Here is a 288,358-nt window from a genome sequence, read left to right as displayed (position 1 = left end):
AAAAGTACTGATAATGAAATTATTTTCGAAATCCTAGAAATAGATTTGGACACCTTTAAGAGCAAATGCAATAACGGGTACCTCGACTTAAACGGATTATGGTTGCACTTGAAGACGGCCGTGCATACTGGCATTAATAAATATGTCCCACAAAAAGAAAGAAAGATTAACGGCTAAAGCCCGTCGATTACGCGTGACATACTTCACTTAAAACGTCGTGTTAAGCGTCTTTCCCGAGCGCCGAAAACGCCTAACGTGTGGCCTTCCCTACGGGTCGACCTACGGAAAAAAATTTAATAATCAAAGTATCACTTCTTAATGTTAAAATGCACGGCTTTCTTGTCACCAAACCTAAGAAGTTCTGGACCTACATCACCCAAAAGAAAGACCCAGTAGGCAAAATTAAAATAAACGACACAAAATGCCCGATGCGTGCTCGATAGCACGGGCTTTTAATGCCTTTTTTTCGTTTGCATCTGTACGTGCGACCCAGTGCTGCACTCATTTCAATATTCCTGGCTTTGACATTCCCGATATAACTATTACCGAGCCGGGAATATTTTCGGCTTTGCTTAACGTTGACCCTTAATAACCGCAGGTCCCGACAGAATACCAAATGCATTCCTTTACCGGTATGCTTAGTAGTGCTAGAAGTACCTTTACATTATATTTATGGAAAGTCTACTAAGCGGTGTGGTTCCAGACGATTGGAAGACTGCAAAAGTTACTCCTCTGCATAAATCCGGCGATAAACTGTGTGTGAAAGCTACCGCCCATATCACTTTTGTGTACAGCCGGTAAAATGTGGAGCACTTTACACTTAAACAACTGGTAACGTATCTTGAGAGCAACATGTTGTTTACGAGCAATCATCACGGTTTTCGGCGTGAATTTTGTATGGTTACGCAACTAATACACACGACTAATGACATCTCAACGATTTTAGATAAGGGGGGGGAGGGGGAGGGGCAAATTGACGCTTTATTCTTGGATTTCAAAAAACCTTTCGATGGAGTACCCTACAGCAACCTAATTTCGAAATTTCGAAACTTTGTCAAAATTGAGAAACTAACTCAGTGGTTGGACTCCTACTTATCAAGCCGGTATCAGTACGTTCAAACAGTTGAGTCTACATCTCACATGACATCAATTTTTTCTGGAATCCCACAGGGCTCCGTCTTAGGTCCATTGCTTTTAATTATCCATTTAAAAGATGTACAGTTCGACTGTGCGGTGCGTTTCCGTTTCTTTGCCAATGACTGCATTGTATATTGCCCTATTGAATCGGCAAATGGCCAGGAAGTTCTCAACGCATACTTAACAGCTGTTAGTAATTGGTTTGCCGATTGGAACATGAGCCTCAATACAACAAAGTGCCGCCAAGTGACAATAACGCGCAAAAAGTGTCTGTTTCATTATGTTTTTAAAATCGACAATTTTGAATTAAAGTCTCTTAAAGGAGTACTGACACGAAATTTCAAAGCTGAGATAACTATGTAAAACGCTTCCTTTTTATCAGGAGATATCTCCCAGCAAGTTTCAACAGCAACCGTTCAGCGAAACATATTTAAAATCCATTTTAATGTTCGCCCGCACGAGAAAGCCCAGAGCGGGCGGACGTGACATCATCTGCTACGTGCCCCAAACTGCCGACGTCGGGGCTCCCGTGACGAAGCCGACGCGCTGGCTGTGGTTGGCGCGCGCTGCTCGGGAGTGTGTACATGTCATGGTTTTGGGACTGACGTCATGCTGCCCGGGCCTGTGGGGACGGCGAAAACCTCGGCCGGTCTGTGCGCGCGCGTGCGCTCGCTCGCGCGCGCTTCCAGAGAGGCAGCGATACGGCAAGAATGGTGACGCCATGTGATACATGCTGTCATGGCGGCCGCTCGGCGTTTTTGCGTCGAAACCGAAACTGGCACGAATAAACGACGCCGTAAATGAATGTTTACGCTGTGCTCGACCGTCTAATCTGTCATTCTATGATTAGTGGGCTGGTAGGCACGCATAGCAGCGAAAAAAACGTAACATAAAAATTTCGTGTCAGTACTCCTTTAACGAGTTCAAATATTTAGGTGTAACCATGACATCAAACTTCATTTGGAACAAACACATACAAAACAGTACATCATCAGCACTGCGCAGAATTCGGCTACTAGGACACCGACTTCAGGATTGTACAAGCAGAACGAAGACCGTTGCGTATACTACGGTGGTCGGCCCCTTGATCGTGTATGCAGACGTTGTTTACGACCCACACACAAAGACGCATTCAGCGATTCTCAAGCGGGTACAAAAGAAACAGTTGCGATTTATTCACAACGCATACAGCCGGCGAGTATCCGTGACAGAACTGCGCAGGCGTTCTGATTTACGAACACCAGAGTCCCGCCGCAAATTACGCCGACATAAATTATTACAGAGCATAGTCAATGGTTATTCAAAGCTTGACTTCAATACCTACCTGGAATTCGACATGTCACGCCCCACGCGGAACAAGCACAACAAAAATGCCTTTAATGAGAACAAACGCCCACCGCCTTTCTTTTTTTCCCCCCAGAACTATAGCGGAATGGAACACTTTGCCACGCGACGTTACTAACTTAACTAATCAAAATGTTTTTTCAACGTCTGTTCAAAATTGTGTATGATTGAAGTGGTAGTCTTGTTCCACTTCTATTATGTTGACCTAACCTATTTCCCGTGTTAGCTTGCAACCATGTCACTAACGCACACTGCTTGTCGTTTTTTTTTTCCCGCAGTGTTTTCCGGTCTTTACACGGCAACGTCAGATTTAGTTTTTTCGCACTTCCTGGACAATGCACGTGGTGTAGTTTGTTGTGTTTCGCATTAGACTAGAATTGCCGTTTTTATTGTATATTCATGTAGCCATTTTCTTTGTAACGAGAGTTACTGCTGCTGTGCGAATCGTGGGCCGTGTTTCTGTTTGCGTGCGCTTGTTTGTCGTAACAATCTGTAAGCTTACTGCATTATTGCTTCCCTGTGTACCAAAGGCCGTGTTACTGGTCGCGTTTAAACTCAGCGTTCGTACTCTGCATTGTACCACTCCTGCTCTTGCTGCAAAAGGGCGACTGGCAGCATTGAATAAATAAAAAAAATAAAAATTTCAAAAAACGTCCGATGGGAAATTGTTGTGGCTGTCGTTTAAAGCTTTGCATTCCAACCACCTTCACAGCGTCGATTGGAGGCAATGTTTTTCTTAAATACAGCGAGCCCTCGCTGTATTGTTAACAACGAGCTCATGAGACATAGGTGCTACCCAATGACAAGCAGCCTAACTCACCATCAAGGTTAAAGCGCAATGCCCCACGACAGCAAACCAAACCCAGGTGTTTCCGTTCTCTACGGGCGTGAGTAGCCGGTGGATGAGACATATAGCGCTTCGCTGTAAATTCGTAGTTTCAGTCAGGTACGCGCAGAGCATCTGAGGTGCTCTCTCGGACGCCTTTGTGTCCGCAGATCATAATGTCCGTACCGCCAAAATAAAGAATTTAATGTAAATCAGCCAACTTGCTTTTGTAGATCCGGTATTCACAATAACTACCGCTGAAGAGATGAAACATTTGAGGGCCAATTAGGTATTAGCGCTGTGGTGTTGTATCAATTGGAACTTAGTAGAAATTCATCAGCCAGTGCGTCTATTCGCTCCAAAAAAATAAACTTTTAGTGGGATTTTGTTTTGTAAACGTTCACGGTATATTTTCTTCTCCTGAACACAACTTTGTCTTCCTGTTCATCCTGTTCCATTGCACACATATTATTCCCACAAATTTGCGCGATAAACTAGCACCCGTACGCTTGTGTTCCCTGGGATATACTTACTTCCCTCAACAAGGACACAACCTTATTCATTTGTTAGCTGCCTTTATACATCCTCTGACGACTGAAAGAGCAATACCAACCCGTTTTTTGTTTCCCAAAGTGCCATCTAAGCCTGAATAGTCCCGGTCGTGGTATGGGCAGTCATTATTTTTGGGGTTTTGAGGCACTTAAAAACAGGCGCCAAGTTTAGACAAAGAAAGAATAATAAAGCGATAAAAGGAGAAAGCAACAGTGATGTCTAACCCCGGCTTTTAATGTTCGTTTGGCATGGGCATTTTTTTACAAACTGGTTTTCTTTTTCGATTCATTCAGTCAGTCAGTTGCATCTGCCTAATCGAATTATTTATAGTAGAATCTTAGTTGATATTGAGTGAATCCTGCACAATTTTCAGCAGTCTGCTTTGTGACCTGCCCAAGCAGCCGAGGCCGATAGCCAATGATTGGAAACCCATTGGGTCCCCATCGGCTTCTGATCTATCGGCCACTGATCGGTAACTCGGCTGAAAGATTGAGTGAGCGCCAAGCAAACGGCGACCGGAAGTAACCTCACACCGAAGGCTCATCGGAAGCCGAGCTTCAGCTGACGCATTAAAGCGCATTTTGGCCTTGAGCTTGCCGAGCCCGTGACGGCGAAGGTCAGAGCGGGTGAACAGGCCACAACGCAGTAAAAAGTAGTTACATAAAGAGCCACAGCACTGTGCCACAAAACAAAGCGTCCTGAAACTAAAGTGCAGCGTATTCAAAATAGCATGCGAGATAGTGTTACGCGTTCTCTAGGAATAGGTCATTTGTGCATCCTAACTCAACGGTGTCCGTGTCCGTCGGACTACTTGAGCGCTGTGCTTTTGCGCGTTCTTTCTTTCCGTGGCGGGGCTGGTGGACGGACGCGTCGCTCCGATGTCTCCGTCTCTTTTGTGGCATTGAAAGCGTTGTAGAACTCCTGTACGTGTCTGTGAGGTGCGTTTTGGTGTCGGTGGCTGTGTTTGAAGTCTACTTGACTGGTGGAATAACATCGTTTGCCTGCTGCGGGCGGCTGCTGAAAATGTGAGTCGCTATTTCATTTTTCCTTGCGAGGCCCGGAAGAGCTCGCGCTCGTTCCCGCCAAAACTTCATCTGTCGTTTACAACGATTGTCCCGCGTGAGTGCTGCAGCTCCTAGTGTTGTTGTTTCTTACGAAGAATTAGGCGGTCACATACATGTGCGTCCAATTGTCTGACGCCAGTTTTAACTATCCTCTTTCCGTCTTTTTGTTTTCCGAACAAGCGGCCGTGCTCTTACTGCAGATTCACGACGTTCAGCATGCGTTGAAGCTAGACTGGTGTGCAGAAGAGCTACGTATGTATTAAGCTGGGTCCATTAAACTCTAACTATCAATGCAGCTTTCGTTTCATTATTTTCTTGCGCAACGTAAAGATATTGTCGAGCGACAAAGCAATTACACTGATGGTGGGCTTCTCCGTCGATTCTGTTCGTATCTGGCGCGTCCGTATAACCAGTTTAGTCAGTGAGGTTTTGAGCGTCGTTTTAATCGTGCTTTCTTTGGTTGCCGCTTAAAAATATAACGCATTATAAGGTCACAACGCTTCTCATCTACCTCTAAGTTGGCATAGACATCTCGCAAAAAACAAAAACGAACGTTTGTGCGTCCCGAACCCATTGTGTTGTGCGTTGGCTTGTAATCTCTGATCCCGCGTTGTTAGAAAACAAAACCGCTGACGTATGTTGCTTCATCTATTGGGCTTTTTTCATATTACCTTGCGCGAGTGCAATCCCATTTTCAGTGAAATTCCGGACTGTTTTCTTAAGAACGAGCTAAGTAACTCCTACTGTAAAACGCGCAGTATTGAAAAATAAATATTGCAGTACCTTTGACGTTTCATCGCGATCGATTGTTAGCAAGCTAAGGGTTTAGCTGAATATTTTCACACGTGCATGTGTTAGGGATGGTGCTGGGTATTGTATTTAGTAGCAGCGTGCATTTAGCATTGTAGTGAACGTTTTTTTACCTCATTACAGGTGCTACAAAGTAAAGGTGTTTCCCGCGAACATGTGGCGGATGCAGCAGAGAGAACAAGCCTTCCAAGCTGGACTATTCTACAATAGTGCTGTTCAACGATATATTGTGATGTTGGCTGGTTGGCGAATTACCGGGGAGGAGGGTCTTGTTTTCACATCTCAAGCTGTATAACGTAGCACGAAGCAGCTCTTTTTTCTTTTTTCTCGACTGTTGTGTTTGTGTGTGCTTTCGTGTTTGAATTTTGAAGACGCTCATTTCGTGTTACTGCCACTGTTAAGCCAGGTTTCTCGTTCTGAATTTGATGTGCATAATAAAATAAGTAAGCAAAGAGGTCTGGAGTGTTGTGTTGCTCAATTGTTTTTGCAAGTCCCGTAATTGCTTCGCAAAGTTGGTGCAGTTTGTTTATTGTGCCTCGGGGTCAGATTTCTGTTTTATACATGCCATTGTACAGGAAATTATTTAAAGGAGCCATGAAGACAAAATACAAGTTGGGTTTATTAGAAAGACTGCTTAGTCCCAATAACAATGATTCCACTATCATCGCAATCTTCGAACAAATGACGGAGATATTAAAGAAAACGTGTGAAGCACTCGCGACCCCCTAGCCAATTTCCCGCAACTTTTCTATGACGTCACACAACCTTGTTTGTGAGATTGGCGGCCGCCTAACTGACCTGTCGCGACGACTCATGACTGGACGTCTGTAATGGGGCCTCTAGTTCCATTTGACCGCATCACTAGAATGCTAACGTGCAGTTACGCACTGAAAATGATGTTTTATTGTTGGCCCGTATGACGTCCTTCTTGCTCATAACACGTCACTGTGGCGCAAAATTTGAAAGCTTTTTAATACTTTTTGCTTTTTTCCCTTAAAAAAACATATTTTACGGTTATAATGGAGCTGAGCGAGATACTGAATCATAGTTCTTTCAAATTAAACAAAGTTGTATTTTCTCTTCATGGCTCCTTTAAGGAGTGCGCATTAAATAATTTTCTGTGTAATGGCATGTATAAAGCAGAAATCGGGCTTCCAGGCAACTCATAAAATATGAATTGGCCAAAAGGACCGGCCACGAAGCCAAAAATATGCATGAAAATAGCGTGGGATCCACCCATTGGCATTATCATGGCAAGATACTTTGCCAAGCCTTGTCCAATATTGGCCTTCCAGAGCTTGGCCAATTGTTTGCTTGTCACCTTTCCCAAACACCAGCCAATATTGGCGGCCGAGGTATTGCCAAGGTCGGACACATTGGCCAATGATCATTTGCCATGCTTGGGCTTGGCAATATCTGCTGCTTGGGTGGTTGTTGGGCGCTGGACTTTGAATGAATTCGATGTCAGAATATGTTCCGTGTTCTTTGAGACGTTTTCACCTACGGGGTGACCATTTCAAGTTCATTTTTTTATTACTCGACTCTTTTCTACCTCTTTTCGCTTCTTGTGGGTCATCAAGCTCTGCAGATATATCAGTGTACCTACATTGAAGACCCACGTGAAGCGGGAGTTTTCTGAGTTGTCTCGGAGTACTTTACACGCCTCTTGCTTTGCGATCGCTGCGCCGCCTGCCGCCGCTTCTCTGCGGCGTTGACGGGATTAGCGCTGCGCGGCTGATAGGGGCTCATGCAGTGTTTTGGTTCTCTTTCGCTTCTTTTTGCCCTTCTGCTCCCTAAAAACTTGTTATGGTGACGTCTGTAAATAAAGAGTACGTTTAAGGCACTTCCAAAGCCACTGCGTCTTCGTAGGGCGCTCAAACGCCAACAATAGCTATCCGTGAACACGGTCTGCGCCCTTCTTGGCCGCTCTCACGGGCGTCGGCGACGGCCGCCCTATACCACCGCTGTCACCTCCGAATACGTCCGGCACAAGTGATTTTTCTTGTCGCATCGTTTAGACGTGATACTTGCAGAGTGAGAGGTTTGTTCGTTTTGCAGCACGGAGAACGAATGCGGCCTCGTATGGAATATATACGTCGTAGAAAAATATATTTCGGGGATGTGATTATACCCAATACCTGATAATAACTTGTGGATTTCACAAGAATATAAGCGACGCGAAAATGTTAAGTATATTCCAAGGCATGCGTTGAAAGATGTGCACTCATGCCTTATAACAAGAACCAAGAAAAGTAATTAAACCAAGGAAAAATAAATGGTCTGGAAGTCCGAAGAAGCAGAATAGGTCGTACGGAAATGGAAAAAAAAACTCATTGCCGCTTCTGAAACGCTAAAGGCGTTCGTCTAAACTTAAGCCGAGTAGGACTCACGAGCCTGACTTGTGTGCGAAATGCACTGCTATTTCGCGAGACATGGGGAGGGGGCCTGGCGGAGGGTTAACTGTCGTTGTGTACAAATGCGGAGCGAGATCAAGGAATGAACGTTTTATAATAACACACACAAGATAAACGGTCACCTTACTCTAGTTTTTAGACTTCAAAGAACAGCTGATCACTCCGCGAACGCATTTTTTTGAAGTATACAGTTCACAACTCATAAAAAGTGCCGTTAGAAGACTGGGATATCTGATAAGGCCTTCTGATTTCCGTTTGGGTTAGATTATGCAGGCTTCCTGTGTCATATGACAATGTTTCGAAGAAACGTTTATACGTGGACACGCATTACTCTAGAAGCCCTTCTCCGCGATGCTCGCGGGGAATATATGTAGCATATATGAAGGTTTGCGGGTGCTCAGCTCACGACAATACGCTCTACCACTAATTTTTTTGTTGTGCGCTGACCCCGGGTGTAATTTTGGATTATCCATCGTACTTATTTCGTAGAATATTCGTGAACTTTATGTCCAGGGTTGTGATCAATGTTCGAGTTATGATATTGGCAAGCATAACTGGCGTGCTGTCAAATATGAGGGCTCCATTCGGTTATATAAACGCACAAAACTGATTTGATTTACATCGTAGTGTATAGCCATAGGATGACCATTTGTGCAAACTATGCTTACGGAGACACTGTTAGTAAATTTCAGTGCAATAGAATTGCAAATATCTCGATTTGCATATCCCGGTTTGGCGACGCCGACTCGTGACTCACACCTGGCGCTTGTACAGACCGAATGTACCAGACTAAGATCGCGTCAGGTGATTTACTGTCTCGTAAATGTGCCACACATGGTGTCTTCTCGACATAAATATGTATTTACATCCCCACATAGGGTAAATCTTAGTCGTGAGCAGGTTCCAAAAGCAGCCGTGACAGTGGGGAGCGCGCCAGAGACTCCCGCGGCTGCTTTCGAAACGGGCCGCTAGGAGGATTTCAGTGGCGCCCCTACAGGCCGCTCTCCAGGCGTATACAGTAAAGCGCGCCTATATCGATCACGGATATATCAAAATATTGCTTATATTGAACCCCTGTATAATTCCGATAAAAATTCCATGCATAATAAACTTTTTATACAGAACGCAATTTTGCTCACAATGGATATATCTAACTCAACCGAGCCGGATTTTTCGCTTTCCTTAGGCATGCGGCACGCTTCCCCCAATACGTAGGCGCGCAGCGGTGGCGCGGGTGCCGCTTGCGACTCCCGCGCGTGCTGGAGCATGTCCAAACCGGCCGTAGAAGACTGGACCAGCTCCACGCATGCATGCCGTTGGCGCCGAAAGCGCCACATTGGGCGCTGCTGGCTGATGTGTCACCGCTCCACGCACTTGCTCGGTTCGCTGGGTTTGCCGTTATTCACTTGTATCTGTGCTTGTCTTCGCTCTCTCGAAGTCGCCGATGACTCCGTACCACTTCCGAGCACAGGCGAAGCAGTCGCTGCCGTTGCCCTGCTACGGCAATACTGCAGTGCCGTTGAGGGCAGAGGTGTTGTGCTTGTCGTCTGTTTAGATACCGTGGAGCAAGCAGTCACCAGCAACGCGTTGCACTCTAAGAAGCAGGCTACACTCACGCATTTCTTACGCCTCAATAAATGATTGTTTTCTTTGCGAGAAAGTGTATCAATAGTGAACTGCAGGGTGGTAAGAGCGCAGGGTTAACTCGTGACTCCGTCGACAGGACTGCTCTCATGTAACTTTTTTTACTTCACTTTCCATATCAACTTTGCTATATCGAACTATTTTACAATCCTCGCGCTGTTTGACGTAAGGAGGTTTTACTGGTCTTCTAGCGGCTGGCCGGAATATCCCAAGGTTCTCCCCTTCTGTGTCCATTTATATATGCTCGGCTCCCATACATGCCAAACTGGCGGGCGGCAGCGGATATCTTAAGTGTGTGCTGTATCCTGATCTATATAAAGTGTGCTTTATTGGAGTTATAAAAAAACCATAAAATATTTCGGCCCTACGATTAAACAGCAATAATGTTTTTGAATAAGCTGCTGCAATTGCTTTCATGAGCATGGTTTGACGTTCCCGAAGGAATTTATTGATACAGGTTTTCTGGTTTTCAGTTGTCTTTGAAGGAGTTCACGCCAAGTATAATATCTGCCTTCTGGGCGACGTAAACTGGGGAGTCTATTGACCCGATATCTAGAGTGTTGTAGGAGTAGCAGTTGTGTAAACATTTTTTGCCACAAATGGGAAAAGAGCAGAGGATGGTCTCCTGCGTTGGTCTTATGTGAAAGAAATAATATGGGCAACGTTAGGAGAAGCAACGCCTGTAGAATATTTGACAATTCCTTTCGCCACTTCTACCACTTCCACTTCGTGGATAGCTTTCTACTTCTACATAGAAACTTGCCTTTAGAAGTGGTCTCGTAATGAAGCAGTTAGTTTCATTTCATTTACTGTCACCTTAAACGTACGAAGGCATTACAGAAAGACGACATTACAGTCCAAGTCCAATTCTAAGAGGATTTTCTAGTGCTGAAAAATACCACTTGTGTCATCACATAAATATGGAAAGGCAACTCTACGAAATATCCTTACAACTCGTGATACACCGGTAAAAAATGTTAACAAACTTTTGCCCACTAACTCGCACTTTCAGCTTAGCAAAACAAACCGCCAATTTCGAAGGAATGTGTTAGCTGATTCTTTCTTTTAAATCGAGACATGAACAGAGAGCACCTGATTTCCAAACGTTTTCCTGAGGTCTAGCACTATTTTGCTTTTTTATCACAAATTACAAATCCAAGAGGACCGCGCAAATACTACCCAAGAAAGCGATACTGAAATGACCAATACAACGAGCAGTGCCTCATCGAAACTTTTTCTATCCTCACACAGCATTGCAATGATCTTCCCCAAACCTGTCCACGGACTCCACGGGTACCGGCCATCAGACGAAATGTCGATAGGACGATGCGAGTCTGCCTTTTCATACATTTCCTTCTACCTCCCGAATCCTGATTTTCCCTTCTTGCATTTTATCCCGTTTAGTATAGCACCTGCCCGTTTCCATGCTTTCGTTGCTCGGTTTCGCGGCTTTTCGTGCAAGCCGGTGAGCCCCAGGCTGCCAGCGGGCGCTCCGAGATAGACAAAGTAAGATTACGGAACAGCACCGAGAGAGCACAAAAGTCGAGATCCCAAGTAAAGAGCCACAAAAAGAGAACCGAAGGCGGGATCGAAGGCCGAACCCGCGAATAGAATCAGCCAACCCCTCCCTCTGCGCAAGTTCTGCGGCTTTGGGGATATCTTGGCTGTAAGCCGAGCTTATAGGGGAGCATAGCAGCAAATAGGGAAGAAACTAGGAAATGTGTGGGTGTTCCTTATCGATAATTATATCCCAGGGGGCGCTCGCAGGCAGGAAAAGAGTGGGAAAACATGGGAGGGTGCATGAGTGCAGGAAGAGAAGCCTGATCCGGCTGCACTACTCTCGGTGAATTGACGGGGACGTCAGAGCTGTACTTGGGTTTGGTAGGGCGACGGTGAACACTGGGTGAGACGCGGTGTATAACATGTGTGCGACGATCGTATTCTTGGAAATGAGTTTGCGGATCCGGGTGGGATGAGGTTCAGCTAGGCAACTGTAATTGCGACAACGAACGCGTGAGCAAAACTGTAGAGCCTTTGAAACATTAATGAACAACTCAATAAAATTCTAGTACTTATATAGTCCTTAAAATTTACAGAGGCTGCCATTGCGCCAAAAGTGTACTATTATGAGCAATATGAAAGGGAACACCGAAAAGCGTAGAAAACACCCTCAGACCCAGCTATGAGTGATACGCAGCGGCCACCACGGAAAACAAATTGCAAAAGGGGACGCTGTTGTAACAACTGTTCGCATTCCCGCCATCCGTATTTTCGGATGCCGGACTATACCGTAATATCGGTGAAATGGTATAAGCTGCTTCTTTGTATAAATGCCAGCATAGTGGGAGTGCCAACCGTTAGTGGAAGAGCGCCCTCCGTTCCCCCTTTGTTTTTCACAGCGCCATCGGCGTATCGCTCCGAGTCTGTTTCGAGGCTATTTGCCAAGCGTTCCTGTGTTCCCTTTCGTATTGCTCGTAATAGTACATGCTCGCAATAGCTATTATTCGTAAAGTATATAACCACCGTTCATTTCAACACAATATTTTTATTGATACACTCAAATCCTAATTTTAACAACTTATCTTGCCTATTTTTTTACCAAGATTGGTTCTTGTGATAGCGTATGTCCTTGGGAACGTATGTACGCAGGTAATGCCTTTTTTACTCAAGTATTTGTGTGTACATGGCATGCACGGGTTTATGTTGCCTGTGTGCGTCAATAACTGCGTGGGCGAAATTCTGTGGACCACAAATGTATTTTTTTGTCGGTGATAAACCCGCTTAGGGACTCTTGTATGTACGCACATGTGTACAGACAGGCCAAAGCAGCGAATACTTTCCATTTAGGACTGACTTGGACAAACTAAGGTTGCCTAAACTATCATACCGGTGTAATTGGAACGGAACAGAGAGACGGCCTTTTAAAGGAACCTCAGGTCCTCTTTTACTTCAATAAACTAACGTTCAATGTCTAGCTGACATATTTTTGCCGTAAACAATTTAACAAAAGTGACAAAGAAATAATAGCTAATGAAAAAAAACGTCTGACACACGCCATCACTAACGACACAGAAGGAATGTGCCGAAATGCGGTGAGGCAATGTGGACAGGCATACCCACCATTTAATCGGAACGAGTAAGCAGACCCACCTGCATCTCAGCCACCGCCAATCGGGTTTATGACGGCTACTTCTGTTTGATCAGCGCACAAGGCCGAAACTATGAAATGCCTTGTCCCAGGAGAACTTCAAAAAGCTGCGCACAGAGCCACCGCTTTGATGCGTCTTGTTTCTTTGTTTGTCTAATTTTAATTGTGCTACATAATATCGCCATGATTGTGAAATGCCTTGGCTGTCTCTTCTCTGGAAAAAACATAAATTTGGTCCTAGTGATCTTAAAAAAGGTGGCACCGTACGTAGAGAAGCATGTTTCCTCCGTGGCGCGTATTGGTATGCCTTGCATCGTCTAAGAAACTAACACCAATATATAACCAATATATATATATATATATATATATATATATATATATATATATATATATATATATATAAATATATATATATATATATAAATATATATATATATATATATATATATATATATATATGTATATCAGGACACCCGTGATTAACTCGAAATTTCGAGTTGGCTACTGTTGAAATGTTGTGCAGCCACGGCTTGCTCAATTCGCCCCTCAATTTGCTGCTCAGCACGAGGACGCGGGTTGGACTAACGGCCTCGGCGGCCGCTTTTCAGATCAAGGCGAAAAGCAAAAACGCCTGTGTGCACGAGCTTTCGTCGCACGTTAAAAAGTTCCGGGTGGTCAAAGTTATTCCGGCGCCCTCCATTACGGCGCGCCTCATCGCCTGCGTTTCGTTGGCGCGTTAAAACCTACAACCAATCAATCAAACAAACCCCCTCCTCAGAGCCCTGATGCACATGTAACTGTCTGTTTCACGGGTGAGAACCTGGCAAGAATTACGTCCTGCCGCAAGTATGAGCGCCACACTCGTGTCTGCAGCAAATTAAGAGTACAAAAGCAGGCGCAAAAATGTCGGGCATGGCACCAACATGATTCAATTTGGTAGTGGTACTGAATGTGTTCGCATCAAGAACATCATATATTCGGTTAGGTGCATGCTACTTCGTTTACACCCGGCCTTGAGACCGGCTCGTCTAGAAGAACCAAATGAAACAAATATTCATGATTGTGATTAAAAGTGGCGCGAGGCGGCAGCATGTCTATACTGATTGGCTGTTACTGAGCGCCAAACTAGCCTGTTTGCGTCGAAAGGCAATTAGGAGCCCCATTTTTATTGTCTTCTAAAAGAAAATGTTGCAAGAAAAAATTTCGTTATTAGAACTGCATATAATATTGTTCGTAGCACATCGCCTCTGCCTTCTGCAAACTTAGTCCAGACGTTCAGCAGCCGTTAACGAGTTTTATTAAAATTGCCAGGATACTGATGTACTGGAAAATACGAAATCACAAGGTATTCGTTGCCAGATCGCTCTGTCTAGTTTTGGCGTGCGAGTTTTGGGTTTTGCACTGCAGCAATGTATCTCCAGAGCGCTGGTGCAGCTGACAACGTTTGCTACTGTCACGGTGCAAACAGCCCACACGATAGGTGATTCACTGCCAGAACAGGAGCCATCGATTGCGCAAGGAGCGGGCTAAGAAATGCGTCGCAGCCAACGGACGATGTACATATCGTTTTTGCCACACAGGCGTAACCCCTTGACACGGGTGTTTTCGCTCAATAAGCCATTGACAGTTATCGAAGGACTAGACAATACACATCTGCGACTATGTGCCTACAAGCAGATAGTCATTTTAGCTACTCAAACGCAAAAAATTTTGATATATTGTGTATGCATTAATGCTTGTTTGTTGTTGTGTCTGTCTGTCTGTCAGTCGTTCTTTGATCGAGTCTCCCAGGCAAAAGGTAGTACTAATGAACATGACGTTGAAATAGGCAAAACATTTCCAAACAACTAAAATTGGTGGCACAGTTCGTACAAGTTAGGTAACACTTTTGAACAAAACGAACAAATTATGCTTATTTCGGGCAAATCATCGTTACATAAGCAATATTTTCTGTGATTTTATACGCAATTCATCGCTGCCTGATTCAGCGCTACCCCACTTGTATTAGTAGAAATACAGCCAAATACGCACGCGACACCTTCCCGCACGGGACAGCTTCAGTACACGATGTCGCTTTTGCACAGTGCAATCGCAGTATCATTTTTATCTTGGTGGTTAGGAAAATTTGATTGCATTGACAACATATTCCGAGAACAAGTTATTTACAAAGCCATTATTCGCCGCATCTTATGATCAACCAATGACGTGTTTTAAGATTTTTCTACGCTGCTTCCCTGCGTAGGTGAATTGCCACCCCGACCTTAATACGGCTTCAGCCGGGCGACGCGCCCAACCTCAGCCGGCCTCGTCGCCCATTGCAGCGCGTAAATAATTCAGGGATAACTCCACAGTTCCCATCAACGATCCGGCGGGAAACTTTGTATGGGTCAAAGTAGCGTCGCAATAACTTCTCAGAGTGATCGCGGAGGCGAACCGGCATCCGCACCAAAACATGTTCACCCGGCGAGGACGTGACTTCTCGGCGTCAGACGTTATAGCGGTGTGGATGGAAGGCTTGTTTGAATGCGGTGGCGCGGTAGTTGGCGATTGATATCTGCACGCTGATCGATTTCATCCGCGTGCTTTGTAAGTTTAGCACACTCCTGGGAAGTAGCATCGAACCAAACATAAGGATGACATTTTTACCGTAGACTAAAGAGGGTAGAAACGCGTACTTTTTAGCACCGCGGTGTTATGTGCAAGTATTACATACGGAAGTATGTCATCCCAGTTTTCGTGGTGCACGACAACATGCATCGAAAGTATATCGGGTATTGTGGAGTTTAATCATTCAATGGATCCATTTGCCTGGGTTGGTGAGCACTTGTTTTGCGGTGGCTGGAGCAAATCTTTTTCAGGGCTTAGGTGATTAGATGTGCCGTGAACGTCGTTCCTCTATGCGTGATTGCTAACGTCGGGCCGCCATGGTGAAGTACAATGTTCTCAATGAAGAACTTCGCCACCTCTACTACAGTGCCCTATAGAAAAGCCTTCAGGAGTTACACTTCCTCATTTGCAAGGTGTACACGTTTATATGAAACCCACACACCATACTCTTATGCCCATTTATCCCTCTTTGTTTATACAGTTTATCTTCGAAACCTTGGATACTGTTGTCTGACTTTGCGACAGCTCTCACGAGACATGTGAGCATGCGGTGGTCGCAAATCGAAGACTGACACTATGAGATATAGCTATGTAAACAGCGTCTGTATTGTTGCCCACAGACAAACCTTGTCTTCTACACACAGGCAACCTACGCTGAGCTGTTTTTTTCTCTTTCGACTAAGAAAAGGCATGAAGTGCAACATTAAAATGTATATTTTTTTGTCGGATCATGACCATCTTCCATGTGTCTGCACCTCTGTCTTCCTCTATATCAACATCCCATAATTTAAACGCATAGGAGGAAATATTGTTTCCCTCTCCGAAAAGTTAGCTTGGAGATTGCATGAAGGGTCTATAGAAATATTGTTGCGAATAAATAACCTGCTCGTCTTCGGTACCATGCGCAACCTAGCCCTTCCTAGGACAATAAATGAGAAAGGACGCCAGCTACACCGTTGCGAAGAACATTTTCTCCCTGTTGCCCATAGGCCATGTTTTTTAGAAAAAAGGCCCTGCTACGCTATGCCTAAAAAAGCCATTATTCATGGCGGGAGCACCTTGAGCCGTTCTAGCGGAAGTGTGACAGGTGTGACGCCGCACAACGTGATCCTCAGCGGAGAAGCGTCGCAGCTTCTCGGAGCTTTACCGCTGCGGTACGAGTTAAAAGGTGAGGAAGTGAGAGTTCTTCGCCAACGCTCGCTGCCTGAGTTTCGTAATTGGTGGCACACCGGTGGGGTCGTCTGCACTCACGCTTCCCCGCAAGCGAAAGGCTGCCCGAATCATACAGTACTCTACCTTTCATGAAAGAGTGTGAGCTTATTCTTGAAAGACCGTCCAAACTGAACCTTTACACGTGATCACTATAAATAAACGTGTTCTACCTTACTAGATGTCGTCATGTTACCCACTTCCCTCAAGTGTTATCACAAATGAGCATGTCGAACCCTAGACAACAAAACTGTCATGAAGAAGTATGTTTCAGACATTACACTAATGAGTTTTAAAAAATGCTTTGTTATCGCTCTTGCACGCTTCCTTTGCAGTAGACGGAACATCCGAACGAACCCAATAACTCACAGTAATGGGTAGAATAAAGTGGAGAAAAAAAAAGTCTAGCAGGGTATCTACAGATGTTTAGAGGCGGAGATGGCACGTGCAGGAATGTGGTGGTATTTCTTGCTCGAAGCAGCTGGTTCAAAAAAAAAAAACAAATATATGCAGTAATAAACTTGCTGCGAAATGCGTCACTAGGAATTAAATAAGCTTACCTAATTGTAATTGCATTAATTTATTCATCCGTGCGGGTGACATAACAAGTGCTTTATTCATCACTGAAGTCACTTTCCTCCATTGCTCCAATACGGGTAATGCGACTTTATTTTTTATGTGCCGAAATAACCCAACATTGTTTAGTGATGCCTAATACCTGAATACATTGTCAGAAGATTTAAGCCATTCAATAAAGGCACTGCTTCCGCGCTTTGCTACCCATAGTGAAGCGCATGGGTGAAAAAAGCAGTGACGGCCGACATTGTTGTATTAGTCCCTGCAGATAAGGAAGACGGTGCTTGACGAAGCGGCCACGAAGGACGTGGAGGCGTGTGGTGGAAGAGAAAAAAACGGCTGTAACACTGCACGCCAAGTTCTAAAAATGTTTCTCATAATGCCTTGATTTGTATAATTTACTGTGGCCGTTTCGGCAATCTATTCATCACAAGACATGTAATAACACGTAGCTTCACCAATAGTTACGGGGATATTTTTACGTAAATTTAAAAAAGGCACATTTCCTTATAACTCTGCATAAACGCGACTTTCGCGTGTGACGCGAAACTAGTTCCACTTTGTCATCTGCACCCTCCAACTGCAGTGCTGTTAAACATAACAAAGTTGATAACGTACCAAAAATATTTACAACAAGAAAGGTTTGGCAAACGGGTACTAAAGAGATCTCGATAGGTAGGCTGCCTCCTAAAGAACAGAGAAGTAAAAAAATGAACGAAGCAAAATTTGCGCTACACAAATGCTATTCGTGGACGCTTAAAAATTCTGTTACACGTAATAGTGGTTAAAAAGCTGCCACCTTGGAGGATCATGACGCAGGTCATATCTAGGCAGATGGGGCCAAGTGGGGCCAACGTCCCATTGGTAAACCCCGCATTGCCACTGCTACAATTTCTCGACGTCGCTCAAGTTAACATTTATAGAAGAAATACTCAATCATCCATTAGTTGGCTTCATTGTGGCTCTACGCTTTGTTTCATTACGTTCTTCGCTTTCATTTTTTATTGTGCATCACCTTTGGTCTGTGTATAACGTAATGACGCTCCAAGTTTTCACATTGCTTCCCACAGCGAAACAGAATCGCTTAGAACGACACGTACTATGATACGGGGAAACACTGCAGGACCTAGAGGTTGGTTTTCTTACTCAAAATTATTATTATGCACTAAAACCTCTGTATATCTCCGGTTGTGGTTGGGCATCATGACGTTATGGTTGAATTTTCCGAGCGTCAACCCAGCGTTGATTTGCTAATGTGAGATCACATAACTTGCAGCTGTTGGTAACCATTGCCCAATACTTCACGGGGGTGTTGGAAATGACAGAAACTAGCGCACAAATTTCGAATGGCTTTTTTTCGCAATCAATCTTTAAGCGGGTCACTGGTCGTAATACTAAAACGTCTCGTGGAGTGGTGATTCTCTGAAAATAGTTATGAGGAGTTATTTTATACGCATTTCTATCGCATACTTCGGGGTGCATCAAGATAAAGTAGTCGAGTCTTCGATCGAATAACCAGTCACAGATGGGTCCAAACTTGGTCCTCCGCATTTTCCGATAGTATCGCAGGGAGTAAATCTGCAATATGATGTCGAATATACGGGCCGCTGGAAAAACAGTTCAAGGGGCGCTTGTATATGCAGGACGTATGCTTACAAAACAATTAAACTGCTTCCGATGCTTCAAAGGGTACTCAGTTTTAATGCCCCAAAAATCTTGAGGAAAATGTGGGGAAAATAAACGCTCCTGGGCGTGAGTACCCGGGATTAATGTTTCATTTTCATTGCAGGTAGAAAAGAATGCACGTAAAAAGTACCGCCAAAAAGAGTTCAAAGAAGTAAAACACTAAACCAATGAGCTACAGCTTGGGCGGAGGCAGGAAGGAAAAAAACTTCTCACTGAAGGCGCCTGAGCAGCGCAAAATCTGGCAATGTGACGCACTCGAACATTTATATTTTGTCCATGATGGGCTGTGAGGGTATGAAACGAAAATTGGAGATTTGAGGGGGACACTGATTAGTGTGTCATGGGACTAGGCAGCAAAGAAATATTACATTTTGCCGATGTATACAGCAAGCAGGGTGATACGGGAGAAATTTTCTGCGTGGTTTGACCGAGTCAAATGTTTTTGTTTATGCTAGTACGACGCGTTCCGCTGTACTTTTCACATGAATAACACAGTCACAGCGTAGTTATGGGGTGGTTGCTATAAACGAAGATCACAATGTTTGATGAGAGATGCAAGAAGTAATATTATCTCTCATTTTTAAACTTTTCGCGGATGTGAGAGAGCGTCAATTGCTCAAGTTTGGGAAGATTGGTCGTACAACGACAAATACTAGCTTAGACAACTCAAGCTAGCCAAATGTTTTCATACATTTCCTGAGACATAGGTAAATGTTCCAGTAGCAGAACCGCCATCTCGGCTGACTTCGCCTGTTTAAAGCTTCAATCCAAGGCCATCGTTTGTTAGTTAAGCAAACGTTTATTCACCGTCTTTTTCTCAATGCAATATTTTTTGGTAAATCGATTTGTTTCGGTCTGTGATTTTGGGTGCATTTGTTTACGCCTGCATTGGACTCGTGTCTATGGCCGCGTACTTTTATTGTAAACGCTATTTTACTTGGTTAAAAGTATTTTAAAACCGTGCTATCAGCTTTCCCATTATTGTCAACCCTATTTTACTTGGTTAAAAGTATTTTAAAACCGTGATATCAGCTTTCCCAATAAAATCCCGCAGAGCCTTCGCAGTTTCCGTTTTGGCACAGATTTCTTTAAATTATATGTTCCTAAATTCCATTTACGTTTTTTAGTATCTTCAAGCAAATTAATAAAATAAAAATATACTTAGACATCACGAATAAATATCACCGTTAGGAGTTGGAAGCACCGGACGGGTAGGCTTACCTATAGAGGCGGCATCCGCCCGAACAAAAGACGGTGACCCAAAAGGGAACTTTGCGCTGTTGCACGGCAACTCAGCTATCGCACTCCTCTCCTGATCTATCGGTCAACGGCGGCACCACAATCTCCAAAGAAGAGCTACGACAGCGCGGTCGCAACTGCGCAAGTAAATCTTTTTTCTCTACTTAACTCGCATTCTTCATTAGCGTATGGGGTGACGCTGTAGACTCCGACCAGCGACCCACAGCGGTCACAGGTGAGTGAGTGCACTAAACGCCCAGAGATTACAACCAAGTTGGTTTTTCACTAACAAACTCTATCAAAGAACTTTTTGCTAACCACACTATCAAAGACCAAACAAAGCTCCGTATAAATGCGCATGGGGTTAGGCCTGACCGCATACAAATCTCAAATCAGCAGCCGTAAACTTCAAAAGCTATGTTAACGACAGGTTGTCCGAACCACGCCTGATGGTCCTTAAATTGAGGTTACTACTGCGCTCTGGCGGAGCAACTGCACTGAATGTTTCAAACACTGCCTTCAAAGAGGGTACAACTCGTTCTACACAGTTGATTAGAAGTGTGGCGACGTATTTCATGGCAACTGCACAACTGAAATAGTCCCGTTGATTCGACATTACTATGTGCGGTAAAACGACACTCCGACCTCTTCTCTAAATAGATGCCTGCGAAGATTTTAGTGAGACGTCAATGCCTACTGTTGGGCAAGAAGAAACCAATGTCTGTATGGAAATCAGAGGGTAAATATTGACTTACAAAACACATCTTGACCTTGGGCATGAATCAGGGTAAGAAATAACACATGCCTGTATAATGGGGTTCTGTCATTCTCGTTGTTCCTTTGCATTCGTAGCGCTTGGTGCGAAAACAGATTCCAGGAAAACGTTACACAGCCACATAACAAGGCCTTCAATAGAAGAAGCTGTTTCAAATTTTTCAACATTCCAAGACATTATTGTTGAAATAGCTCAAAAACGTTTGTGCCGTAGTCCTTTTTGTAGTTAAAAATTCTTGTTGTGAAGGCAGTCAGAATAACCGTTCAATATAATACCTGCAGACAAAGTATCGTACAAAACAAAAGCGAGAGAAAGCCTCAGCGACAACCACAAATTGAAAGCTACGCTCAAAAGGTTCTTCGAAAAGTATCATTTTTCCAGGCGCTGTATATTAGTCCGGTATGATCTTTTCTCAACCGTCAGGGCGACTGTTTCAACAGTTAACACACAATATCTTCTCCATACCCTGAGCAGCAGCTGCCCCGGAGTAATTAGAAGTTTTCGCTGTTGTGACTTATTTTTTGCACCCACCCCTTGTCTGCACCGAAAAGGGAATGTGGCCAACGCATACAATATGCACGGCACTTTACTTGGAAACGTCACAGAAGCCTAAAGCAGATACAAAGGCAAGTTTCACAAAAGCCTAATTTACTGCAAGCCGCCGCCACTTGAGGTCGCCATCTACTCTAAGAACAAAAACACAACTAATAACAGCGACAGGCGGAGGAAGTTACAAGGCATAGCGCAGTAAAAAAAACATTATGCTTTGACGGACTTCCGCAAGATGTGGTTTTACACCCGCCACTCCTTTCAGGACAAGGAAGACAGCCAAGATTACAGTGCTCAGGAAGACCCTTTCGCACGCCTACCGCAGAAAACGAAAGTTGAAATTTTGGTTTTTGACGCAAACTGCCAACTTGTAAGTTTGCACAGCTTCGGATTATTGCAGCGCAGATTGAAGTATACGTAATTATCCCACCTTGCTGCTCTTCTACGCAAGTCACTCGGAATAGGGGGACGTATCTGCGAAAGCTGAAGATAAACGAATTGTGTTAGAGCAGACTTGTATTTGTGAAGGTAGCTGAATGAAGCTCCAATCCACACAAGGAGTATGAAGGCGCCTTACTTTGTAAATTTTCCCTAATCCCTAACACAACAAGAAGAGCCACGTTTTCCTAATTGCCTTGTTTGCAAAGTCCAGTGTCGAAGCCGCCGTTTCTAAGATAAATTTCTCGCTAATAGGCCATTATATACGGTTGCAGCTCCTAAGTTTATCTAGGATTTAGTGGAGTTATATGTAAACATTTCAGGCTGATGCACTATCAACATCAGTGTGTTTTGTGCGCAATCAACCTTTGTCGGAAACTGGAGTTCTTTTTCGAGCAAAAACCTTTGCTCGGCGCTAGAAATTAAACAGTTTGCTGGCCCGCTTACAAAGGCATGAATAAAATGCAGAAAAAGGTTCTACACAACAAAAAAATTCTGACTTGGAAATTTCAAAACAGTGAAAAAACTTGAAACAATGTCCTGCTGATATAGTCTACCTTTTCGGGGACTTTAATTTCCCTCTCATTGATTGGTCGCTCCTCTCAGCCCCCTGTAGCGCTTAAACCGAATTCATTAACTTAACCCTAGACTTCAAACTTCTTCAAGTTATAGACGAAGACACTCGAGGGTCTAACATCTTAGATCTTGTATTAACCACTGCACCGGAAAGCATAGGATCCGTATCATACATCGATGGGTTCAGCGATCATAAGCTCCTTCAGTTTACATTTCAGACTCCTTTAAAATTTCCCAGTGCATCATTAAAAAAATACGCGATTATAACAAAGGTAATTACAGGAAAATGAACGCAGAATTGCAGCAATTCTTCAATGAAGCCTTCCTACCCTCGTTCAGTTCCCGGTCTGTGGATGACAGCTGGGTGCTCTTCAAGAACAAGATAGCCGAACTGGTCGACAAACACGTGCCTTTAATAACAATAAAAACTGATCAATCTAATCCGTGGTTCAACAGACAACTCAGAAACATGCGAAACTAAAAGAAACGATTGTATAAGAGTGCTAAATCGACTTCCAGTGCGTCGTCATGGGCCAAATATAAGGAATGGCTGAGAACTTTTAACTCTGCAGTACACAGTGCCAAACAAAAATACTTTTCTGAGGATTTACCTTCGCTGTTAAAAAAACACCCCAGAAAGTTTTGGAAGACAATTTCAAACAATCGTTTTTATAATGACATTGTATTAAAAGGTGACAACGGTGTTCCCCTTCAGGAACGTGCGTGTACGCATGCATTCAACCATTTCTTCCCGTCGGTATTCACTCAGGAAGATCATTCCACCATACCCATGGTTCCCGAATCCGATTACAGATATATGCAGCCAATTAATATTACTCCTGAAGGCATCGCTTCACTAATTGGCAGTCTTAGAGTATCCACTTCATCTGGTGTCGATAACATCAATTCGAAAATATTAAAGAACACTGTGCACATCTCTAGTCAAATTCTGTTCCATATTTTCAGTAAATCAATTGACATCAGGTCAGTTACCTGCCGACTGGAAAATCCCCAAGGTTGTTCCCATTTTCAAATCCAATAACAAACATGCACCCGAAAATTATCGCCCGATTTTTTTGACGTGCATATGCTGTAAATTACTGGAGCACATTATTGTATCTAACGTGTATGAACACCTCGAATCCAACAACTTTTTTTTCGCCCATCAGCATGGTGTCAGAAAAGGCCTGTCATGTGATACACCACTGCTGGAATTTACAACCGACCTACACTCTAACATGAATGCTAACCAACAAACAGACTGCATTTTCCTTGATTTTTCAAAAGCGTTCGACCGTGTTGCTCATTCCCGCCTCATTACAAAATTATCAGCCCTTTGCCTGGATTCTTTAACTTTATCATGGATTCGGAACTTTCTGTCTATGCGCCAACAATTTACCGTGGTCAACAACTTTTCTTCACACCTCGCTGATGTTACTTCTGGAGTTATCCCCAGGGGAGCGTCCTGGGCCCGTTACTGTTCCTGATCTACATGAATGACCTGCCCCTCAACATCTCATCACGGATACGACTCTTTCCTGACGATTGTATTATATATCGTACGATTACTAGCCTTAACGACCACCTTTCTTTAAAAATGACTTAAGCATAATCTACAATTGGTGTAATACATGGCAAATGTCACTTAATTTGAGTAAATGCAAAGTAATGTCTTTTAGTCGGAAACACGGTAATTCCGATTTTCTTTATTTCATCAACCACAGTGCAGTTTCGCAAGCCGCTTGCTATAAATATCTTGGTGTTCATCTAAAACGTAATCTCTCTTGGAGTACCCACATTTCCGCCATCTGGGCAAAGGTTTCTAAATCGCTCGGTTATCTGCGACAAAATTTACTATCCGCATTAGCCCTTGTCCGCAAACATGCGTATCTAACCTTTATTCGTTCACAGCTAGAATTCGCGTCGGCAATCTGGTCCCCTCACCAAAACTACCTAATCGTCCAGCTGGAATCTATTCAAAACAGAGCCGCCAGATTTATTACACGCAAGTACGACCGTCCTCTTAGCGTTACCCAAATCAAACAAGATTTATCACTTCAGCCGCTAGATACCCGTCGCACTATCGCGCTATTATGCCTTTTTCATAAATACACAGTTTGCGTTAGACCTAACCCGCTTCCTCTTAACGCCCCAGTACGTATGTCACGACGCCTTCATAATAGTCATAGTTTCACGCGAATTTTTGGCAAGGCGCTTGCTTTCAATTTATCGGTATTGCCTCGAGCAATCATGCACTGGAATGATCTTCCTAACCAAATTGCATCCATACATAGTCAAGATAGCTTTAGCGAAAATCTGCACCGACATTTTTCCTAGTAATTGTGTAATGATGAATTGCTAGATTAATATTGTTACTTACTGTTGTTGGGTGTTTCCCCCTTGTATTTGTGTTTTTGTGACGTTTTTATTCCACAAAAACCCTGTGCGTTTGTGATCATTGTCTGTTAGAAACGTGTGTGACGTGTTTCATTTACGTCCGTAAGCCGATTACCCAAACTCTATATTGTGTACTTGTCTTTTCTTCTTTTTCCCCACTATTTTTTTGTGTCCTTTCAAAAATGTAACCCCCCTTACTCAATGCTCTTCAATGGGCCACTAAGGTATAATAAATAAATAAACTATTGCGCTATGTCTAGCTCGGTACTTTACAAAAACGACGAAAGTTGCATTTGGCCGCCATCGCCTTACACAACTTTTCCAACAAATAGCTTTAACTCAGCTGGTAATCTTTAATTTGTGCTGGGGCGAAGTATTGTGTCGACCGAACGGCGACTACTAGACCCAGAACACAAGTAGGCCAAAAATGGAGCAAATGGTTTATCATAACTCACTCCCAGTGGCAGTATACAATACTCTTTCCAGTGGGACTGTCGGTTTACATCCAGTGTTTCCGGGGTTTATTTAGTTGTATTTTGGAGTAAAGATTTATTGCACTTAAATAGGAATTATCAAGGGTAGCATTGGAAGTATGTTATTTTCTCCCGCTAAGAGATCTCTAGGGGCGCCTTCGGAGTACTGTTCAGCAGTATTCTTAATATTTTTTGCTTTTTTGAGGTGTTTGATAAAAGTGCTGTAAGGGAATTCGTGCCTGCATTTGGGAGCTGTTTTTAGGGTCGTAGCCCGTGTTTCATTTTATTTTAGGAGCGTCGAGAAACCGCATTTGGCGTAATTTGTGGGTTTTTATCAAATGTTTCAACGGCGAAACGTGAAAGCTTCCTTTTATGTGCACAGACAATTTATTGCATAGCACTTGCATTAAAAAAATGGTTTTGAATAAGTAATAACAACACTATAAAAACGCTGAATTAACAAAACACCTACATTAAAATACATGGTGAATTACTAAGGACGCATTTCGGGCTACTCTCCCCAACTATAGAAAAGAAACGTAAGTCCCTCGCAAACAATGAAGACAACCAGGCATTCATAGTTATGCTGTTCGCTTTCACTTGTTTCTCAAGCAGCCGCCTCCTGGCATGCTCACCGTAAAGCCACAGAAGCAGCGGTTGGAATAATAACTGAGCACTTTTAATCTACAGCAGCAAATACGCGTGCATGTTGTACAACCGACTTAAAAAAAGCAAAATTTTAATGACGCGGAACTGGTCAATCTTTTCTTAACGTTTTGAATATTCATTTAAAGCTATTGATTATTGCAACTTTATCCGGTATATCTCCTGTCACTACCTTGTCAGGACCAAGAAGATCAAGACGAAATGTTGTTCAATACTGAATGCGACTCCTTTTGCAACCAACATCTCAAAAGGCTTTTCCAGCTCCCTCTTGCCCTCTTGTCTTGTGTTCTGGTAACGAGCTTAAGCAACACCGACTGGTAAGGGAGACCGCCATAGCTCTCTTTTTGTGACCCCACATGATGGGGTGGTTTGGTAAAACTTCACTGCTCTGTTCAAGAGCGGGTATGGGGCAAATGCACCGAGCTGAAACTTTATCTTGGAAGAAGGAGCATGCGTCTACTTTGAAATAAAGGTGGCACGAAGAAATTTACAAGAGCAAAACTTCTATTTACGCAAACCAATATCGTTTCAGGTGGCGCTAGCCCGTATCCAATACACCTATTTGTTCTGGAGAGTTTCGGAGTTCCTTTTTTATTACTTATGAGCGGCGTCGTCAAGTTTGTTTACGTTTTCCACAGATGCTCTTCAGCAAAGCGTTCGTGCTGCACCGTACGATGTGTTTTAGCGCTTAGTCGCTCATGAGAACGTTTTCACAGGCGCGGAAACAGATTGTTATCTCTTTGCCAGCAGTTGCAGTGTTAGCTTCATGACGACCTGGCGCTGTGCGAGCATTAGAAGGAGTTGTGGCTGCGTAGCCAGCTGTTCTACGAAAACGCAGCTGTGAGCAACGGCATTTAGGGCAAACATCCATGAGTACACTAGACTTCCTCTGTCCAACTGCTTCACAAGATTGTAGTGTTCATGAGCGCAGATGCTCTGATTGTCTTATGAACAGTCAACGCGCCCCTTCCTTTTTCGCAGTTCCACTCTTTTCGGGTCCCAGAGACTGCGTATCCTGCAAAGTAGACCAGGACCAGCAAGACGTCCTTCGCAATCGACGTAGTCTCGGTGCTGACAAGTACGTTGCAGCTCGGGTGTTGTGCTTCGGCCTGCTTCCGGACAAATTCCCAGGGCTGAGTGGAAACCGTTGGCAAAGTGCCCTGCAGGCGCAGCTTGTTTTCAACTTCATAAATCTGCCTGACGGAAACGTGTTACTTCGCACCTGCCAGTTGTCTATACTTTCCGATGAGGTCGTCTAAGCGGACGGTATTTATCTTACCGAAAAACACGTAGGACATCCGAAGCGAGCTCTTCCAGAGCGTAGGTGGTGTGATCGAAGGTAGCCGTGTGTCCTTCCGCAGAGTACCCTTGTCGAGGCCTCTGGTTTTCCGGTTGTCCAGCCGTATCAGCAGCTTGTGCGAGAAGTTTATTTTTGGGTCGTAGTCAACGAAAAACACGGGTTGTTGGATCTGGCCTTGCAGCTTCTTTCCCTTCCATGGAGTTTTTACATTTACAGTTTTCCACCACTTGAGGACGATTTCAACCAAAGTAGCAGTGGCGTCAAAAAGGAAAATGTTGTGCTTCTTTCCAAGAACACACAAAACCTGAAGCAATAAGCAGTCGAATATTTGGAGGGCAAACCTTATGTTTTGCCTTTCAATATTCTACGGGTAGACGGCTTTTCTTGACAGCCCGGCACATGTTTCAAGAGTTGGTAAAAGTCTTTTCTGTGAAGGTCTCTGATTGTCGCAAAGGGCGCTCTTGCTTGCGCATTGGCTGGGCCCTGTGGGAATCTCAAGGAAGTAGAAGAAAACTGGGTCCTTCTTCTGGTTGATCGAGTTATTTTGTGTCCATTTGAGTATGCGTCCAGGGTCAATAACGAAGAGCAGCGGCCTTGCAGGGACTGACGGGTGTTGGTACACAATTCTTTTGGATGGGAGCGATTCGAAAAGGGACATTGCTTTTCTCTTTTCAGAATTGTAGTCCTTTACGACGTATACGACTCGGTACCCAATTTCATCCAGCCCGCAAATCACATCTTTGAGGCGTCTCGTGCAGGGACTGAGCGTCTAACCGGTGCAATGGCACGATTTGCACAACTTCTGTGAATTTCCACGTGAGGCTGCGCACCATGAAAATGAGCGCACAGGTTGTAGCTTCATTTTGGTTTACCGCAACGCCGGTAATATTACCGCCTTTTTAACCAAAGTAAGTTTTTATGCGGATTTTGTCTACCATTGCGGTCTGAAAGCTGTGATCGACTTTTAGGTCATAAATTCTCCTCGCCATGTAACTAAGGAACGTTTCACTCGATGTTCTCGTTGAGCGCTCATATTATACGACGAGTGCACGGACGTTATTGTCATAGGATGTGGCAAGATGACGCTTCCATAGCTGCGTATGTGAGCATAGAAATGTGGCGATATCGCGTAAAAAAGCAGCAAAACTGCATGAAATCAGCAGAGTAGCGTATGCGCTGTTTTTTTGCTAGGTATAAAGTGATCTGCTCTTTCGGAAAACGAATGCAGTCGGCGCTATCTTTCTCCTTCTTGGGACGTCGACAACTGACCGACCCGTAGGCAAACAGCCTCGCGAATTTCTGCGACTGAGTTGGACTTCAGGCATGTTGCCGGCAATTCACCGAGCGCCATTGCATTGAATTCCACTTGATAAAAGCCGTTTCATCGGCCTCCGTTTCGTAGAAGGTCGTTTGATCGAGGACATTTAATCGAATCTGGCCGTACACAATTGAGAAGAGCCTTTAGCGCGCATAGACAGAACCTAGTCAGATTCTCATTTTTTGAGAGCTTAGATCTTCCTTCTGATCGTTTCGATATGACCTCAAAATTGCGGAATAAAATGCTGATTTGTTTTGTTCAAGCACGTGATCAAGCACACTGGCATGGGAATAAACTTTGATGAATTAGCTAGATACTGCCATCTACATAAGTGTCTCAGCCTCTGCACGCGATGCCAATTTTTGGCTCCATCCGATAATGCCACGCTTTGGCCTTAATAATACAACATAGAATTCAATGGAACGTCACTTGACTAGAGTTACGACGCGCACGGCTAAAACCTTGCTCGCTGGGAGGAGTTCGACGAGCTGAAGAAGGAGTTTCTGCCCCCAGTCTCAGAGCTGCCATGCGGGTTCGATGATGTTAGGTAGCGAGAACGCGACGCCACTTCCATAGTGTATCGGTGATCCGCGCTCCTTCTGGTCCATTCAGCACTAAGCGGGATAAAGGAATCTCACACCCCGGCGTTTTGCGGTTCTTCAGCCACCTGCAACACGAGCAAAAGGCTCCAGATAAGCTGCTGAAAGCACTTTTGCGTAGCTAGTAGCCCTCTAAGTAGAAGAAGGCTGTGCTAGCCAACAAGAGGCCCTCAAGCGCATTTGGAAACACCGGAGAAATATGCCACTAAATGTCTCTTTGAGGGCAAATGCGCACCAGTAAAACAGTTACAGCGTTATCATACATATTTTAGTTTTTGTACAATGTAGTTATTAAAACATGTCATGTCATCCTCAAAAAATAAATTTATTTGATTGCTACAAGTCGATTGGTGGATTTTTAGTGGGTTCTGAAAATGTGCCTTCTACACTTTGGGCAATCAAATACTTTGTGTAATCAGAAAACAGTATTCTCAAAAGTCAGCCGCACCCGGAACAACTTGGACACATTCCACATCGCGCATAATCCTCACAGGAAGTGGCAGTGACTAAGGTTTGTGCCTGAAAAATGATGGGTTTTCTCACGTGAAACTGTAAAGCCTTTCATGCTTCATGAATCTCGTTATGACAAACAAAATTTAACATTTCCAGCAGCAAAAGTCGTCCCGACCACAGCTTCTGAACAGCAGTCGATAAAACGGCCAACGTCACATAGAGGAAACGGCGTTCGTTAAAGCAGTGTTTGAAGAATTGCCACGTGCCCCTTCAGGCCCCGTCCCACTTTTCGATGTTTTCGAGGAGTTTCACGGTGTACCGCTCACTGCTGGCAGTTTTGGGAATGCACACATCTGCGCCTAGCTTTTTTATGGCCGTTTTTATTACATGCACCTTCACGCTCGTCTTCTTGAACCAAACAGAGAACTTTAGCCAGGCGATTTTTCTTTGAGGATGTGAATTACAAGACGACGATTATGTCCCAGAACTTCATCTCTTGGCTCGTCAAGTGGCGGGCTAGTTGGCTTAAGTAATTGGCTTTATATTCCTCGCGAGTTCTGTCAAACTGGTTCCGGACACTTCATCGAACGACGCTTTGACGAAACCCGTTTCATGGTAGAGTGTCTCAATGAAAGCCGTTTTATTGAAGACGTTGCATCGAACGCCGTTTCATCGAACAGTGATTCTGTCCTATAAAGGTTAGCTATAACAGCAGTGGAAGCATTGCGAAAGCTAGCTGCCAGCGAGGCGGTAACGCTTAATAGATAAGACTCTACAAGACTCATGTAGAGTGCTCCCAAACATGCCCGTTGTCCCGATGTGCGCAAGCTTGTCACAAGAAAGTGCATTTGCTGCGGCTAGAGGTGCTCTGCTGAGATCGTGTGATTGGCAACTTGCATATGTTTGGTGGTATCTACAGCAGATGTTTTACATTGAACCGTTAGCGTACGCGCTATGGAGTTCACTACGACAATCCGTGGAAAACCGAATATCTGCTTGCATGGCTACGGCTACGTCTGCAACAAGAAAGTTATGCAGAACTCTTACTGGAAGGGCGACCGTTACGGACCAAGCAGTGGACGCCTGGTAACTCTGTATGATGTGAATTGCGCACTGAGCAGCGCATGATTTGAAAGTCTTGAAAGAATACAACCACGTTACAAACAGCACTAGGATTGAAATGCTCAGGACCAATCTAGAAATTAGGCGGATGACTTCCCCCCAGCGGCTTCGTAGCTACCTTCCTGGTTTGAGAAGAATTGCAACGTATACAAAGCAGGTGACCTGCAGTGCGGCGTTCTGATTCGGACGCCGCGAAAATCCTCAACAGTTGTGGTCTGCCCAACCTTTCATAGCTGCAGGGCAGCCACGAGAAATATAGATGTTGAGATCTGGCACAGCCGCTTCATCACAGTTGTGGGCACCCCGGTGTCAGCTGTTTCCTCAACCGCCTTCAGCAAGAACATGAAACCAATGAAAACAACATAGAATACTTTCTACACAGCCAGTAGCCGCCAAAGCATTAAAGAGTACTCGTTGCACGAAAAGAAAACATCATGCGCCTGAATGGCGGGCAAGTTTCCATCAAAAATTTCCTGAGAGCGATTGCTCATCACTTGTATTATTAACTCTTTGAAGTATTGGCTGAAATATTTCTTACAGTTTTCTCCCATCCTGCGGCATCTGTTAACCACTCATTTGGTTGTAATAAACCAAATGTATTCTGTGCTTCGGTGTCATCTTCGTTCGTTTGCTGTGCGAGATTATGTTGGCAGGTCATATTGAGGACCCATTGGCAAAATTCTTTGAACTAGGGAAGGTAGGCGGGCGAGGGTCCCGAAGTAGCCGCTAATAGGCGAAAAAATGTCAAACATTTTGACGCACCACTGTCAGGAGTGTGCGGTTCGATCAAACGGTCCTCGTCGATTCGATAAAATAGACATTCGACGAAATAGCTTGGATGAAACGGGCATGCGTCGATGAAATGGCGTTCCATAACACGGCGTTGGATGAACTGTCCAGGACACTGTCAAACACCTCGGGGGATTCAGCGAAGGCTTTCAGCATTGCAGCATGCTCCATGTGCGCCTGAATTGAGTCAGGGTCTTCCCTCTTCGTAGCTTCCCTAGACACCGGTAACCGTATCTGCATTCGGGGCTAAGCGGATAATGTCCTCTTCAACGAACTAAAGTTCGCAAACCAAGAAAAAGTATTACGTACAATAAGCAAACTTTTCCGTGCTTAACACAGAAAAGTGCGGCTTGTTAGCACTTACACGTGCACGTCTATCATCTTGCACTGAAAGAGCCATTCTATACCGAAACGATACAAAGCTTACTCTGGAGTTTAATTCGTGAAACCACGCGTATTCATGCATTCCTCGGTCTTTCCTCTCTCGGGAACTTGAGCACCTGTACCTTCTTGTCCCGGTGTAATTGCAGCGACATCGCGGTATAAAGCACTTGCATGGCGTCTCAGCGTACTTCCTTTGACATTGCCAAAATTCGCAGAAAGGAAAACACGCACTGGAACACGCAGAAAAAGGGCGACTTGGGGGGAAAGAGATGCATGCGGAAAAAGACGTGCCGGGGAATGCGACTCTGCGGTGCAGTAGCGGCACCTTGCAACTGAACGTATAATGCTACGACGTCACAGTGACAGGTGGGGTGATGGCCTCTGCGGGGCTCCTCAGCCATCCTAACTTGCCGTCCCAGTAGCTGACGTATCACAAGTGGAAAGGCCAAATAGCTGGGGGCTTTTCCCTTTCCAGTCGGTGTTGTCCTAAGACTTTACCACCCGCACTTTCCCCACTCCTCTTGCCCTCCTTACAGTGGCGAAAATATACCCGTCGTTCGGACGCGTCAGCTGAAGGAACAGGATTCACAGCCCTCCCGAACAAACAGGCGGCCGTCGACCCTACAACAGTGTTCCAGTAAATGGAAGCTTCTGGTTCAATTTGCACCCGCCATCCCTTTATCAACACCCCCACCTCCCCCCTTCACGTCTCGGCCCTTGTGCTCCCCAGTGAAGCCATAGCAACTGGCAGGTGCGAGCGGTGGTCGTCCACCATGTACCGGGCGCGATTGGCAACGCTCATACTTCTTAAAAAACCAGCTCTGAGGTGCTCGCTCTGCCAACTTCAGTTTCTGCTGCAAACGATGAACCACGAATACAGCGTTACAAAAGCACTTACTAGCCTTAGTAGCTTATTTAGTCAATCATATTCAGTGTGTGGGAAGTGTTCACTCTGATGGAGACTCGAACACGAAAACTGAAGCTAAGGCTTTTGATTTTCGCATTGCTTTTACATAGTTCGACAAGCCCAATGACGTTTCGGGCACGGCGCCTTCTCTCACGCTCAACGCTCGTTTGGACAAGAGGAAAGCCGCCAGCACAGGGACGCAGAAAATGCACTGGGTTTAGTTTGACATTACAAGGGCCACAGGTCACCCAAAATATTGGTTACAATTAAAAAAAACTTGCGATCCCTACCTTGAACCGGCTCGCCGAGGCGCAACCGAGCCACTCTTCGTTTTTCGGTTATTGCATTTATGCGTCCCCTTGGTTCACTGGTGTACTCCGTCGGCTCGAAGGTCGTTGACTCGGAGGAGACGTTTCAGTTTGTCCCAGTTAGTCCAGGCTGGTTCCACAATGTTCACAGCGAGCTTCGGTAGGCGGGAAAAACCTCGTATACATTCGTGAGGCCACAAGTTCAGAAAGGCCAAAAGAATTTGGTGGCGCTAGAGCTCACACGAGACATGACAGCAACTGGCAGCCATTTTGTAATGAGGCGTATACTTGTGGCGGGAGGGGTGGGTGAGAATGAAGAGGCATAGGTGTATTTCATCCTCCGAGTATAATCTGCGTGGTATTAAACGCCAGATACCCCAGTTTGGGGAGAGGTACAGCCGGGGTAAAGGCGCCTACTTAAGGCGGCTCTTGTCCACCTGAGTAGACTGTTAGATTTTCCGCCATCATACTACCGAACGTGGTAGTAAGTCTCCAAGCGTGAGGAATTTCAAAGACGTATTTCAGCCAAAAATCTCACACTCAAGCTAATTGGTGTTCTACGTGTAGGAGTAACAGAATGCGGCGCCACACGCCCCATGATAGTAACAACACTAATTTGTGAGCATGACATATATACAAAGCGCAATGGGGCCCATCAACAAAATGTTCTGCAGGGAAGTCAACTGAAAGCAGTTGATTCCGTATTACGATAATGATTACAAGCGAGGCATATCAACTGCTCAATAAAGGGTTCTCCTAGTCAAAATCGAACCTGGGTTCACGCTTCGTCTAGTCCTGTGTTCTATTTCCTTGTCCTGTTTTAAAACAGCGCGGTTCAAGAAGATACCTCGCGTTGTGTAGCCTACGTCTGCACCATTGCGAGATTTGAATCTGATTGCGCCTACACGGCGACACTTCGGGTCGCCTCATATCATAGTGCGGCATGGTCGAAACCGTTTAAATTTCGACTTCGACAATGGTTCGGTATACAGGGGATAGGCGTCGAGTTTCGACCATCCCCCTCTTTTGAATGGGGCTTTTACTTTTTTAGAGATTACGAACGGTAAAAACAAAACCAACTCTTTGTTATTTATGCCAGACTATAACACAAGTCGGTAACAGTAACCAACTAATACAAATCTGTGTGGTTTGCCCAGGAATTCCCATCATTTTCCTTAGACGTGCGAAAAACGCATTTATGTTCATTTTTACGCCGGTCCTGAGCGTGTTCTTGATTGAAACTGGGGCCAGTTTGAACACTCCAGAAACAACATATTGTGGGAAAAATCTAAACTATATTTGTTACAAAGGGTCATTTTTTGTCGTTTCTTCAGCTTTAAACACTGCATAGTCTATGAGATCAGAATTTTTTATCTTACAGTAAGCATCCTGCTGAAGACTCTTTTCCTAAGCACAACAGCACTCCTTCATACACTAAAGCCGTTTATTTCGTGGCCTGCACCTTTGTGCTCTAGAACTTATAACCCAGTAGCTGATAAAAGAATGACCGAATGGTCTTCGGCTCCCATTCCATTAGGAAAAGGCCATTACTAGCAGTACAACACCTTTAAGTGTCAGCTATCTTCATCCCCTCCACATAATACATAACATGTACCCGCCAATACGTGCCGCAGTCTGTAACGAAGTCCATCTACTTGATTTCCTCACATGGCATCACAACGTTCGCTGCGCCGCAAACCCTCCAGACCAATACATCGAAAGTAATCCTTGAGAACACATTTTTGCGGGGCTTCCAGAATAGTATAATAATACAGTGTAGATAAGAAAACATGAACCTAACAGAAAATAATGCCAGGAGCTGTAGAAGCTCCAAGTAACGCTGCGGCACGAGAGACACCATTCAAAAGACACAAATGCCTAGAAACAAGAAACACAGCCACTTTTGGTATAGACTGAGTTACAGATCATCGTGTGTATGAGAATATAAAACGTAATGCAGAAGCGACACCAGAAATAATGTCTAGTTTCAGAGCAAAACGAGCATATGACCAGCTTCTACCTCTGCTTCGGTGGGTCACCGCTGCCTGCCCTTCACGTCTGTTCTATAGCCTCAGCTTGTTTCGCCCCTTCCTTTACTCTCTTATAATAGATCACCTGCAAGGAGGGGATCCACAGTCATTCGCATTGCGCGGATGCCATCGGTGGATAGGCAGAAAGCAAAGGAAGTTGGGCCTGCAGCAGCTGGGTGAAAGAGCAACCGAAGCAGAACATTCTCCCGAAAGAGCGGGATGGGAAAGCCGAGAACGAAGTTGAGCACAGGACAAACAAAGGAGTGCGTGAGGCGGATCCAATAAGAACTTGAGATAAATGGCAGTTGCGTCTACGTGGCTGTACATTATGCCAGGAATTTACGACCACGGCAAGGGGGCAGGCGTTAGATGTTACGCGTTAGGCAGCGGAGAAATGTATAGCGGGAACGGTGCTGCAGCATAATACCGCTGAACGTGAAATGCGTGAATTTGCACTTCATGAATATGAGAGAGAGAAAAAACCGCAATACTGGCGAAAAAGTGGTAACTGCCATGATGAAAAAAAAAGAAATAACCTATCTGGCATCGAGGCAATACCGAAGAAGAGGCTTCAATGATGATGGGTGTTATCGGTGTTATAGAACCACAATCTTTCTTGCTCTAGCGCCACATGAACAAACTTTTATTGGTTTGTACCGCTGAGGATAGTGATTAAATATGGTGTGAGCAGACAACAATTTTCGCCTGATGCCCCGTGGCGGTAAACCGCGTAGATAGTGTTGTGTTCTTCGAACAGTTAATAAAATAATTTCAGGGGCAGAGTAACGTGAAGAAACAGGAATTGGATTGGTAAAAACTTTATCGCCTCCGTCAAGAAGGACTGCCAGTGAAGCCGTCATGTAGTAGTTAAATGGCGCAACTATATACAGGTCTTACTCAGCGGGCAAGGGTGCGCTGGAGGCAGGAAGACGCTTAGGCGGATCCTGCAGCCATCGATAGGCCTGGCCACTAGCAGCAACCTTCGCCTCCTGATAGCACTATATGCAAAACAAAGACGCAGGAGTCCGCTGCCCGCGAGAACGAGCGTTAACTGCGCAGGAAACACGCAGATAGCGGAATGAAGCCGAAAATTCTCAAGCGATAGCTCGTCCTCACAGAGATGGTGCAGTGAAACTTTGTATTTTCCAAATGCAAGAGTGCTAAGATTTTGCTGATCTTTCTTTCTCCAAACCACTTCGCTTACTTTTAATGGGGCGAGAGATTAGCCGCTTTCAGATTTCCTTCGTCGACGCGACGACGTCCAATCACGTACGTCTAAAGCTTCAATGTGAAACAAAAGATAAGCGGAGCCGGGACTTCACACAAATAATCAAAAGCGCATTTTTGATCCTTCTCGTGGCCGGTGATGAGCGGAAAATTGATAGCGTCTTTTAACAGTTCTTGAAGCATTCATGCAAAACGCCTGCTTTTTGGCCGGTTCTCTCAGAAATATTTTCCTGTTTTAATGTTACTCCTCTTCTTTCAACCTATATAGCTCTAATTAAAAATCACTATCCCAATTTTGTGTGCGTAATAGAAATTATTTATTCGTGGCAAGGCAATTCTCTCGCTGCTTGTTTGTCACGTTTTATTTGTAATAGAAAATATATATGGTGTGGACTGCTTTGCGGGTTTAGCGAAAAAGAGTGGGAGCGCGGAACAGAACCCATGCTGATAATTCATCACCAAGGGGTGTAGCTATATTCCGGTATTATTAGCTGCGAAATTTCCCTGACGAGTTAACCAAATCATCTTGATTCCATCGCACGGCAAACGTAACCACCGCTTCGAACCGGAATAGTTAGTCGAACATCGTCTGAAAATTGCGCTGGCGCTAACCCGAAAAGATTGATTGAAACAAGAAAAAATACAGTAGGCACAAATATTGCGCTAAAAATTTTTATAAAGCACGTAGTTGACACAAATTGTCATGTAATTTTTGTCTGTCTATGTGTTCAGCCCCAAGCGTAGTCTTCTTACCAAATATATGTGGTCTAAAAAGTCCGCTTTTTGTTTACCTGAGAGCAATCCTTCCAGTACTGCAGAGACTATGTTACTTGTCAAATACCTGGAGAAATGTCGGCACCAAATGAAGACACAGGTTTGAGGTTAATAGGAGTAACAAATAACGTTGTTATATTATCGTTGATTGAGGTGGTAACCCGGGGGAAGATATTGTCGTTCCCAATACAAGTAAGAATTAAGGGTGAGCACACCTGTAGAGAAGGTAATTGTCACCTGGTCCGCTTTACACGATAGGGATTATTAAGCATGCCTGTTGGGGAAAGCCCATCTAAGGAACGCTTTTAAAAAGACATTTTTCTAACCGTTGTTTCGAAATTCTGAGCGTTTTTCAGAAAGACGCCTCTGTAAATGCCGTCCATGTAAACACGAGACGGTACGTTACAAATATTTCTTTCTACCAAGAAAAGCGAATCACAATTTGTTACAAAATTTTACCTAATTATCGATACAAAATTAACACATAGCTAAAGCGGTTGCTACCCTCTAGCAACTTTCTCGCCAGGTATCTATGACATCACTGAAATATAGTTTCCGCAATTGGCACCCTCAGAGAAAAACCGCCGACAAAAACATGACTTTGTGATCGTACACTATGTGTTCCGCTTGACGGTATCCTTTGAAGGGTAACACGTCGTTAGCACGCTCGCAAGTTTTTTTTTGTGCATGTGCATAGTTGCGTCACATGCACCTCCCCCTGAAGCATCGCTAATGAAGCTGTCTCGAAAGAAAATTAATGGATTCTCAATGTCGTGCAGTTTTTTTTGTTTAGGTAATGGGCTTACGGGGATTAATAGGGCTGTGTGCGATAGAAAATGCTAATCCGTTCAAACTGGACAAATTTCGGGTTTTCTAGATGACCCCTTAAATTTTATGTAACCCCAGAGATAAGTTGCATGCCAGTTTTTATAGTAAAATTTTCTTCATACTGTCTTCGGGGATGATCCCTAATTATAGACATTTCAGATGGATAATAATAGCTTCAATAATTCAATTTTTTCTTGGGGGGGGGGGTATGTTTGTAGCGAAAGGGAACGTTTAAAATTCTTTCTAGGTGTGCTTGCGGAGCCCTGTTTAGAGCCTACAGTGCAGCATAAGGCATTGAAAAGGCTCTTGACACAACGTATGCCAACTATTATCCGTTCTTTCACAATATCAGGGAGTTCGAGAGTATTTCGGTGTTTTTTAGCCAAATGCATAAAAAGGGAGGCCAATTTTTTGCTCCCACTGCTACACGTGAACATTTCGAGAACATTGGAAACCGAGCATGATTGGACTATTTGCATATTTATGGTCAACAACACCGCGGGAAAAAAAATTCCCCCGCATTTCCCCGAGGGGGAGAATGTGAAAGTGCGAATGCACGGTTGTCGGCCCGCTTGCGGCGCTTGCGCTCGGCCCCCGCAGCCCACCGCCTCGCCGCCTTCTCTTCCATCTCTTCCACCGGGTTTGTAGTATCACGTGTACACCACGCAGTTATCAAGCCGCTATAACTCCGCTGAGTCGCCAACGCACGCCGCTGACGACGTAGTTTGAATGCGTTAAAGATATAAGGCGCGTCACTAACACTGATATCAGCGTCGCGTCCGTGGCTTGGTCGGTAGAGCGTCGCGCTGCGGCCGCAAAGTCCTCGGATCGAAACCTGGCGCCGGATGCTGTTTCTTTTTTAAATATAAAGGAGCACTGCGGACGCCGCCGCCGCCGCCGCCGGCGGTGGATGGTTTGGGGTCGCTTATAAAGTGCATTCGCACTTAAAACACAGCGTGGAAAGGGACGCACACAGAACGAACGTTCACTTTAAACCAAATTTGACCGTGGAGATATGACCAACCGACATACCAACACAACCAACCAACCCGATTTATTACGACAAAAAAAAAAGCTTAAAAATAAGCAGTGATTTTACTAATGGCCGCATCAAATATTTGTGAAGTTTTTAGGAGATTGCAAGGTTACGTGACGCGCCTGTTTGAATAATAGTGTACTTTAAAGGATAATACAGTCGCAAGGGTGTTTATGCATTAGTGTCTAATTTTGCTTTTTGCATTGCTTCAATATTATCAATCGTCATTTGGTCTCAAGGTAGCTTCACAGTGCGTACCTTTTTGCAGGTTGATTTAACGTGCGCAAAGCGAATCTATGTCCGGGTTCACACTGTTGTCGCAAATGTGGTAATATATTTAAAGCCTGACGTCATTCGACGCGTCATCCAAACTAACTGCATGAAACGCCGATTTTTTACGTCCATAGCTCATGATATGGCTGTCACGTCGGTAGTCTGTACATGATATAACCGACAAAGAGATAAAATATTTCAAATTGAGGCAAATGTCTGGTTAAAGGTGTTTCATCGTGCGGTCTGTTTGTCTTTTTTGCTGTCGACGTTCGCTACGTAGAATTGTAATTGTACCTTCGAACTAGCCGCCTCTCGTACAGCCCCTGCGCCCACTGACGTGTTGTTGCAAAGTCTAGGAAGGAAAGTGTCTAATAAGTTGGGATACAAATTTACTTCGTACTAATGCATCATTTGTTTGGTGATCTAGACTCCCTTGACGTTCCCGTTCACAAGCGCGAACAATAGCTACTGAAGGTGTTCCGGAAGTGCTTGATGAATTTATGTTGGCACAGGAGTTACCACAAAAAAGAATTGCTTCATGCGGCTACACCTAAGGAATCTCTTTCCGGTAACCTTGATTACTCACAGTTGGAATTACGCAGTAAAATGGTCCTCGTACTTTTCCTGATACTGCAATCTTATTAAAAAGCGATAGCGAAGATGTGCTTCAAAATGCCCTGAGAAGATCACGTCAATAGAAAATGTAAGATATTGTTCACACGCAAGTATTATGCATGGAAAGCTCGGGAAATCTGGTTTTCGTGGTGATGTCACTGTCGGAGCCAATCCTGAGAGAGCTGAATCAAGCTTTCGTTCGCAACAGCTGTGAGGACAATACCAGAACGTACACAAAAATGAAAATTACTGTGCCACCTCACGTACAGGAACCGTAAAAGGGTTGCGGACTATCGAAATAGCAGTTTTGGGTTATTTCTCTTCCTATAGCAGTCCGAGAAACTGTCGAATGCATGCGAGAGGTCGTAAATAGTGAACTAAAGACAACAACCGTACATAGTACTCCGGGCTACCGTGCAGCAGCAAAATAACTCAAAATTGCTGCTTTCGTCATCCGTAAACTTCTTCTCTTGGGTGTACATCAACCTTCTAAGTGTGCCACTAAGCACAATACGCCATTTCTTGTTTGCCCAACGTAAGTAGTCAAGGAAAATTTGCCATGTCGCAAAACGTACGCTGGCCTGAAACCAAGGACTCTAGAGTTGAGTTGCATTGTGGACAACAGCGGTATCGGGAATTCGGGAATACAGGGTTCTGCAATCAATGTATGCCCTACTTCGGCAAGCCCCTTTTCTCCAGTGACATGGCGACCGGACGACGAAAGCAATTGTTACACCCCTCAATCTGCAAAACTGAAAGTATTGCGGAAGCGCGACTTCGATGGGATTCACCCCATGCAACTTGTTATACTTAAATGGACGGAAAACATGCAAGGCGCTTTAGCAATATGATGAAATAATGTGGCTTGCTTATGTCGCCGTGTAGTGTATCCTGGTTCACGATGATGTAACGACCAACTCAGGTTGACGTCACTTACTAAATTACTCAAATAACATATTGCCCTCCAACATTGAATCGTCCTTGGTGCTGCATCGCCTTGAGAAAATGGGTGCGGTCGCCATAAGTGACAAATATCCTTAACCTTATCGGGCTGGACTATGGGTAAAATAAGAGATACCGATATAGCTTTTGCTGGGGCCCGTAGCACAAAGTAACGCAATTTCGTACACTGCTTTCAACTTGACGGTCAAAGTTATTCACACACCTAACAGAGAAACAAAATAAATAGTCAGCTTCGCCTTTATGTTGAGTTCGTTCAGGACAACGTACATTTTATTTCGTCTGTGGTGTCTTAATTGGTCAGTTACTGTTTTTTTTTCTTATAAATTTCCTTCGTGCAATTTTTCCCAACTGTTCTTTTTTCCCTCTTTCAGGCTCCCCCAATTACCTTTTTTCCAAAACATTCCCTACCTCACAAATAAACTACTGGTTGCACCTCCCGTTACATACCTACTTTGGCATCACCTGGCAACCAACCTAGGTCAACAAATGCGTGCTTTGTTTTCGTCTATATTTTAATTCCCCTGAAGACGATACCGTGTACAAAAAAAAAACGCATCCCTCCCAATAACGTCGCCCATTATGGGTAAGAGGGCAGGTTTTCTTTCCGTCACATGACTTTGTGGTTTACCCATTTATATATTCTACCTAGTAGTGATTTACATTAGCGATGGAAATATTTCTTACATTTTGTAAGCGTGATCATGTATACGTCAAATGCAGCAAAGCAGACGTGATTTTATGCCTAACATCTGCGTCTGCAGAAAGAAATAAGAAAGCACGGCCGTAAGAAAGCATATGATATAGAAATTGTTACATGGAAGCACACGCTTACAGCAATAGTTGACACATTGCAGGCTGTGGTGTCGGAGTTGATTGTGTCGTTTTCCCTACAGTCCAAACGAGAAGAAAACGGGTGCAGGTAGCGTGTCACGGAACGAAACGGGAGCGTTCAGCTATCTTCAAATACAAATGTGACCTCTGGTACCCAATTACGCTGCGTGGTGCCATATTCATTGATTCTTTTGGACGTTTGGGTGATAACGCAAAGCGGCCTTTGTACGCTTTGGTTGGAGGAGTACGTATGGTATTGGTGACGAAGTCCTAACCATGTTCCGGAGAATATGCACAGGCGTAGGTGTAATGCAGGTGAGCTTTCTCTTGTTCGTCATCATTATCTCATTAGAATGTAGCTGGCATGTAAGAAAATGACGTGACAAGCTCAGAAGAGCGAGCGGTGCTTTGCGAAGGCGGGTGCACTAGGCTTGACATTCGAGATCGCCCCGTGCCCATTATTCCCGCACGCCGTGGATAATGATAAATTGCTGGACCAATGTGCGCATTACATATCATTAACATATTTTGTTAAGGTAAAGTACAAATCGGTCTTTTTTGCAGAAAATGTTTTTGTACATAAACCCTAAGTCCCAGAAGAGGCAGAAATTGCATATCAAATTCAAGGCAACGTCAATTAGACGGGAAGCCAAGCGGCGCCCATCTCGTTGAGTGAAGGATGAAAGAGTCCAGGCGAGTATCTCGAAGGTTGGTTACATATATGGGAAGAGGATCAATGCCTCACTGATGATAATGATGTATTCCTCGACATTATTTGCGCTCCATCTGGAAGGTTTCGACTATAGGGAATGTTTTTGATTTCCGCGCATTCTGCCGACGATGGTGATATGAGCCGATATAGTGATGCCTCCAGGGTGTTTTGAACCGGAAACAGCTAAAATTCCTTCCTAACAGGCTGTACGTTATCAGCATGAAAGAAATGCTCTCCGCAGCGCTTGTAAGGTAATGCGTAGGAGATAAACTTGGCTGTACCGCTGTGGCGATTATTTCCTCTAAGGTGCAGGTCAGGTATACCGTCATGTAGGCCTGGTATTACCGCGCGTTATTGGGCAAGTTTCAGAAATACCTATTGCAGAACACCTATAGCTCACAAATGTGAAAAGAGATGGTGCGATCGAAGTGTTTTGATAGTCTTGGCTGTACCGCCGTGGCTATCATTTTCTCTAACGTGCAATTATTATATACTTTCATATACGCTGGATCTTACGGTGTGGTATTGCGCAAGTTTCAGGAACACCTATTGCAGAACACATATAGCTCAAAAATGTGACAAGAGATGGCCCGATCGATGTGTTTCGATAAGCCGCGCATATTACAATAAATAAATGTTGTGTAGTGAAGTGCAGCTTTCTAGAAAATTGCTTAATCTGATCCACAGAGAATACATGTTTCTTCGTGGAAGGTAGGTTTCTCGAAATTGATAAAAGCCAGATTGGCTCTACCAGAAAAAATAAAAGTGGGCTCTCAATGGTTTACGGTTTTTGATGCCGGCTTTATTATTCCGGAAAAAAAGTTGTTGCACAGTCCTTAGTCAGATTAAAAGACAGAAGCGCCATTAGATAAGTTTTTTATGTTCTGCTTTCCATATTGAAATAAGAAAAACATAAAAATAAAACAATAATCAAATTTTCTTTTTTTTCAATGTTTTACATTTGTGTCATTTTAAGACCTTGTTAATTTTTTGCACCCACTACCTGTTGTGAACCCGATTGCCCAGATATGCGTTGACACGTTTAAATTTCGCGGCATCGGAGTGGATCGTGGTTTAGTGCAGAGAGTCATGGCTGTTTGAATAAAGAAAGAATGAAGATGCACAGAAGTATGGGCATGCAGCCGGTAAAATTCTTTTTGTGATTAATACGGCTTGAGTGGTGGTGAGCGTGCGTAATGATATAGTTACCAAGAGATGAGATACTATAGTTTATGGTACAGCCATATGCGGGCAGTTTTGCGTGTTATGGCAATATTTGGTAGGTTACCTTTAAATTTAAGGTAGGTCAAGGCTGGTTAAATTTAAGGCTGGTGTGGTATGAACAGTCATTACAAAACACCGGGCGGCACGATTTTGGACTGATGCGATGCATGATGAAAGGTTAGATTAATGAGGGTCCCAAACTGCACATGCGTACTCCAGTTTGGGTCGCACAAAAGTAGAATAGGCTAGCATTTTACCAGCGACTGGGGCGAGTTTCAGGCTACCACATAAGTAGCCGAGAACCCGGTCACCTTCGTTTGTTATATGTGTAATGTGAAGAGACCACGAGAGGTTTTGAGAAAAGATAACGCCCAATTACTTACATGAAGAAACATGTCATATAACTGACCTATTCAGGAAGCAGTTATGTAATCGGTATGTCTGGCGGCCATGGAAAGAAATAAGCGATGTTTTGTTAACATTTATGGTCATTAGACATTTCTCGCACCATTCCGTCATAAGAGTAAAATCTGACTAAAAGATACGGCCATCATGTTCGCTATTAATAGGACGATAATACCAAAATCAGCAGCAAAAGCCTTACGTTAGAGAGACTATCAGATGGGTAAACGATTAAAATAAATTAGGAAAGGAACAGGGCCAAGAACAGATCCTCGTGGCACTCCAGAAACTAAGGGTGACTTAGGCGAGGAAAAATTATTAGTTTGCACCAATTGATTGCGGTTAGATTAGAATTTGAACCAGTTTAGAACAAGGGGTTTAAGGTTTAGGCATTAAAGTTTTCGGAAGAGACGCTTATAAGGAACTTTCTCAAGAGCTTTTTCGATACCAAGAAAGAGGACATCTACAGGTACATCGTTAGACATTTGTGCTAACTGTAGGTCGCATGATATTCCTTTTAAAAATCCGAATTGGTTGGAGTAAGAGAAATGATTGCTGGTCAAGAATTTAACCACGTGTGAGTAAATGATGTGCTCCATTAGTTTTTAATAAATAACAAATATAAGTCCATTGTTAGTAAGAAATGACGATGGACACTTTTCTGGAACTGCAGCAATCTTACCAACTTTCCAATCTGATGGTGCCACTCTAGATGACAGTGAATGCTCAAATATGCGCGACAAAATGGTATTCGTGGGGTTTTGGGGTTTGTTTAGTACATTCGATTTAATAACGTTGACATAAGTAGATGAGGTTAGTTCGAAGACTCGATTATTTTCATAATACTGCTAGGTTCAAACGTAAAGTCAGGCATAACGGTATGGTGAAGGTCTTGGGACGAAAGGGATCACCGTTGGGTTCATCAGTGAAATTAGAACAAAGGGTACAATTCAGCGTTTGGGTAGCGAGATGGTCGGGTATAGGGAGTTTCTCTTCGTCACATAGTGATGAAGGCTTGCGGGCCTTAGGAATAATTGTTTTGCAAAATTGACGGGGATTATTACGAAGTATTTAACGCATGATCGTTGAGTAGAAATCGCGCTCTGTTTTAACAGCGGCTGCTTCAGAATCTTTTTCGCCTGTACGGTAATTGAACCAGGCATGGTCACAATTATTCCCTTTTGCAATCAGAGAAAGTATTTTCTTTTTGTTGTCGAGGTGTTTTAGTGTAACATTAAACCACAGGGATGATGGTCGTTGAGCTATTGCGGTGGCAGGAACATGCTTTTTAATTAGTGGCTGCATTGTATTTTTGAAAAGTGACCAGTTTTGTTCAACCGAGCGAGTATGACAATTTCATAGAAATGCCCAGCAGAAATGGGTTAGCCCGTCATTAATAGCATCGTAGTTGTGTCTGTCATACAAAGTTAGTTTTTTTTTTTGTTTTTATATGTGCTGTTGCTTCAGGATCACGCGATCCTGATACGAAGCTGCCAAGGTAGCGTGATCACTTAACCGTGGCAAGTGCGTCAGGCGTAAAGGTTTATCCGATTGGGAGGCGAACGCAATATCAAATATTTTAGAAGTGAGGGCTGTTCGTCTTGTTGGTGAATTTACGAGTTGGGATAAACCAAAGTTAAGCAAGTTTGGGTAGCGAGATGGTCGGGTATAGGGAGTTTCTCTTCGTCACATAGTGATGAAGGCTTGCGGGCCTTAGGAATAATTGTTTCGCAAAATTGACGGGGATTATTACGAAGTATTTAACGCATGATCGTTGAGTAGAAATCGCGCTCTGTTTCAACAGCGGCTGCTTCAGAATCTTTTTCGCCTGTACGGTAATTGAACCAGGCATGGTCACAATTATTCCCTTTTGCAATCAGATAAAGTATTTTCTTTTTGTTGTCGAGGTGTTTTAGTGTAACATTAAACCACAGGGATGATGGTCGTTGAGCTATTGCGGTGGCAGGAACATGCTTTTTAATTAGTGGCTGCATTGTATTTTTGAAAAGTGACCAGTTTTCTTCAACCGAGCGAGTATGACAATTTCATAGAAATGCCCAGCAGGAATGGATTAGCCCGTCATTAATAGCATCGTAGTTGTGTCTGTCATACAAAGTTAGCTTTTTTTTGTTTTTATCTGTGCTGTTACTTCAGGATCACGCGATCCTGATACGAAGCTGCCAAGATAGCGTGATCACTTAACCATGGCAAGTGCGTCAGGCATAAAGGTTTATCCGATTGGGAGGCGAACGCAATATCAAATATTTTAGAAGTGAGGGCTGTTCGTCTTGTTGGTGAATTTACGAGTTGGGATAAACCAAAGTTAAGCAAGTTAGAAACTCCGTTTCTACATTTTATTACGCATCGTTGAAAATAGGTCACCTGTAAGAGCTAATTTAAAATACCATCTCTCATGTATAGCTAGTGGTAATTTTTTAAGGTATTGAGCGAGAAGTTAGCAAAATAAAAAGAAAAAAAAATAGTTTAGAGTTTCGTCTCAGTTTTTATAACAAAGTTATGGTATTTTAAATTCTCTTTGTTTTTATACCACCGCTCCGATGTGTTCATGCAACTCAGTAGACGCGTTTACATGAAAGCGACAGAATGCTATACCAGCGCGTACCGAGTAATTCAACGCGGTAGCGTTTACATCTAGCGCATTACCCTTGGTTCGGCGGTGGCGCAAAACAGTGCCGTACATCGAAGGCAAAGCATTGCTTTTGGCACTTCTGGCGTGGATGGTGGGCGTTTTTTTCTCTACTCTTGTTTGGGGTACCACACGCAATTTAGACCTTTTTGAAATGCAATGCGGCGTTTGCAGGCCTTACTTTTGTTGTGAACATAATTTATATGCATAGTTTATATGCGCTTTGAAAGTCGAATTACGCCTCTCAATCCACCCCTGTCTGGAGGAATAATGTGACGCGCTCTCTTTGCGCATTAGCCCCGTTGACAAGGATGCGATGCGCCAGCAAGTTGAGGCGATGCTATGCGATGCTCGATTTGTCGCCTTCATGTAAACGCGGCTTATGGCTCTCTCCCTGCCTCCCCTCATTCTTGCCTGATGCGTCGCCGCCAGGGTCATAACTTTCCCCAGACGTTGTTACGTTTGCCTCTGATCCCGACCACGTGAACGCCGTTATCATACAATATACTCTTTTCACTCCACACGGGAGCTTTGAATGAACGCAGGTGGCATACCCGCCGATGTGCCTTTAACTGCAGAGTCTGTCTCCCTATTCCATCGCGGGGGCGTAGCTTAGTAGGTGAGACGGCGGGCTCTCGCTCCGTTTCTCTAAGCGAGTCATGGTTCCATTCCTGGCAGTGCAGGTAATATCTTTTATTTCGCCGGGGATTTTTACGCTGACGGAGACACAAAACTTTTCTGAGCTGGTAAGGTGTGCTGCTTCACAGTAAAAGTTGGCGGCGTCCCTTGCACTAAACGTAACCGAAAAATTACTCTGAAGGAAATATCCGGTACGCCTGCCATGCGGCTCCAGGTTTAGGGATAGTTCGCGCTGCCGAAAAGATGCGGTATTGGCAGAGCGTTACTATTGCACCTCTCCCAGTCTCCGCTACGGTCTACGGTAACGTCAGCGTAGGGATGTCATGTGCCGTAGCGTGCGCTCTGCATGGATACACATGCGATAAATATGGTGCTCTATAAGTGTGCAGGATGCCAATCGCTGCACAGCCTTCCCCACGACCTTATTTTCGCCGAATTGGATAACGCTAAAGCGTCGTGGTCTTCAAGTTGGGGCATACGCGTACTCCAATGTTTGAAATACGATTGAAAACTGGTTTGTGACACTATGATTTTTCCGCAATATGAACTCTCACTTTATCAACAGGAAGCAAAATTCAAGAAATTTAGAGATAGTCTGTAAAGTGACACGCCTACCTGATACCCACTATTTTACTGCCTCACTTGTGAACGTGGCCTTTCTCTTCATTTTTATGTTTTTTTGTTTTGAGCAATGGTAAATATGTGCCTTTAACGTTGATTGTTAGTTTTGCCAGGCGGTAGTAGTAACTATTTCAAAATAGTTTTCCGTCATGCGTGGTGTTTCAACATAATAACCTTTAATTCGTTTTATTTTTCTGTTTTGTTTACACCTATGTGCTCTAGAGAGCTTCACCAAAATAAACTTTTTTGCGGAAAAATCCGCAGCCCCAGGGCCGTGTGAGTTACCGGGAAAAATAAAAAAGGTCAAGATGGGCTCGACTTGTGCGTTTTTTTAATTAAAAATTTCATTCCTATAAATGTGTACGAATATAGCAGTAGTTCCCAGCAGTTAACTCTAGTTCCACCGCAAACTGAGCTGCTAAATGTGTGAGGATAACCTACGATGAACAATGTCGAGAGCTATGATATAATGAAACAATGAAACCTTGTACCCCAAAGAAGGCATTCATACAATTGTACGCCTGCCTTTTCTGGACTAGTAAGTCTCTGACAACTTAAATGTGATGCAGTTAGCAGATTTTTTTTATTCCTATGAGAAGTCAGGTGTTCATGCCACGAAGTAAAATCATTTCCGAAAACAAAATCATTAGAGGCCTCCCTCCAGGAAGAGAAAATTCCTGGTAGGAAGTGCTGTGTAGGCGTTTTTTTAGAGATAGCAGGCATTTGGTACATAAACCTATAACAGTGCCCCAAATTCAACGTTGCACGCCAAAGACAAGCGATATTTTGGTAGGGAAATGGACGGTTCAATATAAGCTGGCTCCACCAATACCAGAGCAGTGACCGGTTAGGGCAGAGCTGTCCAACGAGAAGCGCAAGGCAATGCCCTAAGGCAACGTGAACTACAGTATTGGCTAGCCCGAAAAGTGGAGAAGGTAGTGAAGAGAAATATATATAGCAGCTGTAACCAGCTCTTTCGTAAGTGCCCAGTCTTTCAGTGCAATACGCAATTTGGGAAAGCCTGTTTACAAAGAACAAGCTTGGATAAAAATGTACTCATTGACTCAATAACACCCTCCCCCCTGTAGTAGCCTCCACCTACTGACCCTAATGCATTGACAAAAAAACTCTCTTGGGCTTATAGGTCATCTTACATAAATATACCCGCCACGGTGGCTCGGTGACTAAGGCGTTGTGCTGCTGAGCACGAGGACACGAAGTCGATTGCCGGCAGCGGCGGCCGCTTTTCAGGTGAAGGCGAAAAGCGAAAACGCCCATGTGTTTCGAGATTTCGCCGCACATTAAAGAAGCCCAGGTGGTCAAAATTAATCTGGAACCCTCCACTACGGCGCTCCTTATCGCCTGCGCTGCGTCGGCGCGTTAAACCAAACAATCAATCAATTAATTTAAAATACGAAGGCTAGAACACATTAGTTTTATTCTGTTATAACTTTTTAACACGAAAAGGTTTTATGCCCGGGTACACAAAGATATTGGTGACGTGATATCCGTCACGGAAACGACGTCGCCAGAAAAAGTGCCATCGATGCAGTGGCGCCACTATCATCAAGTGACGCGACTCTCATCCCACGACTCTCTGGTCGCAGCGAGACGTACGTGGCGCTCTTCGCACTGCGCTACTAACCGAGACGTGACCATGTGCTACGAACGCGCCTTCTGTCCTTCCCCGTGACTCATTTAGATGGTGTGCGCCGTCTAAAAGAGGCGAAGCCAAGTAGCGCATGATGACGCTGATGAGCGCCGTCACTTGGCGCCTCGATTCCGGCGCCTTCGTGTACGGAGGACGCGCATGAATTGAGGTACACTCCGCTGTTTTTCTGTTTCATGCGTGTCATTGTTACATCATCTGGCGGGGTTAGACTCGCGAACCTTGCGGAAAAGGAGCAAATTAATTCAACATTGAACTGCTCCTGTGAAGGCCCGTTTCACTTTCTTGTTTGCCGATGCCCATGAAGGAGGGATCAACCACATTTTCTAAATCATTTTACTTCTACCAGCCAACGGTTCCTTTGCTACGTGCGGAACAAGAAACTCTTTAGGCGGCTTAAGACGGGGAGGGCGGTGGCCTTCGCGATTTGCTGCCGGCGGCGCGCCGTCGGTAGCCGATCGCGGAGGCCACGGGAGGGCAGTTTTCACTCACGAAGCACAGTGTAGATGACGCGGCGAACGCGCGCTATTGGCGGTGAGCGCGAACACAGGCGGCGCGGCGAAGCGCACCTCCATGACGTCAGCTTAGGGATTCTCGCATTTGTCGTCTGCTTCACTCACGATCGCTCTCCCTGCTGTTTCTTTGCGCTCGGTCAACGTCATATGCTTGCGCGCACCAGAATTGGCGTATGGGTAACTTTTTATCCTAATAATAGGCTTAAAATCGCATACACTAGCTCATGGTGTCAATAAAGTATAGTTTTGGACACCGCTACTGGAGAAACATTGCCGGCGCCACCCCATTCCTTGCAAAGCCGGTCCTGTGCGGAGCGCCAAGAGTCGTAGCTAGTCGTGAGCTTCTCATGCAAGCATTGGAACAAAAGTAACAGTCAGCTGCTAATAACCGACAACAGCGAAAATGGAAGACCAAAACAAATTCTAGGCTTTCAGGGCTGTCCGCTTTGGCAGAAGGCATCACGATTCCCGGTAATCATATGTAAAGTACAACAGTTTCTGCAACCTTGCCGAACGCTCGAACGCGTTTTGTCACATCTCTTTACGTTGTCAAGGCATGAAAGTTTGCCGACATGCACTATAGCCTTCAAAAACTGTAGGTTGAGTTCCAAATAACCCAGTGTGTATATACGCGTGACTGATTCTACACCAGGCATCTAATCAGTATGGAGGTTTATTGAGCCAAACGAGTCACGTCTTCATTAATTTTATAGTAACACATGTATGTTTGTTAAGACCTGGAGGGATATTTCGGAACATTTTTCACAGCCATATCTTCCCGTTATTCTCATATGCCTTATAGGAAAACTGCACTCAAGAGGAGGAGGAGAAGGAGTAAGGTGAGGAGGGGAAAACAAATTTGTTTAACAATTAAATTGATCTGGTAGGGTGGGCCGGGTCCTCAGTCCAGGACAAGAGAGTAACAGTTTTTTCTTCAAATCATAGAACGCCATCCCGAGTAGAATAGGATTTGTTCTTCGCGCCTGGAAGGGTTGAAAAGCAATAAAGAGCTACTTGGACTTCTTCTTCGGTTTCGAGTCTTGTAATATATGCAGGTATACTATTTATTACATTAGTTAGCGAGTATATCATGCCTTCAACACCGTAATCATGTCATTGTTGTTCGAGTTTAAAGTCAGTTGGTTATGATAACGATAGAATTACGATAGAAATTCGGAGCACAAAAGCCGCCTTCGAGTACTGTGGCCCACGTTGTTTAGGGCGCGATCGCGGTGGCATAGCACAAACCTTCTCATTGTATTTGCATGTGAATAAACAAAGCACGCTGCCGATATGCACCTTCATGCACGCAGCCATAATGAAAGCCAATTTGTGAAGAAGGGAATGTATGCCATACAAAATGAAGGAAATATCCACACGACCTTTGTGAGGCTCCCAAACATCCCGAAACCCCCTAATAAGAAGTTGGTGACGGCGCAGAAAAATTAATGCATTGGGCAGAAAAAAAAACCAAGAAACATTAATCCGATACAAGACAACAACGAAAGAAACAGAAGAAAGCCGGTTTATTTCCTACTCTGCGGTGTAGAGGCCGCTGCTTGGTACGTAGTATAAGACTGTTGAGTCTTTATAGGAGCATCTCAAAAATACTGCAGGGACACCTACGCATTTTGTGTACTTATCGAGAAGCTCTGACCGTTGATCCTCGCGAATAAGCAGAAAGGACGAGTTACACACGATCTTCTGACCGATACTATGAAGAAAGTTGTTCTCTATCTCTTCGTTTGTTGCAAACTTGTGGGGGATACAGCTTCAAATTATTCAGATGCGTCAGAAGCTGGCAAAATAACTGAGTCGCTAGAAATACGCTTTTTAACTGACTACAGCAACGAAGCGGGCGATTTTTAACCCAGGCACTGTTGCCCCTCACAAGCGGATTGTAGCAGACGACAGCGTCGCGAATCCCTAAGCCGACGTCCGAGCCAGGGGGCGCCACTCAAAGATCTCACCGCCAATTGCCCAGCGTTCTCTGCCCGCCGGCGGGCGTGATGGAGGGAACCATACCGTCAGATTTCTCGTCTGCTTTAGCGACGGTTGTGTTGTGCCTGTTTTGGCGAGCTTCGCGTGCATTCCGTGCATGACCAACTTTACATTCCGTGCTTCTTTCGCCTGGCTTAATTACTTGCTTGACAGCAACTCCAGGGTAACCCGGACCCGACGCAATGAAGTGGACGTACGCCAAAGATACGATGAGGATTGGTTTGCAGGGGGGGGGGGGGGGGGGGTGGAGAAGAGGGTTGAACAGAATGTGGAGACCCCATTCAGACATCTGGCCAATAGAAAAGCTCTACTAATTCGGTTGTGTTTTAGGAGGTATTGCAAAAGGTGAAAGGAGCAAATGGTTCTGATAAGTAGCGAATATAAGAGTTTCCTCAGCTTTCTAGCAATTCTCAAAAATTTGCTAAGCAAACTAGTTTAAATCGACATAAAGGGTAATCGCTGAGCTCACATGCCGAATTGATTCCGTGTCTGCGCATAGTCGCGTGGTGGTGTAGCCCCAGCTAGCATATCAGGATGGCTATATTCCGCTGTCTCATCCTTCAAAAGACGTTCCTCCTCGTTTTCTTTCTGCCAATCCACGGCTTGCTACAGCGCCGGTATCCGCTTCTCTATCCCGGCCGTGGCCGACGTTGCTGCCTTCAGGACGCTGCCCCCAAGAATTCCAGGTAACGGATTGCCGAATCTCTGGTTTTGCTATTTTTAGAACCAAGTGTGTGAATTGAAGTGACGTCGCCATCTCAAAAATCCTCGGGTATCTCGCCGGAAGTCACTGGGGTGTGACTGTCGCTCTACGGTACTGCTCTGGAAAGCCTATGTCGATGGTCTACTGCGTTACAGCCTCCTTGTCCTCCAGAAGCTCCCGCCCACAAGCAGAAAACAGCTAGATGCTGCCAGAAACAACTGCATCCGCATCCGCCTCGGCCTCCCGAAAGGGTCGTCGGGCCTAGGTACGATTTCTGAAGCGGGCTGGCTGCCTTTGGACGTCACTCGACTCAAGGAGGCTGTGCGAATAGATCTGCGACATCGGCAGCACGCCAAGAGCCGTATACTAACATGCATGATTGAAGATGGTAATGCGAGTTTCGGGCAAACACTCAGGACATAAAATCTTTCTGTTCCCTCCCAGGCACCAAAAGCAATGCCATCTTATTTTTCACCCTGGACCCTTTCGCCCCTACATATCTCCACGGAGTTGACTCCAAAAAGAGCATGCCTCAAAGCGTACTCCTACAATTAACACTTCACCATATCAGTGGCTGTACTCTGACGCAAACCACACCTTTGCTGATGGCTCGTGCATACCTGAGCGCGGTTCCTCCGGAATATTTATTCCCTCTACTGGCCAGACGTTCTCCGATCGCATCTAGCGTGCGACATCATCAAAGACCGCCGAGCTTCGCGCCATCAAGAAAGTTATACGCTACATTTCACGCCAGCAGCCAAAGCAATGAACTGTTCTACAGACCTGAAGGCGGCTCTCCAAAACCCGCAACGCAGCTACTGCTTCACCCTTCATGGCGCATGCCTCTCGCAACATCACATAACTGCACTACCTTGCAAGGACGCTGGACACCTTATAACGCTTCAGTGGCTTCACGGTCACTGTGGTGTTTTAGGAAATATGAAAGTGGATGAAGCTGCTCGCAGGGGCCTGGAAATGCGCAATGTGAGGAAGATTTTTTTCACTAAGCGTGATTCCACAACTATGGCGAAGGCGCTCGTTTTAATGGAACAGAACCGTATCTGGTCCCTTCAGATCACCACCATGCCTTCCTACGGTGCATAGACCCTGAGCCCAAGATGAGGCTGCCAGAGGTACTTCCGCGCCGATTAGAGACATTATACTACCGACTTAGACTCAACGCAGCGCTTACGAAGGCATACCTTTTTCGACCTGGTGTCACCACAAAACCTTACTGCGACAACTGCGGGTCGTCGGAAACAGTGGAACATTTGCTGCTGGAATGCTCTGCACGCTATATGTAGTCTTGCGCAGAACCTAGAGCACCTCAGCCCAGGACCAATGACCTTGAAAGTACTTCTTTGTTTATGGCCATCTCCCCCAGCTCAACGCAAAGTACTGGAGGCGCTGTTCGACTATCTGGACATGATTGGCGTCACTGCAGTGAATTCGAGTTTAGAAGACAGACTTTCAAATCCAACTACTCACAAACTGAGGTGTCATTTTCTTGTTATTTTTCTTTCTTCTTTTATTTCTTCTCTTTTTTGCTCTTTCTTCTCCACTGTAATCTATGGGGCCTTTTCTCCCCCTTTTCCCTCCCCCCCCCGAGTAGCATGTCAGTGCAGAAATTCCGGCAAACATCTCAGCTTTCTCTTCTAATAATGAGCCTTCTCTCTCTCTCTCTCTCTCTCTCTCTCTCTCTCTCTCTCTCTCTCTCTCACTTTCTCTCTGCAAGGGGGAATTGTTGGTGTCGTTTAAAGCTTTGCTTTCCAACCACCTCCACAGCGTGGATTGGAGGCAATGTTTTTCTTAAATACAGTGAGCACACGCTGTTTAGTTAACGACTAGCACATGTGACCTAGGGGCTACCCAATGACAAGCAGCGTAAGTCACCATCAACGTTAAAGCGCAATGCCCCGCGACAACCAACCCAACCCAGGTGTTTTCGTGCTCTACGGGCGCGAGTGTATGTTCGCTCTGAATTCGCTGTAAATTCGTAATGTCAGTTAGGTACGCCCAGAGTTCTGAGGTGCTCTCTTGGACGCCTTTGGGTCCGCAGACCATAATTTCAGTACCGCCGAATTGGAAAAAAAATTATTGTAAATCACCCAAATTAGTTTTATTGATCCTGTGTTCACAATAACTACCGCTGAAGTGTTTAAACATTTCAGTGCGCAGTAGGTATTACCGCTGTGGTGTCGTATCAAGTGGAACTTACAGGAAATTTAATAACCAGTGCGCTTGTTCGCTCCAACAAAATCAACTTTCAGTGTGATTTTTTTGTCGTAAACGTTCATGGTATATTGTTTTCCTGAACACAACATTGTTTTCCTCTTCATCCTGTTTCAGTGCACACATATCATTTACACAAAATTGCGCGATAAAATAGCACGTGTACGCTTATATTCTCTGAGATCTACATACGGCCCTAAACAAGAACATAAACGCATTCAATCGTTAGCTGCCTTTATACATCCTGTGCCGATTCAAATAGTTATACCAAACCATCCTTTGTTCACCAACATGCCATTCAAGCCTTAATCGTCCCAGTCCTGGTATGTGCAGTCTTTATTTTTTTCATTTTGATGCACTTAAAACACGTGCGAAGTTTAGAGAACCAGAGAATAATAACAAAGCCATAAAAGGAGAAAGCAACACTGATGTCTCACCTTGGCACTTAATGTTCGTTTGGCACGGGCCCTTTTTTACAAGCTGGTTTTCTTTTTCGATTCTTTCTGCCCCTCAGTTGCATCTGCCTACTGGAATTACTCAGTGCGGAATCTTAGTTGTATTGCGTGAGACATGCTCAGATTTAGCAGTCTCCATTGTGATAGAATTGTGCGCTGGAATTTGAATGAATTCGATGTTAGATTATGTTCTGTCTTCTTTGAGATGTTTCCACGTGCAGGGTGCCCATTTCCAGTTAATTTTTTTAGTCGATTTTTTTATACCTCTCTTCGCTTCTTCTGTCTCATCAGGCCCTGCAGATATATCAGTGTACCTTTATTGGAGACCCACGTGAAGTAGGAGTTTTCTGAGTCTTCTCGGAGTAGTTTATACTCCTAGCGACTGGCCGCGATATCCCGAGGTTCTCCCCTTCTGTGTTCATTTATATATGCTTGGTTCCAATACCAACCTTGCGGTCGGAAGTGTACATCTTACTTATGTGCTGGATAACGATCTATATAAAGCGTGCTTTTAAGAAGGTATTTAAAAAAACGAATATATATTTAGGCCCTATGCCTAAAGAGCAAGCAAGCAATCAAATGCTGCAATTGTTTTCATGAGCAAGGTGTGACGTTCCCGCAAGAATTTATTGACAAAGGTTACCTCGTTTTGAAGGGTCTTTGAAGCAGTTCACGCCGAATAAGAAATTCTGCCTTGTGTGCCACGTTAATTATAGGAGTTTAGTGAACCGATATCTAGAGTGTTGTAGAAGTAGCAGCAGTAAAAACATGTATGGCCAGAAAGGGTAAACCACTTCCACTTCGTGGATAGCTTTCTACGTACAAGCTTTCCTATAAAAGTAGTCTCTTAGTCAAGCAGTTAATTTCATTTCATTTCATTTCATTTACTGTCACCTTAAATGCTGGAAGGCATTACATAAATAAGGCATTACATTCCAAGTACAGTTATAAGAGGGATTTCCAGTGCTGAGAAATACGGCGTGTGTCGCTCTATAAATGTGGAAAGGTAACACAACGAAACATCCTTATAACTCGTGATATACCGGTAACAAATTTTAACAAACCTTTCCCCACTAGATCGCATTTTCAGCTTAGCAAAACAAACCGCCGATTTTGAGGGAACCTTTTAGTTTCTCCTTCCTTTTAAATAGGGAAACAAAAGAGGGCAAGTGACTTCCAAAGGTTTTCCCGGGGTCTAGGGTTGTATTGCTAATTTATCACAAGTTAAAAATCCAAGAGGATCGCGCGAATACTACCGAAGAAAGAGATACTGAAATGCCAAACATTACAAGGGGCATTGACTCATCGAAACTTTTTCTATCCTCACACAGCCAATGCAATGATCATCCCCAGATCTGCCCCCAGACTCCACGGGTACCGGCCATCAGACGAAATGTCAATACGACGATGCGAATCTGCCTTTTCATACATTTCCCCCTACCTCCCGAATCCAGATTTTCCCTTCTTGCATTTGACTCTTTTTGGTATTGCACCTGCCTGTCTCCATGCCTTCGTTGCTGCCTTTCGCGGCTATCCGTGCAAGCCGGTGAGCCCAGGCTGCCAGCGGGCCCTCCGAGATAGACAAAATGAGATTACGGCACAGCACCGAGAGAGCAATAAAAGTGTACATCACAAGTAAAGAGCCACAAAAGGAGAACTGAAGGCGGGACCGAAGGCCGAACCCACGAATAGAATCAGACATCCCCTCCCTCTGCGTGAGTTCTGCGGATTTGGGGATATCTTTGCTGTACGCCGAGCTTATAGGGGAGAATAGCAGCAAAAAGAGAAGGAACTGCGAAATGTGTGCGTGTTCCTTATCGATAATTATATCCCAGGGGTCGCTCACAGGCACGAAAAGAGGGGGAAAACATGGGAGGGTGCATGAGTGCAGGAAGAGAAGCCCCATCCGGCAGCACTCCTCTCAATGAATGGACGGGGGCGTCAGAGGTGTACTTGGGTTTCGTAGGACGACGGTGAACATTGTGTGAGACGCGCTATATAACACGTGTGAGACGAACGTATTTGATTGGAAACGAGTTAGCGGATCCGGGTTGGCCGAGGTACAGATAGGCAGCTAGAATTGCGACAAAGAACCCGTGAGCAACACCGGAGAGCCTTGAATACATTTATGAACAACTGAATAAATTTCTACTATTTTTACAGTCCTTAAAATTTACAGAGGCTGCCGTTGCGCCAAGAGTGTACATGCCCGTAATGGCCACCATTTGTAAAGTATATAGCCGCCGGTCATTACAACACAGTTTTTATTGATACACGCAAATCCTACTTTTAGCAACCTATTTTTTCTGTTTTTCTACAAATATTGGTTATTGTGATAGTGTATGTCTTTGGGAACGTATGTATGCACGTAATTTCTGTTTGTACAGCAGTATGTTTCTGTACATGCCATGCATGCGTTTATATTGCCTGTGTGCGTCAATAACCGGGTGGGCGGTATTCTGTGCACCACAAATGTATTTTTGTTTTGTTTGTCGGTGATACACCCGCTTAGGGACTGTTGTATGTACACACATATGTACAGACAGGACAGGGCAGCGAATACTTTCCATTTAGACTTGGCCAAACTAAGCGTGCCTTAACTGTCATACAGGTGTAATGGGAACGGAACAGAGAAAGGGGCCTTTAACGAAACCTGAGTTCCTCTTTTCCTCCAATGAACAAACGTTCGAACGTTCAATATCTAGCTGATGTATTCTTGCCGTAAAGTCTTTAAACAAAAATGACAAAGCAATACTAGGTAGTGAGAAAATATTCTGATACATAACATCACCAGCGACACAGAAGGCAGGTGACGAAACGCGGTGTGACAATGTGGATAGGCGTACCCATCATTTAATCGGGGCGAGTAAACAGACCCACCTGCATTTCAGCCACCGCCAAACGCGTTTACGACTGCGAGATCTGTTTGATGAGCGCATAAGGCCGAAACTATAAAATACCCTGCCGCAGGAGAACTGCAAAAATCTGCGCGCAGAGTCACTGCTTCGATGCGTTTTATTTCTTAGTCAGTCTAATTTTGAAAACTGCCATACACAATGATTGCCTTATACATTCGGTATCCCTTCTCTGGGCAAACATGAATTTTATCATAGAGATCTTAAAAAAGGCGGCACCGTACGGTAGGGAAGGATGTTTCCTCCTTGATGCGTATTTGCATGCCTTGCAACGTCTACTATGAAAGTAATACAAATATATATATATATACATCAGGACACTCGTGCTTAAATCCAATTGTTTAGTTGGCTATTTTTGAAATATTATACAGCCGCGGCTTGCTCAATCCGCTCCTCATTTTGCTGTTTAGCACGAGGACGCGGGTTCGACTCCCGGCCGCGGCGGCCGGTTTTTTGATCGAGGTAAAAAGCAAAACAGCCCGTGTGTACGAGATTTCGGCGCACGTTAAAAATGTCCAGGTGGTCAAAAAAATCCGGAGCCCTCCACTACGGCGCGCCTCATCGCCTGCGTTGCGTGGGCGCGATAAAACCTGAAATCAATTTAACAAACAAACCCGCTCCTCAGAACCCTGATGCACATGTAAATGTCCGCTTCACGGGTGAGAACCTCGCAAGAATTACGTCCTACCGCCAGTGTCAGCGCCGCACTCGAGTCTGCAGCAAATTTAGGGTACAAAACCAGGCGCAAAAACGTCGTGCATGGGACCGACATGAATCAATTTGGTATTTGTACTGAATGTGTTCGCTACAAGAACATCATATATTCGGTTAGATGCAGGTTACTTTGTTTACCGGCTATGAGACCAGCTCGGCTAGACGAACACAGGGAATCAAATATTCATGATTGTGGTTAAAGTGGTGGGAGTCGGCAGCATGTCTTTCCTGCTTGGCAGTTACTGAGCTCCCAACTAGCGTGTTTGCCTCGAAACGCATTTAGGAGGCATTTTTTTATTGTCTTCGAAAAGAAAATATTAGAAGAATAAATTTCATCATTACAATTGCATATATCATTGTTCGTAGCACATCGCCTCTGCCTTCTGCAAACTTAGTCCAGAGGTTCAACAGCCGTGAACGAGTGTTATTCAAATTACCAGGACACGGATGTAATGGAAAATGCGAAATTACAAGGTATTCGTTGCCAGTGCGCTCGTTCTAGTTTTGTCGTGCGAGTCGTGGGTTTTTGCATTGCAGCAATGTATCTCCAGAGTACTGGTGCAGCTGACAACCTTTGCTACTGTCACAGTGCAAACAGCCCATGGGATACGTGATTCACAGCCCCACAATCGGAGGCATCGTTTCCGCAAGGAGCGGGCTAAGGAATGCGTCGCAGCCAACGGACGATGTAGATATCGTTTTTTGCCCCACATGCGTAAACCCCTTTACACGGGTGTTTTTCGTTCAATAAGCCATCGACAGTTATCGAAGGGCTACACAATGCACAACTTCGGCTATGTGCCCATATGCTGAACCAGTGCCGCGTTTAAGAATCAGCTAAAAGTAGATAGTCTTTTTTAGACACTCAAACGAAAAAAAATGTGATGTATTGTGTGTGCGTTTATGTTTGTTTGTCGTTGTGTCTGTCTGTCAGTCTTTTCCCCGATCCAGTCTCCCAGGCAAAAGGTAGAAGTATTAAACATGACCTTGAAATAGGCAAAACATTTCCAAACTACTAATATTGGTGGCAATGTTCGTACTTGTCAGTACTGCGGAAAAAAACGAACAAATTATGCTTATTTCGGGCAAGTCATGATTACATACGCAATATTTTGTGTGATTTTATATGCAATACATCGCTGCCTGACTTTTTCTATAGCAAGTAAAAATACACGCCTTGAAAAAATGTTTAGCCAAAGAAATAAAATAAGCGACCGCGCACAACGACAGGTCTCCTGCAGTCTTTCCAAGTAGTCCAACGGTAACGATAAGTTCCAGAAGATGGAGCACCGGCAGTGGAACTAGCCCAGATTAGAATAACTCGTGCACATCTCCGCTGTGTCCTCCGGTATTGAATCCGGAGCGGAGAAGCGTGAGATGTAGGCGGGAGGAGAAGAGAGGCGTTTGCCTGGCGCCAACTGCACAAGGCTATCGCATTTTGACAACGTTTGTAGCAATCAAGCATAAAACTGGACGATTTTATCTGCTACAACAGCCTCGCTCCGGACACCGTACTTTAGGCCGACAACCGTAATTGTAAATGCTCCATTCCGGATGACCAAAAACAGGATGACCAAGTACACGCAAGTGTTATTCGATGGGGTTTGTAAAAGAGCTCTAGCAGTGGCAGAAATCGAATTGTCGGTTTTTGTGATCGCAACTCCTTAGAATAGACACACTAGGGGGATTGGCCAGAATTCGGGAGCTTTGAAGTGGTACTGGGTGCGCATGACAAAGAACTAAACATTCCAGATTGGAAACGTAATAGCTTTACAATACAGCGGGCCGTGCAATACGTGAACGTAATTACAAGTGAAAAGACGAGAGTGTAAAGTTGAGCTTGTTGGTGATGCATTCTTGTAGGCAAAGTGGGAGGCAGACACAGGACGAGAGAAGAGATGGGACGAAGACGAGCACTCGTCTTCTCTTCTCTTCTTTTCTCTCTTCTCTCGTCCTGTGTCTTGCATCGCGCTTTTCCTACAAGAATGCAAGTGAAAATAATAGGCCCATAAGATGGCGCAAAGCAAAATTTCAGGAAAGCTGTGCCAACTTTCACTACGTTTTGTGATGTTGTTCTAAACAAAAGACTTACAAACGAAAGCGAAGAAAGATCTGGCAAGAGAGTGTAGCAAAAAACAATGCCTGTCTACGTGGTTTGCACAAAAAAAAGAAATAAGAGAAAGCGGCGCAGATTTCATGTTTCAGACCAGACGTTATTCGTAAGAGTCACCACGTCATTAATTTAAAAGCACGTAAACGGGCTTTGTATTTTCTGTTTGGATTAATAGACCATTTAATGTTTTTCAAATGAAGGGAAGGTGAAGGTATGCGATTACCAAAAATGAAGTGCTAAATGTAGCGCATGACACAATAATACAACATACCAATGCTCACTATTCTAAGCGGCGGCAGAGGAAAATGAATACATTGGACATGTAATAATTCATCTGGAACAAGGTACATTAATGTGTCGTTAATATGGACTCTGTCAATGTGGACATCCCGCAATACGGACGAAATTTTCGGTAACCACTCTATCGACATGCAGCTCCGCCTCGTTAATATATAAACACCCAGTCAGGACCACGGACCGCTATTTTGAGAACGAAATGGGGAAATAAAGTCATTTTTGTTTGCTATTAGAGAGGCACGGTTCCACAAAGTAAAAAAAAACAAAACTCACTGTCCACTTCCAAAGGGCCAGGCGCGTACCAGGAGTTAGCGGTTGGCCGAACACTACCAAGCCGGAGCATTATTTTGTCTCCGACTGCCCGTCCTTCCAGTACAATCCGATGAGATCGTGAACAGCCGTGATCGGCAAACAACACTCTAGGCCTGTAACAACAGGGTGATAACCTAATTTCCCTAGCAAACAAGATTGCCCCGGGCGGCATACCCCGGCATGAGCGACTCCTGAAACTCAGGTTAAGATAACTTTACGATAACTGTTCATGCTTATTTTCGCTACGCCTAAAAGGCAAGGGGACTTTTCCAGGGGACTTTCGCGGAGGCAATGGATGGTGTTAACCGGAAACGGACAGAGCTATCCACTCATCCGGAGAAGAAACTATGCCAAATTAAAAGTTCGGCGCCTTCAGCATCTGTTGAATACGTGCAAGGCTGGGGCTGGCGCAGAACCCCCGATTAAGAAGCACTGAACTCCTTGGGAATACAGGAAGATATCAACGTTCCGGAGGCTGTGGGAGAGGAACAGATGCTGAGCTTGTCGGCGGATCCGCTCAAGAGTCACATGAAATCTAAGGAGACTACTACATGAGAAGGAGCCGATGAAGAAGAGAGACCAACTGCTTCTCAACTCCAAGTTTGCTAGGGCTAGAACAACGCTATCACATAACTTAAACATGAGGGACATCAGGGACACTCTCAAATCGCACTTTAAATACCCAGCGCTGTGCGCTTCGTACCCGCTACCGTAGGATCGAAGGTATAAGTGCAAACCATTATTTCTTATCATTTTGCCTACCTTGGTTTCTTCGGGAACAAAATTTTTCTAATGCTTGGGTTTATGGCCCAGATGGGTTATTATGGACGACTCACGAATGGAGAGATTGTTATGGGGAATGCAGGCCTTCACATCAACGAGAAAGGCCTGTACTCAAAACTGTTGAGATACATTCTGCCTACAAACACCTTCAAGTCTCTTGCTTGGAATGTTAAGATACGACACAATGCCGTTGGAATACTTTTTGTATTACGCGTGATTCTGCAATCGGTTAAAAGACGGAAGCAATCGCTGATTTATTCAGTCTGCCCGTTTTCAGTGCTCGGAAAAAAATTCTAGGCGCACCAAAGTAGTGTAGGTTGCGAGGTATATGCAAAAGAAAATTGTTTTAAACTTGAAAGTATCTGCCCGTATTGTGTGAGCTGCATATTTTCTAACATCCCTTCACGTAGGCAGTTCTGGGTATAAGGCCGCGTGCACAGCACGGATTAACTTTGTAGAAAAATTGTCCCAGTGGTGGTAGTGCGTTTATTGTGCGCACGGTAACCCGTGTAGTACGGTTTCCCGTGTAGAAATGTACGCTTTTCGTTCTATCAACATGGCCACCACAATCATCGCCGTCGTCGTAGTAATCGTCGTCATCATCGCTGTCCATCTATTATTCCCCATCATTTTTGTCGTTTTACTTTAGGGCATTCTATTCATCTTTCTATTACTATGAATGAAAGCCTGGTTATCACATTGATTAGCCCTATACACAAGCTAACAGTAAAAATGAGTTTTACTAATCACGTGAATGCCCCTTGAGCAATTACCGCGGTCGAATTTCCCCCGTTGTACTGATTATGGGTCTGTAACATACGTTGCTGGGTCGAATGTCAACACCCTTCTGATAGCTCCGCCTTTAGCTAGAAGAGCCATGGAGCTGTGGTGGTCCATGGTTTTTGTGCTGATCTCGCATTCGCGAGTACCCTGGTTAGATTCGTATGCATCTAAAAACTTACGGAAAGTTGTTTTCAACACAATTTGTTACGTTGTCTGTAGGAGGTTTTCCAAGGCATATGTCGCCGTTAGGAAAATATATTACCTTTTTATTGGTCCTGTGTTCATATGACGATTTCATGCGCCATCTAAAGGCCATTTTCATCTGCCCTACGCAGGTGAATAGCCACCCATGACCTTATTACTGATTCAGCCGGGCAGATCTTCGATCAAAATAGTTACTTAATCTACCGCTATATATGTGTCTATGGTCCGCATCTCATTCACGGCAAGCATAGTAGGAACAAACAACGATGTATCAAAAAATGCGTTTTTTTGCCGCAATGTATTTCGAAACGGAAAAAACTTGATTGCGTTCAACCCTTAAAAGAGCAACACATGAACCCATATCTTATTCCAGAGGTACGTAGCACTTTCATTGAAATCTTATAAATGACCCAGGCATGAGAATAGCTCTGCGTAGCTTCATTCAGTTATAAGCACAAGGCAATAAAGCACGCAAACTGTGTCCTCATTAAAAACGCCTTCTCAAGTCAGTTTGCAGCCCACCCGTAGACATATGGTGATTTGCCAAGACGAAAACCCTGAAAAAAAGCCCAAGGGCAGTCACAAAAACATTAATTTGTAACCATCCCCTACCCATTAGGTGTGTTAACAATCAGCAATTGGGATCACAGCACAAGTAAAAATAAAACCTCCCACTTTGGGAAGGTGAGTATTCACATAGCTTTCAGCTGCTTTCTTTTGTGGATCTATAAAATGTTCGCTTGAGTCACTGAGCATGGTGAAGGTATTTTGCTGATGTTTTCATTCTGCACCTCCAAAGTCCACCACATGCTGCCGCCTGAAACTCACATGAACACAGAGCTATCTTCCTAACTCCTTCATGAATAACTTCGAGAACCCCGTTGTATTAGTAGAAATACAGCCATATACGCACGTGAGACCTGAGGACAGTGTCACGCACGGGACAGCTTAAGTACTCAATGTCGCCTTTGCACTGTACAATCGCAGAAACATTTTAATCTTCGTGGTAAGAAAAAATTGATTGTATCGACAACATATTCCGAGAACAAGTTATTTACACAGCCAATATTCCCCCATCTTCTGATCAACTCATCACGTGTTTTAAGATTTTTTAACGCTGCTGCCCTACGCAGGTGAATTGCCACCTCCAAACTTAATACGGCTTCAGGCGGGCGATGCGCCCAGCCTCAGCCTGCCTCGTCGCCCATGGGCAGCGCGTAAATCCATCACGGATAACTCCACAGTTCCCATCTACCTTTCGGCAGAAAACATTGTATGGGACAAATTAGCGTCGCAATAACTTCTCAGAATGATATCGGCGGCTAACCGGCATACACACCAAAACATGTGCACCCGGCGAAAACGTGACTTCTCGGCGTCGGACGTTATACTGGTGTGCATGAAAGGCTACCTGGTATTGAATGCGGTGGCGCGCTGTTCGTCGAGTGACTTCTGCACGCTGATCGATTTCTTCCGCGTGCTTTGTAAGTTTGGCACACTCCTCAGTGGGTAGCATCGAATCAAACATAACAATGACACTTCTAGCGTGGAATTAAAATGGAGAAAGGTGTAGTTTCCACCACCGCCGTGTTATATGCGAGTATTACATACAAAAGTATGTCATCCCAGTTTCCGTGGTCCACGACAACCGGCATCGAAAGCATATCGGATTTCGTGGAGTTCAATCATTCAATGGATCAACTTGCCTTGGATGGTCAGCACTTGTTTTGCGGTGGCTGGAGCAAATGTTCTTCAGCACTTAGGTTGTTAGATGCGCCGTTAACGTCATTCCTCCATCGGTGATTACTCACGTCGGGCCCCCATGGCGAAGTACAATGTTCTCAATGAAGAACTTCGCAACCTCTACTACAGTGTCCCGGGGAAGAGCCTTCTTCTCGCAACAGCGAGTGAGATAATCTGTAACAACAATGACCCAAATGTTTCCAGAGGAAGACAGAATAAAAAGACCAAAAAGCTCGATGCCTACTTGTGGAAATTGTGTCTGAGGTGGTTACATCGACTGTAGAAGTCCAGCTGGCTTTGTAGGGCACATCGTGCGCCTTTGACAGTCTCGCCTGGTGCTGACATGATGTTTCACTTTCGCACGGCCTTGGCCATTATTACTTGCGGCGTATGTGGGTCGGCGTCCGAGATAACCCGAGATACTCTAACGGCCAATCATTGTGACACGCGTGCAAAATTTCTTGCATGAGTGTCTTGGGCGGAAGAAGTAGGTGTGTCATTTCTGAGGGGCCGCAATTTCTTGTAAAGCACGTACCTGAAAAGAAAACGATGCACTCTTGCGTGAAAAATTGAGGCTATCGATGAAGTCTACCGTCTAAGTATTTGATTAGGGGGCGTAGTTTAATGTCTTCTCACTGTTCCTGAGAGAGAGCCGATGTGGTATCGCACCCAGGAATATCCGTCATCAACTGTGTCGGTTTACGTCTGAGCAGCCGCGCCGCGTTAAAGAGAGCAGCGTCGTCATGTTTGTGACCCGAATTCAATACTACGGTGACACCAAACTCCTGCAATCTTGAGGAATCTTTGAGATTTGCGAGTCAGGATAAGGAGGGTTATTGGTCGCCACGTTGACACGTCGCCCGTACAAATATGCCAGAAATTTTGTGATCGCCCAAGAACGGGTACCCAACCTTTTTTCCGTCGTGCAGTTGTTAACTTCAGCGGGGGATTGCGTACGGCACGCATAAGCTATCACCTGTTTGACACCATCTTGTCACTGTTCAAGTACAGCTCCCAGACGAACATTACTTGCGTCTGCGTCCAATTCCGTGTCAGCGGCCTCATAGAAGTGGGCAAGGACACGAGAGTTCTGTTGATGATTTTTGAGCTCTTCGAATGCAGCGATACCTACATCAAACAAAAAGAGAAGCTCTCGGAGCGAACTGTAAAATCGCTCCTCGATCTCCCCTTATTCTTCGACCATAGGTACCGTGGCGCGTACCCAAGTGGCGAAATGGCAAGATGAGGACCCCACAATAGGTTTAACTGATGGATCACTGTAGCAATATAATTCAATGAAGCACTGATAAAATTGTTGCTTCTTTTCCGTGTACCTGGTTTCGCCACTAATCCCTCAGTCATCGCTGTAGGCTTGATGCGATCATCTATGGATAACCAAAAATATACAATGGAGAATGCAAAAGCACACATGTGATATTAGGCACTGTAGCTTTATGGCTCAAATATTGAACAATACTAGCAATGATAATGTGTTGTTGTATAGGTATTTGCTGATGATAAACAGTGATCTTGCGAATTTACTTCAACATTACTCTAACAAACGTCGAATGAGCTAATAAAACGTTTGTTTTATTTCTGCAACGGTTGCCGCCATACAAATCCTATTTATTTGTTGGGTCGCAATCGAAGGAATGACTCCGGTGTCATTTATGTCATATAGTAACCATTGATCAACGCTGTAAAAACCTAGCCGATTAGGTTGTCACGCATGTGAAATGGAAACACAGAACCTAGAAATCCGCCGTTGCTCGCCATAGAGATGAAATAGAAAATAAACGGTAAAATTTTGTGTTCGCAACGGAGAAACACAAAGACAACGCAAAAGAAAGGGGTTTGGCTGAGCGCGCAGAAGCTCTTACTTTAACGGAGGTGAATGCAGCGTAGCTGTGCTTTAAGCGTCTTATCCCAGAGTTACCCTCTCTCATCCTTTTTCCCATGCCTGCGCGTGACCACTGTGGACGTAGCATATGTCTTTTTATCACTATTTGGAATGCACTTTTCCTTCTTTATGCTGTCTATGAGCACGAATTGTTGTACCTTTCTATTTTTTCTCGTGCCCCGAGGAGCGCAAGCTCCTCTGGGCGCATTCATGATGTCGTTTTTTTACTCCATCTTGAACTCTGGCCATTCAGCTATATTCTAGCCACGCTGGCGCCATTATCCAGCCCTTCTTGTCTTGGTCCTTTCTTTGCTTTCTTTCTGTCGGTTCTGCTGAAAGCCTATACTTATCTGCAATGATGTCCCCCAGTTCTCATTACTTTCATTTCCCTTTGTTATTACGCATTAGCTTACGAAGGAATGTAGAGTTTTCTTTCGGAGTGAGGAAAGTAAAAACGAACCTTCCTCCCCTACATCATCACCTAGGGCACTGGGCAGCCTGGAGGGTGTAGGGAAGAAAATGTGGAAAGCTAGCTGAAACCCCCGTGTAATAAATAGCAAGGACGGAGATGGTCCTTTTGCAGACAATCACTGGTCAAGCGGGAGGAAATGGTGTGCGAAATGACGGTGGATTTACTTTGCGGCAAAAGAAAGCGATCAAGTGCGTTTTTTTGTCAACCCCCGTCGCGGCTCAGAAAAGGAAATGGGATGGGCTGTTCCATTTGGGTTGCCCCTTTCTGCGACATAAGAATGCTTCAGTGCGCAAAGGCTTGCCGGTCTTTCAGCGTAGCCTAAACTCCCAATCGACTTGAAACGAATCATTGTTTAATTTATTCAATTTGATCGGTATTATTGTACGGGTATAAGCCAACATCAGCAGAAATTTGGTAAGGGTGACAATAGAAGTGTCATTCTGGGTATCCTGATCATGGAAAGCCAGCAAGAGGAATAATTCTAAAAAAAGCAATTCAAAAAGAGTGACAAACCAAAAGCAAACGAACGGGCAAATTGATGAAGCATGACCCAATAAAAGCAATATAATAAAGAAAAATACCAATGGGACACACAGCGCACTGCTCTCTCACAATGTATATAGAATGATTCACTCTGGCTCAAGAATAACAAATAATGTCGTTTTTGTACGCGGTTAGAACAGGTTTGTCCAGCGATTGGGACATTTTGGCGCCGATAGGGGGCAGTGAAGACGGTCACAATTGTACCTCCCGACAAACCAAAAACGCTGCTTTGCACAGACGACGCTGCAGGCGCGAACACGCAGTGAAATTGACACCAGCAAGCTCCTCATTTTACAGCTTTCTTATGGCCGCCGCTGTTACTCTTTACCTCAATTCGCGTTTCGTAGCCCTCCCCCTGGGACGAACGCATGAATAGACGCATTCGCGCACCAACCGCATGAAGGTTTGGCTTGGATTTGGCTCAGTTTGAGGGTTTTACAAAAGCTACAAATAATAAGCCATCTTCTTTGTTAGTACCTGAAATATTGGCGTTTTTACGACACGCAAACCTGAACCCAGTGCCACCTCTCTAAACAAGAAACCGCGCATTCCGGAAGCCTGGAAGGGGACAAATGAAAAATGTTTGCATTTCCCGCCACCAGTTTCCTACCCGAACTTCTGACAATACTCGCCATGAAGGTACTCACATCCGACAAACGAAGACTGCTTCCCTTCGTTATCACCTTATTCTCCGTCACATTATGATCACAACTGACACGCCACATGTCATGTGTGGTGCCTATCTTAACGTGAAGCATACTCATCGGACTTCCCTTCGCGCCAGCTGGTCACCCCACATTCTTTATTCACGCCTTTTATATCACCCCACATTCCATACTCATGGGAAAGCTAGGCCGCTCCTTCACCAGATCTTCCCCCTATGCTCAGGCCTCGCCCGGCAGCATGCAAACTACAGAGGACCCGCCCAACCACATTCACAACCTACCAGAACCCCATTTTGGGCAACCGGGACATGGGCCGCGTTATATAAAGTCTCTCTCTCTCTCTCTCTCTCTCTCTCTCTCTCTCTCTCTCTCTCTCTCTCTCTCTCTCTCTCTCTCTCTCTCTCTCTCTCTCCCTCTCTCTCTCTCTCTCTCTCTGAAAAGTTGACAAAAGCATAATATATCTTTCGGAAGCGTCGCAGGACATGGTGCTGTTTCAAGAGAGCTAATTCCGTGTCCAGGGGCTCATCTAAAGTTGGTTGATTCCTCTCGGTAGGTCTGGCGTTTGCATTGGGCACTGAGAACAGTAGCACTAATTGTTTATTTCGATAAGTTTACCGCAGCCTTTTCCGTCACAATAATTCAGAAAGAATTAGCGTCGTTGCAAAATTCTGCCACCACACGCGAAACAGAAGTTGCTGTCTCACGGGGACATTTAAGCAGGTAAGTGTCACGCGCGCGGGCTGACCCTGTGGCTGTGTTCTCTGTACTGGTAAAATTAAATGATTGGGCCAAAGTGTCTAAATCTGCTGGTATGGTGTCGTTGCTTCGACTCCGGACTGTACGGCTTGCGCTAGGTCTCCGTGGCCACACTCGAGATTTTTTGTTTCAGTTTTTATGTCAGGATAAATATGCACCACATAAAAACCTTTCTCGGGCATTCATCCTCACTTAGCGAAGCTTCATCTTCAGCGGTATCTCTTAATCGTCCTTCCGGTATTTTTTTATTGTTGCAACTTGAATTGGAGTTACGAAAATGGATATAGTCTTTGGTGGCTGAACTCGCTGCAGGATATGGGGCCCGAATTTAGAAAACCGTACCATGGGAAAAAAGCTGTTTTATATGTACATTTATCACATTAGGAAAACATTTGACCACCTGATAGAATGGGTTTTTTCACAACTCGAAAAAAAATGTGTTCAAATAGACAAGAGTTCTATGCCTCTATAAGAGAAACATACCTAAAAAATACCAAAAACACCATATCGATTTAAACTTGGTATTAAACAACGCCTAACACGAGTGGGATCTGAAGATTCTGTTTTTGTTTTCTGGAATTTGTTTAATCCACGAGCATCAGTACATTTTGCTCTTTGCTCGTGCATAAAATAGGGGAGTGTGGAAATATTTGTTAGATTCTGATGCCATGTACACGGATGTGCATTATTATCACGTCTCCACTGCAGGGTAATTTTCCTCCTCACTGAAGGACATTACCCTTGCAAACGCTCCGTAATCGCCCGGACCTCCATCAGCGCTTTGTGGTGCCTACTCCAGAATGTTTCAACATAGGTTTCCACTTCGCCTCAACCCAAAATAACTACCAATCTGACGAAAAACCCAGGTTAGTCGCAGCCGAGCGCTTTCGGCTGAAATCAGGAGCCAGCGCCTCGTCTCGCGGCGGCGGCGGCGGCGTGAAGCTCCGCGGCGCCGCTCCTGCTCCCTCTTCCCGCCAGTTTTCTTGGCTTTCCGCGTCGCCATCACTCTCGCTCTTTGAGCCCGACTCCTCTCACTCTCCCCACGGGCGCTGCCTGGCTCCTGACCAGACGACCGCCAGGAGCAGTGCGGTGAAGCTGTTCGCACGGTTCGCACGTGTGCGCTTGCCACTCCTTCGCTCCGGCGGTGGCTGCCGTTCCGCCCCCGTTTAGCGGAAGCCAAGTAGTGTATCTACACCACCCCAGTTTTCGTTTCGGAATTTAGGTTTTTCTTGCGCCTTATCCTCGGAGCATCGATTTCTTCCTAAAGTACCTCAGTGAGTGAAGCTCCAGAGCAGCGTCTCACCAGCATTCTCCTTCTCACCATCCCCATCGGTTTTACAGCGGGCTCCAGTTTTTTTTTTTTTACCGATTGTTTGCCTTCCCCGCATTGTCCTTTGAGCTGTCGCGTGGGGCTTTGTCAACGAAGAGTGAAGAAAAGTGCTTGTGGCGAGCAGTTGCTCGCTCGCTTTCGCGTTGTGGTGTCGACGTAAGCGTGTTGGAACGTAAGAATCTGCGCCAGGCTGATTTGGGGAGTCGAACTTTGTGAAACAAGACAAGTGTCACCGAAGAATAGTTGGAAGACGCGGAGGAACACGGAGCTGGATGTAGTACCCTGCTTTTTCGTTCATTGGAGGTGGATGTTCGTGTGAGTGGCGCCCTGCTGTGAAGTGGTGAGTGGTTGGAACGTGGTGCTGTTCACTTGGGGAAGCGTCCACTACACGTTCAATGACTGTGGAGTAACTACCTGACCAGGCAGACGGCACGAGAAGGATTGTCATGATCAGCGAACATCATAATTTGGGCCCGATCCACGGTGCTGTGCCAATTCACTTGGTCTAGCTCATTATCGGTATTTCTGCTAACACGCCAACAGAAAAGAGGAGTGTAGTTTGGAAACAACTGTGGAGCGATACTTATCTAGTGTCTGCAAAAACAACGGGCAACCATCAAGACAACCGCTTTCTCCATAAACAAAGTTTTGGCTTCATTTGGACTAATAATAAGTCAGCAGAACATAACAATACATCTGTTTTCGATTTATTCGTCCAATCCTGTGAATGGTATAATTAAGCGTCTCGTTATTTAACTTCAGAAAGCGATACTCTCCAGCCTACTAACGACAGCGGGAGCGGCAAGGAAGTGTGTTACATAGACTGACTAAAATCTAAGCACGGCACTCTGCTAGCCAAGTATAGAAGGAAAGCGCAAAACTGTTGGAAGAAGTTGCGCCTTTGGATAAGTACGTTTGGTCCTTGAACAGAGTGTGTTACAGGTTAGGCAGGTTGTGATTTCACAAGAAAAGAAGCCCAACACGGGGTCTACAGGGAACTTTGGGCACCTGTGACTTATTGGAAAGTTCATCTACTCCGGAGCTACTCAGGATATCCAAGACGGATCAATTGTCGCAAGCTAATACGCACAGAGGTAAGTCTTAATTTTATCGTAGCGGCGACTAAAACGTCGCCCTTCAGGGATAACTAGCTTCATGGTCGATCTTACCCTGCAATGGCGGCCAAATATGTTCTGAGTATGTTTGAACAAATGTAAAACATTTTTGTTTGAAAATGTTGAAAATGTGGTTAAGAAGCGAAACCGCTGAGTTTTGCCGCAAGTGTTACTTTTTTACGCAGAAAGTGTAAATGAATTACCATAAACATTTCCTTCAGGATATAGACGACTCGGAAGAATTCAAAGAATTCGTTTTCCGCAGCGCATTCAGTCATTGTGTAAACCAAAGCAAGAAAGCAGGCTACCCACCGTGAGCAGGTTAAAGAACGACAGCATCTTTTTTTAAAGAACGTTTTAAATGTTTGCGTACAATAGCTCGACGCTTCCCTTATTTGATTTATATCCCCACATAGGCAAGTGGCGTACGAAAGAATACTAAACCGAAGATCACCCCTAATCGCAAATTATGCGAAGTTTTCTTTAATCGAGCCACACGGAGAGTTTTCGTGTTCACAGCACACCGATATACTGTAAAGGTAACAATTAAAAAAATTGTTTGATGTTAAGATGGCTCTTGGAACAAGAAGAAGTGCGCCTAACTGTCAAAATGTTAGGTCATTCATCAGACACAGCTTAAATGCTGGATATCACCAAAGGGCCGATGTCAGTTTTAACTGCTATACACACAGGCAGCTTCACACTTCGGTAAAAGGCTGTGAGGAGTTTGCCCACATTCCTTCGTGTGCCTTTATTGTATTCCGAGCATTTGTTTACCTCTATATTTTCCAGGATATAAATCGCTTGTTCGAAATTACCCCAGGCACTTAAAAATGTGTCCACGCGCGTCACCTCAATAGTGAGAAATATTTAAACTGCGAGTAAATAGAACAAACAGACGTTTTCTCTGTTAATTCGCAAATAAGTTTGTATTTCGACACCATAAGCAAGAGATTTCCATATTGCTTGTGACAGTGCAGTATGTCTTAAAAATATTCAAACTTTAGGAGATGCACTAAAAGGACACGTAGCCGTCTTTTGCTCTTCGGGTTAGAGAGATAGAATAAACTAGCATAGCAATACACGTCCGTCGCCCCAACTGTGTTGTTTATGCTTCTGTGCTGGGTATAGAAAAAATGAGAAGTATCTGATATCGTTATGTGTAATTTTAAGTAGGCGAAAATTTGTAAACACAAGTCTATTTCTTCATTTCACGAACAAACCTATAACACGAATAAGGGCTCTCAAAGCTTGTCAGAATACATCGCCTCGTATATATCTTGAAAATGCCTTCTGAAAAGAAAAATATGCTCCCAAGTCTAATCCCCGCTTACCCGAGCTCAAATCCCCGCTTACTTTAGTTTGAACGTTGATATCTTACTAACCAATCTGACGGCGGTAGCCTCATTTTGTCTGGTGGGCTTAAAACATTTGTCTGACTGCTTGCACCAGGTTATGAATACCATTATTTTTCTCTGAAAGCGCATTTCGACTATCAATTCATCTGATCTTATAGTGAACCGTCTCCCCAAGCTCAATTTCAAAGGTCTTTCAAATTTCGTTCAAAATCTCCTAGTCCCGTTTATTCCAAATGACGTAGCGAAGCAGTCATACCGCCTACCGGAAGGGCAAGTGCATGGAGGTCAAAAAACAATTTCAAATTTTTATATACACCCTACGGCGACTAAGTTCTGCATTGCAAGTAAAGCAACCATTTTGTTTGTAATGAAGAAGGGCGGAAAACCAGAGTGATAGATTGTGTCGGATAATATAAGACAAATAAGTTGCCCCGACGTTAAGTAATTTTTTTTAACACTTCACCATGTCAATATAAAGGATACACTCAAACATTTTTGTTTTAACCTTGCTTGATACCGCTTCCTGTTTTATGCAGTTTATTCACTACGTGTCTCACTCACTCAACCTTTTCCATGTACCAATCAATGATATAATGCAATCTTTAATTAATAACTCCCCTAGTTCGAGCAACTCCCGTTCAATGGCATGCGTATGAGAGAATCACAGGCTGTCGTTATTTCCTGTGGTGTGCTTCACCAGGGCTAGTAGGATCGCCCTGCCGTTGGTGTTCAAGTCCACCGTCTACTTAGTTCTGGGCGCGCTGAGAATCGGTGGCAGATATGGTGTTTCATTGAGCTGCAATACATGATATAATGGGGTGGAGACGCTGTCATATCGGAATTTTTTAAAATACCAGCGACGGATATCGCTGCTCCAAATAAAACGGGTCACTTAACTCCCTCAAACAATGTGTGTCGATTTCCCGTGGTCAGCGAGTGCCTGCATGTTATGTTTGCCTATTTGAAGTCGCACATCCCTTACCAACGGTACTGGCCAACCTCGTTTTAATAACACCGATAAAAGTCTGCGATGGCACCCTCGATAGAGTGGCAACAAAACATCAGCAGCCACTCAATACAGTGCAGCAGTGAGCCAAATAAGCGTTATTTCGCTCAAAGATGTTGCTGGGCCACCTGACAATGCGAAAAAACACAGCGGCCATTAAAAAGTTATTTAATTGTGAAAGTAAAAAATAGGTTTTATTACTCCTAAATATCGGCAGAAATGTTTTGGTGGCACCATCAGATCGTTTAATTTGAAGGAACACCACCTTAGCATAATATGTACAAAAGTGAAAATTACCGACGGAGACAAAATTAGGCGCATCCACGTATGAAGTTCGATTTTCATACACCACCAGCGCTCTTTTGAAACAATACTTTTTTAGCCCCACTAAATAATGCTCAAAACATGGTTTATTTTTGCTGGAAAGACTTGACGTCTGCGCACACGCTGAAAACCACCTGTTTCTGCTCAAAAATGTGCATGTGACCACGCTGTGAATTAAACCTACCAATAGTGAGCAGAAAACTACAAACACCTTTATGCGATTAAATTGGCAAAAGCAGCGGTGTTTTACACTTAGAAAGCTCTTACAAGTACCACACTAAAAATACCGTCCATTTGAAGCCAGCATAGGAATGTCTCTTAGACCAGAAGTCTCTAAACGTTTTTTCCAGGCACTCTTTCCTAATCAACATGGTGCTTTAGAAACTCTGTGGGGTTTATTTTATCAACACAATTGCATGCTCGAAAATACATCAATAAAAATATGCAGTAACGCACATGGCATTCGCAGCATTTAGCGTTCTTTACTTTCCAGCGTTGCAGTAGAAAAAAAAATGATGCGCAAGGCAAAGTTCCTACCGGAATTTATTCTGAAAACGCCCTGCAAAAACGTTTTTACGTGCGGTATTCAATTTAGGCGAACCGTTATGGAACGTATTTGAAACAACCGAGAACACTAGTTCAGACAAATAACGACGTAGGGGAGCTGGCAGTGGTAAAGTAGCGTTACATTGCAAAAGAGGCGACGAACATTTCCTACGTTATTTACACAACTGTGTACAGTTCAATCCTGCGATTTTACAAACTGTGTACCAAAGCTGGAAGTTTTTATTGGTTAAGCATAATTTTTAGTCCTTCGTCTAACAATGAAGATTTTAGGGCGACCTAGCGGCTAGTAAGTTTACCACGACCGTAAACAAACAAAATGGCGGTGCATGCGACGGCTTCAGCAGCTGAGGTTTTTCATATATTTCTCCTTGTTCTCTCAAAAGACATGCGGCCCTAAAAATAGAGAAAAAAATGCGTATCACACAAATACCTACGCACGTGGAAATATTGAGCGCTGCGTGACGCTGCTGGCCTCTGTCACGCTATGTACAAAATTCGGTACATCACTGTAACAAAAACTAAGACTGTGTTTGGGTCAGTAACCAACCAATTCATATTGTTTGGTGAAATGCACAGCATAGAAACAAAAAAAAATGAGGGGGAAAAAGTGAGCGGCGTCTGAAAGCAGTAATCTCATGGTGTTACCACACCGAAATAGTGAATACGGACTGCTAAGAATTAAACTGGGCCGTGTTGTCGAGAAAGCTGTGCAAAAAGTTACCATCCATTTTTAAAAATGAATGCTCGAACCGAAGGCCTCCACAGGATAGTTTGTCTAGGACCGGGAAGGTAGTTGGACACAGAAAACTGGGTAAAACGGCTAATATTGGAATAATAGAAAAAAAGCAAAGACCAGGAACAAAATAATATTGTGAATATTGTGAATAACACAGTCACTACTCATAGAAAGCAGCTTTACAAGCATTCGGTTGCCCCTAAAAAGGCAGAAAATCTGATGAGGAGGTAAATGTAGGTTGTGCTGTCACACTAAAATGATTTTGCAAACACTGTGGTCGCCAGCTTTTTTTTTTTCATCCGGACAAGGCTCGGATATTGTCATGAAGGAAGAACGGGCCTCTTTGAAAATAGCTGCAGCTCCTATATGTCCGTTATGCTGATAAAGCACGTAGTGCTTGTGAGCGCAAAGCATTGATTTTGCTTCATCTACCACGCTGTCCTCTGTTCACGTGCCCAGCAAGGGATGAACGGGCTGCAACCATTCTGTCTATAGTGGCGGCCAAGTTAGTGAGGGGACTGCTTGCCAATATTGGTGCAGCTGTAACGGACAAGGCTGTATACGTGAAAAAACTGGTGTCCACGCCACTGCATCGCAAAGTGCTCTGTTTCCGAACTGTTCCATTCGTCAAAACATGCAGAGGCATTGAAAACATACATTTGTGAATATAAGTGCCGCGTACTGTATAAATAGATGTTCAATAAAACATGCAGCTGTTAGACGAGTGTTCTGTACACAACTGGTTTCCAAATTTTAGTGTCCAAATACAAATGGCTAATGTCCAAAGCAAACACGAAAGCGGTCATCATTGCTTAACACATGAATGTGCTTTAAAATCAGTAATTAAAAATTAAAATCTCTTGGGTATTCATTCCAAAATAGACAAAATCGGGCTTGCCTGGGGTCATCGAAATACCTTTAAGAATTACGAATACAGCGAAAACGGGGTGCATCTTACTTCGTTTTTTTATTTGTTGCGCCTGAAATTTCAACCATAAATTGCTTAACGCGCATGTGTAGAACAGATTGCCGCATTTTTGAGGCTGTCACTCAACGTAATGCTCCGTAAACGTGTTCATCCTAAAAATGGTTCGGGCGCTTCTACCCAACAGGCTATAATTCAAAGGCTAGGTAAGAGCACAGCCATCCGTCGTGGGTATGACGCAATCGCACCCCGCCCTCCACTGAACTGCATGGACCACGCAAATTGTATAAAGTACGTAAGCCGGGATTAGAAATACCTAAAAATAATGCTCTTTTAGCAAACTGAACGTTATTTATTCGCCAAGAATTTTCCATTGGGGTAGCGAATGTTGTCCGTTTGTCGAGGTCATCATGTTGCACATGTTAAAGAAGTCGCATATCTGCAATCATGGCCAAAATAAATGCTTTATCAGGATGTATGATTGGATTTGCATTAATAACATCAGCTATGCTTTTTTTATTGCTATACAAAGAGCGAAGTTTGACGAAATAATATTTGGATTAGCTTTGCAGCATACACGTCTTTCGTTTCATTATGATTATTATTATAATATGATGATGATGATTAGATGCCCTCCCTTTGTATTAGGACGTCGGTTGTGACCAATCAACTTGCCTGTGTTATTCTGCTTGTTTGTACTACACTTCCTTACCTTAATAGGTTATCTCCCCTCCGTCCACGCCCCCCCGCCCCAGTTTTGAACTCCCATCACTTCCCTCCATTCCTGCACTTGCACCCCTGTTTTTATTTCGGTATATATTTCGGTATATAATTCGGTATATATTTCGGTATATAATTCTATTTCGGTATATAACTCATCGTACGTCCCACTCCCTTCATACTTTTCTTCCACCACCACTCCACCCGCCTCTTCGTCACCTGTATGGCCCTGAAGTTGTGCCTCCCCCTCACATCATATCTCAAAGATTCCGTCAACGTCACTTCCCCATCGCCCCGTCGCGGACGCATCTCTTTGCATTCAATGACAATATGCCCTACAGAATCCCGACCCCAGCCGCAGCATACACAAGTTTTGTCCTGTTGCCTTTAGTTGTCAGACACCCCGCCCGTGCTTTAAAAAGCAATGCACTGCCTCACGTATTGCCATAGAAACCTTCCTTTCTGATTCCGCGGCTCCGCGCGCCGCACTGTGGCGCAAAACGGCGAAACGGCCTCTTCGGAATTACTCTTCCTCCGGGCGACTAGACAGGCCGCAGCAACGACGCGCCGCCGTCAGCCGATCGCGGAGATCTTGGCGTGGGAGCCTTGTTTACAGTTAGTCAACCTAGATGGCACCACAATACTACTGCAGGCCATTTTCTGCCTTTGTTTTGACCGTATTTGTGCATGGGTTGTTTTTTTAGGAAGAAAATATTCTTTTCGTGAAACATGGTGTTTGCGCGACAGATACGGTGACGTAAGACACCGTCCCTTACGCTAATGGACCAGTGTCGTTTGAGACAACCCCGTAGGACAGCGGTGCTATTCAGCTAAAACAGCATATTGCAAGCAGTACCAACTGCAGTGCGCTGCGGAACTTCTATGTTTATGTGTACTATCAACACTTCCACTCTTTACCCCGCCATTCATACTGCTAGAAACAGAATGTTCCCTAAATGTAAGCGCGAAAAGCTCGTTCGGGCAACTTATGAGCCATGTTATTTGCGTTTGCTTTTTCCGGCCTTAGCCAATCGCATAGCTGTCACTAATGACATCATAGTTTCTGTTGCGGGAAATGAGCTAGCTGGTCGCATGGTCATTCCCTTTTTTTCTATTTATGTGGCTTATTTGAGCGAAATTTACCTTAAACACTTTCACAATTCCACATCACGTCTTGAAGCGCGGCTAAACCTACATTTATCGCCAGCACGTATCGGCGTTGCGTGATTTGCTCGTCGCAAGAGGTTCGTTTTTCGTTTCTACTTTAGTTTTGTGACTTTCATTTTAAAGTAGCTGTCAAATGCGGTCATTGCTGCAACTAAAGAGAGCCGCCTAATAGCGCCTACACCGCTGTAATGACGAAATTTCACCCGTAGAGGAATCCACGCTATGGAAAGAGGAAATATTCTTCTGAGCAAGTTTCTAAATTATTTTATGGGCACACAGCAAGAAAATTTGGCTGAGGTTCGTTGCGACCCGCTCATATATGCACTGTTTATGTTCACAGATTACGTTCTAGAAGCATGTTAGATATCGAAAAAGTAGAAAAGTTTTTTATGGATGTGTTTAAAGCACTTGACCGAGGAATTGTGTATTGCAAATGTGGTTCGGACTTGCCGCTATATCCCTCCAAGTATTTCATTCAACGTCAACCCACAGCCCGAGGTGTTCGTGCAACACAACTGTTGCGGAAGAATGGAGTCGGAAGCCACCGCAACCACAGAATAACTGTATTTCAATCACATTGACTTGCTTGTCACTACTTTCATGGTGTCCGAAAGTTCCTCTTCTTTCTCATCTTCTTTTTTCCCTAGCGTCCTTTGCTATGCGGCGCAGTAAATTCAACATCATCCCCTCCCCACAAAAAAAATGTATTTTAAGCTCATATCGTTGTCCGTACAGCCTTTGCCCCAAATTCTACTGTCCCTGTACACCTACATCTTATATTTATCATAGAAGTGGGCCGTTCTTTCGTCTTTCTTCAGACGCTTGCACTGCCTCCAACCTGAATTCCTCTCCGTGTGCTCACTTCTTACCGTCGGAAGCAGGTCTTGTGTCTTACTGAGTGATGTACGCCCTCTTCTAATCTTCTCACTATTTTTCATCTGCCTCCCCTTCCTGAAACGTGGACAACTTAATTCAACTTTGACTTCAGCGGCTTGATTTTGTAGTGGGCGTTTAGGCAGGAAGCTCGTGGGCTCAAATTTAGAAGATGGCGTACCTTCCCTCTGGTAATTTCTCATGTTTTACATGCTTTGACTGGGGCTCTATGACCGTGGCTGGTCTCTCTGGATACTGCTCTCTATAATAATTTTTCGTGTACGTGTGGTGAGGCAGGCGACGTTTTCGCGAGGTTGATTCGTTGTCGTCGCCTGTCTTGTCTTCGTAAGCCCCAGAAGTTCGTGTACGTTCAAGAGCACGGAACGGTTCAAAATCTTCGTCCACCTTATCAAACTTGGGTCTCCCTCGCAACACGGTGACATTCGCTGTGATATCCAATGAACTGGCTACAGATAAGGGCCCCTGCAACATCGAACTAACGACCGACTTTAATGCAACCAGGCCATTGTTTCTTGGGTGACGACGTACCTCTCCTGTCATACCCTTCCAAAGGTGGCCGGCACCTAGTAGAAGGATGATCCCAGGTACAGCGGCCATGCCTGGCCGAAGAAGTTTGCCCGCAATAGGTTCGCCACCGGTTTCGATAGAAGCAATAAAGCCTCTCTCAGTGGGTACTTGAATGATATCTTTGCCGATGAAGGGGACTTCAATTGCTTCTATAGGGAACACAGGGTCGCTATATTGGCTCCGCACAAAGACTTTTTTTAATGACTCATCCTGCCCAACGCATGAAGGTGCAAGCTTGTCCACCAAAGCTTTCGCAGACGTAGGGTACGTGCGACCTCTTCGCGTATGAATGAGCGCTGACTGCCTCCATCCACTAAGCCGCGGATGTGGCGCATTGCTCATTCCCTTGAATCCATAACCTGCCCGTCGGCAGCAGCACTCCCATGCCTAGAGAAGGGCGAGTGCGCAATGCAGGTTCCTGGCGTCCATCTTCCGCAGTCTGTCGGCTTCTCTTCGCTGCCAGCCAAAATCGCACACCGAAGAGACATGTCGGCCAGAACAGTTGGCGCACTCGACATTACGCCGACATTCCTTTGAAAAATGCCATCTCGTGGTACAACGAAAGCATCGTCGGTCCTTTGCCAACTTTTTTATTCTATCATTGTATTCGATGCTTTCATGGCATTCGTCTGTAGAGTGTTTATCGGAATGACAGAACAGACAACTGAACTCATTCGAGGAGCTAAAACTAAACAACAGCTGCATTTGGAAGCATGAGTCGATTTTCCGATCCATAAACTGACTCGGTGTCAGCTTGGTCTTCTCTAATGCCGATCATACTTCTTTCTCTACTCTCTTTCCATGGTGAGGTGGGACAAGAGCTTTTCAAGCTCCCTGTGAAAGGACGCAGATGACGCAGCTGCCACGCCGACGGAGGACTCTGCGTCCCTCAGGCTTGACCTGGGCGAACTGTGCGCTATCTGTCGGTAGTAATCAATTACGATGTCTGATGGTAACGCTCTCAGAAGCACGTCAGTCATCATCGTAGAGTACGTGGCTGAAGAAACCTTCAGCGCCACGAGGCCCCGCACATGGCACTGCACGTAATCTAGGAATCGCCGTAGTTCACCGACATTTTTCGATGTCTCCACTGAAGGAAGCGATCGAAGATGCGCCAAATGTTCCTGCCCAATGCGCCGGGTGTCACCGAAGCGCCGCGAAAATATTTCTACGGCGGCTGGATAGCAGTCTTCTGTCGGTTGCAGACCGGCAATGGATGCAGCAGCTGGCCCACCCAGCAGTGACCGAATGTTCTGAAACTTCTCCCCATTGCTTAGGCTGGGGTTCTCGTGGACGGCTGACTTAAGCTGGGTCCAAAAGCTCAGCCACTGGCAAAACTCACGTTGATTGTTTGGAGCTGCAGCGTCGGGAGCTTCACGGAGCCTACCAGCCGATGACGCTCGTCACTGTGATACTCCGCCGCCGTAGCTGGGGCTGTCGACCCAGGCAGGCGTGAACCACTCCGAAGTAATTTCTCTTTGGCCTTCAGCTGGTTCAGCATGCCTTTGGTGGCGTCCTCATATTTCAGCATTGATTTATACTCAGCCGCGAACTCTTCGTCGGGTATAGTGTCTTCCAACTGGGAATTCAGCTTACTCAACTCATCAATGTTCGACAGCAGACGCTCTATGAGTGAGCCCAACGTTTGCACGGCCGCGGTATCCAGTACCGTTTTAGCCTCATTGATGAGCCTGGTATTCAGCTGCCTACGAGCCCTTCTCTTTTCTTTCAGCTTGTGCATGCTGCGTTACTTGCCTCTACCTGGTAGACACAGTCACCGCTTTCAGTCCGCTTGGTTCTTGATCTGCCGATCTCGTAGCTCCGACTTCATTCCCGGGTTTACAGGCACCATATGTTGCGGTAGAATGGAGTCCGAAGCCACCGCAACCACACAATAACTGTATTTCAATCACATTGACTTGCTTGTCAGTACTTTCATGGTGTACGAAAGTTCCTCTTCTTTCTCATCTTCTTTTTTCCCTAGCGTCCTCGGGCCATGTCCTCTTCTTCCTCTCGGTTACTTTGCTATGCGACGCAGTAAATTCAACAACAACATTGTCAGCCTTTTGTCATGAGTGGAACACCCTAAGAAATCTTTTTTGCCGTTAAGTGATGAACATCCTTAAACTCAACTGTACAGCAAGCCCGAAGAGTAGCGTTTTCAGAACCGATTTCAGGTGTCAAGAGACGGCCGACAGCAACACGTGTTGTTTCAAATGCAAACGTAAGGGTACAGTAAGTACTTATGCTTCGTTTAGATCAGAAGTGCTGGCCTTCAGTATACAGAATACGTTTTGTGTGTTCACGAATCCCAGGCACAGCTGCCACAATTCAGCAGTTTTTCATATAACAGGCACAAGGGACTTCGTTGTAGAGTGTAGTTCTGTTTTGTTTATGTGACATTTCAACTGTCCTTAACGCGTATGAATGCCGCATCCGGGTGTTTACTCGTACAAGCAGAATCTTGTTCCAGCACTTCCCGGTCGGCTTTTCTGTCTTCCTTTTGGCTATCAGAAGTTCCCGAATCACTTCATTCATGCATTTCCTCACTATCGTTTTCTTATTCACTCAGAAATGCTTCTAACGGTATCATTGACCGGTGAAGCAGGAGTACATTTGATAGCGCGACTAAATGTGGAAGTATGTTCCCGCTAATGGGCCCCTGATCAATGGACCACCCGCCTGCAGGCTAGATATTACGTGTTTCTTCGCGCGATATGGATCTCCTCTTTCAAAGCCATGTCAGTGCCTGGAGGGCACCCTTTCAACTTTTGTTAGTTCTCTGTCCTGCCTTGCATCTTTCTCGGCATTGCAAGTTCCTCTCACCTGCCTTCAGTCATGCCACGCAAATGCATATATTCATGCGTTCGTCGGTCTTTTCTCGTGCCGGGCCGCAGATTCGATTCCAGCATCGTCGAACTCTTGTCGAATAAAGCAAGCAGTATGTCCTCCGCAAATGCGTCGCCACCCACTTGCAAATAGTTGCGAAAGACAGCAGAAGGGGGCATTAGAAATACACTGTTCGACAGACAGATGCCCGATGCCGCCACGCAAAAGAAGAGAAAAAAAAAAACTTATCCACATATACCCGCGAGCTGCACTAGGGTGCGGAGCATTCATGAATCGCCTTCATTCGAGTGCACGTGAATGTTTATCGGCGGGAACGCACGAGCGCGCATTAATTCTACAGTTCACGAGCTTTGCTTGGGATTTTCGTACGTCCTTTCATGATTCCCAAAGAACCCAGGCGCGTGGGCTGCTTTGACTGCGATCGGTTCTATGCGCCGCGACTCTGTCTCTATTTCTCTTCGTCTTGCTGTCCGTAATCTTTCCAAACAACCTTTCAGAGTTTCAATGCATGGTTGCGAAGGAGGGTCCTTTCTGCTTTCATCCGGCGTAGGAAGCATGAGACGAAATGCGTGGGAGGCAGCGCGCGAAAACGTCCATTTTCAAAGGAAGCGATGCCGTTTCGGTTTTTTATGCGTGATGGTATGTGTCGCCATCCTTCTTTTCTCTGTTCCTTTTCACTTGATTCGGGGATGGTAATCGACACTGGCGCCTTCATTTTTCAGTGCTCCGCCGTCGGCTCAGCCGCGACATTTAGTGCGAATGAGAAGAGTAAGAAGGAGGTTGAATTAAAAGTAAAAAAGTGAATGCCGGCAGACGAAGAATGCATTGATTTGCTTTATCGCACACAACGCTGATCGTGTTTCTGAGCGAGAGAATTTTAAATTCTGCTGGGTACACGGGGACGGTTAAAAGACAAAAAAATTGTCGCACCCCGTGGTAACGCAAACGGTGGTAATGACGATTGAAGGCGTTCTGAGAAAATTCCGTCTTAGATTGAAATCAATCGTGCTTCTTTATTCGATCCCACTGTAGCTTTTTAAAAGATATGGTAGGACCGGTTAAGTTAAAACACCCTCGTTTACTAAAAAATATGAATTAAAAAGCGTTGTCTAAATTTTTTGGTTAGCCCTCAATGCAGTGGCGGTGATCGTATGCAACTTCATTTTTTTTTCTAAATGCCTCTCATTTGAAAACCAAGCGTGTACAAGCTGACTGGGGTTTGAGAATTTTCGAAGTAACTTGATGGAAGGAGGTAGTTCAATGTATCAGACGCAAGCTCTTAAATGCAGGCGACTTATCTTACGTAAAAAGAACTCTAGTACTAAATAACATTGGTGATGAGCACACTTGAAAAAAAAAAAAACGGTTGGGCGTCAAGGATCATAATAATGGCGTCATTATGCAAATATCCTTCTTTATTACCTAGATATACCGTAAAGGCGGGAAGAAACTAAGCCTGGCGGAGCTCCTACACAGCCTTTCCGTGAGCCATTCATGGCCCATAACACGGCAGCGTGGCTTGCAATTGTAATAAGATCCTGCGAATAGAATGGAATAAAGGACAGAAAAAAAAGGCTAGCAATGTACCCTCGAAAACTACTTCGGGGAACTTTAAAATTTATTCAAGAATATCTTGAGTAGGTGGTTTGTATGCAAAAAATTATTGCGGCTATTTAAGAAAGAGGAAGCATTCTGTGCTGGACCAAGGATAACGCCCAATATTTTGCACCAAGGATTGTAGTTTGTCGGCCGAAATCGTTTTGGGTGTCCAACCTCTTCTGGAGCGGCTCCACGCTATACTGCCCTTAAATCAGGCAGCCCGAATTTTGGGAGTCAAAATCAAAATTACGAGCGCCACAGCTAGGTTTATCAAAGACAGAGACCGCTGTTAAATCATTATTACGACAAAAGGAGCTAGCTCTACAAGGCCCCAAAAAAACAGACGGATCTGCGAAATAAGTACAAGACATTATAAACAAAGTACGTGTTCATTTCAAAGGGATCTGTACAAGTTATGTTTTTTTCATCAGGCTTCCGTTATAAGGGGAGAGGCATCCAATTAGGCATACTGAAAGGGTTGCGTTGAAAGAGAAGCTTGAAAAAATAGGAAATGCTTTCATGCAGCAGCATAAAAAAGTCGAAGGTTTTATTTCGCGCCGTTCCAGAATTTCCTATTTAGCTTTCCTTACATATCACATACGCGTTAATGGTGCTCGTAGTGATGGATTTACAAATTGTGCTGATTAACGCGCCGAAGCTCCACCTTGGCTTTGAGGTGAGCCGTAACGCAGAGCTCAGGATTATTTTGACCACCTAGGGCTCTCCAACGTGCGTCGAAATGTCAACCAACGCGCGTTTTCTCTGTTCTCATCTATAACAAAAGCGGCCACCACGACTGGGACGGAATCCGCCTCCTAGGCTTCACCATCGCAACGCCTTAGCCGCTCAGCCACCCAGGCAGTCGGGCTCAAAATATATCGACCAGCAATGCACGGCACAGGTAAACCAGATACTGGTCCGCAAAGCGTAGCCTACCTATAGTAACATCCGTAACATGCATGAGGTAGCGGCTACATAAGTTTTCTGGAACGGCGGAAAACGGGTGTTCTGATGTGAGATCGCTATGTGCCATGAGTTATTTGAACTTGTGTTACACATCAGCGTTGCAGCCTCTAGCTGCTAATACCGCTAGATGAAGATGACTTGATCTTACTATACAAAAGATGAGGCAGAAGAGAAACGGGCGATATACTGCCTACTTTATTCTGTCTAGCAGCGAAAATACGGCGAATTGATTAGCGTAATCTTACAGAGGCATGCGTACCCCTAAATAAAAAACCCGCCCGCATCTTCCCACCGGAGGAACTCGAGTAAATGCGTCGCAGAGTGGTGGGGGTATCGCGTGAATGTTGCGTAATTGGGTATGGTTTGGGAATGCTTAAGTGTTATTTCGCCTTTATTATTCTTATTTATTGAATGAAGGAGAAGCGAAGGCAAGGAGTGTAAAGTTAAAGTCTGTCTTTATTGCTTGGTGCCGTCAAGCAAAGCCTCAAATCAAGCAAAAGACAAGCAAAGACTGAACTGAACTGAACTGAATTCCGAACGCGCGCTCCGCCGCTTATATACACACCGCCCGCGTTCGAGGGAGAGGAGTACGGGGGAGAGACGCGCATGCGGACACTTCCCTACACAAGCCCGCGAACTTTCCACGCACCCACCACGCCGTTATCACGTGTAGACGCCCTGCCGCCGTTACTGTTGAGCGCGACGCAGCGCACGGGTAGCTACGACGCATGCACGCAGAGACGCGCTCCCCCCGCACCGCCGGAGCTGTTGTTGAGAGCGACGGAGCGCACGGGTTATACGCGCTCCTCCTGCACCGCCACACCTGTTGTTGAGAGCGAGGAGGGCACGGGGGAGAGACGCGCACCTGCGCCTCGACGCGACGCGCATGCGCAGTGAGCGTGTGGACGGTGCCGACAACATCGACGATTGACATCGCGAGCCTAAGAAATGCTCCGCATTTAAAACGGGCGCAGGCAAATGAAAAATATCATAAAATAATGGGTAGCAACGAACACTGATTGATTTACGGCCATCCGGAGAAGCAACTCATTATTCAAGAGTCTGCAAGCGAACATACCAGCACCAATGTGTTCGCTTGGGCGCATGTAACGATATGCAAGGTTCGCAAAAACATTTTTTTTGGTTTCTCCCTCTACCCAATAAAAAGGGGGCCCAAATTTTCATTTGCTCGGTAGAGGGCGCCTTTCCTTTCGCTAGACATACAGACATTATCAAGTAAATACATTCCGTTGTGTATTAGTCGTCCAAAAAGTACCTAAATACCCGAGTTGTTTTTGAGACTCGGCAAAAGGCTACTGCATCTATAAAGTTATGGCTTCCTACGACGTTACAAAGCAAACATCTAGGGCGAACCATGATTTTCAAGTTTTATTCTTTTTATTCCAGCGTACCCTCATTCGACAAGTACCTAAATGTACATTTTGTGAAGCGTGATATTTCGTGAAAATACCTTCCCCGCATTCGGAACCGACGGTGTCTGAAGGCGCCGTAGTTAACGCTGGAGCCGAACTCTAACAGTAGCTTTTGTATATTTTCTCTGTTTTCACAACGGGCATACCTTTACAATCAAGGACTGGGTAGAGTATTTCCGCTGCACAGGTAACTTTATCGATCAGAGAACTAAAATTCCCGTGCTTTCGGTAACTCTTTTTCAAGCGCACATACAATGAACTCACCTACACAAACACGCGCCAGTGGCGTCGCGTAGCGTGGCGTTGCGTGGCGTGGCGTGCGTGCGTGCGTGCGTGCGTGTGTGCGTGTATGTGCGTTTGTGTGCGCGTGTGCGCGCGTGTGTGTGTGCGCGCGCGCGTGTGCGTGTGTGCGTGTGCGTGTGTGTGCATGAATGCGTGTGTGTGCATGTGTTCGCTTATGTGCGCGTGTGTGTGTGTGCGTGTGTGTGTGTGGGTGTATGCGTGTGTGACAGTGTGTGTGTGTGTGTGTGCGTGCGTGTGTGTGTGTCGCGTGCACACTCCCAACACCCGGTCGTGGGCTCTTTGTCGCTTTGCCAATCTGACTGACACTTCGGAGTGTTTTAGTGCGATGAACGAATTTTTGCTGTTATACCACTACGCGTATTCTTAAATAAAATAACGCGCGAACCACCGGTTAAGTACCCTGTATGAGCCCGAGAAAGGCTGACCGTATTAAATTAATAAAGAAAATTATAACTGAGTTTTTTCTAAGGTTAAGCAATGGAGGCATGTATTACTAACGCTAGCGGTTTTTTATTGCGTATGACGCTTCTACCTGTATATACTAATTTCTCGGCACTTGCTGCAATTTTATGAGGGTAGGCTGAATCGAGAAACAGAGATAGAGAAAGCAGACAAAATTCAGACCAAAATTTTCGCGTTTATTCAGCCAAGTAAAAATTATTGCTTGAAAAATGCTTGTATGATGTGTGCCACATGCTCAATTTTTGTATAATAAATCGTGGATACGTATTCACAGAAAATTGCCGTTTCATGTTCAAAATGGTTGGTAATTAGAAAGGGACCAAGCAAACTCCTAGTCCTAGTAAGAGTTGAGGGCCTGGTCAGAACGCAAAAACTGGTTTAGATAGATAAGGTTTCACGTGTGCACGCAATAGACATGCGCAATGACTTTGTAAGCCCACCGTACTTGAAATCTTGATGACACATATCTGCTCCAGAATGTCACGTTGCATGTGTGATGCAAACCATTAAAAAAACTTAGCAAAAACCGAGCGACGCAACTTAATTCTTAATTATTAGCCAAACAGGTTTAATGTAGCGCGTTGGCGTGCGATTTTAGCGAACCTTCATTATTGGAAAGTGTTGTTACGTTGGTGCGAATAGGTTTAACCAGCAGTATAAGAACTTGGGAGTCAAGATTTAAGGATTTACCGGGAGAAATTTCAAATCTAACACAAATGCCTCCACGAAGCTACAAACCAAATGAAAAAGCTTCGTCATACAATTTTGCTGTCGAAATGAATCTTCTTGGCCGGGATTCACTTAGGAGTATCCATTTTATTATTCACGATAAAGGTAAACGGTGAAAAAGTCTGAAAAAGTACGTCTCACAAAGATCCTTTTGCAGTTGGAACAGGCATTTCAAGTAACTAGATCAACAGAAAGGTTCTTATTTGCTTTCGGATATCCGTACCACTATTGCAGCACATTCTCTCGTATGGTAGGTACTCCTTTATTACTGAAATATTCTACCTCGTGCTGGACACCACCAAGCTTGCTTTTGCAGGAGCGCGCACTCGTTACTATTCAGAGAAGATGAACATTCGTGAACGACAATCCTCATTCCACATTTAAGACTGCATACGTCCCGCTTCACCAATACAGCGACGTCCTTTATTATTCACGGCAAAGGAAGGGCTCGGTGGCTCAGAAGGAGAGCTTATAAGTGCCGCCAGATACGAACGATACCGCGTGCGTAGGCGTCTGGAAGCTGCACCGGAGTCTTCGGGATGGGGACGTCTCTTATTCCCGAGTTCCCTAAACACGTAGCCACTGCGGGTCGCACCTATTGGGAACGGGGACGGGAAGACGTCGTTTAATATGTACAACTTTGGAAGCCACTTCGGCCTCAAGATGAGAGATGGAGGCATTCGGGATTGAGATAAATGGGGGCAGAGAAGTCGGTTGCACGCATACGGAAGGCAGGTTACGAAGAACGGTAACTTAAGGTACGCCACGTCACCCGCGCACGCAGGGTCAAATATTTCGGAGGGCTGCAGAGTCACTGAAGCGAGGAATAATTCATACCCTTGGGCGCGCTTCATCTGAATGCAAATATAAATTACACTGGGTGATCCACGACAAAATTCTTGTTATTCAAGGGAAATAAAGTCCAGGTAATAATGAGGAAGCAAACAACAAAAGCCCAATATCTAAGAAAAAAGCTGATTGAAATGCGAAGCATTCCACACTGAAACATTTGTCAAATCCACCATCAAAATTCTACTCTCAGGAACTTAACTAAGAAATTGCCAAACTAAAAAGCCGAAGTCTACTTCAACTCATTCAAAATCTAAATCAGAATTCCACTCGTGGGTAGATGGTATATTGAATCATCATCATCATCACCGCTAACCAAGTCCACTGAAAAACTATATGTGTCGTATGACGAGAGGTCCGTTCGGTGTGAAAGTACACCCCATTGTTTTGTTTTTGGTGTTTGGTTCGTGTACCATTTGTTAAAACCACTTTGTAAAGTTGGTTTTGCAGCATTGGGCTTAAAGTTGACTTTCCTGCAGGGTGTTTTACTCGGATGTCAACGGTATCAGTAAGGCATAGAAAGCTTTGCTTTTAAGACCAAGCGTTGTGAGCAGGGGTGGACACAAAATTTTCACCTACCTTTAGAGTCAGTAATGTATGGCTGGCGAGAGACGCGAAACCGATAACGCCGGTGAACAAGTGACTTCACCACTACTTCATGGGTACGACTCGCGAATCCTGGCTTTGTAGGTGTAATTTTAGCTTATATTACTTTGAATTCAGAAACATTATATTATGCCCTGGCTACGTCTTATGCGCCGTTAAAGTCCAATGAACCACTGTGATACAGCTTCGCCGAACTTAAGTGCGTAGTTCCTAGCGGTCTTTCGACTGATAACCAATAAAGGCAGATTATGGAAAGTCTAGAAAGGGACGCGCAAACGTTGTCGCTGTAAGCACGCGGTGGCATGGATTCGCCGTTGCGTTTCCACGTGCTGGATAATATGCCTAACTTTACGCTTGACTAAAATATGTAGCCAACGGTTTACAGTACCTTGACTTGTAATAAATTTGGCGTTTCTTGACACATTTACACGCTAGGCAATAAATTTTCCAATGTTAAAGGTTAGTGCATGAATAACGCCGTTACCACGTATCCGCTCAGGGGTTTGGCTTGAGACGATGACCCCTGCCGTCCCCAAACAACAGCCAATTCCCCCCCCCCCCCGGTCCTTTGGCTCTGCCGGGAAGACACATAACCGTAATTATCCCGTACCCACTCAGTGAACTCGGCTAGTGACGATTACAGCTGCCATAAGAAGCTTATTGCTGATCAGGTAATTTTTAATGTGTCTGGATTTTTCATATAAAGTGTGTAAGCACACCTGAGCGCGTCAGAACTCTTAATGACTTCGCCCTTCGGTTCGTAATTTGTTGGTTTTGAAATTTGTCTTACGAAAATATATTTCAATTTGCAGCATTGCTCTTAGATTTTTCTTGATTCTCCCCACGACATGAGCTAAATTATCTTCGTGGAGGTTTTTTCATCCATTTTTCCGAAATTGCAATGTTTCCGATGCGAAGAATTCGGTTTTCTACTGCTGTTACTCCTGAATGTGGGTAAGACGTTTAGGGTATTGAAAACAAATTGTGGTCCTTTTAATTTTGGCGTCCGTTATCTTCCGTTATTTTTCAAGCACCACCCTTGCAATATTTGCGTCTGTCAGTTGAATTGTTGTAATGATCAGCTGTCACATAATATAACGGGCTTCTACACACACGTAAACAATATTGGGGAATCATTGTGAGTAAAATCAAAAGAAAAAATATATGGAACGTTCGTTCCAATTCAGTTTGAATCAACACCTTTCTGGAAAAATCACACCGCGGTATATCAAAAACGGTCTCAGCCAAGTATGTTTGTTGGAAATGGCCGCAAGGTAGATCAGTGAAGTTAAAAAATTAACCCTGTAAATTTACCACGTGTAATGAACCTGTGCTCAGTGAGAATATCACCGTGTTTTTCACCAACATAGGCGCTGATAGGGGCTAAAAACGCGCTTTTCACAAACAGCACTCATATTCACTAATATCCGAAAAACACACGCAACGGCAAAGCACGGAAACACAAAATTACGAGATGGGCACGCAAACGATATGTCGGTGCACAGATTAGATAAATATATTTAAGGATTTTTTGCTATCAATATTGATAAGCACTGCAATACGAAGCCGCAAAATATCTGTTGTGATCCCGAAAAGATAACGTAACGTGGCTCAAGTGTCAAATATTTTTGCAGGTTCTGACATTAATTGGAGCACTGAATGTCTCGCTTATCCGTCTCATAAGAAACCGTGAAGTTTTATGTTGCAAAATGCGAATCGCTTTATTCGCTCTGGTATACTTTGATGGTGGTGCAGTAGGTGGAGACTGTGCCGATCGTGTAGGCGGGGAGAGCACAGTCACGTGATTTTCTCACTCAAGGCGGGGGGCAGGGACCCGTCGTATCAGTGGGGAACCTACGCGTGCAGTTTACTGAACTCCTTGTACGCGGCGGCAGCCATGCGCTTTAGAGTATAACGCAAACTGAATCACAGCGCTTTTCCACCCTTAGAAGGTTGCTTTGTACCAAGTAGGCTGTCGTCCTTTGCACACTGGACACTTCGGTATGCTCAATTAGTTGGACCTGGTGAATACTTTGCTCGTTTCTTTTCCGTTAGATTGCTGTTCATGCCCCATGAGAGTGTCGTTCACGCTTTGTGGTGCAGCTTCACTTCAACGGGACTCTTCCTGAGCTGGTTTAGTTGGCATCTCACTATTTCTCTTGCACACTTCACATGCCAGGATTTCTGACACGTTCTCTTAACCAGACTTCTTTTCAACCAGTCGGGCCCCTTATTGACACTGCTGCACTGCCTTAGCCCCAGTGCTTCACCTTGAACGAGTTCGCGGCTTTTGGATAGCTTAGTTTGTCATTTCTTGACCTTCAGATGCGTTGATTAGGTCCAACTGCTAGGCGAGTCCCAGTGGTATACTCTGGTATACTGCTTAAACAGAGAACTCAACACGCGGACCTCGAGCGAAGCCAACGGCTCTCTTGCGACGACTCTCTTGAGTTCTCCAGCATAACACTCTGCTTCCCCATTCGTACCACGGTGTTATGAGGCTGTCGTTACACTCCGAATGCCGTTTCTCCTATAGAATCCTGGTACTTGAAAAGACACGCGCAGTCCAGGTTTGTGACATATCTTAACATGGTATGCCGAACGAGGCGGGCAGAGACCTCAGCACCCTAACGACTGCTGTCGATGTCAGGCTGTTCATTGGTGACTCATTCAAACACTTAGTCGAAGTGCCGCCTAAGACTAAAATGGTACGTCCTCCACCGGACTCTCAACGGCTGCATGCAGGGGGCGTCATTGTGGCGTTGGCTACGGCCATGTTTGGACTGAGGCTTTCTTTGAATCGCTGAGGGTGCGCCGGCACTGCTCGCATGACTTGAAAGCTGCGTGAATCTCGTGGCCAAGCTAGCCACCAAAGCTAACTGCGCACAAGCTTTCATGGTTAAAATTCTACGACGCCCCGCATAAACTAAGTACATGACCTGTTCTCGTGCTACTCGAGGTATAACACTTCAACCCCAGCTGATGCATCCTCTCCAGTATAGTGAGATTGTTCGATGCGGTCTGACCGTGCCGACCTGCTACGCACGTCCGCAATCTGGTGGCGACTACCGACGCGATACGGTCGGTTGTAGTTTTAAGCTGAGAGCTTGAGGCGCCCTATTTTCATCCGGTGTGAAAGTATTTTAGGTACAGGCTTCTCTGGTCGGAGAATGCCGAGTACCGGCTCGTGATCCGTCAAAAAACGTGGCTTTTCGGTCCAGAATACACTTGTGGAAAGGGGTGGCTACAAAGTCCACAGAAAATTCCTAAATGTCGATTTCAGCTTTGTTATACTCGGCGGCCCACAATGTCCGGTATGCAAATGCTTTTGATGGCTCGCTTCCTTGGCTGTCCGGTCGACCAGGTACAACACCTGCATTTTAAGGTATGAAATCAAAATGGTCTTGCTTTCCTTATAGTTGAACAGGACAGTCCCCGACAAAAGGCACTTTTAGATGCGACGCTCACAGCATCTCTTGTCGGCGGCCCTGTCCTTCCTGCGTGCGTCCGTTGTTGTCCGCGTGCGTCTGTTGTTGTCCGCAGCCACTCTCCCGCTCTCCTCTCCGATAGCGAACACTCTCTCGCGAGGGGCATTGAATTGGATTCGATCGGATTGACTTGGCTTGGCTTGGTTTGACTTGGATTGGATTGGACTGGATTAAAGTGGATTGTGTTGGATTGTGTCCCGTCATAGCCGCGGCAGACGCACTGGCGCCGGCACGTGCCCAGGTGAGAGCGTGTGGGGCGCAGCGCGCTCTCACTCCGCCGGTGGGCGGCGCTGCGCGCTGCCCACCGGCGTACTCTTACTTTCCGCGGTCTCCTCTCCGGCAGTACTTCCGGTCTCCTCTCCGATATCCTCTCCGGCAGTACTCCTCTCCGGCAGTACCGGCAGTACTCTCTCTCTCCGCGGTCTCCTCTCCTTCGGACGCGCTGCGCATATAACCGGTGTGCCGCTCTCCGGTGGCCTTTCGGTCGACGGTTGCTCTCCGCTTGCGCTTGAACCCCCCTCAGCGTCGCATCACACCAGGGTTCCCGTGAGGGGAGGTGGGCGTAATTTTTTAGCTCATCATACTCTTTCTGATGCCACTGCTCCAATTTTCAAGTTTTGCCCTTTGCCAGAAGTTCAGACAGGGTGAATGCCAGTGTAGCACGGCCCCTAGAAAGCGGTAACCGAAGGCCAGTATGCCAGGAAAAACTTCAGTGCTTGCTTACTTTTGGGTGCCGGCGACTCCACGATGGCATTAGCCCAAGTTCTCGCATTTTTTTGGTTCGGCGCACTGCGCCAGAGACGCCCTTTGCTCTGGTGGGTTTCATAGGACCAAAAGCCACACGGGCAGGAAGAGAAATTAAATCCAATTATGCGCGGGGGCTGGCAAATCACTTAAAAGGTCATGCAGACAAAACCAAAGTTTGGTGCATTCGAAAGACCGCAAAACCGTTATATATATATATATATATATATATATATATATATATATATATATATATATATGTATGATTATACAAACGGGAACGACCGTGGGACCTTCACGCACATTTCAGGCAACACAACCAATGATTTCATACGTTGCAGCTCTGCGATTGGCTGACGAGGGAAAAACCGAACGCAAATTAGCGTAGCTTATAAACTTTCCGAACGAGCTATTTGTGCTTACATTTAGGGCCCATTCATTTAATATAAGTAAGAATGGTGGGCTAAACAGGGGAAGTGACGTAAGAACCCGTAAACAAAGAAGTACCGATGCGGATTGCAGTTGGTACTGCGTGCACTATGCTATTCAAGCTGCACAGCGCTGCTGCGCTGTGGGGGTGGCTCAGAAGACACTGTCCGATTAGCGTAAGCGATGGTGTCGCACTTGACCATATTTGCAGAGCCAACGGCATGTTTCACGAAACGTTTATTTTTCACCTTAACAAAACCAAGCCAGGTGCACAGGCGGTCACAAACCTAGCTCCGACAGAAAACGGCCGGCCGCAATATGGTGGCGATATCCAGGAAGACAGAGGGTAAATAAGGATCTGCAAACGGCTGCATATCCTTATTTCGCACAAGGTTTCGCTGGACGACGTGTTTCTACGACGACATTGCGTACGTCACGAAAACATACGATTTGGCGGGAGAATCAAACTTTTAACTTAAATTGGTGAATTTCTCAATGAATAACGCAACCTGTGCTTCTGGACGAGCTCTAGGGGCACTATATAACACAAAATCTTTCGAATGAACCGAACTTGTCATTCGTCTTCATGGCCCCCTTAACAACTGCTGCATGCTTACACATCACGTATCCCCAATCGTGGATATAAAAGTATAGCGAATGACATGCTTATATTTTTTTGAACTATTATTTCTTCCCTGGACAAAACTGCAGTTCTTGATCGCCTGCACCATGCTAGTTCTCTGGCGCCACCAAATGCAAATTCGCCACTTTCGAGTACCGAGTTCCGAATAGTCTTCAGACTGGTAAGCAATCAGCCCCAGGAAAGGAAAGCCTAGGAAGAGACGCGGCTAAAATATAGCACCAAGCAGGAAGCCGCATGGCATACAGGTTTGGGTATGCTGGGACGCGACATTAGCACGTACTTTGCCATAAGAGAAGTTGTGAAGTGGTGCCCGCAGCTTCATTCACAAGTATCCTGGCACTGCTTAGCAAGTGTTTAGGTCAAACGTTGAGGGTAACGTACGCTAAGGGTTATTAGGGCCTGATCACATTTTCAAATGCAGCTTCATTGGTTCGCAGGAGACGATTACCACTGCCGTCAAAACCTCACGGCCGACGCATGTATCACCATTTGGCTTCCCCGAAAACACTGCAGCCAGCATTTGTCACATATATCCATTCCGCCGTATCAGTCAGTTACTAAGACAGCTGCCATTCGGAGGCGCACCGCCGTATTGCCTGTTTTTATACTAATGCTTTCATCCACTGGTTTGTGAAGTTTCGCGGAAATTGATGAAACGGCGGTATATTTTTAATTGAAGGAATCTTGATTTTTTTTCATTTACGCATGTCTAGGGTACAATAAACGTATCATTCGGCGAGACTTTATTCCTATGGTGCACTGCACTCTGAATATAAGTTTGTATTCCTGTAGCTCCTATGTTTTAATTTGAGTGAAAACTCAACGTAACTTTAAATAGAATTGATTGCGACTATTTTGACCAGTATTTTACCCACACACTGTAAAACACCAAAAATGGCGCCACCATTACAGTGTTCTTAGCTAAAGGTAAAGTTATTTATTAATATATTTAAAACAACTTAGATGTCCCTTTCCAGAGATTGAGCTATGGGTGTAACAAAGTGAGGGGTCCAGGTACTACAGCATAAATTTTCAAGAAACAAAACCCAGAAGAGCAACTAATGAAGACTCCGTGTGCAATACAAGTTGAAGCCCGAAGGTGACACCAATAATAAAGATAAGTTAAAACCATAGTGCGCATATCAAATATACGCAATCAATACAGATTATAACGAACACAATCAAGGTAGTAGATAAAAGCGGTAACAATCAAAGGTAGCCAAATATGCGGGCAAGACACGCACTCATCAGTTGCTATGGTTTGGACTTCGCACAAGGAAAAATGCACTAGTAAAAAAACGCCGAACCTGTTCACGCTCGCAAAAAACCTTTCCACTGGCGCTATTCTAGAAGGCCGAGTTTCGCCTACTCCCGAGTTTTCAGCTGCTGGGTTATGAAAGTAGTGATAGTGGAGCATTCGATACACTTTGAACAAAACCACCGGAATCACGAGTAGCACGCCTGGCATATTCAGCGCGCTGTGTTGGGACCGCTTACGTTCGTAAAGTACGGCGTGTGCTATCTTCAGCATGTATCATCCTCTGAAATCGATCTGCAGTAGTCATTTCCCAGCATAACTAGATAACCACACTGCTACTTTGAAATCCCCAGCGTTGTTGTTGGCCACGCCCGGTAAGGGGCGGTCCGTTTTTCTCGGTGTTCTGTTCTGCCACTGAATTATGTTTGCAACGTGCCCTGAGGGCAGTCCCAGTGCAGCTCTGCGCAAGCGCAAACCACGTAATCAAGAGGGTCCGATGTAGCGAATGGAACGCGCCCTTATCCCGACCATCAAATATGGCTTTTGTTTACGTCTTGCTTGAATGGGCACGGGGACGCTTATCAGAAAACGTACCGGGCCAATTGAAGAGCGTGTTTGAGATTTAGCGAGTCTGTTTTAGACGTTGGAGTCATGTCATAAGTCATCGACTATGTTTTCACGGTGTATGAAGAAGGCTCCCATGGGAAAATCGTGTCGTTTTTGACTCTCCTGTCTACTTCTACAATAGTGAACTCCAGTTCGGACCGAACACCACCGCGACTGTGGCACCATTGGATGACGGTGGCCTGGGGACTTCATTTTTTTTTGTTTTCTGCTAAGTTCTTGTCGCTGCTAGCGCGCATCAAATGGCGATTTCGTGGCTACAATGCCACGGCCACACAAAGTGCATGCCATGGGTGGCATGCACTGCTACGCCGCGCCCTCGAATGGGTTTGGTGTGTTTGAGTGATATTAAACTCGGAGGAAACTTGGCCATGATTTTGCACGGCCGAGTTGAACTTGGGACGCCCTTGTGCCCCTGCTGCAGCGTGGTTTGTTTTTATTGTCCCCGTAGCAGGCATATTTCTACCGGACACGTCATTTAAACTAAGGAGGAGTTTCGAGGTCGCTTTTAGGTCTCGAAAAGTGCTGCGCATTGGTTGTCCAGTGTCTGGTGACAGGCCCCCGTTGGCGACGATTTAAAGGCGGCTTTCGCTCCATGACCATCGAGGAACAATCGTAGTGTGCGCTGCGGTTTTACACGACCGCCATCTTCTACAGAAGCGTTAGTAGTTACCGCACCATCGACCACCACCAGTCGACCGTCAATCGGTGTGTACGCAATATGATTAGTGGATACGTGTTCCCAAGACCTTGCCTTTCTTTTAGGTGATTCGGCGGACATGGCTTCCCCAGGTTTCCGTCTGCAGCGGGAGCGTGCTCTTCAGTTACCGTCTCCTCGGAAAACAGTTTCGAACGAAGCGTTGCATGACTGTGCGTTTTCTTTATCATCAGCGCGGCTGACATACTCCCTCGATGGGTTGCGTGACGAGCATTTCTTGTGGAAAGACAGTCGGCGCACCGATAGCCGGTCGAAGTGGCTTATTAGAATGGGTGAAGCCGATAGGAAGGCAGCTGCGAGCATTGAGATAACCCAGCACGCATCTCGCGCATGCACCTCATGGGGTTCATCCTATTCCCCTGACACGCATTTGGAGCATATGCTCACGTATGTATAGAACATGATCCTACCTTCCTCTTCCACATAGTTGATGCTGGTACGACGCATACCCCGATATCTTGATGGCCTGTTACATCTGTGCATTATCCTAAGTACAATACAATCAACGGCGCGTACCTCTTGTCAGAGGCGATCTTTACACATTTAAACGGGTTTTGTTCAGCTTCACCGTCGTATAGCAGGAAGGAGAGCATGAAAAGAGAGTAAGGGAAAGAGCTAAGAAGAAAAGCAACCGCGTGACGCCAGAGGGAGAGGGTAAGCGGGAGTGGGAAGGGCGCGAAGGAAGAGAGGGTTGTGAGGCGATTGAACTCTACGAAAAGAAGCTATGGAGAGCTTCTTTGAACAAGAGCGGTGAAGAGCAAAATGAAATAAAGCAAATAGATCTGAAAGTTGTTGTCATTGTTGCTTTTCCTTCCTTCGTAACACATGGGCACTTGGGGAACGGGTCCGTAATTTGGACCTTTGAGGAACTAACGTGCCCGGTTCGCAAAATTCCTAACACTGTGGATTCGAACAGTAACAGTTGTAGAATAGTCCGTGCAGCGTGAAGCCTGAAAGTAATGTCACGGGAGTAGGTCAGGCGCACACCACCCTCCTAGAATCCAGATTCTAGGGAGGCTGCGGCATGTTCCAGTCTGCTTGCACACTAAGGCAAAACAATTGAAAGAGAAGAAACTGACGCAAACTGGCAACGGCAGAAAAAAGGCCGCTTAAATTAACCCGTGCCAAATGAAAAGAAACGAAAGCGAGGAAAAAGGCGCAAGTACAATAAATAAAAAAAATGCCCGCGCCTTCCCCCGAGGGGAACACGAGTAAATGCAGAGCATTGGGGGTCGTTAACGCCGCGTAAAGTCGCGTTAGGGTGGGTAGTTGGGTCGTAGTTGCGTTGGTGTTTGTTTGGGGTAGAGAGAGGAGAATAAAGTCGCGTTAGGGTGGAGCGAGCGTCAACCAAGGAAGGAAGGGGCAACGCAGTGACTGAAGCACGAGCGACCGCTAGCCGCTTTATATTTGCAGCACGCGCAGTAGAGGGAGAGCAGTACGGGGGGGAGAGCGCGCATGCTAAGAAGCGCGTGCCCTTCCACGCCCCACCGCGCTGCTATCACGCACCGGTTACGCCGAGACTGCGACGGAGCGAACGGGCTGACTACGACGCATGCGCGCGCCAGCTGCTGTTGAGAGAGAGGAGGGAAGGAGGAGAGGCGCACCTGCTGCGGACGCGGAGCTGTGGACGCCGTCCGATGCAGGAAGAGGCGAGGCTAAGAAATGCTCTGCATTTAAAAGAAGTTGCTAATGCGTTTTACCAGGGTTTCGCCTTAAAAGCATGTAAGCAGACTGGACCGCTCCGAGTATAAACCTTTTCAACCGTTCATCTTTAATAAGATCAGAGCACATTCTGGGCTGTGTTGCGCATGCGTAGTTACAATATCCTGTCGAGTGCGCCAATTGTAGGGCCGCTAGCACAGCCCACTGATAAAATGGAAGCTTCCAGGGCGAAGCAAATAAATTGGTCTATACTTTGTGTCGAAAATCGGAGGGTTTCGATAACGTAATACGAGCAACTACTGTTTTGCATGTGGCGCGCTTTCGTGACTCGCTTTCTTTTTTTCCAGTCGGCCATAGTCACGTGATCGCACTGTGTGCCACCAACGACAGAAACTACTTCTTAGGACGAAAATATTCCAAACAAAAAGCTCATATGAACGCAAGAAACGAAAATAAAATGAACTTAGTGAAATACAGAGTGATAAGTTAAAAGTACAATCAAATGAAGTAATTGGATTGGTATTCCCCCAGTAGCCACCAGTGTAGCAGTGAAGCGAGAGAAAGCACTGAAAGATGCGCCGCGCCCTAGTGTGGTATCCTTGGGGCACGCGGCTCTGGACCGAATACGTCACCTCAGTAATCGGAGAATAGCATGAATCCCGTTTTAATACGTTTTCACCACGCCCCGAAATATTATCATGAGCTTATTATTATCACCACAGCTCCACCTTGCCCGAGTTTCACTCAAACTCTGGCCTTCTGGAATAGAACCCCAGTATAAAAATTCATAATTGGGCTAAAAGTGCTAAACTGGAAATAACCGTAAAAAAGACGTGACGTGGTACACAAACTGCAGGTTAGTTTGGTCTTCAAGACGAACAAAATTAATCGAACACAAGAGGGATAAAGAACATGGTAGAAGAAAGAAAAAATTCCCCCGCATTTCCCCGAGGGGGAGAATGTGAAAGTGCGAATGCACGGCTGTCGGCCCGCTTGCGGCGCTTGCGCTCGGCCCCCGCAGCCCACCGCCTCGCCGCCTTCTCTTCCATCTCTTCCATCGGGTTTGTAGTATCACGTGTACACCACGCAGTTATCAAGCCGCTATAACGCCGCTGAGTCGCCAACGCACGCCGCTGACGACGTAGTTTAAATGCGTTAAAGATATAAGGCGCGTCACTAACGCTGATGTCACGTCGCGTCCGTGGCTTGGTTGGTAGAGCGTCGCGCTGCGGCCGCAAAGTCCGCGGATCGAAACCTGGCGCCGGGTGCTGTTTCTTTATAGAGGAGCACTGCGGACGCCGACGCCGCCGCCGACGCTGGCGGTGGATGGTTTGGGGTCGCTTATAAAGTGCATTCGCACTTAAAAGTGTTACGAATATTTGGCATGACATTATACACTGGCCTTTACAAGAAACCTTAGGAAGTTATGGGACGTTATTCCAGGAAACCAGCTTGATAAAGACAAACATCCCGGCATTTTAAGAGATAGCTTTCTTTTACGTCACTGCTTTGGAGCCGTGATTTTGTGTCACCTGCTTTTTGTACTGAACAGCTTTCAGAGAGGGAAAAAACTGCGAATATGGATACGCATGTTTCTTCGCATTCAGCTTGATTCAATAACCTTCTGAGAAAATCACCATGCGGCGCGTACAAACGCCGCCTGATCAAAGCTTGTTTGCCTAAAGGGTAGTAAGGTATATCTAAGAAGTAAATAAAGTAAAAGTAATCTGTTTACTTAGAGTAATGAAAAAATTTATTATTAAAATATCCAGATGATCGGCAGCGGCTCCAGCGCTGCTAAGGGGATAAATGTAGTGGCCAAAGCAAACGTTTGTGTTGATTATAACGGAGCCTAAGCAAAGATCATTTTTAGAAACACTTGCAAAGAATAAACGTGTAAATAGAATTGAACCAGGTTGGTGCGCAAATACAATATTGGGCTAGAGGAGATGAACACAAAAACAGGAAACTTTTTCTTACGGTAACCTTCCAAACTAATGCAATACGAAGCCGGAAAATTTATGTCGGAATCCTCGAAAGATAACGTGGCTCATGTGTTCATTAATTTCGCCGGTTTTGACGTTAATGCAGTCATAAATTTCCCACGTGCTCGTTCTCCAGCGAACCGGAAACGTGGGGAGAGAATAAAGATGTAGTGAACACGCATAAATCTGGAACCAAACCCACCTCTGCTGAATTGTTCTCTTTAGTCTTGACCGGCAATACGCACCACACAGCAACGGCGGCCTAATGAGCGCCTGCTTTGCGCGAGCAAATAGTGCCTGCTTTCGTGCGTCGCTTTACACGTTTTGCTGAGGCGCGCCTTACGGGCGAAATCAGCTAATGAACCTTTGCTGGAACGGCCAAATATTTATTTTAATTCTCAACGAAGCGGTGCAGTACTTTATTGGCATCCAACCAGCAGCCTGGCCGTTTCGTACTCTGAATATGGAAGCAAATCGTAAAACATACATCTTGTGTGTACGTGTGCACATTAATACAGTGGCCCGCCAAAATTTTTGAACAACGTCTCGTCCACTTACAGAAACTTCTTCCATAAATTGCTGGTTGCATTGTACGTTTAAAAGAGTTCTCCCTATTAGAAAAAGCTTCCTGCAAACCGGAAATAAATGGCGGTGATAAAGGCAGTAACACAAATATTTTGCCACTTTCACAAATCCTTGTTGTAATTAATTTTAACGGCACCTGTGCTTGGACACACAGACGACGATTAAATTTACATACGGGCGAAAGCAAGGCGGGAAGTAATTGTGAAAAGCGGAAAGTCCTATGTTACGTACATACGCACTATCGCAAGCGTACACACACAAAGACGCAAGCAAGCAATCACAGACGCGTGCGTCTGTGCGTGTGTGCAAAAAACAGTATGCTTTAGATTTATGTGCACGATTTCTGTTGCCCTTAGATATTATACTTATTTTGAAGGCTCTCGTCCTGTGCCTTGTTTCATCCTAACGTATAGCGGGTGACATTTACGAAGCCCTCTTTTCACGTTCTCACGACACTCACCCTACTTTATTAAATAATACTGATCAGTATGCGACGATAACAAGGCACCACAAATGAGCGCAAAAATATTATCGTCTGAGAAACTACGTTCTACATATCACCACGAGTACATAATGTCGCCACCTAAGAAACACGTACCAGACGAATACGGTTAGCCCCCTATCTTGCGTAACTGCAGAGAAATATTCTTATTGCCTAACTCTACAAAAGCAACACACAGGTAGGTATTTATATTGTGTGGAATACACGCACTTGATCTAGGATGATCCTTTACGAGTAATGCTCACCGAAACCATAACAACAGTGTGACGGAATATTACGTACATAAAAAAAACAAAAAGAGCCACATTCTCTTATCAGTGCTTCTTTAAAACAACGGCGGATCTACGCTAACACTTTCCATAACGAGCGGTACGTCGATCGGGTGTTTTATCAGCAGTACACGCCAAAAATCCACGTGCTCGGAGGCGTCGTCTGTCCGCTGCTGTTGTGGCACTCGTTCTACCGCATACAAGTTCTAACAGAGACTTTACCATGGAAGCCAACTAACGCTACCCAACGGTCGGCGGGTAGCGGAAACCGAAGGCGCATGCGCGCACACGCACGGCCAGGACGGCCGCCCCTCTCCGGAACGAATGCAAGGGCTCGGCGATGCTTGCCACACGCCGTCGGGGGATAAATGCACACCGGCCCAATCGGGTCCCGGTACCCGCAGGCCGTAGCGTAGCGAGCGCTAGCCCCTAGGCTAAAACTGCACAAAGGTTAGGGGCGTTACTCTAGTGTGTAATCACGTTTTTGTAGCTGCCAGTTTTGGATTACACCATCCAAAGTTATCGGACGTATTTCAAGGTCGTCTGGGCGGCCATGCAAGCATATGGAGCCATCACACCCTAGCGAAGGTTTCCTCCTCAATCATGACTACTCCACGGGGCCAATACATCAGTAACACAAAAAGCCTTCTTCAGCAAACTCAAGCCACCTTTTCAAAATCAACGAATTCGGGAATTTTCCTCTACATGGTCAGAAATCGTCTAACGAGTTGATTTGGTGGATGAAAAAATGAATGGAAACTCAGCTTGGAGACGTTGAACAGTGCCACTATACTTCGATGGTTGCTGTGTGGTCTACCAACTCCCATTCCGAAAGCTAAGGGGTGCCCCATGCGTGCCAAAATATCCCCTTTCTAGGTTGTGTTTCAAGGTACATGCATTACAATCAATTTGAGGTAAAACTATAAATACTGTTGTTCTGAAATGCTAACGTCCCGACAAGAGGCAACGATAATTTATTAGGGTGGGCACTTACTACGAAGGAAATGAGGTTGCTCTCGAGACAGTGTAGAGACTGAGCACTGTTGACATTCGTTCATTTGTATCGGTAATAGCCATAATTTTCCGCGCTGTGCTAAGAAAGACAATGGTGGACGTTTATGAACGTGTAAGGGGTACATTATAATAGATTCGATTTTTTCGAACAGTTATGGTGCCTCCAGGGGTCTGATTCTAGTGCCCATGTTCTTCGAAGTTGTTGCTGTTTTCCGGCGCTGTCACTTGCACATTTATACGATTCCTAGACACGGAATATTCGCTCATTCCGCATTCAAGCAGAAAATACCAGTGTTTTCTTATATATTACGAGAGATTTTTGTAGCTCAACTTTGGACATTTTTTATATCGTCTAATTGCTCCTGACCTCTACGTACTATCTCGCTACGACGCCCAGTCACAAAGGGTCCCTCATCATCGCAGACCAGTTTCGAGAATGGGCACCACGAAACTTTCGTTACGTTCGGCAAACCAAGAGAAGTGGCGCCGAAACATGCCTTACTCGTTTTACAGAAGTAGGTCTCTCATCCCCACTTTTTGTTTCGGAATATGCGACTCTCCTCCCCTCTACCTTCTTTTTTTTGTGTGGGCCTCTGTGATACCTTATTGAGTTGCGGTCGCGTTGAAACTTCGTAGTATGTTCACCGGACATCGAAATGGATAAATCCACTTTCTTTAGGCTTTTTTTTCTGTTTCTTTGAATAGTATCTCTCTCCCTCTACCTCCTTCACCTTTTAATCTCTCTATCTCTATATTGCAGATACCGTTTTTGAAGAAGACGTAAGCAAGCCCTTTTCTAGCAACCATATTCTACGTTTTGTGAAGGGGAATAATTTCTGCCACATGCTGGCGTGTGAAATATGGTTATCCGCAAATCTCGTAATAAAGTTGGCGGCTTGTTTCAGACGGAACTTTATAAGTTTTGTGTCAAAGTATTATGAATTGACACTGCCCATCCCATCGCGTAGAACCGAGCCAGAGCTGTGCTCACCCTTGATATTTATCGTTGTTGTTCAAAATGTGTTGAGGGCAGCGAAAGCAGAATCTGCGGACAACGTTTGAAGAAAGCTCACCGTGTTGTATCCAATCAAGCGTTCCCTATTTGATGAAAGGCGCTAACCCTGATGTAACGAATAACTAATGCTGTACATGTGTTTATGTGCGTTGTAGGCTGCGCATTAGGGTACTCGTATGAAACAAAGAAGCTGTCGCAAGCTTTGGGCAGCCTGGAATCTCGGCAGGCGTTTCCAGAGAAGAACCTTTTAGGTCACTGACGTCCTCTGTCGTCAGCTCCGAAGGCGTCTAAGGAACACTGACGCTTCCCGCGCGCGATGAATTTAATCCCCAGACTATAGACTTAAAGGGACACTGAAGTGATTTGTAAACATTGCGGGATTACTAGCGCAAATTGTAGTTCGGAGTCCGTAGGCATTGTTTCGACCACTCTGGCCGCGTTTACGCGAATTTATTTAGTAGAAAAAGATAACATCTTCCCACAGGGGGAACTCGAGTAAATGCGTCGCATCTACTCGAGTCAAGCAAAGCGTCACGTCAAGCGAAAGCCAAGTAAAGACGCCCTCGACTGAATTCCGAACGCGCGCTCCGCCGCTTATATACGTTGAGGGGACTGCGTAAGCCGGTCCCAGTCGACGACGTCGGCGTACTTGTAAAGCGGCGTGGACTCTAGGTGTTTGAGCCAAGAGCGGATGTTGCTTCGCCGGAGAACGGCACACCGGTTATATGCGCAGCGCGCCCGAAGGAGAGGAAACCGCGGAAGAGAGAGTACTGCACATGCTCCAGCCCCAGCGCGTCTGCCGCGGCTATGACGCAACGTGCCGCGGCTATGACGCAACACAATCCAACACAATCCACTTTAATCCCATCCGATCCAATCCGAATCCAATCCAATCCAAGTCAAGCCAAGCCAAGCCAATCCAATCTATGCCAATCCAATCGAATTCAATCCAATGCCCCTCGCGTGAGTGTTCGCTATCGCCTCGACTCGACGCGCATGCGCAGTGAGCGTGCGGACTACGGATGCCAACGCGGGTGACATCGTGAGTTACTGAAATGCTCTGCATTTAAAATCAATTCGAAAATGCTGTCCTCCTCTCTTTACGCTCGCCCATTTTCTGTGGCGTTTTCGTGTGACGTCGAGAGGAGATGAGCTGGAAAATGGCTGCGCTACTGCACGGTTCGCCGACCAGCCGACCTACCGATGGAGTCAGTCGGCCCAGCGTTTCGTCCGCCAGCCCCCGACGGGTCGTCGCTATTCGCTCGCTCAATTGAAACTAAGCTACAACACCTTTGTGAATGAAAGAATGTGCCTTTCCTTACTTTGTTAGTTTGTACACTGTGTCAAACTCAGAGTCCGGGTCGCTCCACACAAGCGCAACACAAGTGCACATGCGACGCTTCGCTGACTTTACGCTAGTAGGAAAATCTAAGGCCAATTGAAGGCGGGAGAAGAGTCAGCGAAGTCAATATAGGTACTAAGAAAATAAAATCACCTGAAACTTTTACCGTACAGCGCAAAACTAGGGAGCAGGAAGCACTTTTTGCGCTGGGTAAACAAGCACAGCGGTCAGCAGCACGACCGCACATCTGCGAACGCTTTTCCGTCAAAGAAATGCAATTGCTAGACGTGAGATATTGTGGAAGTTTGGGGGACACCTACTGCAGGAGTGATATACAACAAATAGTCACATAAAGTACTTAAAATGCTTAAAATAAATAAAAGTGTAAACTGGTCATACATTATAAACCTTATAAATCCAAGCCGGCCAGCGCCGGCTCGTGGCCTAGCGGTCTGAGGCTCTGGAATTTGTTTTGAAAATCGCAAGTTCGAATCCCCGAGGGTACATGTATTTTTTTTGTAAGTTGATTTTTTCGTATGCGGCGGATGTTTTTTGAACCGAGTTCACCATTTTTGGGACGTAACGTTCACTGCTCCATGAGCGAGATCGCAGAACGCGCGTATACTGACAATGACGCGCTAGCGACTTCTCGTTGGCGTGCTGTTGCCACAAGCACCGGCTGCTTGCGGGCAGTGGGCCCAGGCCTGAATCAGCACACCCTTGGCCTGGTGCGAACTAGCTTTTTACGAACAGACATGAGTGAGGCAAGCTCCGAATATGCGGGAAAAGCGCATGACATTTGAGAGTCTGCGGTGACGCGGAGGGCGTTCATCCACTGCGTAGGCCTCGTCTAGTGATTTCTACGATTCCAAGCCGCCCTGGGAGGTTTATCTTAGACATTTGACAGCCGACAACATGGCAGAAGCGCGGTACGGCGATAATTGAGAAATCGAGAATGCCTATCCAACAACGCCATCAGATGTCAAGCATGTTGCTTTACAGAACCGAAACCGAAACCGAAACTTTTGATTGCTAACCTTGGGCATCGTCCAATCACGGTGCCCCCCCTCCTGACGTCACAGCCTTTAGTTGGTGCGGCCGCCGCAAACCGCGCATAGTAGTTTTTCTTCTTTCGCGCTTTGTAAAATAATCACCGATTTGTCAACTGGATAAACGATGAATAGTGTGTTAATTTGAGCCAGTCTACACAGTGCAAGCAAAAACGGGAGCTTGACACATTCACTTCAGTGTCCCTTTAAAGGCTCTATTCACCATCACTGTACTTGAACGTTTATTGTTATGGCGCCTGTCATACCTTCCTGGTCCAACTCTTTTTTGCCTATTTCCACTTTCAATTCATTTAATTTCATTTTATTAACTTCAAGGCCCCCGGAGGGCATTACATTAGGGGCGGAGTTACAAAAACATACACAAAGGTCATGAATCAGCTTGAAAAATGGCTTGTGACACTTTGCATAAATGTTGATAGACAGGTGAGTGCTGAAATGTGGTGAGGGAGGTCATTCCAGTCTTTTACCGCACGAATAAAAAATGAGGCAGCAAAAGTAACGGTGCGGGAATTTTGATAGCAGCTTGAAAGATATGGCCAATGCGATATAATCTGTGAAATAGTGGGGAGATGTAAGGTTCCATCGCAAGCAGACTGTGAAAGAGTTTATAGAACAAGCAAAAAGTATCAATGCGGCTGCATGAGGCCAGAGGTGACAGGCCGGTTTCTACATTTAAAGACGACACGCTACTGTTAGAGGCAGAGGAGAAATGAATGAATCTATTTGCACGGTGTTGCAGTGGTTCGAGGTCAGTAATTAGATACGCGTGCTGTGCGTTCCAAATTGACGACGCGTACCCGACCTTGCTTCTTTCGAGGGATTGGCAAGCTGGTAATTATACATGGCCTGGTGCGTCATGCATGTGACGTTTTAAAAATCAAGAGTATGATTAGGAGCTACGATAGTATTCGCGATACAGTCGAACACGGATATATCGAACACGGGTATATCGAATTATTGTCTAAATCGAACTCATAAATTATCCCCTTGAAAATTCTGTGTAAAAGTATAGAACTTCGTACGTTTATATCGAACCGTATTTTTCCCGACATTGGGTATATCGAACGCCGCGCGAGCTGGAAGGTGCTCTTCGGCGGTCGCTGCACCCCGGATTGAGGTTCAGGAGGATGTGGAGGATTGCGCGGGCATGGCGAAGACTGGCTCGCGGAACTAATTCCCCCTACCGGAACGAATTTGCGCTTGCGCAGTCGGAAACCGCTACCGGCCGCCGTAGCGTTTGCGGACGGAGCCCGGTATGCTAAATCTCTCTAGGCACACAAGCCCGAACGCTCGAAAAATGTGACAGTGCGAGGTAGGGATGCCCCGACTGCGCACGTCCTTTTTCTTTTTTCTTTTTTGCCGCTGCGTACGTTCCTCGGCTTGCCGAAAAGATTTTTTTTTCTCTCTCTCTCTGGGTCTGTCTTCCCCCGATGCCGTCTCGGGAAAGGGAAGAGGGAACGAAGGCGCTGGCGGCTTCCTCCTTCTTTTGCATTTTGCTGCTGTTGATGCTGTTTGGCGAGTTGTCCCGCACCTTTAGGAGATCACTGTTTCTCTCGGAGATGACCATCGCGAGCGCTTTGTTGGAGTCCGTTCAGAGAGCCTTGGAATTGTTGCCTTCAAAGTTCTTGTGGTACGTGCGCGCTGTTCTTTTTTGGCGTGCGTGTTGTGCATGGTGTGCGAAGGCGCAGCATGCTGCTGGAATTTTCTAGTTGTGCAGCCTCGAGAAGATTGAGACGAGCGTCTTTAATTTCATTTCCTGGACGAAGAAGCAGGCCAAGATCAGCGATTTTTTTTTCACAGAAATAAAGCGTCCTGTTGCGTCGTGAGTGCGGAATTAGTTGCCATTCTTGAATGCGACGATTGTTAAGTGATCGTCCGCCATAGGTGAGGTCTCAGAGCCCATATTTTTTATATGGAATTTTTCATATATCGAAATTTTTCATAGTTCGATATAGCCGTGTTACACTGTATTCTCAATCGAAGTTAAGTCACAATACGAAGTTAGGACAAGGCATTTCTATAAATGCACCAGTACAACATGCGTGTTAGAAATCATTTAGAAAGTGGCCGAAGTTTACATCAAAGATTTTACATTTGTTAGGATTAAGTTCCATTCGCCAGTATCACATCAATGCTGTGCCTGGTTAACGTCACATGGACGCTAATTTAATCGGATACATTAGTTAGTGTTTTGCAGAAAACGCAGTCATCGGCAAAAATGCGTGTTTTACAAGTAGCGTTCTTTGGGAGTTTGTTAAGGTATATTACAAATAACAAGAGCCTAAGGACGGAACCCTGTGGAACACCCTATGTATATAAAATATAATTGGAGATCTTATCATTTAAAAAGGGAGATTGGAAATGGTAATTTAAAAATTTTCGGGTGCACATCAGGGCCGCGGAGTGTAAGTTTAAGTGGGAAAGTTTAACTAGAAGGATTTTATGAAATACCTTATCGAAAGCTTTGGTTAAATCTATAAATGTGGAGCCGCTGGTACGGTTAATATCATATTTAAATGAAAGTCGCGGCGAAAAGTTCTATTTGAGTTTGGAATAAAAACCCTTTTCGGACTTTAGGGAATATGACGTGTTCCATGATTTTTCAAGGAACTGATGTTAAGGAGATGGGATGATAATTTGTAGGCTAGTTTTTGCTACAGGTTTCGAAGACTGGAATGACCTTCCCTTTTTTCCAATCGTTGGGTAGTTGGCCCGTTCCGAGTGACTGCTAAAAAGGTGATTCCCGTCAGTGGACGTACGCGGGATGAATGAATTTAAAAAGTCCTTAGTAATACAACTGATGACGCCGACTTTGCGCGTGTGATCCATACGCGATGATACATATGATGGCGAAGTGATAAAACAATCTCGCAAAGTGCTGTGGAAAAAAACTTTATGAAAGAGGCAGATACGTGCGATTTTGCGACGTGAACTTAGTAGTGGAAGGCCCAAATTGTTTTTCATTGTGGTTACGCTGGTTGTTCTGTGGTAGTTTGAGTAATAAAACGTGCCGAGTTGTTCTGAACCATTTCCAGCAAATGAAAGAGTGTTTCCGTGGAAGGATCCCATATGGATCATGCGTATTCAAGTTGCGAGCGTACGATGCTTTTGTAAAAATGAAGTTTTACGGACGACGGGGCGGAAGGAAAGTTGAGTTTTAAATAGCCTAGCATGCGGTTAGCTTTGTTGACGATAAATTCGATGTGAACATTCCATGATAGGTCGGATGTAACATGAAGGCCAAAATATTTCTAAGTTGGAACAGATTGCAGAGATGTGCCGTTTAAGTGATATGAAAACGGGTTAGTAGCGGCATGACAGATTCGCATGAATTTGCACTTGTCAACTCAGGGTCATCGGCCACTTACCACACCAGGAAGAGATAGCATGAATGTCGTCCTGTAGCGCATGTGCATCCTTAATTGGGGTATTTCACGGAAAAGGACGCAGTCGTCAGCGAATAACAGGACTGGGGAAGAAATACACTTTGGCAAATCATTATTATAGATGAGAAAAAGTGTTGGCCCTAATACTGTGCCTTGGACGATGCCCGACAGCACAGACTCAAATGAAGAGCTTGTCTCGTTAGCCACTAGAAATTGTCGGCGGTTAGTGTGAAAATTTTCAATCCATTTTAGTGTATTAGTATCAAGACCCAAATTTGTTAATTTCAGTAGGAGTAATCGGTGAGAAACTTTATCGAACGTTTTCGCAATATCTAAAAAGATGCAATCGGCAAAACAACTACGGTCAAGAATACTGCAGTTTGTGAGTGAATAGCAGTAGTTGCGTATCCAATGAAAAAGTCTTACGAAAACCATGTTGTGCTGGATGAAAAAAATGAATTATATTCCAAAAAAATTTGCTATGTTAAAAAAAAGTATGTGTTCAAGGATCTTGCACGAAACGCTGGTGATTGATATGGGTCTATAGTTGCAAGGTGAATGTCTGTCCCCTTATTTAAATGCTAAAACCACCTTCCCTATTTTCCAGTCCGATGGCAGTTCACCGAGGTCTAATGTTTGTTGAAAAATTTTAGGTAACCTAATGAAACAACACTGTTTAGTACTTTTAGGGAACTTTGGATTAATACAGTCAATACCAAAAGCGGACGATGTTGTGATACTGTCAATGATTTTACAAATTCCATTGGTATGTATCAGCACAGGGTACATCGGGCTATAATCATAAGAGCGAAATTCTGGCATATCACAGGTTAATGTGCGTGAAAAACAACTGGAAAATGCATTGTTTAGTACAATAGCACACTCACATTCCGGTATCGATTCACTGTTTGAATCAGTCAGGGGTATGGTTGCTGTCTCATGTGGGTTTCTTACGCTCCAAAATATTCCAGGGTTATTACGCAGCATGTCCGGTAAAGTGTTAGTAAGGAAGTTCGTTTTCGCGTTTTTAATTGCGGACACGTATTCTTCAGCTGCTGCATGGTACTGAGACGAACGGCATTTACTGCCAGTCTTGTTCGCTAAGCGATAAAGGCGTTTGTTTTTCTGCTCGCTAAACGCCTGATATTGTGGTTATACCAAGGGGCTTTAGGGTTATAAGAAATATTTCGAACGGGTATAAAGCGGTTGCTAAGGTGTGCTACTTGATTTTTGAAAAGGGTCCAATTAAACTCAACAGTACGTTCATCAAAGCCGTTTAAAAATTTACTTAAAAATCGTCTAGTTCTTCCTTTATTCTCCTGAAATCGAAGTTGCTGTAATTACTTATTATTTTGGGTCGCTTGTCACCTTCTGTACCGGTAAATTGATCGGAAAATTTATGAAAGCATGGTCGCTTAATTTCGGCATATATGTAATCCCGGAAAATAGGTCAGGACAAGTTGTGAGCACTAAATCAAGTATTCTAGCAGTCGTAGCTGTTCATTAGCGATACTATAGCAGATACGAAAAATGTCATGGATGGAATTATGTTGGCGGTAAAAGGACAAGCATATTTATAAAAAGGCGAACTTGCGCCTCACTAAAACGAACGCCCTAGTGCCGCTGCCACTCATTTCTGTCTCGCGCCGCCACGTGTTTCCCTTTTTCTTCTTCAGCAGGTGGCGTAGTTGGTTGCACGCTGCTGGTTGGTTAGTTGGTTGCTCCACTAGGAATTATTTCTTTCTTTTGTTCTCTGTGGCCGAGCCCGTGCAACAAGTCACGCCGTGACAAGAACACCAGTTATGCCTCGCATAGACCGGCGTGGTGGCCCCGTGGTTAAGGTGCTGTGTTGCTGAGCCCAAGGGCGCGAGTTCCATTCCCCGCCGCGATGGCCGCTTGTCTGAATGAGGCGAAAAGCGAAAACGCCTGTGTGTTCGAGATTTCGGGGCACGTTAAAGGGGCACTAAAGTGGTCGCGATTTCAAGCGCGCTATCACTAGATAAGCGTCGTTTTCTTTCCGTGTATACATGTGAAGCCTTGCCACCATTGAACAGAGCTTTGACGTAACTCTTTGGCTCTGACGTAGGTAGCCTCTATGACGCAGCTAGCACTGAAGACAACGGGGGCGCTATTGGGGGGTTCCATGAATTGCTGCAGGCAATGAGTATTTGAGGCGTTGGGAGAAGGTGCACGTAGTTTTGGCAGCTATGGCGGCGTCTATGAGAGTGACACTCTGGCACGGCGTATCTTTGTAGGGATGCATGTCGGTCGTCGCCATCCGTCACACGAACTTACCGAAGCTAATTGATATAGCGCGTCGTTTACGAGATATGAATAATCCTTACAAGCATGGAGTGCCGTCTGCAGTAAGAACCGCTACGCACGTGACCGCGGAAGCCATCTGCCTTCAAGGTGGACATAACCACGCATGAATCGGACACAGCGCAGCAGCTAAAACTTGTTCACCACCTCCCAGATATAGATTATTGTGGAAAGTCAGTTTACAAATGCGTGAAAGGGGACGATAGCGCGGTGAACGTGTGCTGGGGATCGTCGTAGTAGCGGTTTTATAAAGTGGTGGCCGAATAACTGCAGCGATGCTAAGTCTTTTGCGCGACCTGGCCTCGGAAAGACCTGCCCGCCGGAACAGCCCCGCATACAAGAAACACACACTGGCCACTAGTTTTAGGTGGAAATCTTCAATTATCGTGAACGAGCATGTTGCTTCTGGAGCCCTCCTATCTGGCATTTATCCTATGCTAGAACTGCCGTGCCATCGCCTGCACGGCCCCCGTGAAAAACAGTGCCACGCAGCCAGTAGTAGGTGGAGCATGCGCTCCTGCTGCTATAAATAAAAGCCGAACAAACCGCTGAGTGTAGTCAATGGTAGCGCGTACCTCGGAGCACGAACGCCCTAACAAGTGTATCTTGGTTCGTTTAATCGACCTTGTAAGCTTGTAGCACCCACAGAACTTTGAAGGGAAAGGAAAGTATGAAACCTTCAAACCTTACAGCCTTCGCCAAACTATTTCGGGCCCCTTTAAGATACCCCAGTGGTCAAAATTATTCCCAAACCCTCCACTAGTGCGTGCATGATCGCCTGTGCAGCGCCAGCGCTTGAAACATCGTGATAAAACAGATCAGTAACCCTCGCGTACATAACTTTTCTTGAAGATAACGTGAGAGAAGTACGTGCGTGGACTGTATACGATAAAATGAACTGATCACATAAACTCTACACGATATCTACTGTAGAACTGCACTGTGGAACACATATAATAACGAAAGAAGCAAACATGCATCTACGTTCTATCTAAACAGGTGAAAACATTTCTTTCAAGCGAAGAGATCTTCGTACTCGGAAGCGGAAGAGGCCCTCAGTCCATGGCGCCTGAGGCCGGGCTCACATTAACTAAACAAAAAAAACGAAGAACATGGAAGAAGGGCAAACTGAAGCGCTGAATAACAATTCATCTTTATTGCACAGGGACACAAACAGAAAGAACGAGCCTGACACTGCTTCACGTCAATACAAAAAAAAAGAGAGAAACCGAACAAAACACAAAACAAAAACGACGAACGTAAGCGAGTTTCCGTGCCGCTTGTTACACTCCAAGCCAATCTCTCGCCAACTAAAGTATTTCATTTTAAGACGTTCGCGGACCACGTTTCTCGAACGCAAACGCATCGTAAATATCCTGCGCAAGCAAGCTGCTTCGGAACTTCGAAACCATTTTTGTGACTTCCAAAAGAGTCACGAAAACGTTAGGGCAGACCGTTTACACGAAACGAAGCCAGAGAACAACTCTGCTTTGTTAAATGCATAAGACGAGATGACGAGGTTAAGCTTTACATTTCTTCGTCGGGTGGATAAATTCAGGGTCGTCACAGAAGACAAATATAAGAAGTGTAAGGCGTGGCGCGAATGCGCCCCGGCCGGTGGTGCGCGCATCCCTTCATATTGCATTTAGTGCCTTTTTCGGCCTCAGTAGTGCCTGTAGTGCTAGTAGTGCCTGTTTCGGCCATGCTCGTCCGAAAGAAAAACTAGTTCTACGCAAGCACGCACGCATGCGCGCACGCTTGCAGAGTTCACGTGCGCAAACGTGAGAAGTATAGGTAACCCATCCACACGTACTTTGGAACGCCTTCAGTTACACGTACATGAAGTGACGCACTCCACGCACACGTCCTTTGGATGTCCGTGCTTTGGATGCGCTCGCTGTATGCTGAGAGTATAGTGCTACTCCCAGCGCCATCTACTAGCTGACTGAGATACTGCTCGTGATTTCGGAAGCCCGTTGGAACTCAGCCTCCTGTGTAGCGCCTTTATGCCTGCTCAGTGCCAGAAATTCTGCCATCCTCTATGATGGCGCCCAAATCGAAGGTGACTCCTTTGTTGGCGAGGGAACGTTCAACATTTCTCTTCACACCTGGCAACAATGGGTGGTTAAAAAAAGTTGTCCAGGCCCTTTAGGGAGACTCTGGTTATAAAACTAACGGGCAACTCCTGTTTGAACCAAAAGGGTATAAATAGTGCCGAGGCCACAAATAAAACCATCTCGCAAGTGGCCGAGGTGACGCTAGAACTTGACAGCGGTACATTGTTTTTCCACAAGAGATGGTTTTTCCCGGGCTATCTTGTTCGCTCGTAAATATTTTAACGAAAAAGTTTCTTTTTCTTCGTAAAACTCGATTCAGCCAGAAAGGTTACAAGGTGAAATCAGTAGTGCGTTTGTGACCCACTGGGAATTGATGGGTTATTCAGTATGTGATTAGTGAGGCAAGAATGAGAGTATCGGAGAGAAATAGAGCGAGAAGCGAGATAAGTGTATGCTGAATGTTTATCCTATATTTATAGAGGGGCCCCCAAATGCTGAATATCGCCTTGAGGTAAAGCTTGAAGCCGTCATTCTTTGCGCAGCCACCCGGCACTGCCCAAAACTATGTCAATATATCTACTACATGCGCGATGGCACCATTTCCTGGAGCAGCGGCAACGGAAAAATGCAGTGGGGGAGGGGCGGCCGAGGCAGAGAGTTGGTTCGTACTTTTTCGTAGACTGTAAAACTATTAGCGGCAGAACGCGACTCAATGAACTCCTAAGTAAAAAAGGGGGAGCTCAGCTGTTTGTGCTTCTTTAAACATAATGTTATTAGTATTACTCAAGTAGCCCTAAACACCCAATCAAGCATCATTATTTTTCACTTGTAAACTCCTTTAGAGCGGAGAAACGTTACCTGGCTCTCGAAGTGACAGCCGTGAGGATGTGTATACATTTTGTTGCGAAACGCACGTAGTGAACCCAAAAGTGCGAGCGTGCAGGCGGGAACCGTTCACTTAACATCGTTTAGTAGTTCAGCGACGCCACGCACAAAGCTTCGGTCTTTAATAGTGGCTCGCCGTTTTGCGGACTTTTGTAACTGGATGAAGCCTTCGCGTTGAAGCCTTCGACGCCGAGGTGCGTTTCAGTACCCCTCTGCTTGAAACAGCAATTCGCTACAAAGGGTTTCGGGGTGACAGAGCGGGCAAAGTAGGTTATACAGGAGGCTATGGTTGGCATGACGACAACGAAAGCTACTTCGTCAAGCATAACGTCTCAAAAATCGCTCTTCTATCTGAAAAACAACAGCTGCTTGACGATTTACACTTTATGTGAGGGTACGAATGGGCCAATTGAACGTGAAGTCAACAGCCTAGAACCAGATATCAGCCTATACCTCCTCAATGTGTACCTTGCAACATTTTTGATGAGACCAGTTTTCGGAATATTTGTGCATTATTGAAACAGACTAGAATTATTTAGTACAGCGAACTGAACTTTACCACACTGTTGTTGAAATAGCTTGACAAAAACATCAAACAGGCTGCGTTGACCATGCTCAAAAGGTATTCTTTGGAGATTCCTCAACAGGAACTCAACTGTGGAATCGTTAGAGTCAACAATGACGCCACTAGAAGTCGACTTTTCTCAATATACTTTCACTTGGTATTTCTCTACAGCAACGCAGTAGGAAAAGGTTATTGACATAAAGGCAACTGGAAACTCACATTCATGTTGACTATAGACTATAGTCAATACACTTTTAATTATAGCTCAGCATTTAACTTCACTAGAAACACGGTGGTCAATATCCAATGAGTACTGAACACAAAATTTCTATTTTATTTTGATTGTAGGGTTCAACGCGCCGACGCAACCCAGGCGATGAGGGGCGCCGTAGTGGAATGCTCCGCATTAATTTTGAACATCTGCGGATCTGTAACTTGCGCCGAAATATCGTACACACAGATAAAGTTACTATTCAAAGTCAGTTGACTGTCAACACGATGTAATGAGTAAAGTCACTTTACTTTCAATTAAATTGTACTAACCACTTTTGCAAGGGTCCAGTTCGGAGATAACGGTGGATTAACAAGAGGATAACTTTTTTATTCAGTGGCCGCCTATTCAAGGGCACCGGAGCCGGGGGTTCTGTCAATGTCGGCGGCTTGGAGGATGGAAATATAAATGACAGTCGCGCAATCAGCGGCAATGGCAATGCAACACAGTGGGCTCGGATACTGTAGCAGAATGTAATTAGTAGGTTTCTAAGGAAATAGACAGTGCGATATACCCACCTTGCATGGAAAACCCATATTAGTAGGACATATTAGGAGACATATTAAGGACACTTTAGTGGAACTGAGGAGGAAGAAATGGGCATGGCAAGGAAATATAATGCGAAGGCAACATAACCGTTGGTCATTAACAGTAACAGAGTGGATCCCTAGAGAACGCAAGCGTTGCAGCTGCGGCAGAAAGTTAGATGGGCAGATGGGATCAAGAAGTTCGCGGGGATCAATTGGCTGCAGTAGCACTGGACCGGGATAATTGAAGATTAATGGGAGAGGCCAATGCCCTGCAGTGCGCGTAGATAGGCTGGTGAAGATTATGTTGATGATGATGATGATGATGGCACAGGCAAGCGGATTAGTGAACTGTGCTGCTGCGGAGTCACCGAGCCTGCAGAGAGCAGGCGAATGGTGATGGTATTTTTTGGTGAGGCGGCGGCTGTTATCGGCTAGGATACGGCTCTCCATGATGAATCCAGCAATTGGGGAGGGCAGGGAAGGTGCCGGAGTTGTGCCTCCTTACGCGCCGAAGCGTGGACTAAATGCATGACCAGTGGCCTGCGCCGATCCTGCATTAGTGGATCGGTGAGGCTGCATTAAAGTTAGCACGAGTCCAGGAAGCGAGGCTGCGGCGAACAAGGAGTAGATCTGTATCGCAAAGACAAACTGATTCATTAGTGAATTGAGCTGCTGCGCAGTCACCGAGTAAACAATAGGAAATTAAACCCTATACAGTCTACCTTTTTTTCTTTTCCTTCGAATCTTTCTTTCCTTCCCATAGGCTTTTATGGCACATAGTTCTAATAGCACGGCAGCTCGGTAATAAAAAGCGACTGGCTTCCGTTCGCGGATGATGTTTCCCGTGTTCTACTTGTGCGGCTTCTTTTTGCATAATAAAGTGGTCTTAATATTTTTACCTTCTATTCATATCCTCAGAGCTAAGCGCTGGAGCAATGACCGTCGGAGCGATATAATAAACGATCATCATCATTTCTGCACACAAATGATGCATATTCACCCAGAAGTAAAACAACAAACGTCGAGGCAGAACCACATAAAAGCGGAACCCCCGGCGTGATCGTTTCGTCCCCGCTATGAGCCAGACAGAGACCACATAAACGTCTGCTCTCTACGGTAGCTCTGCGGCGTTTTTCAGGCACGTGCATTTCGGCTAAATGGCCAGTCGTCGTAGCAGGCCCCCGCATTGCCTCATAAAATGAGCGCCGAAGCAGAGTCTGAGCCCAAGCCAAGAGGTCGGAGCGTGTTTCAATAAAACGCTGTGCCGAATCGCATCGCCGCTTTCCTGTTCTGTGGGCTAAATCAAACAACCATATATCTCCTCCTTCCTTTCTCCCTGTCTTTTTCTCTGTGTTTCAGACTTGTTTTTATTTTTCTCCTACAGAAAAAAGTCATACCACCTTCTCGCGCTATGAGGTCATTACAAACACGAAGGCCACCTTGCCTGACGCAAATAACAATGATTGCTAGGCACAGGTACCCGAGCAAGAAAAAAAGGAAGATAAAGAAGATTAACTCTATGAGAGTTCGCTTTCTGCTTGCCGTTTGCGTAGGCGCTGTAAAGGGCTGCCCAATAAACCAGCCTGAGTCTTTTGTTGCTGCCTCTAGCCGGCATTTTTTGTCAGCGCACTTTATACATGATCCCCTCATTGTTCCACGTAAAATCCTATCCAAAATGAAGCACTTTCGCAATTTCTTTCTTGTGTTTAGCAAACACCTAATGCACTATTTTGTGTTTAAATGGTGCACATCTAAAAAATAGCAACATCCGCCATCAACATGAACACTGCTGATGTAGGCGATAAAAACGGAGAATACCACTGATAGTTATTTGGGATTCAAAGTTTTTTTAAGGGACCAGAAAAAAGGTTGGCTGAAGATCACTGTATTGCTTAATCTGAAATTTTCCGCAGCGCCAACTACAGCCTTCACGGTCACACCCAGTAGCTGCTGCGCATCATTAAGCGGTTGCGTAATCAGCAAACTCACGGCTGCAAGCACCAATCTTCCGTTCACTCGCAGTACGTCGCTGCCGCCGAGTATGTTGTAAATGGTTTCTCGAGCTCCTGCTCAAATGTCGCCTGTTTCGGATGATTCATGCAAGGAGGAGGACACGAAGCATATCCACCCGTTGCCTCAACCGTTGTTCAGCACTCACTCCTGAGTGCTGCAGTGCGCTGAGGCAGCACTCCCTAGCGGTTTCTTTAACAGGCATCGAAGGTAAGCCTCCGCATAGACGACGCGAACTGCGTCACAGGAAGTGAACGCACAGCATCGTGGAGTGCACGACGGCACGCGCTGCTATGGCGTCATCTGGCAGCGCGCCGTCACCGCCCGCTATGTCCCACTGCGTCCACGTCACACTTTCACCATGTGTCGCCGCAGAAGAGCTTCTTATGGTTGCTCAGAATACTGCCCTCCCCCCTCACACTTTCACCACACTTTCTTCCACCGTTCTCTTTCTGTCTTCGCTCGGTTACGACGCCGACGTCAAACCACAGTAGCTGCCCCGAAAGTGCTGCTCACTTAATATACGAGTCTTGTATAAGCCTCAATACTAATTCAGTCGAAACTGGATGAAACCAAACCCTATTTTGTAAATTTCCCAATTTAACGGACAAATTAGAGTTACCCCGCTGGTGCCTATTCGGTTCAATGCTTTATGAAATCGAACCTACGAAAAATATTGCGCAGCACTCCCCATTTAATGAAGAATTTCGAGGGATAGGTACATCTAAAAAGAAATTAAATTTAAATGTATTCCTTCAGAACGCCATGGAGATATTGCCAGGCTAGGGAAAAACGAGGCATCTAGTTTCGGTTTTACGGAGTACTAAGAGATAACCTCAACAGTCTCAGAAATCGTACAGTTAGTTTCCCGCGTAGAGAAGGTGGCAGAGGATTCTGACGACTCAGTAACTGCTGAAACGTCTGTGCCTTCTCCAGTTCAGGTGACGGACGCCATTGACTTGCCCTGAAGCTTTTTGGGGGCTCACGATAGAACCGATGACGCGTTGAACGTGCTTGCGTGCTACAAAAAGTCTATCTATCTGCGCAGGGCTAACGAAGCGCACGTCAGTGAAAATCACAGGCTTTGTTCCAAGAAAATAAATTTGTCTCTGCCAGAAATGGGATCGTGTTATTGCCATTATTTTCATGGCGGACATTTAGAACATCCCTCAACTGTTCGAATGCCAGCACCGCGGCCGAGGCAATGACGATGTCAAGGTATATACTGCTAAACGCTTCGATTTAGAGACCGAAATTATCTGATCAACTTGCCAGATCACTGATGACTTGCCAGCAGATGTTGCCACCGAAAAAGATTCTAATAAATTCTTGCAGCTCTTGCACACTACGGTGACTAACTAGAATTTTTTTTCTGTAGTTTTTACCTCTAGCATAAATTGTGGCAGTAGCTTGCATATGTTGCTCTTGCTTCAGGCTATTTCTTCATACGCTGCCACTTGTTATGTTCTCTGTTCTTTGTTTTTGCGTTATATTGTTTTATTTTTCAGCCAATATTATGGGCGCAATAGTGTCAAGCAAATTCTTGAGGTCTTGCGAGCCATGTTCCCAATTTATCTGATTGGTTAACGATTGTACAACGCGGTATGGCTGTAGGTTGTATTTATTGTTTCTTCCCTTCGTTGCGACTGAATACTGGTTATAATGCGTTTTGTATTTTTGTTAGTAATTTTGCATAATGTTGTCTTGCCCCCCTCCCCCCTATGTAATACCCTCGTCAGAGGGCGTTTAGGGGTACAATGAATGAATGAATGAATGAACTCATTGTAAAACGCATTTGCTTGTCTAAACATCTTAGCCGCTGCATATGCATGACGAAGAAAAATGGCCTCCGGGCATATTTTTAAACAAGCAGAATTTTGTAAATATTCATTTCATAATTTACTTCATGCTCCTCGGTAAGCGGATAGGAGTACACACGATGCCCTGTGTCTCCCGCGAAGAGATTGGCGTTGGTACATCGCCTCTACTCGCTAATCGCTCATTACGGCCAAAGCTTTTTCTGGATATTAAAAATCACTTTTTTCTAACTCGCGCACCTTTGCCGAAACTCAGCCCTTACAGCATCCGAATTTACACTTTCGAGCCTCACGATGCTACAAAAAGTTTCAGACCAATTTCTCAAGGTGACCCGCATTAATGTGACAAAGAGTCCGGTGGTATAACGTACGCGAACGTTTGATTGTGCGACGATCCCACGGCGCTACCTGAATAGGTGCGGAGTGAGCACTCCCAACGATAATCCCCTTTTTATATTAGCACAGTGCTACATAAGCCACTGTCGTTGTAAGCATTATGCGTTCTGCTGTAATCAGGAGAGATAATCCGCTGTGAACATCTCATTTAGTGGTCACGAATTATTCTACCTACTAGGAAAGCAACCTGGCCACACCAGAAGCAAGATATTCCACACAACTTGCTCGATGTCGCCAACAAAATAAAATATTTTTTTTAATTTGAAAAAGGAGTTACACGTAAGTGAAATCGACTCCAACGGCTCCCCCAACCCGCCTACGGTGTCATTTTTTGATCTTACTAACGGTTTACCCGTGAATATTTTGTGTCCTCTGAAATTGAAACGTCTCCCAGAGGCGCCTCTTGAAAACTCTATCAGTCATTTGGACACGCTAGCGGCAGAAGTCGCAATAAGGTAAACAAAAATATGTTTCCTCTAGCTATTCTCTGTGCTTGGTGATGAGAAAGCGCCTACGTGGCGGAAATAAGTTAGGCCGTGCAATTCGCTTTCAGATCTAGCTTCGCCAAATGCTAGACGTAGCTTCACGTACATTTTTTTGCGTTTTTTGACTGCTCGTTAAGCCTATTATTATGGCTACATAACGTTAAGCCTTGATGCAGGCTAACTTTGGAGTTTGGACAAAGCTTTGACTCATAGAAACGCTGACGCAGTGATGTGATAGCTGCGCCAATTACGCCTAACTATGCCGAGAGGTCAATCCTGCTACATGCTGCTACATTTCAAGCCATTCGCGCCAATCTTGCACCCTTCTCCGGGCTTCCTGTATGTGGCGCAGACTGGTGGCAGGAGTCCTCTTTACTGAACGGGCGTTAAAGACGAGGGATTCTGTTACTATCGCTTTTGCATTGAATGTTGGCAGGAGTTTTCCTCACTTGATCCGAGGGGTCGAGATGGAAAGGGCATAGCAAGGGTAGCTAGCGGGGAAGGGCAAAGCGACGAAAGTTTGAGATGGCTTTCGTAGAGACCGGCTGTGAACCGTTTCATTGAACTGTCTCCAGCTTTCAAGAAAGTCATCTTGTCTGACTCAACATGTCCTTAAGGAGGACAGCTACGGGAGCGCTTCGGGAAAGCATTTTCTAATAAAACATTCTTTGCAAAGCTACTCTTCGTGAAGAATGAGGTTGAAGTTATCACTGTTTTTTTTTTCTTTGTTTCGAAGTGAACAGTTGGTCTACCTAATCTGTGATCTTCGTAGGGGCCCCTAGTTCACAAGTGGGGCGGACGATTCATGAAGACAGAGTCTTACCGCTCGAAGAAAGCCAAAGAGTTTCCGTTGTTCCAAACCTAGTCCTCTGCAAGTTGGAAAGCGAGAATAGAAGTCTGAAAGCACACGTAGCTTGCAATTCCGACTTCGGAACCAGGAGAGAAACAGATAAATAAGTTGTGGGCTAGAAGCTGTTACATAAAATACACTGAGTACCGTCTGTCGCCCGTGCCCGTCGAGAATTTCAGTTTGCAGAGCCTGCGCTTCTTAAGCCCACAGTTGAGGGAAGAGGACTCCTCGTGCGCTAATTTTGGGGTGCTAGCTACCAGGGTGACGCAATTGATCACAACCTGCGATGTCTTTAGTTTGATGGTTGGATACAAGCTCCCCTAACTTTTGAATTTTTATTCAGGTCCAATCAGACGGGTTGAAGAGTGTTGGCAGGAGATTTTTCAGCAGAGGGAGGCTGACAACAAAAACAAATTCCCTCTCTTGAATAGGCTAGTACGTGTTGCTTCGCATTCCACATAAACATGCCAGTGTTCGAAGGGGCTTCAGTGAGAACCACTGGCACATTAAGAGGGCCCGCTTGTCGATACAAAATCATATTGGCAACAGACACATCGTTTCGTTCTCCAAGCGCTTTGAAAGAGATGCAAGTTCTTTCAATGTGACACCACAGGCTTTCAGAGTAGTACGAACGTTGAGCGAAACCTACCAACAGTGCATTGCAGCTGAAGGCGCTCAGGCACCTAAGCAGCGGTGTCTTTTCCCAGCCAAGGCCGGGCCCAGCCACGATGGCCGAGAGGATCCACCGAGAATTGCAGACCGCCAATCAAATGCTTGCGAATGTAGAGCGTCTAATTTTGCCAGAGAAAAGTCTCAAAAGTTTCAACAATGTCGACGGTGGGCATTTCCACCAGCTTAGGGTAAAACAAGAATGGCGGCAGCACTAGACAAAATGGCACAAAAAAATTTGACCAAGCCACGATAGTTCGGTTTTCATGCACATTTACCCAGAGAAACATGGGTTTAGCACAAGTGCCTGTTCTGTTTCATAACATGCGCTGCTTACTTAAACCGGTTCAAAGGCGTTTTCAGCGGGTATAGTTCTAGTTGTGTTTTATTGCCATGCAGCCATGTTTCGCTTCAAAATGTTCTAATTTTTTGTGCGTACATCAAACTGTTCACATGATGTGACTGTGTCGTTCATTATGTTTTTATGAAATATTCTGTAGCCTACCGAATCGAATTCAACCCCTATAATCATTTTTTAAAATAAGAAGTCAAGTTCTTGCATGATCTGTAAACTCATGTAGTGAATGTACACACTAGAATGATCTCTTTCGGTGCTTGTCTGGGGGCATTTTATAATCAGTGTTAAAAGAAATTGCTGCAGAACGCCGTCTGCACAGCAGGCATTTTACTTTTTAAACATTTCGGTGTGCCCATGAAGATACTTTTCGGGCTCCGGTCTATTGTTTTCTTCGCCTTCTAGCAATATTTCTTAAATCGAATTCTCGTTCAGGCTGCTTCAAAAGTCGATTTTGCGGCTTCAAATCCTACTTTTGGCTGCTGCAAAAGCTGCTCCGAAATGACTCGACCCAATCAAATCACTGGTGACGAGAAAACGACGGGATAGCAAAAAGGACTATGATGTGAATTTCACGTGCCGCGGAAGCATTGTACACTACTGCTTTCGAATCCCCCGCACTGCTTCCTGCATTCGTTCTCCGATTGAAGGATCTTCAGCAAAAACAAGGAAGGCTCGGGTGCCTTCGTGTTATAATATTGCAGGAAAACTACTACTACAGGAGAGGGAAAATCGAAACCCGCCAACACTAAATTACAAAAGCTTAGCATTCGCCTACTTTTTTTGTTTTTGGGGTGGAACGTGAGATGTGATGATTTTCGTATGGGTCACAAAATATTTGTTTTTTCACGGAGGATATTTCTTGAATGTACAACAGAACTCCGCAAAAAGCAATTTATTCTCTGAAAGGACGAGGAAACCACCGCGCACAGGTTGCTTCTGGGCGACATAAGAGATGACACGCGCTGGAAAATCAATACTGTGCATGGCATTGTGCCCTGAGGACGCGCTGCTTCTTGATGCTCTCGCTTGTCCCGATTTTATTTAAAGGGCCCGTCTGTCTCCCAGAGGGCAACGGCGATGTTTCGTGGTAAAATGCTGGGAGCAGTGTCGACGCAGGAAAGAAAAACACATAAAACCAAAAGGATGCCCAAGAGGAAAAGTAGTTCCGCAAGGCGACCAGAAGTAAGGCGCCAACAATAGCAAGCCCCGATAAAACTGGTTACCAGCGGAATCAAAACGGGAACGTTCAGGCCATGCTGGGGCACGCCACCTGTTGTTTCCCACATTGACAAATGAATTAACGAAAATAAAAAAAAAAGCTGGAGATGGCTCGACCCGACAAGCGCGACTGCCGTTGAACAGGATCGATCACAAAAGGTCTCGCTTTCTATTTTCCGAGCGAAGCGCGGTCTATGTCGTTGTGTTGTTTTTATTATTTATTTCTACGTTCGCTGCGTGGTGTGCGGCTAACAAAAGCGGGATGAAGTGATTGAGATGTTTGCGGGTAGAGCAACTGCTGTTAGGGACAGTAAATTGAATGCTGCGGATTGAAAAAGGACTCCAAGAGTGTCCAACCCTTGCAGATCAAAAACAACGCGTCACCTAAAAATGATTCCCGAAAGGTCTCCTTCTTTGCCGTGCGATGCAGCGGAGCGTGCTCAGTCCCCAGGAGAAATTGTCCGAAGTGATGCCCCACGCTTCATCGCGTCGACGTATTTTTTATTACCTGCTTATGTTTCGGCTGTTTCTGTTACCTTGTGCTGACATTTTCCAAGCATAAAATATTCGAGGTCAAACACTTACTGACATATTTATTTACAGAGAGCCTAAATCACTTCTGATAAACGCTTTCACTATTTCTTCGAGCCTGGAGGCACTGCAAAAGCTCCAGGTATCCCCCGTATCGCGTGGCATTACCTTATTTCCTGGTCGAAGTAGTTACGCCTTTAGTTCCTGCTTTGGTTCTGTGATTTTACTTTTAGATTGGCTATCAAATTCGTTCCTTGCTGAAACTGAAGGAAAGCAGTCCAATAGGCGCTCCACCGCTGTAAATATGCAATTCCATCAATCGAAGAACAAAACTAGCAGAATAATCATTTGAGCAAATTTGTAATCTATGTCACGCGCAATAATTGAGACTTTTGGCTGAGGTACTTGTCGACCCGCTGATCTATATACTGGTTGTATTGGTTGACCATGCTCTAAAAGCCTTTAGGAATTCGAAAAAAAATTTGAAAAAATTGTTTCAGAGTGTCTTTAATTGCAACAACAGCATCATTACCACACGCATTCCATGACGCACGAGCTCCAGTAAAGCGAATGTGTGTCACTGTGCACGCATGCTTGCATTGAGAGACGTTTAAGGTTGCAGAAGAGTGTAACCGTTGCACTGATTTGATAAGATGGGTTTGTTCCGTAGTTACTCCATACATACTACGAACGCAACGGGCGCTAAATACGTGGGAATATCGCGCAACAGTCGGCGCGCTCGGCGGATAGGTAGCGCGGAAGGATTACGGCCACTACGTTCAGGGCAATGCCGGTGCAGCTGCGCCTTAGAGTGTAATAGGACAGACTCGCTGGCAGAGGTACCCAGTCCTTGCAGTCGCAATGCCGGTGACTATGTTTCTCAAATCGTGGGCAGGAACGTTACAGAAACTGCGCAGGTGAAATAAAAGTATAACTCATTAAAAATACTGCATTGTCTCGCTAACAGTAGCAACAATTTCATAGGAGACTTCCAAAAAATGAACACAATAAAGAAAACAAGGGAAGTAGTGAGGGCTCCCCAGCTTCTTGCATGCGATTTCTCTAGGACGCCTCAGAACCTGACCACTGGCCACCGTGGACCTTAGACACTGCCAGAAAAGAAGACTGCACCTTGTAGTGCAACCTCGTGTTCCATTTGATTGTATCACTTTCACTATAACATGCAGTTTACACCGAGATAACTGTTTCCTTTCTGTCATCTCTTGCATCACTGTTGCGCAAACCTTGAAACTGCATTGGACATTGTAGTGAAACCGCGTGTTCCATTTCATTGTATCACTTTAACGGCAACATACAGCAACACAGAGATAAGTGTTTCTTTTCTGGCATCTCTTGCATCACTGTTGCGGAAACCAGGAAACAAGGCAGGACATTTTACGGTGGCCTCGTGTTCCATTTAGTTGTATCATTTAAATTAACATGCAGTTAACACATAGATACTGCGCAAACTTTAAAACATTTTTGTTATTGGCTTTTGTTGGTTAAACAACGTATGTCGTGGCTGAGTATTAAATACAGCATGTAATGTAGTACGGCATGTCAATGGGCACTTCACCAGGTGCCCATTGACAGACAACCAAGAGGTACTGCACCTCGCTTGTGTCGATGTTGGCCCAATTGCTCTTACTGCACCGAAAGCGACTGTATGATCCCACCAGCATTGGTAGCGATGAGGGATGCCAGATTGGTCTAGTGATTGCCAACATTGGCTACTTTTGGCGCTATCGGTATTTGTGAGCAAATGGCATTGACAACTATATGCCCCCCCCCCCCCCCCGCTGCCCCACCACAACTCGTCTCCACAAAAATGGTGACGCTTAGGATGGGGCGCTTGTCAGAACGATTTACCTGCGTGTTTGCAGACTTTCCATATGCAGGCTATCAACACGCTAACAACACGCGCAAAAGCAAACATCCGGCGCGCGCATCTAGCCCGCAAAACCCGCGCATTTCGGAATGGAGGCCTTGGGGTGGGGGAATGGAGGGGGGGGGTAGTTTTACCGAAGCAAGCCCGACGCAGAAAGAAAAGCTTTGCAGCGGCGATCGACTGACCTTCCTTTGTTCCCGTACCGGGAGGCTGCAGTCCAGGGCCTCATGCCCTAGGACAGGGCAAGGCAACCCCAAACCCTAATTCTAACTTGCCTGATATATGGAAACAGATAATGGAACTTCCAGCGACACGTCGCTGTTCACGGGAGCTTCCTCACTGCTGACTACATGTCTCCCGCTATCAGTGGGTGCTTCAGTGATTCGGCGTTGGCGTTGGGCATCACACTGGGCCGAACGTAGTGTGCTGCACTCGTCAAAAAGAAAAAGGTACTGGGACCAACTTTTGGAGATGAGCTCTTAAAAGACATGTCTGGCGCACCATATTCGCTAATTCTGAATGAGAGCACGGACGTCTCACACGCAACAGAACTATAGCTGTCGTGGTGCCTGTTTTTTTAGCAGGAAAAATGAACTTGTTACGGCCTTTCTCAACCTGGTGCCTATAACTGATTCATGTGCCGATTGCCTATTTCACATTGAAGGAACTACCAGCTGAATGAAAACTTCCATTCTAATTTTGTATAGGCTTCGGGACAGACTGGGCAAGCGTGATTGGTGGACAGCACAACAGCCTTGACACTACAGTGAAGGCAGAAAAGTCTTTGCTTGTGCTTGTAAAGTGTGCGTGCCAATCTCTGCAGCTAGCCTGTAATCAAGCTGTCGATGTGCTGCCCGCCCGCATTAAATAACTTGTACGTGAAACTTTCAATTGGTTTGTGCATTCCCGAAAAAGTGAGGAAGAATACAAGAAAACATACGCTGCCTTCACCTCGGGCGATGTCACGAATAAATTGGTAGGTGTTTGTGCGGCAAGATGGCTGAGCATTGCACCTGCCTCGCAGTCAATCTTGAATTAGTGGGATGTACACGGTAATCCCACTTCGAAGCAACGAAAAGTAGGGAGCGCTGCTATGCAGCAAAAGTACTAAGCGAAGTGTACACTGATCCACAAAATTTAATCCTTCTAAATTTCTAAGCCCAATCACTGACAACATCTAGCGGATGAACAAGCTCTTTCAGTGCGAGGACCAGGGCCCTGTCAAGCTAAAGAGGAATTGAGTTCCTTTGTGAAAATGCTTATGGCAAATTTTGTAATGCCTGGTTATGCAGAGCCTGACAACACGGAATGGGAGCCGTATAATACTGGATGTCAGGGAATGCGGCTTTGGAGTTCTTTTTCTCTAATGGCTCTAGAAATCTTTGCTCAGTGATTCTGACAAAGGTTGTCTGTTGGAAAGGTGCCGCAAGTTTCTTATAGCAGGTATCAAAAGTGTGGTGAAACGGCTTCCTGTGATCCTGAGGCTTCTGAGTGACCTGCACATTCGGCACAAAAGAATATAAAGTTGTACTCAGTCGATTTTTTCTACAGCCCGTACGGTGCTTTTATAGAGAAAACTTCAATTCCAGCTCTGGAATCTGTATCGCTCGCTACAAACGAAAGTCGACAACCTGGCACAAGCTAGAGGGTACCCAGACCATAAACAAATTCTGGGTGAGCTCCAAAAAAAACGAAAAATGTTGCCAGAAACAGGACCTTCGCTCTGATGTCTGAGCTGGCGCTCTCTTTGCTATCACTACCCGTGCCAAACGCTGCCTTGGAACGAGAGTTCACCCAAGAGAGAGAGAGCGAAAGAGAAAGATGGGGAGAGAGAAGGAGAGAGTGATTTATTTAGTGGTTCGATAGTTTCTCAGAGGGTCGTCGGTCGAACCCAGCTTGGACCCGACGGCGGTGCCTGTGGCCGCGCCGTTCATAGACGTGATCTTCTCTTCAGCCAAGCCTCGCTTACTAAAACCGAACTTCCAAATAGAATGTTTAAGGAGAAATTAGAAGCTCTCCTTCACGTAAAGTTTGGTTTGGCCAGGAACGAATGCTGCTATGAGAGTTTTTAGCCGGGACAAGGATTTTTGTCCCGGTTTACTTCAAACATTTTATATGCGGCAAGCAGTTCTACTACCACATAAGGTCATGATGGCTAAGATCTCCCTCTAGCCTACTGTACTGTCGGCATAATCTCTAGCCTTGTGTATCTTCTTTGTGGTGATGTTTATTTCAATACTTTTTTCTACATATGAATGCGTGCTTGTAGAAAAGCTCTTATCCTGTTGCATGTAGCCTGTAGTTATGTGATTCTATGAAGTCTTGTCAGTTCCTGTAGGTATGTATATTGCAAAAAGATCGTTCTGTGTGCTGTTTTTTCTCTCACAATTTTGTTTTTTCTGTCAACTTTTGTGATTCTGCTTAGCGTTGCAGTTTTTGTCTGTAGCTGCATAGACTGCAAATAGATGTTCTGCTTGCTGCTTGTCTTTTAAGGTTTTTGGTTGTGTTCATCAAGTTATGTGATTCGACAAAGCCTAGCCAGTTTCTGTATGCAGCTTTATATATTATAAATAGGTGTTCTGTGCGCTATTTTTCTATAAGCTTTTTTTTGTATAACTGTATTTATATCCCAGCACAACCAGAACATGTCTGATCGCCGCTATCATTCTTCATCGTCCTCTTCTACCAACATCCGAGATCACTTCTTTGTGCTCGTGGTAAAAAGTTTAAACGGGTGTAATTATTTCAAATAATAAAAGCCACTTAGCGCTGAGCCCATTGCACATTGTCTACTAGGTTGCCACCCGCCGCGGTGGCTCAGTGGCTAAGGCGTTGCGCTGCTGAGCACGAGGTCGCGGGTTCGATTCCCGGCCGCGGCGGCCGCTTTTCTGATGGAGGCGAAAAGCAAAAACGCCCGTGTGTACGAGATTTCGGCGAACGATAAAGATCCCCAGGTGGTCAAAATTAATCCGGAGCCCTCCACTACGGCGCGCCTCATCGCCTGCGTTGCGTCGGCGCGTTAGACCCCACAATCAATCAATCAAATCAAATCTACTAGGTTGCTATTTACATTTGGTTGTAATGCAATTGCAAATTACAGAAAAAATGAAAGAAGCTCACATTAACTAGCAAGACTTGAATTAGCGAAGCGGGATCCAAACTTCACGACCATCCCAAAGGTTCAAGTCCACGATCGCAGCCAATTCGCTTTTTCTTCAGTGACGCAACGACTTTTACGACAGTGTAACCGTGTCTTTAAGGGTGTATGCTAAGACAAGTCTTTCACATCCCGTGAAAATGTTGCCAGGATTTCGACTAACGCTGGAGTCTTTCTCGTTCCGGGCAAGAATTTATACGATGACGAAGATTTTTTTGTCTATCTTGGACAATCTCGATAAGTGGGTATGCTTGTATTTGATAAAGGATTGATATGTTGATAAAGGATTGATGTATTTGATAAAGAATTTCATGGATAAAGTAGCGTTTCTTTGTCTTGTTAACCACAGCGCGGTCGCCCCCAGACCAGAGCGCATGTGTTTGCGCTCTCAATTTATTTGTAGTTTTATCTGCGGACATGAAACCTTAGGATTTTCTATACAGCTTGGCTATTTAAAATGAAGATAGCGGTACCGATGTTTGTTTGTCACACATTCTGCCATGTCATCCATCGCCATTATCAGCGTGAAACGAATTTCCTTGTATCCTGCCCTTACAAACGTCATAAAGTGTCTTTTCGATCCAACATCGGTGGTCTGTTCTTGGTGCTGCAATAGAGAACCTTTTGGAAGGGAACTGTCAACATGTCAGCTCCAGCAACAACCCGAGCGCTTTGAAGCTGGATCAGCGACACGTAGAGATTTTCAGTTGCGAACGCGCTGCTGGTGTTGTTATTGTTCAGCTCTTAAGAGGCCACGCAACTCTTAGCTGGCTACAGAATGATTTGTCACATAGAAGCGGACCTGTCAATAAAGCGGACAGCTTTCAATTATCTGGGCCGTCAGGTGGAAACCTTTACAAGTGGTGGGGTGCTGGGCCGTGTTTGATTGGCGTCCGCCGTTTGGCGAACAGACTTTCGCAGCATTACCAATAATACGCTGAAAGTAGTACTGAATACAAGAACATTAAAGCTACCGAGTTTAAAAGAGGCGGCTCCGTGACAGTGAGGGGGACATTTCGTTCGAGCTTGATATGAAATCACGTTTTCGACAGGACAAAGGGGCACGTTCGATAAGGTTCATTTGAAGCTAGGTTCAATTACTGGAGCGTCCGGGAAACAACTCATTAGTATTGCCTGGGAGAACCGTTCTGCTGACGAAGAGGGACGCACCTCGTGAGTTTGAACGAAATGACGCCTACCTGGAGCACTGATTGAAACTCCCGCGCAGATTACTAAAACAGTGTTTTTATGGCTGGCTTTAAAAAGCCCGTCTATGCCTCTTCGAATGTAATAAGAGTGACTCTCTTTCTCGGCCTGTTTTTCTGAATTCACTTGCGTTAATATAAACTACCAATGTACTCAAACAAAGCAACCAATCTGCGTTTACATTTATATAACTGCGTTGACGTGGTTATGAAGAAGTAATATCATAATGAACCGTAGGTGTAACGATAGTAACTTACAGTCTTAGGCAAAACGTGGCACAGCCGGGAATAAAATACGGCCGTTATACTTTGCGGGCAACCGCACATCTTCAAGGGGTGTTTCTGTGGCAGTGTGTGTGCCGTGTGCACAAATGCGAACTAAATGTTAATCCCTTATTCATACAGAAGGATTAACGTGAAGCCGAAACACAGGCATTTAGTCTAGGTGCTGCGTCAATAATACACGGCGTCGTTGTCATTTCCCGCATGTCTTTGGGCTGCTTTAGTTTTCCAAAAATACAAATCATTGCAGTTAGCGGACCCCTTAGGCTACAGCTAAGCGCCTTGAAGTTATCTTTTCCACACTTTACATAATTGTTTTGACCGCAAAGCTATGACCACGCTGCAACTGCTATAAAACGCGGCTGCATTTCCCAGTCCCGATTATTCAGCAACGGTAACGTAAAGATTTCATGGGTAACCAACCCCGAAGTTGGCATTGCTTATGCTGGAAATTATGGTCTGTTTCCCTATCCTGACACTCACAAAGATGACCGCTTTCACACATGCGATGCCTAGAGCACTTAAGGTACGTAGGAACCACTAAGAGTATACTTATATTGCGCTAATTTGTGCGGAACCAAGAGAGTCGTCCGATCACGCAGCAACCTGTCTCAACTTGGCGACGAGTGTATTGTTCATTACGAGAAAAAACTATGGTTGTGAGGCTCTACATAGATTCGAAGTGAGCTGTAGTGGCTACCGTTAGCAAAACGGAAAGCAGTAAGCACAAATCGCGGTCCCGCTCGCTGGCACGGATAGAAATTCGGACGCCAGATGCAATGAATCTGTCGCGTGTGCATGGTACTGCACCTTGTTCACTTCAATATATACATGATATAAAAACGCCAGTCCGGACTCACTGTAATCACTCCAGACGGCTCTGTATGTACATTTGTAAATAAAGGTACGGTTACAAATAAAAACACGCACGTGCGTGCCGCCAAACGCCAGATCGTTTTTCTCTAAGCTTCATTGGCAATCGCGCCCAGTTACAACGCGGCTGCTCGAAAAAGGGATGCCGATTCCTTGATCAGACAATTGCCACTTGTGGAATCAACTGTAGTGTTTTGACCATTGTATGGGCTGTGCAGTGGGGCGGTGTTTTTCTAGGACGTTTTGCACCCGACACTGAAAGAGATCACTGACATCACCCCATGCAACATTCGCCACTTGCCATTTGAAGATGCTACTTTGGTGCGATAAGACGTTTTAGATGCGAAGCATCACTTGCTCTCGGCTCTGTCGTCTATCGTCCGTCCATCTGCACCTCTCCCCCTACACTATAAAAAGAAATAATCGTTGGGGGCGCCCGGTTTCGATCCCACAACTCTCTGGCCGCGAAGGGAGGTACGTGGCGCTCTTCCCACTGCGCTACATAATCGAGACAGGAGCAAGTGCTACGAACGCGCCTTATGTCCTTGACCCATTCAAACTACGCCAAGAAGCTACTGATACAACCAAGGCACGCGAAGCTGAATTGCAACGGAAATGACGAACTGAAAACTTTACAGGATGATGTTGAATTGCGAGTGGGAAAGCTGTGTTGGGAAGCGCCACGCGCCTTGCAGCTCAACCAGACAAGAGGACGAAAAGGGCGGGCAGCGGGGTAGGAGCGTGAGCACGCAATAAAGAAAGACGAGAACCAGGAGGTGTTCGATCAGGTAACGCCGGTGTCGGTCTCTTCGCTGTCTCTACATGGGGGTTCAGACTACGTTCCCATTCGTGCTCAAATAAATGAAACAACATAACTGCAACACAATGGAACCTACACGGAACCCCTATGATGCTTCGCATCCTCCTCATGGTTGCCCACGGAAAGTTGGTGTAATTTTTTTTGTTCTCCGAGAATTACTTAGCTTGCGGAGGTGCCCAATGACTGATGGGAATGCGGAACACCCCAGCCCGACCAAGTTTATTTTGGGGGAACAGGCGGCGTTGGTGCGGAGCGTTTATGCTTCGCAGAGTCATCTACCGGAGTGGATCTCTGTTTTAGATTCATGCGTTCGCTTGCCTGAGATTTCAAATGGTGCCGATCTTTTTAAACTGACGTTCATACCATTTGCTGTCTGTTACTGTTTGTATTGTTAGTTAATTGTCTTGTCTGTTTTTTTCTAAAATTTCCATGCATTAAACAAAAAAAAAGCGGCGTGGCCTAGTGGTAGTGTATCGGATTAATTGGGTATTGTTGCGGGAGTCGGCGGATTGATCCCTGCCGATGCTGTTTTTTTTCTTTGGCTCTCTTACCAGAGTTTGTCCTTGAGGAGTATCCGAACGGATCAACCGGGAGCTGGTCTAACCGTTCGTCCGCCCACATTTATGCCCCAAAGGGAGTAATGGTTGTGATAAATGCCGTTAGTGCGCCGGAAGGTATTTTATGCCTAAGAGTGTAGATTCCATGCAGTCGCGTGTAGTACGAAGAGGCTTCAACCCTAGTCCCCATCGCAAGCAGTTGCTACTGAATAATGTAAATTTCCTGGTGGACTGATTTGTTGCCATTAGTATGAAGTTAGGGGTTGCATTAACATACGCAAATAACAACTTTTTTCTCCCCAACTGCCTGTGGGATTCTCCTTACAGTTCCCCTGAAGATAACGAAGTGTTTTATTCTGGGCGAACAGGTCACGGCGTGTTTGTGATCCCAGAATCTCGAATGGCAGTAGCGAATGTAAATTTATCAACCACAACTTTATCGTCTACCTTGCGTTACTACACTTTCTTTAGCAATATGTCTGAATTGAATCTCCGCACTTGTTGCATGAAATAGGCGAAACGAAATTTCCGGGTGACAGACCGGCAGAAAGAGCGTAAACTTTGCTTTGTGACTGAAGTCAGAGCTGGTTCAAAATTATGGTTCTTCACACTAGATAGAAGGTGGCGAGGGTTGTTTTATAGCCCTCTGAAAGCGCGTCTAAGCATTGTGGCTACAGCTGAAATATCTTCTTGTAAGGCAGTAAGAAAGCGGGCCTCCACCTGCAACACTCGATCGAGACCATAAAGCGACATTGGATACACGGCGTGAAAACGTACTAGCCGAAATCATGGGTGCTGAAAAGAATATGTTTTATCTCGTCCCGTAGAGGGAAAATAACCATGCGTGTTTGAACTTTTCCAGATAAAGAGAGAAAACGCCGTGTAATACCGGCCAGCTAATCTGTGTGCGCGTCTTCGCCCAGCCACGGTCCCCTGATTTCTTAGTTTCTACAAACCATTGGGAGAACTACGTTTGAAATTTATAGCCAGTATCAAATCGAAAGTGTATGCAAAAAAAGATCAGAGAAAACAAGCCAGTAATGTTAGCAAACACCTGTCGCTACAGAAACCAATTAGTTCAGTAATGAAGAATAAAATGAGTAAAAAAACATTTCTTCAACTGACCTTCCATCATAATACAGAAACATCAAAACAAAGCCCATCTTACCGATGCAGCTAAACATCTTCCAAAGAAAGCTGCAATACCATCGAGTTGTTGCTGGAATGCCACTAACGGCTTTCACTCTCAACAGACGGAACCATTGCAACTACAAAGGGCCGAACGCCAAACTTCTGTGCAGCTTCTTCTGTCCATAAACGTTTTGTGTATGTATAGCCAACAATCTCCCTCTATTCTCCTCGTTCTTTCCGCGCTTCTCTAGAAATACGCTTTCTAGGAGGTCAACCTTCTTTTTTATCACCACAAACCAGCTTTTTCATGCAGTTCGAGAGAAGGTTTCTTCGAAGGGACAAAAACAGCGAAAACAGTCTTGACAGGTGTGCCACCTTAAAAAACATCCCAAGCCCGAAAAGGCTTACGCGTCAAATAAGCCGCATTGCATAGGTAAAACAGAATATACGGCAACTTAGATTGACATTACTGACCTAAGTGTAAGGGTTAATGCAGCATACCTCAGTAACCTCAGATTTCCTGATGACGTTGATTGCTAAGTAACCCGTGGACGAATTGCGAAGCATGCTTACCGCATAGGAGAGAGTGCCACTGATGGCCTGAAAATAATATGCAGAAAACTAAACTAATAATCAATAACCACGGCACAGCTAAGCGGTTTGAGATAGGTGGAGTGACAGTTGAAGTGGTAAGGCAATATGTCTACTTAGGCCAAGTTGTGACCCCGGATCTCAACCATGAGGCAGAGGTAATTCGAAGGATAAGAATGGGGTGGAGTGCATTCGGCAAGCGATCTCAGAGAATGAATGGCAGCCTACCATTGTCCCTCATGAAAAAAGTGTATGACAGCTGCATCTTACCGGTACTCAACAACGGGTCCGAAACTTGGAGGCTCAATACGAGGGTTCAGCTTAAATTGAGGACGACTCTGCGAGAAATCGAACGGAAGATGATAGGTGTAACATCAAGGGACAAGAAGAGAACAGAGTGGGTCAGGGTACAAACGTGTTTCAAGGACATATTAGTAGAATTTAAGAAGAAATGGACATAGGCAGGGCATGTATTGTGAAGGCAAGGTAATGATTGGTCATTAACGGTAACAGAGTAAGTCACTAGAGCGTGTAAGCGTGGCAGCGTGTGGCAGAACGTTAGATGGGCACATGAGATGAAGACGTTAGCGGGGACAAATTCGACGCAGTTAGCACAGCAGCGGATTAATTGGAGAATAATAAGAGAAGCCTTTGCCCTGCAGTGGGCGTAGATAGGCGGTGATGACATTGACCTACCCCCAACCTACCGCCCCCCGCAGCAGAAAAAAAAAGTTTACGCGCCTGATACACTGAACTGGGAACGTGTCGTGAAGGGAAATATTTATTTCACGTTTTTTAATTGATTTTAAGCTAGCGCCGTTTTCGATGCGTTTGTGTTTCTTTTTCTTCTGGGTATCTTGCGCGACTCTTTTTATGGCGTTGCGAAAAAGCGGTTTTTAATGATGCAGGCAGCTAATGGTCACGCTCCCCAATCACGTACCTTTACCAGAAAAGACTAGCATGGAAATAACAAGAAAGATGAAATATTCACCGCACTCTTGTTGGAATCATCACAAGGGAACCGAAAACAACCCTACTTTGCCAAAAACACTCCCTTTAATGGAAGCTTCCTTTCTGCCATTGCGGTCGTTCCACGTACACCAGCCCACACTCCACATCGAAGCCTAGGTGATCGAGTTCCGCCAGGGGTTGCTAAACCCAGCGCAGTCGATTGTTCTCTCAGCGGTCTCGGCCAAGCGAGACCGGTATACGGGGAAAAGAAGGACAACAATAGGGACACGACCTGCAGGCTAAACGTGTCAGTCTCCCTGTTTTCCCGCAGGGCGCGTGGCGCCATTCGGCGATGGTCGTCTGGAGCCATCCTTGTCTGCTCCACCATTCCACTCCCAAAAACCACTACTCACACTCGCGTGCCTTTCGGCGTCCTGTATCGGATGTGGCTAGAACAACAATACGTCTCTTTCTCCCTGCTCGAACGCTTCTGCCACCGGCACATCTCTACTTCTTGCGTGACGCCTCTCCTCTTAGAGAAATATCGTTCCACATTGCTTTGTGTACTTTTCTTCTTCGTCCACTTAGGTTTCGACGTTGGATACAGAATCTTGAATTCTCTTCGCGTCTCAAGGGAGTTGCGACATTGCTTTATACAGCCGACGAAAAACGCGCCATTGCTTCAACACATAAGAGGCCTATCGAGTGGGCAGCTTTCACGTTGTTTCTTGTTACGTTACGTTGACGGCAGCCGCCAGCGGAATACTTCGACCAAGAAAAAAAATGGTGCCGAAAAACGGGTCCACGTTACACGGTCAGAATTCGCAGAGCAAAAACAGCTTGATAAATCACCGAACTGTGGCAAAATTTTCGGCCACCGTTTTAGTACTTTCTGCTTTTTTAAGGTACCACACACTCTTCCAAGACGTTTGATGTCTTTCGTGAATGCGTACGTCACCGGTATAGCATCCCCCTCAGCATCACTATTTTAAATGTCATCGGTATTTCCCCAGGTTTCGCATTCTGTGCTTCTTTTCTTTCGGTTTGCCTAGGAGAGAAGTGGTTTATCATCCACTTGCCATTTCTTCTCATTTGAAAGAAGACGGCCCGGGAATAGGAAGGTTTCATTCCCGAGCGCTACAGTGCGAATGTGAACGATCGGCGCAGTTTTTGGCGCCGCGACTTAGATAGATCACTGCCACGCCTTTTGGGAATATATATGAAATGCGGACCTTAGGTGTAGCGCATTCTGGAAAGGTTTTCTCTTGAGTTCTCCTTTCCGCAGGCTGAAAAAAAAGGTATTTTAGTCACATGACTTGGAGCTCCTGGCACATATAATACCTGACTGCAGTGCACATTTGCTGTGCTAAAATAAAAAAAATTACACTTCAGTATTGCAATGTTTCAATATTACACCGCACCCAAATAAATCTTTTGGACGTTTTTAACTTACAGCTCGATACTGACCGCCTTGGCTCGGATGCATGTTTTCGCCAACCACCTTTCCGGAGTTAAACTTCCTTCATCTACTGATAACTGCAATGGTGATCTCAACGGACTGCAATCCCGGCTCGAATGGTCACCCTACAAACTTCAATATTGACTTCCATGGTCATCCCAAGTGAATTACAATGGTGACTCCAGTAGAGATCACCTGTAGAGTACGGAGCATCTAGCTTCAGAGGTCGCTGGGATAGAAAAAAATTAAGAGGAAGTACGTGACACATTGAAAAAAGATAAATTTTTGGAAACGTAAATATAAATCTTAAAAACATTCAGGTGCTTGCGGCGCACTCGACAGTCGATTCCGGATGTATTAAATAGCAAGGGAATCGCGAATAGTACGATTTATCTGTAATTAGATTATAAATATGCTCAGCTGACGCCTATCTGAAAACTCCGCACAGCCCTTAGAGCTTTCCGAGATTGTGACAAGTGGTAGCTTCCCGGTATGGTCCCCAAAGTACAGAAAATAGAAAATGCGGCCCGACAACCACAGCACATTATTTAGAACGAAAAGTACCATGAGCTTCCTTTGCTGTATCTTATCCGTCATGAAGTTCACCAAATTGTCTACGTGCTTACTAACGCCATTGAAGTGGAATGCCCGGCGCCGTCCAATCGTCCGCCACGCCAGCTAATTACGACGTATGATCACGACGCTTGGCTCCCGTAACCACTGAAAAAAGGCACCATGGTCGTTAATAAGGTCCGTTTCATTGTTAATGGGGATCCCCGCCGCGATCTTCGAATCATTGCGATCCGTCAAACCTGCTCGTTGTGGTCAACACTAATAAATTTAGGGCTGTTGCGGCACCCGGAATTGCGCATGGAAATGCTGACAGCTCGCTGATTGACTCTTGAGTCACTAAACAAAGTCATCTTGTGTTTGAAAACCACTCGCCTGGAGCAGCTACGAAGCTGCTGTGCTTGGTTAGATGCAGGAACACACACATGACAAGAACCAGAACAGCCGGTCTAAGCGGACTTCGTCTTACGCCAGCTTGTTTCTTGCTCAACGGGCTGCCACGACTTTCAACCGAGAGCATTTTTCACTGGACTCCACCCGTGTATTTATATCCGTTTAACCAAAAATAGGAATTCTTAACACTTGCATTTGCTACTTCATTCCTGGTAGCGGGGCGTACGGGCAACCTGTTTGTGGCGCCTTTTGCCACCGCCGTGATGAACCAAGGCTAAGCGAGTGGGGCTTTAGTAATAACTTTTGTTTTCTATTAGTCTCGACCAGATCACTATGAACAACTGCATATAGTGACGGTGCGCTCCTTGCTCCTGATACCATCCGGAATTGCATTCCAGCATTTGACAGTCCCGTGGGCTGATGTATTCGAACTGCTTGATGTATTTATTGACTGACGTGTGCCGCACGCTACTTGCTGACTTCGTATCTCTCTATTACTACAGAAACGAGCATACGCCAAACGTGGCAATACGTAGAATGCAGATATCTATTCTTGCTTCGTGGTGCAAAAATGCAGTGGCACGCAAGTATCGGCGGATGATTCATTCATAATCGAGGAGGGATTTATTATGAAACTAATGAAGAGTTCCTGATATGACGGTCGTTAAAAGCAAATGTTGTCTAGAGATCTTGACCGAAGTCAATGAATGCCGCCACTAGAAAGGCGGACAAGGTAAATTGGGCTGCGTAATAATAAAAGGAATGCACTATTTTTTACGACGGCCTTGGTGTCTTCACGATCAGAAACATTACTCGGGACTTGACAAGCCGAAATAAACCAATCATTTTGCATGCATCCCTTCCACTCATGATGGCCCATTTTGGTTCTGAGACACCAAACCTGCGGTGGCCCAGAGTGGGAACTGGCGTGCCGGAAATATAGTTTGGTTGAGGAAGAAAAATAAATTACCCAAAATAGATGAAAAAGCTCTGCGGCTTTCGATATCAAAATGGGCCACAATATTGAAGATTAACTCGAAGTATGGTTGACAAGGACCAGAGGCACTTTCATGCAAATTACAAAGGTCCTCCTTCGACCCCACGTTTATAATTTACACCGGGTCCATTTAGCGTGCTGCGCTTGCCTAGGCTCATTTCCCATATGAACCGAACGGACTCGCCAACCACATTTTCTTCGGTAATTCATTCGTACGCTCGCCGATGAATCGCGCCCTTGCAAGATGGCAGCTCTCAACAATACTGCAGCGAACGCAACACGGGCAAAATATGTCTCCAAGTAATTTATTTTCCGACCACCAGTTTACTCTCTCGTTCGAATATCCAGCGTCCATGGCAAGCGTACAGAACAAAAACGGTACAATAATATATAAAAGAGTGACATCTTCGACGGAAAACTGCTGAGGAACGCTGTCTCGATATTAAATAAACGAGTTCGAAAGGGAAGGGGCAGAATGAAGACTGTCTGGGATTGGAACCAGGACCTGCGGAATACGAGACGAACGCACACCAGCAACGCACTCGCAGCTCATTGGGTAAGTGTAGCTCAATAAAGGCGGCCCCAGTTAACGTACTGGGGCCTTCGAGCCAGAAACAGAAGTTAGACATGTGTACTGAAGCCTCAATGAGTAATTTAAACACACTATTTAGAGAAGTAGCTATTGGGGGAGTGGAAAGGTACGCTCCTTTCCTAACATACCGTTTACGTAGGGATACAAGCACGGGTTTGCTCCGAGTCATGTAGCCGAAATGCGAAAAAAAATACTCAAACCTTAAAGCATGACGAAAACAAATAAAGAAGACGTTCGGCAATGGAGCACTATCGCATTGGCAATCCCTACATCATAACAAATGCTTAGGTCTCATCGCATTTTTTCATCCATATTTCGTAGAAGGTAGCCCCAATATGTTTATTCTTTATTGTGAATTTAGCAATTAAATATTTAAATTAACTTTGAACCCATCTGAAACAAACTGGCCCTGCACAGCTTTCGGGCACAAATTTATGCGGGCAGAAATAATCCCTAGTATGTGGAACGACAAGAACATGCGCTTCAACAAACAGTGGCATTCTGGATTGCTGTCGAATCTATTCGCGTAACTCGATCCACTGAATGAAGGAGATATCGAGTGCTCCTTAGGGCTAACCTAATCCTTCCGAGGACGTAGCTGTGTTCCTTTCGTTCGCTCGCCTGTCCCGAAAGGCCGGAGCGGGAAACGACGTACCCCGTCGCCCATAGATTGGATTCTGCGGTGTTTTGCGTGCCCGAAACAAAACCGACCTAAGCGTAAGCGACCTCACGGGCCACACCTAAGTGCCTCCCATTCTCATTAGCCCTGACCGGGGAGCCTCTTGCCCGTTGCGAAAGGTATTGCAAGTGAAGGAATTGCACCAGGGAGTGCAACAAAAGAGAAGTGAAGGAATCGCAACAGGAGAACAACAGGCGGCCCGGCTGTCCGCGGCAAAGATAGGAGGGTCACCTAACTCAGACTAGACAAGAAACAAATGACAGTACCTGAGCAGGCACGCCAACAAAATAACGTAAAATAATTTCGGAAAGTAAAAAAAGCTACAAAAGGACCGACTTCTCAAGGGGCTCCGGTGATAAAACCAGGTGTACTGGTACCATGGTGGTGGAGATAAAACCGGGAAACAACAAAAAACCAGGCAAGTCGGGCTTTTGCTTTTTTGTTCGGGTGATATTTTTCTGGGGCTGATGGGACCTCCATGACCCAAACCATTCTGCCCGCCTGTGAGTTCTAAGCTAGGCTTCGACTTCCACGCACAGTGAGGAGTAGACTGCGCAATGGCGCCCTGCAAACCACCGTGAGATCATGGGTGAGGATGGAGAACATACAAAAAAGTCGGTGGAAGCCGCATGCCGGCATGCCTTCTGCAAATAAGGCGCTCGCTGAAATAGGGACAGAGCGGCGGAATCGCAGGAGACAGGTTCCCGGCTCGTAACAATTTTTTTTTGTTTTCTATCCTTTCCTACATTCTGTTTTTCGGGGACATGAAAATACCTAAATGAAAAGCTATCATGTCATATTTGGAGCACTTACCTGCGGCCGTCGTTTTCTTGTTTTTGTTTTAGAGTGCGGTAAAGGAAACGGGCAACTAAAAATAGAAGTAAAACCTGACAGGAACAAAATTTTACAGATGGAACGACCATCGTGGAATATTCAATCCTTTGGGTTTGCTCGAAACAGAGATGGCAAACTACTACACCATCCATATAAAAAAGCTTCTTTTGGTGTGTTTGGGAAATTTTTACGATTTTGTTCAGTCTTTTATTCTTATTTGCGACAATTAAGGACCTGTAGAAACGATAAGCTGATATAAGTTTTTCTACAGATTTATTTCTGCACGTAACAGGTTAAGCCATTGCGGCAGAAATAGGGTGATCTTTACCAGCGGTGGAAATGGCTGGCTGTCCATTTCTTCGAGGGGGGTGTAGGTCATGAGACCGGCTCCGCGAAGAAATGGCAGAGTCCATCTTTTTCTTAGTGCGTTGAAGAAAGGGCTGCCAGAGACGAAGTGCGTCCGATGGGCCGATGTACGATGCCGTATTGATGCCCTCTTTCAACGGGCGAGGAACGACGTCCCCTGAAGGACCGAAGTGCTCATTCCCGGAGCGCTGTACCACCAGGGCAACTCCAAAGGAAATGCTTGGTCGCACCTCCTGCACGGCATGACGGGCACTGTGTTGTCGTGTATGAGCGCGGGTTAATGAGGTGCAACAGTTCTGGTTAGACACGTTGACCAGTCGGGTCTCTACGAAATCGAACATTGTCCACCCTCCGGTGTGTAACACGCGGACAGCGATATCGTTCTTCAGTGTTACCCGTGTGCCGACGACCACTGCGGGGATATCTGTGCACGATGGCGCGTCTCGTCCTCATCTATAGCAGTCGATGAAGGATTTGAAACTTCGGCAGAGTCTCAAGAAGTAGAAACGACAGCACAGAGAGGCAACGGTGCAGAAAAGCCTCCAGCGCGTGCTGACCAGTGTGCGTTTATTTTTCCGGTAATTATTTCCTGTGCAGGGATCTTCTTTACGACGGCTTTGTAGCCCTTTTCTCGCAGACCACTTACTTTTTTACTAATAGTGCTAAGAACGGCGTCGTCTGCTCACCCAGCACGGAAAGGTCTATAAACTGCTAGTGAGTCATTGTACACAATGCAGGTGCAAGACGGATGTCGTCTTTGTCCTATCCGACTGAAGGCAACACTTACAGCAATTAGCTCGAGGTTAGTGACAGTGGGCTCCTAGGGAAGCTGTTGAACTAGGGTGATGTCGGACTCAGAATCGTGGCTAGCTATGGCGGCGCCTTGTGGAAACTCAGCGGCATGTGTTCAGTGGGATGATCCTATATTGGGCTATGTTGTATTAAACATTTCTGTGACGTCTAGCAGCAGCGTTGCGGTTTGGGGCATTAACTGTACTCATGTTTTTCGGAAACTGCATGTCATCTACTAAGACTATAAGTTCCCAAGTTGTGGTAGGAAAGGACAGCGGCTCTAGGTTTTCGACAACGATATATAAGTCCCGCGTGATGTGACGGACAGCCAAGGTTGTGGAGTGGATGACATGCTTATCTTGCGATTGCTGGTCCCCAACATCCCACCAACTATTGATATTGCTGTGCATGTGTAAATCCGCTACTGCGGAGTGCTGCAGTATTCCAGTAACCAAGCGCATCGCTGCGCAATTTATTCCCTCAAGCTGAATGCGTTGAGACGCGTTAAATGGCGTATATGAACATGAAACGACAACTTTTGGTAATATATAGGATAGGGCCACCTGACAAAGCCAAGTCTCTTTGATTCCCTATCAACGGATGAACACGCGGCGCATAAGGTGCAAGGAAAGTGTGCACCACGGTATGAAGCCAGCTTTTAGCTCCTCCATCTTCGCAATGAGCATGCGAAATAGGCGAACAGTTCATTTCCCGAAAATGACTGAGCACCCTAAAAGTCGGCAGATAAGTTTGCGTTCGGAGCCAGCTTGCAGTCCTAGACTGTTGGTGACGGCCGTGCACTAGATTTTTTCCCGTGTAGACTTTCACGCTAAAGTTCTAGATGTGTTCAAGGACGACAGTGATACTTGTCTGCAGGGCCACTTTTTTCTCCACAGGTGACTTAGAACTGGTCCACACTGTTATGCTGTCTGCACTGACGGCATAGAGGCCAGGCTGAATAGGAGACCTGACATGAAGATGCTAAATAGAGCCGAAGATATGACAGCGCCTTGAGGGACGCCGGTTTGGTTCCTCTGTGACTCACCATGGGTGTCCCCGACCGTTCCGGGTAAAGTGCAATATCCAAGAAAGGCCTTCCCAAAGCCATAGAGGTTTCCACCTATGATTGCGGCCTGGAACCTGTTAACTATAAACCAGTGTTGCAAGGAGCCCAATGCTATTTTGACATCTACCACAGAAACCACTTGAAGCTGCGATTTGCTAGGTTACGCGAGAACATCGTTGTGAAGCCTTATTATAATACCTTGCGCTAAGAGCCCCCTATGAAAACCAACTTCTATTGAAGACAGGGAATTTTACTTCCCTAAGCAGCATTCTATTCCTCGTAGAGACATCCATCCGATGACCTTCGGAAGGTTGGATGTTATGGATGTTGGCCTGAGGTCTTGTAATGTCCGACCTTGTCCGTCGAGCTTTGAAGTTTGGAGTTTATTTATTTAAACCAAAAAAGATACACATACAAAGCACACTGGGAGCCAACAATGCTGTCAAAAGGTCGCAAATAGTTTAAGAATTGGTATCATTACTGATTTCTTCGAAGTAAAGGGCAGATAATCATTTGTCCAATATTTGTTGATTACTTTCAATGGGACAAGTTTAGTGGAGCTGGGGATGTTCAAAAGTGATGAATAGCGCACACCATTAGGTCCCGTGCGCTTTGAGTATTGGAATCACACACGGCTTCGTCCAGTTAATCTACCGTAAAAGGAACCTCCTAGTCTCTTGCGTCTGATGGATATCCGCCGTTAAAGTATCCACACTTTCAGGTGTACGAAAAAAAAACATTCTCTACTTTCATAGGTAACAGGTAAGTCTGCTGGGATATGTTGGACTTCAAGACCATGCTTTCAGATGAAGAAGTTACCTTTTCCGTCCAATGATAGCTGAAAACATCTGCTAAGCCCAACACAAATTTGCGGCTTCGTTTAGCGGGTTTCCCCGATGGTGCGACTCTTGATTTGGGAGCTGCAGAGCATACTGCTCACGAAATTTAGTGATGCGCTTCACAGACCGCCTACGCCGGGATGCCCGGCCAGATCAGTGATACGCTTTAAAGGCATAAACCATGCGATTCCACAGTCTCGGAAGGTGGGCGTACGGCTTGCTGGCATCGTATTTTACCAAGAGCTTCATCCCAACTCTCTTCTTGGAACCCTTCATCTGAGCAATAAGCTTATCTAGAGTTTGCGGAAAGTCCCCTGCCCCAACCACCCTATCGAAATGATTCTGAGAAGCGCTCCTCTGCCCGGTGTCCCTGGCACGGCTGTAGTGTCCTCCTACCTCTAGAAGTCTATGACTCCACTATACTATCGGGACCGGCCAGCTGGACGCTTGGTGCCATTACTCTGCACGCCCCTCGTTAGATGAATTAGCCGGTACATTGTACTACGCAGACTTCTGTTACCTTTGCGGTGCTTGCTTCGGTGCTTTGAATATTTTGGGTTTATTCTGAGTGGATATGTGTGGTGAAATGAAGTCTAGCCCCATGTGTAGTGTTCTTAGATCAACTAATGGCTACGTAAATTGTCGGGCGCTTCTAAATGTGGGTATCGGCTACAATGACATGCTATGTACACTTGGCGCCCCCCAATCCGAGTACAAATGAAAATTCCTATAATTAGCATTCATTTCTTTTTAAATCCACTAACGACTACGTAAGCTTATCTGATGCTTGTAAGGTTGGGAATTGGATACATTGACATGAGCGCTTTTTGCAGCGCTCTGCGCCCGGCTTCACGCGACCTGATTCTGAACAAATTATTATTATTAATTTTTATTTTTACCATGTTAAATTACCTGCACTGACTTCAGTGACTATGCTTCCCACACCAAATTTAACGATGGGATACCGCGATACGTGTGCTTTGAAGGAAATGTCCGTTAGGACGACGTCGATTACCGTGTGGCTGTGGGAACGTGGCGGCAACATACACTTTCTATCTGCAACCGCCAGCTTTATACTTTTTGTTTTCGTGAGCGACAGCATGGGATGCTGAAAACCTAAGCTGAACTCTCACCTTTATAGTGGTCCTTTTATCAATACTTAAAGTAATTCAGCCACCCAACCTGCCAAGCTACAAACCGTCCTCGTACCTCACCTATTTTGCCACCTCTGTGGAATAAAGGCTGGCACTGATAGTTACAAAAAAATATGGCAGGATGTTATCTTCAGTTTGTGCTTTTTAGTGCTTACGTATCTTTGCCAAATACCAAAAAGTTGTGTAATGCCTAGTGAAGAAACCAAAAACCCGCCTATAGTTGCCTCAAAAAGGGGTGCATCAGGCCGATTCCTCCAGCACAGACGCATTTCCGACTGGGTGGAAGCCGTCAGAATTTGTATAGGGGTGAATGGAAAGTAAAATAAACAGGAAAATCATCCAGCCCACCATCTAACGACCACGATGGTTGAACGCGAAGGTTTCCTTGGCCGAAATAGAATGGGAAAGGGTTAAAGTCAAAGCCGCTGCGATGAAAAGACAAAAATTCGCGCTGGTCAAATTCAAAGCTCGACTAGTCAAAGTTTAAATCCAGAAGGCAACTAAGAAAACACAGTGGAGCACCTTTGCGATAAGAAGTAATTGTGGTTATACGAGGATAGCATGATTTTTCAAGCGTAGGTGGCAGCTTTTGAAACTCGACCGCAGCATTCCGTTGTGAAACTTAGGGCAGCTATTTTGATTCCTCACCTCTGTCGTCCTTCAGGCATGCAGGAACTGTATTTGTTTTTTTTAACCATTAACCAACTATCCAGCAACCATTGCTAGTCTAATAAAGCATAGCTGTTCCGCTCCACGACCAACAAAAAAGTTCTACAATCCCGTAGTGTTTATTCTGTAAACGATTTCGGATGGCTGTAGTAAATTACCCATACCCAGAAAAATTCTGAGAAATTACCCATGTTTTTACTGTAATAATGAAGTTCTGGAGTGTACTTCATCACAATTTTTGTTTTGGGGTAAATCTTAAAAGGCACCCCCCAACGTTGTCTTTAATTTCTCACGACGCCGCTTCTTCATCAACTACCAAAAGTCAGCGGCGCAACATATTCCCCGATACACCAAACTGCATGCAGGCATAAACCATTTACATGCACGAACGAACTTGCACTTGCTCCATTTTTGGTAACGTCTGTCTGTCGGCGTCATGGGAAGCAATTGAAAGGCAGCGCGTTTGGCAAGCCTAATATGGACAAATGTTAACAAGTGGCCGTCAGGCCGTATGTGCATACGCTGTCCCATCGTTTGAACATGATAGCTGACAGACTCGCCAGTCGGGCGTTTTTTTTTGCAAAAAATAAACTCAGCAGGTTGTGCTCAATGGTTGGCAACAGACGACGAAGTGGGGGCGTTTGCGCGCGTAGTTGTACAATCAATCACTGAATACGTTTTGCACCGTGCAATACTAATTTCGTCTACTGCATTATTCTGACCTGTGGTCGTGTAAATGATGGCCGGGCCAGACTGGCCGGTGCATTATTGCACGCGTTAGGGAGCATCACTAATCTTGGTAGGGGATATCATGCACACATTTGGCCTCACATTGTTGCGAATGTGGCTGTGAACAGAGCTTTTACGACACAGGGTTACTTTTCAAGCACCATTATCGCGCAACAAACAAACTGGCCGAAGCATTCCATATGCAGATTACGGGCTGGAGGTATATTAGCCAACCCTCTCAGTATTTCTGAGAAGGAAGTAAAAGCTCTTAAGGAAAGCGGGGAGGTACTGAGTCAGCACGGCCTTTTGTCTTACCCGCAAATGCGCATTTGCAGCGGCGACACGTGTCTCCTTTTGTGGCTCTGAGGGTGTGTATATGTGTTTGCTGAGAATCTAATCCTTTCAGGTTTTAGTGAGCGCCGGTGTCTTCCTTCTTTCTTGGCAGTGCGATATCTAATTTGTGCTTAAATTTTAACGATGCTAGGTTTTCGCCTCAAAGCAGGTCAGCTGGTCTAGAACTCAGGAATTTTTTTCTTATTTGGCACAATCACAATCACAATCACACCTTCAATACCTAAAATGGTGTCTTGCAAGTGACGGTTTTTTAAACTAGCGGTAAGCAACTTTTCTGTCGCACCTCGTCTGTGGTTCGATTCCCGCTACTGCATGATTTTTCATAGTTGGATAAGCAAACATGAGTTGTAGCCGTCACCGCATTTTTTTTTTGTGACGGCGGTAGTCGCGGTTAGAGCCAATGGGCTTAGCAGGTGAGGACACCCCACTTACGAAAATGACCCTAAAGAGCCTTTTCTCTTTAAATAAAAACAGTGTAGGGTAGCACCACTTAGAAATATAAGATATTTTGTGTGGTGAGGGTATTAGGTCTTTCTGAACACATCCTAAGTAATATATGGCAAACGAATGTGAGGTTTGCCCGTGCTTGTAATGGGAAGAACGGGCAACATGGAGCGTCCCGATGAATTTAATGACTGCGAAGAGGAGAGATGAGAAGCAGAGTGAGAAAGAAGATTATGTGCACAGTTGCGATGAGAAAAATCCCTAACCAAAAACTAGCTCAGGATTACAAGGCATCGAGCTATTCGAAGTTCACAAGCGACGCCTTTGCACTGCCGTAGGAGGAGACAAACGTTTTTGTGAGCCGAAACAAACAGAAACATCGGTGTCTTCCTAGGTTCAGGTAAGCACGCCCGTATCGTCGTATGACATAAATAAGATGATGATACTAACGCGGAGGGCGCTTGGTTCGCACGATCTCAAAGAGAGAGTGTGTTTTCGAATGACTACGCGCATGTGCCAGCGATAACAGTGCTCCCAGGCATATATTCTTATGGCTCGCCTTGCTACGCCTCACCACATCCCACCGCTGGAAGAAATACCCGCGTCGTTGTTTCCACGCATTCCACTCACCCCAACGTTGTTAGATGCTCCTTGTGTTGCTGATGGTACAGCACTCCACTCCCCCCGCCTCCCTCGCTGAAGTTTCGTTTGGGCGTTCTCCGAATTTTCCATTTCTCCCATGAGTCTCGACCAAACCACTCCCTTTCTATGTAGAACTACGTCGTCGGTTGTCAGAGGCACATGGTGGTTTATCCCCGAAGCGCTTGTTAGGAGCGGCGCTTCCGGCCCTTTTTCAAACACACGCAAATCACCCTATACACTTTGTGCAGTCGCCGACACTGTGGATTGTAGTTTCTCTGCCTCCCTTTTTATACCTGACTTATTTTGTTACGAAAAAAACAACAATCGCATGCCCGTATGGTGTCGCAGTGCTTCTAAACGAAGATAAGTAGCATTGTTAGAAGATTCGAGTTTTTAAGAAGAAACGTTCTTTTGTTTGTCATTGGGTGTTCAAGCCCTCAGTCTTTTTTTACATTCGTCCCTTCGCTGGATCTTCTAACGATGCGGCTATATCAGTTTTTAACGCGCGAGGGAATAATAACAACGGACCATGATATACGGACCTCGGGAAAATGTTTAAAGTAAAATTCCTAACGTGTAATGACATTGCTGGCAGGTTATTCGCCTCGTCCGGCCTAACACAAACTCCTAGCCATTTTAGAACTGGAACAAGAATTTTGGTGCTAATCACGGTGTTTCCCACTGTCGCTGAAGCACTGCGCCTTTTTTGGTGTACTTGCATTGGTCCCTTTCGAAGTAGCCTTCGCAGAACACAAGGTAATAAATTTTGTTCTTGGAATAAAAAGGAACGAATTCTTTCGCAGCCACCTTTACTCTGCACTTACTTCTCTTTGGGTTCTGCCCAAAACTAAGCAAAAAAAAGCAAAGAAACAAAAAGGAAGCGACATTTAAAAAATGGTTGCCATTAAGTCTTATAAACCTGTTATGTTCTTATGAAGCCTAAGGATCTTCTTTCTACACGGATTGGTAAAGCCTGTCCCGACCTATCTGTAGCTGTGTTCTCCAAAGTCTCTTTTATCGGAGTCGGGGGCTTTGTACATACGCCGCTTTTATATGGATTACTTCCTTTATGCTCTGTCCGGTTGGTAAATATTTCACGAGGTGCCAATTAATACCTGTAAGCCACTTTAAGAATCTTCTTTTTAGGTGAGCTATAGCTGACCCGTGCAATAAAGCTGAATGTACCGAGCACCTAACACGGTTGTCAGATGACAAACTGAAATGGAGAGGATTGGCCAAAAAGCTGAGAGCTACCTATGTAAAAGTTAACACGGCAAAACCTCTTTAAACTAAGGGCACCTGTGTTGTTTGTAGATGCAGCGGTTTCCTTGCTACCTCACACTTATTTGGTGTTGAGTTCCTTAGGACAGCACAATTTCCGTCCGCGTCCCTGCGCATAGCATTTACAATCGTAAAACGTCCGACAGCCTGTGTCTAGTAGACCAGACAGCGTTAGTGTCAGTCGTCTTACTCATTGGGCGACGCCGTGAGTTTGTACCCGAGAGTCAAACAGTAACAGTACGGAGTACCTCAGGACCTCTCAATGCCCGTCCGCGTTCATACGGGCGCACACCACCATCAAGCGAAAATCAAGTTAAATTTTATTTGAGCCGTGAGTTTCAATTTCATTTAGGGCATAATCTATGTGCAACTCTCGGCTCAAATCGAATGACAGTCGGACGCAAATCTGATGTCACTCGGGGCAAAACTTGGATGTCATTTCGAGTCCCCATACTCCAAACCCTCGCCATCATCCACGGAGTGGAGATGCTGTCATTTTAATGTTACCCCGTGCTGTCAATAAGCGCAAAAAAATATACTGTAAGTTAACCCCACATGTTAGTAATGTTCGCAGGGCGATGCAGAAATTATAAGGCGAATATTTTAAACCACGGCGCACTATGGCCGTTGTTCCATGCGCGGTACCAAAATAACTAAAAGAGGATTTGCAAACTGCCTTCCTTGATATTATACTGAATAGTCTACATTATCTCGATTTGTACGGAACACGTCGTACAAAAGACCAAAAGACAGCATAGCTGTGTTTAGGATGTGGCGCGAAAGAATGGTGGTAGGTGGTGAAAAGCAGAACAATATGCCCAAGTGCCCCCCCCCCCCCTCAAAAAAAATAGCAGTGGATTAGCTCGGCTATGGCAGGATGTACGCAGCGTGAGGTAAGGTTCAGCCGGTTATTATTAGCTTTCCCGGTTGTCTAGGATTAGCGTGATTATCATGCTTGCTGCTGCTTCAATGACACGCACGGTATACGCAATATGTGACCCATGTATATTTATCAAGCGGCTCCGGCGCAACGAGAACAACCCCAGAGCTAAACTGCTTATACAGGCGCACGCCGTTGTTGCTGCGACGCCCGAGCCATCGGTTGCACACCCGGCCAAACCTCGCATTATCGTCTATTCGACCGGGCCGCCACGTGCGGAACGGAGGTCGGCGAAGACAAGGGGCGCGTGGGGTGTGTGAGAGACGCCGGTGAGCGAGCAATGTTCTGTGTGCCGTGTGATGTCACTGCTCCTCGCGCATGCGCAGCACGGCTCTTCAGAGCTAAGCGAAACTTCTCAACCTCAGCCAGTGTTCCTCACGCTACAAAAAGCTCTTCGCACAAGTGCCGTCACATGTAAATCAGATTAGAGTTTTATCTAAACGCTATATGAAGAGCACAAGATTCAAAGTGGTTCCAAAGTATCAAAGCGCTGCTTAATTTGCAGAAAAAAAATACAGGCAACGCTTACAATTATCCATAGGAAAGCTAAAGCCTAGTCGGACCCACTATTTACCTACTGTTGATCTTGGTCTTGAGCATAGATATTTCTCCCGCCATCAGCTGACCACCACGCAGAGAACACCCTGCTAATCTGCTTCCGCTCACTAGCCGTTGGAGTGCCCTCCAGTCGGACCCCCTTTTGCAGCTTCCATTCTGATGGCGAATCATACTGCATGGTGGCAGCGGCCAATCCTGTTTTGGCGCATCTGTTTTCATTTCCCTGTGAACGCCGCTTTGTCTCTTCTGGACGCGATTCTCGGAATTTTTTTTTAGTTGCACAGCGGCTTCCTGGCTGGTACTTCTATTTTTTCTAACACCGATTTTCATCATCATCATAATCATCAACAACAACAACAACGACACCAACTGCAGTCGACTCAGAAATTCTACAGGGCAAAACCCTCTCCTATTAACGTCTACCTACTCTAGCCGTGCGCCGCTAGAGTTCAGTGTTGGCCACCGAATTTCCCTATTTATCCCTCCATCCTGTTACTGGCTTTTCCCTTCTTCTAGACACATCGCTTGTTATACAGTCTGTTACCGTAGCTGTCCACCGGTTATCGGTTCGTGTGACTACATAACCGGACGAAGTCCATTTCTTTTCTTTTACTTGAACTATGATATCATCTGCTCGTGTTTATTCCCTGATCCATGAACCTCCTTTGTTTTCGCTAAATGCTACTGCTACCAGTATTCCTTCCATGGTCCCTTGAACCACAGTCCTTCAATGCTTTTCATTGCATTGAAGGACTGTGGTTGAACCTAGGTTTTCTTTCAAGTTGTTTAGTAAATCGCCAAGTTTTAGCTTCCTATAGTCATGACCGCCAGTATGAAGTGGGTGTATATTTTGCTTTTGAGTGATTGAGGTAGGTTACTTTGCATTATTAGGGAGTGCTTGTCGACTGCTCCTCATCCGACACCTATTCTACCCCGGGTTTCTCTCGTTGTTGGCGTCAGCAGTGCATATTCTGTCTGAGGTAGTTATATTGCTGTACTTCTTCTAACGTTTTGTTTTCTGAGCTGCAGAGGGTACCTTCGGAATGCTTATTACTCTTTACTTGAGTTTTACTCTTATTTATTTTTATTGTTATGGCCGTGCGTTCTGATTGTGGTTCTTCAAGCATTTTGTGCACGTGTTCTGCAGCATAACTCAGCAAGACTACGCAATCTGGAAACCTCCACTGGCTTAAGTACTTCCAGTTTATCCGTTTTCCTGTATTTTTCAGTCAAGCTTCATTTTATATGTCCCTTTTATATGTCTTCAATAGGTCTAATCTATTCCCTGTTGAATATTGCTTTTATCGTGGCGGAAATGTGTATTGAGACAAATGCTTTCTTATAGTATATTAACGCCATGTAAAGAGGATTCGTGGATCTTGGGAATTTTTCTAATATTTGATTGACAACGCAGATGTTATCCATGGTAGACAACGCTTTCCTAAACCCAGCCTGCTCTGTGGGTTTTCGGGAATTCAGCTGTCACCTATGCGGCTAACTTTAACTTCGTTAAACACCTTGTGAAACACTGGGAGTAGGATGATGCGTCTGTAGTTCTTAGGATTAATGGTACAACCCTTTTTATCAATCAGAAAAACGAAGTAATCGCATACTAACGCGCAAGAATTGACGGTTGCGAAACTGTCCGCAACTTTCCCGAATATCACGACGGTTTAAGTCCGAGAGTGCAGCCGATTTGCTTCCTACTCGCTGTTGCGACGAACTATACAACATGAACGTTGCTATCAGTGTTAGCGTCCTTCATTATTTTGGAGGGGATAAGTATTGATCAGAACCATGAATGGCCGCACGCTATGACGTACCTTTCCCGTTTCCATCAGGTGTTGCTACGATCACGGCCAACGCTGGAGTCTGTTTCATTCTGACCAAGTGCTTGCGCGACTACGGCGAACGCTGAAGCTTCTTTTGCCAATCGACCAATCTCCATAAATGTATATGCTTGGGTTGAAAATACGCACGGAGGCTCTGGGCGGGCCAATATCCCAAAATGGGTATACGTGGCTTGGCAAACGGGCGCCGGGGACGCTGGGCGGTTGCCCAGAGCCACGCACGCGTGAGCGCTCGGCATTGTCTTGGTTATTTTAACGCATGGTGGTCATCGCGATACAACGCGCTCAAGTGCGGGAGCTCACGTGCATTAGGAATTTTCTTTGTATTTTTTACTACCGAAACCATAGGCTAACGATTTTCTCCACAGCGTCACCAATGATAATCTTGGAGTTTTACGCTCAATAAACCTCATTTCAGTTCTTAAGCATTTTGAAAATTGTGCAGCAAGCTTTTCCACTACAATATTCCCTACCCCCTTCAAAGGTTGTACGGTTACGCCATCGGCACCTGTAGCTTTTCCAATTTTTATGCATTTGAAAGCCTTCCCTTCTTACTTTTTTAGTTTTTTATTTGCGATAGAATTCCCGTCGTCATAAAAATAACTTACAAGTAGACATGGGCACCCGTCTCTAGAAGGAAGTCAACAAGGGAGCAGTGGTCGGGTTCCCAGAGCTACCGCTGGAGCTCCGGGGTTCTCGCCGGATGGAGGCCAGTTACTAGTAGGACATCGCAAGTTAAGCTTGTACGCTCCGTAGTTTCTTTTGTTATAAAGACACTGGCATAACATATGGTGCAGAATTGGTCAGCTACCATTGATGATCTCGTCCATATCGTGCGTAATGTTACCCCGGTCGTGCTTGAGTGGGTACACCCTGTTTTTGCCAAAACTAGCTTCATCGTACTTGCTTTCAAGCTTTCTCTTATTTCCTCCGATTGGTTGATCACTGCCATGTTATTTTATGAACGTCGTTTGTTGTACTTCGATAAATCAATTTGGACAGTTCTGCCGAATCAACTTTATCAACCATGCGTGACACTTTATGTTCTTACGGTTCGCGATTAGTTCCATCGTTTTCTTAGTTTTCCTGCTTGTTTCCTACATGCTGAAACTCCGACGGCAGCTGGAGATTCTGTGACTGCTGTTTTTAGGTTTCTATTTAGCCTATATACACTGTCCTCGTTCCCGTTTGGAAGCCCAAATTTCTTTTGGGTAGTTATTTTGGCCTCCTCCGTTCTGGCTCTGACTGATTCCACGTTGGGTTTGTTACTTATCACCAGTTTCCTTCTCTTTCTTTGGAGATCTTACCTCGTATCTAACCCTTCTATGATCGCTGCTCTGAATCTCCGGACCAAGTGTTGCGCAATACCTGAATTTCATTTTTCGTTCGGACAATTTCGGTCAGTTTCCTTTTCGGCTGTACCATCGAGACTTGTCCATGTCTGTTTTATACTGTTTCGTTCGTACAAAAATGCGTTCATCAACCGCATGCTTTTCTCTGCGCAAAGAACACCAGTGTATTACCTCAATTGGTGGGATTGCATATTGCAATGTTTCTCACTGACCTTTCTCTCATTAACTTCCTACAGACTTTTCGGGAAAAGTCCCCCATCACAATCGCGTATTGTGTTGTTCCCTTCTTCAAAGCTGATTCCATGTCCTCGTTTAAAATGTCTACGGCTTTATCATCGTAGCCAGTTGTTGGTGCACAGGCCTGTGCAAACTTTAACATGTATATTTTCTTTACGGTGATCACAACGGCTGGGACTCTTTCTTTAATGCTGAACAATTCTTCCTCATTTTCTGATATTTCCTCGAAGGATTTGGAATCACAACCCTGTTCTTCCTTCTCTTACAGTCGACTGTAGCACAAAATATCCATGCCAGCCAGCTCTAAGAAGCCCTATCCTATCCTTCTAACTCCGCCTAACTCTATGATATCCCACCAAATGTTCGAGAGCTCGTCTAATAGCACAGCCAAGCTTCCCTCGATAGGCCGGGTTAGAGCGTTGAAGCATGGCAGAGTCAAGTTATAAAGACGGCCTGTCCGATCCCAGATTTTCTCAGCACCCTTTGCTATATCGATGGCCTAACCACACCGACGTTAAGTACACCAGAAAATGATTCGAAAGACTGACGAGATGTAAACCTTTTGCGTCCTGATTAAACTAAGAAGAGCCATCTAAGCTCTTTCACACGTATTTGAGCATGGCAGTGCACGTCAAAACGTAAATTCCGGCCGCAAAATAGTTCTTTAAAACGGCTCCAAGCAGCGCTGATAAAGCTTTGAAACCAGAGATTCCCATAGCTCGTCGTATATTGAATATATGAAACCTACGGAGGGATGCAAGAACTCCCATCCCCATGTGTGTGTGTGCATGTGTGGGTGTGTCTGTGTGCGTGTGTGCGTGTGTGTGTGCGTGCGTGTGTGTGTGTGTGTGTATGCGTACGTGCGTGTGTGTGTGTGTGTGTGTGTGCGCGTGCGTGCGGGTGTGTGTGCGCGTGCGTGCGTGCGTGAGTGTGTGCGTGCGTGTGTGAGGAGGGCGTTTCGCGCGGCAAATATTGCACGAGAAAATATCAGTGTTTGGCTCCCGAAAAAAAGGTCAGCACATGTCCCTAAGGGTACTGGGCTTAAGTTTTCAATAGAATCCAGACACAACATTTTTGAGGGAACAATTTTGCAGAAGGTATCAGGGGTGTCCCAGAAGAAATTCAGCTTAGATTTCTGCGGGACTCGCATGGCTTTAAAGAAGCTGGGTCATTTTTTCGTGGGGAAGGATGGTGCGAAAGCCTGGGTTGCGTGCTTAATATCATCTTCATGTTCAACTGACGGAGTTTTCTGTAAGATTTTTTGTGGTTTGTATATTTTTCGACAACACATTAATTAGGAAAGTGTGGCAAGCACTGTTAGACCTACAATGTTAAGACGCACACAATCCATGCAATTTGCACATTTGTAGATGTACGTATAATTGATTGTTTTTATTGAACGCTAAACTTTAGGAGTATTTTTGTATATTTTATCGCAATTGTTTATCGTGTTAAGCAATTTAGCCTACCTGATTATTGCATTCCGTTTGCCTTTGCAATGCTTGTATCCTTGGCAGCGACAGCTAATGCGTATAATTTTAGCGAGTGATGAAAACTGACAGCTTGCCTAAAGAAAACATAATTCCGTTTACATGTACGCAAATAGGATGTGACGGGCTCTGACAGTTTTTGACTTCGTTTTGCGTGGACTCGGACATTGAAAAAGGACCAACAAAGATGAAAACCCATATTGTCTTATATTTTGTGGCAGTTTCGCGTCTTGTGGAGCAGCTTCAAAGCTGCAGTTCAATCAAAACTGGACACTCTATTCCCGCCTAAGTGTGTAATCAAAACATCCCAGTCGCAAATAAAAAAAAGTGGAATGCATGAATCCCAGAACAAAAGAAAAGGCCGCGGAAATTCGCCATGGGATTCCTGCGATGAGCATTCTCCTTAGCAAGGAACAAAACTGATCCAGCGGAAGAACCATTAGTCATCAAAGTGAGTGCAGCATAGAAAGCAAGAAAACGTTCGGTGGGAAAGGCCTGAAAACTTGCGAGTGCGATAGAGAGGGAGCGATGGTGCGGAGAGAAACATAGTGGTATTCCTTAGCATTCAGGAAGAAAGACTGGCTGCAGCATGCCCCTGAATTTGCACTTCTGGGTCTTCCTTCTCTTTGCCCCTCCTCTATCCAAGCCCCATGGGAAAACAGAGCTTGTTCAGCAGAAACAGCCTTTGGCACTCGCGCGCCTCTTCCTCCAGTTGATTGTGCGGCTGTCCACTTCGAGTCAGATTCCATGTCCGCCCCAGGTTTTCGTTCAGACTTCGCTAGTCGTAAATGATGAAAAAGAGAGCGGGAGTCGAGAAAACTTACCATAGCATTTCTTCTATGCACGACATGACTTTACCAGTGCCCGATGTGTATTAAATTTTATTCGGGCTGCATGCGTGCACTCACTTTACAAAGATTTGGATGTCACAAAGGCGTTGTGAGTGCAGAGTATCAAACCGGTGTAACTCTGAGTTTGAAACGTGAACAAAGATGTTTTACGCAGCGATTCACTAATGTAACAATTGAGCGTCTTATGTAAATATTTAGGGCGCTTTATGATGGCCCAAATGTAAATTAAGGATGATTCGAGAAACAAAAGGCATGAAATAGTGCTTACTCTTCGAAACGTGGGACGCCATAACACTTACAACTCTAAATCACTGTCCGTACTACACTACGTACGAAGTACAACTAAAACACACAGAGCTCAAGTTTGCCCTTTATTGAAAGCATAAATACGAGAACTCTGCCAAAGGTTTACCGTGTGAAAAACAGCTTCTCGTAATTTCATATTTTCGCTGCGTAAGAAATTTAGAAAGTGCTGTGAACGGACGATTTTCTTGTAATCTGTGGAGCTCAATGGAATTTTTTTTAAATATGACGACACCAAATCAATAATGATTATGTAGCTACTGCGAAAGCACCAGTGTCCAATTCTCCTAATTGTCCTCTAAATGTCATCATTATCATTTTCTCTTTGTCTGTATTGTCGTTTCTCCGTTACTATGGCACGGCACAACGCCGCGTTCACATTTCCCAAAAATGACGCTTGCCGGGGAAACACAGCTTGCTAATCCCCGTATTGCTACTTGGTTAGTTGGCGTATCGCTGGTTAATTAACACTCCTGTTTAACTGGAACATATCCAACGCCTTAACTACGTACGTATTTTTCATTTACCAGTTGGTTTTTCTTCCCGCCGTAAAGGTCCTGAATCAGATGTTTTTAGGTGCTGTTCTGCTTTTGAAGCACTAAGCCTATTTATCGACTCGTGTAGAGATAGACAACACCATCAAGATCGGGGGAGAATTAACAGATGTACTGAAATGTTCTAAAAGCGCTAGCAAATACAGCCATATCCACATCGCACATTACACCCAAAGCGTTCACAGTTCAGAGCATAGAGCACAGAGTACAATAAAATGAGCTGATATTCTATTGTATGCTCAACACGATTGTAAAAAATACTCGGCTTGTTGCGGATGTTTTTTTTTACATGGGTTTAAATGCGTCTTTGTAGGCGGCACATTGAATATAAGGAAAGAAATGCAGTAATGGAGGTGAGACATTACATTGCTGCTTACAGTACCCGTTCCTTACCACACGGCGTGTTACGATGCGCAGCTGTCAGGATTATCCACAGATAACGGCATCAGTACGTGCTGCCTAATGAATAAAATCTCTTGGGTTTGCGGGGGACTCGTCAACGTCTGTTATCTGTACGTACAACATCGACGCCTGAGCTAGTGTTGTCAGCGAGCACAGAAAACAAAACGGCAGCTTCCGCATTTCCAGAACGCGATGGGATTTGGGGGCACGTTTTAGCATATAAGCGCCGTTCCATTCCACACGCACGCGCGCAAGATTTTTTCCCTAGCGCAGTTTGCTGCCTTGCCAAAATTAAAACCAATTATTTTGTAAGGACACCTACCCAAGACACCTGTCATTGTAGGTATTTATTTCATTCCCTTCGGAGAGATCGCGGATTTGCGATGGCTTTTCATAGGTCGAAAATATTGATCACGCCTGCGCTCGATTGGTTGCGTATTTCGTCCACAGAAGACAGCCTTCGGCCGAAGCCGTCACCGCATTTTCTATCAGCTCTTTCCCTTTGGCAATTCGCGCTGTTGCCCTCGTGTTCGAGCCTCCCATGATAAAGGGAATAGAAGAGCGCTGATTTCAAGTTCCCCGCTTTCGCGCTACTCGGGCGCCATCATTTAGGACATTTTGTTACATTCGGGCTTGGCGCTCGATGCCGCGAGCTCATGGCTGGAGAACTGGCGTCGTCCTCATACAGGCGTTTATGTTGCTAGAGCTCGCGAAGTCGCAATGAACAGTTCGTTTGGTCGCAACCACGCTTTGGACACTTCCTGTCACAAGCACTCTAAAGGTTGCCTCAAAGAGGCCGCTGTGGCGAACCTACATTTGCAGGCAATTCGCGCGCGTTTTAGAGATCGCCTAATATGCGTAAGACGCAGTGACATGCTAACAAGCAGCGGGTATGCTGGGTACTGCAGCCCTCTATTGTTGTAGGTTGGGGAAGGAACAGCTGGTGTGAAATTTGAAATCACCTTTTTTATTGTAGAATTAAAGTGCCTAGAAACGAGTAAAGTGACATATCGGCTTGCAAAACGTTTGCTTGTGTAAAATGGTGTTTTTTTTCTGCTCCGAAACAATAAAAGATTAACCTACGCTATGACGTAGCAAAGCAGCATGTGCTCCCTTGGCCCTTTTAAAGAACACGGTTACTTCACTCGCCAGGAGCTCTAAGTTAAGCACAAAGCATGCACATGTACTTTTGCGATTATGATACTATTGCGTACATGAAATCGCAAAAGCATGTGTCTATGCTAGAAAAGTCCAAGGATTACTAACACCATTTTTAAAGATAGGTTTAAAAGCGAGGGTAATATATATTCTCCGCAGGGCTCGCAAAGCGAAATTTGTGTCTTGGTATTCATCCCAAAAAACACCTTTTTGGTAATTTCTATTTTGCATCTCCCATTGAGTCTCTAGTGTTCACCGAATACCGCATCAGCTGCCATAGATCAGTGATAAGAATGTGTTCTTTATGCATACCTTTATTTAAGATTCCGCACCGCATGGTAGTGGGTAATGTTAGAGCATTCTTACTGTTCAGCCGAGTCTTCACTAGATAAACTAAACTTCTCCTCACAGAGAGGTTCTCAGGCAACTACCACACCAGAATCAACTGATCTCACGTGAGCAATATATTGCGGTGGGCGCTGAAATACAGTTGTACAAAGCAGTTTGTGCACCCTTCGGGCTGTGCTGAGTAAATGCGCTGTGTTTGGTCAACGTTTGGCCAATTTATTATGTAGCTGAAAACGAATTATACTGACTATTCGGGGCGGGTTGTGTGAACACGCAGGAATTTATCCTTTTCTTTCCGAGTTTTTCGATAGCTGAAACCAACTGAACCTGTGGCCCTGAGTGCTGAACGGTGGTCATCAATTCGAGCTGCTCAGAAGTCCGAGCTCCAACAAAAGTGCGCAAGGCATGGCCTCCTACGCAGTGCGGCCCAAAGAGGTAGCCAAATAATGCATACGGTCTATTAGTAAAACTCCTTTTTCCTTCTCCATGAGGCACACGAAGAATTCTCAAAATGGCAAACGCGGAAAAGAGCAGACAAGAGCCGAGCGAGGGAGACCGATATCAACTAAGGGCTCGTCGCACTTCCAGCGCTTCACGACACCGACATTCCTGCTTGCCAAGCAAAGCTGAAGGCAAGCAAGCATCCCGTTAGACCTAATGCGGGAAACGAGTATAGGCCTAATGTCTGGAGCAGTTGCAGGCGTGATGGTGGCGTCTTCCTTCGGTTCCGCTCGATTTCCTCCGTTCGCCTTCTTCGATCAGCCAACGTTGGCCAGCAGTCCTTAGTATGCACTCCCACACCTACAGGCTCCTCGGCATTAGACTTCTTGTTGTCTCCGCCTCCCCCGCGCTATCTTCCAATGCCTTAGGGACCCCGATGCTAATGAGCGTCTTCTTTCCGGACTGGCTCACTTCGTGCCGCAACTGTCTGGCTAGAATACACGGACCCACATTAGCCTGCACACGGCGAATCCATGGACCTGCCGGACAAATACAGCGAGTTCTTCGGCACTTAGTTTGCCCTCGAGGATCACCTTCTCGGGGCGTTCGTTCTGTCATGCGTGAAAGAAACATGTACAAACCAAAGCGGAAAAACTGGTAAGCGAAAACAAAACGTCACTGAAAACAGCCAAGTTCCAAAACGACCTGCAACATCGAGCTATTGGAGAAAATCCATTTCGAGGTTTCATCGAGAAGAACAAAAAAACTAAGCTCAAGGCAGAAAAGTACAACCATCAATGTTTGGCGTCCGATTGTGAGAAAGCAGGTCCCCTTTTAGTCCAGCAAGGCAGGTTGATGGTTCACTTCTACAAATGTCGGTTCAACAGAAAAGAGAAGGAGGGTGAAGAAAAAAGCGATGACACGGAAAAAGGTTGAGGTCGAGATGCTATCAGAGGTGGTAGAGGAGAAATACATTGCTCGCAGCTAAAACGGTAGAAACGTCCATCTGAAAGGTATTAGTTTAGCATCACCGTGGGGCCTTCGTTTTTCTCCATTCCACTCTGCAAAGGAGGTTTTCTTCGAAGTTTTTACGTTGCTGGTGCCTCTAAACAAGGAGATGTCGAACTAGGCTATTGCGTCGACTAAACCTGCCCAGACCACATGTTGTAAGCCGCGCAAAGCACACGACGTATTTGTCTTTAAGGAAAGGATGGCCTCTCAGGAAAAAAAGTATTCGTACGGTTTCTGAGGCAAACATGGATTGAGTGGGTAAGCTGAGGCAATCAAAGTAAAAGCTGCTAAGGTGGTTGCCCTGGATTTAAGGAAAATCACTTGCAGCAGGGAATGTAGAAGTCAATGTTTTCCTGCTAGAAGCCAGCGGTAGAAGCAAAATGTGGACCATCAAATTCCCCGTTACAGTTAATTTTACTGAAATTCAAAGCAACCACTATCGGAGCCTAAACTTTCAGCCTATATATACACAAAAAAGGGAGAACGAGAAAGAGACACGACCTGCAACGAAACTAGAGACTCGAGCAGAGTCACGTTGCCTGGCCTGCTACTCCAGATGACTGCGGTGACGATGATAATTATAAAGATGCTGAGGTGTCCATACGGTTTTGGCCCGCTCTCTCTACTGCGCACCACCATTTTCACAAGTGTGTTGTAAAGTTACAAGTGTGGCCGCATTTCACATCTGCAAAATCCGCCATGGATACCTAATATGATTATTGCACAAGAACAGAAAAGAAGGCAAGCGCTACAATAATGTCAACTATACTCTGCTACACGGGAAAATATTCTACCGCTGCAATGCGGTGGCAGTGTTTTAGTAAGGGGCGGGATAGTCATCTTCAACAAAAGTGACGAAAAGAATTCACAGCGCCCGATCTTACCAATTTTCGGGTTGTACCTTTCAGGCTAGGCGAACTAGCCGTGTTAATGAACTTAATACCAATGTTACGCACGAGAAGTGAAATTTCCGTTCCCAGGTAGCGATGAGGTGTTCACTTCGCTAGTCTGAACGATATTTAGCTTGAAAAGCGTACTCGTAAATGCAGTCATACAATGCGATGCAATACAGAAGACATGCCTCTAGCTAGCTCTCGTCATAAACAATGCCCAAAGAAGAAATGTGTTTTATAAGGTGTAAAACGCCATAAATCCGACCTCATTTACAATTCCTGTCAAAGTAGTGCTAATGCCGTCAGTACAGTTTGCTTACTTTAAGCCGGTAAAGCCATATGTTGCATGCCAAACGTTAAAAAAAACCTATTAAAGAATATTTTATGCGGAATAAAATTGTGGATCCAACCAAAACGTACGCTTTTTGCAATACGCTGCAGTATATTTTAAGAACAAATAATATTTTAAGATCGCCTGGATGGTCAAGAAAAGCACTTGAAAGCATAATTAGGCAGTGCAATGCCCAATGAGGAAGAACTCCATTTTGTCTAGTTATATAAAAACAAAACGACAGGAAAGAAGCGGTGCTTTTATAATAATTCAATTTCTTCAATCCCTAGACCCTAATGGACATACTCTTCGTTAGTACTGACCAAAAGGGAAGCCCTCGTTGTTTAATGACGTCAGAAAATGCGTTTATGAGCCGTATGATATCGGAAGAAGTCACTACGTAGCCAGTACGAAGAAATAGGAAATACAGACTAACCTTAAAAGTTACAGAAAATTAGACTTACTTTTACTAAATAAAAGAACAACATTAAGATTTTAAAAGTTTCGACTGATCTTTACTTGTTGATTTCAGTAGCGCCCAAGCGCCAATAAAACACATAGCAAGTAGCAAGTGCTGTAAAGAACACCTACGACCCGCCGCGGTGGCTCAGTGGCTGTGGCGTTATGCTGCTGAGCACAAGGACGCGGATTCGATTGCAAGCCACGGCGGCCGCTTTTCTTATGGAGGCGAAAAGGAAAAAACGTCTGTGTGTTCGAGATTTAGTCGCACGTTTACGATCCCCAGGTAATGAAAATTAATCTGGATCCCTCCACTACGGCGTGCGTCGTTGTCCGTGTAGCTTCGCCGCGTTAAACCGCCAATCAATCAATCAATCAATCAATCAATCAATCAATCAATCAATCAATCAATCAATCAATCAATCAATCAATCAATCAATCAATCAATCAATCAACCAATCAAAAAATCAACCAATGAATCAATCGAACGATCCATCGATCAATCGATAGATCAATCAATCAAGAACATTAAGGGCGGCGATAATCGCGGCACCATTGCGGGATGGTGAACTGTCCTTCTTAGCTGCTCTTGTTGACGTTTTCCAGTAGGCAAGTCCTATATACGAAATTATAAGAAATGGTTAGACATACTTAATTGACTCTGATCAACGAAACTTTATTGCTAAAAACCTCGCGCACGCGGAAACCAAGCATACAGGCGCTACCTGCGATGCGCTTATCACGCAATATTAACACTGCTTAACAGTTCTGCTGTAGGTGTTGAATTTGAAGTGACATAACTCGAACCGATGGATAATTTGTTCCCGAGAAGAAACCCGGTTCAGTACACCAGATGAGGGCTACCACTCAAATACACTTCACTTTTTGTTTTCAAAGTGACGTTTGCCTAACTCTTGTAAGCACTGTCTTATTCGCACCTGCAATTTCCCCAAGGGCAATTCCTACATGGTTCCTCTTCAAGACCAAATGTACTTTTCGTTCAACCCCAATCTGAATACCGAAGTTCGATAGGTCACTTGCTACTGTACCGCTTACAAACCGTACTCACGAAAACATGTGGTCTCTGGGCGCACGCCTAAGGGCGGCTCAACCATTGACATCCCCGTGGAACTAACTACTTCATGACCCTCTGACCTAAAAACAATCATAGACAAGTAAAAAAACTTGCAAAATACATATCATTATTCACAACTGCCTAGTTTGCTTATTTATATGCATGCCATTAGTGTTCTGCAGCACTTTTAGCCAAAATACAGCAACTAAGCAGTGCCATTGCTCCTTTGTGGGAATAAATTTGTTGCCACAACCATTAGTTGCTTGCGGGAGTAAATGCGAGGTGCAAATGGTTGCTGCCCCAACCGTTAGCGGACGAGCGGTTGCTACGTTCCATTACCCAGCCCGGAAACGAGCTAACAGCAGCGGAAAAAAATTCCCGCCTAACACAAACCCGACGTGCTACCGACTAGACCACAAATCGTTTTGTATTGCCGGTTTTTTACATACTCACCCTAGCAACGATACTGTTAAATAAAGAGAAAAAAGCCCGCCATGAGCGAAAGCAGCGTGAGGTCGTTCAACGAGCGCGGCTTAAGCGGCAGTCGTTTGTTTGGCATCCTTCATAGCCGGACGCCAGGTCTCTTCTCCATCCCTTGCGCCACACGAATCGCTGGTGCCGAAACGCCCGGTCCGGTCCAGCCGTCTCGTGCCGTGGAACCGCTTCGTCGCCGCCGGGGAGCTCTCCGCATCACCATCGCAAAGATTACGGCACTCGACGCGCTGCTGCAGAATCCGGCAGCACCGACTCTCCACTTACAGACGCATCTTGACATCATTCGTGACAAGCAGCGAGACTTGCATTAGTTGTACAGTCATATCCAGGCGAGTCTCACCGAAGAGGAATTGGACGCCGATTTTTTGGACGCAATTACCTACTACAAGCGCGTATAAGCCCTTCGCACGCGCGTGCGCTCTGTCACGAACCCGGCCTCTTCAGCCAGCGTAGCTACAGCCGAGTCGGGCGAGCCTTGCAGGAGCGCACCTTCGCAGCCTCGACCTGGCATCCCTCCGGCAACGCCGGAAACCCGCTTCGCCGCACTCCCGACGGTACAAAATTGTGACGTTCTCGGGTGACCCACGCGACTGGCAAGTGTTCTGGGACCAATACAATTCCAGCATCCACTCGAACGCGACCTTACCACGCTTTGAGAAGTTCAAGTACCTGCTCTCCTACCTGACCGGCCCCGCCAAGAACGCGATCGGTAGCATATGTCTTGGAGACGACAATTGCGACTTCGCCGTCAACGTCATCACCAACCAATTTGGGCGGAAGCGTCTCCTCGTGGACGACCACCTGGACAAATTGCTCGCCTTGGAACCGGTGCAGAGTTCAGGCGACAATAAATTGCGGGTGCTCTACGACCCAGTCTCGTTTCGCATAAACGCGTTGGAGGGCCTGGGGATCTCTCCGGCCCAGTACTCCGTGGTGCTCCACCACGTTCTGCTATGGACCTTGCAACACGACCTGGGCTACCTGTTCCGGCAAAGGCTGAAGGAGGCGCAGCAGGACGCATCCGAGATCTCTGCATCCCCTCCCGCCAGGTCAAAGGACTTTCTCGCCCGAGACCACCTGTTATATCCAAAAGAGGCTTTTTGATGCCTAAAAGCCAGCATAATGACCTGCACATACAAATTCAAGCCCTCGAGAGGACAGCGAGTCCGACCGTTCTGTTCCATCCACGAGCCGCGGCCAGGGGAGGCAGCAGTCATCGCCTCCGCGCATCGATCCTCCAACGGCGATGACTCTCGGCGTCCAAAGTCCATCTGCAGGATGGCTCAGGTCTCATCTTTGCAGCGCTCATGACCCCGTCCTCACCCAATGAACGTCAGCAATCACGCCTAAGGAGAAGCGGAAGAGTTTCCAGGCGGGAAAGTGATGTTTTTAGACTGGCAAATTTAACCATCTCGCGCGACACTGCAGAGCAGACAAACGTGTCGTCTGCGGCCACTCTCACGTGGGCACCTCACGTCGCTGTGCGACATCCAGCTTCCTGTGGGAAAGTTCGAGCCTGGCAGAATACAAGATCACAGTCGCAGCTGCAGGGCGACAATTTAGACAGCAAACGCAGTGACGTCCGCTTCGACCAGTGCTGCAAGACCCACGCCAATACTTTTACATACAGAGCATGCATCGGAACAAGCCACCAGCTGCTCGTTCCCGTTTTGTTGGATTCTGGCAGTCAGCGGACCTTCATCTGACGCGATGTTTTACCAGCACTCGCTTGTCCACTCACCAGCGTCGAACGTCTAACGCTTGCCTCGTTCGGAGACACTCGCCCGACACCACCTGTTATGTCCAAAAGAGTCTTTTTGATGCCTGAAAGCCAACATAATGACCTGCACTTAAAAATTCAGGCCCTCCAAGTACCCAACACCTGCACCGTCGCAAGTCCGCCCGTCAGAAAAGAAATCGTACATGCAATTGCCGCTAAGTGTCAAGTTGCTGCTGGTTCTCGACTTGCGTCCACGTTTCAGGAGAATGAGGTTATCATGCTGATCGGGTTGGACGCCTACTGGAAGGATACAACAAGAAACGTTTCCAGACTTTCCCCTACTCTAATGGCAGTGGAGACAATTCTTGTTTGGAGTGTTCAAGTTGCTCCGTTCGACAATCCAACGCGTTCGACCGCTCATTTGAGACCGCTCTTTTTATGTTTCGGAGGATCGCACCGAAGACGCTGCCGCAGAGGTTTATATATCATTCATGCGCCTCCTGGAAGCCATCAGAAAACAGGACACAACGGAAACCTGTATGCTAAATGGCCCCGCCATCATACCGTTCGAGCTTGAGGTTGGTAAGGTTAACGACCCGCATGAAGGGCCCCTCATAGTTCTCAAATCGAAACTTGTCTCTGACAATTCGTCATTTCGAGACAAGTCTAAGCCTTATGTCAAAGTGTTCGCCATTCACTGAGACCACTCAGACGACAGCATTGTCCTCAGCGCGGACAACGTCGTTATATTTGTGTCCAAAAAGCTTGAGCGTAATAGACCAGCCATACCCGCTCACCCCAGCATATTCTGTCTAGGCAATGGCAACACCTGCCTGCACAAGAAAATAGACCTTCGAGAATTCTCATCGACCGGCACCGAGCTGCGCATACGATCACGGTACCGTCAAGGCCTCGAGCAGCATCGTCTTTGCGACCAACGGAAACATTAGTACCTTCTTCAGCTGCGACACGCGTAGGAGGCGTCCGCGCACTCGCCACCCAAGCTTCAAGTAGGAGACGTCGTGTTCATAAAGGACAATTAGCTGCCTGGATTCTAGCAGCTTGCCCACTTTTTTCACCTGCTTGCCGGAAGCGACGGAGTTGCGCGGTCGTGTTCACTCCGCCGATCATCGCGACTTAAGGTATGTTGACCGGTGCTGCGGGTTTTTTCGTGAATGAAGTCTCTGCTCAACATGGGGCCCGCGGGAGTGTGTTAAATAAAGAGAAAGAAGCGCCCACCGAGCGAAAGTAGCGGGAGCTCGCTCCACCAGCGCGGCTGACGCGGCAGTCGGTTCTTTGGCATCCTTGACCTCCACCTTCTTCTTCCTGGTCTTCTCGTTCCCTTTCGCCACGAATGCAATGCAGGACAAACCGACACACGTACAGTACCACCATTCGGATATGCGGCTGTACTTTGGCATAGACACAAAAGAAACATCGGTAAGCAGTGCAACATAAAAAAAATGTGGTTGATCCTTCTTTCATAGAAATCTCTAAAACAGGAAAGTAAAATGTGCCTTCACAAAAGCATTTGAATATTTTTTGTGCATCGATATGGACTTGCACATCGCTATTTATATTTCGTCTGTATGGCACCGTTGGACGCATCAACATTAGACACGGCATTACACTCTCCGAAGCATTGCGTTAATACGATCTAAATCCCAGGCGATCGCAAAAAGTGCGAAGGAAACCGAACAAGTTGGCAGCGAAACTTTCGGTGAAGTCACGGTCCGCTACAGTGAAAGAAGCATGATTTGCGGGTCGGCAGCAGTCTTGTGGGTATGGTGGCGAGCGACGTCCTGCCGTCCAAGGTGCGACCACATTGGCTTTTCTCTGTGGCGCGTACGCCAGATGCTTGCGTAACGAAGAACTCAGCTTGTGGTGCGCAACGGCGGCGTTCCACATAGGCGGCGGGTGGATAAACACAGCCCCTTCCACCGCTATACGCCTCGAGATTCGCGATCGCTGCGCCGCCTGCCGCCGCTTCTCCGCGGCGTTTGCGGGATTAGCGCTGCGTGGCTGATAGGTGGTCATGCAGTGTTTTGGTACTCTTTCGCTTCTCTTTGCCTTTCCGCGCACTAAACAACTTGTTATGGTGTCGTCTGTAAGCTAACTGCACGTTTAGGGAACTTAAAAAAAACAGCTGCGTCTTTGTAGAGCGCTCTCGCCAACAAGAGCTACCCGGGGAGTCGGTTCTGCGCGCTTCTTGGCCGCTCTTGCGGGCGTCGGCGACGGCAGCAGCATATCACCGCTGTCACCTTCGAACACGTCAGCACAAGTGAATTCTATTTATTGTCGCCTCGTTTAGACCTGATATTAGCACTGTAAGAGGTTGGTTCGTTTTGCAGCGCAGACCACAAATGCGGCTTTGCTTCGAATATGTACGTCGTAGAAAAATATGTTTCGGGGATGTGATAACCCAATAGATGACAAAAACGTGTGCCTTTTATGGGAATATAAGCCCCGCGAAAATGTTAAGTACACTCAAAGGCTGTGCATTGTCAGATATGTGCCCACTCATGCCTTATAGTAAGAACCAATGTATATGTTAATGAAACCACGGGAAAATGAATGGTCTGCAAGTCAGGAATAAATAGAATAGTCGTACGGGAATGAAAAAAAAAAAAAACGAGTGCAGCTTCTAAAATGCTAAAGACGTTTGTTTGAGCGAGGTAGTATTCACCAGACCAACTAGATGCGAAATGCACTATTTCGCTAGACATGGGGGGGGGGGGGGTGAGGAGGAGGACGCTTAACTATCGTTTACAAATGCAGAGCGAAATCAACGAACGAACGTTTTAGTAATCACACACACAAGCTGTGTGCTCACTTTTCATTTGTTTTTCGCCTTCAACCAACGGCCGATCACTCGGCGGACGCATTTTTTGAAGAATACAGGGTAGGCAGTGCACAAGCGATACGAGGTGCCGTTGGAAGAGTTGATTGATTGATTGATTGATTGATTGATTGATTGATTGATTGATTGATTGATTGATTGATTGATTGATTGATTGATTGATTGATTGATTGATTGATTGATTGATTGATTGATTGCAGGTTTTAACGCGCCGACGCAACGGAGACGATGATGCACGCCGTAGTGGAGGGCTCCGGTTTAATTTTGACCACCTGGAGATCCTTAACGTGCGCCGAAATCTCGTACACACGGGCTCGTTGGAAGAGTGTCGTATCTGATAAGGGTCTCTGATTTCGGATTATGCTAGATTCTGCAGTCTCCCTGTGTCATATGACGATGTTTCGAAGAAGAGTTTGGTCACGGACGCGGGTTACTCTATAAGCCCATCTTCGCGCTTCTCGTGGAAGATAAATGTAACAGATGAATCTTTGCGAGCGCGCACCTCGGCACAAGACGACACAGCATTAAATTTGTCGTCGTGTGCTGACTCCGGAGTGTAATTTTGCATTATCCATCGTACTTCTTTGGTACAATGTTCGTGAAATTTATGCCGCATTGGCTTGTTCATGGTACTGATCAATATCTGATATGTGACATTGGCAGGCGTAACTTGCGTGCTGTCAGATATGAGTGCTCCGCTGGATTTTGTAAGTGCACAAAGTCGATTTACATCATAGTGTGTACGGCCGCAACATGACCATCTGAGGAAACACTGCTTACGGAGACACTGCCACTAAATTTCAGGGCAGCGGAATTGCAATCAGCTGCATGCAAATGATGGCTTCGGGACGCCGGCCTGTGACACACCCCCGGCGCTCATATAGATCTCACTAAGTTCGCGGCATAAACGTTTATACTCTCGTGAACACACCACGCTTGCAAACAGAGTACCTTCTCCACGTTATTCGGTATTTCGAACGCGGACAAACGGTAAATCGCTGTCTTGAACGAGCCCCACAAGCAACGGCGACAGGGGGGAGCGGGCCGGGGACTCCCGCGCCTGCTTTTGAAACGGGCCACTAGGGGGATTTCAGTGGCGCCCCTACAGGCCGCGCTCGAAACGTATAAGCCTCGAGCGCTGCCTGTTGGGGCGCCACAGAAATCGCCCTAGTGGCCCGTTTCGAAAGCAGTCGTAGGAGTCACCAGCCCGCTCACCCATGCCTCCGTTGCTTTTGAGGCACGTTCGCGACTCATATTTTCTGTTTTTATGCGGCGGAAATACATAGTTATGTGGAGCAGTCACTGTGTTCGAAAATGTGGTGTATTTACGAGAGTGTAAATGCTTCTGACGCGATCTTACTGTGGTACATTCGGTCCACATAAGCGCCAGGTGTGTGTCACAAGGCGGCGTCACGAAACCGGCATATATGCATGTAGCTGATTGTAATTCCACTTCACTGAAATTTACTGCGCAACGGCTGCGCAGCGGACATCCGGTAAGAGCCGTTGAGAAGCGGCGGCAGGCGGCGTAGCGATCGCGAAGCTCGAGGCGTATACACTGCCCCATCGAAGCTCCAACTTTCGCCGCTGATTAGAGTCACGACGCACTACTTCGCTTCACCTCCCCTAGACGGCAGCACCACCTGAATCGAAAAGTACCTAAGGGGCGTTCGTACAGCTGTCCGGGCATGACTTTATGGTTCAGTCGGTAGAGTGCCTCATAGCTTCCGTTGCGGCCAGAGTGATGGTGGGCTCGAAACCAAGCGCCGCCGCGCCAATGGATCGTTTTCTGGTGGGATCATTTCCGTGACGTATATGACGTCGGTGAGGTTTATGCACACCGCCATGAAACACTTTCGTGCTAAAAAAAACGAACAGTGCAACCATCCGGTTCTTCCAGCTGAATTTATTTCATCATTTTCTATGAAATGTTCGCAACTTACCCCAAATGTCTTTGGTCTTATATGTGAGGGTTCATGGTCGTCTGTATGAAAGAAATAATAGGAGAAAATGGCTTGCGTTTCTGCGTAGAGGAAGAAAATTTTGGCGCTGCTGACTTCTTCAACTACAGTGTTCGTGGATGGGATATGGGATTGGAAAATGCAGCCCGGTTTTACGGCTTTTGTGGCAATGACATTGCTTTTGTACGAAGCGAATGTATGTCCCGCTAATGAAAGCTAACAGGACAGAGCTTTCCTGTATGCAGTGTTCGTTTATGATTTGCCGTCGTTGTCGCTGTTAACTTTCTTCGGCCGGTAGAAACATGCGTATTCGCTTTACTTAGTTAATACGCATGCTATTTTTGCGATTTTTACTAACAGCTACCTCACTTTGTCATGTGCGCGCAGTCTTTCATTGGTCTAAATTATTGCTCCCGAGATCTAGCTGCGTGACACGTCGTATTATTTTAAACAAGAGGCGCTTGCCTATCGCACGTCGCCGTTGCGGGCCACGATCCTCCTCCTAAATTAGACAAGGGGCTTTTTGCCATTCTGAAAACTAAGAATTGTTTCTATGGCACTGTATAAAATATTCCGTGTTGGCAGCTGCGTTTGTTTGCAAACTATGAAACTGTGAACAGATATATGCGGCAGGTGGCATAGTAGCGACGCCAATCGGCCTTTTGTGCTCCCATTGCTCTCTAGATCGGCGGGGACGAACATTTACTCCGTGAATTATGCACACAGCACGCAAGTTCCCACTGTTACTCCTCTCAAGGAGCAACGGCCGCTCGCGAGGACTGATGGCTGTATTTACTGCTTTTTAGATGCAAAGCATCTCTTAGTCGACCCTCCGACGTCCGCACCTCTCCTCCTGTCCACACCACCTGTGAGCTAGCGCGCGCTGCTCCTCCCCTCCACACCACCTGTGCGCTACGCGCGCTGCTCCTCCTCTCCCCTCTCAACACCAGCTGTCCAATCACGCCGCGTGCATGCGCACTGCTGCTCCTCTCCACTCCCTCTGCTCTGCAAATAAACCCGGTTCACGCTCCGCTCAGTTGCTTCTTCGGTACTGCGCCGTCCGATAACTGGAAATGGACGCCAACGATTCCGTCAGCGAACTGGCTGGCACACCTTCAACTAGCACCAGCCAGCACACTGTCAGAACCGCGAGCACCTCCATAGACAAGGCTGCACAGAGGAGAGCTCGCGACGCCGAACATAAACGGCACCTTCGAGCAGCGGATTCTACGCTTCGAGAACGAGAAGCCGCTTTGAAACTCCAGCGGCAAGTACCTGATCCAATTTGCACGGCTTGGCATCTCCTCAGCGTTTCCAAGTGGGAAGATGGTGTAATATTTTCTTCGTCCTTTTTGGGTAAGAGTGTGAAATAAAAAAAACATAACTCTTCTGGGCTAGACAGATAGCGATATCTAGTGAGAAATGGATAAACCAAAACACAGTTCTTCCTAATTTTTTATGTGAATAAAGAAGTGATACTAGGCCGTAAGGAACATTTCTATGTATAGTTAAACTTTGCGTACCGGCACACGATGCTTTTTAAGCCCACGCGTCATGAATAAGTAAACCCCAGAGAAATGTATTCGAATCAGTCCCTATTACGGAGATTACTAGGTTTGGCTCTCACTAGTTTTCAATCTTGGTCGGAAATTCGGCGCTACTGGCGCAAAAAAAAAAAACGCCACCGTACAGAACAGGAAAGATTGGAGACTGCCCAAGGGCGCAATGTTGCCTTCATCTGGAATGGAGCTTTGTTTTGGTTCTTTGACTGCTCGAAGGGCCGGTGTTGCCTTCGTCTGAAAGAGCTCAGGGCCCCTCGAGCGACGTTATCCCCGGTGTGTCTGTCGTCCAAGCACGCCCACATCACCTGCTATTGGCCCTCTATAAACGCGCGGGATTACTTCTCCTTCATTGCGAAATTCGAGGGTCTGTGCATGGCTGCTGCATAATACGAGTGGTGTGTCGCCTGCCACGTGGCGCCACAACACACCAGAATGCGAAGTGCCTAATTAGCACTGTGCGAGTGAGTGTGTAAACAATGTCATCGCTGAATGTCATGTGCGCTTCGGGATTCTGATGCGGTTCTGTGCTGAGTTATTGTAATCGATGAAAGAACGACAGAAAACTTAAACGATGACGGTAATCAGAAGGCACATTGAAGTTTGTGGGATATACGTGTGGTTCCTCGGGGGCCTTAGCCAGTCCTGGCGTAAGCCACCACGCTAGCTCCCGGCGTGTCAACCACGCGGGCTCCTATGGCTACGGCAGCCCAGCGAGGTTCGCCGATACGAGAACACAGTAGACAGTAGTGCCGAAGCACAGCCGTTTATTTGGGGAATCCCAAAGCATGCGAGCACAGGGCTCGACGGCGTTCACGAATCACGCCGTCCGGGTCGTGACCGCGAACGGGAGGCAGGCACTCACGGCGCGCGACAAACAAAGCTCCCACCTGAGACACAAGTATCCATCACCGCCGCGTTCCGCCGATCTCGCCCCGACCGGGTCTCCGACGAGACTTCCCTTCTCCCGTGCGCGCACGCTCGCGCCGCCCGCGCCCGCGCGCCTATCCCCGCACACATCGGTGGCGCCATCTCTCGGGGGACGCCGACGAACCAGCGGAGCGCCGGACCGGTTCCAGCGCACAAGCGTCTCTCCCGAAGCGCGCGCTGGCTCGGGATCGCAGGTCGCGGTTCCACACGATTCCCACACTCCTCCCCCCTAAAACTGGACGCCACTTGAGCTCGAGTGACGCCACGGTGCACCACACTCGTCACGTCTCAAGTCAGCAAAACAGCCACCGAACGCCACTCCACACCAAAGTTCGCCACACGATGCCGCCGTCGCGATGCTCGCCTCACAAACCCGCAAACACTTTGCAATGTTTCCAAGTCTCTCGCGGTTGGGCAGCGCAGCAGGTTGGCAGGCCCGGGGGTAGCTGCAGCCGCAGCCGACGAACGCCGGGGTCGCGCCATGATGCGACCCCCACTCCCAGCTCGAGGCGGCAACAGGAACGGCCGCGCCCACTGCGGCTGCCCGAAGGCTCGCGCCGCTCGCGTAGGCACCAGATACCGCCGCCTCCTGGGTTCCGTGGCCGCTTCGGCCGCAGGTCCTCCAGAACGGCTGGCTGCCGCCCGGCAGGCCGGAGCAGCAACTGGAGTAGCAGCTCCACGAACCGCGCTCGGCCCCACCGGTGGTTCAGCAGGCCATCCTTGCTGTCCGTGGCAGTGGTGACTGGCGTGGCTCCCGGTGGTATCCGTATGCTGCAGGTCTCGCTCTCACCGTCCAGTTTAAACGATTCCCGAACTTGAAGTGGGGAGCAGCGGGACTCCGCAATCTCCTGTGACTGGCCGGAAACCTTATCGACGATCTCGCCATATAGGGTAACAAAGATGCCCGAGGGGACTCCCCCTTGCACGTTCGCTTGCTCGCGGAATCACGAGTCCGGCAACTGTGCTCCAGCAGCCACCCCCGCCTGGAGGCAGCTCGCCTGACTATTACGGGTTGTCGGCATCGAAACGCCCGTCCGAGCTATTTCGGCCTGGTGCGTTGGTCGGCAAAGCAGCGTCAGCATCATGCAGGCGGGCTCCTGCAACTCACTCGCAGCAATACAAGCTGCCGTAGAGCCAGCGCCAACCGCAATACCAGCGGCTTACGGGCGCACATCACCGGTATAGGTCGCCTGAGAGTCCGTCTCTTACTAAGACTGGCGATATCTCGCGACCAACGAGCCCGCTGCCGAGCCGCGCGAAGCTCTTACTGCCTAAACGCAATCTCAAGCGGAGACTTCACGGCATCGAGACGCACGCACTCCGGAAGCGCGGAGACAACGGTCCCATTGCTCCCGCTTCCCCCCGCAGCGAGAGGAGACTGATTCTTCAGCGATCCCCCTCGCTCTTTGTCAGGCGTCAAATCGGCAAACACCCCGCCTCGGACTCGAAGCGCAGTAGCGGCGGGCTCATCGTGCGGCTTGCGAACTCCCAAACACCGCACCCTCGCTCGGTAGTGTCCGCCGCGCCTGGGGGAAACTTCAACCGGCGCCGCCGGCGCGACTGCGCGGGGACGGCGCTACGAGGAAGGCGACCCGCCGCCATGTTGGAACAAGGCCTACGCACCTCCCGTCTCTCAAGCGGGCCGCGACTGCGGTGCTCGGAGGTATCCTACTGACTCACCGCCTGGTGCGGGTAGGAAGGTTTACACATTTGCCGTCACGGCTGTATCGGGCATCATAACTGTCTGCCTGCAACCGACTGGCGCGAGGCGTTTCGTCCGAAGTCTTCCGGACAAAGGGTAGCGGGCTACGACTGCAGCAACGCAGTTCTCGGGGAGCTAGCAACCTCGAATTCGTCCGAATACGAGACCCACGTTCGGGCGCCATGTGGGATATACGTGGGGTTCCTCGGGGGCCTTGCCAGCTCTCTGGGGTAGGCCCCCACGCTAGCTCCCGGCGTGTCAACCACGCGGGCTCCCATGGCTACGGCAGCCCAGCGAGGTTCGCCGATACGAGAACACAGTAGACAGTAGTGCCGAAGCACAGCCGTTCATTTGGGGAATCCCAAAGCATGCGAGCACAGGGCTCGACGGCGTTCACGAATCACGCCGTCCGGGTCGTGACCGCGAACGGGAGGCAGGCACTCACGGCGCGCGACAAACAAAGCTCCCACCTGAGACACAAGTATCCATCACCGCCGCGTTCCGCCGATCTCGCCCCGACCGGGTCTCCGACGAGACTTCCCTTCTCCCGTGCGCGCACGCTCGCGCCGCCCGCGCCCGCGTGCCTATCCCCGCACACATCGGTGGCGCCATCTCTCGGGGGACGCCGACGAACCAGCGGAGCGCCGGACCGGTTCCAGCGCACAAGCGTCTCTCCCGAAGCGCGCGCTGGCTCGGGATCGCAGGTCGCGGTTCTCCACGATTCCCACAAGTTCTGCATTTGGCCACTGATGCATTCACAGTATACCTGCATTTAGGGAGAGCTTATGTGTGCTTGTATTTTTTCCTAAACAACCAAAGAGGGAAAGAGGAGACCAAGTTGTCTTCTTCCAGACGGTCTTCGAGGCCCGTGTTTTCATTCACCTGTAATGATGTTCTTATAGTACGAGTGTACCTTTTCGCAGTTGTGCTATCTCAGAACTTCGTCTACTCCGCAAGTGTTATACCGGCGTCTCTGCATTGCCGCTTCAAGTGCGCATTGCTTAATTATTGACATCATGCTCCTAACAACGTGAAGTAGGTCTAGACTGTATACTACAACGCGCTTTTCTTTCGTATGTGATATTCATGCACAGTACCTCTGATTGAACGGATCCTCGGTAGTTCTAACTCTGTTTAATAGGAACGCGATTCCTGTGATCTGGAAATTATATTTCACGAGAATCCAAAATAACAACGACAAAACCATATTTCAGCAGAGGCCACCCAGACGAACATTTTTTACGCTTTTTTCTCGTGTTGTGGCGAGTGCAATCCGCAGCTACAAGTGTCAACGAGCAGAGGAAAAATTTCGTTAAAGGAGCCATGAAGAGAAAACAAAAGTTTGTTTTATTCGAAAGATTAGGTGTTTCATAGTACCCCAAGCGCTTTCCCGGAAGCAAATGATGCTTTATTGACTGAGAAATAAGGTAATTTAAGCCAAAATTTTAAATCTCCCGCTAAAATTGCACATTTGGTGACGTGAGCAATGGTGTCACACGGGCCGGTCCATGAAACAGATACTTAGTATGTCGACTCCATATAGCACCCACACGCGGGAGTCGACCGAGACGGCGGCCATTTTAAAAATGCTAGTAAAACCTAGTGCACCCGCAGCCCTAGTCATGGAATCGCCTGATCCGGAGAACAAAACTCTCGCCGAGGAGCTCGGGCTTGCATTTAACAACCTCACACCACTTGAACGCTCAACGCTTCTAAGTGCACGAGCGGCAAGAGTTGTGGGATACGCGGTGGACGGGAAAGCGACCATTCCGCGATAGCCACAACAGACGAACGCCCTGCCGTCGGCACCGCTGCCTCGTCAGCGCCGTCGCCACGGACGAATACAGACTGGTACGTATCTGCCGTATTTTTATTACGGTTAATAATAGTTCAACTTCAGTAGCAGTATCGGTTATGCCAGTTGGCCGGTGTCGTTTATGGAAAGCCGTTCGCGCGAGCTCTCTGCTTCGACCAGAAAGATACGAGCGTCAATGCGCGGTGTTTACGGCATTTTTCCTCCAAGGTCAGAGCGCCTCGAACCCGAAAATTCGTCTGCGCGACGGCGAGATGTCGAGCTCGGCCAGGCGGTTGTTTCGTACGCATTGGCGCACACGCTTGCGTGTTCGTTCGGAACTTCAACCGTTTACTCCACCGTTCTTTGTCATAAAAAGAATGTGCATAATGTTTCACGGGCATTTAGCTCGCTATGCAAACTGTAAGCCCTGCCTAACATGCGTTTGCTTGTGCCGGCCTCCGCCAATCGCAGAGCTTAGCCTATGTGACGGCATAGGTTCTGTTGCGGGAAATGAGCTGGTGGGTCGCATGACCATTCCCGTTTTTCCTAATTATGTAGCTTATTTGAGCGAAGTTTGCGTTATAAGTGGTGTCGTTATGGTTCTAACGAGGCAATCTTTCGAATGAACCAAACTTGTGTTTTCTCTTCATGGCTCCTTTAAGCATAGAATGCACACTTCTCATGTTGTACTGCAAATATATTTTTTAATGCGGGTACAGGTGCCTGGCTCTCGAAAATAGAAGATGAAAAAGCATTTATTTGAATAATAAATGTATTGTGGCGGGGATGTCGTCAGCGTCCTATGTCTAGGAGGCAGCGACCATGCGCCGAATAGAGCGCTCGTTGCACCAGGGCTTCTTGACTTTCTGGCTCTTAGCTGGTCAGCGCCGACTTCACTGATCAATGGATGGGTTCTTAATGGGGTTGAGGTTATTTGGGCAGGAGAATGGCTGGCCTTTTTTTCGCAAACTAGATGTACTGTGCAGAAAGCGCTACGCCTTGTTGCCATTCTTTGTAATTTGTTTGACCCACAAGTTGAATCGAACGACTCGCCCTGGAAAGTGCTTCATGCATATTACCAAGAAATTGTTGCAACCATTGATACAATGCACTGAACATTATGCCGTGTTGTCCTTCGCTTGTCTTCAGAAGTCAGTCGTAATAATCCGTTTTCTGTCAACTTTTTCACGCCTCCAACTTCGCAAGAGCATCATTTTTCGCGACTTACTAATTCTCATGCATTAAAAGATCAGAAGGGTTCAACACGCATTTGTATAGAGGATGTTTTGTAGCCACCACGTTGCGGCATGCATTTTATTTAAATACCTAGCAAACAAATGAAAGCTACAAAAGTTTGGGATTGCGCTCACACCGCAAACGCTGACTGCCATGAATAGCTTACCATAAACCCTGTAGCATCCCAAGTGAATGAAGAGAGAGAAAAAAGGGGGAATATACATAGAAGCTTATGCATACGCCACCCCAATGCTTGCTTTAGCAAAAAATAAGCAACATTTTCTTCCCTTGAGGGATGACATTTGCGCTGTTGCCATTCGACAAAAAAAAAGAAATATGCCGCCTAGGCTCAATATTTAGGGGAAGCTGTAATGCCGCTGAATACGCGTATCTCACGAGAACGTAAATCCAAGGCACACTGAAGCACCCTTGCCGTCCCACGAAAGAACCCGCCCCTGTTTCTGCAAGGCTTGGTAAGAGGCTCGCCATCCGGACCGACCACGTCCGCTCCGCGTCATAATCCCCGCGTTTATCGGCCGTTCAGCGAGCCGGCCGAAGTAAAACAACCAATATTTTCCCAGACGATGTGCAAAATGTCGGTAACAGCAAACAGATTCAACGTCAAAAGAGACCGAGCCGAGGTGTTCGCCGGCAAAAAAGAATTTCCATCACGGGGCTGCAGAGGTTACGTTGAGTGCTCTTAGCCGGGGAGCAGAAAAGACTCGCGTCGGCGTAAGAAGCTTACAGACTTGCAAATCGCTCGTTTCCGTGAACCAGCGGCTGCATTTGTCTGTGTGCTTCCTTCTTGCGTGCCCATCAGTCGAGACTCGCACGACTGGGCTGTCTGAGAAAAAAGGAGGCCGTGCGAAGAACTAAAGGCGACATACCCCAGGTAAACACCGTCTGATTTTGCGTTCTTTTTTCCGTGGGGCTTTAAAGGAGACGCTGAATAACGTGTTAGAGACGACAGATCCCCCAAAACTGCAGTTGTATGACATATTGCGTCGCACAAAGGGCACAAATTCAACCCGAATCACGTACCGTAGCAGGATGAAAGCAGGAATTAGGGTCATGCAAAGGACGGCAGTACTTCAAAGAAACTCCAACATAGTATACAAAGACGGCAGTAACTGTCACCTTCGCTGCATTGACTAGATTAAAATGTCTGCATGAACGCGGAATCAGAAAATTGTCTACATGGGGAAGCACCAGAAAACAAAGTTGAAGTATATATATTATAAACACAAGCCTCCTGTCTGAATCATTGTGGGGATATATAGTTTTCGACAGATAACGCCAGCCTTATGAAATGCATACCAACGCGCTGTTTTTCTAAAGAAAGCGCGGTTATAACTTAATGGTGACCATCACAAAAACATTTGCGCATTTGTTCCCAGGCATATTAAAAGCGCTTGCTCTTCCAGTATCTCCACTATCAACTAACCGAAAATAAACGCCTACTCCCTACGTTCTTATAACTAAAAATCGAGCTTAAGTGGTATGGTTGGGGTAATATAAAACGGGGAATGAGAGTATAAAAACTCGACAGTAGGATTGGCAAACAAACAGAGGGTGGTGTAATTTTCTGGTGTCTACGGCACATGAGAGCGAGAGAGAGAGAGAGAGAGAGAGAGAGGATGAGAGAGAGAGAGAAAGATAATTGCCTTTTATTGCACTGGTGAGGTTAGCATTGTTAAGGCACCTGGCATGCTACACTATACCAATGAGAAGAAAAAAAATTGATGTAGAGATGACGATGACTATGACGATGATGCACCAACTAATGAAGTCTTATTTAGTGGGTCTCATAAACTTCTGTACTTCGCAAGAAGTAAATAGAGCTTTTGTCACTCGATATGCTCGTTTTGAGTTATACCAAGGGCCTAACACGTCACTTAGCGTTACTCCTATAGAAAGCCGCTAATCCAAAGACACTAAAAGGGGTGTCCTGACTGCTGTATACCGCGCCAATTGTCATAACTAGTTATTCAAGTCCTCTGATACGTCACAAAGAGTGCAGAAGAGGGAAGCAGCCTCTTTCTTTTTTAAGCAAAAAACAACTTGTGTAAGCGAAATTTTTCCGCACGCGGTGAAGAACCTATTCGCCTTGCCAGGAGAGTCGGTGAGGCATCCCAAAGTTTTCATGCCGGTTTATGAGCGAAGCCGCGCGGAATTCTCCGGATCAGCAGCCCACGTAGATCATTGAAAACTCCCGGCAAACTTGGACGCGAGAGCAGAGGCATCTGGTCTGGAGGATGGTATCGGCAACACTGGCCCGTGCAGGTCATGCGTAATCAATGCCGGGGTGTCCGCCTTGACGTTCCAGGATATACCGCAGTGGGCATGAACCCACTGAAGCTCTACATGATGATGGACATTCGAGTTTGTAAGTGCAACGCAATAATGTCGAGAAGAAGTTCATCTTTCGGGTATGCTGCTAAGCGCTGACGAATAATCCGCGATTAAGAACTGACAGTCTGGCTGCTCGATGATGTAGGCGAAATCATACCTCAGAGCGTAAAGTTCGGTATCCGCGGAGAGACGCGGATAGACCCATGGCGCTACCGGAGGACAGAAACCATAGTCCTAGAGCTGATGAGGTGGCTGAACAGATCATCCATGTGTAGAGGGGTGTACGCCCTGAGTTTTGGCGAGATGATTTGTAAGGAGAAATTTGTAAGGCACGGGGGGATATTCCATGAGGGCAATGCCGGGCCCTCCTGTTGTTATTTGCAGAACCGGGAACATCCACGGCGGCTGTCGAGACGGAGCATGGTGGTGGTAGTATAGCGGCAGAACGCCTCGCACTTCAGTGCCTGAGCTGATTTTTAAGAGGTGACCTTGCTTCTGTGCTACAAATCACAGGTGCGCCTGAAGGGGCTGATGTACGCAAATCAGCAAGTGGTGCCCACTACCGACACTCCACCAGCGTTCCCACCGTGGACGCTGTCTTTGGCACTCCAATGCCCACCCTCAGATTCTGGCTTGGATGCGTCGCAGAGCTCTCGCCTTCCCTTTTGAGAAGAGGAGAAGTACAGGAAGGCTGTACCGTAACAATCCAACGTACACGACATCATCCAGCTGAAGAACAGACGAGACTGTGCATCCGCGTGCGTCACCACATCTCACGCGGACGATGTTGGCAATGGAAGCAAGATTGTAATTTATATGGCGGACGTATTCTGACCACGTCGGAGACCTTTCAAATATCACAGTCAAGAACGTGTGGTGCAGAACATACTGGAAAGGGAAGCCTGCAACGGTGATCCCATACTCTGATATATTACACTTCGTGGAAGCGATGGTAGCGTACTTTCCAGCTGATATTTTTAGGCCTCCAGTTCCTAGAAATAGCGCAATGGAATTGATTCTTCGTTGCAGTCTCGCGAGACACACACGCTTGTTGCGTCCAGCGCTCTATATGCACATATATTCCGCCCGCAAGAATATTTTAACAGCTAAGGCAAACACTTCCCATGACGCTGAAGAGGGTCGGACTAAGGAAACCATTCCATGTCCAGTTTCCTGTGCCGTTTCCTTCAGTTTTGTTCAACGCGTTAAGCTCGAAGTAACTACTACATCAAACGAGTAGCAACTACAACTACAACAAGTAACAACTACAGCTAACGAGGAACACGATAGAATGCTTTGCTTTTGTAAATTTTGATTGCTTTGTTTTCAATACATGCTGCGTGTAAATTTTGATTGCTTTGTTTACAATACATGCTGCAGCTTCTGCACCATATGCCTCACTTTGAAGCATGAAAGCTCTAAACGTTTTTCTTAACTTCCGCCAAGAAGCGAGCTAAAGAGGAGTAAAGCCAACGCGGGATCACTGTTTTTTTTTTTTGCTAAGACAGACTGAAACTGAAAAATGTACCGGCGCATGTTCTTCCACGTGTTCACGCTCTGTGGCACCTTCGTTGTGCCTTTCCTGCAGCACTAATAGGCGACTTTATGTTCTCGGAGTTACAATTCTATCCACGTATCTCTCGGTCTGCTGATTTCTTTTCACCCGATCGCGCGTGGGCGCCAAAGTAAACTGCTCTTAGCGCTGCACCGTTAAGAATACGTGACGATTGCTTTTAGTTTGAAGAAAACCCGGGATAACGTTTGTGGCCCATAGTTTCCAGCTGAACCTGCTGGAAACTTCGTATGGACAGGTTCCCACTGTGCACGACGACGCCTAATGGCCCGAGACGCTCCAGAGGTGGGGAGGCGCTACCAAAACTTGCAAATGTTGACATTCTTGCAAGATTGAGCTCTTGAGGGCAGCATAAATAAATGCGCACAAAGCTAAATAAAAAAGAACATTTTATCCTGCTCCTAAAAATTTCTGTTGCTATACCGTAGTCCCGCTTACTACGCAATACTGTCAGAATACATTCTGGTGCTTTCTAAGCATTTTGAGTGACGACGAGATTCTGACATTGACGTGGTATATGTTTTTTTTTGCTGTTTAGGTCCGTTTACCACAGCAATTGATCGGAAGTACCCTCTTAGTCACGTCCCGGAGGGCGTCCTATTTATATGCGATGGGCAGTCTCAATACCGTGATATGAGACGGACTGACAGACTTCTTTTCCGTTAGAAACCTCGGGTGTTTGCAGCACGTTTATGTGCTGCGCCAACGGCCCGTGTCACGGCTATAAATTATCAGACAGCCTGACGCCATGAAACAAATAAATAAAGGGGTGAAATCGGGGACTTCCGAACGATATGTGTGGCTTGCGGCGCATGCTCGTATTCCTCCTCACACAATAACCCGCGAGCATCCTTCGCGGTGGCCGGCGCTGCGCGCCCGATGACGCGACGAAAGCCTCAAAACATTAAAAAAAAATCGTGCGCCCACATGCGTAGTAGGAGTGGAAGAAGTTCGCGCGCGGCGAGTTGCAGTCCGGTGATTTGTCTCTATCGCGCACGCACCCAGAATGGAGGAATTTCCGCGCGAGGCAAGTCGGGGTCCAGCGCTTTGACAATTGCTCTGTGTATTTCATAGTCAGTTCCGAGCGTTCACACTTTTCTTGACCACGTTCGCTTCCTCTGACATCAAATGTGTGCTTCGAGGCCGGTGTATCAGTGGAAACAACTGCGAATACGATGGCTTTACTGGGGCCACGGGGAACGCAAGCCAAGCAACGGCGCCATGTCAAGCCGGCTGGTGTGTCTATTGCGGGAATAGCCCGTTTGAACACGAGCGGATAGGCAAGTCCCTGGATTTCTTCTTTTTTTGTGAGAGATGGGAGACCGCAGACTCTAAGAATTTGTGTTAGCAGAGAATATAGTAAGTGCCACGAAATTATGCATTTTGCCTCGTCGTAAGAAGCTCGCGCCAAAACCATTCTCCGATACCCGGGGTCGTACCGTAAATTTGACGCCCTTTATAGAGAGGATTCGGTTTCCCAGTGTGGCGGTGGCCTCGGGATCCCGGCGAAAAATGAAAATGCTTGCACATCGGAGGTACTTTCTTCCGTTGCCGTAATGAGTACCGTGGTGCCATTAAGTAATTGCATTTTTACACGCGTTTTATTGTCCGGGTTAGGGCACATAAAACTCAGCTTGAATTTTGTATTTTTCAGTATTCCATGGCCAGTGCTTATCCTTTTCGGTAGGTGTAGCAAGAAGTTATGTAACGTTTTCTCCTAACTAGGATTTTGGATCGTCATTTCGGCTAGTGACACTTCTGTCACGATGAGTAAGTGGTCTAGATTCTGTAGTGATTTGTAAACTTCATTACGGTGCGTTTAAGTGGTGAGGTTTTTACACGAAGCAAAATTCATGAGTAATACCACCTCCCATCTGGTTGTGCTCGGCACGGCTGTCGTCTGTATGGAGTGTAAACTTGCGGTTTGCAGAAACACGATAGCATTGGCAGCGCCAACGCGGCGCGGCGCCGGCGCGGAGGTCGCTCAAAGTGGTGGCTTCTAATGTTTTTGCAGATGCGCTGGCTGTTGCTTGGTGCGCGCAGTTTACCTATGCTTTATCCGAAGGTATTGCTAGGAATTTTGTTCGATCTGTCATAAAATGTTTTGCGCCATACTATTGGTAAAAATTGTTTCATAAAACGAAACTTGGGCACACTACCCTCTGGATGTAACGGCGAAAAGAGCTTTTTATTACATCCGATTTACGTGTCGGCGTCAAATAAAATTATGGCAACGATTTTTCGCACACCTTTGCACTGAAAGAGGGCTCGGCCTTTCTATGTATTTGACGAAAACATCCCTTTAGAGACCGTTTGAATGTACAAGGATTAAGAAAGAAAGAAAGAATTGCCTAAACTACAGTCTTGTCTGATTTATGATTTTTTCTCGTATCTGCTAAGGCGTTAGTGATACTTCTGCTGCGCTCCTTCAGGCTGAACTGGTATAGCGCCGATAAATAGGCCACAATTTTTTACCTGGTCACTTTATCACCTGCCGTTTCTCTTCTTCACGTTTTTGAAATGTTTACGGCGCTGTTTCCATTCCTGTGAGAATACATTCAAGAAGCAGCCGCTCTCAGGCCAAAGATTGCTTGTGGCGATTCTACAAAGGCCATCTACGTCATAGGAAGTGGTGTACCTTGTGACCGCACAAACGCAATGCGCACGCGCGTTGTCGGGGACGATGACGGTCGCTATCAGCGACTCCCCTCACCCCTTGCGTACGCTAAAAATGTGTGTAGCGCGGGGAAAGGGAGGCTACTCAGCGCGACCAGGAAGACGGGCTGGACGTGCCGCTGCTCGAGTGAGATGTAATTAATATCTTTTCGTTCCTTGACCTTTCGGGTGTAGTTTTGTGCACTGCCGTGCATGCCAGCAAGGAACGATTTCCCATAACCTGGACCATAATTGAAGCCCAGAGAAAGCGCGTTTTCTTTGTTGGGTAATATATTACAGTAAGGACATGAGATACCCATCAGCTTTAGGGCAGACGTTGGACGCTATACACTCAGTAGCCTGCAAAAAAGATGAGTTTTCTTTCAGTTTTGTAAGCAGGAAAGTGCTGAGTGTTCTGGAAAAAATGAAAAACAATAATTTTATGTTGACAGGTCCTCATTTGCTCTTCCACAGGAAAATATTTTTAGTTGTGCATTCTCTAAGGGCAAACTGCTAATACTTGTATTCGTTATTTCAGTATAAGCCTTTCGTGTTCATATTTGTATTTTGGATATCAAATAAAAAATATCAAATAAAAACTTCGTTCCTTCGACATGTGGTCATTTATGTAATTTTCATCTCGCACCTGTGCATGCTCATGAATTCGAGAATGACAAAATATTTGATATTTACATCCCCAACTCAGTTCCCTACCCGTGTCCCAAGCTTGTATGAGTAGACTATCACTTCAAGGTCCTGATAGGCTTAATGTATGGAGATACTAGTTTTACTGCTTGTCTTGCAATATGGAATTATGAATATAGCGGCTTCTCCTTTTTGGTATGTGCACTGAGGCCTGATAAATCAGGTGGCAAAATGCTGAGATTATAAAGGTAAAACCTCATTGCCTGAAGACTGAGGTCTTACAGATGCTACAGAAGTGCAAAAATTACAAATGCGTTAGCGCAATTGCAGCAATAGCAACCCATTTATTCGTGGTATTGTTTTATACGATCTATACTTCAGTTGCACACGGGTGCGGTAATAAGTGCTATGTCACAGGTTTTGGTGAACCGCCTTCAAAATGTTGAAAATGCTGAACTGCGCCTTTCGCTTCCGCGTACAATAATATAAGTCGTTAATAACGGAAGCGCGAAGGAAACGAGGCCTCTTAAAAAAATTGCAGAAATTCAGAGAATTGTCTCATAATGAGCAGCAATCTTATGCCGCTTCTCTTGAGTGTGAATCTCTTGGAGCCAACGTTTTTGTTTTTTCTAAATTCTCTACGTCCAATTGTCTCTATGTACCATAATATAACGATCACATGTGTTACCTGTGCCAAATATGCATTTTTGCTAAATGAAGGGCGTTACACGGCTCAACATTTCTCGTATTTTTTTATATTTGTCTTGTCTTTTAGTTTTTCAAAGTTCTGTTCGACCAATTATATCAACTGACGCTATTATAACGATTGCAAGTAGAAATTCCGCAAAATCTGCATATTTGTGAAAACGCAGGCCGTTATATCGTGAGCCATATTGAGTGATTTCTTTATATTTTTCGTAATGTCTGGTTTCTTAAAATTTCATTGGACCAATGGCTTCCCTTTACGCTATTATAACGATTAAAGGTGGAACTTCCGTAAAGAAATGCAGGGCTTTACAAGTTACATGGCCGAGCGCTTATCCTGTCGGCGCGAGAAATTTTATTGATATTCTTTTTGTGCTGGCGATCTATCAAAAAACTCAGTATCTAGAGGGGCATACAACGGCTCTTTACCTAGCCGTTTTAGCGCCGTCAACGCAGCAATTCTGCAGGCGTTGCGACACAATGTTATATAGAGTGAGTGATTTACCACCACCCTCCGATTAGAAAAATAAAAGTCAGGGCATGTAACCGCACCATCTTGAGAGCTACGACGACCCGAAAAAATTTAGTACACCATTTTATGCTTGGTATACTCGCCACTCGTGACGAGGCAGCTTTTATTTTCAGCGCGACGGTGCGCCTTACGTGCTGGTTATTAGCAAGCATTGCGATAGGGCACTTTCCGTCAATGACCGAGAATACTTTTGGTAACAAGGCAGAATAGCTGTTATAAATTCGTTTGCATCGATGGAATAAAGCCCTGCACGAAGCATTATACTGTTGGAACGGGCACACAGCATGACAAATGGTTTCCGCTTGTACCAATGTACTTCAATACCCGCAAACCGTAGTATTATGCCAATTTTCACAGCGATTCAAAAACGATGATTTAATGAAAGCCACTCGCCAACGAATGTGTTATTTAAGAATCCTGCGTGACGCGCTACAGCATGGAGTATACTTATAAGCCCATGTTTGCACACCCCATCAGCCCGTCAGTCGTGGCGCAGTGGTTATGATATCCTCCTCTTGATGCGTTGTTGTACACCCAGGTTCGATTCCCCGTATGGTTACGTGTATGTGCTTATGATTACTTTGTGTGTCTTGTATGATGTCACATATATTAGAGCATTCGTCACGGGCAATGCGAGCAAAAAAAATGGATGGCATTAATTCTGGCCTAGTAGCATTTTTTGGTGAAAATCAACAAGGCCGCTTATGTGAGGGGCCGTTTGATTTACGAGCTGCTTGGTAAGCGGGAATAAATTAGCGTAACGGGCCGCGTAAAAAAATTACGCCCAGCGGCCCACCGAACTCACGGCCCGAGTTTTAGGTGGCCTTCTTCTTAGCCGGCCCTCAAGAGGTCCGCCTAAACGCCGGGCCGCGTGTACGGGGTGCCGCGTGCTTGGCGAGCCGGTTGCGCTCGAGGCCGCCTGAACCGCCCCTTTTAAAGCGGCTTTAATATGACGCGGGGGCCCGCCTGCATGCGGGACGTATAACCAGGAATAGACTAAGAGTGTTTGCTTTTGCTTCTCTGGGTATCTTTCTGTTATTGTCTCCAATATTCATCCCACAGGAAGTAGCAAGCCCTGCCGTTGTCTGAGTTACCCTCCGCAGTATTCGATAAAATTGTCTTTCTCTCTCGCTCTAACGAAAAAAAAAATACCCACGGGTACCTGATTTTCCTTGCCGTGTTTATAGTACCTGAGAACCTAGAGTACCTTATTAACATATAGTACCTGAGTACCTTATAGTACCTAGTACGAGTACCTCATTTTGATTACCGTGCCCAAAGAAAACAATAATGACTTGCTCAATTGCTGGAAACATGTACCAAAGTGACGTTTGCATTTTATATCGAGATCTAAACCTAGGGAAGGACTGTCGCAGCTTTCAGAAATCTCTGTTTTACTAGCGTAAATGCACCTTTGATTGTAATCAAGGCAGGAATGCTAATGGGCAGGACCCTTAGATATTACGTAGCCGTGCGAATAATGCGGCGAGATGTGCCGGGCGCAACATATTGTGAGCCCTAACATATGAGCCATTAATGAAACCATTCGTAAATGGGGAATTACGATAAGACGAAATTCACAATTAGTATTCCACTACCTGGCGTAACTCATGCCGATAATATTTCCGAGAACAAAAGAATCAAACAATTGTCAGTATAGAAACGTTAGAAACAGTTTAAATGTTTCTGTACTAATTCAAACGCACAGTGTGGCGCCAGATGTTTCCTCAAGCTTTCCGTGTGCACTGAATCCGCACAGACCAGAATTAGGCGTTTCGGTCCGTTACAATTTGGCGTTTCGCAAATGAACTCCCTGTTGTGTTGAATCAAGTCTGTTACAATATTACACCTTTGTTTTAACAGGAATAAGCGGAAACTTGTAATTGTAGTGGGCATTAAAGAATGCGGCTGCGTCAAAAACGATATATTAGAGATTAAAGGCCCTTACATACAGTTCAAAATTCACTAAAGCTCTAAAGGGTAATCAAATGAAACGTGCTTAAGTCGTGCACGAATGGATATTAGACGCCTTCTTTTCATATAGAAACTTTCCTTTCGTATGTATAGCGCGGCAGAAATTTGCGGCCGAGGCCGTCAGAATGACTGAGTTGGATATAGGGAATAAAAACAGAATAGGAGACGCGATGTGAGGAAGAAAGCAGCTGTGAGGTGAAAAATACGTGCGCGAACATTACCCCGAATGTTAATTCGAACGGCCATTTGCGAAATGACCATGCCGCCTGTCGTCGTAAAGTAACGGCCGACGTTCGAGCGACATTTTAACTTTTCTTTTCCGTTAAATAAAAGGCTAATGGGGCATATCTAATACAGACTGCTTTCATTACGTGTCGCACAAATGGTACGCCGGACCTTGTAAAAAAGATTGGCCACAGAACTTTTTATAGCTGAGCTTTAATAATTTATTGACAAAAAAAACCCCCTACACTGTCTATATCAAAGGTATAAGAGATGGAATTAATAAGAGTTTGGGGAATGCAGGTCTAGAAACTTCACGCGTGCAGGAGTTTCTTGGTGTAAATCAGAAAAAAATTATTAAAACCCGCACAAATGCTCAGCGAACGAACTGTTTGATAAAGAACAAAACGGTCGAGAAAAGGTATATTTGCAATATGTTCCAGGTGTAAATGAGACAAAAAGGAAATTTTTGAGTTTTGCAGAACGAACTCTTTTAGAAAAACAGCAGAGCGAGAGTAATTGATATATCAGTTGTTTTTCAGGGTTGTGGAAGTAATCAACGAGCAGAAAATTCATTGATTGATTGATTGTAGGGTTTAACGCGCCGACGCAACGCAGGCGATGAGGCGCGCCGTAGTGGAGTGCTCCGGATTAATTTTGACCACCTGGGGATCTTTAACGTGCGCCGAAATCTCGTACACACGGGCGTTTTTGCTTTTCGCCACCATCAGAAAAGCGGCCACCGCGGCCGGGAATCGAACCCGCGACCTTGTGCTCAGCAGCGCAATGCCTTAGCCACTGAGCCACCACGGCGGGTGAGCAGAAAATTGAATCGCTTTGTTTAGGAAGCATTAGGTTGCATCTGGTAACAAGAAAGTGTGCCTATGTCTTTCAAGGAGAAGCCGCGGACTCAGAAATTCCTACCTTATATTTGTGCGCTTCAACGAGAGATAGTAAATTAGGGTTTACAGATCGAATGTTATGCGTTGCCAAGTGACTGAGTGAGTGAGTGAGTGAGTGAGTGAGTGAGTGAGTGAGTGAGTGAGTGAGAGTGAGTTAGTGAGAGAGTGGGCGGGTGAGTGAGAAAGTGAGAGCGAGTACGTGAGTGATTGAGTGAGGGTGAGTGAGTGAGAGAGTGAGTGGGTGAGTGAGAGAGTGAGAGCACGTGAGTCAGTGATTGAGTGAGTGAGTGAGTGGGTGAGTGAGGGAGTGAGTGAGTCGGTCGTTCGTTAGTAAAATTCCCTCATATATCCGCCACCCTGGCATTAGCACAACTTTCTACTTCCCACCGGACTAAGCAACTTGTTAGGGAATATCATGAGTAAATTTGCTACTAAGAGTATATGTTGTGCACGGATCGAGTATTTATTGCAAACAAAATATTCCCCTGTAGCCGAGGCAGCCAAACAAGCGCCGTGAGCTCCCACTAAAAGCAGATGCCGGCGTGTAATGTGTCAAGCTCGGACAGAGGTTTTGTGTTGGACGCTTGGGAATAGACTAACATAATACCCTCCAATGCTCGAGCCATTAAACCACGCAGCAATGAAGCTCCGTGCTGGACACTTCCGGCAGCATGTTAGGAGACACACAAGCAGAGGAGGATGGTAAGATCGATAAAGGGGGAGTCGGGAAGCGTGAAAGTCACGCAGCAAACGCGAACTCCGCGCCAGCCGAGGTGACCGAGCAAATAGCGTGTGGGGAAACTCGGCTCCCTATTTCCCTTTCCAGCTGCAACCAACCACGTTAGCGCAAAACCTCATCCCCCACCAGTCAGTGGAGACGTTGCATAGGCCTTCCCCTCTCTTCCCGCGCCACCAACGCCAGCTCGTGTTGCCTTGCGTGTTCGCACTCGCGGGAAACACTCACATAAAGCAAACGCAGAAAAGCGCTATTTGAAAACGACGCGTCGCCGTTCCGCCCGGCCGGCGTCTGTCGTCAGCGCTTTTGAAGAGAGCCCACGCGAATGGCCCTTAATTAAGTTAGACTAGGGGCAGTTTTTCTCTCCATAGCCCTTTGTCCCACGGTGCTCCCCGGAAGAGAGCGGAATTTCTGCTCTCCAACTTTTGAGCTTGGCTAGACACTTCCCTCTTCGACCCACGGATTCCACGCTCCCGGTTCGTTGCAATGCGGCCTGTCTGGGCTCAACCACGTCTACCTCCTTTTCGATGAGATCTGCGCCGTCGCTGTGTGAGGAGCGATCTTAAGGACTGGCTGGTGAACAATCGGTTTTATTTAACGAGGGTTCGCAGTGCCGCCTCCTCGAACAACCGACTCGGTCACCTTAAATTTAGTAGCTCCTTTCCAGCGGAGATAAATGCTAGGCGACTCCGTTTCCTTTATTGGAAATCTCCCTTTTAATTAATCCGTTCAGGTCTCTCGGCGACGCTTGCTTCCTGTTACCCAGCCAGGCGTTGCATCACGTTCGATTTGGCGATGCAGCCGGTAAAAAAATATCTTCAAAGCATGTGCGGCGGTGTACGTGCGTACTTTGTAGTTGCCGGTGCGGAGCGGAGACAGTACGGCAAGTAGCAGAGGAAATAGATCGGGGCGGGTGGAGCAGATGAATGTGTATCGGGATCCACTTTAACGTAGGGGAGGTGATATAAGGGGGGCGTTTCCGAATAAGTCATGTAAAAGGCGTTCTGGCATATAAATGCATTGTTTGTTTTTTATAATAAAATACATAAAGTTTAAAATTTCATGCTTCAGAATAAAGGAGATATGTGTATTCGTAACAACTAGACGCCCAAAGCCAGTGTCTGTGCACATCTGTTTCTGTGTAACTTAGTATGTGTTGTTATAAATAACAAATATACTTTTACCCGGTTACTGCTATGTCTAACGGCTTTCACATTTGTAAAATAAAAGTATTCCAACCAATGCCTTTGTCTATAGAAGAGCAGGCGAGTTTAAGAGTCTCCGCTTAACCTCCATTTTGGAAGTTGGTTTTTCGCAGTGTAATACATGGAGGCATAGTTAGAATAAGAAAGTGAGTGACGTGAGCATTAATGCGGAAATTTCACAACGAAATCACGACTGTAGGGCATTTAATTAGTAACGGGTTAAAAAACTGACCAGCAATGCGTAACCTGGTTCATGAAAACACTTATTCAGGAGAAACTCCCTTTAAACCGACATTCTCTATTCAGTGCACTAAACCACCTCGGAGCTTTGTCGGTGAAATATTGAAAAGAGCAAGCACTGACAGCCACCGTGAATACACTAAGAATAGACAGAAAAAATAGCACAGAAGCAAATTTAGGGATAATTTAGAGATATCCTTCTTTGAGAAAGAGTTAGTTTTTACTTCAGAATAGGTTGTGGCGTTGTCTTTATTTGCATTTTCTTTTTAATATACAGGAAGCAACAGTATTAAATATAAATTTTGACCCCTTGAAAACTGCGATAAGCGTTTAGCAGCGGATGACACCACCATGCCCCCCTTATCGACGGACAGATGGAGAGCGAATGGGAGACAGATGACAGGTAGGGCCCCAACATCAATGGCCGTCCAGTGCGCGGCATTTGCTGGAGGTCTGGGGCACGTTTGAAATACTCACTCTCTATTTCATCATCATCATCATCATCATCATCATCACCAGCCTATCTACGCCCACTGGAGGGCAAAGACCTCTCCCAATAATCTCCAATTATCCCTGTCCTGTGCTAACGCAACCCATTTTATCCCCGCAAATATCTTGGTCTCATCTGCCCATCTAACTTTCTCCCGCCCCTACCACACTCGCCTTCCCTAGGGATCCACTCTTGTACTCTTAATGACCAACGGTTATCTTGTCTTAGCATTACGTGCCCTGTCAACGACCATTTCTTCGTAATTTTGAATAATATGTCCTTAACCCGCGTTTGTTCTCTGGCGCACTCCGCTCTCTTCTTGTCCCTTAATGTTTCACGTATCGTCTTCCGTTACATTTCTCGCTGAGTCATTCTCAGTTTAAGTGGAACCCTCTTAGTGAGCCTCCAAGTTTCTGCCCCACAGGTGAGTACCGGTAAGATGCAGCAGCAATAGAGATTTCTTCTTCAGTGACAAGGGTACGCAGCCATGCATTATCTGAGAATGCCTGCCGAATCCACTCCACCCTATTCTTATCTTTTTAATTATCTTTGCCTCATAGTTGGGATCCGGTGTCACAACTTCGCCAAAGTATATATGTATTCGCTAGTCACTTCCACTGCCTCTCCACGTATCTCAAACCGTTGTACCGTCCCGAGGTTATTAATCATTACTTTAGTTTTCTACATATTGATCTTCCGGCCCACGGTTCTACTCTGGTTGTCCAGTTTGGTAAGCGTGCTTTGCAATTCGTCCCCGGAATTACTTAGCAAGGCAACGTCAGTGATGACGTTTCATTGCACTAATAAACTAGAACCAATTTATGCACCAATTTAACTAGCAGGCCTCAATCTGTGGGCTTCGAGTACGTATACCTACCACAGTGAGTAGGGTTGTTAGTGACCCCCTCCTCCTACTTCTGCGGGATGTGGCCGCCAGTGTGCTGAAGGCTAGCTCTGCTGTGTCAGCAAATTGCACGGGCGTGTAATTGGCTTTATTTTTTGTTTGTTTATTAGATTGCCTGCTTTATGTTACTCTGTGCTGGAAAGTACACAGTGCGCAACAAAAGGCAGATTGGATTAGAGAGTGGGAAAATTCTGGTTGTGTTGTTTATCCTTTCATATTGCCGCGAACCATGCATTGGGTTTGTTTATTTGTGTTTTGCTTTTACCGCCCGGCTGCGCCGGTCTGTGTTATCTCCGTGCCAAGGGAAGCGCGTGTTCCATTCTTTCTTTCTGTGCCGCATGTGTTATCTGTTCAGATAGGGAGAGCATTCCGATCTAACGTGAACATCCCGGAATAATCTTCTTGCATCTACAATGTTCTCGATGCGAATCGACGGTTCCAGAACCACGCGCGCCGAAAGATAAAAAGCCTGCAGAGCAGACGCCGGGGCATTCGATTCTGCGACGCTAGCCGGCGCACGTACGTCACTTTCTTGACCACTGCTTCGCCGCCTCTGTATTCTTTTCAGTTGTTAGGGGAGCACAAGTTCGCTCAAATAAACTTGTTTCTTTTCCAAACAACTGCTTCGTCCTTGGCTACGTGACATCTGGTGGAGGTGCTGGGTACGCACCCTTCATGCCCACTACAACCTCTGGAAGCCGCCAAGCCAGTCCAACAAGAGCCAGCCTCCGCGTGCAAGATTTACCACCCGAGTTCGGTCTACTACCGGAGAAGACGAAGAAGAAAAACGTCGCAACCAGCACCATGCTCAACCAAGAGAATCCTCCTGTCGTTCTGCAGCAGAAGACCCAGAAGAATGGTTGGAGAAACTGGAGCGCGTCCGGAAATTCAACAGGTGGGACGACGCAGAAACGTTCCGGCACGTTTTCTTTTACTTGGAAGATTCGGCTCGCACTTGGTTCGAAAACCACGAGAGCTCCTTGACAAACTGTGCTCAGTTCAAAAGCGAGTTCACTAAGACCTTCACTACCGTCGTGCGGAAAGAAAGAGCCGCCCTTTTGTTGGAAACACGCACGCAACACCCCAACGAAGGTGTCGTGATCTTCGTTGAGGAGATGAAGCAGCTATTTCGCCGCGCGGACCCCGAAATGACGGAAGAAAAGAAGTTGCGCTTCTTAATGCGCGGAGTGAAGGAGGAACTGTTTGCTGGACTTGTCCGAAATCCGCCCAAAACCGTCGCCGAATTCGTGACCGAAGCCAGCACCATTGAAAAAGCCCTCGAAATGCGCGCTAAGCAGCATGACCGCAACTTTGTTGGCGCGGCCAATGAGAACGACTTTGGCAGCACGCGGATCCCGGCCGACAGCCTACGCGAGACTATCCGCGCAATAGTGAGAGAGGAGCTGCGGAAACTTCTCCCAACGCCGCCGCATCCCCAAGTCGCTCCCCTCACCGACGTGATTAGAGAAGAAGTGCAACAAGCGTTGGGAACTTCTACGCCATCCTAGGTACCCCGAGAGCCACAAGCTATGACATACTCCGCGGCTGTTCGTCGACCCCGCCCTGCTCCAACACGCCGTCAAGAGGCCCCGCCGTACCGCCGCCCACTGTCACCCGCCCGACCCCCGGTACCCCGAAACCAGACGCCGAGGAAGACGGACGTATGGCGAACTCCCGATAACCGTCCTCTGTGCTACCACTGCGGAGAGGCCGACCACATTTACCGTCGCTGCCCATACAAGAGACTCGGACTGCGTGGTTTCTCCGTCGACGCACCTCGCCCTCTCCCTGGCCAACGACCACGTGAGATCGACGAGTATCTATCTGAAACCAGCCGTGGCCCAGCGCGTTTCAACCGTTCGCCGTCGCCCTACCCATACCAATCGCCGAACCGCCGTAGCAACGCTGACTTCGCCCGTGGAAGGTCCCCCAGCCCACGCGGGGGAAACTAAAAGCAGCAACTTCTGGAGGTGAAGTTGCTCTACGGCGAAAAACCGGAAACCCTCCAACGACGCAAGGACGGGCCGAAGACAGTGATTCACGACATGCCCTCATCCCGACGACCCGACCTAACCCTCATGAGACTCCCGAACACGACGACAGCTATACGCCACGACGCTTACCCGACCTGACCGAGACTTCCGCTGAGAAGACATGGACAACGACGACGCACAGTGCCCGACCGTCAACACGCACAAGCCGAGATGCGACGCCCCGACGCACCCGGAACTCGAGGAAGGCGGCATCCGACGTCAAGGTGTTCATCGACGGTTTTGATGTAGTCGCCCTCGTAGACACGGGAGCCGACTACTCCGTAATGAGCGGACCATTTGCGTCTAAGCTGAAGAAAGTTATGACCAGATGGGACGGTCCGCACATACGCACAGCAGGAGGCCACATCGTGACGCCAAGTGGAACGTGCACATCGCGCGTCACCATAGATGGCACGACGTACCCTGCAGTGTTCGTCGTTTTGCCCAACTGCTCCCGCGACGTAATTTTCTTAATGGACTTTTTGACAGACAACGGCGCAATAATCGATCTCCAGACGAAGTCGATACCTTTTTCCTCCGACCACTCCATGACGCCGGAATCGAACCCCGAACACCGTGCAGCTGTAAGGATCGCCGATGATCACGTCACCCTGCCACCCCGCGCAAGCTTGATGATCACCGTCTACTGTGAAGGTGCTGCTCCCGACGTCGACGCTATCGTGGAGAGTGACCGAAGGTTGCTTCTTGACCGCGGTGTGTCTGTCGCAAGAGGCATTGCGCGGTTTAAGCATCGCAAATCCCACGTTTTGGTCACCAATTTCACCGAGGAGTACCAGCATTTAAACAAGGGCGCTGCAATTGCGTTCGTCGAAGAAACGCAACTAGCAAGTGACGTGATAGCAGTCGCCGACTTTGAACGCGCACCCGACGATACCTTCAAGCTTCCGCACCCCTTCGACGTGAATCCGGCGCTACCGCAAGAAGAAAGGAACAAGTTATTGGCTTTGCTGCGTCGCTACAGCGAGTGTTTTTCGTCGAACTCAAAGTTACGTCAAACACCTCTGGCGATGCACCGGATAATAACCGAGGATGGAGCCCGACCTACCCGACAGTCACCGTACCGCGTCTCTTCCCACGAGCGCGAAGCCATCCGGACTCAAGTCGACGACATGCTCAACGACGACATTATACAGCCATCGAAAAGTCCGTGGGCTGCGCCGGTCGTACTCGTGAAGAAAAAAGACGGCACACTGAGGTTCTGCGTTGACTACCGGCGATTGAACAAGATCACCAAAAAGGACGTGTACCCCCTGCCACGAATCGACGACGCCCTCGACCACCTCTGCCATGCGAGGTACTTCTCATCGATGGACCTGAAGACCGGCTACTGGCAAATTGAAGTGGACGAGAGAGATCGAGAGAAGACTGCATTCATAACCCCGGACGGCCTATACGAGTTCAAGGTAATGCCGTTTGGGCTATGCACGGCACCAGCAACGTTCCAAAGAGTCATGGACACTGTGCTAGCTGGCCTGAAGTGGCACACCTGCCTCGTATACCTCGACGACGTTGTGGTATTCTCCCGGACTTTCGACGAACACCTCGCAAGGTTGCAGTCAGTACTCGAGGCCATCCGTACGTCGGGGTTAACGCTGAAGCCTGAAAAGTGCCGCTTCGCGTACGAGGAACTGAAGTTTTTGGGCCATGTCGTCAACGCGGCGGGAGTCCTGCCTGACCCGGCGAAAACTTCAGCCGTAGCGAACTTCCCAAGGCCGAAAGATAAGAAGGGCGTGCGCAGATTTCTTGGACTGTGCGCATACTACCGGCGCTTCGTCGCAAACTTCGCACGCATTGCCGAGCAGCTGACGCGCATGACGAAAGATAGCACCGCTTTCAGCTGGGAAGACGACCAAGAAAAGGCATTCTGCGAGCTGCAAAAACACCTGCAAAGCCCGCCCGTGCTCGCTCATTTCGACGACAACGCCGAAACGGAAATACACACGGACGCCAGTGATATAGGCTTGGGTGCCGTCCTTGTCCAAAAACAAAGCGGGTGCGAAAACGTAATCGCCTATGCCAGCCGTTGTCTGTCGAAGGAGGAGAAAAACTACTCTGCCTCCGAAAAAGAGTGCCTGGCTATTATATGGGCCATTTCAAAATTTCGCCCATACGTGTATGGCAGACCGTTCAAGGTTGTAACAGACCACCATGCGCTGTGTTGGCTCGCCAATTTGAAGGACCCCTCTGGCCGTCTTGGGCGGTGGAGTTTGCGCCTGCAAGAGTTCGACATTACAATCGTCTACAAATCCGGCAGGAAACACTCCGACGCCGACTGCCTGTCCCGCGCCCCTGTCGACCCACCACCACAAGACTCCGATGAAGACAGTGCGTTCTTCGGGGTTGTTACGGAGAGCGACCTAGCCGCCCAGCAGCGTGCCGACCCCGACTTGCGAGTAATGATCGACTACCTCGAAGGACGTAACGTCGCCGTGCCTAGAGCGTTCAAGCGTAACTTACCAGCATTCAGCCTCAGAAACTCCGTCCTCGTGAAGAAGAATGTCAGCCCCGGAACAAGAACGAATTATCTACTTGTCATCCCCGCAGACCTTCGTGACGAAATTTTGGAAGCGTCCCACGACGACCCGTCTTCCGGACATCTCGGCACAGCTCGCACTATTGCAAAAATTAAGGCGAAGTACTTCTGGCCCCGCCTTACATCCGACGTCACCCACTACGTACGGAGTTGCCGGGACTGCCAGCGACGAAAAACGCCGCCGACAAGACGCGCCGGACTTCTACAACCGATCGCCGTCCCGCGGAGGCCCTTTCAACAAATTGGAATGGACCTTCTAGGCCCGTTCCCGACGTCACGATCGGAGAACAAGTGGATTGTCGTAGCGACAGAGTACATGACGCGCTACGCAGAGACCGCCGCTCTTCCGCGGGGGACTGCACAAGAAGTCGCCAAGTTCTTTATAAACCAAGTTGTGCTGCGACATGGAGCCCCTGAAGTCCTAATCACGGACCGCGGAACGGCCTTTACCGCGGAGCTGATGCAAGGAATCTTACGCTACAGCAACACGGATCACCGAAGAACGACGGCGTACCACCCCCAAACGAACGGACTAACAGAACGTCTGAACAAGACAATTGCGGATATGCTGTCCATGTACGTCGACGTTGAACATAAGACTTGGGACGAAGTCCTCCCGTATGTCACGTTTGCGTACAATACAGCGACGCAGGAAACTACGCAGATGACACCGTTCGAGCTTGTCTACGGAAGACGACCGACTACGATGCTCGACGCCATGCTTCCGCATGTAGAAGACGACGACCTCAACGCCGACGTCCAAGGATACCTTCAACGTGCGGAGGAGGCCCGCCAGCTCGCTCGAGTTCTTATAAGGGACCAGCAGCTGGTGGATGCCGGCCGCTACAACCTCCGACGCCGAGACGCCGAGTACCAACCAGGGGATCGTGTGTGGGTTTGGACTCCCATCCGACGACGCGGACTGAGCGAGAAACTTCTGCGACGGTATTTCGGACCCTACCAGATTTTGCGACGTGTTGGCCAACTTACCTACGAAGTGATCCCCGATGGTGACTCCGGCACATCACGACGACGTACGCGTCCCGAAGTCGTCCACGTGGTTCGCTTAAAACCTTTCTACGAACGATGACGAACTTTTATTTTCATTTTCGGACTATCGCTTATGTTAGCATCGGGTCGATGCACTCTTAGAGGGGGGGTAATGCCGCGAACCATGCATTGGGTTTGTTTATTTGTGTTTTGCTTTTACCGCCCGGCTGCGCCGGTCTGTGTTATCTCCGTGCCAAGGGAAGCGCGTGTTCCATTCTTTCTTTCTGTGCCGCATGTGTTATCTGTTCAGATAGGGAGAGCATTCCGATCTAACGTGAACATCCCGGAATAATCTTCTTGCATCTACAATGTTCTCGATGCGAATCGACGGTTCCAGAACCACGCGTGCCGAAAGATAAAAAGCCTGCAGAGCAGACGCCGGGGCATTCGATTCTGCGACGCTAGCCGACGCACGTACGTCACTTTGTTGACCACTGCTTCGCCGCCTCTGTATTCTTTTCAGTTGTTAGGGGAGCACAAGTTCGCTCCAATAAACTTGTTTCTTTTCCAAACAACTGCTTCGTCCTTGGCTACGTGACAATATTATGATCAGCTAGTTGTGTGCGCTGATTCTTGGACGTGAAGCAGATTGGATGAGTTGCGCGCTGAGTATGTGTGTAACTTCATGTAATCTACGACGATTTTAAGATGTGTTTGGGGGCCTTCGTGTCAGTGAACTATGTATCTATACATAATACAAATACCGCATATCTGTTCCAGAACACAGCACATTGTATGTCTTAACGCGAAAAAGTAAATGTTATTCAGTATATTGTAGAAAGTGTTTTTCATGGTTCATATTAGTTTGTGTCATGGTCTCCTTTTTACAACTTCACCAAATTTAAGGCAAATGTGCAGTAGAAAGAAAACCATGCTTTAAAGCATGGTGATTATGTGAGTTAAACATGTGGAATTCTTATTTATTCCCGGATTGCTTGACATCATCTGTATGGAAAATGCCCAAGCGTCCAGCAGCAACAACGTCATTTTTCTTCGTCCAGCCAGATCGGACCTAAAGTTTCGAGTCAGGTTATTCGCTCGGAAGCCATGACCCGTGTAGTTAACGTGTACCATTAGGAACAAGAACTTCTGGCTATCGCTTTTTACCCAAGTATTGCATTGTTGGCTCCAGACTTCTCAGATTGCACAATTGAAACCAGCTCCAGTACGTCGCCATCGTTGCAGAAAAGTGACTCTATTAACGGAGATATCATCGATGTCATGCTGAAGGGAGAACTATGATTTCAAAGTTTTCTTTCATTTGTTTAAACTTATTCAAGCAGTTACTGTGCTCAGAATGCCTGTTGCGTCGCTGAAGATTAAGACTGTTCCTGTAGTTCACAAAAAAAATAACTACCGCTTTTGTTTTCTAGTTTCAATTTACGTACATAATGGTTATACAGACGCTTCTTTGTTTATGTTTAATTGAACAGCCACTGGACCGCCAATGTAACACAGTGAAAACCTAGTAGTGGATATGCAAGAAGGTAAAGTCCAATAAATAAATGAAAGGAAGAAATAAGGATATGTGGGGGTAAACTATAGAGTCAAGCCACGCAGGACAGGGGAGCTTAGAGGTCAATAGAAGACGCTTTCGCCCTCCAGTGGTCCTAGGTAGGCTGTTGATGATAATTAGCATAAAAGAACAGAAGGGTTTCTTCTAATACGAATCTGTTGCAAGCGCCGAGAGGGCGAGGCACAATCCAACATCAGTTATGCAGCCGTATTGCCGAGTCACTTGCCCTGATGGGAGAGTATTCTGATTAGTTGAGGGAAATTTGGCGGGACTGGTTAACTAAACAGGCAGCGTTCCTGCTTCCCCTTATGTCGCATTGACTGCGGGACATAGCGCAGGGGCTAACTAATTTGATTTGCTACTCACGTTGCGTGTTTTATCTTTGGTAAGGCCGTAGTCTTGCTACACGATCGGTTTCTGACAGACTGTCACACCGGCAGCAAGTGAAAATCAACGGAGCTTAAAACGCCACGCAAAATCACTTTCAGAGACCACCACTCCTGCGACGGATGAAACAATGCAGTAAGTTGAACAAGAGAGTTGAGGTGAATGGATAAATTGCTTCACTACAGCGCGCAGAAGTGACTGAAGGTCGCGCTTAGCGATTAATGGCTCCTCATACGTCACCTTTCAGAGACCTTTCCGGCCTGCATTGCTAAACTGCGCAATGCAACTCACCCAACTCGTCATGCATACTGCCATTTCAGCGGCCACATATTCGTTATTCGAAGTGTCATTTGTGGCTGTATTGTGAATATCAAGCAAATTATTTTTTACCATGAATCTTTAGCTGAGGTCTGGAGGCTCAGCTTTTGTTTTGTCGAAGGCACCAGATGGCTCTACACGCTGTACAAAGCGCTGCAACAAACATCGCAGTGACATCATATTGTTTTGCCATTTATCAATAGAGGACATTTCCGAAGAGACCGTTAATCACATTTAGCAACCACCAAAACGTGAAATAATGTCGGACTACGAACCTAGGCCACAAAACCATCGTCTCATGATTCGGTGGCCCCGAAATACCCAATCCAAATAGATCCAAATCATAACGCTACCCACCAGATAAAGTAGAACATGCTCTAAACAATTTGCCCTCTTCCTCGGTAAGGCCATTCTTTGTGAGCTTCAATGACATCACTTTAGCCGTATTGCCGCAACATGCTGGCGTTTTTAAAAGGGCGAAGACAAAATACAATATTGTTTACACTGAAAGAGCTCCACTCCAGTATCTCCATTATCTCTATTCTAGCCCCGAAATACATGTTTAATCGAAAGTAATGAAAGGGTATTGCAAAACTTTCAAATTTTGCGTTACAACGACAAGTTATGGGCAGGTGCGACTTCATATGACCCGGAAATAAAAATGATGCACTGCTTCGTATGACGACGAGGGTGATTGAACACGAAGCGTCCTCGTGGTGAATCCTGTGAATGGCGAATCCCACGCTGCGGTATGGGCTGGTCAGAAGGTACGCACCTTTATTCTAGAATACTTACACGAACGTTTCAATGTGCTTTCCGGAGACCTAGCGTTCGCGTTTGGAGCGTACCGCCCGAATTGATACCCGCTGCTTGGCGTTCGCATCGACAACGTCGGGATAGGACCAATCGGATAGACGCCGGCATCATAATGCGAGGTACCTGGGCTCGATTCTAGCAACAGGAAGCGTTTGTTCTTTTACTGCACCAACGATAATTTATCATCATCGTCAGAGAAAGTTGTTTTTAGTACGTATTGCCGTACAAGGGTATCAGTGAGCACACTACAGCTTCGCTTTAAACATAACATTCAGTTGGTTAAAGGAGCCATGAATAGAAAACACAAGTTTGGTTCATTCAAAAGATTGTCTCGTTAGAATCATACTGACACCACTTTTAATAAAACTTCGCTGAAATAAGCTACATAATTAGGAAAAACGGGAATGGTCATGCGACCCACCAGCTCATTTCCCGCAACAGAACCTATGATGTCACATGAGCTGAGCTCTGCGATTGGCGGAGGCTGGCAGAAGCAGACGCAAATTAGGTAGAGCTTACAAACTAGACGAACGAGCGATTTGCGCTTAAATTTAGGGCACATTCTTTACAAAGCAATAAGAATGACGGAACAAACAGTGGAAGTTACGAAAGCACATGTAAACATAGAAGTACTGATGCGTTCTGCTGTTCGTACTGCGCACAGCATGCTTGGTTTAGCTGCACAGCACTACGGGGCTAGGGGTTGTCTCAGACGACACTGGCCGATTGACGCAAGCAACGATGTCTTACGTGACCCCATTTGTCGAGCGAGCACTGTTTCAGGGAACGAATATTTTCTCCCAGAACAAAAACAAGCCAGGTTTAAATGCGGGCAAAGACAAACCAAACGCTTGCCACGGTATGGTGGCGCCATCTAGGTTACGGAACGTAAAAAAACGCGGGAACAAACCAACACCGCTGTACAGGGTGGATACAACTTTGAACGGTCCCGTGCCGCCGCAATTGGGCCAACGGGCTCAACGCGTTATTCTTTTTGTTTCCCACGAGACCTAGCAACGCGAAACAGACGATATGATTCAAACTTCTTGAGTAAACCGCGTTGCGGCGATAATTTTAGCGCGGTTTTGACACAATGACTTGCTTCGGCGGCGAGCGAGCAACCGAAAATGGCGGCGCCAGCGTATACGTGTCTCTACCCTGTACGGCGGATGCGTGAATGAAGGTACTCTAGGCTGCAGAGCGGTCGGTTCCTGTGATGTCATTTGGAATCACGAAAACGCACGATTGAGCGGGAAAATCAAAATTTTAGCCTAAATTGCTTAATTTCTCAGTGAATAAAGCACCGTTTGTATCCGGACAAGTGCTGGGGGCACTATAAAACACGAAATCTTTCGAATAAAACCAACTTGCATTTTCTCTTCATGGCTCTTTTAACTAACGTTGGAATGCTATCAACCCCAACTGCACTTGTCGAATTGTAGAGTCATGTATGTTAAATGTGAGTTATTTCGGCAGCTGAGAATCGCTTAAACACTATTCCCTGATGTCGCAGAATTGTTACCAGCAGTGGCTAGGGGGTCGCCGCTGCTTAGCATGTTTTTTTTTATAATCCTTACTTCTTGTTCGCTGCTTCCCATAAAATTGGTGCTGTTGCTATCGCGCAAAAAAAGTTTTTTTTGGGGGGAACCAAGCTTGTATTTTGTCTTCATTGTCTCTTTTGCTATTCATATGCTGGCCTGAGTAAACACAATAGCAGCAAAGGCAATGCCAACGCTGTAGGAGTTGTCTGCTGCTAGGAGAAAATCAGGCAGCGCAGCTCTGCGTTGTTCATTATGCCTTTTCATGTGCTTTCGAGTGCAAACAAAGAGGGAAAGTGTGTATCTGCAGTGTTCCTTTGAGCGCGCGTTGTAACGCAGGAAAAGGGAGCGATCACGGTGAACAACAGAGTAGGATGCCGCTGATAGGCAAGTTAGCGCAAGGAGGAGACCGGAGGAATGTACGGCCAACGTATCAATAGGAAAACGCAGTGGAAGATTAGCGGACGAGAAAACACACCACTGTATGTGCGGAGGCCTGTCTGATGCAGCGCACAGATCGCTCCAGATTAGAGGGCTGCCGTTACTTCTCTGAGCGAAAGTTTGTAAGCAGCGGAAGCTGGAAAGCGCGCTTACGCGTGTACTCATTAGATCCCGTAGTCGCATTATTAGAGAGAGAATAGCGTTACGCCCCGCTTAGATTGCACTGTTTCTCCAAGTGCTCTACCCGCGCCAGCCACACAAATGTTGATACCAAACGGTGTCACCACTTGTTCCAAAACAGTGAAGGACCTAACCAACGAAAGTGCTTCGTCGGCAACTTCTGGCGAATGAACTGCCCGAGCACACATTTAACGCGGCTGCCGGTAAACTCCAGAGGTCCAACCACCAAAGCCATAGTGAAACACCACTTTCAAGAGTAACCTGCCGCAAGAGGAGTGTATTTTGAAGTAATATGAAGTGCGCAGAATATGCGTTGCCGGTAATTGTACATAAAAGCGGTCCTCTCTGGCATTCGTTGGATGAAGTGAAAACAACTTACCGACACGCTTACATTCTCCATTAGGAAGTATGGTACTTTCACGACAAAGCTTTGATCCATTGTTACCTGTAGAATTTTTTTTTATTAGTTGATAGTTTATATTAGTTTTTTCATTCATGCGCAGTTTGACAGCCTGGACATGGTAATGGCCCCCTTTACTTATCCCTGCTGACTAATCAATCGCCCTTCATAGGCGTCATCAGCAGGTCAGTTGGAGACAAGACACGGGGGTACAGAAACTTTCGAACTCAATTTTTTCTCTTAACAACGCATGTTTATAAGCCGGAAAACTGAGAGCATGCCCCAGAATTGCCCACTAGAAGAGGTAAAGTAATTAAAAAAATGTTTACAAGGTGCTCGACTCCGCCCTTCAACAAACTTGTGCAATCCGTTTTGGTGTACTGTTGCTGCAAATTTGCAGCAACACAACCGCCTGCGGCGTTGTGATGCAGTACACACGCACAAAAACAGTTCTGAGAGAAGATTTTAAAGTTGCACGTCTGGGTAGTATATTTAGTTTCTCACGGAAGGTTTCTTAAGGGCCCTGACTACATGATATTCAGGAACACAAATACGCAATTCCACCACAGTACAAATGAAGACCCTCACATGCACCAGGCCTGTCATTGCAACATTGAGCCCGAAAGAGAGGTATACATTAAAAGCTGATTTTTACAGAAGAAAGTATCCATCATTTCGCTGTCAAAGAATATATTGAATAGAATTTTCTGTATTGCTCCACCACTTTTGATGTCAACTTATTAGAGCAAGTAAATATGTGTAGTACATTTATTGCGCACTTCTTACTCACTATTTTTTCCTGCCTCTGGCTCTGGCTCCCACGAGGATAAAAAATGCTGGAGATGATTATTTACAGTTCACAGCGGTGGCGCGCTATGAACATGAACCTCGAGTTGGGATTACCAGTTCTTGGCCCGTTGAAGATCGCTAACATAACAATGAATGGTCTTGAGTATTAAGTAGACTTGTTAAAAACCCGCAGCGGAAAGCCTTTGGTCAACTGTTGTGCTAACTCATGATGCGTTTTCGCTAACCATGTTCGTTTTTTTGTCAGCTGTACGAGCTTATTAAAAGACGAAAGTTCTGCCTTTCAACGGCATCTATCTTCGTTGCTGCCTGTCAAAATATATTGCAACGATTCCCCTCCCTTTATTCCCTGCTACGTTTAAGGGAAAGCGGCCCCACTGAACAGCCTCAGATATTGACTACGGATAAAAGGGAACTCTCCCCCGACCCCATGCGGAAACGATGCTTCAGAAGGGTAATTACGCGGCTGGCGGTTTCCTGCTCAAAGCGAGCACCCTTGGAGGGCTGATTGAAAGAGGCGCTTTAGGAGGCGTTTAAAAGGGCGCTCTGTTTAAAGAGTTGCGGAGGGGAACGGGGTGCTGATAGCGCCGCATTTTTCGAACTTTCTACCACGGGTGGGACGGGACAAAAACAATTAAGAAAGTAACGCCCTGGGCGATTGAGGGCCATCGCTTTGGCGGTGAAATTCCGAGGCAGCTCTTTTATCTTCCTGCCTTGAAAGGGGCGTTTAAAGCGTCGATGACCCCAGGAAGAAAAAGAAATATTTTAAGGGGTAGTCACTAGGTTGAGTGCTCTAGAGATGGGGAGGTTGTCCCAAATAAAGCATCGAAAGACGACTTTGAGCCTAGAATTGTCCTATGCAAAATAGTGGAGCGTTCCCTCTAACAATGACTGCAGTGCTATTCATTAACTCCTTCCGCATTGGCAATTGGCAACCGCAAAAAAAAAGAACGCGAATAAATTCCTAAAGAAAAGATTATAGATATATCAACATGACCAACTGTACACCTTGTGCCGTTGAAAAAATGCTAACCGAATGTTTCAGTAGTACGTCTTTTTCTTCTATTCGTAACACTTACGACACTGCCGCAAAAAGACAAGAAAAGACATAAAGTGACCTCGCTGCCTGCAAATATTTCTGTTTAATTGGATACAATGTAAATTGCTATGTGGGTGCAATCACGCGTTTCTGAAAAGAGACGTTTTTCCTGTTGAGAACCCCGTATGGATTATTCGCACACACGTGAAAAAGAATGACAACAAAGCTCATAGTTTACCTTTTTGAATGTCTAAACTTCTTTTCATCCGATTTCTGCTCGGCAAAAGCCACGATCACTTTCTGAAACAAAACTAGCGATTCGGGCATAGATGAAAGCGAAAGAAAACGGGAACAAATAGGTTGACAGACTGCCAAACTAGTTCCGTTACAGCCGTAAACGCAATCCACCAAGCTATGTACTAACAGATTGATACTAACTGTTACTCAAAGGGCGCATGAAAACAGAATGCCAGTTTGTTTTATTCACCATGGTTGGTGTTTTATAGTACTGTGAGCGCGAGTACGTCAGCAAACCGCGTTTTAATGCCGTAGACGTTACACAATTTAACAGATAATTTCCCATCTACCGCTTCATCGTAAGTCAGGTGAACATAGCAACGACAATAAAAGGAAAGTTAGTCATTTTACTAAAGCTGCCAATATTTACCGGCGCCGCTTTACTTATCAGGGTATTTTCCGCCTTCTTATTGAATGCGGAGCGGTAGCACTGAAATACCGCATTATGCGTATCCTTCGCTTTTAGGAGGGGACTGTACCTGTCGTATTGTTGCCATGGTCAATAGTTATCACTTCGTAAACCATTGGGTATGACTCGACCAACACAAAAGCAGAGGTGTCGCTTACTCAATTTAGCCAGTTTGGTTCCAGACAAGCCCGAAGGGCATGACAGCTGCGTAAGGCGGCGTAGACTGGTATAGTGCGGCACTAGTTGCTTGTATGTTTTCGTTGGGGTTTGGAACTTTCATTCTTTACCTGGAAGATTTTCCTAATGGAAACAAATATTCATTAAATCCAAGCGTAAGTACTCCCGATCTGCAAGAATATAATCCCCGCTTAACTTGCGTCGGATTTTTACAGCCTCAGCCGATTGCCACGAGTTTCCAATATTACGTCTGAGTTCAATTACTGCAATGTAGTATCTAGGTGCCATGCGTATTCTCGGTTTTCCTCGCGACCTAGCTTAATTATGCGGCTTGCTATTCGGACGGCGCAACTCTAATAGTGAAGCAAACATTTATTTAGTCCTAATAGCCACATTATAGCGGGGAAAAAATATACATCTTATTTTTCTCAGGCGAGAGCGCGTTTTGAACAGCTGTTCTGTTTTTGCTTGTTTTCAAATGCGCATTTCACCTTTTAAAACGATGCTCTACATTGCTATGTCAAAGAATATTCTGGTTGTCCCGTGTACACTTCCAAGCGTAACCGCATGTGCATTTCCGAGAGAAAGAAGGCTGGAGAGGACTCACAAGTAACCAGGAAGGGGAGAGAGATTGTCAGGGTTTACAGCTGACGCAGCCACACCCCCCGCACATATACCGAACCTAGTAATTCGGTACACGTCACCGGTGAAGCGAGAGAGAGTCTCACTCCCAGCACAACGCCCGCGTATCGAGCTAGTGCGCCAACCACTGTTCAACCGGCAAAGACGGGCAGGGGTGGTGCCATTCTGCACGGGGGAGCTACGGCAGTTAACGTCCTGTGGAGCGCGGACTTTGAACTATCATAGCCAGTAAGTGTCTCCGAGATATTCTGGACGCACACTTACGAGAGTACTTAAATAATCGTCTACTCGTATTACAACCCATTGGTTCGCAATTGGAGTCAGAATAACTGCTGTTCTGCAGGGGATCTTACAGCCTCGGAGTGTTGCCACACTCGTGTGCACGATACGTATACTCCATAACCAGCGGAATAACTAGTACAACGCCCTTCTGCGCCCTGAATCCTAATGTCGTGTCCGTCGTCACCCTTTACTTCGATGGGGATAAGTTTAAAGGGTTTCCGATGTGCGCTATCGCCCGGCGATGGAATCTTCTTAACGCTAGTAAAATTACGTGATAGGGAAAGGTTTGTTCCCGTTTGGTAGGAGTAAGCCTCTCATCTTTAGGCTAGAGGGAGAGCACTTTTTTCCGTTTCCTAGCCCGCGCCTGATATGCGCGTTTTTTTCAGCGCCTTTTATGCATTTGTCTTTCAGCAAAGCCGACCGATGACGGTGATGCTACATGTCTTTTATTGTGGGAATCTTTCTATTCCGAATACCTTTCACAGTACCAAAACAACATGCACCGGCGATTGTTGGGTGATCGATTTACGGATGGGACCATTATTACCTCCAATGCTCTTTCTTCAATTCGGCTTCTGCATTAAAATAGCATCTAAATTCATAAAATATATATAATTGTTACATCAAATTACCTTAATCCGGTGCACCTTTCTCGTTTCGTCCTGCGGAATCACGCGTATCGAACGTGAATAGAGGAGACCAAACAAGCATGTCTCAAAACGTGGCTCTTTTGTAGCCTTCTGTGTACTTGGCCCTGTAACTATAGGCATCTGATTACATATGGGACGTCGCTGACTTGGCTATGTATTTGACAGGTTTGCTGATATTAAAAAATCTTAAGCAAATTTTTTTATAACTGGTTCAACGTAGTTCTCAATTCTTTTAACGTGGAATACGGGTTTGGTGTGATACATTTCTCTTAGTACTCATATTTGTTGTGACTTGTAATTACTATATTACTTATTTACTTCTTCCTTCTTACCGCATTGGTTTCACGATTTTACTGCACTGATTGGGACAAGCTCGGAATTAAAGAGTACTAAGACAGCGTATATCCAAGAGGGTATATCCGTCATTGGCGCGTAGCATGTCTATTCAGTCGTTGATCACATTCTGTCATCTGGTAGGCCGTCTATTCTCTTAATCTTTTCAAGAGTCAGGAGCGAGTACACGCGCCTACCGGCTGACAGGAATCGAGGTTGTATTGCCTGTTGCTGGAATGCAGCTCAGTTTTATGAAATGTCCCTGGCAAACAGAACACCGCCGCAATCAAACAGACAAAAGCAAATGTTTTTTTGGAAGCATCGGAATGCGATAGTCCAAAAGGCCATTTGAAAAAAACTAAGCCACTCGCTATTTAAAATTCCTTTTTGTGAACCAAGTATGTATGAAAGCAATCGTATTATATCTAGAATTCCGGATGAGAATTAGGTATTGTGAAGCAATCTTCATTATCCCGGGAATTTCGAACGTGGCTTAGGTATTGTGAAGCGATCTTCATTATCCTAGGATTTGCGCATAAGCGTTAGGTATTGTGAAGCAATCTTTATTATCCAGGGAATTCCGCCAGAGCAATAGGTATTGTGAAGCAATCCTAATTATCCCGGAAATTCCGCGTGTCAATTAGGTACTGTGAAGCACTCTCTATTATCCCGGGAATCTTACATAAGCATTAGGTATTGTGAAGCAATATTTATTATCCCGGCAATTCCGCATGAGCACTATGTATTGCAAAGCAATCTTCATTATCCCAGGCATATCGCGTGTGCATTAGGTATTGTGAAGCAGTCTTTATTATCCTGGGTATTTCGCGTGAGCATTACGTACTGTGAAGCAATCTTCACTATCCCGTGAATCGTACATGAGCATTACGTATGATAGTCTTTTCAAAAGAACGACACCAATACAAAAAGAGGTTCCGTTGAAACCCGAGCAAATATGATTGATTCTTTTCTTGAGGCGGAAGTGAATAAATCCAACATTATGCGAAAAGTCATCGTTGTAGTCGTTGTGCGGTATAGAAACTAGGCGCTGTTTTAAACAGTGAATTAAGAACATAATTGCAGTTTCGTAGAATTTGAATCCGTGTCCCCAGAGCAAGACCTCAGAGCGTTGTTAATTAACCCTTTAACCCGGCACGTTGCGGCAGTAGAGCAAACAAAATATCTGTGCTAGTGCCTGTAGCGTCATTCGTGAACGTGACGGCGCGTGAGTATAACAGCTCAGCATTGCCACCCAGAACTCCGCTTTTGTGGAAGCTGTGGCGTGCGTGTCCATTTTGCTGCATGAAGCATTTCGCGCCAAATGACGAAAAAACAAGAATGACGAAAGAAACCCCAGCACGATGTTCCAGTAAAGAATGCTGGAGAAGTAATCCGCGCCAAATCGCTAAGAAACGAAAGTGAGATAGATGCGAAACTACAATGCAGCATTTACACAGTAAAAAATAAATGCCTGCGGCCTTCGAAGCAAGTTAGCAACCTTACGAGCCCCCAAATATGTTTGATTACTTCTAAATAAGAATAGTTGCTTTGTATTTTGTGTTTGAGGCGTTATACAGTAATAATGCAGAAAACAATAGTGGCAAAAGTTCATAAAACCAAAATTTAATGGTTGGCCAGGTCAGAAGAGCCATGTTTCCGTATAGCTGTATGGGCACCCCACCGTATCAGCCATAGTTTAAAAGTAGGTGTTTAGTATACAGACATAACACATTTTATAAAAACAGCGTGTGCCTGCTAACCGGTTCAAAATATTATGCAGTGGGCACATTATTCCGCCACTTTATCAAACATTTCTTCTTTATGATAATATGAATAGCACATCTTTTCTTTTCGTGGGCCACAAGTTCGGCATTTCTGCCTCAAAGTTATGCGCATAAAGAGAAACCATTCCCCCGAGTTCATGCTGGAATTTTTGAATTACAGTATCAGAGGATGAACTGACCTCTCGCTGCATGCCGACCAATCGGTTGCCATGAGTAAAGTAAAATAGCAAATCTACGTTGCGTGCTTGTCGAAGAGGCTCACGTCAGGCAGGCTGTATAGCAATCCCAAGCAGAGCACAAAGCTTCCTTCCTGCCTCAGCGAAATGCAATTTTTTTCGAAGCATCTGGCGAGGACGATATCGGCGGTCGGGGATTGACTCGGTCACAGGTCAGCCGGCTTATTTTGCATAAGGGGCTCGATGAGGAGGCTGCGGAATAGAAAACAAAATGAAAAAAGAAAGTTATGTTGCGAAACTTCAACGATCTACCATCGTTTGGCGAGCACAGCCTAGCACGCTTTGAAAAAATAAAAATCAAGAGATGGAAGTGCGCGTACCGTTAGAAATAGCTGAAAGAGCAATGCAGGCCTGAACGCAAAGAACCTCGGGCGAGCGGTTATCTTTAGAGAATGATAAAAAATAACGAGAGATTTAAAATGGGGCCCTGTGCTGGCGACGTCACTTTCAGTCTTCTGTAGCTCGAGAATAAGGGGTGCAAATTAGGCGTCATTACCTTTCGTACGAAATGTTGACCCTCAAGTTTCATCAGGCGCGGTGCCACTTGTTTCAGCCATCGTTAGTGAATTCTTGGCAGGGTGTTTAATATACAGAGTTGCGAAACTTCTTTTAAGGCTTATGCGTCAGAAAGGCGCCCGCTGGGTCAGCTTTCAATCCCTGACCTCCGTGACGAGAAGAAAACGCACTGGGCTTAAATGTCCCGAAGGGCTTTCAACTATCGTGCGACGCATCGCATTTTTTTAAATTAACTAAATTGCTTATGGTTATCTAGGTAATAAAGTAGCATCTTTTTTTAAAACATTTGTAAAATTTTACACTTCTTCTTTCATTTTTGAGTTATTTCATATTTATATTTTCACCAGCCGTCGGGGTGTCTATAGAAGTGCATTGATCGTTGCTTGAAGAAGGAAGAGAGGATAGTTCTGTGGGCATCACATTGAGGAATTTTTTTTGGCAGATACGAATTAGGCAACGGTGTATTGTTCATCTTAAACATAGCGACTAAAAAGAAGCTGAAGTTTCGCTTAGAATTCAAAAATAAAAAATACAAAGTTTATGATAAACAAATTTCCCGAACCGGAAACTAATATATTAGCCCGAAAAGGGAAGCGAAGAAATGAGAGACGCCTGGGTCGTTACGTGCGTAATGGTGGATGGTTAATGCTTGCGTGGGTCTGCTTGTATGGTATAAGATGGGGACTGGGGAACTGCGTGCGAGGCCCTGAGGGAGGATGTGATCGCTACTGGTCAACTATTCCGAAACGAATAATACTAGTTATCCGCAAGACCGACGGTAGAATCACAAAACACATTGCATACGTATCCCAATATAGTTATTCAACAATACTGCATTGCTCATCTTAAGGAGCGGGCACACTAGGCCGACAGGACGGCGATGGCGACACGACCGCGACGCCAACGAGTCGACGACTGGTCGGCCACCTGCCGCGTTGGCAGACCGCGTTGTCACACTTCGCCGTCGGCGACACAAACACGTTGGCTGATTGAAAGTCCCCGTAGTATGACTAGCTCGCCGACCAAAGACGTCGGCAAAACCAGTCGGCCGAGCTATCGTCCGCCATGTCATTGGGAATCGATCGACAAGCGGAATCTGCGCCCCGACAACATTCGTATCGTAATGAATGCGGCCTTATTTTACTATTTTCAAATGTATAAAAGTTCTTAAGGTCCTTGAGCGCTCATGCAAATAAAAACTAGAGGTAATGCGATCAGTAGTGTGCCTTAATGACGCTTCGGTGACGTCTTTGCTATGGAGCTGCAAACTGCATATGCGTGAGTGACCAGCCCACTTGTAAAAAATATAACGTCACTTACGCGCAGAAGAATGCTGCGGAATGTAATTTAGGTACTAAAGGATCACTACCGACCAATGGTTACAGAATAAGGCACACAGCCAACCCACGTCAAGGATATTCCCACAGGCCGAAATCGAAGCTCAGCCGAGCACAGATAGTTTTGCAAGCTCTTTCTCGTACCAGTGGAGTTGAAGGGGGTTAGCTATTGTGGGGATATGGGTAACCTTATTGCTCAAGCGCTATTAAAGAAATTTCAGTTTACTAGCCAGGAAATTTGTAAGCGAGCTAATAAACGCCATTATATGAAACACGAAGGTTGAAATACATATAAAGAAAGCAAATTTATAAATCAGTTTTCACCATTTTTCAGCGTAGTGTTCACTGTCACAATCATGTTTCAGTCCTGATACGTTTTCACACTAATACGGGATAAATTCCTACAATTGCAAAAAAAAAGCCGGAATATGTAGTACGTTTCAAACAAGATGACCGACTGCTTTTGTAACAGGCGGATAATTTTTCTCTTGAACGTTCTCTGTTGCTTTAATTAGGCTAAAATAATCGGCACAGCCAAGAGTCCTGAAAGCGTCAGAGAAAGCGAGCAGTTTATACGCAGCGTCGGTAGTCTGCATGTTCCCGCAGTGAAGTGCTCAATTGCTTGGACGTTCCAGTGCAGTTCCGAGCGTGCAAATATTTTGCAGCTAAAACGCCATTGACATATGCGGATTTCATGCTATTGCAGCTATACCGACGAATGTGATTATATCAGTTTAGCAAAACTGTAGCGTTCCCGGCAGAGGGCACTCAGCTGTCGATATGAGTAGAATATTGTCGATCCGTAAGGATCATTGACTGTAGACAGCTGACCGAGGTAGGCTACCACTGCCGTATTCTCTTAGTCATAATTATCAAATATACCCAAGGTGCCATTTTAGATGCGAATCATCTAATGCTCGGGGCTGTGTCCCTCCCTCCCTTGTTGTCGTGGTCCGCCGTGCGCACTCTGCTGCGCATGCGCGTCTCTTCAGCTTCGTTAGATTTGGCCTGACGTCAGCGCAGTTCACTATAAGAAGAAATAGTTAGGCGGCGCCCGGTTTGGATCCCACGACACTCTGGCCGCAACGGGTGGTACGTGGCGCTCTTCCCACTGCGCTGCAAACCGAGACGGGAGCATGTGCTACAAACACGCTTCATGTCCTTCACTCATTCAAACTACGTCAAGAAGCTACTGATAGAACGAATGCACGCGAAGCTGAATGTCAACGAAAACGACGAACTAAAAACTAACGGGAACTTCAGTCGACCCCCTGGCTGCTTCGAACACTACTCAGGGTTCTCCTGCAGGAAGATGGTGTAATTTTTGTGGTGTGTGGACGCTGTGCGCTCCATTATAAGTGCAACGTTTCGTGGACAGCTATCAAATATGGCAACATGAACACCGCCCGCGCAGCTCAGTGTTTGAATGGCACTGCTTGTACCAGAAATCTTTTAAAACCCTCATGCTGGTTCTGAGAATTTAGATTAAAGTGGCACTGACACAAAAATTTTGCATTTTGTTTTTTTTTTTGTTGCGATAAGTAGCTAGTGACCTACTTATAACCTGTAGAAACCCCATTTGCTTCAGCGTGCGGCGGTTGTTTAATTAGAGGCATTTTCAATGCGGCCAGTTGCAGTTTCGGTTTCAGCGAGTGCCGCGAAACGATGGATTTTGTGGATTTTGTGTGAACAAAGCTGACCACGTGACCGTCGGAGGGATATCACAGAGCAGAGCCGCCGTAGCACTGTCGAATCCGCATCGACGGCAGTTTCTGTGAATGCCCCCACGTACTGATCTCGTGAGGCGTTTAATTAAAAAGCGACCGTGGATGTGACGCAGGCGCTGCGAGTGCAAATGTTACCGCGGCTAAAGAACGACGCGCGACGCTCGAGACGGTGGGTGGCAAGACGCGCGCTGGGAGCAGCCGGCCGGTCTGCCTTCAGGTCCGCCTACAGATGTGTTCAGCTTAGCACTGCGGCGGATATTCGAGTGCCGCTCTCGTAAGCGGTGCAGATGACAATTTTTTATGCAGCCCGCAATCGCATCATTAACTCCTTTCTCATGTAAGCCACCGTGGTCGGGACGTGGGGACAATTTCGTGCACCGGTAACAAGCTATCACTCGAGCTACCTGCGCCGGCCAGGGCCACTTCGCGGCCGTGGGCGCCGCCTGCACAGCGACTGTGCGGCTAGCTCAGTGGGCTTTCCGTGCCTCCGCCGCGTTTTCCCATCCAATGGTAATAAACAGTAATAGAAACAGAGTGCCTGGAATTGCTGTAGAACTTTGGTCGCGGCCAGCTGCCCGATGAGCTGACGAAATCAGCGCTCCTCCGCCGCCAGCGATCGGGTCGTTCGTTCTCGAGAGCAGAAGCTCCCCCCTCCGGCCCTCCGATTGGAGCGGCGAGCCGGGCGAGCCGGCGAAAAACGCCGGCAGTGCGGAAGTGGCAAATACAAACTCGTGACGTGTTTGGATGTTGTTTATTTTCACAATATCCTCGGGATGTCGATTGCGCGTTGTCCTCTGCTGGCTGCTCGGGTGCGTTTCGCACACTTTAAAATTGATTTTAAATATGTTCTAGGCTGTATTCGCCACTGATATTTTGCAGATGATGTATATCTGTTCCCACCAATCTATCTCCGAAGTTATCTCACCTTCAAAATTTTGTGTCAGTGCCCCTTTAAGAGGCATTGAAACGCACCTATCTGCCCCCCTTACAGGGACAGTGAAGTGAATTTGTCAAGCTTCCGTTTTTACTTGCACTGCGTAGACTGGCTCAAATTAGCACACTTTTCATCGTTTATCCGGCTGACAAGTTCGTAATGATTTTTCAAAGCGCGTAAGGCGGGAAACTACCATGCGTGGTTGGCGGCAGCCGCACCAACTAAAGGCTGTGACGACGGGGGGAGACGCAGCGTGATTGGACGATGCCCAAGGTTAACAACAAACAAACTTTGGGTTTCGGTTCTGTAAAACAATGTGCTTGACATCCGACGGCATCGTTGGGTGGGCGTTCTCAATATCTCAGCAATAGTCGTACCGCGCTTCTCCAATGTTTTCGACTGTAAAACGCTTAAGATAAGCCTCCCAGGATGGCTTGGAATCGTAGCAATCGTAGGCCTACGCAGTGTATGAACGCCCTCCGCGTCCCCGCAGACAGACTCGGTCGTGATTTCTTCTTTGTTTCTTTTGTTTATTTCATTCTAGCTGACTGAAAGGCAGCTTGTTTGAGGGCATCGCCTTATGATTCGCGCGGATGCGCCGGATAAATGTGTACGCAATTATTTAGTCGCTGCAAATACCGCAGTTTGATGCCAGTCGTGAGTACCTACAAGTGCCTCATTGTCACTTTATGATTATGACAGTACTTCTCGAGTCAGTTAATTCTTTACAATTAATTATTTAAGTAACTTTAACAAAAAAAAACTCCCGCCCGCTTCTCCACGGTAATCTAAGCATTATGCACTAGGTTTACGACATGTTACGCCATTACTCTCTTTTTAAATTTTGGTGCATGATACCTGGTACACGTGTATCTATGCAGGATGTTGGGTCTCGGCAGTATAAAATGCCAAAGCAGGCATACGGATATGGTCAGGTTTTTGTTATAACGGTTGCCGAAGTTAAATTTTTACCTTAACCTAGAAGACAGAAATGAAGAAAAACACGCGTCCACAGTGAAGACCAAACCCATGGTTTTCGGTAGGCGTGGGCGCGGTCCCCGTAGCTGGGACACCCTGTATATATGTAAGAACACTGGCGAAGAAGCTGTGCATAGCCAATTGCATCGCCGCGATATACTGCAGTCATTATATCCCAAGTGCATGGACAAGTTTAGCTCTAGCCACCCAGCACAGCTGGCCACGGAATGCCGTTGAAGTGTTTATGTTAAATTTTTTCTTAGGTGTATACCATGGTTGGGGGGAAGAAAATTTTTTAAGATTCGTGAAGAACTATTCACGATAAAATTGCTCTCGCAATCAATTTTAATTGCCAGCCTTCGTGCTCTATAATGCCCAACGTGGTCGAGGACGCTCGCAACTTTTAAAGGGCTCAAGAAATCTCCACCCGCCTAATTAAGTTCGGACCCCGTTTCCTTCCTGCACTTGTAACAACTGCCTGTCCTTCCACGGACTGTGCACAATGTCGGCCTGCAAAGGCCGCAGAGAGCACCGCAAGGAAAGCGCCAGCGACAGGGTGTTCTTCGAAGTTCACTCCGCCGCCGGGAAAGAACGGCTGGGATGTTGGAATAATTAGAGCGGTGAAGAAGGAGAGCGAGGTCGGCGCCGAGTCCTCGGAGAGGCTCTCCGAACAAAAAGATCTGCGCGGGATCCAGGCGATAAAAGGAAGGGCCAGGACACGCGCAGGCAAAGGAAAAACAGGGGACGATAATAGAAAAGGGAGAAGCGGCGGAGAGTGTTGCCAAGGCGGAGCAGATTCCCCTCTCGTTTTCTCCTCCTTGAGCCGGGCCAGAACGCGATCGATAAGAGACAGGCGCCCTGGACGATGGGTCAGGGGGCATGCTGCAGACAGGACCGGAATGTAAGGGGGAGGACGACCAGAGGGCAGAAAGAAGCACAGACGAGTAAAAAGCATCCCCGTCGGGATGAACGGACAGTCACACTGGACTAACAAAGAAAGCAGGAAGGTGTACCAAACGAAGATGACTCAAAACGAGCAACGGGAAAAGGATGGTATCGCGCTAAAAGCTTCCTTGATCGAGATGACAAAAAACGCTATTTGTGTTGCGTCGTGAAATTGGAATAGAACAAATGGGCACACTTGGCCCGTGAATTTAAAACACGCCTACAAGTTTAAGTTACTTCTTAAATATATTTTTCCAATGTTCGAATGGTAAGTTGTGTACTAAGCCTGGCGTGAATATACAAAAACAGATGGAATCGCTTGCTTTGAAATGTTTATTGCAGTTTCGCTATCGTCTTTCAATGTCTGGTTTTAAAACTCTAAAGCAATACCTCTTGAATTATTACAGCGATCGGCCTCCAAAGCAAAACCATCCTTAATCACGATACCCGATACTATTTATTAACACAGAAATGAAAACAGCTTGAATATAAATCAGCACATAACTTTAGAAAAAACGACATGTTGGTTGCTATTTGAAGGCTGTGTGTTAACACCGTCTTGACCAGTGCTTTAAAGGGTACTACACTTTGAATTGTAACGTGCAAACGATAATATTATGATACGTAACATTTATCTGACAAGAGATAATGCGGAACACAATCTGACGTCAAGATGGTATAGTGGCGCAATCAATTAGACTATTTTTTCCTTTGTGTAGGCTGTTCCCGGCTCTTTTCTGCCATCCCCTTAGGAGACGGTTCTGATCTCATATTACGCCGTAGATCAAGCGGAGACCATTCGCAGAGAATAGACACGAGAACTTGTCCGCTGCTCTAAATGGCGGCAGGGGATTCCCCCCTTCCCAGCGAGCCCATGAGTGCTCATTACGCAAGATTAATGAATTCCATGGACGTTCATTAACTTTCACAAGGCGAGGCCAAGGCCATGGATATGGAGGGTAGCTTAGAGCCGGGCGAGGATAGGTTACGAACGAAACTTCAGCGAAATAATGACTGCCGAACTTTCCCAAATATTCTTTGGCCGTAAAAAGGGTGTCGCTGGGCTATACGTTTATTCGGTGTCCTTAAACTTGAAGAGCGTGCATTTCTTTAGGTCAATTTTGCGCTCACGCTATGCAACAGTACGGAGACAACCTATTGCCTTTATATCGTTTTATTTTTTTTATTTGTTATTTAGTATTTGTTTTTATCAAGCCCATTTGTTTTATAAGTGTCTATGTTGGTCAATATTAGTATGCAAAGCAATAGTTAATCAAATCATCCTCCAATGTGCAAGTCACCGCAACATAAAAACCGATCAGTGTTGCCAGTTGAAGCGGATTGTTCACAACATGTTTCCGATTGTCCGCTGACATTTAGAAGAAGTATGACATGTGGATGCGGCTTCGTCATCGCTGTAACAGCTGCAGCGATGAGGAACGCATTTGTGGTCCAAACAAAAAAGCAATTCGAGTCGACGACTTGAAGAGTAATGCGATGTCGCATCGTTAGTAGCAACGATGTTCAGCCGCGGTTCAAAACAAACAAACAGCTGTACATGTGGTAGGAGTTTTAGGCTTGTTCTAATAGGCATATCCCTTTATAACCTGGTTATTACGGTTGATAATTTAACCAGACGCACTTCAGCACTCGTGAACCGTACTGCACTGCAGGGTCGTTAGTTTTACGGGTTACGTTTTGTTTAGGTGTCGCATCAGTTTTCCGTAATTGCCGCTGATATGTTCGTGCGCCGATCATATCTAGACCAACCACACCGAGGTTCCTTTATGTTGATTTCTTGGCACTATGGTTAAAGCAGACATGGAGACAATATGCATGTTTTCTTCATTGTAATGATATTTTCGCAAGTATAACACTTACACCATTTTTAACGCAATCATCACTCAAACAACTAGTGCATTCAAGAAAAAAGAATCTAAAAAAAAAGATAAGTATATAACAAGGTTACAGTATATGGCAGAAGAGAAAAAAATGTAGAATGAATGAAAAAAAAGTGTGAAAACAATTAGTTGGAAAAAATGCCCGTATGTATAGACGCAACTAAGGAGAGTCCCTTGTTTGAACTCAGCAATAGTTGCACCTCGATGTTGGAGTCAGTTTTTTTGTCAACCCTTCGTTGGAAATGTTGAAGAGCCGTTCCACGGAAGCGCTTGAGGGTACTGACGTGTTGTACTGGAAGAAAAGTTGGTTATGTTCATCGAAGTTTTTCATCTGCGAAAGCGGGTAGTCAACTGGTACCACCAGGTACCACGGCCGCTCATCCTGTGCCTCAGCTGCAAGGGTTTGCTGCACAAAGGAAAAGAAATCCTCGGGTGCGGATGAGGTGGGTAATCCTGCGCTGGATGGCTCGGTCACCGCAACCAGCTCTGTCTTTATGTCGTTGGCCGCCTGGTCACGCATACAACTGTCTGCGGCCCATGATAGCCTAAACTTTGGGATTAAGCAACTGGCGACAACGAGCTCGCGCTTTTTTTTTGAGGGATCTAAACCTGCAATCTCGAACAATTCCCGGTGTCCCGTTGACCCTGCAATCCCAGTGACTCTTCGAACAACGCACCCGCGGATCGCGCTACTAATGCGGTAATTCCCCTGACAATATACTGTGGTTTCACATGGTACCTGCGCCACCGCTCGGGCTTAAAAACCTTTCACCGGCAGGGTACAATTCTATTGGCCAGACGCGCTACCTTTCCTCCCCAGACGATGAAAGGTGAAAAAATTTCTCGCGGCTGCGCTTTCACCCGTCGAACGCCGCCTAAGTTCAACCAGAATGAAAGCAAGCACAAGCTCCGGCCCGCTGCGTTGTTATTCTTCTGTCTTTGACCCTCGAGGAAACGCGTTCCGCTGAATGGCAGGGATATTGCCCAGCTTATACGAAGAGAAACACAATGCAGCGACATGTGGATTTTCAAACTCGAGCCTTGGCATCAAAAACAGCCAATTTCTAGGGATATAACTTTTTCACAAAAAACGCCGCTCCTGCCGTTCCTCAAAAACCTAACGAGTTACCGTTACAGTTCCACCAATCCTTAATGAAACGGTGGCGTTCCTCCGTTCCTCAAAAAAAAGGAACTAGTTACAGCAATGCCGTTACTTGGAACGCCGTTACCTACATCCCTTCTTGCGCCCGATAGTGCATTCGGCACTCTCATGCAATGACAACGTAAAGTGATGCGATAAATACTTCCAAACGTTCGGCAAGGTCGCAAAAACTGTTTTACAATCCTCTGAGATCAGAATTCCCGGAGTCGTAAAGAATTCTGCCAAACCAGACAACCCCGAACGCCTGGAATTTGTATTCGTATTGCATTTTGCGGTTCGCGGTAATCAGCAGCTGGCGGTTCCCTTTGTTCCAAAGATTGCTGCATTCGCCAGCTAACTCCTAGCTCCTACTCTTTACTCTAAGCACAGCACCGGCTTTGCGAGGAATTGTCCTATCCGGCAGTGTTTCTTCTGTAGCGGTATCAAAAACTGTACTTTAAATCACTCCTAGCGATAGTGTCTGCGCTTTTAAGCGTATTATTATGATAAAGAGTTACGCACACGCACAACCTGGCGCTGAATCGTATCAAAAGTCAACCGAGCGGAAAGAAACTGTAAGGAGAGCGAGCCCGAGTGAAGAAGAAGACAAAAGGGAGAATCTCTATGAAGTCGTCGCGAGGGCGCGCGTCCAGAGACGCACGTGGCCGCGCTCACCGCCCATTACGTTTATACTTTCCGTGTGGCTTGGCTACGCGGAATGCGTGGCTCGCGAACCAGGGGGCTGGCGAAATTAATTGGCCGTTTACCAGCGGGTCTTCAAAATTCTATAGCGCAGTGAAAACTGGGCCCCGGCAAGATTTGTGCACGGAAGAATCTGGCTTTCATTGGTTGCCTGATCTGAGGCAGCGTTTGATGATCACATATTTCTGGGGTTAGGGGGGAAATTACTGTAAAAGCATTAATAAAGACATGCTTTGCCAGCAGCTCAGAGTCCGGATATCGGACTTGTAAACAGCAGTGCGTCACATGAGGGAGTAGACCTAGGTATGAATTCTAGTCCCTTGTCGCAGTTAAAGCTTAGTCGTAGGGAGCACTACGGGAGCACCATCTCAACGTGCCGCATAAAAACCCTTGCAGGGCCACTTCGTTTTTTATCGTTTCGGCTGGCTATAGGCCTTGCGTGAACGCGCCTTCTGGGACTCATGAATTCAAAGAGTGGAGACAGGCGAGCTCGGAGGGCACGGGCGAAAGCCCGCACCTCTGAGCATATCCAATGGTGTGGAGAGCGCTCAGCCAGTGCCTACGCCTCGGCTCATGCTTTGGCGCTCAAGAGTAGTAGACATGGTCGCCTGAGAGCATCCTGCAGCCCTATCCAGTTCTTTTCCGCAGTCTAAAAACGGTAAAACCGCGTGACCGCGACTCCTAAAGTATAGCTCATGCATGATAGCAGATACGGTCGGAAGCCATGGAGGTGTTGCACAAAAACGAAACCGAAACTTGTTTGACTACCTTCCGAAAATATACCACAACCAGTATACACTCCCAACCACATGCTTGTGGTCAACGATACGGAACTTATGAAAAATAAAAGAAATTGCAAAAACGCAAATCAGTATCAAGGATGTTTGAAGACTTAAACACCGTCGAATCACATTGTTTGAAGAGTATACGTTACTTTGCGTCACTGCTGCAGTTGTTGCGGCTACCTCCGATATCTTTTCTTTACCTTTATAAATATAAATAAATAAATAAGTAAATGAATAAATAAACATAAATAAAGTACACTCGTGTCCCGTTATTATGGGCGCATTCGTTCTCCAGAAAAATCCTCCATAATGTGAGTTGTGTATAATAATGAATCAAAGTCAAAAGCAAAAACATTACGGGATATTTGTTTAAGAAAAGCTCGTTTTAGGAAGAATCGTTCAGGGAAAGACAGGGAAAGACATCATTGCCGCCATCGAACTCACCAGCGAAGCTTTGCCTTGTTTGCGCGGCGGATACTGGCACGAACTATTATCATCCTGTTATCTTGTCCTGAGCCTCATGACTTGCTCTTTCCGGCGTATTCCGCACTCGGCAATCTTGTTTGGTGGGGAAAAGGTGTCACCCTGTCTTGACAGCCCTTGAGGTTCGTTCACTCATCACGAATGTTCTCGATGTAATTCCAAGGTTCTGGAAGGAAGACTGTTCCGAGATAAATGCCTGCTTTCGGCAAAAAGTAAATCCCGGGTATGCGGTTGGGCCTCGGGGGTGACCAGTCATTTGTTCTACTTTTTGCTTTCTGGACCCGTGTCCATAATAACGAGAACAAAGTGCCTGTATTTACACTCTTGGTCCCCAAAATAGCGGTCCATTGTCCGGACTGCGGGTTTCTATATTAACGGGGCAGAAGTTAATGGCGAGAAACCGGTCGCCACAAACTTCGTCCATATTGCGGGATGTCACTGTTACATGGGTCATATTTTACGAGACATGACTGTACTGCTTTAGGGATTTCTTTTCCTTTGGTTCCCTTTTATTTCTTTGTCTTCTTTCTTACTATGTTCCTACTTTTTCCTTTCAGGCATTATGAATTAAGTACTGCTTGAGCGATCAGAGAAACGATAAAAACTATGTTTATTTGAGTCAGCCTACGTGATACAATTGCAACCACAAGTTTGACAAAATTGCTTCAGTATCACTTGTGGCACCCAGGCAACGAAGATGAAGTATAGAATGTAATCATACTGTTTTCCTAAATTCTACACCTAAACCTACCCTTTGTTACTTTAGGCGATTGAACAGGTAATTGCAGGATTCGATTTATAAAAAATGAGATAAAATGAATGGTCTTGTCATGCTCCTGTTTATGATATAGTTATTTAGCTAGTTACGGATACTGTAAACCCGCACTGGAATGTTCTTTCAGAAGAAGGCATCATATATAACCCGCACTAAAAGCATTTGTTTTTTGTTCAATAATAAACGAAGAAATATAACGGAGGTTGTCCCGGAGTTAGTCTTCCGCCTCACCCGCCGCGGTGGCTCAGTGGCTAAGGCGTTGCGTTGCTGAGCACAAGGTCGCGGGTTCGATTCCCGGCCGCGGCGGCCGCTTTTCTGATGGAGACTAAAAGCAAAAATGCCCGTGTGTACGAGATTTCGGCGCACGTAAAGAACCCCAGGTAGTCAAAATTAATCCGGAGCCCTCCACTACGGCGCGCCTCATCGCCTGCGTTGCGTCGGCGCGTTAAACCTTACAATCAATCAAATCAATAGCCTTCCGCCTCAAATTCTCTTACAAATTATGAAGGGCCTTTCTCAATTTTTCTACCCTTGTGCCTACTGCACATTTGGGCCTGTTTTTTAGACTTTGTTTGGCAGTTAGAAAGTGCGGTTTAAGAACGAATAAAACCACATGTGTAATGAACTTCCAGATTTACCAGGTCATCCGTGGGGGATAGTTGGTGTTCCACAGCTTACCTTGCAAAGCGCTGAAACTGTGAACAAAAGAAAAGGAAAAGTAGTTAAAACTCATGACTGTAGCACTGTCGTTATAGATGCCATAGTAGCGCTTTTGTCCTTTCTCGTTGTTCGTAAGCTCCTTGTTCGCTTGTTCAAGGATTAGGAATTCTCCCACTGAAGCACTTCCCAAGACAAATAAATTGCAAACAAGCATCTACGCGCGTTTCCATTGCAAATACATTGCCAGTGCTCGCCACAACCCCTGTTAATCCCTCGACTTCCATATCGTGGTTCGTACGTGCAATGCCCTTGATACCAAATATCTTCCTATCTCCTTACACTCCCAACCCGCATTCCTCTCAGCTGCACTTAAATGCCGCTGCATCTACGTAAAGGGCTTTATCCAATATGCCGCAGTGATTGAACTCCTGGCGAGCTCCCGGTATATTAGCTCCACGCGCCTCGGGGCTATTTGAGAATGCGGCCGTAATATTTGTGGCGGAGAAAGCGTCCATGCAACCATCTCTGGACTCGATACACAAGTGTTTCGCACTAATATGCGAGGATGAACCGCCGCGTCCTTAATTGCGTCCTGACTACGGCCAAGGAATATGCAGTTGGGCGGAATCTGTGAATGCCTACTCGTGTTGACTGATTCCCCCCGCGAAAAGCTCTGTACCTGGCGAATGCCAACGAATTTGCCGAAAGAGAATCACCTCGTTAAGTTGCTTGTGCGGCAGGTTTTTCTGAAGAGGGCTTAATTGAACCGCCGGCATATGTGCGTCTTGCAATGAACTTGACTGGTGACTCGGAGATCCAGTGAAACAAGATGTGTTTAGGTTAGCCTTGTTTAAGATCCCATTTATTTTCCTAAAAGCACGCAAACTTTGCAGGAACTCGTTAAGAATGTTGCACAGGTTTTGATTGCTGGCACGGAACCACTTCCAAGAAAATGGCCGCTAACATCGCCAGCTCAGCAAGAGTTTTTATATTGAAACGCTGCGTAAACATTGGGAATGCACACTTCGTATAGCAATAGCAATACGAAGGTCAACTTGTGTCTTCCAGTACTTCCTTATAGAGGGTTGGGGTATACTGCCTCAGTGCATTAAAGCGCTCTTGACAACGCGGGGAAACATGTAGAGGAAATTCCATGATGGTGTCGAGCATGACCTTCTTGGCGCTGTTTCTCTGCGCTTCGGTGCTCCGGTATGGAGCTGAGAGGTTTTCTTTGCGAGGCAGAACTACCGAAGCGTTGGCTTCGGAGGCGACGGGATTTACAAGGTTCATCAGGAGGAATCTAGCAGCCAGTAGTGTTATAGGTGGCTCCTTTTTTGCGGATTTCATAACGTTTATATATTTAGTATGAGTGTGTATGTTTAATCCCGCTATGCTATTAAAACAGTGCACTGATTACAATGAGCCTGGCGGTTATCCTCACTACAGCTGTAAGTATCACCTAATGATCCTGCCTTGCATGCACGCATATAAAAAATTCCGCCACCTTCGCGATTGAGAAGAAAGGAGTGACGAACGCTGGTGGTATTCACTATGTTTAGTTTGGCTTTTCTTAGGAGTGCAAATCCAATTTATTCATCGGACACATGCCACCCAGCGTACACCGTCTCTCTGAACTGGGAGAGCACCTGCGCTTCAGAGCTGCTAATTCGTACTCCTCGGCCCTTTCGGGTGGCCCATTGGTTATTTTTATGGTTTCGGGGCCTAAATGTCCCGGGTACAATTCCAGGGACCTGCCTCACCATACTTACCATACTTATTTGTTGCGGCACACACTCCCAAGACCTGCTCGTGGTATCCTTGCCTCCTCGCTACTTTACTTCACCCTTCGATGTTTCTGGCTGCGAAGTACGGAACTTGCTCGCCCTAAAGAGCTCCGCTGTACAAGGTCATGCCGTTGTGGTTCCTGACCGGTGCCAAAATACTTCTTGTACGCAACATCGGCGTAACTGCTCAATTTCCTCTGAGCGTACGAGCTAATTAAACATGCGGATGTAACATGATGAAATGGTACAGGCCCGGAATATTACAATCTGAGACCTGTATTACTCCAGGAAACCCATACTGGGTGTGCGCTGTATAGCATGAGGGCTAGGCAGGATCGCTGTAACAGGACGGTTTCGCAATACAGGTGCTATACCGCATTTATACTGGAGAGCGATAAATGGTACCGATATTGGAAACCAATATTCTTTTTAAACTTCTTGTAAGATGGGCAATGGGTAAGCGCCAGGAGATATTTGCGATAGGAGCTTCGGTTTGCATGACCCCTTTTATGCCCGGGCAGAATGTCACGCCAAACTTTCAACACCGAAGCGAAGGCCATGCATACTTATATCATAAAGAACACACTTATAGGTTTCTGAACAGAAGATTCACTCTTTTATTTAAACACTTCAGAGTCATCACCTCAAATTTTTTGAATTTCTTTAACCTCTTACCGACTTAACATCTTTATAGCCTTCATGTATGTATATCCTTGCCGCGCATCTAAAAGATACAAGTTAACATCACCGTAACGAGAATATGTTCACCGAAGTACAAAGGCCGATCCTATTAACCGAAAACATCTCATGTGCTGGGATTCCGGTAAATATTTTCTCGCAAAATTTCGTAATTTTACTCCGCCACTTTTGCAGTGTTAGGGGGTCTCCTTTCAGCAGCCCCTCTTTTACATTGTTAGTTCACCACGTTTATTTTATTACATGCCCAGCCCTTCTCCGCTTCCTCCTTATTCTTCTTACTATAATATGGTACACCCACTTTGGTTTCTTTCTATGGCGCAAGCAAAACATCAAACAAAGCACAGCTGTCTCCCATGAACTGTTTTGCATACACACTTACAATAGGAAAGTCACAAATTGTAGTCTACGATTATAATAGCAAAATGTACAATTTTACAATAAACGTTCCAGAAAAACCGAAAATAATCGGGGAAATAAAAAACAAACCTGTAATGCGCCCAAGTAAGAAGCATTTGAAAGTGCGATAAGTCGTGGGATATGCCTGAAGGTGCCCAGCAATATTCGACATATGTAGTGAACGTCCCATGCGTGCCCAATGGAGTTTATCATGTGTCTCGGCGTATTAGCCTAGTGCAATGGCGGAAGTAGCGCAACAATGGTTAGGGTTTTATTTTTATTTTTTTAAGGCACCGATTGCTTTGAGGAAAACATTCACGAAGCAGTCGTGTCAAATATGTACGCTATATCCTAAGAGGGGCAATGAAGCCGGACTGCAGGCGGAGCCCGTTATCTTTTTTCTGAGCATGCATGGTATCCGCGGTATACGCAAGAGGCTCGATGTTTTAGACGATAGCAGCAGTCCTGCCAGCCTCTTATAATATAGTTGTGTTGGTGCTTGGCTTTCCCTAACAGTATTGCGTGTTTCTGCGTGGGGGAATAATTTTATTTTCTTCACAGTACTTGAGATATCAGAGGTAATTGTTGCTGGGCGCAGTACAACTCACCAGCATTGCTGGCTTGCTGCAGTTTTCCACGCGGTGTAATTAAGGAGGCCCCTTAGCAAAAACGCAGTCACTGTGCGTACCTGTACTACAAGCAATGTACTTGAGCGTAGTACTTCAACCTTTGCTCCAGGGCTCTGAAAGTGACAGTACAGTGAAAAGGTTTTTGCAAGAGACTGTGCGCGCTGGTAATATAGCGCTGTTGGGCAGGGTACCTTTGTATTTGTGTTTCGTTAACAGCTTCGACACATTCTCTAATTACTACGATCCACAACAACAGGAAAGCAAACTCATTACCACACTCAAAAAACACGGGCAAATAACCTTCTACAATATATATATATATATCGCGAAGATGAACATATAATAAAATATGAATTAGCAAAAGAATTCGCCTTCTCCCCAGAATATCGAAGACATGCGATCAAGTTCCCTTTTTTCGAAAAAATTTGATTTTTGTCCGCAGCACCTGTGGACACGGCACTGCTGGCCGATATTTCGCAGACCGAGCCAACGAGACACCTAGATCAATTTATGTTCAAGATCCCTGTGTAACAATAAGAATTAAGGTAGGCGCAGAGAAATTCATGGTATCAGTTTATGATGGTAAGGGAGAATATTGTGTTGAGTGCACGAGACGATATGATGCGGTTGATGTCAGAGGTCCATATAGAAAACAATGTAAATTTTGGCGAAAAAGAATCAGTCAATGCAGGTTTTTCAAATGCGAATCCGGCGTTAACATATTTGTTACGGGAGGCAGAAATAAGCACGAATTTTGTCTGAAGACGCTGTTTTACTGGCAGGACAACGGTGAAACTCAGCTGCTGTGCATTCTTTGAAGGCAGACGATGAGTCTACAAAAGCAGAATGTCTGCTTGGTTAGCTAACGCATACACATTATCTATGCGTTCAAACCATATCTGCAAACTTAATGTACACTTGCCTTGCTTCGTTCCTAAGAAAACAACCATTGCTTTAAGGTTGCGGCTTTTGCTAATGGGCTCGCCAGGGTTTCCCACTTCTGCGATATGTCGTTGTAGATTATGCATAAAGGCATGTACGCACTGGGTTCACGGTGTTAATTTGTGTCATTTAATAATGGAACACGACCTAATTAACCAGTTACACATTGTTTCACACCTGAGATCACCACACGAACAATTTTTAATTTTTTTATTATGGCGGCACCCAAACATGAGCCCCACATCGCCTTCAGACGTGCGCTTAAAAACTTGTAAAAACAAAAAACTTATTTTGGTGGTTCATCCATTGCACGGTGCTATGTGGGCGTTGCTGCGACACAATTAGCCTTACTAAGCATCCTTGCCAAAGTGTCAAGTACGTTTATCGCAGTGATGTGAGGAATTAGTGTGTGTGTGAGGGGGGGGGGGGGGGGGGGGGTGTGTGGCGGAAGGAGTTTCGCATGGAGTTATTGGCCAGAAGTATTGTTCAATTACATCGTTTATTTTCGGTGACGTCTTTTTTTCCCCACTCCCGTGGCCTACCTGATATTAAAATCGCGTAATATGTCAAATGAGTAAAAGCCTGTAGATCGCTCGTTGAACTTCGTTGTGAGCTCACTGATGCCGACACATCAGACCGTATAAATATTTTTTTTCTAATGAGCTGCGTTTGTGGCTTTTACGAAAAGGATGCGTCACAATGATAAGCACTGAGACACGGCGCAGGAGCGTAGAGAAAAAAAATTAATAAATGAACAGTTTTAGTTCATCATTAGTGATAGCAGTAGCTACGTTCATAATTATTTAAAACCAAGAAATACCTTCGTCCTTTAACACGCGTACGCTTTTTTAAATACAAACCACTGTTTTTGATTGTTGCGCAGGATCCAAGATTATGGAATCTGATGCGGAAGACCACAACTATAGGCACCACGGATATCGGGACACAGGAGGAGGTGGAGGTGGTCTCAATGGCGTGACGATCAGCCCCGGTGACATCTTCCAAATCACAGGATCTACACCGGCAGTTTTTGTTGGAAACTTAAGGAAGCTGTCGCAAGAACACGTCCACAGGAATCCGCACAACCATCAAGCGCGCCACACGTATCACAAAAGCCAGCAAAAGACTTGTTTGACAAACAAGAATGAATCCTGCAGAAATAATAACGTAGTAATCAGTCCAACAGATTTCTTCCAACTGGAACAGATCGATGACGGCAAGCCAAATAGAGGACTCAGCCTGGGCAATCTGTTCTCCACGGGAGGTAGTCACGCTTACACCGCTCTCACTCGAGCCCTGGACTCCTCAACATCCGCCAAAACACCCGTGGACTCATGCGGGGACTCTGGCACCTTAGACACGACCGGGAGCACCACGGCGTTGCTCGAGACCGCGGGACGTTGCTCGGGTGCCGACAAAAAAAGAAGGCAGGGTGAAGACGACGAGTGCTGTGAGCCGGCCTTCCTAGTTGGCTGGAACTGGCCAGCCATTCGGATTGGCTGCTTGTTGCTCTGCGTGTCTTGCCTTGTGGCCGTGCTTTGCGTCGTCGTGGGTGTCCTCCTGTTGAGACCTACACCATGCGACCCCGAACGCTCATGGTGGCAGGGGGCGGTCATGTACGAAGTGTTCGTGGCTTCATTTGTCGACTCGGACGGGGACGGATTCGGCGACTTCGCCGGGCTCACGTCGCGCCTGGGCTACATTCGGAACCGGATAGGAGCGTCGGCGATCCGGTTGACGTCCGTGTTCAGTGCGCTCGACTATCCGCTAGAGTACGAGCACATCATCGATTTCGACAACGTGGATCCTCACTTGGGGCACATGGAAGACTTCGCGATCTTTGTGGAGAGAGCCCACGAGATCGGACTAAGGGTGGTGCTGGATATAAACCTGGCAGTGACGAGCGACCAGCATTCCTGGGCAGCTCATTGGCTTCTGGACCCGTACGGCGAATACGGAAACTACTACGTTCTCATGAACGACTCGTCAATAATGGTGAGCCAAGTTTATATTTAAGCAAAGAAAGTGGTTCATATTTCATAAATTTCGAGAAATTAGCAACCCAGTCGTTTTTATGAGCTATTATCGCTATCAAACGTTTTTACAACTGCAGATTTATGTAATATTGCGTAATGTGGCCTCTCTTAATGTTTGCTAGTGCTAAATAGTGCGCCAAATTATAAGGCCGTCATTCAGCTTTGTGGTGATCGAAAACCATGACCAGATTACTAATCGATGGACGGCAATTCAAGAGCGCCAAAACAATCGTTGTGTGCGATGTTTTGTGATTAATTAATCTCTGAATGTTGACACTCGCTCCCCAGTTGGAAAAGAAGGCGCCTATTATATAAACACTCAAAAAACAAAAGGGTTGAAGGATCCAGGAAGCCGAATCGACTCTCTTAGATGCTGACGAGTGGCAGAGAAGTCCTCGGCGAGAAATGCACTATAAGAGATCATCAATGGCCAAGGACGTCATATCTTGTACAAAGGGCGCGCCCCGGGCACCGCTTCCTAAATTGTCAACCTCTCTGCAATGAATCGACACGTTGCGCAACAAAATGAGATGAGTAATTTAAAGAACTAGAAATATCATCCACCAGTTAGAGTCCTCACTGAGTCGTCTAGCCTTTCAATGTGGCCCTCGTTGGGAATTTATGAAATCGCATGTTTTGCGTCCATATATTTTAATGAAGGGAATTTTTAGCAGGACTGTTGGGAGCATAAATTGCGGCATAGTTTACATGATAACTAAAGGTCGGATATTTAAATATATAAAAAAAACATTATAGGCCTCCAAAGTTGTACAGCAGCATAAATGTTTATATAAAGGCGTATAATTTAAAACGAACTCGTTACCGGCCTCTATCTACGACACGAAAACAGAAAATGTTCTTGTTTATGACGGCGCAATGGCGGCTAAAGCCGACGACAATGATGAACAAGCCTTATGACAATCAATTGGCTTAATTCAACAAGTGCGGTGCTCAGATTCCAATGGCCACTATTGGTTTCTGGAGCGTAACACATAGTGCAATATTAAGGAAAGAACACCCGAAAGATGGGAGAACTTATTAAGAAAGCACTACGTTATTCTCCCTTACGCCGTTAAAAGACGACGCAAAAAAAACGACAAAATGATTTAACACAGGGGAGAGAACGATTTAATATGTCAACTTGACCCGCCGCGGTGGCTGAGTGGCTAAGGCGTTGCGCTGCTGAGCACGAGGTCGCGGGTTCGATTCCCGGCCGCGGCGGCCGCTTTTCTGATGGAGGCGAAAAGCAAAAACGCCCGTGTGTACGAGGTTTCGGCGCACGATAAAGATCCCCAGGTGGTCAAAATTAATCCGGAGCCCTCCACTACGGCGCGCCTCATCGCCAGCGTTGCGTCGGCGCGTTAAACCCCACAATCGATATGTCAACTTGTTTTTGCACAACTACTGTTAGCGCACATGAGGTGGTTGTGTTATATACAATGTTATTGTTCCAATTGTACATCCAAGACCTCGCTCCACTAAAACAATTCTCATACACATTTGAACATAATTTTTTAAGAGGTGCTCAGCAGCCTAACATAAAATCGATGGAAAAGTATATTTTAATTCCGGATGGCAATGAGAGTTTTAAAGGAGCCATGAAGACAAAATACAAGTTATGTTTATTAGAAAGACTGCTTAGTCCAGATAACAATGATACCAATATCCTTGCAATCTTCGAACAAATAACGGAGATATTAAAGAAAACCTGTGAAGCCGTGGCGACCCCCTGGCCAGTTTCCGGCAACTTTTCTATGACGTCACAGAATTTTGTTTGTGCGATTGGCGGCAGCCTAACGACACATAACTGGACGTCTGTAATGGGGCCTGTAGTTCCATTTGACCGCATCACTTGAATGCTAACGTGCAGAAAACGCACTGAAAATTATATTTTATTCTTGGCCTGTATGACTTCATTCTTGCTCATAACACTTCACTGTGGCGCAAAATTTGAAAGCTTTTAAATACTTCTTGCTTTTGTTTTGTTGACAAAACATCTTTTGTGGTTTTAATGGAGCTGAGTGAGATACTGAATCCTAGTTTTTTCAAATTAAACAAAGTTGTATTTTCTCTTAATGGCTCCTTTAAGGCGTAAGAACAAACAGCTCCGCAGTCATATGTTGTCGTTGGCTCTTCGATATAGCAGTAATCCGCTAACAAAGGCGTGCTGTATGCCCAACCGTTGCTCTGTAAATAAAGTTACATTTAGGTATGATCCTTTAGCTGAGGATCCTACTGCAATTGTTTGAATAAATCTATTTGGAGAGCACGCGGAACGTATTCCACGAATCAGTGTAAAATTGTGGAACATGATTTGGCTGCCGATTTCGATACTCCCCAAAACTGAAATGTGCGTGCAGGGAGAATTGCAGTCTTCTGAGTAGCCCCGCACACGTGCGTCGTCGCACAGAGTGATCGCCGTATCCCCGAACACACGAAGGCGCGCGAAATACTGAGGTGCCGCTGGGGGTGATGCCTCGCGTTTATAACACACTGTCATCCTCCGCTTACCTTGAACTTTATCTTCGGTGGCTTCTTCGTTTGTTCGGTTACCTCGTAGTACGGCGACGCCTGAGAGATTTACTCGCACCGTCTCGGTATACAGCCCTCCTCCTGGTAGTTTCGCCATAATTTCCTCCTTGGCCTTCCTGTTCGTTTTACCTGGTTGGTTTTGGGTTACCCCTTCGTTGGATTGGTTACAACGAGCGAAGGGGGTGCCGTTAAACCATAGGAGCGGCCGCATATAAGTTCCACACCAAATGAGACAACCGCCACATTGTCCAGATATTTCAATTACTATTTGTGTGGCTTCTCAAGGAGAATGGAGCTTGTACCCTGATAAGCAACGCTCCACGTAGACAGATGGTTTTGGAGCCTAGTTCTACTAGGAAAAGTGTTACGGTTTAACTGACGCTATGATCGCATAGTCCCCACCATCAGGAATGCGTGAAAGTTCTTTAAAAGAGATAAAAGCCTTCGTTTTCACAAAAGACCGATTGTAGTGTGTCGTTTATCTAACTATCGGGAAGAAGTTACAAGTATTGGCTTATCACTCTCGTTTCCCGTGTTTCTCGCTTCGCGTTCGCTTCGCGTTCGCCAACTGCTCGAGCCATAACAGCGTGGCGACTTATCCACTCCGGCGCGTTCCATTTCAGTGCTTCCAGCGGTTGATTTTTAGGATTTTTTTGCACCAGAAGGGTTGAAACCCATCGAGTTCTGAACAATCAATTTTGCCGGGAACATAAATATCGATCCCAACCTCCAATCGAAAGAGGAACTTAATATAGGCGTCTATTTTGAAAATGAATATTTATAGACATTTAGGCACAAACACCAAAATGGGCATCTGTAAGCATTAGAAAAACTAAATAAAAGCAATCATCAAACCTCTAATTCATGCGCATATATCATAGACAGGCGATCGGAGCGTGAAAAACAAAATAGAAATTTGCCTAACATCCAGTCTCTACTCATATCTGGACATGTGAAGTTAGCCAGGAACTGTTTTCTTGAATTATACCAAAATATAACCACTTTACAATCCAGAAGTGCTGGTGGGAGGTGTAGCGTAATTGTTTAAGTGTAAACGTGCTAGTCTTCGTAGTGTTTGGATAGGTTGTAATTACGCTTTACCTACAGCTTAGAACGTAGGTGGTGTACCCGTCTAAACGTACTACCGTCATGGCTGACAGACCACTCCTGCTTTCTCTTAGTAACAGCCTGTTCGCAACCGAGTGTGGAGCTCAAACTTGAGGATGGCTCCCTGGAAGGCAACAACGCCTCAGTATACGCACACACTTTTTTAGCTGCCGAAGGAAAATGGGAACAGGAACCAAACAGCGGTCACGTGTTCTTTAAAGGTACAAAAGAAATCACGAAGCGAGTTCACACGTCCTCAGTTACTCCCGCATTTTCAGCTACAGTGGTCGGGGAAACAACTGGAAGAAGCTGCTTCGCCGAGGCTGGTGTAGCTGCGGGGTTTTTTTCTTTTGCCCTAAGAAATGGCGCCATGAAAAATGGATGAATGTTGAGCAACGGCAAAAGCGCAGAAGAACCAAGTTTTAGCGGGGTTAACGTATGAGTGGAGTCACGGAAGGAGGAAAGAGCACAAGTAAACGAGCCGCACTCAGGATGGCGATCACGGCGTAGACCCGCGAGTGGAGGCTTCTGAACTTCCAAACTTTTCTTCCCGTGCCTGAATTATTCCGTACTTCAACCCAAGGCATCAAACTGGTGCTTGTGAAGTCATCACTGTGATGGCAACAAAAATGCAGTTTTCAGAACTGAAGTTTTATTCTCTATTGCCACATTGCTTCAAAATGTGAAGATGAGACATTTGTCCGTATTATTTGGTATTGAGATAGATTGGGTACTCGAAAGAAGGTGGCAAAGGAGCTAGGCTTCTTGGCGTTGCTAGGTTACTTAGGCTACTGAGTTTATAAGATGTTTCGCTTTTGTTCGTCAAACCGTTCTTAAACTCCATCGCACAGGCTCGCGTGATATCCTTATATTTAGAAGTAACAGCTCTTCCAAGACGCCTTTTTTTCTGCAGTCTTTAGCTTTTAGAAGCAGCCAGGGGGATGTTCTTCAACGCGCATGTTTAAAGCCTGAACTGTAAAATATTGGTTGAAGTGGAAAAATGTCTCGCATTTTGGGATCTTCATCACAAACACCACCACCAGCACCACGAGCGGCGTGATGATCATTATCATCACTATAAATCGCATCCCACTTGCGTTCATTCCAGCATGAAGGCCCCTACTAGCGAATTCGTTCTACTCTGGTCGTACGAATATCCGACTGCATCCTATGCAGCGTATTTTTTGTATTTCGCCAGCTGCTGTGATTTAAAGTTTAAAGACGACAGTCTTTTTGGGCTAGTTAAACCCAGACATTTTGGTCTGTCTGCCTGCCTGATTGTCTGTGATTTGATTCAGCCACCCAACGAAGTTCAAAGAAATTGTAAATAATAGTCTTATATACTCCTTGCAAAATCTAAATGTCCAGTGTCAGTGGTATTACTTTTCAACATTTTTGAACAAGATCAAGACATTACGCAAATATATGACAAAAAAATTAATCCGCAACTAATATTTACAGTGTCCTTTTATAAACAATATTTTAGATGCCTGATTTTTGCGTAATGAAATACTGCATCCACTGCAGAAAATAACTCACTCCGTCGGTTGTTGTCACTTGCGCCACAATAGCTTCTGGCGGCATTTTAAGAAATCAAGTCGCAACATTTACGAAAGGTTCCACGCGATAGGTTCTACGTTCTGCTTGGAACGCACGTGGAGTAGGGTAACGTGGTTCTATAAACGGTGAAGTAGGTCTGCTCGATTCTCGCGCGTATCCGTCATACGGCAGCACTGGCATCGAGGCATTTGGCGTGGAGCAGTGGAACGCGATAAATTTAAATTGACTTCAGTAAACTTCGAGCGTGTTTATCGTGGATACAGGAGCGCGACGGAAGACAAAAAGTACAAGAGGTGACCGGGAAAGCGAAAGGGGGCATCTATTTGGCAAATGTCGACAAAGACTGTCGTCGTTTGTCTACATTTGCCACGAAAGGAGCTGATACGCGACCAATTGTTTCTTGAGTTACTTGATAGTTTTACGTGCGACAGTATTTGGGGCTACTTGAGAGCGACAGTTTCGTAGAATTGCATTTTGGTCTACTTGATAGTCTTTCATACGGTAATCTTTCTACGGCTACTTAAACGCCGAAATTTCGGACTATCGCTGTCTATTTGTCTGTCTGCCTGTCGCCTCCCTCGATTCAGCTGCCCGGCCAATGTTGAGGCTGTTGTCAAAGAGGCGTTCACATTGGCAAAGCCATTTCGAAACATCCAAATATCCGTACAGCATAAATACTTTACAAAATTGTTCAGTAAAAAAAAGCCATCACGCATATCTGGTTGAACAATATGATTCCGTAAGTGATGCCTCCATGGTTCGTTTATTAATAAGTAGATGGATGCTTGACTTTTGCAGTATGAAATGCAATGTTTTCACAACTTTCGAATTAGGAACTTCGTAGTGTTTCGCCGCGGTACTGATGGCTCAATTTGGCAGTTACGCTTCGTGCACGCGTCCGTGTGTTTTCCAGTGTTACTGCCCGGTTGAGGCCCCTGGTCCGCCACCTATATTTTCCAGGTGCCCTCCGCGTTTCGTGTTTGGTTTTTCTGTGAATGTACTTTGTGCATAAATGGTACTCAGTCCTGCGTTATTGTAGACATTGTGTGCGGAGTGCACACAGCTCGGGAAACAAGTTTCCAACACTTTGCGACCATCGGAGTAGCCATGGAGGCGACGTGTTGACGCCAACATTGTCCTAGGAAACAAAAAGAAAAATATACGTGTACTTATGTAGCCGGGTCAGCAAAAGATATAGTCTTTCGACGACATTTTTTTACTAAATGGTACCCTCAGGGCCATACGGTATTACAGGGGGGAGTAGTTACGAACCAAACAGAAGAGAGGATGTGCTTTATACGAGCCGCAGTTTTAATAGTGCTTACACAATACTAACTAAGGTGTTTTTGAATAGTTGGTGATATTGGATGGTGGCCGTCAGTGCGGAAAGATTGTTCCATTTAATAAGTGAACGAGGTAATGCATTTGAAGGGTGGGAAATCTACGCTTGGGAGGCGGGCCAATAAGGACAGGATAGGACGGGCGCAGTCCTGTACCTTCCTTAATGTCTTATCTCTCGCACACTGTTTTTCCACCCTTCAAATTCAGTACCAACTATCCAAACAACACGCGTTAGGGAACGATGTAAGCAAGAATGAAAAACTGCTGGTTCAGCCTGATGGTACACCTACTTTATGAACATCATCCAAACCTGCTGAGGAATACTCTTGAGGCAATCGTGCAGGAATGTATTGTGAAATAATTTACGAAACAGTCTGAGGCGAACGATCGTGCGTCTGGATGCTAAAGATGGCGGGTTACGGTGAGATTTCGTTGCGGCGATGCATGCTGTTTGATTAAAGATTGTTTCCAGAGAAGCAAGATACGCCCCCACATTCTTTTGGTTCGCATTTACTTCATTTTTCGTTCCTTGATACCCAATTTCACAAGCAGATGGTGCCTGGTCGTCGGTCCGTCACGTTACTTTACCTGCATAATTACATCTGTTCTCTTTTCTTGAACCAAAATGTCATTGAACCGAGTTTGTTTCCTTGGCCTTACTATTTTCGGCCGTACTACTTACGGCCGTACTTGGCCGTACTAACACACCACTATTTTCCCAGGGCTAGTTGGCATATTCCGCCTTGTTTTCAGCGTAGGTAGATAGACCCCAGTTTCGCCCCATATGTCATCTTCGACATGAAATTGGTTGTATACTATTCATAATAAGGACTTGAGTAGCGTAGTGCTGGCGGTTCCCAAATAGTTACCAATTGAATCTCATACCATGAAACGGTGTGACAATTTTATTCTCATCAATTGGGTAAATACCAAGGCATTGGCGACGATAGTAATAAGCATTCACTTTTAAAGGCGTTTGTTATCAACTTCTAAGGTGAATTTAACAGCACAGTTGTTTACGTCGACACAAAATCCGTCCGTCGTAGAGAGAAAACCCCAAAGCCTCAAGAAAACAAAGTGGATAAAACTCCCGGTATCAAATCAGGGACTTGACACCATGAAACCGGCAACCTAACCATTCGGTCACTCCAAAAGCCCGAGGGGTCGAAGTTGGCAAGGTGGGGAACAATAACATGTGCGGGCAATTGGAAAGACACAAACGCCCACCATGGTCACAAGGAAAGCTTTCTACCGTTACCAGCCAATGGTTTCGTCGTGGCGTGCGCCACAAGAAACTTCTAACGCGCCTGGCCAGGGGGAGGGCGCTTTTAACTGACGAAGCACAGTGTAGATGGCGCGTCGAATGGACGCTATTACCCAGCTTTTCCCGCCCGTCGTAGCCTACTCAACCCGGAGAGGGCATTGCCGGGACCATTCCGGCGGCTTTGTTGTCTGCTTCTGCGACGCTTCATTGGGCCTGTTGTGGCTCAGCTTCGCGTTCATTGCAAGCTTCCATCGCACGACTTGATTAACTTACTTGTTCGACAGCGCCTTCTGAGTAACCCCAACGCGGCAGAATTAAGTGGTCGTACAGCACAAATACGCCAAGGATTGGTTTGCAGGGTGGGAAAACAAAATGTAAAGACCACATACAGATATCGGGCCGCTAGAGGAGCGCTACGTTTTGCGCGCGGATTGCCGGGAATGGGACCCCGTTTTCGAAATCGGTGAACACCAATTCGGTTGTGTAGTAACGCTTATTAGAAAAGGTCTAAGAACCAACTCGTGCTGATCTTTGTTTTGTTAAGGCGATAGATTGCCCTATGGCATAACAGGGATGTTTAAAGGTACAACATAGCACAGTTGCACGCAGAAAGCCACGAAGAGACCGGTAGTGAGGTCCCAAAATACAACGCTTAAGGTCGACGGGTCTAACAGTTTGGTGCCTTGTGCCTCGGAGGTGTTGGATTCTGGTGTTTGTAAGACCTGAACAAGTCCACAAAAGGTGTTTAACGTCAGCTTCTGGCGCAGGAGTCACACAGAAGTGGCAGGTCTCCGCAAGTGGTTCTGATCAATAGCGATTTTAAAAGTTCCCCCGGATTTCTCGTAACTGGCTCACTTACTAAACTAACCATTTCAAATCGTTATAAATGGGAATCAGAGCTCACATGACGAATTGCCTCGGTGTGGGCACTAGCTTCGCACGGTGGTGCAGCATTGAGGCAGCACAACAAGGTGGCTAGGTTCCAAATTCTCACCCTTGGAAACACGCTCCTCTGGGGTGTCTTTCTTCAGAATCATGGCCGGGTTACAGCGGCGGCTTCAGCCGTGCAGTGGCCCACACTGCCCAACCGGGACGACGCCCCCGCGAATTACAGGTTACGCCTGCCAGAATCTCTGGTTTCAGTCTTTGTAGAGCCAGGTGTGTTAATTCAAGTGACGTCGCTTGGGCAATTGTTGTGGATGTCGTTTACAGTTTTGCTTTACAACCACTTTTCTAGCGCGGATTGGAGCCCATCTTGTACAGAACGCCATTGATACCACAAAGGATTTTTCCCCTGATAATATAAAAATAATGCAATATGATTAACGGGAGATAGTTGGTCACGTGAAATGTTGCATGGAAACGAATTCGCATTGAGAAACCATATTACCATGCTCTTTCCCCTTAGTTCTTAGGGTTCGAGGTATTTTGTACGGATCCCCACGTATTGAAAGCCTTTTTTTTCCCGTGCCATTGCCGCCATGTGGGGTGCCTGTTGTATAATAATTTATTTTTATTTTTCAATGCTGATCTAGTCATACTGTTGGTGGGTTTAAGGCCATTTTCATCTCATTTAACTTCGTTATTATATATTGTCTGTTTGCTTTGTGCTTTGGGCGGCTTGCAATAACGGTGGTTGAGTTTTATATTTCCATTTTTCTTGCACTGGAACGGTATGATTACTTCTGAAATAGTACGCACTGATCAAAGAAAAAAATTTCTATGGCGCCTGCGCCCTATAACAAAACAAACGGGAGGAAATGGAAAGACAGTTATCCAAACCAACGTGTCAAAGCAAAAAGAATATTTCGGTTCCATTATGATCACATTTTATTTAAAACAATCGTTCCGGTTCAGTTCCTGTTGGACTAAATAAAGTTCCAAACCTGTTCTCGCACGGGTCCACATCGTGTGAACCGGTTCGCGAACCCGTGCAATGAATTAAATCAATAACAAACTCGAGAAAAATGTGTTCTGTTCGAGAGCTACCATTAGAGGAAAAGAAAATTTTAATTCATTCAAATAAGAGCGTTTTCACAGTAACAGTTGCGCAATATTGAAGGCAACTGTAAGTTATTAGGCCCGACAACAAACAATACAGATAAAGGGTATTTTTCAGCCACTTGACCGCCAAGCCCTTATGTTGTAAAGGGGTTGCAAAAACTCACCGCCAAGAGGCCGGAGTGTGCGTTATATGTTTTACCATTTTCCTTATTTATAAAGAATTCTTATTCTCTCTAAGAAATCGCCGATCACGCAGACCGTTTCATCTCAGGGTTTAGTCTTGTGTACCGGTGCGTCACCTGTGTACATAAGCAGTGAACATGTATAAATACCAGGGGTGTACGTATTCCCATAAGCGTTTGAAAAGAAAAAACAATAAATATAGTTTTACGCCTGTGAAAGTGGACAAAACAGCGGAGCTGACTTAAGCGCGACGGCGGCCACCTGCACCAAACGCGGAGGTCTCTCACAACGCCCATCGCCACGGTGTACGTCCTCGAAGCTGACCCACGCAGCTCTAATAGTTTATCGGCGCATATATGTGGGGTGGTATTTCGCCGCATGCCGCGCCGCACGCGCCGTGACTGCGCACTGGACTTCCGTGGTATTGTCTCGGGAGCACTTCTGGGCCCGCGGTTAGAGTAAGACGCCTTTATGCACTTTTTAAGTGCAAATTACGTTATGGGCTCGTCTGGTTGTCGTTGCTCGCCAACGGTCGATGTCAAGCGACTGGCGCGATCATGCGGTGCAGCGAAATAGCGGAACCAACTAGAGCGTGATGTACCGTCGAGAGCGGGTCACTCTATGGCTTCGAAAACCACTCGGATTAAATAGTCATAACCGTTCGAACCTCGTGAACTTCTGGCGCTTGTCATACATCTCCCCGTTGTTTAGTGCAAAGAAAACTGCAGGTACATTTAAGGTAAAATCTGTGTATATAACCAGCAGCCCTGACGTGCATTTAGATAGGAATGCTTGTTGGGTTGGTTTTTACGATAGTAAGCGAAAGAAGCCGCTGCTCAAGAAAAAAATCGCGCATTCGAAATACAGCAGAAAGGCTCCAGCCGCGCATGAAAAAAAATGTCGCGTTCGAAATCGCGCAAAACAGACACATCATACGAAATAAAAGCAAGAACAAAAAGAAATGAACTCCCGCTGCCACAGTTTTAGGCAGGGGGCACGTGACCACGGCGAAGGGGGCAAAATTTGAACGGCATATTCTTCCAGAGAGGAGTGAGACAGGCCGTCGAAGAGCCTGATGTGTGGTAGCAGTGAGCATATAATAGCGGCACCACCGATTATGTCGAATCACTGCTCTGCACTTCTGACAGCTGTCACATTCAGTGGACCGGCTTTAGTTTTTGTTTTAATAGCCTTTATAAGAGAACATATCCGCGCAGAATTGATTGCTGTTCATTCATTTAGATAAGAAACTGAAGGGGTAGGGGGAATAGCAACCGGGAACAGGTATGAAAACAAACGATACCGAAATCGCATTTGTACTTCCTTTTCCAATGTCAGCACATTACATTGACACTTGTAAACAAATCACTGACCGATTCAGGAATTGCCCACAACGAAACGAACAGTTTTAACGTCACCACTCTGAACGAACGCTTAAACTACGTCGAAACAAGTGCAAAAGGTCTTGCTGTCATTTCTTGGCATTCTTATCAACAATTACATTGAAGTACCTGCACAACACGGCAAATTGCAACGCTCTGTATTAAAAGTATCGAAAATGTTTACGATGCAGTTCCTCTTGAAACGTTTTTGCATCGAACACCAAACCTAGAATACCGTATACCGAATCTAAGATACAAGTACTTTGCACCGGGATACAATATAGAGCCCAAATGTTCATTACACTAGACTCTAAATATTCTACCATGTGCCTAACACGCTACCTGTATTGAAGCAAATCTTGGGAACCTTAAAACTATTGGCAACACATATTTTAGTAGTACTTGTGTATGAAATATATTTATTTTTGTTTAGGATGGCTTCATTTTCGCGGTGATATAGTAGATTCTGACTTATATTCGAGAGGAACAATCCAGGTCCACCTAATATAATGGGTTTCGTAGGAGAAAATGTTCAGGTAAATTACCGATTATCTGTACGTAGAATGAGTCCTCTTCGCCCAACCTACAACTATTAGGATTCCAGACAAAGCTTTAGCGGTACCAATTTAATAAGTGAAGATGATTAGGACAGCGCCGGAGCAAGAAACCCCACAAAAATGTTCTTTTGGAGAAACTTCGGCGTTCAGGACTTCCGAACAGACATGGTGACTAAACAGCGCAGAAGACGAAACACAGAGAAGAGCAAAAAACAGGACGAGCGCTGACTATCAACTGGGGTTTATTGGAAAAGAAACATATTTATATACAAGGTCACAGGTAAAAAGCGCGTGCACTCCGTTGGTATCACCTCAGACAATCAGAAAAAGAGTGAACAAGCAGAATCAAAACCTTTATCGGCAATCAAGAAAAGCTACTTCTTTCTCTTGCAAACATACTGAGGCATGACTAATGCAAGCGTCACCGAGCTTTGTTATGTGTGAAGCCTCTATTATTTCACGTTTACGCTGATTAGAATGATTAAAAAGAATGACAGTTTTATCAAGTATGGGCTCGCATGAAGGCGTGGAGCAAGACCGACAGTGTTCTGACATGTGGGACGTCGGCGTTCCCTTCAACGAATTGAAGTGTTCTCTTAAACGTACATTAATACAACGGCCCGTCTGGCCGACGTATACCCGTCCACATGATAACGGTATTTGGTAAACAACACAAATACAACAAGTGACATACTTATTAATGTGTTTAACCGAGCAATCTTTGTAGTTATTGGCGCCGGAACCTTGCTTCTTTCGGTTAACTAAAGCACACACTCTACCGAGTTTATTTGGGGCAGATATGGCAACCTGCACCCCATATCTAGACGCTATCTTCTTCAACCTATGGGTGGTCCGGTGAATATACGGAACAACTTGATAAACACATACTTGATAAAACTGTCATTCTTTTTAATCATTCTAATCAGCGTAAACGTGAAATAATAGAGGCTTCACACATAACAAAGCTCGGTGACGCTTGCATTAGTCATGCCTCAGTATGTTTGCAAGAGAAAGAAGTAGCTTTTCTTGATTGCCGATAAAGGTTTTGATTCTGCTTGTTCACTCTTTTTCTGATTGTCTGAGGTGATACCAACGGAGTGCACGCGCTTTTTACCTGTGACCTTGTATATAAATATGTTTCTTTTCCAATAAACCCCAGTTGATAGTCAGCGCTCGTCCTGTTTTTTGCTCTTCTCTGTGTTTCGTCTTCTGCGCTGTTTAGTCACCATGTCGCAACACCAACTCGCCCAACTTTCCATCCTGCTGCACTTCCGAACAGGATGACAAGTGTCTCGAACGCCGTTCACATCCGTCCACATGTACACCAGTTTTTAGATTGATGACACTGACTTAGGAATGTCCATAAAACACAAAAAACACACTCCTTGTCCGTGAACAGAAGCTGAAAACTTGTAGAGACGCATCCAATGATTTAAGAATATATTTGTAGCTTAATGGTGCAGCCAAATTTCCTTATTACAGTATATTTACTGTGTTCAATGATAACTGCTGGTAGAAGGCGTAGCCAATTCAAACCAGATTTCAAGAAACTTCTTCCTAATGTTTCGATGACAGTTCCAATATCTGGAGACTGTGGTGACTAGTCGAAGCTAGGGAAACTTCCATAAACTGCGCTCCAAGACTGCGAAAACCTGAACTCTCGCTGGGCATATGGATTATTACGATAGGTAATGAAGATTTCTGGCGTCTGGCACTTACGAATCCAGAAGTTTGGTAAACCAAATGGAGTTTAGAGCAGCACCACAATTTTTGACAAAATTTCGTCATTTCTAAATTTTCAGACGCAAAAACGTAGGTAATAGATCGGACGAAACAGACTGGAAAACGTCAACCTCATCATAATGTATCCCGCCGCCAAATAATGGGAGAAAAACTACAAGTGCAAACAGTATATTCTAGATTTGTTGCCAGAAAGCCAAGCCCTCAAATATTTTAATGAAAAGCTCATTATTTAGAAGACAAAAATAGAAAATAATTATATATCTTTACCGGTTTCTTAACAGGTATATGGCACGCAATAACTTAACCATGGTTAACATACAGCATTGTATACGTTTTCTGGGGAAGTTACGTAAGGGAGCACCGAACTGGGGCTTTGAAACCTCCGGTGAGTGGTAAGTGTAGGCATCGTATAATGTCGGCGCACCATCGACAAGCTCGGTATGATCAACAGCCGTTTCTACAGGCAGTAGTCTTTGAATTGCTGGCGTGTGACGGTAACGTTTTATCTACTCGAGTATTGAATTTTCCTGTGCTCAAAAGCAAAGAAAATCACCCTAACGTAGTAAATATCGCCAATAGGTTTTTAGGGCGCGGCCCTTTGACACCCGCTCGTGGGTTTGGGGCGTCGCCGTCGGTGTCATCACATGAACGATGGCAAGTCCGAATAGTGAAAGAAATCAGAGAAGGAGACTATCCAGAAATTGGGATGGGAGGGTAACTCGCCGTGGCGGCGTGAGAAGCTTCTCCGAAAGTGTGCGGGGGGGCAGGAGGTAGTATGCTGTGCCCGCAGGAGACGCTCGACTGCGCGCCGCTTGGCGAAAACATGAGGGGGATAGGCGTTACGATGATGTGCGTTCGCTTCCTCATACTTATGTCCCGGTCAAATCCTGAGAAGCACTTAGCGCCGCCGACGCAGAGGCTCACCTAGCTGCCGTCTAGAGAACCCATGAGTGAGCGCAGCCTCAGCCCACTGCAGCCATCAGGAGTGAGTGCTGAACTGCGGGTGACGCAACTGGTCGTGCGCATATGCAGCGTTGTTGTGGAACACGCACATGCGCTCTCCTCCAATTCTTACTGAGAACTGAGCGATGCAACTGGTGGAACTGCGTTGTCTGCCGCTGCTGCTAAACTAGCTCTCATAGCGGAGGCTCCACACCGCCGACGCCAGAAACCCGAAGGAGGTCTGAACAATGAGCGAGGCAACCGGTGCAGACGCTTCCGCAGCCACTGCAAATACAACTTTTCTGTAACCGTATAAATATGTCCGTGTGAAATTCTTTGCCTCAATATATTTTGCACAGTCAAAACAGCTAAACAGCTGCAGCCGAATATTTTATTACAGAGTATTGCAATCGCCAGCCAATTTGTATTCTAAAACTTTTCTACTGAAAAATTAAAATATGAGTGGCTTTCCCAAAAGGGACACCTAACTGTGCCTCCACAACAAAAAACAGTTTAGTAGGGAAACATCTATGTAAAATCGCTTAATTGCCATTCTATGAGTGTAAGATGCACTATATTCATAAAACACAGCAATCAAACTTCGAAATGTTGTATGGTCGCATCCTGCATCCGTTACTCAGTTGTGGAATGGTTTTGTTCTTAGATCTTTTATCTGCATATGACGCAGTAGGGCCAAAGCGAAGGTGTACGTCAGTGAGATGAACTCATACCGACAGAGTTCGTACACTACGTTTCTTCCACGCCGCCTGCACGGAAGGAGGGTATTCCGCGTCCATTATGGGGGTTTAAATGTACGTGCTTAACTTCCTGTTTGTCGTTGACCTTTTTTGCATTTACCGAGGCGCCAGTACATGAAGTGCTTTGTGGGCTATCTACGACGCGCGAATATAAAACCGACGGTGTGGAGATGCCGGCAGTGGGGCTACTGTACTAGGTGCAAATGAGCTCTAGCGGCACGCAATGCGAACTCCTTTGTTAGCAGAATAACAAAGGAGAAAAGTCACGGTGATGAGGAAACAAGGTTTGGCGTCGCCCTCGAGGAGTGCGGTTATGTCGAGTTCTGGTTAGATAATCACAAGAAAAAACGAAGCACGTAATGTCGAGCGGAAAGTCTTGAGAACCAGGCCACGAGCACACGACAGCTGTGAGTGTTAGGCAAATAAAAATGCCCATGCTGAGCTACACTCCCTCGACGTCAAATTACTGTTTTCGCGATGGAGGTAGCTGAGGTGATTAGTACAGGGCGAGATAGTGATGGTTTTTTGTGGAAGACATGCACAAATGGCGCCTTCACTTACGCCGTCATCACCCAAACAAATTCATGGGAGATAGCATATGAATAATCTAAAGAAGGAAGCATGGGTACTGGACGGTAAGGTCAGTAGTACCTTATTATAAATCAGTTATCTATTTTTTGTTAGAGCATATCAAGGCGCGCTTACAGGAATATAAGGAGGCTATGTGGAGGTCATTTTCAACCCATTGCGTCCAGCATTTCCAGAATTTATGGTGACTACACTCATTTCATTGTAATTAGGTGTCCTCTGCTGGGAAACATCTATGGTCAGCTAGAGCTGGTACGTAATTGCCGTGACACATGAACATGGTGTTTCCAATGTTTTTGAAGGAATTACGGGGATTTGCTACTGGCGTTGAAAAAAACAGCATAATACTGCCATGACTGTGAGGCTGTATCCGCTCTCAGCGGAATCATATTAGCGGTGAATTTGATAATGCACTCAAATAAGTAGAAGAGGGTTTCGGGCCACTAGGAGGCAACAAAGACGAGAAAGAAGACGATGCTAACTTTAACTTGCTTTCTTTCGGGAACAAGTTCGCCTTTTCTGAATAAGCGCGCTCCTTTCACCTGGTACAAACCCTCAACGTGTACGCTCAGCGTTACATAAGTCGTAGAGGTGCTTGGCATAATAATACCCCAATCATAAAGCCCGGCTCCCGTCGAAGTGTCGCCCGTTCACAAGCGCACCAGCTGTCTCCTACTCGGATTGCCGGCGGATTGCGGCCTCCTACCTGATCGGCGGCCAGGCAAAATGACAGGACGCAACGCCGGCACTGTGAATGCGAACCTGACTGACGCCCTTCGCCGTTACGGGCTGCAACAGCCGCGTACACCAAAAGCATTCAACGGCAAGTCTTACGATGGTATGGAAGACTGGTTGGACGACTTCTAACGAGTAGCCACGTTTAACGGCTCGGACAATGGCTGTAAACGGTGACACGTGTACTACTCTCGTAAGAGAGAGAGAGAGAGAGAGAGAGAACTTTTTTTTTTGTGCTGGAAAGGTACGTTCGACTAGCGCCAGTGCTTGGTACGCCAGATCGGGGTGATTACAATGCAATGAATGGAATGAGGAAGGCGCGCGAACGTGGTTTAAGAACCATCAATCCAAATTTTTGTCGTGGGAGGAGTTTCTTCAGCATTCACTAGGGACTTTCACGAGCAGCGACCGCAAGAAAAAGGGTGAAGCTGCCCCTCAAGTGAGTAATCAGCGCCAGAACTAGAGTGTCACTGTGTACGCAGAGGATATGGCCCAACTTTTTAGGTGAGCAGATCCTGCAATGACGGAAGATAGGAAGGTCCGGCACCTGATGCGTTGCGTAAAGCCACACATCTTCGCCTGGCTTATACGGAGTCCCCCGACAACGGTTGCGGAATTCGTCGGTAAGGCTGCAGCAATTGAGAGGTAACTTCACCAAATGTCCCGAGAGTACAATCGTGAGCAACCGGTCTTGTCCTGCGTAAACAAATGGGCAAGCCCTGGACTGCGCGAGTTCGTAAGGCAAATTGTGCGTGAGTAGCTCCAGAAACTGCAGAAGGAACCTGTGTCATCGTCTTCGGTGTCCATTGTGGTAATCATGAGGGATAAGGTAAGGAGAGCTGCGCGGACCCGGAAAGAAGTGTCGTGTCGTGGGAGGGTGAACCACGATCGTCGTACTCCGCAGACTTGCAGCAAGCCGCTTGCTGCACCCCTTCAACAGTCGCCACCATCGCGACTCAACCTACTTTGGCGGTGATACGGCGCAGCGCTCCCTACCTGACACAAACAGGCCGTCGGAAGAGTGACCTGGGGCTCACCCCTGACTACAGGCCCGTGTGCTTCTATATCGGAGAGGAAGGGCATGTCTACTGCACCTGCTCATATCACCGAGCTGGCCTGCGGGGATTCGCGCCTGTTGCTCCGCCCCCGCGGAACGAACAGCGACCGCCGGAGATCGCGGACTGCATCGCCAAACGCCGCACCGCCTTTTACCTCAGTCCCCTCTTTTCTATGAAAAGAAAATAAACTTCACTTGACTTCACTACATCGCGGAGCGCCGCAACACGTTTCTACCGGAGTACTATGCCGAACGCGAGAACACGTTTCCGCCCCAACTCGTTACCAGATCATTGAGCTCCAAGAAGGCTAACGAAATTTAATTCTCGGCATGAATTTTCTGCGAACAAATGGGGCTGTTATTGATCTGCAAAAATACGGAATTACCTTCTCGACAAAATTAGCCATAGCGAGCCACATTGAAGACAAGCGGGACGAGGCGTTATGCATTTTTGATAACGATGTCACTATACCCGCCCATGCTAGCTTGTTAACGTTAAAAGCGACGTTTTCGAGGACTGCGAAGGCATCGATGAAGCCAGCGTTCGGTTGCTTCTTGTGAAAGGCCTACGTGTTGCAAGGGGATTCGTCATCCCGCAGAAGGGATGCACGCACGTCCTGGTCACTAATTGTTCAAATGAGCGTCGAGATCTTACGAAAGGTACCACTATCGCGTTCATCGAGGAAGTCGCCGATATCACTCACGTGGGCGCGTCGAACACTGCATACATTAGTACCATCGCACCTGACCTGGGGATACCTGTGCAAATTAACCAAGAACTTATGACAGCTCAAGTTGAAGCCTTTCAACATTTGGTAAAGGACTTCTGTGCCTGCTTCGCCACGTCCTAAAAGGTTTCGGTATACTCCCATTACGGAGCATTGCATCGTGACAGATGAATCCCTCAGACCTATGCACCCACAGCCCTACAGGGTGTCGCCCAAAGAGAGGGAGGCCCTTAAGACACAGTTCAAAAAGATGCTCCGCGACGACATTATTGCGCATGGGCATGGTCCCCACCCGTAGTGCTTCTGAGAAAGAAGGACAACACCCTTCGCTTCTGGGTCGACTACCAAAAATTGAAAAGTGTCACTAAACGCGATTGTTACCCGCTTCCGCGAATAGGCGATATGTTAGACCGTTTACGCGACGCTAAATTTTTCTCATTCCTGGGCTTAGAATCTGGCTATTGGCAATCCGAGGTTGACGAGAGAGACAATGCTATCAAACCTACCGGCGGCTTTTACGAATTTAAAGTCCTCCCGTTCTGCCTGTGTTCTGCCCGGGCAACGTTCCACCGAATGATAGATTCGGTGCTCGCAGGACTGAAGTGGCAGACATGCCTCGTTTACCTAGACGACGTGATAGTGTTTTCTCGCTCGTTTGAAGAATATTTGACACGGTAAATTTTAAAAATCCTTCGGGAAGCCACCCGCTGTGCACAGTTACTATCAAGCCTGGAAAATGCCACGTTGCATTCCAGGAGCTAAAATTCCTTGGACACGTGAGTGCTCAAGGAGTGCGCTAGGATCCTGAAAAAACAAATGCTGTGAGCTTCTTGCCTATACCAACTGGACAGAAAGCTGTCCGACGCTTCTTGGGCCTTTGGAGGTTATTATAGGTGCTTTGTGGAAGGGTTCGCTGGGATTGCGGAACCACTCACTCGCCTTACGAAAAGCGACGTACCCTTCGTCTGGACTGAGGGACAGCAAGCAGCGTTCGATGAACTGCGGAGACCCCAGCAAACTGCCGCATACTTGTCGCACTTCAACGAGATAACCGACACGAATATCCGGACAGACGCCTGTAACGTCAGTAACGTTGGCATTAGTGCTATCGTGGTACAGTGGCAGCAAGGTACAGAGAAGGTTAAAGGCTACGCAAGCCACACGCTATCCAAAGCTGAAAGCATCTATCCATAAATAGAAAAAAGATTGCCTTCCGGTGTAATGGGCTATAAATAGATTCCAACCGTACCTTTACGACAGGCCTTTCTCAACCATTAAAGACCACCATGCCTTGTGCTGGCTTGCTAACCTCAAGGACCCGTCCGGTAGACTCGCTCTATGGAGCTTGCGGCTACAGGAATACGACGTGATTGTTGTATACAAGTCGGGAAACATGCATACGGATGCCGATTATTTGTCCCGAGCACCGATTTCACCGATGCAAATGAAATGTAAGAGGATTTCCCGTACGTCGGAGTCGTCCCTACAGCAGACGTGGTCCATCACCAGCAGCAGGACGCGGATCGGAAGCTGCGGATCGAACTCCTTCGCGGTAACAAACCGCAGTACCACGCTTATTTCTGCGATGTTTACCTCCATATCTTCTGCGAAACAACGTGCTGTACAAACGAAGCTACAAAACAAACGAGCACTTTCTTCTGGTTGTGCCATCTGCTATTCGAGGAGAAATATGACAAGCCCAGCATGAAGAGCCTTCCGCCAGACATCTGGGGGTTAGTCGCACATTCGCAAGGATCCATGTAATCTACTATTGGCCAAACCTGCTTAGGTCAGTACTACAGTATGTGAGCACATGCTGTGATTGCCAGCGCCGGAAGAAACCTCCTGTAAGGCTAGCAGGACTACTTCATCCACTTGATCCTCCCGATTCACCGTTCCGACAGGTTGGGATGGATTCCCATTATCGGCGTCGGGGAATAAGTGGATCATTGTAGCCACCGATTACCTGACGCGTTATGCCGAGACCAAGACCCTTGCCAGCTGCACCACCCCAGAAGTCGCGAAATTCTTTCTTAAAGGCATTGTTCTGCGCCATGGCGCACCTATGATTGCTTTCACCGACAACCTTCTGGCAGCAACCTCCTGGCAGAATACCTGAAAGTTGACTCACAGCGCTCATCGCGAATGCACCGGCTACCACCTCCAAAGCTATGGCCTCACAGAACGGCTTAACAGAACATTTCCGGACATGCTCTCACTGTACGTCGATCTGGAGCACAAGAACAGGGACGAAATTCTACCATATGCCACATTCGCCTACAACACTGCCTTGCATGAAACCACTCGCAGTACACCATTTGAACTTGATTACGGGCGCTGTGTGAGGACAACCATAGATGGGATGTTGTCGGTTGCACATGATGTCAAAACTAGCACGGATGTAGCGGAATTTGTGCAGGGGCCGAAGAAGACACCAGCTCGCACGTCTACGCATTCGGCGCCAACAAGAAGCAGACTCTGAACAATACAATAAGGGCCGCCGCCACGTCGATTATCGACCCAGTGACCTTGTGGGGCTCTGAACACCGAACTGTCGCCGATGACTTTCAGAAAAGCTGCTTCGCAGATACTCCCTACCGTATCGTATTATTCGCCGTCTTTCAGATGTCAATTACGGGGTGTTACCCGAAGACACCAAAGCACGTTCGCCGCGCCGGAGGACTGCCCCGGAAGTTGTGACTGGGGTGCTCATTCAGCCGTACTATACCCGAGCGTGGGGCCTCCATGAATGAAAAAGCGCTACATGGCCTGGTATATCCTACCCCAGTACGCCGCCGGCATGACTGCTACTCCTTTCTTTTGCAGTTGTCCAATCGCAATGGCATCGGGTGCATGCCAACTAGGGAGGGGGATGCCATGACTGTGATTCCGCTCTCAGCGGAATTCTGTTAGCTGGGATTTTGATAATCCACTCGAAGAAGAAGAAGAAGAAGAACAAGAATGTTTCAGCCCGCCAAAGGCCGAGGCCAAAAGATGAGAAAGAAGTGAAAGATGACATTGAATGGCTTGCTGTCGGGCCCAAGTTCGCATTTTTTGAATAAACGCACCCTTTTCACCTGGTACAAATCCTCAACGTGTCAGCTCACTGCTACAATATCACACTGTACTCACGATGTTAGACGCAAGCCAATATGCTGCTGCAGCACGTCTACAGAGCGCAGAAGTTATTGAGCTCTCAATGACGGAAATTCAGCTGCATTTTTCAGTTCAGGGATGAAAACTATCCGGGATACTGTCCTTTCGAGCTGATTTCCACATTGTGACAGTTTGGCTTATGGGATGGTAGGAATGCGCCTGTTTGCGTTGTGGGGCTATTAAAAAATTTTCTGCTATGTAGATGGCGAAGGCGTTGGGATTCTTAGTGCAGAGAAATAACCAATGTGGTCGTAAAGTATTTCCTGGAATTACATTCTGTCTACAAGAAACTTTCTTAATGGTGCCTGGTTTTAAATTTTCTGAATTATTACTACAGGTAAATGCCTTACGCCGTGAAAACAACCTTAAAAGAATGAACGGGTATTCACAGCCATTGTGGATAACATACTTTTATAACTCTGTTTTGGTAGTAAGAGGGTCTCTTCCCTGGAAATGTTGGCGCCATGGGTAGTTTAACAGGGCTCAACACTGATCGACCGCTCCCGATATGTCGTACACGCACGATTCAAGGCACGGCGGCTAAAATAAGAGGGTCCTCTTCCCCCGATTAGTCGGAGTGGCACTCGCTACCACCCCCAAGCCCACAAAATAATTAACTTCACATAAATACACAAGAAAGGGTAGGGGAGGAACGCCCGCAGGTAGCGTAGTGGTATTCGTACCAGACGCGTATACTGGAGGTCCTGGGTTTGGTTTACACCCAGTGGGAATGTTTTTATCAACATTTCGCCTCAACACACACCCATCAACACTTTGCTTAGCATAGAAAGAGCATCACAAAATGTAACCAAACTTAGCAAAGCCGAGCAAAACCTATCAAAATTTACAAACACGGCCATTAGATACGTGGATCTCAGCTCAGCTGTTTATCCTGTCTTGAACTGTTATTGTAAGCTCAGCCAATTTTGCGGGTAAACAACTATGTTGAAATACCTTATCATCTGCGGCACACCGAATAACCATATGCTCAAATCCCGTGTTTGCTGGCGTAATGAAATGATATTGGATGCATAAACGTCAGAGATTTTACGACAAAACAATTATTCTCCTAATTTTATTCATTTATTGATGATTGCCATGTGAGCTGATTTTGTCTTCCTTTGTGTTATCTTGTTCTTAACAGAGCAATGGCGGAGAAGAAGAGTGGGATGACGGTAACGAGGACGACGAGAAGCGTGACCCCCAGAGACCATTCGGAAGCCAATTGTTTCTAAATTGGTCTCACCCCGAAGTCCACAAAAGAGTCACGCGCTCCCTCTCCGTCTGGCTTGAGAAAGGAGTGGATGGCTTCTACTTAAAGCACCTGGAAAGACTTCAGGTGCGTGTATAGTTTGGATCTGCTTTTTTAATACACCTTAAAACAACAGATACGGATGGACGAATTACCACGTCGCTCTTGGCGGACTAGTTACGGAGGGAAAACTGATCTATTTAAGATGGGTAAATTCAAATTTTTCCAATCGCAAGCAGAACACATACAGGTTCATAACATTTGCACTTGGGTTCTGTACGTCTCTGCGTTGTGTCTTTGGCCACTGTGGACCATGTGTCATTGCAGCAGACTGTTCGAAGTGTCGCCTCATACACATCAACAGGAGACCGGTCCCTGGGATACAACACTTAACTTAGCAGATACCCATTATACAAGGACGTTTCATGTGCCTTTGAACTGACTGTCACGTGACTGATCTGCCACACCTGAGGTGCAAAACGACGTTGTTTAAAAGCACTTGGTTGAAATACCAACTGAGTCAAAGCAGATTTATCCCTCACCTTTCGTACTCTAGGGGGCAGTTTCTCCATGGCACATTATTAATACATATTTTAGAGTAATATCTTGGTTTTACAGAAGATGCGTTTAATAATTGTTTACTGGTGTGCGCTTTTTTCCTCAATTGACTATTGCGCTGGAGAAAAAAATTGTTTCTTTCTTCCATGACGATTACAAGTAACTGTGTACTCCTGGTATCGGCAGCACGAAAAACAATGTTATACTGCCTATAATGTTTTGTGAAAGATTTAACGTGTTTGTAGTAATTGCGAATGTTATCACTCCCAATTGTTCTTTGCACAGCTTATACCTAATCAAAATTTTTGGGAAGTTATTAGGAGAAAATACGTCACAATTGGCTGCACCAAAGTTTGGCGGCTGAAAGTTGAAGCGTTACACTGCCTTTGAAATTATATTCTAGATAAGTGGAAATCCTTTATAATGGAAAGGCATTTCAAATTTTTCAGGTCACTCGGCCCAGGTGTCCGTTCCAACGATTGAGTGGCACGTTCGTAAGGCCATAAATGCGTTAAAACAAGCAAGCGTGTTGGGCTGTACAATACCGATGGTCAGCCCATGCAATTCGATCCATGCTGATGTATAATGCCTTAAATACTTCTCTGATTGTCTGATTGTGATTTATTTAAGAATTACGTATTATAACGTTAGGGTGCCCTTCACAAAAAATGGTTGCAGGTCCCCATATCATGAATACGTTAATCGCGTAAGCAAACACCCGGAAGACAAACTAAATACGAAATTGAAAACATACCAACGTGATAAATGAAACTCATTTTTTTCTAAGGAACTTGAGTTAAAGGGACCCCGAAAAGCTTTGTGAAGGTGGCAATCAAATGCATTCAGGTGGTAGAACACATAACGGGGGATTTTTGAGCCAAGTGTGAGCCCCATACGTTGTACAGATAATTTGTAAACAATTTTTGAAGATCGCCTTTCTCAGCCGATGAGCGCGACGCCGCAGCGAGCCGACCGCGGCTGACGCAACGGCGACCGCGGGTGACGCAACGGCGATCGCTGCTCACGCAACGGCGAAGGCGCCCTGCTTGCCAATCGCCGGCAAGGTCGGCCGCCGGCAGCGTCACTGCCATTGGCTTCCGGCTGTTCTTCCTCCTTCCTGCGCGATGCCGAGGCAAAGGCGGCAAAGGCGGGTCCGCAGTGATTGACGCGAGCCTAGGCGCAGGAATGTAGCTAGCTGCTTTGAAGGAGGCAGAGAGGGAGGAGGAGTCGATCGGCAAGTGGGGAGAGGTGCATTTAATTGCTTCTGGCGGAGCTAATACTGAATGTAGATAAATAATTCCAACGGCATTGCATCGCTATATTGGTGCTACGTGACAATACAGGCCTTTTGTAACTTTTACAGAAGGCTTTCCTGGGTCCCTTTAATGAAAGTTGCGAACTCCCATATACGGAACAACACTTAACATTAAGGTATGTAGAGATGTTGAGTTTTCAAGTGAACCGTAGCGTCCAAACACTGGTTTTGATATTGCCGACCCCGATGAAGGAGAGGTGACTTACCATATTAGGCATACTGTATGAGAGAAACCTCTTCGCCACGTTGCCTAAAATCTCAATATATCTAAGTTTTTTATGAATTATGCAATAACGCCTTGTTTTGAGAATGAGATATGATTGGCATAGATGTAATTGCGTTTTGTTCCGGTTGAAGCCTGAATAATTATGACGTTTAGCTGTAGAGAGCTGGCACTCAAATCATGCAGGCAGCCTTCCATCCATGGGAAGGTATGCAAGCAGCTAAAGATTCAGAGTATAAATGGAAAGCATTAGAATGAGAGCAAAAATGAGACTAAATACTTTAGAGGATGAGGAAGGAAACGCATATTGTGGCAAAGCAAAATCCAACAATAGAATGAACAAATGAAAGTGGCCAAAAAAGGTGAAAAAGAATCGTGCACGTGTTTGAAAGAACTGTTTCATGCGAAAAGTGTACCTTTTTTAGCCATTTCATGTACTTAACTGGCAGTGTATCCGTTGAAATATCATCGTATTCGCGAAGGGGGGCGAATGCCAAATACGATGTATGCAGTAGCGTATGGAAGAGAATGATTTCATTTATCAATCTTCCTCCGTCCGTTTCGCCCTCGCACACCATAGGTACAGGACGACCGGGAGATGTACGATATTCTGCTGACATGGCGGCGCCTGATGGATCAACGGGACGAGATTGACGGACGCGGACGGATTCTTATGACATCTCTGAACCTCGCACAAGACCTCGTCGAGAAAGACTCGCTGTTCGCTCAGCCCGTGGTGGCCCTCTTCGATCTACTCGACGTGCACGTGCCGCTGGAAGGAGTTCCTGGAAATGTGACACAGATATTCGCTTCGCACTTTGACCAAGTGGCGCAAAAGACAGTAATCACTGCAGCAACTGGAGCTATCGGCGGCCGTAACCGAAACGACGTCAATTCTACCAGCAGCGGCAGCAAAACTGAAGATGAGAGGCGCTACACAGGTGTTGCAGAAATATTGGAGGTGAGATAATGAGGATTCTTTTTATTATAGTCTATGACATAGTGTTGGACGCATGAAAAAATCTGTTCGCAAGTACCTATGACCTCACGTACGTACGGACAGATGTACCAGAGCCTGCACTGTCACCGTGATCATCGCATGCTCCTCGTTATGTTTGGGTGCTCTTGTCTTCAACATTGGTAACCGCGGGATGTTGTCTGACATTTCTATCTAGCAACTCGATACCATGCTGACAAGTAGTCCGAGAAACATTTTCACGGAACAGGAAAAACGCAGGAAATATGGAAGGAACGGGCGTCTTTCCTGTATTTCGTCTGTGTTGCACATTTCATATACTTATGAACCAACTATCCTAGCAGTAAGCTTCATTGAAATTGATGTGACGTCTGATTACCCATCCAATTAAAAAACTCATGAGCAATATAATCTCCGATACCCCTTCTCGCGAGATATGGTGGCAAATGACGAGAAAGCAAAATATAAGGTGCCTCGTAGTCCGAAATATCTGAAAAGTACCAAAATCTAATCAACAATTACAAATTATAGGCCTCTTTGCTATGCTCTAAATTCTATAAAATAAACAAGACTATGCACAAATGCATTTGCGGACACAAATGTTTAGAAGTAATATAAGCAGTTTGGTGCGGAAACAAGAAGACCCAAGGGCCATATAATTAGAGGCTCCATAAGACTCCACATATTCTTAATGAGTGCTATATATGATATACACTGATCCAATCCGATTGGCTTCGTATACAATATGTAGGATATTCCTAAAAATGCTTTCTTAGGGGCAATATAAAGCGTTCAAGAGATAACGTGGAGGTGTTGGCCACTTTTTGATAGCGTTTTCTCTTAAGGCGAAATTATCACACGCAAAGCATTGCAGACTAGTCGGATGTCCGCATTGCAACAAGAACCGCATGCACGTTTGCAACGAAATGCTATATAAAATACTGCTTGTGTAGTGTCTTGAGGTTTGCTTCATGTTCATGATCGGCATCAGTAAGCAAAGTTGAGAGCTTTGAAGTCACGGTTTTGTGTAAAAGCAGTTATGAGTGCGTTCAAACTAAATTCTGCCCGAAAGGAGGCAGGAAGACGAAATATAAGTTTTGTGTTATTTGGACGATTTCGTGGTGTATAGTTCCTCCAGCGTTTTTCTTAATTCAAACGATACTTTATTCACCCAGAAATTATAATTTAAGGTAAATATTTATTTTCCCCCTAAATCGTGCGTTTTCGTGGTCTGCAGAGACATCACACGAACTGTCCGCTCTGCAGCCGATTGGGCAGCCTTGTATACCGTTAGTGAACCCAGATGGCGCCACCATATCGTGGCGAGCCGTTTTCTGTCTTTTGCCTATTTTTGACCGTATTTAAGCCCGGCTTGTTTTCGTTCAGGGGAAAATATTCATTTCGTGAATCATAGTGCTCGCTCGACAAATATGGTCACGTAAGACAGCGTTTCTTGAGTCAATCGGCCAGTGTCGCTTGAGACAACCCCAAAGCCCCCAGTCCTGCGCAGCTAAACCAGGCATATTGAACGCAGTACCAACTGCAGTACGCATCGGTACTTCTATGTTTACGTCTGCTTTAGTAACTTCCGCTGCTTGGTCCACCATTCTAACGGCTTTAAAAATAACGTGCACTACATTTAGGCGAACATAGATTGTTCGGCAAGATTATAAGCTGTGCCTAATTGGCGTTTGCTTTTGCAGCCCTCCGCCAATAGCAAAGCTGGCTGTCATGATATCATAGGTTGTGTTGCGGGAAATGAGCTAGTGGGTCGCATGGCATCACTTTGTTCCTAATTATGTAAATTATTTGAGCAGAGTCTACGTTAAAAGTGGTGTAAGTATGATTCTTACGAGGCTTGTGTGTTTCACTTCATGGCTCCTTTAAATGCTCTCACTACCTTTAACAATTTAGGCAGACAGACAGACAGACAGACAGACAGACAGACAGACAGACAGACAGACAGACAGACAAAACATGTATATTTAGACGCAGCGGGGGCGATTAGGCAGGCGGTGTCTTCTTGGTCGTCCATCGGGCACCAGGGCCCCTTTTTGGCAGGGGTCCAGTGCCGTCGGCCAGGCGGGCCCGGTCTTCTTCGACCAGGGGGTTTCGGTAATGCAGGGCGGCCTTAATTTCTTGAAGCAAGCATTGTAAAGACAGGATTATGGTGACTCTATTTTGTAGCCTCAAGGATTTTGTGGTAATGGTAATATCATGCGCAACAGTTTATGCACAGCGCGTGGAGGTGGTGAAGTGGGCTTGGTACTGCACGATAGGCATAACATCGTGCGTTGACATGTGACGTGGTGTACCTATATCTGCGGCTCGACGTACACTGAAAAATGGCCTCCTATCTGCTCTTTTCCTTGCAAATGTTGAGAAAAGGCAACACTCGACTGGCACCCCGGCGAAGTAAATCCATCCCGTCAGTTTCCCGTTCCCCTCTCATGCAGTTGCTCTCCCGTCTTGTTCCTGCCAAGATAACACGCTAGAGGTTTGCTCCACTCAATTTCCAGCGCTCTCAGTGGAGTGCCTGTATGCCAGCGCTTCCTTAAGGCGCAGACGCGCGGGAATGGAGGCACCCTTCTCCAACTTTTACAAAACTACGGTGCCCTACTCTACGAGCGTTCCAAGCGGAACGTGGAACCTGCCTAGTGGACCGATTCGTTACGGTTGGCGTTTGATTTCCTAAATGCCACCAGGAGCTATTTTCGCGCGGGGCAACCGCAGGCGACGGTTTTCTGCAGGTGATGTAGTATTTCATTTCCCATCGCAAACCCAAAAATTCATACTCTTTTATAAAACCACACTGAAAATATGATGTTTGTATCGATTTTCTGCATTATATTTCCGGAATACCTTGCTCTTGTTCAAACAATGTTGAGAAGTATGAACATTGCCACCGAACTCAGACGTTTGGATTTTGCTGTGGATAAGAAGAATACTGCGCAGCTTCTGTTTCACCTTGGGCGGGTGGCTGAATCGAGTCAGGGACAGTCATACAGACAGGCCAAAATTTCTCTACTGAAGTAGGCCAATAAAGACTCTCGTCTTTAATATAGGTTGGTTTACTGAGGCCTAACTTGAAGGCTTCCTAATATAATAAACTCCGCACATAGCTTCAATGTCCCGCTTTCTGGTCTGTCATCGCAAACAAGTTTTATTTAAAATTTTTCCTCATTTTGCTCATTTGATGGTGTCGTAAGATTTCAAAGCAAAACGTAACGCCTAAGGTAGCACGCACTCACAGTTGCTGCTTTTGCACAGCAAACTAAAATAGCCAACACAACAGTCTATACCAGATGTGGGGTATTGAGCGAATATGTACAAGCGTGGAGCGAGGGGCGGCACGCACAAATGAATGAATGAATGAATGAATGAATGAATGAATCAATCAATCAATCAATCAATCAATCAATCAATCAATCAATCAATCAATCAATCAATCAATCAATCAATCAGTCAACCAAACAAACAATAAATCAGTGCAAGCACGAAAAAGAGGGACTAAGGGTTGGGTTCCCACACTCTGAACCATCCTGCGCACACTCACGGCTAACAAAGTGTTAAAGGGGCAGTGACACAAAATTTTAAAGGCGAGATAAATTCGGAGATAGATTGGTGGGAACACATATATCTCATCTGCAAAATATCAGCGGCGAATACAGCCTAGAACATATTTAGAATCAATTTTAAAGTGTGCGAAACGCAACCGAGAAGCAGAGGACCACGCGCAATCGACATCCCGAGGACATTGTGTAAATAAACAACATTCAACACGTCACGAGTTTGTCTTTGCCGCTTCCGCACTGCCGGCGTTTTTCGCCGGCTCGCCCGGCTCGCCGCTCCAATCGGAGGGCCGGAGGGCGGAGCTTCTGCTCTCGAGAACGAACGACCCGATCGTTGGCGGCGGCGGCGCCGTGATTTCGTCAGCTCATCGGGCAGCTCGCCGCGACCAAAGTTCTACAGCGATTCCAGGCACTCTGTTTCTATTACTGTTTATTACCATTGGATGCGAAAACGCGCCCGAGGCACGAAAAGCCCACTGAGCTAGCCGCACGGTCGCTTTGCAGGCGGCGGCCACGGCCGCGAAGTGGCCCAGGCCGGCGCAGGTAGCTCGAGTGATAGCTTGTTACCGCTGCACGAAATTGTCCCTAAGTCCCGACCATGGTGCTTACATGAGAAAGGAGGTAATGATGCGATGGCGGGTTGCATTAAAAATTGTCTTCTGCACCGCTTACGAGAGCGGCACTCGAATATCCGCCGCAGTGCTAAGCCAAACACATTTGTAGGCGGACCTGTAGGCAGACCGGCCGGCTGCTCCCAGCGCGCGTAATGCCACCCACCGTCTCGATCGTCGCGCGTCGTTCTTTAGCCGCGGTAGCATTTGTACTCGCAGCGCCTGCGTCACATCCACGGTCGCTTGTTAATTAAGCGCCTTACGAGATCAGTACGTGGGGGCATTCGCAGAAACTGTCGTCGATGCGGATTCGACAGTGCTACGGAGGCTCTGCTCTGTGATATCCCTCCGACGGTCACGTGGTCAGCTTTGTTCACACAAAATCCGCAAAATCCATCGTTTCGCGGTACTCGCTGAAACCGAAAATGCGACTGGCCGCATTGAAAATGCCTCTAATTAAACAACCGCCGCACGCTGAAGCAAATGAGGTTTCTACAGGTTATAAGTAGGTCACTAGCTACTTATCGCAACAAAAAAAAAACAAGATGCAAAATTTTTGTGTCAGTGCCCCTTTAAACTTGGCCCCAGTAGCTGCTACCCGCGAAGGGATGGCCAAGGCGTTATCAAGAGGAAGGGAAACTGCTATCACGAGATTTTTGTGATTTCGCCGGCTCAAGTTCATTAATGGGCCTGTTTGGTTTTTCGATCCGGATTTAACTTTGATAGATTAGCGAGAAAACAATACTAGTGTTCATTCGAAAAGATTTTCGGCTAAAATAATAGTACACGAATAAGCTGAGCAGGTATACAACGACTGAGAAACGCGCTCACTTGAAGGACCCATGAAGACTGCTTAGACTGATTAGAAAGACTGCTTAGTGCCGATAACAATGATACCAATATCATCGCAATCTTCGAAAAATAACGGAGATATTAAAGAAAACGTTTGAAGCAGTCGCGACCGCCTACCCGATTTTTCGCAACTAATCTATGACGTCGCAGAACCTTGTTTGTGCGATTTTCAGCCCCCTAACTGACCTGTCGTGACGACACATTACAGGACGTCAGTAATGGGGCCTCTAGTTCAATTTGACCGCATCACGTGAATGCTAACGTGCAGTTAGCGCACTGAAAATTATGATTTATTGTCGGCCCGTATGGCGGAATTCTCGCTTATAACACGTCACTGTGGCGCAAAATTTGAAAGTTTTTAAATACTTCTTGCTTTTTTTTCGTACAAAAACATCTTTTCTGGCTCTAATGGAGCTGAGTTAAATACTGAATCCTAGTTCTTTCAAATTAAAGGAAGTTTTAATTTCTCTTCATTGCTGCTTTAAGGCGTGCCACCAGACTATCCTTTACGTGCGCACTTGGCGGCGGGAAGTTCTAGGGAAGAGAGAACTTTATTCCTCTTCGTTTGTGGTAGCAAAGAGTGATACCTTACTACATGGATGAGCAGAATGGCACGCGATTCCCCTTCTTCGAGCGTCAGATCATAATCGTTTGCTTTTCTCGGATTGTGAGGAGTTGTACAGTGTATCTGGAACACCATCATAGCCGTCACCGCATGACGGAAAATACCCCATTACGTGTCCTACATAATTCGAACAGCATATTGATAAGCGTTTTTAAGCCCTTCCTCCCTGACGGAGACAACTGTAAAGGCTTTCGGTATTGTTAACGGATTAGTTAAACAACGTGATTAACCCTGCATCCATAGAGAAAACTTGAGGTGGTTCGTAACATGAAATATCTAGGCTTGGGGAACATGGTAAAGCATCCCTCGATCGAAAGAAGTAAATTGCCATTCTTCCAAAGCGCTTTACAGACTTGTAGGAAGGTGCAAATGCACAGGAAAGGAGCGCCGTCAAATTAAGTACACTAACTAGCCTCTTTTGGCACCGTTGTTAACAGCAGTGTGCGTGCTGAATGCGAAGCGGTCCAGTTCGTTTGCCTCAACAATGCCTCAAAAAGGTGTGCGTCAGTTGGTTACGACATATTGCGTAGCAAGTGCCTAAAAAACAAAAAAAAAACATCGGCGAGTCCCTCTTGGATTGATAGCGTGCACGTCATCAATGTGACCATTTGATAAACCTACTTTACCGTGTACTGTGAAACAACTTCCGTGCAGGGCACTTGGATCAACTGGAACCTGGGTGATTCGGAGAGTTCGCGGTTGGCGTCGAGACTTCTGAACGTGGATCCTCTCGCAGCACTCTTCACTCTCTTGGGCATGCCGGGAACCGTGTCTATATTTTACGGAGACGAGATAGGCATGAAGGACGCCTTCGACACTCCGACCGGACGGGTGAGTGTATACGCCTCGAGCGCTGACTGCAGGGGCGCCACTGAAATCCCCCTAGCGGCCCGTTTCGAAAGCAGTCGCGGGAGTTGCCGGCCAGCTCACCACTGTCGCCGTTGCTTTTGAGGCATGTTCGCTACTAATATTTTGCGTTTGTATGCGTTGGAAATACATTTTTAAGTGGAGCAGTCACTCTTTTCGCAAACGGGGTGCATTTAAGAGTGTGTAAATGCTTCTGACGTGATCTTACTGTGGCACATTCGGTCGGCATAAGCGCCAGGTGTGTGTCACAAGCAGGTGTCACGAAACCGGCATATATGCGTGGATCTGATTGTAATTGCATTTCCCTGAAGTTTACTTACAGTAACTTCGTAAGCAGCATTCGTTTAGATGCTCATTCTACGGCTCTACACTGCCATGTAAATCCCTTTTGTGTGCTTTCATGATCTGGCGTAGCACTCGTACCTTACAGACCGGCAGTTACGCTTCATATCTCGGATATTGATAACTACCCTGAACAAGCCAATGTGAGATAAATATCACGGACATTCTACGCAATAAGGAATATAGATAATGCAAAATTGCATGCGGGAGGCAGCATAAAGAATTTACGGCTGGACCATCTTGTCGCGACGTGAGCTTCCCCAAAAAGTCATCGATAACATATATCATCCGCTTATATCTGCGGCCGTGACAAATGCTTTTTCGAAACATCAATATATGACACAGGGGGCCTGCAGAATTTAGCACAAAAGTGAAATCAGGGGGCCCTATTAGATACCACACTCAATCCAACGACACCTTTTCTCAATTGTGAACTTTCTTACTTTACTTCAAAAAATGTGTCCGCCAACTGATCCCCTGTTTGTTAAAGTCGAAAAACAAAATAAAGGTGAACGCGCAGCTTGTGGGTGATTTACTAAAACAGTCTTTGCTTGATTTCGCTCCTCATTTATATACAACGATAGTTAAGCGCCCCTTCGTCTCCCTCCCTGTCCTGGAAAACATCCGTACATTTCGCATCTAGTTGGTCTAGTGAGTTCAACCTTGCTTAAAGTAACACGATTGTCTCTAGGGTTTGCGAAGCTGCACTGCTTTGTTTATTCTGGCACGAGGCATTGCATTGCTTCCGGACTTGGCGCACCATTTATTTTTCAATGGTTTCATTAACTCACCTTTGTTCGTTGTATCGGGCGGGAGTGGGCACATATTTGACGACCGATACACTTGGAATATAAGAGAAGATTTCGGGTTTCTGAATGTTGTTTTGTGTAATTTGCGGTCAAATCTAACTCCCCATGCATTTCTATGGGATAGTTCCCATAGCTTAGGAACCTAGTCGCCCAACGTGCGCGTCTTGAAACTGCGCACAAATCAAGTATTCACCCCAAATATTAGCTGTGCAAAATAACATTTTATTTCGCTAAAAAATTGCAGAGTAATCACTGTTGAAAGGAATGCCATGAGCGGGAAAGATGCACATGCACACATCACAATAACAAGACGTTTAGGGCGTGGAAAGAAGAAGTGGAAGAGAACCAAAACACCACATTACCCACTATCATTTGCGCTGTGGACATCACGTAAGCGCCGAGGAGAAGCGGCGGCAGGCGGCGGAGCGATCGCGAAGCTCGAGGCGTATACGGGGACGAGTGCAACCTCCTGCGTTGTGAGGTCTTGCGCGCTCCCATTCACGAATAAAATAGGAACGTTGGGCATACCTGAGATGTTGAGATGTTTTTATTCGTGTTGAAATAGCCACCTTTTGCATCTAAAGGAGAAGTATGTTCAGGAAAGCTGAAAAACACATTTTATAATAAAAAATGTTTGGAGCTGCCTCGAAAGGGGAGCATTGCTGAATTAAAAAAAAGTGAAATTTATTCCTAAGAGTATGGGTATGCTTTCTTTGGGTAGGATATACCGAAAGTCTTGAGGGTAACAAACGCAGGCGCGACCTTTTGTGAACTACGAATATATAGCGAGGATAGAAGCTTTGAATTGTTTCCAAATGTATGTTTCCCGAAAAGCAGCGCTAGATATGTTTGCTTTCTTAATTCACAGCATTACAAAATTTGACCAATGCATCAAACAGTTCATTTTTTTATCAGTTTTTGTATTGATGGTGTGCAACTTTTGTATTGATGGTGTGCAACGTTGCGAAAGATGCACCTGATTTCCGTCCGTGTAAACTGCTCTTTACCAGAAATAATCAACATGCCTGCCAGGAACGAGTCGAAACTTTGAAATGTTTTTAAACAGTGCGACCACACGTCGGTGTCACGAAGCATTTGCATCGGGGGAGAGTGTGCAAACAGGATATTCGCAGGATTTCCTCCCTGCCTTGAAGAAATCTTTTATTTCCAAATATGCGCAACTGCGAACGCAGATACGAGTCACATGTAAAAGATAAAGTGCCTGATGTTTTCACTTGGGCTCGCACCGAAGTGTCATGCATGCTATTTTGTGCTGGAGGCTCTAAGCTGTATCCATCTTCGCCTTTTAGCCGGAAAAGTGCTCTCTGAATTTAATTAGAACACACGCCCAGTGAAAGAATTTCAACTGTGTCAACAAAGAAATCACTTACAGGTCATAAAAACAAGTTCAAATGTCCTCTTTCACATAAGAGTGTCTTAAACCAAAAAGATGCCAAAACGCTCACAAAAAAAAACAAGATGCATTTTTGCTGGCTCTAAGCCTTGCTTTTTGCAGGAAAATCTCCGAGGCTACTGAAGTAACTGCAAATAAAGTTTTGGGCCAAATACCAGCTAATGTAATTGCAGGCCGTCTTGCCAGGCAGACAATAATAATGAAGTTAGGGAAATCTGTAAAACCGAGAAAAAGCATGACGGTCGCGGCATCGCTTGCAAGCGTGCATTATACATATTACAGCCTCTTTGAAGAACAGATAAATTATCATCGATATAATAGTTTCACCTGTGCACGGTAAGCACTTGGGCCACATTTTGTGTTTCGAAGTAGGCAGTGATTGCCTTTTTGTCCTCAACATCACAATTTACGCTTCATTATTCAATTCTCTCTACGTAAAAATATCGCTTTTATTGACGAGCGCCTAAGGTTTTACGGATGTTTGTAATCAGAAACGTAGACAATATTTGACATGTATTGCTTAAGATTATATTTTCATCATTATTCTAGTGACGGACCTTTCATTTGGAATAAAAATGTCGCCGCAGTCATCAATGGTCTTTCAGGCATTCTATGTCGCGCGTACACTCCAGAATAAATAAGGATATTATTGAGTGCTGCAGAAGAGCTTAGGGTTGCCATTTTGCGGGTTAGTCATCGAGAGACGAATAAAAACATGCGATAATATAAAACGAAAAGGTCCCCAACATAATTGCGGTTGTCCGATTGTTTTATTAAACAGGAGAAAATCATTTCTATTCGTATTGCTGGTCAATGCTAAGCTATTCAAACAGGGTCATACGCTTTACTAGGCTAACCCTTAAAGGGACACTAAAGGATCGAAACAAGCGGGCCCTTATTTCTGGATTGATGCGCTATTGATGCGCATCATTGATGCGCAATTACTGAGCCCAAAGAAGGTGCCCTTTATTGAGATTTAGAAGGAGACCTATATGCGTCGTACATCCGTAGCCCGCACCCCAAGTCACGTGTGCGGCAGGTTAAGTCGGCCTTCACGATGGGCCAGTAGTTGTCTCCGTTGTGCCGGGTGGAGCACAGTACATGACGCTTATCACCCGCGAAAGATACACGCGTACGTTTGGACTACTGGCACCGCAGCTGTTATTCCACCGATACGAATATCCTGTGCGTTGGCGCCTATCTGGCTAATGGCGGTTGCGTGCGTTCTCTTAGCACCAATATTATGGCCAGCGAATAGGGCCGCAGCTTTTCTCATGAGCAGGAGTTTCGCTCTCGGGCGGCTCGACTGGAAGTGGGCGACTTCCCCTCACGGGGATTTCAGTAGCTCGCGCATGCAAAGGTATTGCTGATTGAATCGGGGTCAAAGCACAGGCAACCCCCTCGGCATGAGTTCATTTCGGTGTCAGGATCGGCCACGCCGTGGAGGCGTAACAGTTTATTTATTGGAATACCCTCAAGGCCCTTAGGGCGTTACAGAGGGGGTGGGTAACAGTATCTTATAGCCCGAAAAGAAAAAAAAGAAGTGATTAACAGACAGGGTAAAAAGAAAGCAAGGACGAAACAAAAGAACAACGACAGAAATAAACTACAAAAAGAACGGAGATGTAGAAACAAACAAGCAGACAAAACACCACAGAAAACGAACACTGCAAAATTGTTACAAAAAGTGCTGAGTAATGGCATTTTTAAACAATTAAGGGTCTTGTATGGTTACGATAGAAGAGGGTAGGTGGTTCCATTCAGCACAGGTTCTGGGTGAAAAGGCAGCTGAAAATAATTTTGTATGGCGAAAAAAATGGCAACCCTATGGTGATGATCAATGCGTGATGCGAGGTAGGATGGTTCTGAAATAAGGTCTCGTTTAATTGACGGATTGTGAAAGAATATCTTATAAAAAAGTTGAAGTCGTGCCAGTTTCCTCCGGACAGTAAATCTGGTAGTTCAAGGTTAGATTTCATTTGGGATATGCTCGCAGTACGCGATTAATTAAAACAAATAAAACGAGCTGAACGGTTCTCAACGGATTCTGGCGTAGTGATTAGCTTTGGCTGCAGGGGACCCCGTATTGCGGAAGCGTACTCACGTTTTGAGCGCATTAGTGGCCGGTATTAGTGAAAAAGCAGTACGTCAACAAGTAAACCCAAGTATTTTGAAAACTGATTAAACCCGCATTTATCGAGAGCTTCTCGCGGAATTGTGGCTCGCCTTTTTCAAAATGGTGTTTAGACCCAGCATTGAGAAGAAAAATATCCAGCAAGTTGTGGCACACACCCTCCTCACATGTGGGCAACAGCATGCATTAAATTACGCCATTATTACTTCTACTTGTTTAAAATTTAGTCCACCTTAATGGGTTGGGACCTTACCACATTAGGCATTTGGTTATGTTGAGTGAAACATATTTTTGGACAATCGGGATAGTTAAAAATGACCCACAAAGTGCCACAGGGCAGACGTAAACTCACAACTGCCTTATTGTACCGAGAAATCCTACTGAAACACTCTTGCGCATCCACAGAAATGTATTGTGTATACGTAACATTAGCAACCCACTACGAACAACGGCTGTCCAGCAATGATTTGTAAATTTGCAGAAGGTAGGTGAAAAACTCCATCATTCAAGCGCTGCGGTTGTAAAATACGTCCCCGGTAATGCATCGACGATAGCGAATGGGTGGTGTGCAGTGTAATTGTTTTGTTTGTTTATTCTTTCTAAAAGGATACAGGGAAATTTTACCAGTGTGGGGCAAATGTACGAATATGCGTTGGTCTTGCCAATTCTTACGCGTTTCGTGTAGTAAACATTCATCCAATAAATAACCAACACGCCACCTTCAAAAAGCACACTTTGACGTTCCCGAAACGGCAGACGACTTCAGTCATCAATGAGAAAGGGCAAGGTGTCGAAACCGTTTATAACACGTTTCACGCTCACGCGGTAACAACGGCGAGGATGTTTAATGGATATAAATAAGCGCATTATTACGCAACGTGGGCTGATTATTGCGCTTGTAGATAAAATCCACATGCAGAGGTAATTACGCCACTGCTTAGTGCCGAGCAAATGCTCATATTCGGTTATTTATCGGGTGCAGCACGCGTCTTGCGCCACGTGCAACGTGAACGATCAGACAACGCGAGAGCACCGTCCACACGAGGAGCGGTTGATCTCGCTGGCGCCAGGGGCTGACTGTGTTCCATCTCGGGGCGAATAAACATTAAATAAGCTGTAAATAAGCAGTCAGGGAATGAGCGCCAGAGGCAAATAGGAAGTATATATAATTCACCCAAACAAAATGAACGTTCGAGGGAATAATAAAGTCACGGTTGAATTTTGAATTTCGGGCTCACGAAAAAATCTAGAAAATAATAAAAAGCGTGAACCACTCAGCAACAGAAACATTTACAGAATTAGCATCACCAGTCGGATAACGTCACGACCGCCAAGAAAACAACTCTAAACACTGCTTCCCAGGAAGTGTTGAACTTTGAAAGGCAGGTACGTTTTACATCCGCGAGCCGTTAATATTGCGTGAAACTATAGACATTTACACAGAAGGTTAGGATCGATTGTTGAGCAAATACAAATTTCTTCACCAAACTGAATTCTGATCCCGTCGCGGGCAGATTCCGGGAACCACTGCTTCAGTCATCTTGTCATACAATTTATGTCACGGGACTTTTCCTCAACGTTTCTTGCAGCCGTTCCGGACGGGCCAGTTGGGGCCCATGCAGTGGAGCGACGCTGTTCACGGAAACTTCTCCGCTCCAGGATCGCGACCCTGGATGCCCACCCACCCGGACCACGTCTTTCGCAATGTTGACAATGCCAGCGAATCCATCGACACCCTAGCCCGGGCTGCCGAAATCAGGATGGGAGTTGTGACGCTCGCAATGTCCGGCGTCCCAACTCTTCGACGTCGAAAATTGAATGCTCGGCTTGTGCGACGACGGGGCGACGTATTTGCCATGGAACGCTTCTACCCTCATCGAGCCCGCTATGCGGTAGTGGCGAACTTTGCCCAGCGTGGAGTCACACATGACATCTCTGATTTGGGCTTCGAAGGGAACGTCGTGGCCGGTACCTGCTCAAGTTTACCTACAAGGATAAACTTCCACGAGCTCTACCTTGAGCCCGGCGAAGCTCTTTACGTGGAGGTCACAAGTTGAAGCTGAAAAACTTTGACTTTTGTGCGAAACGATCCGTCTTTTCTCCCCGAAATGAGCCGAGGTCGTTTGTCAGTTCAGCCAGACGTCAAAGTGCTATTGGAGTTTCGTAACAACTTCTTGAGCATTCCGCCAAATTTTTGAAGTGTTCAACAAGGTTCTATACTACAAAAATAAATGTCCTATAAAGTATTGTTTGATAAATGCTTGAAGGCGATATCGTTATTTTCATCACTCTTCACTTGCGAAAAAGACTGGTGAAACGTGCCAAATTGTGTTCCGCATAAAAACAAATTGTGGGGTGCGGCTAGGGCCAATTTATGCGGAGAGTTTGATTGCCGATAAGCACATCCAATTAACTTCGCTGACGTGAGGCGTCATGGTGGGGCCAGTGTACCGTTATCGGCTGTTTGATAGTGCAGATGGAAAAATATTCATCGGTTATGGTGATAAAGATTTGGGTGAATACCTTTTGGACCAATGAGCGACAAAATAATAAGTACTTCTCGGGTGGAGAGACGGTCACAGACAAGAAAAACATACTCATGTTTCTGAGGATCAAAATAGGGCGAGTCACAGAAGCATGAGCTGAGGGAAAATTGACAGGACGCATAATCACCGCCGGAAAATCTCTCTCCCGTATTCCTCGACTGGACCAGACTTTTGCCCTCATTGTTCGTGTTTGTGTGAAACCTAAGGAATAGTCTTAGGATGCTGCAAAAAAGTGTATATAGCAGTCTTCGCGCGGTACTCATATCTCATTATAAGGATACCAAGCCAGGAAGAGATGTTTGTACAGCCTTGTCCTCAAATATATGCTGGGTATTTCATAATGTAGCAATTTGCCAAATTAGTCATTACTTTTTTGCTATATTGCAAGGAACGTGCTAATAATGCAAAAACAGGTCTCTCGAAAGTGTTATGTTTGGTTGTTGTATTGATTTTTAAGTTTGATGTGCGTGTATATGGGTAAATTTTTAACTTGCATGGAGGTCATTATTTTGTTGTTTAGACGTCAATCACGAAAGCCAACACTTTACGTACAACACAGCGATGGCACTTTTCGGACGTCCTGCCGTGATTTTTTTTTATGGAAAGTCATACACCTGTAGGTTTTCTCCTGGCTGCTGTGAAATGAGTGACGGATATCTTGCGATGGCACGATGTTTAAATGGAGAACGTTTTTTGAAAATGCTAGTTTTGCGATCTGGCCATCAACTATAATGACAATCTTTGCAGTCAGTAATGACTTGCAGTTAACAAAACCTAATGAACGAAATGCTTCACTCAGAAATTTAAGGAAAGAAGTTGGAAGAATGTGCAAGGGTTATCAAAAATCTGTTGCGGGGTATTCAGATTTTCGCAAGGCTACGTTTCGTCCATACAATATAAACCTATTTTTCTTAATGATACACTGTCTTTGTACCGGTGGTAAGCTATAGTGCAAACATTACCCAAAACTACACAGATGTTCTACAAAAAGTGCATACGTTCTCGTTTACTGTAGGCAACGTCATGACTATTCACCAAGATTTTTGGAACGCCCGTTGCTACTTCAATACCTAGAAAAGCGCGCTCGCCTGGTGATTGTGTGAATCCTTTGCAAGTCTAAACTCGTCATTATTATTTCGCTTGTAGATATTCCTCGTTAATTAGTCCAGCTTTTGTCCTTGCAGATTTACGTGTGGATGTACTGTGACAAAAAATAAGCTTGGTTGGATTGCCCAACCGTTCACTACCGTTGGCAATAAACAGAAGTGAAGCACCTTCATACCTTCCGAGTCGTGGTAAAAAACTTGAATGTGGAACTTTTTCCTGACACTAAGAAAAAAATTTGACGTAGGCGCTTTTAATTATGGTAAGATACTCCCGGTGGTCAAAGGAGCAGTACGAAAGATTACACCCTCTTTCTGTACACATCACACAACAGCTCACCTTTTAGGTTTTGGATTGGTTGGGAGGCCAAAAAAAATTATTTGTGCACGTGAAAAATTTATTCTGCAAAATAGAATATCACTATTAGACGTTCGTTGCCATCCACAGCACTGCATTCAATCATCTCGAAAACTGGAAATTGGCGTGTATGATCAAGTTGTCTTCTTAGTCATAACCATTGCCTCTTTAAAAGGACGCTGCTTTTTACATTATTGTTGATGGCCACTCTTGGACTGTACTTTTGCGAACCCTAAGCGGTAATAAAGTGCGTTTAGTGTAGGCATATCGCAACTGCAGCTTCTTTGACAGCTTCTCTGGTCGGCTTGTTGAAAGCAGAAACCTTGGGTGCTCGCTCAATCGATTGGTGCGCTTGACCTCGGGTCAATATTCATTGCTCTCTTAAAAAACACAGCAGTGTTTCGCAAAATAAAACAGCATGATGAGATTTTTTATATAGCATGCGGTTGAGTGTGATCATTTCAATAGGTTTGGAGGCGAGGAGGCAATTAACGAAGAATTATTTTGCAATACTTTGACACTACTCACAAAAGTTAAAGAAAGACTTGGTATGAAGATACTTTGATGTGAGATTACGATCAAACGCGTGCTAAACAAGCCGACTTTTTCGAATTTGGACACTCACGATTTATTTCGTGAGGATCTGTAAGCAGCGCTCAGTGTTTGTGCTTGTATTACGCCAGCTGTGTCCTCGAGTGCCGTAGGGTGAATGCGAAATGTGTGGCGAAAAAAGGAGGTTGGGATTATTATCCGCACCAGTAATTGCACATGCACAGCCAAGTGTAAAAGTTTACGGGCTAACGTCTAACATACACGTTTGCGGTAGAGAGCCGACGGGTTAGAATCCGTCAAGCAGCTTTACACTCGGGCAGCAAAGCAGACCAGACGCGCGACACTCTTGATGTGACACTTTTATTCGAGAAAAAAATTGCTTTGTGTCCTACGAAAAACATTTCGAGCGTGGTTAGCACCGCAACAGCGACTCCTAACAGATTTAGGGGGTGTAAAGTAATGATTTATGACGCAGGAAACAAAGTGGTAAATGCTATATAGGAAGGTTTAAAAACAAACATTCCTGAGTATCTGCTTTTGTGTCAAGTTGAAAGCGGATTTCTGGTATGCGATGACACAAACAAGGCGAGGTTGAAGAAGTCTACAGGCACACGAAAGAGTGCAACTTCATAGGAAGGTCTGCGTCTCTATTAATTACAGACAGATGAAGAAAGCTTTGGATCGCGGTCCGTAGGAAATTTATTTTGATGCTGCAGAAAAAGAGTGGCCTACTAAGTATAGAGTGCAAGCTTACAGCTGGCTTAGTGCACATTCTAAAAGCACGCGAACAATAAAAATTGTTCATATCTCTTACTAAACCACTCAGAGCTTTTTTTTTGAGCCTGATGTCCACGCAGGAATACAGGCAGTGATGGCAGGAATTATGGAAGAGGGTAGAAAGTAAAACTTCCTATTTTGATTAGAATACGGCACAAAAACTGGATGCACATGTGGTCAAGGAAATGTATATATTAAGGTACCTTCTGACATAACGTGCAGCGTCTTTGTTTTTCTACACCAATCACACTTCTAGTCAAGTGCCAAAGCGACCGCCAATACGCTGTTTCCAGATAGCAAGATCTTCCGGTTGTTTTATTTCTTCGTAAAGGTTTTTTAATGCATATAGGCAAAAAGAACAACTAACGAACAAACAAGGTTTCTCGCCACGTACTTCAGGTTTCAATGCAATGTGTGACATGAGGCCTTTATGCTTGACGTAGGGTTGCGGAGAGAAGCGCATACAGAAATAGGCATAGTGTCCTTGGACGGGCGATCGCGCGCATGCTCGTGCACCCCTCAAGCTATGTAGTTTTGAACACTGTCGTTGTGGTGCCGTACCTCTGCTGATATGAACAAAAAACAAACAAGGATACACTGCTGTGTTTTCCGGGTCTCTTTCGTTTAAGGTTGGGTACATATCGTGGTGCATTGGTAACTCAGAATCACCCTATGCGTCTGCGATAAGCACACCTCGTATATGGTTGAATCTGGAAATTAGATTGTGTAAGTGGTGTACTGTTATAAACCACCCGTTGTATGATGTCGTAGATTTTAGTTTTTGAACTACATATACTTACTGTAAACAAAGTGTTACGAATCTCATTTGACTCGAAATCACAACCAGAAACTTCCCGTGTGACAATTTTTTGCCCGTTTAGAATAATGTAACCAATTTTGCTTTTTAACCGAAGTGCACTATATATATTTTTAAATACAATTGTAACAAGATGACCAACCCGGGACGTTTGATTTCCAATAAAACAACACTGGGCAAAGAAAGTTAGAGCATAGAACACATAGGTGGAAGGGCCACCTTTGTGTTCAACCGTATAAATTTCATAAATAGTAAATATTTTGATCAAATCAGCAGCGGGTTGTTATAGTAACTTGGACAGAAATTTGAGGGCCGGTGTTTTATATTAATTAGTCTGAATAATGTTGTTGATGCAGAAAAGGTTGACATCTCGAACTCCTAATGCCAATGTAAAGTATTCGTTTCAATATATACAGGCCTGATTTTCTTGCTAACATAATTTTTCTTTGTTGATCAAAGCAAGATGTTCTATTTCGGAAATATTCTTCTTCGGCTTTTTCGGGGACCGCCAGAACTGCTCAAAATGTAGCAGTATATAGAGATACGATCATGGTCTTCCAATATGACATTGAAAGCTGCTAAAATCAAGCAACTTTAAGCGGGGTTGTAAAAAAAGAACAAGTAGAAAAAATGCTTATTTCTGAAGTGGAAATAATGATATAAAATTTCCTGTTATGGGGTAGGTTTTGAGGGTAGATTGAGGAGGTCACTATTCCTTAGAACCATAAAGTATGAAATGAATTCATCCCCTCACTGACCTGTGGTTTATTGTCATTGTGATAACTGTTCTGCACTACGTATTCCACTAAAACGCTACACCCGAAGTGTGCGGAATTGATACTATTTTTGGCCTGTCATTTTTTGTGTAAGGTGGCATGTATATATTGTAAATAGGATATAGAGGAGTACTCTTGCAGAGTATGTTTCTCTGCGAGAAGCAGTCTGTCTGCGTGTTAGCTGAGAAACTGTAGAATTAGTGTCCTCTCATCGTGTCAAGATCACCCGCTCGAATGTATATTAAATTTCAGAAATACTTGTATAAAAAGTGTGTGTGTCTTGAATTCGTTAACCCCCCCAGAGATGAATAAATGTTATATTTCCTGTATTATGTCTGTATGTTTGGTCAATTGTGTGTTGTGCTGAAAGAAATCTGGACGCATTCGATACAAATGTGTTTATAATGTGGTAAAATAGAAGCCCCGCGATGGGTTGAAAGTAAATTTTTATTACTTTCAGTTGTCGGTGTGTTCGTAACTTGCGCCAGACACGAAGGAGATGGTCTTTATCTCAATGCATCGAAATGTTTTGTCCGAGAACACCGTCTTACGCACTGCTATTGTTCCTTAAGAACTTCTAAGAAGAAAGATAAACAGCAGCCCTCCATTTCACCGAACTGTCGAGCCATCGGTATTTAGCTGACCAATCTGTTGAATTTTTAAACTGAAGATACCCCGTCTTCGGCATTTGGTTATCATAAATATTTATCAGCAGTTCTGTTGAACGAACCAGGTACTACGATAACCCTTGGAACATTAAATTATTTAGAACAGTGCATGTGCATTGTGAGCAATGCCTGGGTTTTGTTGTACTTCAAGGAAAATTTTGCTATTGGTATTACGCGATTTTACGAGGTTCCTGCAAAAAGCAGCGTAATTTCTGCCGCCACATAATGCATGAGCAAAATTACTTACGTGTAAATATTCTCACGCGTGTGTCACCATAAGGCTTCTTAAATATTGGAAACCCCAAAGGCGGTATAGTGGCTGTTCAATGAGCAGCGGAAGGCAAGACTTTTAGGGAAGTATGTATTATGCCCTTAAAACGCGGTGTATAGGAACATTTGTCCCACAGAATTGTCATTAGCCCTCAAAGTATGACAACGTAAGTTTGCTTTAGAGTTGGAATTTTTCTCTGGCACGAAGAGCAGACGCTGCGACTAGATAGTAGGTATAGGTCCCCTTTGATCACGCTCCACACACATTCAGGGAAGACAGACTGCTTCACCAGCATCCTCTTTCCCGTTCTTTTTATGTCCGGGAGGAGTGAGTGCAGCGAACGCAATACTATGGATCAATTCTTGCCCCATAACTTTTGGCTGACGGCTTAAATTTTTTTACTGTTTCGTAACTGCTATTTCAGAAAATGAAGTAAAAAAAATTCAAACCATGCAAATCTTGTTGCTTCTATCACAGGCAATAGCATTGGGAGATGAGGGTGTTTGTTGCGAAAAGCACTGTTTGCTATATAAGCCTAAAATTCCGGCGCTGCTAAGGACCGTCTATAGCAGACGGTACGAGATAGCGCTGGTGGTAAAATATTAAACACATGTAACACAAGCTTAAACTGGGCTCCAGTTTCTTTTGGGATTCCTTTAAAATGCACCCATGCAAACCGCAAGATCGTACAACAGCGAAGTTGTAATGTCTGCACTGGGTTTTACGTATGACGCATATCCTACGCATTTCAGATTGTTTTTGGAAGATTGTCCAACGAACCTTATCCTACCAATTGTGTCCTACACATTTAGCTCGGTGTTGCCCATTCTCACGTTGGTGCTGCTACGCTTGCAAATGTGCAACCTCTTAGCAACTTTTCGTTTGAGGTGCGGTGTCCGCAGAAGTCCGCAACAATCGCGCTCTGTGGTCCTAAAGCCACCCACTCTCTCTCCTTTACTTCTCTCTAAAAGCAGGGGCATCTCAGGGACAGGTAATGCTATTGCGAGGAATTAGTCGCTCGAAGTGTCACCAGATTGCCTCTAGAACTCATTTGCGCCGTGTATAACCAAGGAAACCACGATTACGTGGAACGTACGGCAAGTTTTTGTGTTGTTTAACCACCGTCGAACACTCGAGTGTGCCAGCAACGGTAAGGTACGGGAGGTGCAGAAGGTAGCAAGCAGAGCTAAATATGGAGGACAGAAAGCGAAAGTATGCAAACAGCATGTAGCAGTAAAACCCTCATGACAAGTACGTCCTGGGGAAGCGATAAAACTTTTGCATTCAGAGCACATATCGAATTACGACACTCTCGTTTGACCCTGAATCTTGTTAATATAATACACCATCCCCTTTAGAACCATGGCAAGCAGGGTTTTCGTCGTATCTTGGAAAAAAAACCACACCACTTGTACTGCTGCTACCACATTGCAAGAAAAGGCAGTTTAATTGTAATTAATACATTGCCATTATTCTAGTGTATACTATGTTCGATATGAAGTTTTACATCGGTTTCCACAGAGTGCGGTGAATTAAACGTGCTTGTACGAGAGTTCTGACGTTAGCCCGCTGGGACGAAAGATTTTTTCCTCAAAAACCAATTTACTTCTCACATCAAGGCTACACTCGCCAATTCGCCGGTAGCGCGAGCAACGAGCTACGGAGGATAAAATGAGGTACCGTTGTTTTCCTTTCCTTTAAGAGCCCAGAGGACATTTGTGGCAGCTCCTTGAAACTTGCTAGGGGGCACAAGTGTTCGGAAACCAAATGATGACATTTTTTGAAATTTTGTGCTCCTTTGGATCGGCATCGGTGAAAGAAAAAAAAAGAGTGTGCACTATTATTGTGTGCAACCTTGAGTTCACTCATCCCTAGCACCTCGGCGAGAAATACGGATGAGTGAAATAATAATGAGACGTTGTGGTGACTCCCTTCAGTAAACTACTGCATTAAGATGAGAGTGGGATTTTTTATAGGTGGTGTGTTTTTCATATATATATGTTTGTGCAGTCATGAGGTGAGCAAGCATTTTCTCACCCGAAAGTCTGCGCTTTTTGGTTCGGCTCGCCTGATGTATTCACCATTCGTTTTCACCACATGTCTCGTTCCATGGTTTGAAACTGTGGATAAGATTTTGATGCTTAATGGAATTTTACGCACGTGCTGGGAATATCATAGGAAAATCTGGCCCCAGGGGACGAGTAGTCCTTGTTTGTGTGCCGGGGGGCACAAAGGTCGCACTAGCGACCATACTAGCGAGCACGGTCCGGTGTTGTTCACTCAGTTGTTTTGTTTCTGCTGCAATAAAGGAATCAATGCCAATTCTGGCGAATGAATAGCGTGCGAGCATGGCGAATTTAAAGAACTCCCTTCAAAGGAGTTGTATTCACAAAGTTGTCTCTTGTTCAACGGGATTACCACAAAGAACAGCCGCGCACCACATGCGCTTTGTCCTCAACGTTACGCCATGTCAAGTATTAGCGCCATATTGAATTTTGACATATTGGATTACGTGCACTTTAAGGAGGGACAAATAGGTCTTTTTAATTTATACTTTCAAATAACTTGTAAAAAAGACGGACTGGAGGCCGTGTGCTCAGCAGTGCAGCACCAGTAATCACAGAGCCAGCGCAGGGTTATTCCAAATAAATTTTTTTGTAACGTAACAGCCCCACAAAGTTGCCGTTAAAAAAACTGAAGAAATACTCGCACAGCGGTTTTCTTTTATGACGAATAGTTATCAATGGGATTTCGTTGAGAGGCCATGCGAGATCATTAGCGGTGCACGGGCTACGGTACAGAGAAATTAAATTCCGCTCTTTTGATTTACGCAACGAAAACAGCAAAGCAAACATGTAAACTATGTTATGTCTTTTTTCAGATGATCATTTAGTGTTGTTCGTATCCTCTCTAAGTCTTCAATATTCCACAATGAACGAAGAATCACGGCCTATTTTTATAGTTCGATCCTACCGCGAAAACAGCACGTACACGTACTTGTGGTAGTGGTGAAGCGCTTTTCAGATGTGACTGAACCTTCCAAACATCATTTCTTCGCTAGAAAGTTGTCCATTCCGCTACCTCGGCCTCATCCTAAGAGCTTTCTATCATGCAGGAACGCAAGCTTGAGCGAGGTGGTAATAGCCTGGATTGGAGGGAAGCGCAAACAAACACAGCGAGAAGAGAAGAAAAGAAAAACATAGACGAGACGAAGCGCTACAATCAACTGAAATTTTATTTTAAAGAACACCGCTTATATACACTAACATGGTGTCACTGCAACGCAACGAAGATATCAGGTAGCTTTTCTATATTGATCAAAATGTGCTACAATACTTCATCTGGTTTGAAGTTTTAAGGCAAATAATTTTAACCTGCAAGCACATAATAAGGTGTTTTGCGATATTAATGAGGAAAATCTAACTTGTGCCTGCCCCTTTATAAGTGTATCAACATGTCTTTTCTTGGAGTCACATGACTGGCGTGCGCCCGCAATAACCATTAGAACCAGCATCAGTGAATGTGATTCCCTGGGTCGCCGGCAGCATAATTATTTTCAATCAGCGTGGGTGTGGAGACCCGCGGAGGAACAAGAGGTGTCTGCACAGAGGCTCAGTACCGCGGGCTGCTCTCGTAAAACCAGGCAGTTGGGAGCCGAGGTGGAGGAAGGCTCCTGGAACAAAAAACCGAGAGCACTAGACATCAGCGAGGCGATTCGAGTGTGACAGTGAGGAGGGTGGAGCGTATGTGGAACAAGGCGCGATGAATTGATCCCAAAGTGCGCCGGCAACGACGAACGCTAACAGCGAACTCCGACTAGCATAAGGCGTCCTACAACGCAATAAGTTGCGACCGCATCACGACATTGTTCACTTCCCTGTGTTTCCTTCCGCATTTCGGGTACCGCGCGCCGTCCACCGTTCCTCTTCTGTCGGTAAAGTAAATTACGCGTTCCACCAGCTGCGGCTTTTTTCATGCCTACACTCTTACGACTAAAATACAGCAGCTAGTCTTCGCTGTCAAAAGTTCATCGTCAAGTGGAGTACCTGTGCCAGATTGCGTGCCGTATGCACAAATGCGGAGTAAATGTTCGTTCCCGCGCATCTTACAAAAAGTAACGATAAGACGAAACGCATGCGTTTAGTCTCTATGCTGCGCCGTTAATCCCCTGTAATGGAGTCATCGTTCCAATTTCGCGCGTATGAATGTGTACAGTTTCAGATTTCCAAAACACAAGTCCTTGCAGTCAGTTGGTCCTTTACATGGGGCCACGGGAGTAACTATCGATGTTAAATGCAGGAAAAGCGCCTAGCGTCAATTTAGGCGGCGGGTAATGGCAAGGACCGGCGAAGCGCGATCGACAGACCCTTCGTGGTGAGTTTATGTTTATACGCTGTGTTGCATACGATTCGTGCGGGGTAATAACGGCCAATGAAAGATGTCAAGCCCGTCAACAATAACGGAAAAATTAGTGAGAATAGTAAGCTTTGATCCCAAAGCGTAATGAATATGTATATGTTTGACAGCAAAAAAAAACGAGTTAGTTCCTGATGACAACCACTGCAAAATAAAAATGATCGCTACAGGTCAGCATTTTGAAGTGGTCTTTTACACTCGGCGGTACATAATGACCTTGTTCACCAAAGCTATGGCGATGCTGCAACTGCTGTAAAACCAAGTTGTATTTCACAGTCCCGGTCATGTAGCGACGCTGACTTGAAGAATTCAGGCTAAGCCACACCGAATTTGATATGGCCGATGCAGGAAAATATGGTCTGTTTCCCTATTCGGACGGAAACTCACACAGACAACCGCTTTCACACACGATACCAAGAGCACTTGACACATGTATCAAACACTAACAATACACTTAGTTTGCGCTAATTCGTGCGGGAACACATAAGTCGTCTGATCACCCCGCCATTTTTCTCCACTTGGCGACGATTTCATTGCTCTTTACGTGAAAAAACTATGATTGTGAGGCTGTAATTTTAATTGAACTCAGCGATAGTCCTTAAAGTCAGCAAAGCGGAAATCGGGGTCGCGGTTGCCTGCACGGATAGAAATTGCAGCAACAGTTGCAACGAACCCATCATTTGGATCAACACACACGCTGTACAATTGAAAATTATCTACTGAAACATCCGCCCGGCGACGTGGTGTAGAAGTAGTGCGTCGGGTTCCTTGTGTGCAACTGCGGGCGTCGGTGGGTCGACTCCTGCTGGTGCTCATCTTTCTTTTTTTTCTGCGACTCAGCAGTTCGTCGTTGGGGAGTGTTGGAACGGACCAACCGGGTGGCAGACTAACCGTTTGTACCCTCACATTTACCCCTAAAGGGTGTAATGGTTGTGAGAAACGTGGTTAGTTCCCCAAAGGACTAACTTTAAGTCATTTTTGCCTGATAGTGCATCGTTGGCCACCCGGCCAGCAGTCGCCCCACACACCGTTAGGAGATTCCAGGGTGTTTTATTCATTAATGAAAATACTCAACATGTGTCTCGCAATCTACCCGTAATCTCGCAATGTGTACCCGTTTGAATACTTGGCTTGCGCTTGCTCAGAGCTGCACTGGTACTGCCCTCAGTCCACGTTGCAAACATAATTCAGTGGAACAACAGAACACTGAGAAAAACGGACCACCCGTTACCGGGCTTGGTCAACAGCCACGCTGGGTATTTCAAAGTAGCAGTGGGGTTATCCAGTTTATGCTCGGGAATGAGTATTGGAGAGCGATTTCAGATGGAGCTGCGTGCGAAGATAGCACACGCCGTACTTTATCAACGTAAGCGGGCCCAACACAGCACGCTGAATATGCAAGGCGTGCTGCGCGCGATACCGGTGGGTTTGCTCAAGGTGTATCGAATACTGCACTATGCCTGCTTCTTTCGTAACTCAAGCCGTTGGAAACTTGGGAGAAGGCGAAACTCGGGCCTTCTGCAATAGCGGCCCAGGAGGCTACCTCAGCCGCTGTTCCGAACATTGGTAACGACGTCATGTTTTAAGTGTCGTTTGATAGCATCTTGGTCTAATATACTAGTTTTTTGTCTTCACGTTGTTTAGATAGATGCGTGGATTTGTTAATTCACAGTCTCATACCAATGCGCAAAGCAACAATTCGCAGGTAAACTTCAAAATGCTGACCAACGTACCTGCCATTGTGTCGCGCTTTAATCGGCGCCACCAAAAACCCATATTCTATTAGGTAAAAGAAACAAACCTTAAAATATTCCAAAGGAAATGTAAGTTCATTTTTCCATTAAGTGCGTCTGTAAAAAGGTCAGCTTTCACAGGAGCCCTTACATTCGCCTTTTGTGTTTTATTCAAACCCATTCGTACGGTTTGCAGTCCACACCAATAATTAGGCCGCGATTACGGGAATATTCATTACAACCGAGCCCGCATTCGAAGATATGGGGGCCGGTAATTCTCGGTTTACATTTAACAAAAAGATCTCTACCAGTCGTGCAGATATCGGAGCATCACGCGCACATAGGGTTTGTAAACCTCCTTGTATAAGTGTACTTGAATGAAAATTGGCCGTGGATCTGCTTGCCTTACTGAAAACGTCGTTGAAGCACAATAGCCTTCATACCGCCGTTCAACGTGACTCCATCACCGCTTCCCGCGCACACCCTTTATGCTCGACGTGTCCCAAGTCGCTCCTCTCAAGCGGTCTCCTATGGAGCTTTGATAAATGCAATTCAGTTTACCCGATTTTGTACACGTCGCGCGCCATCTGATCAGGTGCCAAGCATTTCCTTCTTAATTTTTGGTGCCTCTTTGGGCCTAGAAGAGCACCAGTCGGACCTCTGTACTTTTTGTGCTTGCTTTTATATCGCTGCGCTGATGCTGTTCTGGGACATTTTTAACCCGTTGTTTTTTTTAAACTTGCTATTCGAAGACAAATTGGTGCAGCTTACACTGGTGGTTCATGACTAGAGAAACAGCAGAGCTGGCAGCATCTCTCCCTTCAAGGAGACCCGCCTGTTGCACCCCAGAATTATTTCCGAACATGCCGCTGAAAATTATCCATGACTGGCAGGCCCTGATCGTTTCATCCGCACGCTTTCGCTTCTCTCCCTAAGTGTACAGCGTTTGGCCAGCCCAACGTCCGCGATAAGAACTCACAGTATATTCTGCAACCACGAAATGCTTTCATACACCTTAATTGTATAGACGCCACTTTCATAATTCGAGGGAACTGGGTTGTATTCCGACCTAGGAAGGCATTTGTGTGTGTGTCTGTGCGTGCGTGTGTGTGCGTGTGGTGTGTGTATGTGTCTGTGCGTGTGCGTGTGCGTGCGTGCGTGTGCGTGTGGTGTGTGTATGTGTCTGTGCGTGTGCGTGTGCGTGCGTGCGTGCGTGCGTGCGTGTGTGCGTGTGTGTGTGTGTGTGTGTGCGTGCGCGCGTGCGGGCGTGCGGGCGTGCGTGCGTGTGTGTGGGTGCGTGCACGTGCGGGCGTGCGTGCAGGCGTGCGTGCGTGTGTGCGTGTGTATGTGTTTGCTTGTGTGTGTGTGTTCACAGTGCAAATGCCCCGCGGTCGAATCCCAGGACCTCCCAAACCACATTTTTGTTCTGGAGTAGCACACTCTGAACACCTGGCCGTGGGATCTTTGCTTCTTCGCCACTCTAACTCACACTTCGAAGTCTTTTAGTGAGATGAACGAATTTCGCTCTTATACTATAACGGGTATTTTAACATAAAATAACGCGCTAAAATAACGCGCTTAAGTACCCTGTGGGAACCTGAGAAAGGCTTTCAGAAATAAACAAATAAAAAAAAATAACGTGTACCAATGGTTTTTCAAAGGCTAATTAAGCTGGAGACATGTATGACTAACAATAGGAGTTTTTTATTGCGTATGATGCTTCTGCATGTGTATACTCATCCCTCGGAAATTGCTGCAATTTTATGAGGGTAGGCCGAATCGAGGAACAGAGAGAGAGAAAACGACAGAACGTCAGACCAAAATTTTTGCGTTTATTTTGCCCAGTAAAAATTATCGCTTGAAAAATACTTGTATGATGCGCTCCACACGCTCCGTTTTTGTATATTAAATCCCGCATACGTGTTAACAGAGCATTGCTTTTTCATGTTCAAAATGGTTTGTAATTAGACAGGAATGAAGCAAACTCCTAGTCCTAGTGAGAGTTGAGGGCCGGGTCAGAACGCAATAACTGATTTAGACAGATCCTGTTTCACGAGTGGACGCAATAGACATAGGCAATGACTTTGTAAGCCTGCCCTACTTTAAAGCTTCATGACACATATATGCTCCAGAATGTGACGTTCCATGTGTGATGCAAAAGATTTGAAGTACATGGAAAAAACGAAACGATGCAGGTAATGGATTATCTTAATCTTTAGGCAAATCGCTTTAATGTAACGCGATGGCGTAAAATGTAAGTGAACCTTCATTATTGGGAAAGAGTTGTTACGACGGTGCGTGCAGGCTTAACCAGGAGTATAAGAACTTAGGTCAAGAATAAAGAATTTGCCGAGAGTAATTTAACATCTAACACAAAAGCACCCATTAGGTACAAACCAAATGAAATACCTTCATCACACAATTTTGCTGTCGAAATGAATCTTCTTGGCCGGGATTCACTTCGGAGTATACATTTTATTATTCATGCCAAAGGTAAACCGCGAAAAGTTCTGTAAAAGGTCGTTTAAGAAAAACCTTTTTCAGTTGGAACAGGCAGTTCGGCCAGTTTGAATTCGAAAGACGAGACAAAGGTTCTTATTCAGTTGAGAATATTCGTATCACCATTGCAGTATATTCCATCGTAAGGTACGTACCCCTTTGTACTGAAATGCTCCACCTCGCATTGGAACCACACAGCTTTCTCTCACAGGAGTGCGCACTCGCTACTATTTAGAGAAGATCAACATTCGTGAACGACAATCCTCATTCCATATTTACGAGTGCATACGTCCCGCCTCACCAATACAGCGACGTCCTTCATTATTCACGGCGAAGGAATGGCTCGGCGGCACCACAGGAGAGCTTTGAAGTGCCGCGAGATACGAACAACACCGCGTTCGTCAGCGTATGGGAGCTGCACCGCAGTCGTCGGGATGGGGATGTCTTTTATTCCCGAGTTCCCTAAACACGTAGCCAGTGCGGGTCGCACCTATTGGAAACGTGGACGGAAAGACGTAGTTAAATATGTACAAACTTGGACGGCACTTCGTCCTCAAGATGAGAGATGGAGGCATTCGGGATTGAGATAAATGAGGGCAGAGAAGTCGGTGGTATGCATACGGAATGCAGGTTACGAAGAACGGTAACTTACGGTACGCCACGTCACCTGCGCATGCAGTGTCTTAGAATTCGAAGCGCCGCAGAGTCACTGGGACGAGGAATAATTTATGCCCTTGGGGGCGCTTCAAGTGCAAAAAAATTTAAAATAAACTGTGTTATCCCCTACAAAATTCAAGTTATTCAAGCGAAATAACGTCCTCGTAATAATGAGAAAGGAAACAATAAAATCCTGTATCCGAAAAAAGATGATTAAATCGCGAAGCATTCTACCATGAAACGTGTGAATGCTGCCATCGTAATTCCACTCTGAGGACATTAACTAAGAAATTGCCAAAGTACAAAGCCAAAGTCTCACTTCTACTCATCCGAAATCCAAATCCGAATTCTATTCCTTGTTAGATAGTATACCGAATCGTCACCATCATCATCATCACAGCTAACCATGTAAACTGAAAAACTGTTTGTTGCGTATCACGAGATGTTAGGTGTGAAAGGACATCCCGTTGTTTTGGTTGTCGTGTTTGGTCCATGTACCATTTATTAAAACTGGTGTGTAAAGTTGGTTTTGCAGCATCGTGCTTAAAGTTGACTTTCCTGCAGGGTCTTTTACTCGGATGTCAACGGCATCAGGGAGGCATAAAAAACTTTCCTTTTAAAACCAGGCGTGCTGAGCAGGGGTGGACACAAAATTTTCACCTACCTTTAGAGCCAGTAATGTGCGGATGGCGAGAGACGCGAAACCAATAATGCGCGGTGAACAAGTGACTTACCACTACCTCATGGGTACGACTGGAGAAGCCCGGCTTTGTAGGTACAATTTTAGCTCATATTACTTTGACTTCAGGACCATTATATAATGCCCTGGCTAAATCTTATACGCCGTTAAAGTCCAATGAAGCCTCCGTGATACAGCTTCGCAGCTTTTAAGTGCGGTGTTCCTAGCGGTCTTTCGACTGATAACCAATAAAGGCGGATAATGGAAAGTCCAGAAAGGAACGTGCACACGTTCTGGTTGTAAGCATGCGGTGACATGGAGTCCCCATTGCGTTTCCACGTGCGGCATAATATGCCTAAAGTTACACTTTTCGAAAATATGTAGCCAACGGTTTGCCGGACCTTGACTTGTAATAAATGTGGCGTGTATTGACACATCTACAAAATAGACATTATATTTACCAATGTTAAAGGTTAGTACATGCCTAATCCCGTTGTAATTTATCCGCTCAAGGGTTTGGCCTGAGCCGATGACCACTGCCGTCCCCAAACAACAACCCATTCCCGGCTCTGTGTGTGTTCCCGGCACAGCCGGGAACACACATAACGCTAATTATTCCGTACACACCCAGGGAACTCGGCTAGTGACGATTACAGAAGCTTACCGCTGATCAGGTACTTTTTAATGTAACCGGATTTTTTATACAGTCTGTAGGCACACCTGAGCCCGCAAGGAATTCTTAATGACTTCAGGTTTACTGGTTTGGTTTGGCAATTTGTCTCACAAAAATATATTTCAAGTTGCAACATTCCAACTTGCATTTTTCTTGATTCTCCCCACGACATGAGCTAAATTATCTTTCGGAAGGAGTTTACTCTATTTTGCGGAAATTCCAAGGTGTCCGATTTCAGAATTCGGTCTTCTCTTGCTGTTACGCCTGCATGTGATTAAGACCTTTAGGGTATTCAAAACAAATTGTGATCCCTTT

At 45.7% G+C, this 288,358-nt stretch overlaps 2 protein-coding genes across 2 annotated transcripts; both read left to right on the top strand.

The window, feature by feature from the left end:
- The first annotated feature begins 70,988 nt into the window (after nucleotides 1-70,988).
- LOC144177974 (trehalose synthase/amylase TreS-like) lies at nucleotides 70,989-276,782 on the top strand. The gene is made up of 6 exons (XM_077705532.1): nucleotides 70,989-72,331; nucleotides 231,179-232,290; nucleotides 255,113-255,307; nucleotides 257,897-258,277; nucleotides 264,607-264,783; nucleotides 271,108-276,782. Exons 2-6 carry the CDS (start codon nucleotides 231,190-231,192, stop codon nucleotides 271,573-271,575), a joined length of 2,322 nt encoding a protein of 773 aa, XP_077561658.1. The 5' UTR covers nucleotides 70,989-72,331; nucleotides 231,179-231,189; the 3' UTR covers nucleotides 271,576-276,782.
- Nucleotides 162,542-167,278, top strand: LOC144177980 (uncharacterized). The gene is made up of 2 exons (XM_077705536.1): nucleotides 162,542-162,567; nucleotides 166,672-167,278. The coding sequence occupies exons 1-2, from the start codon at nucleotides 162,542-162,544 to the stop codon at nucleotides 167,276-167,278; spliced, it is 633 nt and encodes a 210-aa protein (XP_077561662.1).
- Nucleotides 276,783-288,358: the final 11,576 nt, after the last annotated feature.

The sequence above is a fragment of the Haemaphysalis longicornis genome, unplaced genomic scaffold, assembly GCF_048455015.1.
Source record: "Haemaphysalis longicornis isolate Haplotype H1 unplaced genomic scaffold, Haemaphysalis longicornis Haplotype H1 scaffold_36, whole genome shotgun sequence".
NCBI lineage: Eukaryota > Metazoa > Arthropoda > Arachnida > Ixodida > Ixodidae > Haemaphysalis > Haemaphysalis longicornis.
Note: the sequence above shows the minus strand (reverse complement) of the source record. Positions and strands in the feature narration are given on the sequence as shown.

What these genes read in the sequence shown, in the direction of transcription:
- LOC144177980 (XM_077705536.1), top strand. Translation starts at nt 162,542, where the DNA reads ATGTACAAACCAAAGCGGAAAAACTG. An exon ending in AAACCAAAGCGGAAAAACTG is followed by an intron (nt 162,568 to 166,671) that starts GTAAGCGAAAAC and finishes GCACCTTCGCAG; the next exon opens with CCTCGACCTGGCATCCCTCC.
- LOC144177974 (XM_077705532.1), top strand. Translation starts at nt 231,190, where the DNA reads ATGGAATCTGATGCGGAAGACCACAACTATAGGCACCACGGATATCGG. An exon ending in TGAACGACTCGTCAATAATG is followed by an intron (nt 232,291 to 255,112) that starts GTGAGCCAAGTT and finishes TGTTCTTAACAG; the next exon opens with AGCAATGGCGGAGAAGAAGA. An exon ending in GTGTTGCAGAAATATTGGAG is followed by an intron (nt 258,278 to 264,606) that starts GTGAGATAATGA and finishes ACTTCCGTGCAG; the next exon opens with GGCACTTGGATCAACTGGAA.